Here is a 243,793-nt window from a genome sequence, read left to right as displayed (position 1 = left end):
TTTCTGAATGTTGAGCTTTAAGCCAATTTTTTCACTCTTCTTTTCCATTTTCATCAAGAGGCTCTTTAGTTCTTCTTCACTTTCTGCCATAAGGGTGGTGTCATCTGGATATCTGAGGTTATTGATATTTCTCCCAGAAAACTTGATTACAGCCTGTGCTTCATCCAGCCCAGCGTTTCTCATGATGTACTCATGATGTTTCTCATATAAATTAAATAAGCAGGATGACAATATACAGCCTTGAGGTACTCCTTTTCCTATTTGGAACCAGTCTGTTGTTCCATGTCCAGTTCTAACTGTTGCTTCCTGACCTGCAGACAGGTTTCTCCAGAGGCAGGTCAGGTGGTCTGGTATTCCCATCTCTTTCAGAATTTTCCAGTTTATTGTGATCCACACAGTCAAAGGCTTTGGCATAGTCAGTAAAGCAGAAGTAGATGTTTTTCTGGAACTCTCTTGCTTTTTCGATGATCCAGTGGATGTTGGCAATTTGATCTCTGGTTCCTCTGCCTTTTCTAAAACCAGCTTGAACATCTGGAAGTTTACAGTTCATGTATTGCTGAAGCCTGGCTTGGAGAATTTTGAGCATTACTTTACTAGCATGTGAGATGAGTGCAATTGTGCGGTAGTTTGAGCATTTTTTGGCATTGCCTTTCTTTGGGATTGGAACGAAAACTGACCTTTTCCAGTCCTGTGGCCACTGCTGAGATTTCCAAATTTTCTGACATATAGGCTGCACTTAATAGTCTCATAAGCCAAGTAAGACCTCAAATAAGAATATTGAGAACACAATTGAAACAAACAAACAGGTAGAAACTAAAGACAGTAAATTTTTTGAAAATTGATTCTTTATTTGTATCTTCTGAGATGCAAGATAAACTTCTTTGCGGGCAAATACATAGTTAAGAAAATCCCGGGCAGTTTCTAGCCCAAGATGGAGTCTGCCAGTGGATGTGCTCAAGGAATTATCTGCCGAAAATACCGTAAGACCAAGCGATTCCCAAATGTAACAGATGGTTTAGTTTTCTGGTTAAGCTAATTTTTTTTTTTTTTTGGACACCAAGCCCCTTTGTCGGGACTCACTAACGTGGGTCACTGTGTGCGAAAATAAGCAGGAGGGTGGCGGTGTGTTTTTACCCTGATCTAATCATCACAATTACCCAGCTTCGGTTTTAAGATTCCGGGTCAAGATTAACTAAATTCCAAACTGTGCGCCTCGACAGGCTAGAAACCTGTTACAGACGTGGGTGGCCACGCCCCCGCAGGAACCTCCCAGCTCCCGCCCCTGCGCGTGTCCGCAGAGTCGGGAACAATAAAGTTGAGCGTGTTCAAATGGGTCCTTGTATTCCAGGGCCTCTTGGACAAGCCTGTAAAATAAGACTCTGAAAAACTCCCTTCTTCTCTCAAATCTTCATCTTGTTCTTGGTGATTTTTTCCCAGTTTACTCGCGGTACAAAAGTCTTGAAGGGAACGGCGTGGGCTAGGGCGGGTGGGGCGCATTTTCTTGGGCAGCTGGCTCGGCAATCGCCGTGGACAGCCTCGGGGAGGCCCCCGGTTCACGTGAAGTCCCTGCAGCAACAGTAGAGGCAGCTGCGATGAAGCCCAGGCCCGCGAGGTTCGTGGATAATAAACTGAAGCAGCGCGTTATCCAGGTGTGTATCCTGCACGGCCAGCTCTCAGAGTGGTCCGCGTTCGCTGCTCAGGAGCCCCAGAGGCCCTTTCTCGCCGCAGCTGGGAGAAGGGGGGAGGTTTCTAGATCGGACTGACTTGCCGCCAGCGTCAGTCTGGATTCCAGCGTGGGGCTGTTGACGACTCCACTTCTTCGCGGGTGGTTCAAGCCCCTTCCTCCTCATTTTGCGGCCGAGTTTCAAGGCGCAGCCCGAGACTCTGAGAGGCAGCAGCTTGATGAGGGCCTGCCCGGATCTGCCTGACCTCTGTGCAGATCCGTAAAGAGAGTGGAGATGGCGTTTGAGTTTAAAATTCCTGTCTTGTGTAGTTGGGAAGGAAATGTTCCTCGAAACCTTGTAGGGAAGAATTGCTTTCGGGGTCATAAAGAATACGTTAACTTCCTTTCTTAGGAAACTTGGAGTCAGGTTCGGACACCAGTAAAGACAAGTACTCTGAATCTTACTTCATAACGGGCACTTTACCTGCCTTTTTTTTTTTTTTGTATTCATAATCGTCAGTGGAATGCATTGTGTGGTAAATGCCTTGGACATTTAGATTACTAAGCACTCAGTTAGAAGGAGGGAGGGACACTTTAAGAGCTATATTCTCACCTTGTTTTTCTTTTACCCTTCCAGCTCCTATATCGTCAGTTTTTTGAATCTGTTTCTTCCTTTCACCTTTAAATGTTGGAAGTGCCTTGAGCACCTGTGCTCTTACCTTCTCTTTATATTCTATCTATCTGTGCATACTTCTAGGTGATCTCATCCAGTCTAGTACCTTTAAATATTATACATCCATTCATGACTTCAAAATTTATATTATAATCCAGTGTTGATTTTATCTTGAGTTCCAGATTGATATATCCAGCTGCATACTCAACATCTTCTCATGAGTATCTTGTAGGATTTCAGCTTAGAGTATTGATCTCCAAACTGTTCTTTTCTTTGTGTTGTTTTATTTCAGTAAATGACATCGCACCATCTATCCATTTGTTAAGGCCCAGAACCTTAAGAATCATTCTGACTCTTGACTTGCTGTAACCAATTAATCAGTGACCTATTTGGCTTTACCTTCGAAATATACTTCAAACCTAATCACTTGGGCTTCCCTGATAACTCAGTTGGTAAAGAATCCAACTGCAATGCAGGAGACCCCGGTTCAATTCCTGGGTCGGGGAGATCCCCTGGAGAAGGGAGAGGCTACCCACTTCAGTATTCTGGCCTGGAGAATTCCGTGGACTACAGTCCATGGGATCTCAAAGAGTTGGACAGGACTTAGAGACTGTCACTTTCTTTCTAACATCCTAGTTCAAACCACACTCCCTTTAGACTGTTGAAATACCTCCTAACTGATCTCACTGTTACTGGTTTTACTTAGTCTGTTCTACACTAAGAGCACCCAGGGAGATCATTTTAAAGGGAAGATTGGAGTGTGCCAGGGTCCTACTCAAAACCCTTCTGTGGACTTTCAGACATCTAGAGTAAAATCCATCCTAAATAGCCCTTTGTATTTTGGCCCCATCTACCTTTTTGTCCATTGCTTTTTTCCCCTTTTGTAATCTCCCTTGATTGCACGGTCCTATCCACATGGACCTTCTTAAACTTCCTGGGCACAGGACTTCTGTTTTTGCAGTTTACTCACTTTATTGCTCTTTCTCTGAATGTTCGCACAATTTGCTGCTTCAGTTTATTCAGATCTCCGAGCAGTAACTCCTAATGGCTAAATCCAGTGGCCTCTTCTCAGTTTTTGCCACACTTGACTGCTCTGCAGCGTTTGACATTAGCAGTTTTCCTCTCTTTTTACTTTGGTTCATTATAAAAGTAATAGGGGGACTTCCCTGGTGGTCTGGTGGTTGAGACTCCATGCTCCCAATGCAGGAAACCTGGGTTTGAACACTGGTCAGGGAACTGGAACCCACATGCCGCATCGAAAACCAGGAATACTGTATGTCACAACTAAGACCTGGCACAGTCAAATAAATAGTAATTTAAAAAATAAGAGTAATAGGTTCTTATGGTTTAAAATAAAGGGAAAGAAAGTGAAGTTGCTCAGTCATGTCCGACTCTTTGCGACCCCGTGGACTGTAGCCCTCCAGGCTCCTCTGTCCATGGGATTCTCCAGGCAAGAATACTGGTGTGGGTTGCCATTTCTTTCTCCAAAAAAAGGGAACTGGAGGGTATAAAATGAGAAGAAAGAATTCTTTTCATCTCCACTCCACTTCTGCATGAGTAATCATGGAGAGTTTCTGTTGTACTTGTCTTAAAATTTTGTATGCATATATGCACTTATAGATTTTTTCTTTAAATCACACAGGCTCATCTGCATTTCTTCTGCTGCTTGTTTGTTTCATGTAGCAATACATTTTAGACATCTTTCAAGCAGTACACTTGCCTCCTTTTAACTAGCACATTAATCTATTGCTATATAACAGATTACTCTAAAACTTAGCAGGTTAAAGTGGTTTTAGTCCTGTTGTTTTTTGATTTGAAGTGGGTTTGAGATATATATGTGCAATTCAAGATTGACTGTGGTAAATGACAGCAATCTATAGGAGTCCAGAAAAGGGGACAATTAACTGAAACTGCAGCTTTGGACACCTAGTCTCTTGCCATTGGGGGCATTTATGCAGAGGCAGTTCTCATGCATTAGGGATCCTTGAGAAGAAATTGCTGTATAAAGTGGGGAACCTAAACTAGATAATTAGCAAATATTGAAACTTGTGAGTTGATCACTAAACATTCTAGGTTTGAAATCTGGCCCTGTAACCTACGGGCTGGTAAGCAAGTAAGTGATGCTTTCTAAGGCCCACTTGACTTCACATTCCAGAACGTCTGGCTCTAGGTCAGTGATCACACCATCGTGATTATCTGGGTCGTGAAGATCTTTTTTGTACAGTTCTTCTGTGTATTCTTGCCATCTCTTCTTAATATCTTCTGCTTCTGTTAAGTCCATACCATTTCTGTCCTTTATCGAGCCCATCTTTGCATGAAATGTTCCTTTGGTATCTCTGATTTTTTTGAAGAGATCTCTAGTCTTTCCCATTCTGTTGTTTTCCTCTATCTCTTTGCATTGATGGCTAAAGAAGGCTTTCTTATCTCTTCTTGCTATTCTTTGGAACTCTGCATTCAGATGTTTATATCTTTCCTTTTCTCCTTTGCTTTTCGCTTCTCTTCTTTTCACAGCTATTTGTAAGGCCTCCCCAGACAGCCATTTTGCTTTTTTGCATTTCTTTTCCATGGGGATGGTCTTGATCCCTGTCTCCTGTACAATGTCACGAACCTCATTCCATAGTTCATCAGGCACTCTATCTATCAGATCTAGGCCCTTAAATCTATTTCTCACTTCCACTGTATAATCGTAAAGCATCACTGTGAACAAAGCTAGTGGAGGTGATAGAATTCCAGTTGAGCTATTCCAAATCCTGAAAGATAATGCTGTGAAAGTGCTGCACTCAATATGCCAGAAAATTTGGAAAACTCAGCAGTGGCCACAGGACTGGAAAAGGTCAGTTTTCATTCCAATCCCAAAGAAAGGCAATGCCAAAGAATGTTCAAACTACCGCACAATTGCACTCATCTCACACGCTAGTAAAGTAATGCTCAAAATTCTCCAAGCCAGGCTTCAGCAATATGTGAACCGTGAACTGCCTGATGTTCAAGCTGGTTTTAGAAAAGGCAGAGGAACCAGAGATCAAATTGCCGACATCCGCTGGATCATGGAAAAAGCAAGAGAGTTCCAGAAAAACATCTATTTCTGCTTTATTGACTATAAAAAAATATTTGCTCTATTGACCAAAGCCTTGGACTTTGGTCAGTGTCACAATCACAATCACAATCACAATCAACTGTGGAAAATTCTGAAAGAGATGGGAATACCAGACCACCTGACCTGCCTCTGGAGAAACCTGTCTGCAGGTCAGGAAGCAACGGTTAGAACTGGACATGGAACAACAGACTGGTTCCAAATAGGAAAAGGAGTATGTCAAGGCTGTATATTGTCACCCTGTTTATTTAACTTATATGCAGAGTACATCATGAGAAACGCTGGACTGGAAGAAGCACAAGCTGGAATCAAGATTGCCAGGAGAAATATCAATAACCTCAGATATGCAGATGACACCACCCTTATGGCAGAAAGTGAAGAGGAACTAAAAAGCCTCTTGATGAAAGTGAAAGTGGAGAGTGAAAAAGTTGGCTTAAAGCTCAGCATTCAGAAAACGAAGATCATGGCATCCAGTCCCATCACTTCATGGGAAATAGATGGGGAAACAGTGTCAGACTTTATTTTTTGGGGCTCCAAAATCACTGCAGATGGTGACTGCAGCCATGAAATTAAAAGACGCTTACTCCTTGGAAGGAAGGTTATGACCAACCTAGAAAAGGTTGAAAAATTGAAATATTGAAATATCAATATTGAAAAGCAGAGACATTACTTTGCCAACAAAGGTTTGTCTAGTCAAGGCTATGGTTTTTCCTGTGGTCATGTATGGATATGACAGTTGGACTGTGGAGAAGGCTGAGCACCGAAGAATTGATGCTTTTGAACTGTGGTGTTGGAGAAGACTCTTGAGAGTCCCTTGGACTGCAAGGGGATCTAACCAGTCCATTCTAAAGGAGATCAGCCCTGGGATTTCTTTGGAAGGATGATGCTAAAGCTGAAACTCCAGTACTTTGGCCACCTCATGCGAAGAGGTGACTCATTGGAAAAGTCTCTGATGCTGGGAGGGATTGGGGACAGGAGGAGAAGGGGACGACAGAGGATGAGATGGCTGGATGGCATCACTGACTCAATGGACGTGAGTCTGGGTGAACTCCGGGAGTTGGTGATGGACAGGGAGGCCTGGCATGCTGTGATTCATGGGGTTGCAAAGAGTCGGACACGACTGAGCGAATGATCTGATCTGATCTGTTCTGAAGCAAGTAAGTAAGCTTTTAAAGCTTCAAATCAGAGCAGAGTGCTTCCCTTGTTACTCACTGGTAAAGAATCTGCCTGCCAATACAGGAGACATGGTTCCATCCCTGATCCTGGAAGAGCCTACATGCCCCAGAATAACTAAGCCCATGTACCACAACTACTGAGGCTGTGCTCTAGAGCCTGGAGCTGCACATACTGAAGCTTTTGCGTCCTATAGCCCCTGTTCTGCAGCCAGAGAAGCCACTGCAGTGAGAAGCCTGCGCAGCAACGAAGACCTAGCACAGCCAATAAATAAATAATTTTTAAAAAATAAAATAGGGGGAGAGTAACATCTACCTCAAAGCATTGTGAGCACTAAAAGAGAATGTGTAAAAGGCCCCTAGAACAGCTTTACCAGGCAGCTTTACCAGGCTCTTGTTTCTAGGTCCCAAAGTCAGTCAGTGAAAGTCACTCAGTCGTGTCCGACTCTTCATGACCCTGTGGACTATACAGTCCATGAAATTCTCCAGGCCAGAATACTGGAGTGGGTAGCCTTTTCCTTCTCCAGGGGGTCTTCTCAACCCAGGGATCAAACCCAGGTCCCCCACATTGCAGGTGAATTCTTTTACCAGCTGAACCACCGGGGAAGCCCAGGCCCCAGTATGTTTGTATTGGGTTGGCCAAAAAGTCCATTCAGGTTTTTTACTTTGGCTGACCCAATATTTCATTCTTAAATAACCACAGTTATTTACTGGTGAAATTTGTATGCCTTTTGGGCACTGCACAACTTCTCATACTTTGAGATCAGATTGACACTGCTATTCATTTCCTGTTCCACCTTGATTTTTATTACAAGAAACGCTGGAAACCCAGTTTTGCAAAGATGTGACATCGTTAGAAGGTGATTTAATATTGAAACCATGAATTGTCTCAGGCTAGTACAATTGACCCTTGAACAATATGAGGGTTGGGATGCCAACATTCCCTTCTCCCCCCAGCCCCATTCATTTGAAAATCTGTGTATAGCTACAGTTGGCTTTTTATATTTGTGGTTCTATATTGGCATATTCAACCAGCCCTGGATCATGTAGTACTGTAAAATGTATTTATCGAAAAAATCTGCTGTAAGTGGACTAGTGCAGTTCAAACCCATGTTGTTTGAGGGTCATATGTAGTTCCTGCAGATGGACAGATCAAATACTGTGTTCCTTCAAATTTAAAATATCCCTTAGTGCTCTTACGAGTTCAGTGCTTTGTTGTGGTATGTCTGGGAATCTGGGATATAATAAGCTCTCACCTACTGCCTTATAGCCATTCTGGTTATTGTTATTGCATTTCATAGTGATTAATAATGTTAATTAAATTCTTTTATTCTGACTTGGCAATTGTCTGGTGATTTTTGTTTATGTTTCTAGCATGCTTTATTAATGAGTTTGCATTAAAGTATAACATGTTCGAATAGCTCAGTTGCTTAGTCATTGATTACAGTCACTGAGTGTGAACTACTGTGCTGTATTTGTCATGTTTTCTGTTTCAGTACCTCACCAGTAACAGATGCGGCAAATATGTGGACACTGGAATCTTAGCATGTGATTTACAAAGAATGTACAGGTAAAGAAATGTAGTCTCCAAATTTTTGCTTTTCTTTCCTACCTTTCTTTAAAAACAGATTTATTTATTTATTTGTGTGGCTGTGCTGGGTCTTCGTGCTGCGAGGGCTTTCCTCTAGTGGCCATCAGGAACTACTCTCCAGTTATGGTACTTGGGCTTCTCGTTGTGGAGGCTCCTCTTGTTGCAGAGCATATGCTCTAGAGCATTTGGGCTCAGTATTTGTGGCTCCTGGGCTCTAGAGCACAGGCTCAGCAGTTGAGGCGCATGGGCTTAGTTGTCCTGCAGCGTGTGGGATCTTCCTGGGCCAGGGTTCAAACCCGTGTCACCTGCATTGGCAGGGGATTCTTTATCACTGCGCCACCATGGAAGTCCCTTTCCAGCCATTTTTTAAATTTCCATCCTACCTAAATTTCCAGTTGGTATTTATAGCTGCATTTCCAGTTGATATTTATAGCTGCTAGCTTTAGTTCACCAATCCACAGGTTTAGAACTCAGTTCATTTATATAAGCATTTATCAAGCACCAGTTATATGGAAGGAGCTGCCCTTGTTGTTAATGAAAATGGCTACTTCTTAGATTTCAGCATCTTACTCACTCGTCAGTAGTAGTATTCTCTTCACTAAAAAATGAAAACCATCAGGCATGATCTCCTTCAGCTTCCTGACTATCTAAAAATGTGTCATTCCTGCAGTCTTTGCACTACAAATTAAATCCTTCTTTTGTGCCTCGGTTCCAGGTCTTCTGATATCTTTCCTCATTAATTATCCCTGCTTTGTGTATTGGTGTCTCTGTTTTTTTCTCTCCCTTTGTCTGTATATTAATTTGCTAAGGCTGCCATCAAAAAGCATCATAGACTAGGTGGCTTAAACAACAGAAATTGTATTCCTTAATGTTGTGGAGGCTACAGCTTCACGATCTAGGAGTTGTCAGGATTGCTTTCTTTTTGAGGTTTCTTCCTGACTTGCAGATGGCTATCTTCTCCCTGTGTCTCTACTTGCTCTTCCTTCTGTGTGCATCTGTATCCTGATCTCTTATTCTTAAGAAGACACTGGTCATATTGGATTAGGGCCCACCCATATGACTTCATTTTACCTTAGTTACCTCTTTTTATCTTTTGGCCAATACTGTGTGCCATGTGGCATCTTATTCCCTGACCAGGGATCGAACCTATGCCCCCGGCATTGGCAGTGCAGGGTCTTAACCACTGGACCTCCAGGGAAGTCCCTTTAGTTACATCTTTTTTTTTTTAATGTGTCTATTTATTTAAATTAATTTTAATTGGAGGATAATTTGTTTACAATATTGTGATGGTTTTTTGCCATACATCAGCATGAATCCACCACAGGTATGCATGTATCCCTCCCATCCTGAACGCCTCTCCTCCCTCCCTCCCTTTAGTTGCCTCTTTAAAGCCATATCTCCAAAAACAGGTATATCCTGAGATACTGAGGATTAGGACTTAAACATTATGAATTTTAGAGGGACACAGTTAAGCTCCTAACACTGCCCTTTTGCCCCCCAAATTCATGCCTTCATTGTTTGCAAATATACTCTGTCCATCCCAGCCACCCCAGAAGTTCTTAACCAATTTCAGCATCAACTCTGAATCCAAAATCTCATCTGAATATCATTTAACTCAAGTACAAGTGTGACTTGGAGAAGGAGATGGCAACTCACTCCAGTATTCTTGCCTGGAGAATTCCATGGACAGAGGAACCTGGTGGGTTACAGTCCATGGGGTCACAAAGAGTTGGACACGACTGAGTGACTAACATGCATGCATGAGTGTGACCCGAGGTATAGTTCCTCCTGAGGTAGAATTCCTGTCCGGCTGTGAACTTGTGAAGTCAGACAACAACTTAACCTGTTTCCTAAATATGATGGGATAGGCATAGGATAAACATTCTCATTCCAAAAGGAGAAATTGGGAAGAGGAAAGGTGTCCTGGTCTTAAGCAAGTCCAAAACCTGGCAAGGCAGATTCACTAGACTTTAAGAGTAATTGTTTTTGGCTCAGTGCTCTGTCCTCTGGACTCAATAGAATGACTGCCCTGCTCTTTGGGACCAAGCGAGAGACAGTGCCTCTGTCTGGGCCTGTGCGCCCTGGGTGCATGGTGTGAGTGGCAGCCCTGCCAACTTGGAGCTTCCCTTGGAGCCGCCTTTCCGTTTTTTTGAAAGGTAACACATGTTCACAGCTGCATTGTTCTTTTGGCTTGTCTTGTGGGATCCAAGAAATCCAGTAGCCTGCCTTCATTTCATCCCTCCTCTGTCTTCTTCAGTACAAGGTGGCAACTTTGCTGCGGCTATAACCCTATTTCTAGTCAAGGAAAATTAGAGTAGTAAAAATGTAAACATAGAATTTGTTTGAAAATAGGCTTATGGTTAATGTAAGTATAGTGACATAATTATATATACATGTAAGGTTAAGTTCTCAATTTAGATTGAGCTTAATGGGAAAATATTGGTGGAGACCCTGGTACTAAACTTCTTGTTATGTTTTTCAGTATAGACTATGGTCGAAGGAAAAGAAATGCCTTTAGGATTCAGGTGGAAAAAGGTAAGTCTTTTAGTGTTAGAGCCGAATTATTAATGAAGTCATAGAATTGTTTCAGCTCATGGCATTTTTCTTTTTGTTTCAGTTTTTAGCATAATTAGTAGTGAGAAAGAACATAAGGATCTAGCAGAATTAGAAGATGAACATCTGGCCAAAAGAGCAAGACACGGTGAAGAGGATAATGAGTAAGGATTATGGAGTGGAGGGTTTTTCTAAAACTTGAACCTGATCATGTTACATTCCTACTTGTAAAACTTCCAAACAGGATAACTTGGCTCTTCATTGCTGATAAGTTCCTGCAGAATACTTACCTAACCTCTCCAGACTTATTTCAGACATGCGGAATACTCGCTGTTTCTCAGAGAGGTTAGATTCTTTCTTTGTGCCTTTGTGTGGGTGGTTTTCTGTAGCTGGAGTGTTCATTTCCCCTTCATGAACTTTCACTCAGCCTTCAAGAGTCAGCCTTCAAAAGGTTATTTTCTTGCCTTTCAAGCCTTTTTGGACTCCTTTCTCAGCTTTTCCTTAACTCAAAGGTAATTTAGTATAGTGTTTCTGTCATCTGGTATATGAGATTATTTGTGTTACTTACAGAACTTTCTCGTTAGCTTTGTTTTTCTCTGTCCTAATACAATGCCAGGTATGTAAAAAGGTGTCAATTAATTTTTTGTTTAAGAAGTAATATTGTTGACACTTTTATGACTGTATTGCAGTATAATTGACGTACAATTAGTGGTACATTTTTAAAAATGTACAGTGTATTGATTTTTGACATATCTATATACTCATTAAACCATTACCCTAAGCAAGATACTAAGCATATCCATCAGCTTCACAAATTTTCCTGCACCCATTTGCAGTTTATTTTTCCTTCCATTCCTATTCTGAGGTAGCCTTTGATTTACTTTCTGTCACTATATATTTATATTTTCTAGAATTTTGTATATATGGAATTGCAGAGTATGCATTAATACTTTAAAAATTTAGATTCTTTCATTCAGGATAATAAGTTTGAGATTTATCAGTGTTGTGTGTATCAAAATTCCATTGCTTTTTATTGCCCTGTATGTATGTATGTATGTATGTATATACCACTATTTTTTTTAATCTGCTTACATATTAGTTTTGGATTGTTTTCGTTTTTTGGTTTTTACAAATAAAGCTACTATGATCACTTATGTACTGGCATTTTTGTGGAGAGTGTTTTCATTTCTTAATACTGGAACCGGAATAGCTGAGTCATATGGTAACTGAGACTGCCAGACTCTTTTTCAGAATGTTTGTATCATTTTACCTTTGCATCAGCAGTATGTGAGAGTTCCTCTGTTACCATGTGAGAGTTCTACATATTACCAACATTTGGTATGATCAGGCTTTAACTTTAGATAGCCTGTAAAGGAAATGGCAACCCACTCCAGTATTGTTGCCTGGGGAATCCCAAGGACAGAGGAGCCTGGTGGGCTACTGTCCACCGAGTTGCAAAGAGTTGAACACGACTTTGTGACTAAGTAACAAAATGTATGTTAGCTGTAGGTTTTTTTAAAAGGTGTTCTTTATCAGATTGAGAAAGCTTCCTAATATTCCTAGTTTGCTGAAAGTTTTCATCGTGAATAGGTATAACATTCGTCAAATGCTTTTTATGTGGATATTTAAGGGTTTTATTATTGGCTTTTTCCCTTTATTCTATGAATCTGGTGAATTTTATTGATTTTTGAGTGGTAAACCAATCTTGCATTCCTGCCACAAACCCTACTTGGTCCTAAAACATTATCTTTGTAATATATTTTAAAACTCTATTTGCTAATCTTTTTCTGTAGATGTTTACATCTGTTTTCACATTGATCTGAATTTTTTCTTTCTTTTTTTTCCTCTTTGTTAGGTTTTGGTATGAGTTCTAGCAGAATACTTATCTAACCTCTTCAGACTTTTGTTATAGTGGTCTTATAATATTAGTTGGAAAGCGTGTGGGTTTTTTGGTCTCTAGTTTATGTTTGTATAATGTTACTGTTATTTTGTTCTGGAAAATTTCGTAGAATTCATCCAGGATTCATCTGGGCCTGGAGTCTTTTTTGTGGATAGGAGTTTGATAACATTTAATTTTGGTAGACATAGGTCTCGTCCCCCTTTTTTTCCCTTACATCAGCATTGGTAAATTGTACTTTTAAAAAAATTTGTTCATTTCACCTATTTTGGCATTTTGGCATTGAAAATTTGTGGCATTTATTGACATAAAACTTTTCCAGATACTCTTTTGTTTTCCTTTTAATAACTGTAGGATCTATGGATGATAACTCCTTTTTGTTCTTTATAGCTGCTCTTTTTTTATTTGGCTTTACCATAGTTCTTATAATTAGTTTCACATTTGTGGGCTTATAATTGTTACCATTTTTGCACTATTGTATATGTAATAAATAATCCTTTAATATATATATCTTTGTACAGATTTCTTTTTTATGTTGAAGTCCTGAAGCGGTATTTCTAGGATCAAAAAGATTTATATTTTTGAAATTTCTGGTACATATGCAGTTGCCATCCAAAAAAGTTGCCTTTGGTTTATATTCCCAACAGTTTTGTATAAAGAGTGCATTTCTCAACATGCTTGCAGTTCTAGTTATATTTGTTATTTAATCTTTGCCAGTTTTATAGGCAAAAAGTTGATTGTGTTATTTTCACTCGTAATATTTTGATAACTAATTTTGTGTTTCCTTTGTGAATTGCTTATTTATGGATTTTGTTTTTCATTTGAGATCTATTTGGACTTTCCTTATTGTCAGAGCTCTTTGTGTAAAATAATATCTCTTTTTATATGTGTTACAAATGCTTGTCACAGTTTGCCATTTGCATTTTATTTTTGTTTATAGTGACTTTTAATTGAAAAATTATACATCTTTACCTAGTCATATCTTTCAATCTGTTCTTTTATGATTTATGCTAATACACTTAGACCTCTGTCACAAGAGTATGTAGAATAATTACTTATACTTTTTTCCTGTATCTGTGGTATTTCATTTAACTCTTGATAATTTTGTAGAGCATGAATTGTAGGGCAAAACAATTTTTTTAAAGCTTTTATTTAATCCTCTGATAAGCCAGTGTGTGCGTGCTCAGTCATGTCTGACTCTTTGCAACCCCATGGACTGTAGCCCGCCAGGCTCCTCTGTCCATGGGATTTCCCAGGCAAGAATACTGGAATGGGTTGCCATGCCCTCCTCCAGGGGATCTTCCCAAGCCAGGAGTCAAACCTGTGTCTCTTGTACGTCCTGCATTGGCAGGCAGATTCTTTACCACTGTGCCATCTGGAAATCCGATAAGCCAGTGAGATAGACATCATTTATAATCTCCATTTTATAGATAAGGAAGCTGAGGCTCAGATTACAAAGCTAGTATCTGGTGAAGATGAATTTTTTTTTTAAGCTGTATTTTGAATCCACACTTCTCTGATTCCAAAGCCTGGATTCTTTACCACCATAGTATTTTGCCTCAGTTTATTTTCTTGTTTTGAGTAGTATTTTTTTTTAGGATGTGGGAGAAAATCATTTACATTTCTTTTCTTCTTTTTACTGAGGTATACTGAAAGCTATTCTGATGATTCAAGTATGGAAGATTACCCAGACCCACAGGTAAGCCAGATATTTAATGAACCAACTTTGATTTTTAGAAAATCATTTTGAATCCTCCTCAGAAAAGACCAGTAAGGAATAGAGTTAGAGACTTTGAACATCTTCATTAGTAAATAATTGAATATTTCTGTGTGGAGCATTGAACTCATGGATTGGCCATCCTTCCAGTATTTGTGTGTATAGCCTGTTACACAGGGAAAAAGAAGGGAAGAGAATGGCCAGAAAAGTCATGATGATATCGTTATATTTGATCTAGTTGAATTGATAGGATAATAATTGCCTACCAGCTCATTTTCATACTTCGATGTTTTAGAAACAACCTTTCTTATTTGGTTTTATTTGCCAAGTATAAATTTGTACATTAACCTGGAATGGAGGGGGTTCATCTTTTTGAATAGTAAATGTTTGTGAAGTATTGTATTGTGAGCACATGTATTTTCTGACTGTAATTGTTTTGGGAAAAGGTATTGAGAAGAAAATATAGAAAACTTAATACATGTAATCAAATTTTCATGAGTGCCTATTGAGTAATTTATGCTAAAATCATGTTTCCACCAGTCAGCAAATCATATGAACAGTTCACTGCTCTCCTTGTATCGGAAAGGAAATCTGGATTCTGTTTCAAGTACTCCTGAGATGGAACAAAAAGAATCCATTACTTCACCACCACGGATAACTTCCAGAACAGGCTCCATTCCTTCAAAGGCCCCTGCTGAAGGTTCTGAAGGAGGATGGTTTATTGACAAAACCCCGGGTAGAAAGAAGGACAGTTTTTTCTCGGATCTATCAGATGAGAAGTGTAATGATAAGAAGCCGATCTCTGAGACAGAGGTATTTTTTATGCTGGCATTTTAGCCTCTTGTAGTTGGAATACATTACACCCTTTTCATTGAATGTAACACCATGTAGATTCTTGTGTTTTATAAAAGGCTTACAAACTTGAGATAGAATTTGCTCACTTCCCACTATGGTCATCATTTTCATGTTGGTCCAAGCTTCTACTCTTTCTTCCCTTAACTTTTGAAATAACCTTCAATTGCTTCTGTGTTTGATCCCCTAGTTTATTCTACACACAGAGATCATTTTTTTACGAGTTAAGTCTGATGATTGTCCTTTTATTAAAAATCCTCCAGTGGCTTCATTCAGTCTTCAGTCAGAGATCTTGCAGTTGGCAGCCCTGCCTGACTTGGCTCTGTGCTGTCTGTTTAATCTTATCTCCTGCTCCCCTCCTCTCCCACCTCCTAAGTTTGGCCTCAGCCACAACTGGGCTTCTTGCTGTTTCTGAATATGCTGACCCTTCTCTCATTTGGGACAGTCACACTTGTACTTTCTGTTTGGAACATCTTTCCCGAGATTCCTGTGGCTTACTCTCTCATTTCTTCTTTTAATTTTTATATTGATTCTTATTCTTGGCTGCACCGTGCAGCATGTGGGATCTTAGTTCCCCCACCAGGGATCAATCAAACTGTGCCCCTTTGTTGGGAGTTCGGAGTCTTCACTACTGGACCACCAGGGAAGTCCCACCATCATTTCTTCACATCTTGTTTCACTTGCGATCTTCCCGGAGGCCTTCCCAGACATGTAAAATAGCGCATCGTTGGATATTCTGTTTCCTAACCCTACTTTTTTCAAGTAATTAAAAAAATCACTATATTTTAAGTATTTAAAATGACTGTTTGTATAATTGTTTTTGGGTTGTTGTATAAGAATGGCAACTCCAAGAGAGGAGGGGCTTTGTTTAATAATGTGTCCCTGGCTAAAATATGTCTAGCGTGAAGTTGTTAGTTTGTGAATTAGTGCCTGATAAACTTCCCGAGTTGTTTTTATTAGTGAAAGTTAAGGAGTAACTACCTCTGGTGTGCATCACAGAAAATTGATGATTGTAGACAGAAGGGAGGGTAGCTGCTAAAATATCTGTGTGGTTTATTTTCAGTTTAGGATGATACTTTGAGGGATCCAACATAAATAGATATACTATGAAAATGGATAAAATAAATAGATACTTAAAATAATTTTCTTTTAATTAATTAAAAAAATATTTATTTAGCTGCTCTGGGTCTTAGTTGCAGCATGCAAATTCTTAGCTGTGGCATGTGGGATCTAGTTTTCTGATCAGGGATCAAACCCAAGCCTCCTTTGTTGGGAGCAAGGAGTCTCAGCCACTGAATGACCACGGAAGTCCCTTTTTTTAATCTTTTTAAATTGGAATATACCATATATAAAAAAAGTAAAGCTTGATGGACTGTTACAGAGTGAGCACATCGGACATCATTCTTACTTGATTCTTTTAATGCCTGGCAGAGAGGGGGTTTCAGGTAATCTGTCTCCCAGTAGAGTGGCTGCTTGGGCTCTGGGTCTCGCTGTCTGGTATGGGAAATGTTAGCTGCCTGTGTCTTTTGAGCTGTTGAAATGGAGCTAGTGCTAATGAGGAATTGAATTTTTAATTTAAATGTAAAAACTATCAGTCAGTTTAGTTATTAGGAAACTTCTGCGTATATTTTAAATAACTTGGGTATGTGAATATACTTTTTCAGCTATAGATTTTATAAAATATAAACACATCAAGTATTTCTCCTGAAAATTTTTTGTCTGAATTAAGATGTGCAGTAGATATAAAGTATCCACTGGACTTTGACAGCTTATTGTAAAAACAATGTAAAACATTTTATTAATAATTCTTAAACTGACTATATGTTGATACTGTTTTGAATATATTTGGTTAAATAAAATAGATTATTATTTTCTTAAAAAATACTTCCACTTATTTTTTCCCTTTTTAAATGTGGCTGCTAGAATATTTGGGCTTCCCTGGTGGTGCAGTGGTTAAGAATATGTCTTCCAGTTCAGGGGACATGTGTTCAGTCCCTTGGTCGGAAAGATCCCCTGGAGTAGGAAATGACAACACACTCCAGTATTCTTGCCTAGGAAATCCCATGGACAGAGGAGCCTGGTGGGCTATAGCCCACAGGGTCATAAAAGAGTCAGACATGACTTAGCAACTAAACAATGACAACTAGAATATTTAAAATCTCATGTGTGGGTGGTATTATGTTTCTGTCGGGTGATGCCATTCTAAGTGGTTTTCAAGCACCAAGCTCTTTGATTTGGCGAAGCCTCTCCCCTCTGCTTTTGAATTATTAATAGGCCTTTTCCAAATCTATTTACTTTGTCTTTAAAGAACATTATTATTGTTGGCAAGGTCAAGGACAAAGCTCGACTTTTATGTTAAATTATATGGCTGTCAGAGCAGCTTTCTAGTCATATTTAATTTAGTGATTGATTAGACATCAGGTGAGTACCAACTACGTAAAAGGCTCAGTGAGGAATAAAAGATGAATGCTGTTATCTGAACTCCAGAAGCACACAACTCAGTGAGGAAGAAATAACATAGACAGGTGAGCCACTCATTTACAAGCAGATTGTATAGGCTCTGCCACAGTTGCAAATTCAGTGTTCTGAGAGTGTGAAGAAGAGATTAATTCTATCTAGAAGATTCTGGAAAGGTTTTTCAGGTTTTAGGAAGTAAACTGAGCATTAAGGTTGTGGAAAAGGACATCCCCAGCAGAGGTCACCCTTAAGCTAAAATGCTGGGAATAGCTAATGGGTGAAAGTACCAGGGTTGAAATGTATTTTTATTTATTTATTTTTTAGTAATTGCCCCCCCCCCCCTTTAAATGGCGTAGTTCCAAGCATGACACGTTTAATTTTTTTTCCGCAGAATTCAAAAGATTCTTCTCTTCTGGAGAGTAACAAAAAAAGAAAAGGCAAGCTAAACAGCAAAGGAGGCAAAAAGAAGAAAGAAGATCTTCAGGAAGTCGATGGGGAAATAGAAGCTGTCCTGCAGAAGAGAGGTGAGATGGAAGTCTTGTGGGTGGCGGCGGCTGTGTTTGCTTTGAGCGAGACATTGTGATTCCAAGCTCTTTGGCCTGGGGAACCTCCTACGTGTGGAGACATTTACTAGAAAATATTTCAGTGTCTAATGGACCTTTGTTTATGTAAAGATTATTCAGTATAGTTCTGAGTCGCTACTGAATCACTAATCTTTTCACCTCCTCCTTTTTTGTTTACCAGCTAAAGCCAAGGGGCTAGAATTACAGATCTCCAGTGTGAAGTTCGAAGACGTCGGTGGCAATGATACAACATTAAAAGTTAGTTCAGATTTAGAATTTCTACCTCAAATGGGTATATTGCCAATCAAATAAGGCCTTCAAATAAGGTATTCAATAAGGTATTCAAATAACGCCTTCCTCTTTGTATCTAATAGGAGCTGAGTCTAGAAAAGGAGGCCAGGAAAGTGAGAAGGGCAAGCCTGACTTGTCCCCTTCAGGGTCATGCGGGATACAAGAAACATATCTTCGGTTTTTTCACCATTTTAGCTACAGTGTGCATAAGATACTTGCTTTATCAGGAGTAGCACTTTAACAGTTGTAATGGTTAGTGTTTTTTTGTGTTTACTCTGTTTCAGTTACTATGCTAGTTACTATTCATTCTTTCTGCAAGGTAGGTATTATTACCCTTTGGAAATGGAAGCTCACAGAGGGGTTATTGCTAATGCCTCATGACAGTTACCAGAACAGGATTCAAACTCAGGTGTAAGTCTAAAACCTGTCTACTGCATGTTGCTGCTCCAAAGAACAGGTCCTTTCATTCCACATTGGTTCATTCCCTTTGGGGCTGTGAAGGACATGGTTCTGTTTATTCCTACAGGAGGTCTGCAAGATGCTCGTACACATGCGTCACCCAGAGGTGTACCACCACCTGGGCGTCATACCCCCACGTGGAGTTCTTCTTCATGGACCACCAGGCTGTGGGAAGACATTACTTGCACACGCGATTGCTGGGGTGAGGTTTACTGACGTTTGTTTGCTTTTGTTCTTTTGTTGTTATTTGTTTTTATTTTTTCTCATTGGTCAACTTGAGCCAGACTTGGCGTATTTTCAGGAGGACTGATCCCTTCATTCTTTTCATGCTGCTCTTTGTGAGATTTTTTTTTTTTTTTTTAATGTATCCAATTATATGGCAAGGGTCGGGTGGGAAGCCAAATAATATACTTATAAACAACCCATTTTTTTAACCCATAGTTCTTGTTTTAGTTTTAGTTCTTACCCATTGTTTTAGTTCTTGTTTTTAGTCACTGTTCTTTCCATTTAAGCTAGTGGTTTTCAAGAGCAATAAAATTAAACTGGAGGATCATATTTTACATAGAACCAAATTTATTCAGAATTTGCATCCAGAGTCATGTTTTTATCCTTTTTAGTGTAAAAATGTCCTTTCTTAAATGGTGATAATAGATACTCAGTTGGCAAAATAAAAAGTTAGCAATTTTCATTTTAGCCCCATCAGGTTTCTTGGAAACTGTAAAATGCAAAATGTCCAAGTAAGTTTAGTTTGAAGAGGAGCACACTGTCAGTCGTTAATAGATAGTGTGCTTTGAAAGAAAATTGTTTTTCTAGAAGAAATTGATAGATTTGCCTCATTTATTCATTTGTTAAATAAATCTTTTGTGTGACTATTGCGTGCCAGACATTGAGATATAGTGATAAGTACAAGAAACTCAGTTTTTATCCAAAAGGGGTTTTTTGATCTAATACACGAGACGCGTTAAACTGTCTTTTACACGAATAAATGTTGCTTCATGGTTACGATTACACTGAGTGGGAGACAGAAGCAGTGCAGAATGCCATGTGGTGTGTTGTTGGTATGCTGCCTTTACCCACGTTAAGAATTAGGGTTAAAGAGAATATCATTGAGGAAGTGAAATTTAAAGATAGTCAGAAGAATAATAGGGTTTAGGATGGGTTGTTGCCAGTTATATTGGTGGGACAGTGGTAGTTTCTCTTCCTTTAAGAATCTGCCTCCTCTGACTTGTTACTGGCTATTTCTCTGGGTTTCTTTGGTGGAGAAATGCCAGTAGGGTGTGTGGGAAATGACTGTGTCACAACTCCCTGCTGTTTCATATCCAGCAGATAAATAACAGATTTGTTTTGGCTCAGCTCTAAGTAAGGCAAATATATTTCTTAAGATTCAAGACCCTTTATTCAGAAGAGATAATAACAGTTTTATGATATCTGTAAAGTAAAAATAAGTCGAAAGTATCCAGTCAATGTGTTTGGATAAAATTTCAGATTTTTAAGTAATGTTTTTCATTGGAACAGTACAAAAAGATACGACGTTCCTCAGAAAATTGGTCATTTAAAAAATGTAATTTTGAGAGAGGGACTGAGTAAAGAAAAAGTAGGTAAGTGAAACTTTGAAAATTTAGTCATTTTTTAATATATTTATGCATAGGAACTTGATCTTCCAATTCTCAAAGTAGCTGCTACAGAGATTGTATCTGGAGTGTCTGGAGAATCCGAACAGAAGCTAAGAGAACTATTTGAACAAGCTGTGGTGAGTCAGCTAATGACTATAATGTCAGGTTGTCAGATTGTATAAGGCTATATGGAAGTTCTTGTTTTCTTTAAGGTTGGTATCTGTTAACATGTTCACTGGCTATTCTTTTCTAAACGTAGTAATTTGTTCCTCATGATGGCTAAATGTTTAAAGTAGATTAATTGATAGATTGTTGGGTAAAATAATCTGTTTAATCTGAAAATAACATAATTGGTGAGAAGTTCTGACTGTCATACCTGATAGCGATATGCTAAAAATAGATTATCCTTGTGATATTTTTTTTTTATTCTGATTATAACTCATTAAAATTTGGCTGCTTAAGAACTTCTGAGGAAGATGACATTTGTATTCCATTGAAGTTTTATTTTCAGTATAGTGTTATGGTTAAATGTACTTTCAAGTTAGAAACAGAGGTTCAAGTCCTTAGGCCACTGCATACTAATTGTGTAATCTTGGGCAAGAGATTTAACCACTCTTAACCCTGAGTTTCCTTACTAGCAAATAATACTGATCAAATCTCATGGGGTTGTTGATTGTATTAAAGGGTTTATGTAAATTTTTAATGTAGTGTCTAACACATAGCAAAAGCCATGTAAATACTGGCTATGACATCATGCTCCTTTGACCAGTCACTAGTCATCACTGTGGTTAAGAAGTTAAAAATACTGATAAGTTTAATTTTACATTGTCATCATATGCGTCCCAAATACACTGGGACTGGTGAATATGGCCAGTGCGTCTGAAATGCAAAGCTGAGAAGATAAAGTATATTTTACCAGTACTTGAAAATGTTTTTTTAAATAGTAAGAAAGTAGCAAAATTTGTTACCTAGTCCAAGCTCTGTATTGCTTGCTGTGGCAGGTCAATAAATTAACAAGTAGTTGGGGCTGCTGCTGCTAAGTCGCTTCAGTCGGTCCGACTCTGTGCGACCCCATAGACAGCAGCCTACCAGGCTCCCCGTTCCTGGGATTCTCCAGACAAGAACACTGGAGTGGGTTGCCATTTCCTTCTCCAATGCATGAAAGTGAAAAGTGAAAGTGAAGTCACTCAGTCGTGTCTGACTCTTTAGCGACCCCATGGACTCAGCCCACCAGGCTCCTCTGTCCATGGGATTTTCCAGGCAAGAGTACTGGAGTGGGGTGCCATTGCCTTCTCCAGAAGATAGACTGCTGCTGCTGCTGCTAAGTCGCTTCAGTCATGTCCGACTCTGTGCGACCCCATAGACGGCAACCCAGCAGGCCCCCCCGTCCCTGAGATTCTCCAGGCAAGAACACTGGAGTGGGTTACCATTTCCTTCTCCAGTGCATGAAAGTGAAAAGTTAAAGTGAAGTCGCTCAGTTGTGTCCGACTCCTAGCGACCCCATGGACTACACCCCACCAGGCTCCTCCGTCCATGGGATTTTCCAGGCAAGAGTACTGGAGTGAGGTGCCGTTGCCTTCTCCGGAAAATAGACTAGTGTCCCCCAAACCATCCTCCCTGCGTTAGAATATAGGTTTTTTTAATTCCAAAAAGGAGAAGGGCTAAAGTCCTTGTTCCAGTCAGACTCCAGAGGGAATGTGTTCATTTCTTCCTTCCTGTAGTCATTCACAGGTGGGCCTGGTCAGGATGTTTCCTGTGAGCCAAACATAGACTGGCATTAGAAAAGCTGTGGGCATGTACAGAAGGTGCAGTGGAGGGTGGGAAGGATACTCTGCAGAGCACAGCTACATTCTTTAAGGCGTTACCTGTTTTCCAAAATGAGCTTGATTTGTTTGTTAACTGGCGTACAACAGAAAGACAGGTAACCACATTTGTGTTTATGGTGAAGACAATGATGAATGAGGATAAAAGTGACAAAGGGAAAAATTAGTTATTAGTTCTGTGCTTATCTAGCTCTGAACCAGTGCTATGCTGGTACGATGCATAACAGCCGGTACTTAATAAACATATGGTCTAGTACCCCTCTTTTCCAGTCTCCCCATTTCCTGGTGAAAGTCGGTACAATAAGACATGTGTAAACTGCTTTCTTTAGGGTAGTTCTTTTGGTGAATGGTCTCTGAACTTTAAGATTGAAAAATACATATATACTTAACCACACCAGTATAGGGAATACATTTACATTTATGATTTTTTTTCTTATTTCTAGTCAAGTGCACCATGTATCCTCTTTATTGATGAAATTGATGCTATTACCCCCAAAAGAGAAATTGCTTCAAAAGATATGGAGCGAAGAATTGTAGCCCAGCTCCTAACCTGCATGGACGGTGAGTTTGAAACAGTGAATTCACTTTAAGATAATGTTTTTTTTTTAAAATATTGTAAGATGTGAAGATATGAAATATTTAAGTAGCATAAAACTTAGAGTACAAAGCAGAAATCTTTTTCTTTTCATAAAAAATTATATCATTAATTTTTGAAGTATGTCTTATTATTTATTTTTAACACATTTACACACATATGTAAATACACTAAAATCTTGTGTTGCTTTTTCCAATACTGTGCACCACACACACTATTCTATACTCTTTGTATCTTAATAATATCTTGGAAATGTTGCCATTTAAAAAAAAAATTTCATTTTTAATTGATGATTGGTTTACAACATTGGTTTGATTTCTGTCATACATCATCATGAATTAACCATAGGTGTACATATGTCCCCTCCCTCCTACCTTCTGCCCAAATGTTGCCATTTTAATCCATTTATATCTACCTCTTTTTAATTGCTGCTTGGTATCCTTTAGAATAAATTCATTATATTGTACTTAAATATTTCCATTTGATGGATATTCAAGTTGTTTTGATTTTGCTTTACAGTGAACTGTAAGGGATATCCTTAAATGGGCCTTTTTGGTACACATAAATTTTTCTAAGATGAAGTAATGGTTAAAGATTACACATTTAAAATTGTTATAAGAAATGGCAAATTGCTTTCCAAAAAGACTTTTCCATTTACGTCTTTACCAGTACTATTCGAGAGTCACCCTTCCTCCAGATTTTTCCCAACACTAAATTGTTTTAGTTTATGACACTCTGAGGGATGAAAAGTGGCATGTTTGTTGTTATTTGCATTTCCGTGATTACTGTTGATGTAGATCATCTTGCCATAGTTTTTGGCTTTTCATATTCTTTCCAAAATCCCTTTTTTTATCTTTTTCCCTTTGATTGAATTTTTAAAAATTTGAGTGAATACTATATTTTAATATATTATAGAAACAAATCCTTTGTTAAATGTAGTACAATTCCTTCCTATCTGTAGCTTGTTTTTCAGTTTTGTTTAATGGTTTTTGGATACAAATTTGGAAGAAAGAAATCAGCACAAGTAGAACTTCTGGAACTAGATCTTACCTGCTGGAAAATAGCATATGTTTTGTGTACATAAGAAAATTTGAAATAATATGTAATTTGCATTTCTTGTGATGGTAGGTTGTAGGTTGTTTATTCTGCTGTTTTATTCTTATGTAAAATTTTCTTGGAATGTCTTAAGGCCTATGTTCTGAATTACCATCTTTTTAAATTTATTTTTTAATTGAAGGATAATTGCTTTACGGAATTTTGTTGTTTTCTGTCAGACCTCAATGAATTACCATAGTTTATTGAAGCTAATATGTTATCATAAGATGCACCATCATTTTATGTACATCTGAGAAGGAAAAAGACATAACAACAATCAGAATATGACATAATGCTTATTACATTGATAGTATAAGCATTCTGATTTCAGAGATATTAAAATGTGGAAAAATGACTAAGTATAGGGATTAAGCAGACTGCTTATTACTAGAACATTACTGAAAGCTCTGTTAGTTGAGGTTTTTGGTGTGTCTCTGTGTATGTTTTAAGGTTTCCTTTTTTAAAACAGAATAGGGAAAACAGTAAACAATTCAATTTACATAGTCAGCCTGTTACTGAACTGAACTTGGATCCAGTTGCATGACGCCCAGCAAAGCCAATTTACTGACGCTGGGTTGTGGTGAAAGAAAGTACGGTGTTTATTGCACGGTACCAGGCAAGAGGAGTAGGTAGCGAATGCTTGAAAGACCCAAATCCCTGATGCTATCAGGCAAGGGTTTTTAAAGGCAGCGTTAGAGGTGAGGGTTTCAGGGTGCGTGAAATCAGCTCTTGGGACATTTTTCTGATTGGTTGGTGGCATGGTGATGTTTCGGGAATCTTAATCATCAGCCAGTCTGGGGTCTCTCTGCTTGTGGTCGGCATGTAGTCACTGTGCTCCACTGGGTAGAGGGTCTTACTTGCTATAGAACAACTCAAAGATCCCTACAGATTGTTATCTGTATATCCCTTCCTGTGACTCCCTTGTTCTAATTATTAGCTGCTTGAGTTCACTTTTTAGAACTCTGGGAGGACCAGACAAGAAGCAGAGGACATGGAGGGGCTTGTACCCAGGAAAGCCCAGCAGGATCTTGCTTGGTTTCAGCCCTCCCTTTTCTTTGATACTTCTCAGTGCTGAGGCGGAACAAGAGTGAGACAAAACAGGAAATAAAGTGTTGGATAGAGGTGTCAATCATAAATTCTGCAGAGGAACTTGATTTTGGGGGGCTTGTTTCTTTCTCCCCAAATAACCTGTGACTTGTAGTCATTTTTCTTCCTACAGTTTGAGAATTTTGTAAAAACATTATTAATTCAGAGTTTATAAATCTGAAATTGTAGTAAGTTAAAACTCTTAAGTAAGTTAATATGTAACAAGATAATTAAGACCACTTTAAAAAAAATTCTAATTTTAATAACGAAACTCAGATGTAATTCTAATTACTAAGACATGTGAAGGATGTTAAAAATACCATTTGTTTATGAGAAAACTGATACACAGCTGAAGGCCAGATGCAAACTGAGTCATTGGCAAAGTATCAGCTAGAATCCGGATATTTATTTATACATACAATTAATGACCTACTCACGAATGCTTTATTTATGAGAGCTGTTACCCAAGAAACGTGTTAACTAGTTTTTTTATTAACTCTGTAAAAAGAACTGAAGCTTCATTTTTTTAAATACTCAGAAATTCATTCTTTTGGCTAATGTAACTTCAGTTTAAAAGATCAAGTCCTCTAGAAGAGGGAGAAAAGGAATGAAGTTTGTCTTATAGTGGATGGCCAATCCTAGCTGAGGTCTGATTTTTATCTTTCTAGAAGCTTTTGAAGCAACCTTTATGTTGCTAAGTATTGATTTCCTGGGGAAGGATTTTTTTCATTACTGAAGATTTAACAGATTTCCATGATTGTTCTTTTTGAATTCTGTTACTAACCCTTGCTGTGTTCAGAACTCATCACCAAGACTATATTGTCTGAGCAACATGAACTAGGAAAAGGAAGCTGACTGCTACCCTTGGTCATTGTTTCTAGCTCTGACAATGAAAGCACCCCTGAATTAGCAGGGGAACAGCTTTGGCTCTGTGCCAGCATTAGTGCAGGAAGGGTTCAGTTATGAGAACATCTTGCTGTGACTGCAAGTTTGTAACTCATGGTGCTACCTCAATTACGGGGTGTCACCTTGTTACCTTTGAAATATAGGTCTCTTTGTTCACGGATCTCCTTTTGTAGCATATGAGTCTCTTTTTTTTAGCTGATTCCCTTTCTTCAGTTTTCAAAAAGTGTTAAAGAGCTTTCCTGTCTCACTTAAAGACACACCTTATGCATATTTTCTTTATTCAAAGAGTAATTACTGCCAACTAAATGCTTCTAATTTGGTTCTGTTTTGTAACCCCACCCATGTAATTGTCTCTCTGCCTCTGCCATTCACTGAAACTAATCCCAGAAAGGTCATTGACAGTTACCACTGGCCACATCTTTGGGCGTGCTTTTAGCCCTCACCCCTCTGAACCCACCTCTTAAAGTTAACTGGTGGAAGGGACTCTACTGAGTAGTGCTGGCCCAGGGCAAGCACCCAGTGAGTGTTAGCAGTGGGTCTGGGAGCATCTGATACTGTTGTTACCTTGTCCTTACAGGTGTCAGCACACTTGACTTGAGTAACACACTGTCCTTCTCCTGTTCTCTGATAGCTCTCTAACACTTTCTCTTACTTGCCTCCTTTTCCCCATCCTTTAAAGAAAGATATTCCATACGGTTTCACACTTGATCTTCTTTTCTTCTTGCCCTCTCCCTACTTCCAGCTATCTCCTGTTCAGCTCATCTTTGGAAAACTTTGAAATTACATCTCTAACCTTCATTTCTGATAAACTTCCAACCCATGTTCACCGCTGCCTGCTAGATACTTGCAGGTAAGTGTCCCACGTCCCCTCATACTCAGTGGGTCCACTGGCTTCGCCTGTGGCCCTTCCTGCTGTCTGACCCGCCTTCTGTATTCCATATTTAAGGTAACAGCTTCCAGACTGAGTTGTCTTTGTCTCTTCCTTCTCTTCCTCCTTCACATTGAATCATTTGTGTAGTGCTTTTGATGTCATCTACAACTTGGACCTTGAATTGGGGTTTTCTTTTTTATTTCCTTTGTGCCTGCCTTCACTCATCTGTTACCTGATTATTGTATTCAAATCACAGCAAACTCTTGTATTTATTCCTTTTTATTCCATTCAAAATTATTATTAGAGTTATCTTTCCAAAACACACATCTTAACAGAAAAACATTTCGTGGCTTCTGTTGGCAAAAGAATGTTCTATAAACTTCTCATGACTTGACTGTTAGAGGACTTCGTTAGCCATTACCTGTGTGTGGGGCAGGGGGCGGCGTGGTTGGTGTGTAAACCTCAGTCTCTCCGCTAGTCCACTCTGGTTCAGTTGTGAGAAATAATGCTTGTGGAAGGCACACTTTAGGCCCTGTATTCTGTCCATGAATAAAAATCTGTGACTAAATTAGTTGCCAGAGCAACTGGAGGCTATGTTGTATTCCCCCGTCTCAGTGCCACGAGTGTGTTTGAGATACTTACTACTGTGTCTTGCCCAGACTTCCTGATGGTGGACCACTCTCCCTGTCTAAACATGGCACAGCTGTTTGTACCTCTGTGCTTTCACTCATTCTCTTTCTTCCATGTACGATTTCATTAGCCTATGTCTCCTTGTTAATAGCCTATCCACCCTTTAAGCCTTTTTGGAATGTTACCTGCTCCCTAAGTTCTTCCTGATTCCTCAGTCTGAATTCATAATATCTTCCATTGTATCACTGCAGTGCTTTGTTTATACTTCAGTTCAGTTCAGTCGCTCAGTTGTGTCCAACTCTTTGCAACCCCGTGAATCACAGCACCCCAGGCCTGCCTGTCCATCACCAACTCCCGGAGTTCACTCAGACTCAGGTCCATCGAGTCAGTGATGCCATGCAGCCATGTCATCCTCTGTCATCCCCTTCTTCTGCCCCCAGTCCCTCCCAGCATCAGGGTCTTTTCCAATGAGTCAACTCTGCACATGAGGTGGCCAAAGTATTAGAGTTTCAGCTTCAGCATCAGTCCTTCCAACGAACACCCAGGACTGATCTCCTTTAGGATGGACTGGTTTGATCTCCTTGCAGTCCAAGGGACTCTCAAGAGTCTTCTCCAATACCACAGTTCAAAAGCATCAATTCTTCAGCGCTCAGCTTTCTTCACAGTCCAACTCTCACATCCATACATGACCACTGGAAAAACCATTAAGTGAAGTGAAGTCACTTAGTCGTGTCCGACTCTTTGCGACCTCATGGACTGTAGCCTATCAGGCTCTTCCGTCCGTGGGATTTTCCAGGCAAGAGTACTGGAGTGGATTGCCATTTCCTTCTTCAAGAAAAACCATAGCCTTGACTAAGTGGACCTTGGTTGGCAAAGTAATATCTCTGCTTTTCAATATACTGTCTAGGTTGGTCATAACTTTCCTTCCAAGGTATAAGCGTCTTTTAATTTCATTGCTGCAATCACCATCTGCAGTGATTTTGGAGCCTCAAAAAATAGGCTGACACTGTTTCCACCGTTTCCCCATCTATTTCCCAGGAAGTGATGGGACCGGATGCCATGATCTTCGTTTTCTGAACATTGAGCTTTAAGCCCACTTTTTCACTCTCCTCTTTCACTTTCATCAAGAGGCTTTTTAGTTCCTCTTCACTTTCCGCCATAAGGGTGGTGTCATCTGCATATCTGAGGTTATTGATGTTTCTCCCAGCAGTCTTGATTCCAGCTTGTGCTTCTTCCAGCCCAGCGTTTCTCATGATGTACTCTGCATAGAAGTTAAACAAGCAGGGTGACAATATACAGCCTTGACGTACTCCTTTTCCTATTTGGAACCAGTCTGTTGTTCCATGTCCAGTTCTAACTGTTGCTTCCTGACCTGCATGTATACTTCCTGTGCTTCAAATAGATTGAGTTGCTTGAGGACAAAGTTTGTATTTTCCTCACATCTTTCACGTATTGCTGCTGCTGCTGCTAAGTTGCTTCAGTCGTGTCCGACTCTGTGGGACCCCATAGACGGCAGCCCACCAGGCTCCCCCGTCCCTGGGATTCTCCAGGCAAGAACACTGGAGTGGGTTGCCATTTCCTTCTCCAATGCATGAAAGTGAAAAGTGAAAGTGAAGTTGCTCAGTCGTGTCCAACTCTTAGTGACCCCATGGACTGCAGCCCACCAGGCTCCTCCATGCATGGGATTTTCCAGGCAAGAGTACTGGAGTGGGGTGCCATTGCCTTCTCCGTTTCACATATTAGGCATTTAATAAATGGTAAATGTTAAATGTTATGTTTTATATTCATATATATAATATATAATTGTCATTGTGTAATACTTTCTCTCTAACCACTTAATAACTTGGATAACATTAGTACCCTTAGTGTCAAGTGTCTTGTTCACCACTCATCCTCTGTCTGGTTCTTACTAGATCTGAATAATGTGGCTGCTACAGCTCGGGTCCTAGTCATTGGAGCTACCAACCGACCAGACTCCTTAGACCCTGCTTTGAGACGTGCAGGAAGGTTCGACCGAGAAATATGCCTAGGTATCCCAGATGAAGCGTCCAGAGAAAGGTATACTCTTAGAGAATGAAATTTGTATGCCACTATGTCATCTGAACTGCGTGTTTTGAAAATGAGGGGTGAGAAATGCCATGAAGCCTTCTTTCTCTCTTATCTCTTTCTTTATGTGCCAATGAAATTGATTTGGAAAGGAAAAAGCCCACATTAAATTAATGCTTAAGAAAACAATTTACTCACTAATACTGCAGTGGTTTCAGGCTGCTTTTCCAGTAGTGATAATGGACTTCTGTCCACACTCATTTGTCTGATCTTATTAACAATGTCTTTTGTTTTTTAGGTGGCTGTCAGCCTAGGGAGAGTGTTTAGAGCTATGGAATAGTGCTCATTGGTTCACATGTGGGTTAAATCTGAGTACCGTATTTTAACCTGTTGCACTAATCTGCCTAAAACTATAAGCTCCCTGACAGATAATTAAGGGGCAGCCAGAGAGTTGGGAACTGTCTGTCTGCTGTAAGACCACCCTTTCCTAGTGATTGGGTTTGAATGTCCACAGAGCAGAGAGGTGTCCACCAGCATCTCAATAACAAAAATATCTGGGGAGGCACTGTTCAGGCAGTGGAGTAAAGGAAATCTAGTAAAGAAGTGTTCTGAAATACTGTATTTATAATGACTTTCAGCTTAAGTTCATGACACTAAATTGCTGCACACGCTTACTAGCAGCTTTTAGGGAAAGTGGTATATAGTGAAAGGATAGGCATGGGGACAGGGAAGACGGGTAGAGATGAACAGGAGACTTCATGAGTGCTGAACACAAAACTGACCAGAAGACACTGGGCAGGAGAAAGCATTAGGAAGAAGAGGTCATCCTTCCCTTCTTGCTAATACTTAATGTGGCTTCAGCTTTTGACTGATTGGCAGTTGCTTCCTCAGCTGTTGTATTCAGCGTCATCTATAGGTATGCTCATTGTGTTCTCACGTGTATTAATATAATCTTTAAACGGTTACTCAACTATTCAAGTTAAGTTGTTTGTATTTACTTAGGAAACGTGTATTAAGCATATAGTATATGTATACTAATGGGATAGGTAATGTAAGGAATATAAAGAATTCTAAACCCTTGCTTTTAGGATGTTTACGATACTGAAAGAAAAATAAGGCCTGTATCCTTTATCAAATCTTTTTTTTGGTTAAGTGTCAAACTTCATCATAATAGAGACATAGACACAGTAAAGCCCACCATCCCTACTAGATAAAATTGTTCCTTGATCCACTCACTATTCCATCATCAGTCGAGTCCTTAAAGGGCTTTCCTAGGTAGTCATATTTTGAAAATATTTAAGCCTACAGAAAAGTTGAAAGAATAATACAATAAATATATGTATGTTTAGCTGAATTTACCACTTGTTAACATTTTGCTATGTTTGATTTCACTCTTTATGTAAAAACATCATGTGTGTATGGGTGTGCGCATGTGTATATATCTTTATTTTTTGCCAGCCCACATGAAGGATAGTTGAAGAAATTATGATACTTTAGCTGTAAATACTTCTGTGTAACTATACCATTTTCCACAGTAAATAAACTTAACACTGATAATAATATTACTCAGTACAATCTATTCTGATTTTCCCAGTTGCCCCCAAATGTCCATTGTTCTTTTAATCTTTCATTTTTTTAAAACCTAGAATAAAGGAACAAACCTGCCATGTAGTTGGCATGTCCCTTTAATCTCCTTTAAAAAGCCTTTAGTCATTAGATACGGACATATTTATAGTTGACATGACATAATGCCTGGGATTTGCATTAAAACACTCCAGAGGGAAAAAAAAGTAGGGGATAAATAAGACTGTGAAAATGTTGATAATTATTGAAACTGAGTGATTAAAAACATGAGGGTTCATTATTGTGACAGTTTTAAAGCATATATTTGTAAATTCTCGGTCCTCCTCTTAGTGGGAGGTGGGTCTGTGTCTCCTCTTCTTGAATCTGGGCTGAGTGACCCATCAGTCAATACAGAATAGGGGAACTGATGCTACGGGACTTTTCTTCCAGGGCTAGCTGATATGCTGTAGACAGTGTAGAGCTCAGTTTCTGAGTCCAGGCCACCTGCTCCAGCCTCTTTACTCAACTGTCTTAAAACTGGAAATCTCTTAATGGTAATTTTCTCCTCCTTTGGAGTTTCCATGTCAGTGTTAGTCTCTCAGTTGTGTCTGACTCTTTGCGACGCCATGGACTATAGCCCACGAAGCTCCTCTGTCAGTGGGGATTCTCCAGGCAAGAATACTGGTGTGGATTGCCATTCCCATCTCCAGGGGATCTTCCCAACCCAGGGATTGAACCCTGGTCTCCTGCAGGCAGATTCTTTACCATCTGAGGAGTTTCCATAGTATGATAACCAAAGTTAACATTTTTTTAGGAGTAGACTGTTAATGAAAAAAGGATGATATTTATTTTATGTTAGCTATTTTTTTTTAACATTCTAAATTTCTTAGTATTCTTATGCATAGTAGCAAATCAGATCTGTGTTTTGAGGAAGTAGTTCTTTTTTTTTAAATTTATTTATTTTTGGCTGTGCTGGGCTTCGTTGCTGCTCAGGCTTTTCTCTACTTGTGGTGTGCAGGCTTCTCGTTGCTGTGGACTTTTTTGTTGTGGAGCAGGGGCTCTAGGTTGTGGGCTTCAGTAGTTGCAGCCCGTGTGCTGAGTAATTGCAGCTCCTGGGCTCTAGAGTACAGGCTCAGTATTTTTGGCACATGGGCTTAGTTGCTCCACAGCATGTGGAATCTTCCCAGATCGGGGATCCAACCTGTGTCTCCTGCATTGGCAAGCAGATTCTTTACCACCAAGCCACCAGGGAACCCCAGGAAGTAGTTCTTTTTTTTTTTTTTTTTTTTTAGGAAGTAGTTCTATAATGAACTTTTCCTTCACTCCTACTATTTACAGTATCTAAGTGAAAATTTTCATTTATAAGTAATGTTCATCTGCTTCTCTTCTGTTCACTTACATGATCCCAAAGGGTGTTTCTATAACTTATTGTCCAGTAGCTTGACATATTAAACTATTTGTTTCTCTTACACATTTGGAAATTTCACAACATGTTATTTTGTCCAGGTTAATGTATAATATCACAATATCTAAATAATAATAATCAACATTTATTGGGAACTTACTGTGCATCAGCCAGTGTTCTGGCACCTTTGCATATATTCACCTAACATCCCTATGATTAAGTGCTATTATAATTATACTTAACAGATGAGAAAACTAAAGCACAGAAATGAAGTAACACAGAGTGGCAGAGCTGACTTCAAACTGAGGTGGTCTGGTATCAGACCTTTTGTCCAGAATATCTTTACTATTTTTAAATTTTTATTTTAAGTATTCCTTTAGTGATAATAGACTTCCCTGGTGGCTTAGACGGTAAAGCATCTGTGTGCAATGTGGGAGACCCAGGTTTGATCCCTGGGTCTGGAAGATCCCCTGGAGAAGGAAATGGCACCCCACTCCAGTACTCGTGCCTGGAAAATTCCATGGACTGAGGAGCCTGGTAGACTACAGTCCATGGGGTCACAAAGAGTCGGACACGACTGAGTGACTTCACTTTTTCACTTTTAGTGATAATAATTATCCAGAAGTCCACATTTCATTGACACATACCATGTTGCCAGTTGAGTTCAGCAAAGTTTCTCACACATGAAATACAGGGGATCAGCAGTAAATAAAGATGAAATTGGAGAAATAACTGTCCTAATATAGGATTGGGTATTAAAGTTTGTATCAGCATAACTTTTTGTGATGAATAAAGCTAATGGTTTGAGTTTAGAGGCTTTTTTTATTTTTGGCAGATGTCTGTTTAATTTACTCTAAAAGAATTTACCTTACATTCTTATAAATCATTTATCTTATTTCTTCTGTAATACTGTCAAACTCTTATAGGCAGAATATTTTTTAAAAACCTATTTTTTTATTCTGTTGTCTAATACAGCAGAAATTTATAACTTAATCCCTAATAGAATAAGGTGGGATATATATTAGAGAGTTAGCATTTGTTAAATAAGTGAACTATTTGATCTTACATTATGTCTGTTAAGTGAACTGTTTGATCTTAAGTTGTGTCCGTTATAATACCATTGACAGAGAAGAAAGACTTCCATAAACATATATAGTTTTTAATATTTGGCTGTGTCGAGTCTTAGTTGCAGCACTCAGTATCTTCGTTGTGTCACATGAGATCTTTATTGTTTTGGTGCGTGGACTCTCTCTAGTTGTGGCCGGGGGCTCAGTAGTCACGGCGTGGGGACTTAGTTGCTCCGTGGCATGTGGGATGTTAGTTCCCCGACCAGGGATCAAATCCATGTCCCTTGCATTGCAAGGCAGATTTTACCGTCTGAACCACCAGGGGAGTCCCCATAAATATATTTGGTGACTTATTTTTACTAGTAGATTAGGAATCTCAATTTCTTTTCCTTGTCTTTTCCACAGAATACTTCAAACTTTGTGCAGAAAACTAAGACTTCCTGAAACTTTTCATTTTCGTCACTTAGCACACCTCACGCCGGGCTTTGTTGGTGCTGACCTGATGGCACTCTGCCGAGAGGCAGCCATGTGTGCAGTCAATAGGGTCTTAATGGAGCTGCAGGGGCAGCACAAGAAAAATCCTGAGATTGAAGCTTCGCCCTCTGAAGGAGACCAGGAAGAAAGGACTGGGGCTGAACCCACTTCTAAAACACAGGTGCTTCCTATCCAGGTACCTTAAATGACCTTAAACTTTCCATTTGAATGTTTCTAATTTGTGTTAACCTTAAAAGCAGGCAGGTGTCAGTGTAGTTGAAGTTTGCGATTTTCTGTTTCACTGGAACTGTGTCTTTAAAATAATTGTTATACCCAGTATATGTAAAATTTCCGAAGTACAAGTTTTACTTTTTTCAGTTGATTCCAAATAAATTCCCTTTGTAATAATGATTATGAGGTCTAGAGCAGGAGTTGACACACTGTGGCACGCTGTGGCCCACCTGCTTACCTCCTGTTTTTGTAAATTAAAATTCTGTTGAAGCATAGGCATGCTCATTTATTGATGTAGACTCTTTTTCTGTTTTCATACGTGACAGCAGGATTCTCATAGGTGTCTGTATAGCAGAGAGTGCACGACTCACAAAGTCTCTGGTGTTTACTCTCTAATTCTTTCCAGAAAATTTGTCAACTCCTGTGATAACATTGACATTTGGTTATAATTCCAGGTTATCTTTTGTTAGGCAGACTAAAATAGTCTGCTGACATAACCATATCCTTGGCCCTACTTCAACTAGGGGACAGTGCTGGGAATGTGAGGGGGATGTTTATCATCTAAGATCTGTTAAAATTTTGAGTCTTGTGAGTCATGAAAACTCAATATAACACTTATATAGCATTTTATAGCTTGAACAGGGGGATTTTATATAATTTGATCCATATAACTTTATCAAATAAATACCATTCCTGTCCCCATTTTATAGTCAAAGAAATGAAGCTTAAGAGATGGTGACTTGCCTGAGGCCACGTGGCCTCTACTTTCCAGAGCAGGGGCTTAGATCCAGGTCTTTGGTTTTCAAATCATTTGTTTCTTTCTTACTCGTTTGGAACCAAAAGGATATCTGTTAGTAATAATGATAGACTTATTCCTTTTATAATAGTGCATGTAAGCTAGGATTTTTATCAAAATTCACCTGTTTCTTGAATATGTAAAAAGTGAAAATTGGAAATATGTGGTTGTTGAAATGAATATTTACCAATTGCTCATGCCCTAGTATAGTATATAAAGATTATTCTTCTTATCTTTGTTAATAGTTGATATATCTTTTCTTGACTAAATCAGAGCAAAAGAAATGACCTATATCAATGAAGAAAATTATTAAAATGTATAGAGGTTTATATACCTTACAGAAATGTTACACTAAGTGTAAATAGTAACTTTTTCAACAAGCTTTGTGGTTTTTCAGTTTTTCCCTCATTTGTTTCCTTTAAGGAAGAATTACAAAGGCTGCTGGGGTTGCTAAGGAACCAAGATCCCCTCTCAGAGGAGCAGCTTAAAGGACTGTGCATTGAGTTGAATGATTTCATTGTTGCTCTGTCGTCTGTCCAACCCTCTGCCAAAAGGGAGGGCTTTGCCACTGTCCCTAATGTGACATGGGCAGATATTGGTGCCCTGGAAGACATTAGAGAAGAGCTCACCATGGCGATATTGGTAGGTGTTTCTGCCACTAAATGTTGTTGGTGTGTGTGATGCCTAAACAGCCATGCATGTGTACTGGGTTATATATCTAAATTGGCATGATGATAGACTTTCTGTGATAGGTTCTCTTGTAATATTATTATTACATAATAATATATCAATTATAATAATATAATTATTCTTGTATGATAATACGATAATAATCATTATTGTATAACAACACAATGGTATTATTGTGACACCCCAGTGATGGCTTTTCATTCTTCTGAGATTTGTTTTATATTTACTCTTTTGGTTGTGTTTGAATTCTATGGCACTGAGGTTTAAAGAGAAAAAGATTTAGGATTCAATGAAGAATAAATTGTTTGAGAAATACTTTCTGAGCTCAATCACACTCATTGGGATCAAAACAGTTTTAGTGCCCATGAAACTTTCGGTTAATTTTCATTTACTCTTTTCCACTTTCATGCTCCTTCATGGTTCCTTAATGATTTCCAATCCATTTCCGTTCAGTTCAGTCGCTCAGTCGTGTCCGACACTTTGCAACCCCATGGACTGCAGCATGCCAGGGCTCCCTGTCTATCACCAACTCCCAGTTTGCTCAAACTCATGTGCATTGAGCCAGTGATGCTATCCAACCATCTCATCCTCTGTCATCTCCTTCTCCTTTTGCCTTCAGTCTTTCCCAGCATCAGGGTCTTTTCAAATAAGACAGTTCTTTGCATCAGGTGGCCAAAGTATTGGAGTTGCAGCTTCAGCGTCAGTCCTTCCAATGAATATTCAGAACTGATTTCCTTTAGGATGAACTGGTTGGATCTCCTTGCAGTCCACGGGACGCTCAAGAGTTTTCTCCAACACCACAGGGCAAAAGCATAAATTTTTCAGTGCTCAGCTTTCTTTATAGTCCAAGCTCACATACATGCATGACTACTGGAAAAACCATAGCTTTGACTAGATGGACCTTTGTTGGCAAAGTAATGTCTCTGCTTTTTAATATGCTGTCTAACTTTTCTTCCAGAGAGCAAGCATCTTTTAATTTCATGGCTGCACTCACCATCTGCAGTGATTTTGGAGCCCCAAAAATAAAATCTGTCACTGTTTCCATTGTTTCCCCATCTATTTGCCATGAAGTGATGGGACTAGATGCCATGATCTTCGTTTTCTGAATTTTGAGTTTCATGCCAGCTTTTTCACTCTCCTCTTTCACTTTCATCAAGAGGCTCTTTAGTTCTTCTTCACTTTCTGCCGTAACGGTGGTGTCATCTGTATATCTGAGGTTATTGATATTTTTCCTGACAATCTTGGTTCCAGCTTGTGTTTCATCCAGTCCAGCGTTTCTCATGATGTACTCTGCATTTAAGTTAAATAAGCAGGGTGACAATATATAGCCTTGACATACTCCTTTCCCAATTTGGACCAGTCTGTTTTTCCATGTCCAGTTCTAACTGTTGCTTCTTTACCTGCATATAGATTTCTCAGGAGGCAGGTCAGGTGGTCTGGTATGCCCATCTCTTTCAGAATTCTCCACAGTTTGTTGTGATCCACACAGTCAAAGGCTTTGGCATAGTCAATAAAGCAGACATTTTTCTGGAACCTCTTGCTTTTTTGATGATCCACCAGATGTTGGCAATATGATCTCTGGTTCCTCTGCCTTTTCTGAATACAGTTTGAACATTTGGAAGTTCATGGTTCACGTACTTTTGAAGCCTGGCTTGGAGAATTTTGAGTATTACTTTGCTAGTGTGTGAGATGAGTGCAATTGGGTGGTAGTTTGAGCATTCTTTGGCATTTCCTTTCTTTGGGATTGGAATGAAAACTGACCTTTCCCAGTCCTGTGGCCACTGCTGAGTTTTCCAAACTGGTGGCATATTGAGTGCAGCATTTCCACAGCATCATCTTTTAGGATTTGAAATAGCGCCACTGGAATTCTATGACCTCTGCTTTGGAGAAGACAATGGCACCCCACTCCAGTACTCTTGCGGGGAAAATCCCATGGACGGAGGAGCCTGGTAGGCTGCAGTCCATGGGGTCGCTAAGAGTCGGACACAACTGAGCAACTACCCTTTCACTTTTCACTTTCACTCATTGGAGAAGGAAATGGCACCCACTCCAGCGTTCTTGTCTGGAGAATCCCAGGGACAGGGGAGCCTGGTGGCCTTCCATCTGTGGGGTCGCACAGAGTCGGACACGACTGAAGTGACTTAGCAGCAGCAGCAGCTTTGTTTGTAGTGATGATTCTTAAGGCCCACTTGACTTTGCATTCAGGATGTCTTGCTCTAGGTGAGTAATCATACCATTGTGATTATCTGGGTTGTGAAGATCTTTTTTGTATATTTCTTCTGTGTATTCTTGCCGCCTCCTCTTAATCGCTTCTGCTTCTGTTAGGTCCGTACCATTTCTGTCCTTTATTGTGCCCGTCTTTGCATGAACTTTTCCCTTAGAGGTGTGTAAATATTAAAAGAAAATACATGGAGATGATAGTGAACAGGTATCTCCTGCTGTTGACTACATGGAGTACTTCTGCTTCTGATTTCTTAAAGGGGAGCAGTGCCTAAAATTTTTATAGCCTAGAAATCTAGAGACATTTTCTAAAAATTTCCGAGTTTAAAATGTTGAAATATTGTATCTAAAATGTTCCCAGAACTTACATTTAAGTATAAATTTTTTAAGAGCAAGGATTTTAAATTTATCACCCTTTACCTCATGCTGGGAACAGAGGGAAGCACTCTATGCTAAGCCCTGTTCTTATCTTCAGGCCTCACAATCAGTGTTGAAAATAGGCATCTAGAGATAATTTGAATATGCAGTATAGAGTGGACATTTGTAACAGGTCGATGTTGGGATTGTGTTTTCCAGGCACCAGTACGTAACCCAGATCAGTTCAGAGCTCTTGGCTTGGTGACTCCAGCTGGAGTCCTCCTGGCTGGTCCTCCTGGCTGTGGGAAAACTCTGCTCGCAAAGGTATGGCATAAATCAGTGGCATGTGTTTTGTTTCTTACTATCAGGGTAATATGAATTCAACTTTAAATGTTACAGTGGGATAATTTTGCATAGTTTCTATTAGAAGTTCATTTTGGAAAGACTAGCAAATTTTCTTCATGAAAGTTTCCCACTTTGATTTGAATTACAAAAGATAATATCATTGAAAATTTAGAAAAGAAAAATTTTAATACATCAAAACCCTATCGATTTTAACAGAAATTGTATATTCTATGTATTATATTGATTTTAATGAGCATTATCACATAGTTGTAGTTTGTAGCTAAGATTGTTTCCTGCCTTGGTATAGTTATTTATAAGTGAAGTATTTTTTTCTGCATTCCTTATTGCAGTTGTTATTTTGAAAACTTCGTTTTTTACAGTATTAACAGAAAAAATAGATAAGCAAAAGGGGAAAGCATTACTTATAATCCCCTCTTTCTTCCCTGCTAATAATTTCATTTTGTTGTTAGTCCTTCCAGGTGTTATTCTCCACTTACATATCAAGATAACATACATAACTTTTACACATATATGTACAACTCTAAGATTTTTAAACATGGATTTCTCACTCAGCGATACTTCTTGAACATCTTCCCATGTCAATATACATAGATAAACATTAGTGTTCTTAATACCTGCAGAGTATTCTGCTATAAAGATGCTCTATAGTTCATGAAATGATCCCGTTTAAACAACACTGCATGAAACAGTCCTGTGCTGACGTTTTTGTACTTTGATGGGTAATTTTAGTAGAGTGCACTCCTGAATATTTCTTTAGTGAAAAGAATGCATGCGTTCAAAGGTTTTGATCCATTACCACTCCATCAAAATACTTCGTTACCCAGGTGCATTGGATCCGTTACCAAAGTGTCTCCTAAGAAGTTTGTGCCAGTTTCTCCCCTTCCAGTAGAGTATGAGTATCTGTTTCCCCAGCACCCTGAATTAGCAGTAGCCGTTGACACTGTTTTTAATATTTGACAGTCTTATAGGTAAACATGGTTATCTTCCAGGTTTTAAGTTATGTTTTAAAAATATGGCACCCCACTCCAGTACTCTTGCCTGGAAAATCCCATGGACTGAGGAACCTGGTGGGCTGCAGTCCATGGGATCGCTAAGAGTCGGACACGACCAAGCGACTTCACTTTCACTTTTCACTTTCATGCATTGGAGAAGGAAATGGCAACCCACTCCAGTGTTCTTGCCTGGAGAATCCCAGGGATGGCGGAGCCTGGTGGGCTGCGGTCTCTGGGGTCGCACAGAGTCGGACACGACTGAAGCGACTTAGCAGCAGCAGCAGCAGTGTGTTTTTAAAAATAATGTGTTTTATTGGCTTTTTTCTTGATGAATTGTTTGTTCATATCCTTTGTTTTCCTACTGACATGCATGTGATTTTCTTTTAATCACTCTTCATATAGTAAGATCTGTTATATTTGTAGTTTATCAGTATTTTGGGCCTTCTTATTTTGTTAATCATATTTTTGACACTTTTTAAGTTTTGTGGCTTTCCCTCCTGCCCCCAGTAATCATCTGGGCAGTTTTCTCAGTCTTTTGTGATTCCTACCTTCCCTTTGGAATCAAGCTTACTAGAGTCATTTTTGTTATTTGTAAACTTACATTAGTCATGGTTTTTAGTGTCTGTATAATATTCCATCTATAATTTACTTAACCCTTATCACCTTTTAAAGACATTTGGATTACTTGTAAACAAATTAAAATTGATGCCAAAAATAAATTAATTGATTAAAAATAAAATTATAGAATCAAAAAATAAAACCAATGGCATTTTTACTAAGTTTCACAGCAGCCAAATAATTTGTGGCTCTTCAGTAAATACCAAATATCCACAGTGCCATTTGCTCATGTGTGTGTGTATACATGTAAAATTTTTTAAACTTATTTTTACTTATGTCATTAAATTTTCTTGCTTAATGCTTCTAGTACTCTTATACAGCATTGCTGTAAAGGAGTTTGGGAGCGGATGAGAATAAAGGAGGGGGTTGTTGGTCTGCATTTTTTCACAACAGTTTTAGAAAACTTTAGCCAGAAGGAAGGTCCTGCAAGCTAATATGTGGATTCACTGGGTTGATGCAGTTCCCTGGCCTGGGTGCCTTGTCAGGTTTGTTTGTTTTTGAATTGGTTATATTTGCACCTCAGGTTCTTATTAGTTACCCATTTTATGTATGATACTGTGTGCATGTCAGTTGCAATCTCCCAGTTTATCCCTCCCCTCTTATTTACATTTTTAAGAATTCCTTGACAGTTAAGTGGAAAATGGACTGGAGGAAGACAAGAGGGAAAGTAGTCAGGGTTTTGGGGGTTTGATTTGATCTGGGTTTTTTGCCTGTTCAGACAATAGGACATGATGTGGATGAAGGTGATGGTATAGTGGACAAATAGGAAGTGACAGACTCACCTACGTTTTAGCATTAGAGCCAGTAGAACTTCCATATGGGCTCACTGATCTAACAAGAGATCAAGCGGAGACACCGTGGCTTTGGCTTAGAAAATATATTTACTGGGATGAGGAGGAAAAGAGTTTGGGGTGTGGGGTTTGGAGTGTTAGGGGAGATTCAGGAGTCCTGCTTTGGAAATGACAGACTTGAAATTCCTATAAGATCCAAATGGAAAAGTTCCAAGTGGAGATGCTGAGGAGTGTGTTGAACACAGATCTTGAACTCAGATATCAAGTTTTAAACATAGAAAGGAGCTTTATTCCTTGATCGTTTAGAAATTTTGAGTGATTTTATTTAGATTTCATCTCTGCATTCACAGTATAGTTTTTGGATTCTTCTAAATGTATCACCATATATTTCTCCTTATTTGCTATCAGTGGCTTTAAACCATACAGCTTAATCTTTATTAAAAAAATAATCTGTAAGTACCATAAAGGACAGAAAAGTTATGGACCTAACAGAAGCAGAAGAGATTAAGAAGAGGTGGCAAGAATACACAGAAGAACTATACAAAAAAGATCATGATCCAGATAATCACGATGGTGTGATCACTCACCTAGAGCAAGACATCCTGGAATGTAAAGTCAAGTGGACCTTAGGAAGCATCACCATGAACAAAGCTAGTGGAGGTGATGGAATTCCAGTGGAGCTATTTCAAATCCTAAAAGATGATGTTGTGAAAGTGCTGCACTCAATATGCCAGCAAATTTGGAAGACTCAGCAGTGGCCACAGGACTGGAAAAGGTCAGTTTGCATTCCAGTCCCAAAGAAAGGCAATGCCAAAGAATGCTCAAAGTACCACACAATTGCACTCATCTCACACACTAGCAAAGTAATGCTTTAAATTCTCCAAACCAGACTTCAACAGTACGTGAACCATGAACTTCCAGATGTTCAAGCTGGATTTAGAAAAGGCAGAGGAACCAGAGATCATATTGCCAACATCCGTTGGATCATTGAAAAAGCAAGAGAGTTCCAGAAAAACATCTGCTTTATTGACTATGTCAAAGCTTTTGCAGAGAAGGCAATGGCACCCCACTCCAGTACTCTTGGCTGGAAAATCCCATGGACGGAGGAGCCTGGAAGGCTGCGGTCCATGGGGTCACTGAGGGTTGGACACGACTGAAGTGACTTGGCAGCAGCAGTAGCAAAGCCTTTGACTGTGTGGATCACAACAAACTATGGAAAATTCTTCAAGAGATGGGAATACAGGCCACCTGACCTGCCTCCTGAGAAATCTGTATGCAGGTCAAGAAGCAACAGATAGAACTGGACATGGAACAACAGACTGGTTCCAAATTGGGAAAGGAGTATATCAAGGCTGTATATTGTCACCCTGCTTATTTAACTTATATGCAGAGTACATCATGAGAAATGCTGGGCTGGATGAAGCACAAGCTGGAATCAAGATTGCCAGGAGAAATATCAGTAACCTCAGATATGCAGATGACACCACCCTTAATGGCAGAAGGCAAAGAAGAACTAAAGATCCTCTTGATGAGAGTGAAAGAGGAGAGTGAAAAAGTTGGCTTAAAAGTCAGAATTCAGAAAACAAAGATCATGGCATCTGGTCCCATCACTTCATGGCAAATAGATGGGGAAACAGTGAGAGACTTTGTTTTCTTGGGCTCCAAAATCACTGCAGGTGGTGAGTGCAGCCATGAAATTAAAAGACGCTTGCTCCTTGGAAGAAAAGTTATGACTAACCTAGACAGCATATTAAAAAGCAGAGACATTAATTTGCCAACAAAGGTCCATCTGGTTAAAGCTATGGTTTTTCCAGTAGTCATGTATGGATGTGAGAGTTGGACTATAAAGAAAGCTGAGCGCCGAAGAATTGATGCTTTTGAATTGTGTTGGAGAAGGCTCTTGAGCATCCCATGGACTGCAAGGAAATGCAACCAGTCCATCCTAAACGAAATCAGTCCTGGGTATTCATTGGAGGGACTAATTTGAACTCCAATACTTGGGCCACCTGTTGCAAAGAACTGAGTCATTGGAAAAGAGCCTGATGCTGGGAAAGATTGATGGTAGGAGGAGAAGTGGGCGACAAAGGATGAGATGGTTGGATGGCATCACCGACTCAATGGACATGAGTTTGAGTAAACTCCGGGAGTTGGTGATGGACAGGGATGCCTGACGTGCTGCAGTCCATGGGGTCGCAAAGAGTAGGACACAACTGAGCAACTGAACTGACTGAAGTACCATAAAGACTAATATTGATGCTTTTGAATTTTGGATTATAGATGAATGAATGACTGATTGCTTTCATTGGGCAGGGCATTTGTGCCCAGTGAGATTATGATTTTACTAGGATTCTAAACTCAGGCTTCAAATATGCTTACGTGTACCACATTTATGCAAACAAAAGATTTACATAAATGTTTCTGGTCATTTTCATCTAAATTTTGTCTGAGTAGTTTGTGAAAAGTATTGAGTTTCTTTTTATTCCCATTTGTCTATTGTCCTTCTAATGAGAAAGAGGCAGCTATGAAAAGGGGGAAATAGAGATAAACAGCAAAAATTCCTTGTATTAAAAAAAAATTCCTTGTATTATCACACATTTTTAGTATTTTATTGTATCCTTGTCTTATTTATGTCTTTTTTCTCTTACTAGGCTGTTGCAAATGAGTCGGGGTTAAATTTTATATCTGTCAAGGGCCCTGAATTACTAAACATGGTAAGTTGCTGTGGCATTAGCTATTATTTTTTATTAGGAAAAGTAATGGTCAGAGTACAGGGTCCTCAGATTGTTGAAATAGTCATGGTATTTTGGTAAAATCACTGCATTAGGAGTGAAGAGATTGAGCTTTGCTTTGCTATACTGTTCACTGTGTATAAATGCTTTCTTAATTAAGTCTGTTAACATCTGAGCCTAAATTTTTTCACCAGCAAAATGGAAATAATCAAAATAGTCAACATTTTAAAGTGTTAACTCTGAATTTGTCAAGCACTTTACATGTATTATTCTTCAACAACCCTGTGAGGTACATATTATTGTTGCCCTGATTCACAGATAAGGAAACTTAAGTTTTGAGGAGTTGCATAACTTGGCCAGTGCCCAATAGCTTGGAGTTAGTGGAGCTGACATTTGAATCTTTGTCGTCAGACTCCTAACCTGCTTTCCTTCAGATGAGCTAAGGATTAATAAATAAAAATACTTAGAGGGAAAGAAATCACTGAAGTATTTACTATATAATAACTTCTTTCTGCATTTAAGCAATTTGTATCTCAAGTTTGAGACTTTGAATTTCTTATTTCCTGTTTATGCCTGTGAAAAGTAAAAATGCCATTCTATAATATTCAAAGAAAGAAGAAATGAAAATGGTATCATTTGTTTAAAAAGCCTTTTTCAATGCATTCAGTGCACTTTTTACATTTACTATATATTTTATATTTATCCCTATATTAAGAAAATAACTTTTAAGTGTGGTAGTCATGTAGTTAATGTTAAAACTACTATCTTTTAGGGGTAGTAAAATATTTATAAATAAAGTTATGATGTCTGGGCTTTCCATCAAAATAACAAGAAGAAAGAAAGTGGACAGGGTTTAGATGAAATAAAACTGGTCATGAATTGTGTTGATAATTATGAAGCTGGGTGATGGAGGTATTTGGGATTCATTACATTATTATGTCTACTTTCATTATATGTTTGGAACTATAAAAACAAAGCCACTTTTTATAAATGTTATGTGTTCTTTTATAACTTGATTTTGTTATTTTTGTTAAACATTATAATATTTTCCTTGTTGATATATTGCCTCTAGTTATTAGTTTTATGTGTAGTAGTCTATTGAATGACTTATAACCACAGTTTTAAAAACTTTGTTACAACCTAGAGGGATGCATGGATTGGGAGATAGGAGGAAGGTTCAAGAGGGAGGGGAAATATGTATACCTATGGCTGATTCATGTTGATGTATGGCAGAAACCAACATAGTATTGTAAAGCAATTATTATCCTTCAATTAGAAATTTGAAAAAAATAAAAACTCAGTTTTTTTTCTGGATAGATGTTTAAGTTGAGCATTATATACAAGTCAAAGTGCAGCAACAAAGACCCAGTGCAGCCAAAATCAATTAGTTTAAAATGATAATAATTTTAAAATATCTACTGAATGTTTCAGTTCAGCATTCCAAATTTAATTTTTGTTAATTTAGATTTTTTCAGGAAACTAAATTGGTCTGCTGTATTTGTACACTGTGCAGGATGTTATGGTCACAGAAAAATTAGAAATGGTCATGGCTTCTGCTTTCCAAGGACTTATGTTGTAATATGGTGAAGGTATTGTAGAATAGCTCAGAAATTACAACAGTAGGAGGTGCTATAAGAGATGAGAGAGCGATGGGAAGAAAGATCAATGATCGTTTAGACTGCAAGAACTGTGTTGAGGTAGGTTGGAAAAGCAGGTCCTGTGAGAGAAGCAGAGTAAGGCAAAGTACAATGAAAGCTATAGGACAGATCTGAAGAAAAGGAGATCTCCTCAGATAGAAAACAGAAGTGCTTTAATCGCTGTCATCTCTGATGTCTTCTGTGCCTTACTTTCATATGGCCATGTAGTCATACAGTAATATAAAAGATACTTTAGATATAATTGGTGTTGTAAAGATGTTTTCAGATTCTGTCTTATTTAGCAATATTAGAAAAAAAGCTTTTCTTAGTTAACTAGGTTGAAATTTTACACAAATAATTTTTTGTGCCTAGCTAAAAGTGAAACTATTTTACATATAACTTTTTATTTTAGTTAGTTCTAATGTTATAGCTGCCTATGAATTGCTTTGTATTTTGATTTTACCATACAGTATGCATTTATGAAACCTGGTAGATATCTAGCTGGCTTGATTTGCCTCCTCTGATGCTATATTATGATCATGAGTTCTTCCTTTAGCAAGATGACCTATATAGAAACAACAGTAGGACAGTAAGTTGTCCTCTTTGCATTTAAAATACTGTTGAATTAATGAAAATATATGCTGGGTGTTTTATATGCATAAAGCTTTGATCAGTTCTAAAATGCCATAGAATTGTGGAATTTTTCTTGACCTAGAAGAGACCTTATATTCTATTTAGTCTTCATTTTATAAATGAGGAAATTTGTAATAAGTTTAAATAAGACTTAATTTTACGAAGTCGAACCAAATAAAACTATTTTTATAGGTCAAAATGGTTAAATGTCAGCTGTTGTCTGTGGTTTGACCTAATGCTTTTTGAACTCTGATATATACATGTCATTTAAAACTAGTATTACTATAATTTGGCCCAAACTCCAAAGTTGAATCGTTTCTACATTTTATTTCCATTCTGTGTATGGTCAGTATGTTGGTGAGAGTGAGCGTGCTGTGCGACAGGTTTTTCAACGAGCCAAGAACTCAGCACCCTGTGTGATATTCTTTGATGAAGTGGATGCCTTATGCCCTCGAAGATCAGCCCGGGAGGTAGGTATCATAGTTTAGTGATTACAGATTTTTTTGAAGCACCAAACCTTTTTTAACTTCTTGTAAAGTTATGTAGAGTTCAAATAGTTGTTTTATAAAGTCATTCCTTGAGAACGCTGAGACTGTTTAAGTGAAGAAAGCTAGTAATTTGAAAACGGCTTAAGGATAACAGTTTTATTTTTATTAGTCTCTGTATTCATTTTGTTTTCCTGTGTATTATTTTGGTTTGTCATACCTGTTTGACACAAGTGTGTTGTTGGGAATGGAATGTTAGTTCTGGATAGCTTACCTTGTAATCTGATTATTCTTTTCAAGGTTCCTGAAACAGTAGAAAATATAATTTCAGACATCATGTACTCTAAGTAGGGTCAGATAATATGCTTTAAGATTCAGCACCATTTCTATCTGGGGAAGATATGAATTGATCTGCATTAAATACCACTTGCATTACTACTGTGAGTCACTGTTCTTAGAAATTTCAGTACAATGAGTGCTCAGAAATAGGTCTCAGGAATACTGTTATAAAGAGCTGGAAGAGTAGTGAAGCATAGTATAAAAAAATACATAACCTTTCTCTTGGATGTTGCCCTGAGCTTTGTATTACATGCTTCACGGAAAAGAGAAAAGGCCTCAGCGTCCCAGCTGATAGCTCTGGATATCCAGTGTCCTGGGGAGTCTGATCTGGCATCCAAACACTGAGTCTTGGGACTTCCCTGGCAGTCCAGTGGTTAAAACTTCACATACCAATACAAGGGGTGCACGCTTCATCCTTGGTCAGGGATCTAAGCTCCCACATGCCTTGTAGCCAAGAAACCAAAACCTAAAACAAAAAATATTGTAATAAATTCAATAAAAACTTTAAAGATGGTCCACATCAAAAAAATCTTTAAATACCTTAAAAACGAGAGCTGAGTCTAGATTTGCCTAAAGGGAAATTCACTGTAGCTGTTAGATCTTTTTTAAAAATTTATTTTATTGATGTATAATTGATTTACAGTGTTGTATTAATTTGTATTAAAGCTAACTGATGGTATTAATTATACTAATATTGATATTTAGTGCATTAATATTTATGTTATTATATTAATATTTAATATTAATGCAATTAATATATATAATATTAATTGTATTAAAGCAAATTGATTCAGTTATACACATGTACATTTCTTTTCATATTCTTTTCCATTATGGTTTATCACAGGATTTTGAATTCTCAGCTGTTGCTTCTTCAACTGACTCAGAAGCGTAAAACTTTGGGACTAGCTGAGCCTGAGACTGAATTTCATTTCTATCTTTATCTAGCTTTGAGACCTTGGACGAAGAGCCTCTCTCAGCCTTGGTTTCCTCATCTGAATTGTGGATAGTAGCAGGATTGCGGGGGAAGCACTCTGACAAGAACATGTTTTGCACAGTGATCAGATACAGTGACTTCTGGAAATGATATTATATCTTTTGACAGAAACTTTCATTCAAGTTAGCAATTACAATGTTTTGTATGAAAAAAAAATAGCAGTGTGTTGTTCTTTTTATTAGGAACTGATGGAGCTATATTTATTTGTTTTAGACAGGGGCAAGTGTCCGAGTGGTGAATCAGCTGCTTACAGAGATGGATGGTCTGGAAACACGTCAGCAAGTTTTTATTATGGCAGCCACTAACAGACCAGGTAAGAAAGAAGATTATAAAACAGCTAAGTCTAAAAACTTCCAGCATTTACAAACAGTATAATTTACATACATCCTAGTAAAGAAAGATTAAGTTTGGGGAATCCCTTTTTGGTTCATAAGTTGGAATAAAACTTTAGGAAGCATTTAAGTCACCTATAATTTTTTTTAAATGGATATGTGTGTGTGTGTGTTTGGTGGTATGGCCTGGATTCTGTAAGACTTTTTCTGTGTTGGTGGACAGCAAGTTGTCTTGTTGGCCAAGAACACTTGTAACATACACTTTGACCGTGAAGTATTATCAGGATTTATATCCTGTGGTTCCTCTCAAGCTTATAGGACACAGGAACCAGGCTCTTTTTCACTGTATCTGAAGGTTGAAGGTGGGTGTTTAAGGTTTTATCCTAGAAGCTTATCCATATACCTGCACTTAACTCATTTTTTAAATTGTTAAAAAGCTTAAGTCCTCTGGGAAAGGCTCAAAACTTCAGAAATAATGAATAGAGGTGGCTTATACTTTGGGTCCTAAATTGTTTTCGTATTGTTCGATACTTCGCCATCCATATGAGTGACTCTCATAGCTGCCCTGCACTGAGGTTTCTAACTGTGTCTGCCAGCAGTGACATGGGACTTTAATTGCTGAAATGGGTTTTTCAGTTTTCCAAGCTGATACAATTTTTCGTTTCTCATAAGTTAGTACAGATACTAAAATCTTCATGAATTGTATACCATTTCATTTTAAAAAGAAAAATGGAAAGGTGTTATGGTTTAACACCTTTGAATTAGACTCTTATCTTTGAATTAGAGATATTTCCTTTGAGTTCGGCAGAACTGGGTATGAGTCCTGGCTGTAGCACTTCACATCTTACCAACTCTTCTCTTTCAACCCTAACTAGTCTGTACCAACTGAGTAGGTTATATATAGTTCAGTTCTGACACTAACCACTTAGAGTTAGTGCCAGAACCTGCAAGTTAAGGGGTGAGTCGTCTGGACGACTGCCCTGCTTCAGATGCTGGCTGCACGTGGTGTCTCCAGGACACCTGCACTTCTGACCAACTTGCTACACAGACTTGGGGATACCCATAACTGCCCTCACGTTCAATAATTTGCCAGAAGGACTAACAAAATGAAGAAAAGCACTATACCTACATTTCCAGTTTATTATAAAGGGTACACTTGGGGCTAGATCTCAGAGGTGGTATGGTTTCCAGGCCCTGTCTCCACGGAGTCAGGACACGTCACCCTCCTGTCCCATCAGTGTGTTCATCGACCAGGAATCTCCCTCAAGTTTGATGTCCAGAGTTTTTATTGATTACTCATCAGCCATGTGTTTGAACTCAGTCCCCCTGCCTCCCCAGATGTCTGGCTACAAGTTCCAACCCTCTAATCAGATGGTTAGTTATTCTGATAACCAGCCCCATCCTGAAGTTATATTGGGGCCAACCTTGAGTCATCTCTTGAGCATAACAAAAACACTCCTGTTGCACAGAAAACTCTAGCCAAGAGCCAGAGGTAACGACCACTGTACTTACTCTTTACTGTACCACATTAATCCTGAGCATGTATTACTTCATCTTGCTGCTGCTGCTGCTGCTGAGTCACTTCAGTCGTGTCCGACTCTGTGAGACCCCATAGACGGCAGCCCACCGGGCTCCCCCGTCCCTGGGATTCTCCAGGCAATGGAATGGGTTGCCATTTCCTTCTCCAACTTCATCTTGCTAACCAGTACTTATTCATCTATAAAATGAGGATGATAATACCTAATAGGCAGTATTGTCAACAAAGCTTAAGTGATGTTGGTTATGTATGTATTGTAGTGTGTGGCAAGTAGCTGTTAAGTAATTATTATCATTGTCATACACACTTTAGGTATTGGCAGTAGGAACAGTCGTTGGGTCATAAAATCAGAGTCATGCTAGAAGAAACCTTGAAGGTCTCAAATTTGGATAGCATTACATCCTGCCTTTCCAAGCAGCTGCAGATCTTTTCTAGCAGATTTCAAGAAGACAGTATTGGGTCTGCCATAACCTATTCTGTCTTTAACTGCACTCAACATCTTTCATTCATGTTTATTGTAGACATCTTATCTTTTAGTTTAATCTCTGTAGATTAGAAAATAGTGGATCCTTCAGCATTACTTAAATTTTACTTAAAATCCTTTCCTTCAAAAGGACTCGGGTACATTGTCTTTCCTCATGTTTTTTTCACCTCCTCTGATCTCTTTATTCACCTTTTAACTCCTTCTCCAGATTCTCCTTAGTTGTAAAAACGGACAACTGAGTGTAGTCGTCTACTGAGCTTAGCCAGTGAATGGAGGCTGAATCATCACGTGGCCCCTGTGTTTTGTTCTTTCCAGCATCCTTGAGTATTGTCTTCCTCTCTTCTGTACCTCACCCATCACTTCCTCCCAATTACATTGAGGAGCCACATAAACTTAAAAACAGATGTTCTGGGTCTCTCTGCTTGTATTGATGCTTGTTTGGCAGTTCTGTCCCATTGTATTCTATCCTGTGACATTCTGTGTGGTTGTTTATAACTTCTTTCCTGGTTAGCTTTAAGAAATCCGCTCTTGCCTGATGTACTGGTCAGCTATTGCTGCGTGACAAACTGCTACCATACTTAGTGTCTTAAAATCACCATTTTTGCATTGTTCCTCATTTTGTAGGTCAGGAATTCAGGGAGGGCTTGTCCAGGGGGTTCATCTGTGATCCACATGCCACCAGCAGGCATGGCTGGGCCAGAGAATCCCTTCCGAGGTGACGCCTTGGTGCTCCTTGGCATTATGCCTCCCCTCTCCCTTAGCAGTTGTCCTCTTCCAAGGCCTCGCCATGTGGCTTGACTTCTATTAGCATGGCTCTCTGAGTACTCACCCTTCTTAGACAACAGCTGGATTCCAAGAGATAAAGGCAGAAGTTGCCATTCCTCTTTAAGGTAAGGCCCAGATTAGACAAGTTCTCTGTCAGGACAGTGACAGGAAGAGCCAGATTCAAAGGGAGAGAATTCGGAATGTAAAAACATGTAGTTATCTTTAATCCTTGTTATGTAAATTTTTCTCTCATCATATTCTTTGTGTTATGGTGCAAGTTATACATTCAGCCTTACGGTTTGGTGTTGTATATGGATCAGTTATATCAGTATAGTTTTCTTTAATCTCAGAAGATTTACTTTTTCACTCATTTTTACAGAATTTTTATTATATGCCTGGTCCTACTGAGCTTTGGGAATTCAAAGGTTAACAATTCAGAAAACTTATTTGCCTGCATATGTTCTGATTTGGGGCTGAACAGGGAATAAGTAATAGGCAGTCCAATAAAACAGGGTAAGAGGATGGAGAATGTCTATTTTGGGGAAAGGAATGCTAACTTAGATATGATGGTCCAGGAAGCCTTCTTCAGAAGAAGTGACATATGAGCAGGAAACCAAATAATGTGAAGAATTGAGCTATACAATAATCTGAGAGAAGGCGTTCCAGGTAGGAAACAATAAGTGTAAAGGCCCTGAGGTGAGAACAAGTTTGGAGAACCAGCACGGCTAGTGTGTCTCAAGTGAAAAGACCTGCGGGGGGCGGGGGGGAGTCAGTAATGGAGAGGAGCAAGGGGCCTTTTAGGCCACAGTATGGGGTGTGGGTTTTATTCTGCCGTGAAGATTTTTTGAATGGGAATGATGTGATCTAGTTTTCTTTTTATAAAATACATGACTTTTTTTATTAATAACTTTGTATTTTGAAACATTTATAAACTCACAGGAAATCATAAAAAATAATGCACAGACGTTCCATTTACCCAGTTGTTACATTTTACATAACTATGGTACAAAATCAAAACCAGGAAATAGACATTTGTGTAATTTTGTCTATTTCTGTGCTGTTTTAGCACATGTGTGGATTCATGTAATCCCATTGCAGTCAACACAAGAACTGTTCCATCACCACACAGACCTCCTTCCTGCTGTCCCTTTATGGAAATAACCACCTCTCTCCCCCCATCTCTAACTCAGGGCAACTGCTAGTCTGGTCTCCATCTCTATAACTGTATCACTTTAAGAATTTTGTATGAAAGTAATCATACAAAATGTGACCTGTAGGTTGACTTTATTCACCTATTCTAATGCCCATGTTGTTCAGTTGCTAAGTCGTGTCTGACTCTTTGCAACCCAGTGGACTGCAGCACACCAGGCTTCCCTGTCCTTCACCATCTCCCAGAATTTGCTCAAACTCATGTCCTTTGAGTCGGTGATGCCATCCAACCATCTCATCTTCTGTGTTCCTCTTTTCTTCCTGCCTTCGATCTTTCCCAGCATTAGAATTCTTTTCCAATGAGTCAACTCTTCATATCAGGTGGCAAAATATGAGACTGATTGAAATTCTTGTATGTATCAATAGGCTGTTCCTTTTCAGTACTGAGTAATATTCTATGGTGTGGAGGTAGGTCCTGGTTTGCTTAACCATTCTCTTCTTGGGGGCATTATGTTCATTTCCAGTTTTTGAGTGCTTCATATAAAGCTGCCCTGAACACCTACATACAGGTTCTTGTGTGGACATAATTTGTTTCTTTGAAATAGATGCCTGGGAGCATGGTTGCTGGGTCATATGATAAATATATGTTCATTTTTAAAGAGGTTGTCAGACTTTGCTTGAGTTACTGTGATTTCTATCAATAAGGCTAAGAGAGATTCAGTTTTTCTTGCATCTTTGTCCCAGTCTATAGCTTGTCTTTTCATCATCTTATTTCCTTTTATACATTACTTTCTGAGGACCATGTCTAAAATCTGTTTTTCAAAACTATGTTGCAAAGATTGTCTCCAGTGTTTTCTTTCAAAGTGTTATGGTTATGTTTCACACTTAAACTGTGATCTGTTGTTAGGTCACTTATGTGAGGCACAAAGTTTAGGTCAAAGGTTTTTTTTTCCCCCTGTGGTATCTAGTTGTTCTACCATCATTCATTGAAAAGACTCCTTCCTCCACTGAGTCACTTTTACACCTTTTTCAAAAATAAGTTGGTCAGTGCTGGCAATGAATAATTGGAGTTTGAAATTGAAAATACAATACCATTTACATCAGCACCAAAAAGAAAGAAAAACAGGGACTTAGGTATAAGTTAATAAAATATGTACAAGATCTGTATGAAGCAAACTATGAAACTCTGATGGAAAAAAGTCAAAGATCTGAATAAATAGATACCTCTTGTGTCTGATAGGAAGACTCAGTGCTGTCAAGATGTTGGTCTTCCCAGTTTGGTCTATAGATTCAAAACAATCCTAGCAAGTTTTTTTTAAAGAACATTTGTTTCTAAAGTTGATATTGAAGGGCAAAGTTTATATTCTAAAGTTTATATGGAAGTGCAAGTTTATTCTAAAGTTTATATGGAAAGGCTAAAGTTTATTTGGAAACGCAAAAGACTCAGAAGAGCAAGCACAGTATTAAAGGAGAGAACAGGGACTTCCCTGATGGTCCACTGGTTAAGAATTCACTTGCCAGGGCAGGGGATTCGGGTTCAATCCCTGGTCCAGGAAGATTCCACAGGCCTCTGGCATTGAGGCCCGTGAACCACAACTGCTGAAACCTGCATGCTATAGAGCCTGTGCTCTGAAACAGGAGAGGTCATGGCAGTTGAGAAGCCTGTGCACCACCATTGGAGGGTAGCCCCTGCTTACCACAACTAAAAGCCTGTGTTCAGCAACAAAGACCCAGCGCAGCCAAAATATAAAAAGTAAATAAAAATTTAAATAAACAAAAAAGAATAAAATTGGAGGACTGGCACTACCCAGCTTCAATATTTATTATAAAGCTGTGATAATCAAGACAGTGTAGTACTGACGAAAGGATAAGATAAATCAATGGAACCGAACAGAAGCCAGAAATAGACCCACACAGATATAGGCGACTGATCTTTGACAAAGGAACAAAGACAGTATCCTAACAGAAAGGATAGTCTTTTCAACAAATGGTGCTGTAACAGGTGTACACTCACATGCAAAAAAAAAAAAAAACTAGACGTAGATCTTACGCCTTTCACAAAAATTAACTTAAAATGATATTCTTAACCTTGGGGATCTGTAGCTAGAATTTAAGGGATCTAGACTTCACTTTCACTTCTCACTTTCATGCATTGGAGAAGGAAGTGGCAACCCACTCCATTGTTTTTGCCTGGAGAATCCCAGGGACCGGGGAGCCTGGTGGGCTGCCGTCTGTGGGGTCGCACAGAGTCGGACACGACTGAAGCTACTTAGCAGCAGCAGGACCCTACATGGGGCTTCCCAGGTGGTGCTAGTGGTAAAGAACCCATCTGCCAGGAGACGCAGGTTCAGTCCCTGGGTGGAAAGATCCCTGGAGGAGGGCATGGCAGCCCACTCCAGTATTCTTACTTGGAGAATCCCATGGACAGAGGAGCCTGGCTAGCCACAGTCCATAGAGTCACAAAGAGTCAGACACGACTGCGTGACTTAGCACGCATGCACACGCATGCAGACATGAGCCTAAATGTGACAAACTTTTAATTTCACCAACGTCTAACTGAATTTTAGCATTTCCCTAAATTATGAACGTTGGTGACAAGACAGAGTATACCTGGAACTGTGAACTTGTAGCTATTTCTCTGTCACCTTACAGTCTTTGCAGATATCACACAATACTGTTAATATCTATACTACTCCACAATTAGTTTAATCAGACTTGCTGTTTAAGATATTATTAAGGAAGTACATGTATTATTAGAAACTTCCCTGGTGGCTCAGACGGTAAAGCGTCTGCCTACAATGTGGGAGACCCAGGTTCGATCCCTGGATTGGGAAGATCCCTTGGAGAAGGAAATGGCAACCCACTCCAATACTCTTGCCTAGAAAATCCTATGGACGGAGGAGCTTGTTAGGCTACCGTCCACAGGGTCGCAAAGAGTCAGACACGACTGAGCGACTTCACTTCATATGTGTTATTCAAAATTTTGTTTTCCTAACAGTTTGGTAACTTTTAATACCATTGATTTCTTTGTAATCCTGTGCATTTTGCGTTATGCATTAAAGCAAGTTTTTGACAAGGAGTCCATACATTTCACTGTAGTCCCAAAGGAGTTCTTAACATAGAGGAGCATCTGAGTTAGAAGATCCATGGTCCAGAGCAGAATTGGTGTGAGTGTGGTGGGAGAATTAAGAAGTGATCAGTGGGAGCTGATCCCACTTTGGGATATATTTTGAAGGTTAAACCAATAGAAAGTACTGTAATTAGATGTGGATGTGAGACAGAGAATAAACAAAGGTTACTATTAGATTTTTTTTACCTAAAAGCTAGGTAAAAAGTTTGCTACTTGTTGAAATGGAGAGCACTTGGAGAGAAGTAAGTAGGTTTCTATTTTATATCAGTTTCTTTTGCTATTATCATACCTAAGCAATCATTGCCTATCCTGAGGTCACAGAGATTAACTCCTACGTTTTCTCTTAAGAGTTTTATACTTTTAGTGCTCATATTTAGGTCTTTGATCCATTTTGAGTTAATTTTTATCTGTTGTGAGAAAGGTGTTCATCCTTTTTCAGGCTATTCATGTGTCTCAGGATCCTTTGTTGCAAAGACTAATCTTTTCCCCATAGAATTGTCTTGGCAGCATTGTTGAAAATTGAAGGTCCATCGGTAACAAATTATTTTCTGTAAGTTGAAAGTTGCTACTGTTAGCTCTTAAATTTTAGCTTTTTTTGAGTACTTAATAGGATAGCTAAAAAGCCTCTTGATGAAAGTGAAAGTGGAGAGTAAAAAAGTTGGCTTAAAGCTCAACATTCAGAAAACGAAGATCATGGCATCTGGTCCCATCACTTCATGGGAAGTAGATGGGGAATCAGTGGAAACAATGTCAGACTTTATTTTGGGGGACTCCAAAATCACTGCAGATGGTGACTGCAGCCATGAAATTAAAAGACACTTACTCCTTGGAAGGAAAGTTATGACCAACCTAGATAGCATATTGAGAAGCAGAGACATTACTTTGCCAACAAAGGTCCGTCTAGTCAAGGCTATGTTTTTCCTGTGGTCGTGTATGGATGTGAGAGTTGGACTGTGAAGAAAGCTGAGCGCCAAAGAATTGATGCTTTTGAACTGTGGTGTTGGAGAAAACTCTTGAGAGGCCCTTGGACTGCAAGGAGATCCAACCAGTCCATTCTGAAGGAGATCAGCCCTGGGATTTCTTTGGAAGGAATGATGCTAAAGCTGAAACTCCAGTACTTTGGCCACCTCATGTGAAGAGTTGACTCATTGGAAAAGACTCTGATGCTGGGAGGGATTGGGGGCAGGAGGAGAAGGGGACGACAGAGGATGAAATGGCTGGATGGCATCACTGACTCAATGGACGTGAGTCTGAGTGAACTCCGGGAGTTGGTGATGGACAGGGAGGCCTGGCGTGCTGCGATTCATGGGGTCACAAAGAGTCAGACACGCCTGAGTGACTGAACTGAACTGAACTGTATAGGATAGCAGTTGCTTTTTGATCAATAGCTGAGGAAGAGTTTCTCCTGTTCTGCATCTGTCTGATTTGTAAGCGAATGGATTTTGTCCTTAAATCTTTAGAATTGTTGATGACTTCTTCATTGCAAAGTTAAGAATTGTTCTGTTAGAAACCGAAGAGGGTAAGAATTGTTATCTTGAGTCTTCAACTTAAAGTTCTGACACAATTAGGTAAGGAACCATTTAGGAAGCTGTAAAAATAATCCAAGTAGAAGATGATAGTTTGAATCAGGTAATATCTGGGGGTAGAAAGAATCTGAATATGTTGTATCATAGAGTTGACAGGATTTGCTAATGGCTTGAATATAGATGTGGAAGAATGGAATCCAGTATGACTCCCAAATTTCAGGCCTGAAAAACTGGAAGGATCTGTTGGCCTTAACCAGGGTGGGAACTGATGGAGAAAGATCGGAATCTCAGTCATCATTAAGATGCCTGTAGTGAAACCGAATTGTTGAGTATGAACCAGCTTTTCTTTGAGAAATGATGTAATACATGAAAATTTATAAGAGCTTTTGTTGGAGCATTGTTTAAGTCATCTAACCCCCCCACCCACCCACCCTAGCATGCACACTTTATGGCATGTAAAGTTCTCAGGATGCTTTTTACTGTAAATAAAGTAAGTAAATAATTTCTTAAAATAATAAACTCTAAAATACTAAATGTAATGTTTGTTGGTAAGAGAGTTTAAATTATTATTAAAGTCCTAAACTAAGAATCCTTTCTAAATACAATAGGGATTGTTTATATCAAGCTTTATTTTGAGACATGCCGATCTGGCTTTAAGACCTACATTTGTGGACTTCCCTGGTGGTCCAGAGGTTAAGACTGTGCTCCCAGTGCATGAGGCGCAGGTTCAGGCCCTGGTCAGGGAACTAGAACCCACGTGCCTCAACTGAGAGTTTACATGCCATAACTAAGACCTGGTACAGCCAGATAAATAAAACTAAATAAATAAAAATTTTAAAAAAAAATCTGCATTTTTATGTTTAAAATAAAAGATGTTTTCACAGCATGGTATTGGCATAGACATAGACATATAGATCATTGGATTATAGAATCAAAACAATGTTTCTACAAATATGTGGACAATTGACTTTTTTTTTTTAATAAAGCACAAAGGCACTGGTGGGAAAAGGATGACCTTTTCAGCAGTGATGGGACAATTGAATATCCATATGCAAGAAGAGTAAACTTTGATCCATACCTTTTATGATGTGTAAAAATGAACTCAAATGATCAAAGACCAATGAAAATCCAAAGCTACAAGACTGCTAGAAGAAAACATAGGGTAAAATTTTTTCTACCTTGGATCAAGCAAAAGATTTCATAGATGTGATACCAAAAGTGCAGTCTTTCGAGCAAGTGGTTTAATTGAAATGGTCTTCAAAGGATGCCACTAAGAGAATAAAAAGACCACAGACTGAGAGAAATTTTGCAAAGCATGTTATTTGATAAAGGATATTTCATGAACTCAACAACATAACTAAAAACTCAACAGCAAGAAAAGGTATTAAAAATAGGCAAAAGATTTGTACAGACACCTCATCACAGAAAGTATACAGGTGACAGATGAAAAGGTGCTCAGTGTCATTAGTCATCAAGGAAATGCAGATTAAAGCTGCAGTGAGATATCACTGCCAATCTTAGGATGACTAAAATGAAAGAGACTAATTATAGGGCCTTTCATGGATGCCGAGTCTGTGAGAGCGTACGTGAGTGCCAGGCGGGAGGGCACCAGGAAGACCCAGCTGAAGGTGTACGGATTTGAGCCTCGATATTTCTAAGCCAGGATTTAGAAATGCATTGTGATTCCTGTCCATTAGACTGTGAAGTTATGTAGGTAATCTTGGAAACTATGATGACGGCTGAATTGGAATGACCTTTAGACTATTTTGGACCACTCCAAAAAATGTGGGTTGCCAGAAGCCCTCCCAGCTTTGCTTTTGTTGAATTGGAAGATCCCTGAGATGCAGGGCTAGATGGGAGAAGACTATGTGGGCATCTAGATGAGAGGTTTGAGAGTTCCACCGTTGGTGTTCGCACTGGACAAGAGGTTTTCCACTTGGTGTGGAATCCTAGAAATTTCAAAAAAGTTAGTTTGCCTTTGCTTTGGGTCAGAAGTTCTGTATGTGATTTCCTGGTGGTGGGCTTCCCTATTGGCTCAGAGGGTTAAAGCATTTGCCTGCAATGCAGGAGACCTGGGCTTAATCCCTGAGTCAGGAAGATCCCCTGGGTGGCACCCCACTGCAGTATTCTTGCCTGGAAAATGCCATGGACGGAGGAGCCTGGTAAGTTACAGTCCATGGGGTTGCAAAGAGTTGGACGTGACTGAGCAACTTCACTTCATCAGTATCTCATGACTTCCTATTCTTGCATTCCAGTCCCCTATAATGCAAAGGACATCTTTTAGGGTGTTAGTTCTAGAAGATCTTGTAGGTCTTCATGGAACCGTTCAGTTTCAGCTTCTTAAGCATTACTGGTTGGGGCATAGACTTGGATTACTGTGATATTGAATGGTTTGCCTTGGAAATGAGCAGAGATGATTCTGTTGTTTTTGAAATTTCACCCAAGTACTGCATTTTGGACTCTTGTTGACTCTGATGGCTACTCCATTTCTTCTAAGGGATTCTTGCCCACAGTAGTAGATATAATGGTCATCTGAGTTAAATTCCCCTATTCCCATCCATTTTAGTTCCCTGATTCCTAAAATGTTGATATTCACTCTTTGCATCTCCTGTTTGAATCAGTTTGTCTTGATTCATGGACCTAACCTAACAGTCCAGGTTCCTGTGCAATGTTAATGTTGTTCTTTACAGCACTGGACTTTACTCCCATCACCAGTCACATCCACAGTTGGGTGTTCTTTTCACTTTGGCTCCGTCTCTTCATTCTTTCTGGTGGTATTTCTCCACTCTTTCCAAGTAGCATATTGAGCACCTACCGATCTGGGGAGTTCATCTTTCAGTGTCATGTCTTTTGCCTTTTCATACTGTTCATGGGGTTCTAAAGGCAAGAATACTGGAGTGGTTTGCCATGCCTCCTCCAGTGGACCATGTTTTGTCAGAATTTTTCACCATGACGCATCTGTCTCGGGTGGCCTTACACGGCATGGTTCATAGTTTCACTGAGTTAAGGTAAGTTGGTTTGTAGTTTCACTGAGTTATGTATATGAATACATAGCTCTTTGTAACATTCTTTATTTGGAAATTTGAGACTATTCAAGATAACTGTGGCCTCCAATTTAAGGGTACATTATAGAGCTGAACTTTGAGATACTGTGTAAGAATTTTTTTCCATACTGTCATTTGTAATATATTTTGTGAGAATTCTTGGGATTAAAGTTTTCGTTACAAATTGTTGTTTTAACCTGAAAGCCTGTTTTTTCCTTAAAGAACTAAAATATTGTGTAATAGTTTAATCCACTATTACCATAGTACTTGTCCCATAGAAGGCAGTTGATTACACAAATCTTATTTTGTAAAGAAACACAATTGAGGGTTTTGAATTGAAGGAAGACTTTGGTTGTCTTACCTTAGTGATGGTACACTTTTAGGAGTAGAAACCAGTTCAAAGTTCATGATACTCAGTGACCAACATTTTAAAATACAGTTACATGATACATTATAATTCAGTTTCCCTAAAAAAAGAAAAACTTTTATCATTAGTACGAAAACTTCCCACAAAGCTTTAAAAATTGCTTCCATTTTATGTAATTTGAGATATTACGTGGTAATTCTACATTGATCCATCATGATGTAAAACGCACTTTATGACTCAGAGGTAACTGCAGAATTGAATATGGAGGCACACATATCCTTCCACTTAGAAATGGAGAGGAGTTGTAATTTCAAGGTTTTGTACAATTAGATTAAATCATAATGCAACAACAACAAAAGATTAACTGTACTAAGAACTGACAAGGATACCGAGTATATGAATGTATTACTGTTGGCAATGTAAGATGGTACAGCTTGTATGGAAAGCAGCTTGTTGATTTTTAAAAGTTAAATGTACACCTGCAGTGTGTTACTGCCATACTGCTTTGCATCCCATACACAGGTATTTACTGAAGAGAAACAAAAGCATATACAAAGACTAGTACTTGAGTGGCCACAGCATCTCTGTTTATAGTAGTCCCAAACTGGAAATGAACCAAAGGTTTGTCAACAGAAGAATTAAAAAACAAATGTGATATAGCCACACAATGGAATGCCGCTCAGCAATAAAAAACAGTTAAGTACTGATACATATGACAACTTAGGTGAATCTCGAAATAATTATGTTGAGTAAAAGAAAGCAGACAGTATATGCTGTATGATTCCACTTACATAAAATTCAAGAAAATGCAAACTAATCCATCGTGATAAAACGGATCAGTGGCTGCCTAGGATAAGGGGATTTAGGGAAGGACAAGAGAGAGAGGAAATCATCAGTAAAGTGGAATCATCAGTAGAAAGGAATCATCAGTAAAAAGGAATCATCAGTAAAGTGTACTCCATTTTTAAAGTGCAGTGGTTTCCTAAGACCACAATGTTTACGAACCTTTGCCCTGTAGAGTCAGGTAACCCTTAGGCTTGTCAGACACGTGGTGGTGAAAGTGTCAGGCTTCATTCTGCAGGGTGGAGCTGGATTTGAGAGAACTGAATATGTATTTTAGGAAGATAACTCTGGCAGCATTGTGAGGGGTCCCAGGGAGGGGAAATTTAGAAAAGAACCAGTTAAGGGGACATTACATTTGGCCTTGACTGAGGTTCGAGGTAATTGGAAGCAGACTTGATAAAATTGATAGAATGTGTCACCAATTAGAAGGAAGGGAGAAACCTGCCTGGTATTTGGGGGACAGGCAGGGGTCATCATATAAGTTTGAGAATCCTGAAGGAAAACAGGTTTGGGGCAGGAGGTGGATAGATAGACTTCACTTTTTTAAGGACAAGGAGAATCTTTTATTTCTAAAACTACTGTAATTTATCAGTTTTTTTCTCTTAAAAATGTACTCTTCCTGTCTCTCATGTTAATTATATTTTGTAAAAGATTTTATTTTATTTATTTAAGGCTTTTCCTCCCTTTGTCTCTAGATATCATTGACCCTGCAATCCTGCGCCCAGGCCGCCTGGACAAAACACTCTTTGTGGGTTTACCACCCCCAGCAGATCGTCTCGCCATCTTAAAAACTATCACAAAAGTGAGTAAAGGAAATGGTATATTTTTGTGTATATTTCTGACATTTTAAATATAGATAGGTTTAAATATTGCCCAACCTATATCTCCCAAGGGAGAAGGTGAACTATTATTTATAATTTTTTAATTAATTTTTATTGGATTGTAGTTGCTTTACAGTGTTGTGTTTCTACTGTACAGAAAAGTGAATCAGCTATATGTATACATATATCCCCTCTTTTGGGGATTTCCTTCCCATTTAGGTCAACACAGCACTGGAGTTCCCTGTGCTATATAATAGGTTCTCCTTAGTTACCTATTTTATACATATATGTTACCTAGTGTATACATATATGTCAGTCCCAGTCTCCCATTTCCTCCCACCACCCCTCTTTCCTCCTTGGCACCCATACATGTGTTCTCTACTACTTTTGCTTTGCAAATAAGATCATCTTTACCATTTTTCTAGATTCCACATATATGCATTAATATACAATATTTGTTTTTCTCTGACTTACTTCACTCTGTATGGCAGTTTTTAGGTTCATCCATTTCTCTACAAATGACCCAATTTCATTCCTTTTTATGGCTGAGGAATATCCCATTGTATGTATGTCCACATCTTCTTTATCCGTTTCTCTGTTGATGGACATTTAGGTCATTTCCGTGTCCTGGCTTGTGTAAATAGTGCTGCAGTGAATACGGGGGTGCTTGTGTGTTCTTGAATTATGGTTTTCTCCAGATATATGCCCAGTAATAAGGTTGCTGGGTCATTTGGTAGCTTTGAGAAACCTCATACTGTTCTGCATAGTGGCTATTATCAGTGTACATTCCCACCAGTGGTACACGAGGGTCACATGTCTTCATACCCTCTCCAGCATTGATTGTAGACTTTAATGATGGCCATTCTGACTGGTGTGAGGTGATACCTCATAGTTTTGATTTGCATTTCTCTTGTAAAAGTGGCAAGAATACACAGAACTATATTTAAAAAGTCTTAATGACCCAGATAACCACAATGGTGTGGTCACTCACCTAGAGCCAGACATCCAGGAGTGTAAAGTCAGGTGGGCCTGAGGAAGCATTACTATGAACAAAGCTAGTGGAGGTAATGGAATTCCAGCTGAGCTATTTCAGATCATGAAAGACGTGCTGTTAAAATGCTACACTCAATATGTCTGCAGTTTTTGAAAACTCAGCAGTGGCCACAGGACTGGAAAAGGTCAGTTTTCATTCCAGTCCCAAAGAAGGGCGATGCCAAAGAATGTTCAAACTACACACAGTTGCACTTGTTTCACAAGCTAATAAGGTTATGCTCAAAATCCTTCAAACTAAGCTTCAGCAGTATGTGAACTGAGAAATTCCAGATGTACGAGCTGGTTTTAGAAAAGGCTAAGGAACCAGAGATCAAATTGCCAACATCCGTTGGATCATAAAGAAGGCAAGAGAATTCCAGAAGAATATCTACTCTGCTTCATTGACTATGCTAAAGCCTTTGACTGTGTGGATCACAACAAACTGTGGAAAATTCTTAAAGAGATGGGAATACCAGACCACCTTACCTGTCATCTTCTGAGAAACCTATGTGTGCGTCAAGAAGCAGCACTTAGAACTGGACATGGAACAACAGACTGGTTCAGAATTGGAAAAGGAGTACGACAAGGCTATATATTGTCACCTGGCTTATTTAACTTATATGCAGAATGCGAAATGCTGGACTGGATGAAGCATAAAGTGGAATCAAGATTACCAGATGAAATATCAGCAACCTTAGAAATGAAGATGATATCACTAATGGCAGAAAATGAAGAGGAACTAAAGAGTTTCTTGATGAAGGTAAAAGAAGAGAGTAAAAAAGCTGACTTGAAACTCAACATTCAAAAAACTAAGATCATGGCTTCTGGTCCCATTACTTCATGGCAAATAGAAGGGGAAGAAGTAGAACCTGTGACAGATTTCATTTTCTTGGGCTCTAAAATCACTGCAGATGGTGGCTGCAGCTATGAAATTAAAAGACACTTGCTCCTTGGAAGAAAAGCTATGACCAACCTAGACAGCATATTAAAAAGCAGAGACCTCACTTTGCTGACAAAGGTCTGTGTAGTCAAAGCTATGATTTTCCAGGAATCATGTATGATGTGAGAGTTTGACCACAAAGAAGACTGAGCACCGAAGAGTTGATGCTTTTGAACTGTGGTGCTGAAGAAGACTCTTGAGAGTCCCTTGGACTCCAAAGAGATAAAACTAGTCAATCCTAAAAGAAATCAACCCTGAATATTCATTGGAAGGACTGATGCTGAATCTGAAGCTCCAGTACTTTGGCCACTTGATACAGAGAACTGACTCACTAGAATAGACCATGATGCTGGGAAAGATTGAAGGCAAAAGGAAAAGATGGAAGCAGAGGATGAGATGGTTGGATAGCATCACTAGACTCAGTGGACGTGAATGAGCAAACTCCAGGGGATAATGAAAGACAAGAGAGCCTGCTGTGCTGTAGTCCACGGGGTCGCGAAGAGTTGGACACGACTTAGTGACTGAACAGCACCACAGTGAGGCCCCAGAAAGCTCCCTCCCTGCTTTCATCGTTTGATATTATAGCAAAAAGAAAGTCTGTGAACCAGAAAGTGGCCTTCACCAGACACCGAACCTACTGGCATGGCTTAGAGTCGGACAAAGAGTCGGACATGACTTAGTGACTGAAAAACAACAGACGTGATTATCCAGGAGTCTTGTTTTTCTGTCGATCCATCCTGGTCAGGAATGGGCTTGTTTGATGTTGATGTTCTATAAAAAAAAAAAGTGTTTATGTTCAACAGAAGAGCACCACTGCCTAGCTGTGAGCCCAGTCAACTCATAGCAATGCCATGGGCCACTTGCTGGATGTCAGGGCCTGCTTTTCTCTGTCTTGGTGGCTTTGTATTTCCAGATTTTTCTATCATGAACATATAGCTGTATATTAGGGGGAGGGGTATGGAGAATTTTTTCCCAAACAAAAACATAAATGTTGAGGTTAAAAGGGAAGGGCCTAGAATTAGCTAGAAAGGCTTTTTGGGCAGCTTCCCTGCACAAAGTTGTGACTGTTGAAAGAAAAGAAAAAGCAAAAGACTGATAAAAATCTGTACAGCTTCGAAAGGAACTTTTGTGGGCTTGTGGTTTAGACCGTTAAATTGTCAGTTCTCAACATCTGTCTATGCTAAAGGCTAAGGAGGGCTCTGGGCCACTTTTTCTTCGACTTTGTTTTTGTAGCAGTTTCAAGTGTGTCGTGTTCTCAGACCCATTCCACAGGAAGGGACCCGCTCGGGCCTGGGCAGCCAGGCACATTTTGTTGCCCTCTGAGGAGAGCTCCTTGCACTGCATTTCACATCCTTACCTCACTTTTCCCCTCCAGAGGCCTGAAATGTTTAAACATCTTTGTCGATGGCTAAAGCTGAAGCAGGGTAGAGGGAGGGGAAGCAGAATCTCTAACTTCAGGGCAGAGTCCACAAGGCAGACCTCCTGCCCACAGGTTGTCTTTATAAAGACTCAGCCAAAAGTGAGGAAAATTGGCATTTTTAATGTTTAGTAAGCCATTGTATTTCAAAGTTTGCTAGCTTTTTACTTAATGTCCCCAGATGGTTTTTATACTCTTTCCTCTTTTTCCAATTAATACTTGGAATAGTATGGGGAGATTAGAATAAAATTCTTTAGTCTTGGTCTGAAAAGTGTAGGTCAGAGCAACTTTTCAGTATCTCTCGGAGCCTAAGTTTCTTAAGAGAACAGTGAGCAATGACATACTGTTTCTTTATACTTTGTATTTGGTGATTCTGGTAATCATGTGATAATGAGAGGCTTATCACTAAAAACCCCCTTGGACAAGTGGAATTTTTTTCTTTCGTAATTTCCATTTCTTTCCTATAAGTGTTATTAAAACTTACCCTCTTCTCAGAAAGCCAGAAAGGTTATTTGATGTCTGCCAGTGCTTTGAGATAATAATATGCAATCTTTAAAATGGTGATAAAAATCCTACTGAAAGACCCAAGATTCTCAGTGTTTATAAAATGTGCTCCCAAAGACTAAAACGTATAAAACATCTCACCTAGAAGTATAACTGTTAAGTTTTCATGAGCTAAGATAAAAATATCTGATAGAATGATAAGTGATATTTATTAAACACTGTTCTAGGTACTTTGCATATATGAATATGCTTAATCCTTGCAACTGCTTTTTGAACTCTAATATTTAAATATTCACATGAATATTATTTCCATTTTACTGATAAACTAACTCTCTCTCAACAACAAGATACAGAGATGTGTGTTTCTTTTTATTTTTTATTTTATTGAAGCATAGTTGAAGAGTCCATCTCCAAAACTCTTCATTTTGCAGCCTAAAAATCTATCCCCATTAAACTCCCCATTCCACCCTCCTCCCACCCCTTGGCAACCACCTACTTTCTGTCTCTATGAATTTGAATATTCTTTCAGCTTCTCTGGTGGCTCAGGTCACCTGCAATGCAGGAGACCAAAGTTCATTCCCTGGGTTGGGAAGATCCCCTGGAGAAGGAGATGGCAACCCACTCCAGTATGCTTGGAGAACCCCATGGACAGAGGAGCCTAGGGGTACAGTCCATGGGGTCGCAAAAGTCAGATTCTTAAGAGACTATTTTTCTCTAACAGTTGCTTTGACTCAGCTTTCTCTAGTCATGAAATTATTGAGACTTCCATTAGAGTTTTATTAAGAGGGGCTTCCCTGGTAGCTCAGATGGTAAAGGAATTTGCCTGCAATGCAGGAGACCTGGATTTGACCCTTGGGTTGGGAGGAGAAGGGAATGGCAACCCACTCAAGAGTACTTGGGAAATCCCATGGACAGAGGAGCCTGGTAGACTTTAGAGTCCATGAGGTTGCAGGGTCGGACACGACTGAGCATCTAGCACTTTGGCACTTTCAAGAGGTGATAAATCAGTAGTGAAGAAGACCAGTATAAAAAGTTCTAAATATTTTCATACACATGTAAGTATCATTTTAATAAATGAGTCTCTATAGTATTTACATATTTGGTTTTATAAGCTTACTAATATTCCACTTAAACTTGTTCTAATTGCTCCCACTTGACAGTAAATAGAATTGACCTTTCATTTTACTTCTTACTGAAGGTCAGAAACATTTCCACATTTCAGTTAGGAATAATTAGATTTTAATGATCCCAAGATTCCTTAGCCCACATTTCTACACACTGGAAAGTAATGTTGTTATTGAAACTTTTGTAAGTATCTTATGTTGACCACACCACTGCTGCTACTGCTGCTAAGTCGCTTCAGTCGTGTCTGACTCTGTGCAACCCCATAGATGGCAGCCCACCATGCTCCCCCGTCCCTGGGATTCTCCAGGCAAGAACACTGAAGTGGGTTGCCATTTCCTTCTCCAGTGCATGAAAGTGAAAAGTCAAAGTGAAGTCACTCAGTCGTATCCGACTCTTAGCGACCCCATGGACTGCAGCCTACCGGGCTCCTCCATCCATGGGATTTTTCCAGTGCCTTCTCCATGACCACACCACACACACCCCCAAAAAAGGACAATTTGTTATTTTTTTCCAATTGATAATATATTGGGAGTTAATTTTTCTAAAATATTGCTCTTAGATAAGCATTTGTTTATTGTGTTCCTTTATATATTGAGCTTTCTCAAAATATTTAAAAGAGTGCCCTGAATATAGGAAGTTGGCGATTGCTCCCAGTATGTAGTTGTGAGAAAAGTTTCTCCTCTAGGGTGTCATAAAGAAAGCACTCAGATGTGATAGATGTTTTTGATAATATCCCTGTCAAATAATAGCACAATAATAACACAATAAACACAATATAAGCTTTTCAGTACTGAAGCTGGTGGTTGTCCTGGTGTAAGCTGAGGACATAACTAAAAACCGGCGCATTAAAAACAACTTGATGAAAGGTCAAAGACATGCATTCGGAGATGTGTGGGCCTCTGTGAAAGTCCAGCTTGACCCAAGAATAGAATTTAGATATTGAGAAATATAAAAGAAGTATCCTCAGGTATTCCTCCATGAATTGATTTCTTATGATTGAGTTTTTGATCAAAACAGACAATAGATAGTTTGAAGTAAAATTCTCTAGCAGCGCAGGGAACGTCCATATACTGGGTGACAGTCAGGGTAAGGTTGATAGTTTCTCAGGAACATTAAAGAGACTCATAAGGGCTCAGGCCTAATGAGGAAGCCTCTCATCCCACCCCGTGCCTCCTCCTACAGTGGACTGGGACTCAACAAGGCAGTATTCTCAGGCTTTCCCACTGCAGACGTAGCTTGGAAAGTCCAAACATTTTTCTCCATCATAATAAATCCTTATTACATGTTCATCATCACTATTTAAACAAGACTTCCCCTCTCTCTCTTAAATATAGCACCAAATTATCTCTATTTATCTGGTAATAAGATCTTGGGTTTTTTGGGGGGATTCCCTGGTGACCCAGTGGTAAGAACTTGGTAAGAACTTGGTGCTACCATGGACTTGGGGCCAGTCCCTCATCTGGGAACCTAGATCCTGCCTCCTTGAATCCCTGCCCACCTCTGCCCCCTGACAAAATTGAAAACATTGATATTAAAAGGAACCATAGGGGTCACTTAGTCTGTCTAGTTTTATATACAACCGGAGAGAGAAAGGAAAAAAGCACCAAAATTGTCTGCTGAGGTCACCCAGAGAGTTTACTTTCCCATGTTTATTTCACAGGTCAGAGTGGATTGAATGGGAAACATAACTTTCTTGAATCTGTGATAGATGAACATTTGCATTTTATCGTATAATAGCAGCTAGCGTATGTACAGTTTGTGAAATTCTTAAACATGCCCAGCTGCAGGGACACCTGCTGAGCATGTGCTAGAGGAAGGTGATGGCTCAAGTGCCGGGTCGTCTGACCCTCTGCTGAGAGCACCTGCTGAGCTAATATTTACACTTGAGGCTTAATGACATATGTTTATTTGCTGTTTTCCTATATATATATTTCTTCTTAAACTGTGTCCATGTAATATCTGCTACAAAGGAAAGACAGTATGCAGTGTAGATATAAGTTATGAATCAGAATAATAAAGCACATATAAGCCTACCATCTAACATCGTAAACTTTGTCACTAAAATCTGTTTTATTTGCCTCTGCAGTGTAAGTCACTAAAAATGTTATTAAATATGTACTGTATGCATGCAAAGTACCATGTTAAGTGTTGTTGAAATTTTGAGACTGTTCTGATACTTGTCCTTTCTAGCATCTCTTGGTATGAGCTGGAGGGGAGATGGCATCAGAGTGAGGGTTAAGTTTTAGATAAAGGGTTGGAAAAGAAGACATTGAGCACAGAGGGCTTTAGGCTTTTGTTGTAGAGCCGTTTGCTGATTGTTCTTTCCTGGCCACGGTCAGTGTTATTTCTCCCTTCCGAGCCAACCTCACGCTAAAACTAAGCCAACATATACACATCAAAACTAATTACTGCTTGTGTATTTGCCATATTGAATCAGGCAAAGGAAATGTGAGTCTTCACCTTGGAAAGATTGAGGGTGTGGGTTTCGTTCTCGGTGTTTTGTTTTTGGCTGTGGTGCTTGCACGTTTGTCATACTTCACCAGCATGAACTGTTTGCCTTTGGCTTTCCCAAGTTTGGGATCTGCTTCTTAACCTTGTTTCTCAAAACTGAAATTTGTAAAAATCTGTAACACTAGTCTGGGAGTCAGTTACATTCATTCAGTCAAGCAGCCGTTACTGTCTGTTTAGAACCTATTATGTGGGGAAATACTGGTCTTTAAAGTCTCGACTAAAGTGGATGTTTCTCTCTCACTTAGAATGGTACAAAACCCCCACTGGACGCAGATGTAAACTTGGAAGCAATTGCTGGTGACCTTCGCTGTGATTGTTACACGTAAGTATGTCGGTCTCAGATCACTTAACTCTCTGAGGTCCCATTTCCTCATGTGTAAAATGAAGGAGAGTGATAGCAAAAGGATTAAGTTAGGAGTCCTGTAAAGCACTAGGGTCTGGCTCTTCCTCCTTCTTAGAGACAGGACCACCCATTTTGAGGCCCTGAGGAGTTCTCAGGAATAGGCGAGTCCTCTCGTGTGTCAGCTGCTGGTGTTCAGCCATCCTGACCACCATCACTGCCCTTCACAGCTTGTCTCTCTGTCCTTCCAGAATATTGCAGGAGACATCTCATTACCAGCTGCCAAATTATCTAGGTGCTTCAGCATTTAAAAGAAAATAATCTACAAGCTTTTCAAGCCTCAGAATGCATTTTTCATAGCACACCTATTAATATCCACACAATCTATGAAAACAGGAGGTCAGATATTTCTACTTTCATAGTTTATGGTTGTTACGAGTTTTTGTTGTTTTCTTCATTATCATAAAACTTCATTATAGTAACTTTCCCAATTTTGGGTCACAGGGAAGAAAATGAAATTCACATTTAACAGGGCACATCTCTCCCTCCGTTTGGGGGTTTGTTTTTTTTTTTAATGAGGTGGTGAACCTCAAAGCATGTGGGATCTTACTTCCCCAAGCAGGGATTGAACCCATGCTCCCTGCCATCGAAACATGGAGTTTTAACCACTAGACCACCAGGGAGTTCTCCTCTGGCTTATCCCTGTTGATTGTCCACAATATACTTGGTGTTCATGATATTCCTATAGCTGAAAGCCAAATAAATGTGCTTTCTGAAGCTAAGTCAGTCAAGGAAGGTAGTGTTGTAATCTTCGAGGTCTTCTAGAGTCTGTTGTTCACAGTGTAAATTTATATCCGAAGAACATAACTACCGGTACTGATACAGGCATCCAGTTCTTTCCAGTTCTGGTTGAAGATTTTCACAAAACTGTCTCATGAGATGATTACACTTGAAACCATGCTACTCACTTTTAGGGAGTGTGGCCAGGATCCAAGGTCTAATTTCCAGTTTTTTCATACATAAACATCTTAGGGATGTGAGTCTTGATCTTTGTTCTGCTACCGCTCCCCTAGTGCTCCTGAGAGATTTGCTGCACTCCAGCTGGGACTCTTGTCTCACTTAAAAAAGCGGTGACTGTCTCAGTGGAGGGGAAATGGTCAGTCCCAGGCCATGGTGTTGAAGGGCGTGTGTAAAAGCCCTGCATTACCTTTAAGGAGAATATACCTTTTTCCCTCGTTGGGAATCAAATTCGTGCCAGTCTGTAGTTAACGAACTTACTGCTAAAGAAAATAGGACTTAAGTGAGTAGTTTATGTATTTGAGTGCTAAAATCTGAAAAGATTTTCAGTTGATAATAGAGGCAGTTTTGATGCAGAACTGACCCTGGGCCAATCTTTTGGATTATACCACATAGGAGGTCATTTATTAAATGGGTCAGGGTTAAACTTGAATGGTATATGTTTTGGGTTTTAATACCACTGTCATCACAGGGACTGTAGAAGACTGCAGCCTTCAGCTACTTGTTACATTAGGTAATGGTGTCTCTGCACCAGTGTTGATTTAACATATGGGGTTTCCCCCATGTCTCAGACAGTAAACAATCTCTGTGAATGCAAGAGACCTGGGTTTGAGCCCTGGATCGGAAAGATGCCCTGGAGAAGGGAATGGCAACCCACTCTGGTATTCTTGTCTGAAGAATTTTATGGACAGAGGAGCCTGGTGGGCTACAATCCATGGTGTCACATAGAGTTGGACATGACTGAGTGACTAACACTTTCACGCTTTTCACAAAGAAATGAATACCCTGGCATGTATGTACCCACTCCAGGTTCTTGCCTGGAGGATCCCAGGGACGGGGGAGCCTGGTGGGCTGCCGTCTATGGGGTCGCACAGAGTCAGACACGACTGAAGCGGCTTAGCAGCAGCAGCAGCAACAGCATATGTATGATTGTTAAATAATATTACAAACCTAACACCTAACCAGCAGAAACATTGAGTTCAGTTAATAATTTAAACTAAATTTAATAATCTTAGGTATGTGGATTATCAGCATTATATATTAAATTAGTTTGTCTAGAGATGAGGATTTTAATTTTAAAGATGAGGTTTTTATCTCCCAGTTGAAACTCTTTCTCAAAGAATCTCTAAGAATCCTGTTAAAGATGTAATGTATTGAAACACCAGTCAACCCCAACATCTTTCATTGAACGCAAGAACCATGCTGATTCAGCATGTTATTACACAGACCAATTAAATGAAGGCTTGTTAGTTCTTGTCATATTTTAAGTAATTTATGATGTGTCAATTCAGCTTGAGCTTGAATCAAATGCATCAAACTCTTTAGCCTTTGTATTTTCCTTTTTTGAACTAGGGGTCCTAAATGACTTTTTATATAAGCTTAGTTTAGACTTTAGGTAATATATTAATGGTATATACTTGTAATGGGCCAGTTTGTACTTTAGCATGAGCCTTGTGAATAAAATTTTACAGTAAAAAATGTGTAGGTTGCTTTCTTCTGACTGACTGAGACTTTTTATATTAACATTACTATCTATAGTGATTAGCGTGAGAATATTTGACTCACTGCATGTTTCCTTCATAATTTCCTTTCTTCTAAAACTTAGAAGTATTTTGAGTAAAAACTAAAAGCTCTTTCCTAGTGACCATGATTGGTTTATCCCACCTTTATTGGTCAGTTTCTTTCCTAAACGTTTAATATGTGACTTAAAAGAAAATTACAGGACTTCCCTGGTGATCCAGTCCAGACTTTGCCTTCCAATGCAGGGCACACAGATTCGATCCCTGATCGAGCAGCCAAGATCCCACATGCTTCTTGGCCAAAAAACCAAAACATAAAACAAGCAATATTATCAAAAATTCACTGCTTTCAAAAAATACATTTAAAGAAAAAAGGAAATTGCTTTCAGACTTTTTTCTGGGCTTTTGCACAGTGTCTAAGAATAAATGAGTTAAGAGCTCTTCTCTTATTTCAGGGGTGCAGATCTCTCTGCTTTGGTACGGGAGGCTTCTATCTGTGCCTTGAAGCAGGAAATGGCAAGACAGAAGAGTGGAAGTGAAAAAGGTACAGTTCTCGCCAGAATCTCTCAGTCCTAGTTAATTATCACTCTGGGTACCTAATGCCACTGTTAACCTGGAAAATGACCATTTCCTAGCATTTATCATCTGTGATATTAAAACTGACATTTTTCTGATGAGACCTTTAGCAGCTGTTCTGGAATATTATATAACCTCTGTAGCTGACAACTATAATAATAGCAGTTACTTGGTGCCTTATACAATGTATTCTGTCTTTGCTTATCATCATACATATACTGTTTGCATCATGAGTTTGGTCTGTTTATCAGTCCTGGAAAACCTCCTCATTCTTTTTGTTAGGGCAGTGCTGCTGCTGCTAAGTCACTTCAGTCGTGTCCGACTCTGTGTGACCCCAAAGACGGCAGCCCACCAGGCTCCCCCGTCCCTGGGATTCTCCAGGCAAGAACACTGGAGTGGGTTGCCATTTCCTCCTCCAATGCATGAAAGTGAAAAGTGAAAGTGAAGTCGCTCAGTCGTGTCTAACTCTCAGCGACCCCATGGACTGCAGCCTACCAGGCTCCTCCGTCCATGGGATTTTCCAGGCAAGAGTACTGGAGTGGGGTGCCATTGCCTTCTCCGTGTTAGGGCAATACCTATGGTTAAAATGTAACCTAACCTGAAGAACTTAGAAAACACATAAGAAATGAAAATTGAAATGACTTTCCATATACCTACACTTTATTTTGGGACATCTCAACAGCTTTACCCTGTTCTTCATATTTGACAGTGTGTTTGAGAATACCATTTGGGTGTGTAGTACTCTTGCCTGGAAAATCCCATGGACGGAGGAGCCTAGTGGGCTGCAGTCTATGGGGTCGCAAAGAGTCAGACACTACTGAAACGACCTAGCAGCAGTGTGTAGATGAAAATGCTTTATTTGTGACCTGCAGTCTGTCAAATAGAGAAATAGCCTCTGCTTTGCTTGGTTTCTGGGTGGATTGTTTGATCGGTTGCAGTATGTGGCCGTCTTTGAACATATACATTTAGTACTGTCGAATACTTTCTTCAGAAAGACCTACCTTTTCCTCAAAACCTGTACTTTGATCTCAAGTTCAAACCTGTATTGATCTCCTTTTATTCATTAGATTTCCCAGAAGATGTTTCTTTATTTGTGTTTATTTCATTTATTCTTTTCCCTTTTTTCTTTGGCTACCAGGAATCTTGGAGCTAACTTTTGTTTACAGTTACAGCCGCATATGCTTAGCTTAGATTTATCAACACACATATCTCCTTTTTTTTTTTTAATTATTTAGGCTTTACTTTTTAAAAATTGATTTATTTTTAATTGAAGGATAATTGCTTTATAATATTGTGTTGATTTCTAGCATACATCATCATGAATCAGCCATCAGTATACATATATCCCTTCTCTCTTGAACCTTCTTCTTACCTCCTAACTCATCCCACCCCTCCAGGTTGTCACAGAGCCTTGGTTTGAGTTCCCTTAGTCATACAGCAAATTCCCACTGGCTACCTATTTTACATATGGTAGTATATATGTTTCTATGTTACTCTTTCCATTTGTCCCATCCTCTCCTTCCCCCACCCCCTTTTTTTATGTTTAACAAACATTTATAAGGGGGGAAAATGCTCCAGACTAAGAAGTGAACCACTGTTATGTATACAAACATTTATTAAGGCAAAATGTACCCTATAGGACCAGGAAAATCTAACCTGCCATAGAAATCAGACAGATGAAATACAGTATAATAGAAACAAAGATGTTCTCTTTTCTATAAAACCAAGTTGAGGGATGCTGCTGCTGCTGCTGCTAAGTCACTTCAGTCGTGTACGACTCTGCGCGACCCCATAGACAGCAGCCCACCAGGCTCCACCGTCCTTGGGATTCTCCAGGCAAGAACACTGGAGTGGGTTGCCATTTCCTTCTCCAATGCATGAAAGTGAAAAGTGAAAGTGAAGTCTCTCAGTCATGTCCGACTCTTCGTGACCCCATGGACTGCAGCCTACCAGGCTCCTCTGTCCATGGGATTTTCCAGGCAAAGAGTACTGGAGTGGGTTGCCAGTAAACTTATATGCATATATAGAGGCTTCCAAACCAATCTGCTGTCTAAATGCCTTCCAAAGTACCATTTCAGAGACAAGAAGGAGGGATTTAGAGGGGACAGTCTTTGAATCACCATTTTGCCTTCAATTCTTTGCTCCACTGACATCTGAGAGTTTGGCATATTGGGGGTCTTCAAATTTAAAAGAAATGCCAAAGCTTGACTAATGCAATCTAAGAAAAATGGTATAAACTCCAAATGCCTGTGCAGTTTTCTATAATTTCCAGCATTATGCCTTGAAAATTTATCAGATTTAAAACTTAAGCCACTTCCCGTAGATGGTATACTTTTAGGAAAAAGCATTATCCAAAAATTAAGGTAACACTAAAATTGTATACCCCAAATTCAAGTCTAATGCCATTTTGTTGTTCTGGGTTACTTAGTGTGTAGGAGGATGTATGCAGATATTAACTTTGTTTTTGAAAAAACTTGAAAATTTTGCAGTGATTCTGTCTTACAGTTTCCTCAGTATATGTTCAGGAATCTCCCTCTTTGAGGTTGAATTCTACTGACCACCAACATGGTCCTCTTAAAAATAGGTCTCCGTCCATCATCCCCCTCCCCCATGGTCTAAAACATGTTCCATCTTCCATAGTTTGGGGCCTGATACAGCCAGAGCTGAAAATAAGTATACTTCACCTTTGCTGATTTCCATATTTCAGCTTAATACAAATAGGAGTCATGGCATTGACTGACCTCTTCTCTGTACAGCACTACTTTTGCAGTTATTCTGCTGTATTACTTTTGCAGTTATTCCACTACTATTCTTTTTTCCTCAGAAATATTAAGATTTATGTGCTTAAATATCTGAACGCTATGCATAAGAGCAAGACTTTCAGTAAGAAGTATTAAGTTGGAAAAAAAAATAAACCTGAAAAACAAGATGTTATCTTGTTTTTAAAGAAAGAGGGCTGAATTCCCTGGTTTCAGAATTAAATTTGACTCTAGTTTAAAAGGTAAAAAGAAGGACCATTGATGTACTTCTTTGTGTCAAATTTCACTTAAACTTTAAAGTATCAGTGCAGAATAGAAAGAACTGGAAAGAAAGGATAGAAACATAAGCCGCCAGTTATTATTTAAGAGTAGATATGACTTCAACCAAAATCAAAAGTATATCAGGAATTGGCCTCTTTTAGGGAGTCTTTTAAAAAAAAAAATCTATCATTTGGTATAGCCACTGCACATCAACTTTGAGATTTCTTTAAATAAGTTAGTATTCTTGTCTAGCTATGTGAAATTTTTCAGAGTAATTTTACTAGGAGGTAATTGGATATCATTTGGTACCTTCACATATGACACTGACATGGAATAAAAAGTTGACAGGTGGGAAAGGGGAGGAAGGAAGATCGACAAAGTATAAAGTGAATTATAATGTGTAAAAACTTTTTAAAAAGTAGGGCTGAAGAATTTGAAACCATAAGAACAAGCTATGTGTATACATACATATCTAAAAAAGTTTTATATCTTTAAAATTAGAATGTTATTTTACTTTAAATGTACGGCATGCAAAATGCTTTGTAAGAGTAGAATGTGTACAACAATATAAATTTAAGTTTCTAGACACTGACCTAGGTCCTTAATCACTCACTTATCCAGCAAAGAGATTATTCACCCAGCCATCACTCTTGCTTGGACAATGCTTACTTGTACCTGGACAATTTAAAGTGTATATGAATTGTTTTCATCAGTGAAGACACAGCTGTTCAGTTCAGTTCAGTCACTCAGTCGTGTCCAGCTCTTTGCGACCCCATGAATCGCAGCACGCCAGGCCTCCCTGTCCGTCACCAACTCCCGGAGTTCACTCAGACTCACGTCCATCGAGTCAGTGATGCCATCCAGCCATCTCATCCTCTGTTGTCCCCTTCTCCTCCTGCCCCCAATCCCTCCCAGCATCAGAGTCTTCTCCAGTGAGTCAACTCTTCTCGTGAGGTGGCCAAAGTATTGGAATTTCAGCTTTAGCATCGCACTTTCAATTGCTGAATTACATGTTTTTTCACTTTGATACCTTATGATCATTAGAAAGCTGCTTATATAATGTTATAATCACACAGTATGCTAACTGCCTATTTGTAACTACAAGAAACTTGTTAAAGACACACTGTTGACTATGATACTTTACAGAATCATGGCCACAAGTTTCTGCAAATGAGGTTTACTTCTCTCAAATCAAAAAATATCCCACAGTTCAGATTTTCATAAGTAGTGCTTCTTTTAAAATAAAAGCAAACATGTTGTCCTGTCTGTAAAATTATATTTCTAGTCCACTTTACAGAATATTAAAATGCTTATAAATGCATTGTATGCTGTGTGCTCAGTCACTCAGTTGTGCCTGATTCTTTGTAACCCCGTGGATCTGTCCATGGAATTTTCCAGTCAAGAATACAGGAGTGGGTTGCCATTTCCTCTTCCAAGGGCTCTTTCCAACCCAGAGATTGAACCTGCATCCCTTGCATCCCCTGCATTGGCAGGCGGATTCTTTTTATCTCCTAGTGAAAAACAAAACCAGTCATCACACTGGCCCATGGAGCCATCTAGGGCTATTTTATATTTCCTACCATTAGAAAAATTGAACTAAATAAGGAAAAAAAGCAAAGGAGAGAAAAGAAATTTTACAAAATGGCAACTAGCATGACCTAAAAAAAGAGTGTACTGAAATATCTTCCTTCAGTTCAGTAACCAGGCCCTTTCTGGAATGAACATTTATTGGTAACTAGGTTAGCAGAGTGTTCCTCTTAGTGCTCAGGACAAAAATACAAGGTATGTTGAAATAACTTCTATCTTTGTGTAAGGAAAGACAGACTTTGAAACAGAGTGACTTTTAAAAACCACAAACCTATATTTAGCCAGAATGTTCAAGATTGACAGGTTTGATGGAAGGAAATCTTTATTGGCAACAAAATTAAAAATCATAATCTTATGGATGCCAATTGTTTTTACCAATGTGAAGATTGTTTGAACTTGTAACATGTGTCTTAGAAGTAAAAAGGTTGCTTTAGTTCTGTGGACTGTTGAATTGCCCTTTAAATAAATATTGCCTCCATCTTAAAAAAAAAAAAAAAAAAAGCTTCTGAATAGCCTGGACTTCTTCACTGTGGGAAAATAGCCTTGGCAAACTTGTTTCAGAGACTCTCTCCAAGGAGATTGATTCATCCATCAAGTCTATAGTTATCTTAAGATCTTCACAAGACTGATTTCATCCCATCAAGTCTATAGTATCTCCAGATCTGCACCTCAGACTTCAGAAGTCTGTCTACTTCAGCTCCTAACATTTTCTCCATGCTTAAGCATAAAAGTCTAGTTCTGTCGGAGTCTTCATGTTTTGAATTTCTCATAGCATTTATTCAAAATCTGGTTTTTCCAAATATCTTGTTAACAGCTCATCCATTGAGATCTACTCCTTCCTTAAAGCTTACTTTCCCTAATCCCATCCTTTACTGATGAGTTGTTCTCCAGGAGGTCAGTAAGCTGCTGCACTTGCCCTGGCTGGCTGCATTGCCCTGAGAGTGCTTCTGTGTTAGTGTAGATGAGGAATGCTGCTGCTGCTTAGTCGCTGTTGTATCCGACTCTTTGCGAGCCTGTGGACTGTAGCCCGCCAGGATCCTCTCTCCATGGGGATTCTCCAGGCAAGAATACTGGAGTGGGTTGCCTTGCCCTCCTCCAGGGGATCTTCCCAGCTCAGGTATCGAACCTAGGTCTCCCACATTTCAGGAGGATTCTTCACTGTCTGAGCCACCTGGGAAGCCCAGGGAATGCTGAGACCATGTCTGATAAGATGCCGTCACACAAGAACATAGGTTGTCATACAGTGGATAGCCTGCTGTAGAAGTAAGGCCATACAAGTGGCTGCTCTTGTCACTCCTGACACTGCTGCAGTATCCTCCAGTAGTTTTTGTTACATAGATTGTATACTGTCCAATATTGAGGCCTGCGCCGCTGCAGACAGCCTCAGCAAACCCAGAAAATCAACACTCGTATCTTAATCATGAAGTCCCTGAGCTTTTGGTTGTTTAATTTGAAGATTCAGTTATCTGAACTTCTTTTATGTAAGCTGTTTTAAGTTTGTTTTGAAAGTGGGTGGGATATAATTCACAAAATCAGAATGTCATGTAAAAAATCCTTATGTGGTACTATGCTGCCTGAGAACTGATTATGATAACTATATTTGGATTTGTTTGTCACTAAAAATTAGCAGGCCTCTGTATATGTATTGACTGCTCCTAATAACTCTAATGGGATGTCTTCTTATAAATATGTGTAACAGATTCTGACATCCCTGCTTTGCTGCAGTTTTCATTTCCAGCTGCCTGTCCTTGAGGGACTTTGCATTGATATCTTACTGAACCTGAAATCAGTAATGCCATTCAACTTCCATTTGACATGTTCAGCTACACATTGTATTTTACTTTTAGGTAAATACACTTTCTTAATTTATATATTAGTACTATTTTAAGTATGAATTGTCATCTCGTAAGTTGTCATATGATTGTAAGCGAAGCCTTTCTTAAGTAACATTTAGGTACTGGATTTCTCTTACGTGTGTTGGCATAACCTTACAAGGAATCAAAGCGCCCTTCCAGTCCGGTGTTGCCATATGACCTGTATGTATTATGTGTTATGATGTAACTCCATTCATCTCATTATGTGTATGTACCCTTAAGTAATATGGAATTCCGTTTTCCATTCTTAGTTAAATTAATTTGAATTATCTTGAAAGAGAAGAATTCTGATGCTTTGTCCTGAACATTGCCATTAAGTTAAACAATACAAAGATAACGGGGTTATCTGTTAATGAGTGATAGTTCTCTTACTACATTAAACTATGATGAGCCAGAGAGTGGGAAAAATGGGGAGGTATTGATCAGAGGGTACAAATTTCCTGCTATATGATGAATAAATTCTGAGGATCCCGTGTACTAATTATCAGTAGTGTGTTATATACAGTTAACCTGGGTTTGAACTGTGCAGATCCACTTATACATGTGGATTTTCTTCAGTAAATATGTAGTACAGGACTACACGATCCATGCTTGGTTGAATCTACAGAAAAAGAACTACAGATTCAGAGAGTCAGCTATAAAGTTATACATAGATTTTTGACTGAGGGCCACCACTCCTAACCTTCACATTGTTCAAGGGTCAGCTGAACTTGAAAGCTGTTCAGAGGGTAGATCATAATAAGTATCACCACAAAAATAAATAAAAAGGTGATCATGAGGGGCCGGAGGTGTTAACTAACCTTACTGTGGTAACCATTTTGCAGTAGATCATCGTGTCACACTGTACTTCTTAAAGTTAACTTATATTTATTATGTACCAACAGTATCTTAGTAGAGCTGAGGGGAACACAAAGTAACAGAATATATGAACCATTTATCTTTTTTAAGGATAAGAATCTCCTTTCTAATTAAATATGGACAAAATACTTTTTAATATAATTTGTCCCATAATAAACTGTTTTGATTCCTGGGGGGAAAAAAAGACTGTGCTTTTAAAATATATGACATAACTTATGGAAAATTAAATATGGTTCAGTTCAGTTCAGTTCAGTTGCTCAGTCGTGTCTGACTCTTTGCGACCCCATGAATCGCAGCACGCCAGGCTTCCCTGTCCATCACCAACTCCCGGAGTTCACTCAGACTCACGTCCATCGAGTCAGTGATGCCATCCAGCCATCTCATCCTCTGTCGTCCCCTTCTCCTGCTGCCCTCAATCCCTCCCAGCATAGGGAGTTTCCAATGAGTCAACTCTTCACATGAGGTGGCCAAAGTACTGGAGTTTCAGCTTTAGCATCATTCCTTCCAAAGAAATCCCAGGGCTGATCTGCTTCAGAATGGACTGGTTGGATCTCCTTGCAGTCCAAGGGACTCTCAAGAGTCTTCTCCAACACCACAGTTCAAAAGCATCAATTCTTCGGCGCTCAGCCTTCTTCACAGTCCACCTCTCACATCCCTACATGACCACAGGAAAAACCATAGCCTTGACTAGACAAATCTTTGTTGGCAAAGTAATGTCTCTGCTTTTGAATATGCTATCTAGGTTGGTCATAACTTTCCTTCCAAGGAGTAAGCGTCTTTTAATTTCATGGCTGCAGTCATCATCTGCAGTGATTTTGGAGCCCCAAAAAATAGTCTGACACTGTTTCCACTGTTTCCCCATCTATTTCCCATGAAGTGATGGGACCGGATGCCATGATCTTCGTTTTCTGAATGTTAAGCTTTAAGCCAACTTTTTCACTCTCCGCTTTCACTTTCATCAAGAGGCTTTTGAGTTCCTCTTCACTTTCTGCCATAAGGGTGGTGTCATCTGCATATCTGAGGTTATTGATATTTCTCTTGGCAATCTTGATTCCAGCTTGTGTTTCTTCCAGTCCAGCATTTCTCATGATGTACTCCACATAAAAGTTAAATAAGCAGGGTGACAATATACAGCCTTGACGTACTCCTTTTCCTATTTGGAACCAGTCTGTTGTTCCATGTCCAGTTCTAACTGTTGCTTCCTGACCTGCATACACATTTCTCAAGAGGCAGGTCAGGTGGTCTGGTATATGTAAATTAAATGAAAATGAAAAACTGTCTATAACTTTGATGAGCAGAATATATCTGGCTTGAATATTGCTCTGAAAAAGAATAGAGCCAGTGTCGTTAATTGCCTCAGTGTTTGCCTTGAATGCTTGTAAGTCTCTCAAGAAAAATTTAGTTATAAATCACAGTTAGCTTACCATACCCAAAAATTATGTATGTTCATGCATTTGCTCCACAGGTGAACTGAAGATTAGTCAGAAGCACTTTGAAGAAGCTTTCAAGAAAGTAAAATCATCTATATCAAAAGAGGTAAGCAATGCTCTTAAAGGTAGAAGAGCAATTAGAATTGAGAGTAGTAAGTATGAATTTATGAGAAAAAGCAAAATGGTTGCCTCTGAGAGAGTGTTCTTGAGAGACTGTAATTTTTAATGTTTCTGGAGACTAAACACAGAGAAAATGACCTCGTGTATGTTTTCATAATCTCAGAATTTTTAATCATTCAAGTGTTACTTGAGCTGTATCACCCTTTACACTTACCCATAGTTTCAGGAAAGTAAAAATACCTTCACTGTAAGGTCAGAGAAGAGTTAAAAATCACTCAGACTTATCCTTACAAAAAATGCTGAATTTTACTGTATTTCTTACTGTGTTGAGGTATTCTGTCTGTAATAAGTTAAAATGTTTGCTGTTAAGTGAAGTGAGGTTACTGTGACACAAAAGAGTTGAACCCAACCCAAAGTAATGTCTGAATTGAACACTGGATATCTTAGGGCTTCCTCATAGCTCAGTTGGTAAATCATCTACCTGCAATGCAGGAGACCCAAGTTCTATTCCTGAGTCAGAAAGATCCCCTGGAGAAGGAGATGGCAACCCATTCCAGTATTTTTGCCTGGAGAATCCCATGGACAGAGGAGCGTGGCAGGCTATAGTCCATTGGATTATAATAGTTAGACACGACTTAGCGACTAAACCACCTATATTGGATGGATATCTTTGTTTCTGGACTTCCAGAAGTCTAATTTGCCTTAGCCAAGTGATTCTGTTTATTGACTATACTTAAAATTCCTCTAAGTCATTATCCATGTATTACCCCTGGCTCAGTATTTCTTAAGATTATTGATGGAAAACACTCAGGTCCAAGTTCAAACAGTTACATGAGATGGGTTGCTGTGTTCCAGTACCTCCAGTCCTGGTGTAAATACTCTTATTTGACCATCTTACCACTTTTAACTAAAGTAATCAGTTAAGGAGTTTGGGCTGGTGATGGTGTCTTTTAAGTATATAGTTTACTTCTTTTTCAACTAAGGTCTAGTCTGCTGAACCTGGCCTGGGTCTTTTACTATATGTGGAGAAATGAAAGTCTGTTTTGACCTCCCAGGCATTTTGTACACTAGAGGAAATGTTTTTATTTCATTGTCTGTCTTTGAATAAGATAGTCTTATTAATTAAAATCAAACAGTTTTACAGTTAATCTTACTGGCACTTTTCATTGGAAAGTAGTGATACAAGTGTCCCCCCTCCCCAAAGATTTAGTCATTAAAAAACAAATCTTCCTTATGTTTATTACCTGTAATCAGAGTTCTGATTTGAGGCTTTTCAAGAATCAGGACATACTGGCATAGCTCCACATTTGTCACTCTCATCCTGTAACCTTACTTTTTAAAATTGAAATTTTATTTACCTTTGTAGTGCACAAATACAGTTCTGTGCATGTGCGTGTTAACTTGCTTCAGTCGTATCCGACTCTGTACAACCCCATGGACTGTAGCCCACCAGGCTCCTCTGTCCATGGGGATTCTGCAGGCAAGAATAGTGGAGTGGGTTGCCATGCCCTCCTCCAGGGAATCTTCCCGACCCAGGGATTGAACCCATGTCTCTTATGTCTCCTGCATTGGCAGATAGGTTCTTTACCACTAGCGCCGTTTGGGAAGTCCTACAGTTCTGTAAGTTTTGGCACGCTTAACTGGTACTTCAGTCAATATAGAGAACATTTTCATCACTTCAGAAAGTTCCTGTGTTCTTTGTAGTTGTCAGTCCCTTTACAAATGCTGTACCAGGTAACCCCTAATCTGACTTCTGTCATCATGCTCTAATTTCACCTGTTTAGGAACTTTATGTAAATAGAATCATATCGATATACTCATTTGTCTGGCTTCTTTTGCTCAATGTAATGTTGCAGAGACTCATCCACATTGCTATTTTTCACTAGTTTGATCCATTCTCTTGCTGAGTAGTTTTCCATTAAATGAATATACTGCAGTTTGTGTATCCTTTCCCCTGCTGGTGAGCACTTGGGTTTTCTCCAGTTTTTGGCTTCCTCAGATAATAGTGTGTCAGAGAGAGAGAACGAGAACATGTGTTTTTATTTCTCTTGAGTAAATAACTAGGAGAGGAATTGCTGGAACTGCGGCAAGTGTATGTTTAACTTTATAGGAAACCGCCAACCTTCTTTCCAAGTGACTGTAATACCGTTTTGCATTTTGTGAGCTTTCCAGTTGGCCCACACTCTTACCAACACTTGAGTATTTTCAGTCTTTTAATTTTAGCCATTCTACTGGATGTGAAATAGTATCCTGTTGTGGTCTAAATTTGTTTTCCTAATGACTAAAATGTTGAGCATTTTTTCATATGCTTATTGATCATTGGGATATCTTATTTTGTATCCTCACCTTTTGCTCTTAAAACATTGAGTTGTTTTCTTATTATTAAGTTATGCAAATTCTTAGTTTATCTTGGCTTGAAGGCTTTTATGAGATACACATTTTTTTCTGAAATATCTGTAGGATTTATTTTGGAGTATAGTTAAAATGTGTTTCAAGATTTATACAACAAAGTGAATCAGTTATATATATATATCTCCACTCTTTTTTTTTTTTAGATTTTTTTTCCCTCATATAAGTCATTACAGAACATTGAGTAGAGTTCTCTGTGCTGTGCAGTAGGTCCTTATTAGTGATCTATTTTGTATATAGTAGCATGTGTTATGTCAGTCCCAATCTCCAAATTTATCCATCCCTCCCTCTTCCCCCCTTGGTAACCATAAGTTTGTTTTCTATATCTGTGACTCTGTTTCTGTTTTATAAATAGAAGTTCATTCGTACCTTTTTTTTTCTTTTAGATTCCACATATAAGCAGTATCATATTTGTCCTTCTTTTTCTAACCTACTTTACCTTCTATAATAATCTCTAGGTTCATCCATGTTGCTGCAAATGACATTATTTTGTTCTTTTTTATGGCTGAGTAATACAGATGTGCATATTGAGGATATTTTGTCCTAATTTGGTTTTTTGTTTTGTTTTTTCAATTTTCTAAAGGCATCTTTTGAAGAACAGGAGTTTTTAATTTGTATGAAATCCATTTTTTTAAAATGATTTGTGTTTTTCTGTCATAAGAAATCTTGATTATCCTAAGTTTATGAAAATTTTCTCCTTTGCTTTTCTCTAGTAGTTTTATAGTTTTATCTTTTACATTTAAAACTATGATCCATTACAAACTAATTTTTTTTAATTTAAAGTTAGATAGAAAAGTCATGATTATTTTTTTCCATGCATCTATCTAGTTACTGTGGTCTTGTTGGTTGAAAATACTTTCCTTTCATTGAATTATCGTGCACTCTTTTTGAAAACCAATTGATCATATATGCATGAATTTATTTATTCACTCTTTTTTCTGTTCCACTGATCTTTATATCCATTTTATGCCATGTATATGTTTCGCCACTCTGTTGATTGTTTTACATCAATTTTTAATTTTTATTTATTTTCTGGCCACAGAATGTGGGATCTTAGCTCCCCAACCAGGGATCAAACCTGTGCTCCCTACAGTGGAAATTTAGGTTCTTAATCACTTTTGGGGAAGTCCCCTTAAATATTACAGATTAGATATGTTAATCTTGAAGACAGCTAGTGTAAGTCATTCAGATTTGTTCTTTTTTCCCCCCAAAATTGTTTTATCTATCTTAGTCTCTTTGCTTTCCCATATAAAATTTGCAGTCAGTGTATCAATTTCTGCAAAACAAACTTTCTGGGATTTTGAATGGATTTGCATTGAATCTGTAGATCAGTTGGGAGAGTATTAAAAATACTGAGTTTTTCAATCAGTGAACCTAGTATATCTGTTCATTAATTTAGGTCATTTTATTTCTTTTATATAAATTTATTCATTTTTTAAAAATTCACTTATTAGAGCCATTTGATCTCTCCCAGTAACGTTGTGCATTTTCAGGATGCAGATCTTTCAGGATGTACATTTTTCATCAAGTTGATTAATTTATGGTTTTTTATTTTTATAATGTTTTTTAAAATATTGTTCTCCAATTGCTACTAGTATATGGAGCTTCATTTGGTCTTTATGTATTGGCCTGGGATTGCTCCTAGTATATGGAGGTTCATTTGCTCTTTATGTATTGGCCTGGGATTGCTCCTGGTATATGGAGGTTCACTTGGTCTTTATGTATTGGCCTGGGATTGCTACTGGTATATGGAGGTTCATTTGCTCTTTGTGTATTGGCCTGGGATTGCTCCTAGTATATGGAGGTTCATTTGCTCTTTGTGTATTGGCCTGGGATTGCTCCTAGTATATGGAGGTTCATTTGGTCTTTATGTATTGAATGGGATTGCTCCTAGTATATGGAGGTTCATTGCTCTTTATGTATTGGCCTGGGATTGCTCCTAGTATATGGAGGTTCATTTGGTCTTTATGTATTGGCCTGGGATTGCTCCTAGTATATGGAGGTTCATTTGGTCTTTATGTATTGAATGGGATTGCTCCTAGTATATGGAGGTTCATTGCTCTTTATGTATTGGCCTGGGATTGCTCCTAGTATATGGAGGTTCATTTGGTCTTTATGTATTGGCCTGGGATTGCTCCTAGTATATGGAGGTTCACTTGGTCTTTATGTATTGAATGGGATTGCTCCTAGTATATGGAGGTTCACTTGGTCTTTATGTATTGGCCTGGGATTGCTCCTAGTATATGGAGGTTCACTTGGTCTTTATGTATTGAATGGGATTGCTCCTAGTATATGGAGGTTCATTTGGTCTTTATGTATTGAATGGGATTGCTCCTAGTATATGGAGGTTCACTTGGTCTTTATGTATTGGCCTGGGATTGCTCCTGGTATATGGAGGTTCACTTGGTCTTTATGTATTGAATGGGATTGCTCCTAGTATATGGAGGTTCACTTGGTCTTTATGTATTGGCCTGGGATTGCTCCTAGTATATGGAGGTTCATTTGGTCTTTATGTATTGGCCTGGGATTGCTCCTAGTATATGGAGGTTCATTTGGTCTTTATGTATTGGCCTGGGATTGCTCCTAGTATATGGAGGTTCATTTGGTCTTTATGTATTGGCCTGGGATTGCTCCTAGTATATGGAGGTTCACTTGGTCTTTATGTATTGAATGGGGTTGCTCCTAGTATATGGAGGTTCATTTGCTCTTTATGTATTGGCCTGGGATTGCTCCTAGTATATGGAGGTTCATTTGGTCTTATGTATTGGCCTGGGATTGCTCCTAGTATATGGAGGTTCACTTGGTCTTTATGTATTGGCCTGGGATTGCTCCTGGTATATGGAGGTTCACTTGGTCTTTATGTATTGGCCTGGGATAGCTCTTCGTTTGTCACTCTTTTACCTTCTTTACCTCTAAAAAATTACTTCAGTTTTCTAGACTAAAAAAATGAAACCATCTTGTTTGTATATGCCTGATCTAATTTTGAAAAGCTTCCATGTTTAATGTTTTTACATTTAAGAGTTACATTTATATTTTGCAGTTACAATTAAGTAATTGTGTTAGAGTTGGCTATAAAAATGTCATGCAGGGTTTGAAAATTGCTTGCTTGACCTATCCTTAAATTGGGCCACATTTTCATCCTTGCATTTGTGATAATTAAGGAGTAAATCTTTATTTTGTTACCTGTTGTGAAACTCTGCTGGTAGATTTGAAACCAGTGGAAATTACGTTTCGTGGGGGGCGGGCACTCAGTCTCTGCTTTCTGATTCTCATCCTTCACAGTCCACAGCTGTGCCAGAGAACATCTTCCTTCCTTAAATTGTTCTTAGTTGAAGCATAGTTGATTTACAATGTTGTGTTAGTTTCTGGTGTACAGCAAAGTTGAATCAGATATATATTTATGTATATTATATATGTGTGTGTATATATATACTTTTCATATTTTCATTATTATTTTAAGATATTAAATATAGTTCCCTGTTGCTATTCAGTAGGGTCTTCTTTATCTAGTTTGCTCATTTATTCTGGCCGAGCTATGACGCTTACAGGATCTTAGTTCCCCAACCAGGAATTGAACCCCAGGCCCCTGGCAGTGAAAGCATGGAGCCCTATCTATTGGACCTCTGTGGAATTTGCTATCTCTTTTATATATAGTAGTTTGTATCTGCTAATCATGAACTCCTAATTTGTCTCTTCCCCAGCCCCTTTCCCCTTTGGTAGCCATAAGTTTGTTTTCTTTGTCTGTGAGTCTGTTTTGTAAATAAATTAATTTGTGTCCTGTTTAGATTCTACGTATAAGTAATTTCATGTGGTATTTTTCTCTTTGTCCGACTTAATTCACTTAGTATGATAATCTCAGTCTGTGCATGTTGCTGCAAATGGACGTTATCTCATTCTTCCAGAAGGGTGCCCAGGAGTGGGATTGCTGGATCGTATGACCACTCTATTTTTGGGAAGCCTTCTTCTGATTTAGGAGAATTCAGTTGAAATTAGAGGAGTTGGATAGTCAAACAGAATCCATTTGAAAAATCAAACCAAAAGACAGGTGTGGCGTTTGTTGATACAATTCTGAACGTAGGATTGAGTGGCTCATTTGTAACCCACCTCTTTCTACTTTTAATATTAGGGTTCCTTTAGTTGTAAATGACAGAAACCCAACTCTCTAAGTGGGAGTAAAGAGGAATCCATTCCACATATAAGGAAGTTGAGAGTACTGCTGGCTTCAGGCATGCTGGATCCAAAAACTTCATTGCTTTGTTTCTTGGAGGAAAAGGCTGCCTGCAGGCCCAGACATACAGGCTACTTGTTTATTAACCCCCATAGCAAGAGAATTTCCTGATAGCTCCAACAGGAGAGTTTCAGGGAACCTGTGATTGGTCCAGCTCAGGTTAGAGCCCATGGCAAAACTAATCACTATGATTAGCTCAAAAGTTAGATACTCTGGCCAGGTGGAATGTAAGCGGTAACATAGTTTTCTAAAGATCATGACTTCAGGCCCTAGGATAAAAAGCTATAGATAAGGCGAACTTAAGTCTTTTCACACTAAAAGAAAATCTACTAGGCTTGTTAAACACAAAAGGAACATTTAATTACATTTTACATTTTAACCTTTCAGACATACTTACAGAGATAGCAGTTGCTTTGAAGTGAGTTAACATTAAATAAATGATTGGGAGATGTCGAAAAAGGAAAAAGAAAAATGAAAGAACGGTGTGCACATTCTGTGCCAAGGTCCACAGAGCTGGTCCGTATAGTTCAGAAATGTCCAGCCTGTTCTCAGGCTAGGTAAATCTGCCCTGCTAGCTGGTGCCTTCTCTTTCCTTGAGGCAGTCAGCTCCCTGGTGCCACATGGTTTTTAGTTTGAGGTTGGAAAACAACAGCGTGTGAAGTGGATTCGAAGTGTCCAGCAATTGGCAACATGATAGTAGGGTCTGGTTTAGAGGCCAGATGCAGAAACTTGTCATCTGACCCAATGAATCCTCATAACCAGCTGAGGGTGAGAGGGGAACACAGTTTGCAAACATTCCTTCTGAGACTCTGCCTGTATTCCTCATTCATTCCTACTTCATTGCTACCAAACTTTCAGGCTCCATCTGAAGATCCCTGCCCAGTCCTAGTTTCTCATGAGAGGCCACGTCCTATTGTGATCCTAAGAAGACTGAATAGATGGGCAATTCATTACGCCAGATACCCCAACTTAGACGATTGTACTCTTTTTGCCAGTTTCTTCTTAGTCATCTGTTACTTTCTTCCCTGAATGAAACCATTGTCCAATATGTGTCACTTCACAGACTTATAAAGCATAACTTACTTTGTTGGTTTGGTTTTTTTCAGTAATAACTGCTCACCAGAAACCTGAGCCTGGGTTAACATCAGTAAATGTTGAGACCTTGAAATTGTTTTCCCGTCTATGTATTATCTCAAATGTAGGCTTTTCCCTCTGCCTACAATGACATTGTTCAACTGTCAGGAAGGAAACCTCACTCAAACATAAATTAGGTATTTTTTTCCTTCCTCCTCTATTAAAACCATACCATAGAAACCCTCCTGTTTTATTAATTCATTGGTCTAGTGTTTTTCACACCCACTGGCTGGCGCACTTGATTCTCTTCTTCACACTCAGGATTATATGGTTCATCCATTTGCTTGATCAAGTCTGTCACATTGAGAGAGAAAAACTTCCCAAGTAGAGTTGCTCTTGCCTCTAGCTGTGTATTGAGTTGCCTAGGAGCCCATCCTTTAACCCATCCAGAAACATATATGTATCATGTACCTGCCATACACATGCCAGGCTTTGTGCTAGACTCACAAGGTATAAAATTGCATAAGACCTGAGTTAGGAACCATTTTGAGCAATTAAAGAGTTGTAAACACTACCATAGATGTGTACATAGAATACACCTGACCACTCAAATTCCTTCAGTGTTAGAAAATAGTTTGCAAGTAGCTTTTGCTTAGAAGGTATCAGCACAGTGTGACAATGGCAATGTGACTGATTTTATTACTCACATATCTGAACCAGTGGTTCCACACACTATAATTTTTTTTATCCTCTGAAGAACATCCACAGGAAGGCTACGTGTGTGTCCCGGTGATACTACTTGATTCCAGTATATTCTCTTTAATACTTTTGATGGTCATAAACCTTAAAACTTTGAAATATTTAATTTCTGAAAACTACCCTAGTGAATCATAAGCTGTCACTTCTCTTTTGGAGATAGGCATAGTATGAATTTTGAATAAATAATAAATAGATGACCAAGCTGATTATTACTTTGTGAGATCTTTTAAAAAATTAAGGCACAACAGTTAAGGTAGAGAGACAGCTTTCCTTGTTTGGCATCGTAACTGGCCCTTATGAAACTAATGATGGTTGTGGGGAGAGAAACTGGGTGACTGGAGGACAGAAGTTTGAAAATGAACCTTTCATCTTATTTGAATTTTTAACCATGTAAATGTATTACCTAATTTAAAAACTTAAATACTAAAAAAATAATAATTTAAAAGACCTTGAGGACCAAAGTAGTAGTGATAGTTATTTCTGAAAATTAAGGATTACTTTTTAATTTTTTCTGCTGATCTGTATTTTCTAATATTTCTACAATAAATGTTTTATAATTTAAAACATTATTAATAAAAAGGGAATCACTTTAATCTGGCTATAAACACAGCATGCTTAAAATGTTTGTTGTTGTTGTTCAGTCCTGTTTGACTCTTTGTGACCCCATAGACTGTAGCACGCCAGGCCTCCCTGACCCTCACCATCTTCCAAAGTTTGCCCAAGTTCATGTTCATTGCATTGGTGATGCTGTCTAGCCATCTCATCCTCTGACGCCCTCTACTCCTTCTGCCCTCAATCTTACCCAACATCAGGGACTTTTCCAGCGAGTTGTTTGGAATTCCAGCATCAGTCCTTCCAGTGAATATTCAGGGTTGATCTCCCTTAAGATTGAATGTCTTTACTACACCTTTATTATTTAGCAGTGAGTTGAAATACCAAGGCCCTCTTATCCTACTTCAGAGTTAATTCAGCATTTCACTAATACCTGTTTTACATTCACTGTTGACACTGTTTGAGAGCTACTTGCCAGGAGTTGGTCCAAGGGTTACAAAATGATGTTTTCATTGCCATGGGCCCAGGTTCAGTCCCCGGACAGGAAACTTAAGATCCGGCAAGTTGCATAATGCGACCAAAAAAAAAGAAGAGAGAGGTACTTGAAAAAAATCACAGAAATAAATATATAGAATTTTTTAAATTAATCTTTACATGGTCTTCTGTGCCTTAGTCTTTACATAGTCTTCCCTCTGTGCATGTCTGTGTCTTACTCCTCCTCTTATGAGGACACCAGATCATATTGGATAACTAAAGCCCACCCTAATGACTTCATTTTAACTTAAATCGCTTTAAGACCCTCATTTCCAAATCCAGTCACACTCTGAGGTACTGGAGGTGAGGACTTCAACATCTGAATTTTGGGGAACACAGTTCAGCTCATTTCAGTGTCTAGCTCCATATTCTGTCCTCTCCTCTCCTCTCAGGATCGAGCAATGTATGAGGCTCTCCAGTGGTCCCTCAGCCGGTGACTTCTCCAGCAGCGAGCCTTCCGAGAGTCCAGTGCCTCGAGATGCCAGAGATGCCCACGTGCTCTGAGCTGCCCACTTTCAACTTGACACATGTGGTCTCACATAAGCGTTTTATCCTCAAATTAATGAGGCCAAGTCAAAGCTGAAGATTCTTCCCATCTGGACAACCTCATATGGAAACACCCTACCTCCTATTTAAGGGGAAAAAAAAAAATTAATTGTCAAAGTAAAGTAACAGATAACCTTTTTAAAATAAAAATGTTTATTTTGAAACAACCTCGACTGTACTACAGAAAAGTTGTAATTACAGTAAAAAGAACTTCCCCCCCAAAACCATCTGGGGGTGCTTCCCAACCTGATGCCTGATTACCCGTAAATACTTTACATTTCCTGCACAGCAGGATAGTCCCCTACATAACCAGCCATCCACATCAGATCAGCCATGTCAGCTGTGATACTTCCCTGCCAAATCCTCAGGCTGCATTCAGGTTTCTCCAGTTGTCCCAATAAAGTCCTTTATAACAAAGGAATCTAGTTTGGAATTAGCTGTTGCAACTCCTTGCTTTTCTTTTGGGGGCGGGGGGTGTGCTGGGTCTTCATTGCTGCACGCAGGCTTTCTCCAGCTGTGGCAAGTAGGGGCTACTCTTCCCTGTTGTGTGGGCTTCTCATGGCAGCCGCTTCTCTTGTTGCAGAGCACAGGCTCTAGTTGCCCTGCCGCGTGTGGAATCTTCCCCGAACCAGGGATCAAACCTGTGTCTCCCACATTGGCAGGCAGATTCTTAACCACTGAACCACCAGAGAAATCCTGCTATTTTCCTTAAAAGTCCAGAACAGCTTCTGTCTTAACTTTTGATACTTTTGAAGGTTATTGGCCAGTTACTTTGTAAAATGCCTTCAATGTGAGTTTGTCTGATGTTTCCCCATAATTAAATGCAGCTTGTACATCTTTGGCAGGAATAAATATCATGAAGTGATGGTCTTCCCACTGCATCCTGTCAGGTAGGTGCAGTCTTGGTTTGTTCCATTACTAGTGATGTTCACTTTGATCACTTAAGAGGGTTCTGCCAAGCTTCTTACACTATAAAGTTCCTCTCATCACACTGAGGTATTGCTATTGTTTTAGTGTGTTCTCTTTTATGTTGTTGGAATCGTCCCAGATTCAGTCAGTCAGGAGTCCCTTCACATTTGCCTCTGTGCACTCTTGACAAGTCTCTAGCTGATAATTTCAGAAGGGTTTGTGTCCTCTTGTATCTCATTGCTGATTTACAGCGCTGCTCACAGTGTCTTCTGAGACTGTGTAGATGGCTTTGGTTACCCACTTTCTCCCCTTCCAAATTTTCTATTCCACCTGACTCTACAAAAGTGTTTATACTACTTTTAAAAATGTGATTGATAAAATGAAGAAAATAGTAATAGATCAAAGCAAGTCAGGTAAGTAAGGCACAGTCCTTTTTTTTCGAGTTCACGACCGAATATAGGCTCCTAACCAGAGTATCACAATACCCAAGGGAGGGGCATGAAAAGGAGGGTGCTGTAGGACCCCAGAGGAAGAACACCAAAAGAAAAAGCAAATCAGGGTCGTGTCTTCAGCATAGATGATTAAGAATGAAAGCTAAAAAGTGTAGGCCACAAGGTCTTAAAGAGTTATGTAGTTTGAGTATTAGATTTGATTGGGCTTGGTACCAGCCAAATCAAGAGAGAAACGCAGTCTGGTATGTCGTATATATAATATAAGAGATAGTGAAGATTGTCTTGACAATTGAATTTTCTTGACAATTTCTAGATAAGTACCAAACTTTCTGGTTGTTTAGCTTATCCTAAATGCCAAGTGTTGACTGCATCACAGGTTAGGCTGCGTTTGTCTGTCAGCTTTGCAAATCAGCTGTGATGTACGTTGGACAGCAGGGAGTTATTGGGCAGGAGGTTAACCAACTAATGTCACAGAGAATATTGCCCACACTCTCCATAAGGAAGGAAAGATAACATGTTCTAAGCACCATCTGTGTGCTGGACAGTGTTGTATTGTTTTAATTCTCCCAACTCTTACTCCCCATACAATAGGGATCGAATAGCATCTTCATTTTACTAAAAAGAAGAGCTTCTTCACAGTCACCTGCTGTATATACATGCTTGTATATGGAACAGCTGAATTCTGGTCCACAGCTGTCCATCCGGCTTTTCTTTCTCTTGAGAAAAAGTTCCAGCCCTGTGTTAGGAAACATCTGGAGTTGTATCCTCTGTTCTAGCATTGTGAAAGATTCAGCAACCTCATTAAATGCTTTGTGCTGCGCACTGATAACATACTGGTAAACTCGGAACTTACTGCCTAATTTGATATGTATAGCGGAAATAGCCAATTGTCCCATAATATACATTCTTCCCTTCTTCCTTTTAGTAGGAAGAGTTCTTGCTGCCAGGAGAGTGACTGTGTTCTGTCTAGTGTAATATTAACACTGGTGATGACCTCAGTTCTGGTCACACCCTTAAAAAGAAGACACTTGAACTGCAAACCTATCATTAAATGGGGGCAATCTGCCTTGAACTCAATGCATCTTAGCCCATAAGCAGACTCTGGAAAATGTCCTCAGAAACCACACCTGGTTTAAAAAAGAAAACACTGTTTGCCCATTTAATTCTAGTTCTCCCTTCCCTAGGCTGGAATGATGAAGTGAAGACTGGCTTTGACCATATAAATAGTGACATTCTAGAAGGTGACAGAACCATAAGACATAAGAAACTTAAGGTCCCTAAGCACTTGTTGGGCAGTTTTCTCACCACTCAAGGCTCATTTAGCCTGAACTTTTATGTATGACCTTTATCTTGCTTAAGCCAGTTAAATTTTTGTCTCTTAGAGCAGCCAGTCTAATATCCTAGTTAATGGCGTGTTGAGACAAGGAGGAAGTTGCAAAACCGCGCGCAAATGGCTGTGAAGGGATGAGAGTAGATGCTGTTAGGAGGAGCCCAGAGGAAAGGCAGCTGGTTCATCACGGGGTCAGGGAGAGTTCTCCAAAGAAAATGATGCCTCACCTCAGCTGAGTCCTGAAGGCTGGAGAGGGAAATGCAGGAAGAGAATAAATGATCTGACAGATGGTAGAGACCTCAAGATGTGAGAGGGACTGATGTCTGGGAAACTAATTCTCCTGTTCATCCATCAAAGTTGTGTTTACAAGACGGTCTTACTTCCAAAAGCTGAAATAGTGAGAAAGCAAATTAGTTATGTGTTAGGCACAATCTTCAGTCATTGTTTATCTCTCACTGTTGAACTCAGAACTGAATGGATTTGGATATATTTTTGCACCACTCAGTTCCAAAGCCTAGGGGCCAGGTACATTTGGGATAAAACGGAATCCCACATCATTCAGATGCTATCCTTAACTCCATTGCTTTAGTTCCATGAGACCTATGCTTGTGCTGGCATCAGCATTTTTAATTTTCAACTTATTTTTTATAAAACAAGGACAACAAATTCAATTAAATATGCAGGTGTTATAGTTGACTGACTGACTTTGGGTCTCCTGCTAAGTTTCATGAGGGGAGGGATCCTGTCAGGCTTGTCTCCTTAGCATCCAGCCCAGTGCCTGGATCACAGGAAGCATTTAATAATAAATATTAAATGTTCTTAGGCAACAGGACTGCCAAAATTAGACACTGTGCCCAGCGTCTCCCTCTGTGGGAGAACTGTAAGTGTTGATTCATTGGGTAATAGAAACCTCACTGTGTCATATGAAAAAAGATAAAGGAACAAGTGAATAACCTATAACCAACAGTTTCACTCTAACACATATATCCAAAATAGAAATGCATACACAAAGGCAGCAAAATTCATAATTGACCAGAAATGGAAACCAAAGTATCCATCAGTAGTAGAGCGGGTAAACATGGTATCTTCATGCACTAGAATACTACACAGTGATGATGAACTATACGCAACACACGGATGATTCTCACAGATACTGAGTGGAAGAAGCCTGTCCTGAAATCATCTTGGGCAATTCTACGTATTAATATATAAAATTCAAAAAGGCAGCTGGTCAATGCCATTAGAAGTCAGATCAGATCAGATCAGTTGCTCAGGCGTGTCCGACTCTTTGCGACCCCATGAATCGCAGCACACCAGGCCTCCTTGTCCATCACCAACTCCCAGAGTTCACTGAGACTCACGTCCATCGAGTCAGTGATGCCATCCAGCCATCTCATCCTCTGTCGTCCCCTTCTCCTCCTGCCCCCAGTCCCTCCCAGCATCAGTATTTTCCAGTGAGTCAACTCTTCACATGAGGTGGCCAAAGTACTGGAGTTTCAGCTTTAGCATCATTCCTTCCAAAGAAATCCCAGGGCTGATCTGCTTCAGAATGGACTGGTTGGATCTCCTTGCAGTCCAAGGGACTCTCAAGAGTCTTCTCCAACACCACAGTTCAAAAGCATCAATTCTTCGGCGCTCAGCCTTCTTCACAATCCACCTCTCGCATCCATACATGACCACAGGAAAAACCATAGCCTTGACTAGACAAATCTTTGTTGGCAAAGTAATGTCTCTGCTTTTCAATATGCTGTCTAGTTTGGTCATAACTTTCCTTCCAAGGAGTAAGTGTCTTTTAATTTCATGGCTGCAGTCACCATCTGCAGTGATTTTGGAGCCCAGAAAAATAAAGCCTGACACTGTTTCCACTGTTTCCCCATCTATTTGCCATGAAGTGATGGGACCGGATGCCATGATCTTCGTTTTCTGAATGTTGAGCTTTAAGCCAACTTTTTCACTCTCCACTTTCACTTTCATCAAGAGGCTTTTGAGTTCCTCTTCACTTTCTGCCATAAGGGTGGTGTCATCTGCATATCTGAGGTTATTGATATTTCTCCCGGCAATCTTGATTCCAGCTTGTGTTTCTTCCAGTCCAGCGTTTCTCATGATGTACTCTGAATATAAGTTAGAAGTCAGGCTTACGGTTAATATTAGAGGGCAGTGCCTGGAAGAAGCACCAAGTGGCGTGGCCTCTAGGTTGCTGGCCATACCCTCCTGGATCTGATAACAGTTTCCTGCGTGTGTTAGTGATGACTCATTGCTCCATATGCTTATCATAGCTCTTTTCTGTAAGTATGTTCACATCAGTTAAAAAGGTTTTTTTTTTTAAACTTATGAAGATTTATCTATAATTTATGATTTCATATGATTTTATTTATAATAAACATTTCAAAAATTTAAAAGGATAGGAGTAGCAGTATTAAAAATGTAGGTCATTTAAAGGTAAAGAACCACACAGAGCCCAGTATACTTGAAGAAAAGCCAGCCACATGTTTCTTTTCCCCCTAAAACACCAGGCATGTTGCTCATACTGTCCTTTCAGCTGGTTAGAGTTAAGAAAGGTTAAAGAGGTGAGTGGGGTGGAATTTGGTTGTTTAAATTACCCCAGTTCTAATGTCTCTCTCTCCACTTGGGAGAATGTGAGCTTCAAGGATGTCTGTAGCCATCAAGGTTGTCTGGAATGTTTCTTTAGAGGGCATGTTGGCCATGCAGTCTGGTCCCACTTCCAGGCAAGCTTTGCCCCTAAGAGGAGAGCAGGAGGAACTTGGCAAAGTTTGTTCCAAAGACCTCTTTCCTAGGTGTGCAGGTGAACAGTCCACATTACATCATAGACAAGGATGTTCTATTTTCCAAGACTGCAGTAAGCCTCAAGATGGAGAAACTCAACAGTTCCTTCCTCTGCTTTTGTGCCCTACCTCTGCACTGAAACACTTTCTCTGCCTCCCACAGTCCTCATCACCCAAGCCAGAAGGGTGAAAGTCATCTTGAGTACTACTTATCAGTGATCAGTCATTCATTATTTATTCTCACAGACACTGACCTAGTTCAAGCTGTAATCAGCCTTCATATGTTTACTTTGACCTAATTAATGTCCTATTCCAAACTCGTACTAAAACCAGGATTGCCGTCAGAAGATACTTATTCATTATGTCACTTTTCAGGCCTCCTGTGGCCTAAACTCATTGGTCTCGTTATGCATGGGCCTTTGCAGGCAGTACACCTCTGACACCCATCCAACCTCCTCTCCCCTGACTGGATTCATTGCCATTCCAGTAGAACACCGTATTGTTTCACATCTCGGCCTTGGCTCACGAGGTTCCCATTACCTGGCAAATCCACCTAAACACAGGACCCTCTTCCAGGCTTGAAACACTCCTATTGAGAAGTCTTGCCCAATCCCTCACTCTGCTTTTTGCTCACTGTTCTGACCTAGACTATATGCTTTAAGTACTAGATTCTCAGTGGCAGAGTCCTTAGTTTATTTTTGCATTACAGCACTTGACACATAATAAGAACAAAGTAGCTTTTTAACAACACAATTCAATCACTTGCTCAATGGCACAAAGCACTGTCAACAGTGGGGGGATTTGGTGCAGATTTTATGTTGTTTTCACCTGAGGAATCTACCAGACTGGAACTTCATGGCTCATGGCTCTCTGAAGAGAAATCAGCAAAGTTCTGGAGGTGTGGCCTCTGCTGCTGCTGCTGCTGCTAAGTCGCTTCAGTCGTGTCCGACTCTGTGCGACCCCATAGACGGCAGCCCATCAGGCTCCCCTGTCCCTGGGATTCTCCAGGCAAGAACACTGGAGTGGGTTGCCATTTCCTTCTCCAACGCATGAAAGTGAAAAGTGAAAGTGAAGTTGCTCAGTTCTGTCCGACTCTGCGACCCCATGGACTGCAGCCTACCAGGCTCCTCCGTCCATGGGAGTTTCCAGGCAAGAACACTGGAGTGGGTTGCATTTCCTTCTCCAGTGGCCTCCTCTAGCACTTACTTATTGCTTGTCAGAAGTCCTTTTAGCAATACTCCTCCATGGCTAAGGAACCCCTCTAGGTGTGCTCAAGGCATTCAAAAGAAACTATTTCTAAGAGCTTGCTCTACATAAGTATTCTCTCTCTAAAGCAGAAAGCTTTAAAAAGAGATTATATATATTTATTACAACTGCTGTTTATTACAAATGCTAATTACCTTTACACAGACAGGAAAATCTGCTCTCCTACTCTGTGACTGAGTGAGCCTGATAAATGAACAATGGGTCTTTACAGACTCCAGGAAGTTTTTGTAGCTTGAACTTTCTCAAAACTAATATTACAGAAAGCTAAATGAGTTTCACAGAAACTGAGGCTGTTAAAAGTGGAAATACCAGGTGGCAGAAGTAGCTTAATTCAGGGACCTGAGAATCGCTGTTTTGCAGTATATGTATAAGAAAGTCTGGGTTCTCTGGGTGGGTCAGTGGTAAAAAATCCACCTGCCAAGCAGGAGATGTGAGTTTGATCCCTAGCTTGGGAAGATCCCCTGGAGAAGGAGATGCAACCCACTCTGGTCATTTTGCCTGGGAAATGCTATGGATGGGTGAGCCTGGTGGGTTACAGTCCATGGGGTCACAAAAGAGTCAGACTTGGCAACTAAACAACAAGCAAATTAATTAATTCAACACTTTTGGAACATCTATTTCATATCTGCTTTTGCTTTTTTATTCATTTGCCTCCATTATTCTCAGCTCACTTAGAACTTGGATGTTGGAGCAACAGATTCTCTGACACTTTATTGTCAAACTCAGTTTGTAGTCCAACGTAGAGTCACTTATTAAAAATGAAATTATTTGTGCCACTTTAATTTTGTACCTTGCATGGCAGAGGTTTGGAGCATTTGTGCTTTGATAAACAAAATATCACGGGCTTTGTTGTTATTGCCAGCGGCATGGGATGAGGAAAGAAGAGGAAGATGGACTTACAGACTGTTTCTTTACTGACACATTAAAACTGAGACAAATAGTATCTTCATTTTATATTTGAGAAAACTGAGGCTCACAGAGGCTTCCCAGGCGACACTAGTGATAACCCTCCTGCCAATGCAGGAGACATAAGAGACATGGATTTGATCCCTGGGTTGGGAAGATCCCTGGAGAAGGGCACAGCAACTCACTCCAGTATTCTTGCCTGGAGAATCCCATGGACAGAGGAGCCTGGCGGGCTACGGTCCATAGGGTCACAAAAAATCAAACACAACTGCAGCAAATTAGCACGAGGCTCAGAGAGGTTGAACAACTTATCTTGGTTCTCAGCTAATAAATTATTATCTGGAAAAATCAAACTCGAGAGTGTCTTACCTTTAAAGTCTTTGCCCTTCTCCTACATCTTACTGGCTTTGGGGGGCAGAAAATGGACTTCTGTGTCATTAACTAGTGTGAGTTGTAGTAATAATATTCTTTATTAAATAGTGAATAACTTTTTTTTTCCTTTGAACTCAAGCAACTAATATCAGAAACTGTACACTCTTGCCACCCAGAAAACTCATAAGATTGTAGCAGACAAGCTTTGAAGTGACCATTTGTTGTTCAGTTGCTATGTCATGTCTGACTCTTTGTGACTCCATGAACTGCAGCATGCCATTCTTCCTTGTCCTCTGCAATCTCCCTGAGTGTGCTCATATTCATGTCCACTGCATCAGTGATGCCATCCAACCATCTCATCCTCTGTCACCCCCTTCTCCTCCTCTTGCCCTCAGTCTTTCCCAGCATCAGGGTCTTTTCTAGTGAGTCGGCTCTTCACATGAAGTGGCCAAAGCATTGGAGCTGCAGCTTCAGCCTCAGTCCTTCCAATGAATACTCAGGGTAGAATTCCTTTAGGATTGACTGGGTTGATCTCTGCAGTCCAAGTGACTTTCAAGCGTCTTCTCCACCATCACAGTTCAAAGGCATCAGTTCTTTGGTGCTCAACCATCCTTATGATCCAATTCTCACATCCATACATGACTACTGGAAAAACCATAGCTGTGACTATATGGACCTTTGTTGGCAAAGTAATGGCTCTGCTTTTTAATACGCTGTCTAGGTTGGTCATAGCTTTTCTTCCAAGGAGCAAACGTCTTTCAATTTCATGGCTCTAGTCACAATCTGCAGTGACTTTGAAACCCCAAAAAATGAAACCTGTCACTGTTCCACTTTTTCCCCATCTATTTGCCATGAAGTGATGGGACTGGATGCCATGATCTTAGTTTTCTGAATGTTGAGTTTTATGCCAGCTTTTTCACTTTTCTCTTTCACCTTCATCAAGAGGCTCTTTAGTTCCTTTTCACCTTCTGCCATTAAAGTGGCATCATCTGCATATTTGAGGTTGTTGATATTTCTCGCAGTAATCTTGATTCTAGCTTGTGATTCATGCAGCCCAGCATTGGCATTTTGCATGATGGACTCTGCATAGAAGTTAAATAAGCAGAGTGACAATATACAGCCTTGATGTACTGCTTTCCCAATTTGGAACCAGTCGGTTGTTCTATGTCTTGTTTTAACTGTTGCTTTTTGTCCTGCATACAGGTTTCTCAGGAGACAGGTAAGGTGATCTGGTATTCCCATCTTTTAAAGAATTTTCCATAGTTTGTTGTGATCCACAGAGTTAAAGGCTTTAGCATAGTCAGTGAAACAGAAGTAGATGTTTTTTGGAATTCCCTTGCTTTTTCTATGATCCAACAGATGTTGGCAATTTGATCTCTGGTTCCTCTGCCTTTTCTAAAACCAGCTTGGACATCTGGAACTTCTCAGTTCACATACTGCTGAAACCTAGCTTGAAGGATTTTGAGCATAATCTCGCTAGCATGTGAAATGAGTGCAGTCATACGGTAATTTGGACATTCTTTGGCATTGCCTTTCTTTGGGACTGGAATGAAAACACCTTTTCCAGTCCTTTGGCCACTGTTGAGTTTTCCAAATTTGCTGGCATATTGAGTGCAGCACTTTCACAGCATCATCTTGTGGAATTCCATCACCTCCACTAGCTTTGTTTGTAGTGATGCTTCCTAAGGCTCACTTGACTTCTCACTCCAGAATATTTGGTTCTAGGTGAGTGACCACACCATCATGGTTATCTGGGTCATTAAAGGACTTTTTTGTACAGTTCTGTGTATTCTTGCCACCTTTCTTAATCTCTTCTGCTTCTGTTAGGTCCTTGCTGTTTCTGTCCTTTATTGTGCCGATCTTTGCGTGAAATATACCCTTGGTATCTCTGATTTTCTTGAAGAGATCTCTAGTCTTTCCCAGTTTGTTGTTTTCCTCTGTTTCTTTGCATTGTTCAGTTAAGAGGATCTCTTCTTGCTATTCTCTGGAACTCTGCATTCAGATGGGTATATCTTTCCCTTCCTCCTTTGCCTCTCTTCTCTTCTTTTCTCAGCTATTTTTAGGGCCTCCTCAGGCAACCACTTTGCCTTCTTGCATTTCTTTTTCTTGGGGATGGTTTTAGTCACCACCTCCTGTACAATGGTACGAACCTCCATCCATAGTTCTTCAGATACTCTGTCTGTATAGTGACTGTATAGGGTCCTTTTTGGAGAAGGCAATGGCACCCCACTCCAGTACTCTGGCCTGGAAAACCCCATGGATGGAGGAGCCTGGTAGGCTGCAGTCCATGGGGTCGCTAGGAGTCAGACACGACTGAGCGACTTCACTTTCACTTTTCACTTTCATGCATTGGAGAGGGAAATGGCAACCCACTCCAGTGTTCTTGCTTGGAGAATCCTAGAGACAGGGGAGCCTGGTGGGCTGCTGTGTATGGGGTCGCACAGAGTCAAACACGACTGAAGTGACTTAGCAGCAGCAGCAGGGTCCTTTTCAGGAGTTAACTATTGGTCAAGCTCTAAACTGCAAAATGTAAGCACAAAGGTAAAAACGAGAGGAATGAGGATATAGCTGAGTGTGTGATTTCACTGTTCACCATGGAAATATTCAAATACATGTATAAAAAAATCATTAAGTTATACCAAATGAAATGGTCATTTTTATAAGTTAAAAGGATCAAATTTACCAATGCCACATGGTTCAACTAAATAGAATGATTCCCATGTGCCTCATCACCCAGCTTCACCAGTGATCACCTCATGCTTAATCTTTTCATCTGTTCTTTCCCTTGCTACTCCCCAGCCTGAATAATTGTGAAGGAAGTCTGAGACAACCTATCATTTAATTCATATATATACATAAATGCCACGTGTTAGTTTTATATAATGCATACATACATTTATTTTTGGCTGTGCCACGTGCCACGCAGGATCTTAATTCCCCAATCAGAGCTGGAACCTGTGGACCAGGAGTTGATCCCACACTGCCTGCAGTAGAAGCTTTGTAGACTTAACCACTGGACCACCAGGGAGATACTGCCTGTGTGTATTTTAAATAGTGATTTTTAAATGGGTAGGCTGGAGGCAGAAAAGTCATTGGAAAAGTCCCTGATGCTGGGAACGATTGAGGGCAGAAGGAGAAGAGGGCATCAGAGGATGAGATGGCTGGGTGGCATCATTGACGCAATGTACATGAACGTGGGCAAACTTTGGGAGATGGTGAGGGACAGGGAGGCCTGGCGCGCTGCAGTCCATGGGGTCGCAAAGAGTCGGACAGGACTGGGTGACAACAACAGGCTGTAGGCAGAGAAACAGCTATCTTACTCTCCAGCCTTGGGAGTAAAAGGTGTAAGAAAATGGACAAATGTTGAAGTCTGGGGACATTAGACGATGCTCAAGTCCCTCCTTAGGCATCATCGGAAACCATTGTTTGCATTGTGCTTTTCAAATCCCATTGAACTCTGGAGAACAATGGTCATTTCTCCACATCCAGGGATCTCAGGTCATCTAGCAGCATTACCATTTGAGTTTCATCTTGCAGATCAGTACCTCCAGTTTACTTACAGCCTCCTTCTCAAGACTATTGAATTGTCATGCTACAAGAGGCCTTTGAATCCTCTGTCGGTGTTTCTCAGTTCTGGATGACAGAAAAATCAACTGAGGCTTTTAAAAAATACCTTATCTGCCTGTCTCCCAAGTCAATACAAATAAAAGCAAAAATAAACAAATGGGACCTATCAAACTTATAAGCTGTTGCACAGCAAAGGAAACCACTAAAATAAAAGCCTACAGATTGGGAGAAAATATTTACAAATGATGCCACGGATAAGGAACTTAATTTCCAAAATATACAAGCAACTCATACAATTCAAAACAACAACAAAAAAACCCCCAAACGATCTAACCAAAAAATGGGCGGAAGACCTAAACAGACACTTCTCCAAAGAAGACATACAGCTGGCCAATAGGCACATGAAAAGATGCTCATCGGTAATTATTAGGTGCAAATCAAACTACAATGATGTAACACCTCACACCAGACACGGTGGCCATCATTAAAAAATCTACAGGGCCCTGGCCGTCAGTGGTTAAGACTTCAGCTTCCATTGGAGGATTTGATCCCTGGTCAGGGAGTTAGGATCACAGGTGCATCTTGGCCAGAAAGAATACAAAGCGGGAACAATATGGTAACAAATAAAATACAATTCTCTTTAAAAATAGTCTACATCAGAAAAAAATCTACAAATAATAAATGCTGCAGAGAATGTGAAGAAAGGGGACCCCTCTTATGTTGCTGGAAATATAAAGGGTACAACCACTATGGCAAACAGAATGGAGGTTCCTCAAGAAACTAACAATGGAGTTGCCGTATGATCTTGCAGTCCCACTCCTAGGCGTATATCCAGACAAAACTGTGATTTGAAAAGATACATGCACCCTAATGTTCATAGCAACCCTATTTACAATGGCCCAGCCGTGGAAGCAACCTAAATGTGCATTGACAGATGAATGGACAAAGAAGATGTGGTACATGTACACAGTGGAATAGTACTCAGCGATCAGAAAGGATGAAATGCCACTCGCAGCCACACAGATGGGCCTAGAAATTATCATACTAAGTGAAGTAAGTCAGAAAGAAAGAGACAAACATGCTGTCACTTACATGTGGTATCCAACATACAACATAGATGGACATATCTATGAAACAGAAATCAGCTCACACACGTAGAGCACAGAGTTGTGGTTGCCAAGGTGGAGGGGAGGGAAGGACTGAAAGTTTGGGACCAGCAGATACAAACTATTATATGTAGGATGGATACCCAACAAGGTCCGACTGTATTGCACAGGCAACCACATTCAGTATCCTGTGACAGACCACAATGGAGAAGAATACAAAAAAGAATATATATAACTGAATCACTTTGTAATACAACAGACATTAACACAACTTTGTGAGTCAACTTTACTTCAATAAATGTTTTTTAAAAAATGCAACCTGGGCCTCACTGCAGTCCTACTGAGTCAGAGTCCCTGGGTGGGGCTTGGGGAGCTGCAACTTGGATCTCCCTAGGTGATTTTTTTTTTCACTTGGAATATAGTTGACATACAATAATATATTAGTTTCAGGTATAGAATATAGTACATTAACATTTATATTCATTATGAATTAGTCACCACAATGTCTAGCCAGCATCTATCACCATACAAAATTTTTGTAATATTATTGACTGCTTCTATATTGTATGCTTCCCTGGTGGCTCAGAGGTAAAGAACTCGCCTACCAATGCAGGAGACACAGGTTCAATCCCTGGGTCAGGAAGATCCCCTCGAGAAGGAGATGGCAACCCACTCCAGTATTATTGCTTGGAAAGTCCTATGGACAGAGGAGCCTGGCGGGCCACAGTCCATAAGGTTACAAAAGTTAGACATGACTGAGCAACTAAACAACATCAACACATGACCAGGAAAAGCCTCAGTCATGTTGAAAACAAAAGAGAAAGCGAAAGTGGGTTCTGCCAACCTTGGCTTTCTGCTGACCTTGACCAAGCAAACAAGCCGGCCTTGGTGAGCAAATATGTGCCATCCAGACGTGCTCGCCACCCTCCTTCTCAAGGTGAAGTCTGGAGAGTTACCAACCCAGGGATGGCTTTGGTGCCACAGTTTCCACCTCCTGTTTCTTTCTTTCACCTTTAGCCTAATCCTTGCAGCTAGCTGTGGGGTGAGCTGACACATGACAAAATTTGCCCCAGTGGAAGTTCACGTGTTCCTCTCTTACAGTGCAAGAGAGCAGGAGAGGCGTTTCAGATCAAGAGGGTGTGCTGGGCAGGGAGCAGCGTGATTGGCAGCAAAGGGGCTGAGGGACAGATTAGGAGCCCTCTTTCCTGCTGCTCAGCATGTGGCAAAGCTGGAAAAGGGGGAAGACTTTCAGATTTACATGAGGTCTCAAATCTTGAAGAATCCTAAATTTGTTTGCATTCGGGAACCCGTAAGGTTTCTGTTGCTAGATGAAACTCAAGTTCATTTAAGGTGAATCTAATGATTGAATTTTCATTGGCATCAGGGCACAGTAGCTATAGTAGTTTGCAGTCCATAGTCCACTCGTAACTTGAAATCAGAAACTGAAAGGCAGTCACGTAAGTGGGAGGAGAGATTTCATTAATTTGTTCAACAAATATTTCTTGACTGACGACCGAGAGCAGGTTTGCTGCTAGTTGTGGACAGTACAGCTCAACCTGGAGCAAAACCCAAGTCATTCCTCTGAGAGGTGTGGGGAGGTAAAAAGGCAGTTGATAAGTCCAGGTGTTGTTCAGTCACTCAGTCGTGTCTGACTCTGCGATCCCTTGGACTGCAGTACCCCAGGCTTCCCTGTCCTTCACCATCTCCCGGAGCTTGCTCAGACTCATGTCCGTTGAGTCAGTGATGTCATCCAACCATCCCATCCTCCGTCGACCCCTTCTCCTCCTGCCTTCAATCTTTCCCAGCAGCAGGGTCTTTTGCAATGAGTCAGCTCTTTACATCAGGTGGCCAAAGTATTGGAGTTTCAGCTTCAACATTAGTCCTTCCAATGAATATTCAGGACTGATTTCCTTTAGGATGGACTGGTTTGATCTCCTTGCAGTCCAAGGGACTCTCAAGAGTCTTCTCCAACACCACAGTTCAAAAGCATCAATTCTTCAGTGCTCAGCCTTCTGTATAGTCCCACATCCATAGATGACTACTGGAAAAAACTCTCACATCCCTAGATGACTACTGGAAAAACAGTAGCTTTGACTATATGGACCTTTGTTGGTAAAGTAATGTCTCTGCTTTTTAATATGCTATCTGTCATAGCTTATCTTCCAAGAAGCAAGCGTCTTTTCATTTCATAGCTGCAGTCACTGTCCACAGTGATTTTGGACCCCAAGAAAATGAAATCTGTCACTGTTGTTTCCCATCTGTTCACCATGAAGTGACGGGACGGGATGCCATGCTCTTAGTTTTTTGAATGTTGAGTTTAAGCCAACTTTTTCACTCTTCTCTTTCACCTTCATCAAGAGGCTCTTTAACTCCTCTTCACTTAGTGCCATAAGGGTGGTGCCATCTGCATATCTGAGGTTATTGGTATTTCTCCCAGCAATCTTGATTCTGGCTTGTGGTTCATCCACCCTGGCATTTCGCATGATGTACTCTGCATAGAAGTTAAACAAGCAGGGTGACAATATACAGCCTTGACATACTCCTTTCCCAATTTGGAACCAGTCCTTTGTTCTATGTCCAATTCTAACTGTTGCTTCTTGACCTGGATAGATGTTTCTCAGGAGGCAGGTTAAGTGATCTGGTATTTCCATCTCTTTAAGAATTTTCCACAGTTTGTTGTGATCCACCCACACAGTCAAAGGCTTTATAGCATAGTCAATGAAGAGAAGTAGATGTTTTATGGAATTCTCTTGCTTTTTCTATGATCCAACCAACAGATGTTGGCAATTTGATCTCTGGTTCCTCTGCCTTTTCTAAATCCAGCTTGAACATCAGGAAGTTCTTGGTCACATACTGTTGAAGACTAGCTTGAAGGATTTTGAGCATTACTTTGCTAGTGTGTGAAATGAGTGCAGTTGTGCAGTAGTTTGAGCATTCTTTGGCATTGCCTTTCTTTGGGATTGGAATGAAAACTGACCTTTTCCAGTCCTGTGGCCACTGCTGAGTTTTCCAAATTTGCTGGCATGTTGAGTGCAGCACTTTCACAGCATCATCTTTTAGGATTTGAAATAGCTCAACTGGAATTCCATCACCTCCACTAGCTTTGCTCATAGTGATGCTTCCTAAGCGCACTTGACTTCGCACTCCAGGATGTCCAGCTCTAGGTGAGTGACCACACCATCGTGGTTATCTGGGTCATAAAGATCAATTTTGTATAGTTCTTTTGTGTATTCTTGCCACCTCTTCTTAATATCTTCTGCTTCTGTTAGGTCCATACTGTTTCTGTCCTTTATTATGCCCATCTTTGCATGAAATGTTCCCTTGGTATCTCTAATTTTCTTGAAGAGATCTCTAGTCTCTCCCATTCTATTGTTTTCATCTTTCTTTGCATTGATCACAGAGGAAGGCTTTCTTATCTCTCCTTGCTATTCTTTGGAACTCTGCATTGAAATGGTTTATCTTTCCTTTGCTCCTTTGCCTTACCCTTCTTTTCTTTTCTCAGCTATGGCCTCCTCAAGCAACCATTTTGCCTTTTTGCATTTCTTTTCCTTGGGGATGGTTTTGATCACCACCTCCTGTATAGTATTATGAACTTCTGTTCATAATTCTTCAGGTACGCTATCTATCAGATCTAATCCCTTGACTCTATTTGTTACTTTCACTATATAATCATAAGGGATTTTATTTAGGTCATACCTGAATGGCCTAGTGATTTTCTGTACTTTTTCAATTTAAGTCTGAATTTTACAATAGGAGTTCGTGATCTGAGCCACAGTCAGCTCCTGGTCTTGATTTTGCTGACTGTATAGAGCTTCTCCATCTTTGGCTGCAAAGAATATACTCAGTCTGATTTTGGTGTTGATCATCTGGTGATGTCCATGTGTAGAGTACCAAGTACATGTATGCTTAGGCACAGGCACAGCAAATAGAACGAGAGGTAAGTGCTGCTAAGAAAAAGGAGGGAAGGGGCAGAGCCAAGTTTGTGGGTCTGTGGGTCAATGGTTGTTTTACGTAGATGAGTGGGAACAGGAAGCAAGAGAGAGGCAGGCAGCCTTTGGGGTTAAGGGTGCTGGACCACACTGCCATTCGTCAGGAGCTCCTTATTCTTCCCCATGAGGCCTCGGAACCTAAACTTCCATCAGTCGAAGGCATTTACTCCCCACTGGGCCACTGTGCCTTCACTTTCTACCTACATCTTCATTAGACCTACACACAACATAGTACCCCTGGGCAGCCTCTTCCTGCTGGATGTGCGGCTCCTCAGATACTTTCTAGCCTCCTAACAGGCCAGGCTGGTGGTCTGGTCTTGTCTCTGTCCTCCTCACTCTCCAGGGTAGGGCATGACTGCATTGCGGCTGTCTCAAGCTCCATCTGTGGCATCAATGACCCCTAACCTCTGCAGGGAAGGAGAAGTGCAGAGCTGTCACACCTGGATTCCTGTGGCCTCAAGGGTCATTACCTTGAGGCTGAGGGGCAGTGAGCTGGCTGCCTTCCCAGATTTTAGCTCTTTCACTTCTCCCTGTAGCCCTGGGAGGATGGTGTGTCTATTATCCTCAGTTTGCAGATGAAGGAAATCACCCACGGCTAGAGGCAGAGTCGGCCAAGTCTTATCCATAAAGAAAATCCCTTTCTTTAGGGAAACAAAGCACAATTATAGAAAGTTCAAAGGTCTAGGGTTTAAATAACGCCGAGTGTAGTCACAAGGCAAAAAATGGTGACTTAGGAAAGGAGAGAGGACTTAAGTAGTCTTAAATACTGCCTGCGGGTTGGCACAAAAAAAGGTTGTTTGTGAGGAGCCTAGATAGAATGACCAACTTAGGTATGGGAGAGCCATTTAATACACCTGTGGATAGCTTTGTTCATATATCTTTTTGTTGCTAAAGGAATTTGTAAAAAAAATTACAGAGAGTTATAAAAAGTCATCCAGAATCAGAAGAATATCCACAAACTGACCACACACCCCACAACTCCCCTCCCTCACCCTCTTTATAAACCTTTCCCTTAAAAAAAAAAAAAACCTTTCCCTGCAAGCCTTCGAGGAGTTCATTCCCTTTGAGCACTCGCCACCTGGACTTCTTGCTTGCCGCCTGCAATAAATGCTGCACTTTTCCTTCCCCACAGCCTGGTGTCCGTAAATCGGCTTTTTTGGGTGAGTGGTCCTGAATTTGGTTCGGTAGCAGTACCATGCTCCATGTATCCCAAATGTCCTTGAAAGCCAGTTAAAAATAAGAGAGAATAGGTCCAACCAGTCAATTTACATACTTATTGTTCAAGGAAAGTTTAGTGAGCCCTGCCAGGCTCTGTTAGAGAGTTGGGGATGTGGTGGCAAATACGGCCCTTTCTCTCCCAGAGCCCACGTGATGGTTCATAACTGAAGCAAGCACATATCTGGATGGGACACCTGTGGTAGCAATGCGTACCTGGAAGGAAATAAGTTGGGAATGGGCGGGGGCAGATCCCAATTGTGGATTGTTTTGGATTTTTTTTTAAAGATATATTTATTTACGGGCTGTGGTGGGTCTCCATTGCTGAACGAGGGCTTTGTCTAGTTATGGTGAGGGGGCTACTCTTTGCTGTGGTCCACGGGCTTCTCAATGCAGCGGCTTCTCTTGTTGCAGAGCATGGCTTCTAGGATGTCTGGAGTTGAGGAGTTGAGGCACATGGGTTCAGTCGTTGTGGCTCCCGGCCTTGGTTGGTCCTCGGCATGTGGGATCTTCCGGGACCAGGGATCGACCCGGTGTCCCTTGTATTGCAAGGCAGATTCTTAACTACTGGGCCACCAGGGAAGCCCCAGATCCCAGTTTTGTGGAGGCGGAAGCTTATCTGAGGGCCATCTTTTAGAAAAAGAATACATGAGCTATTAATTTTCCAGGGCTGTCATGATGAAGTATCACAAACTGGAGGCTTCAACAATAATTATCTCAGTTCTGGAGGCTAGAAATCCAAAGTAGGGTTGGTTCCTTCTGAGGACTCTGAGGGCAGGTCTGTTCTAGCCCTCCGTGGCCCATCCTTGGCTTGTAGATGACACACCACTCCATCCTCCACCTTCCCATGGCGTTGTTCCTGCACTGACATCTTCCTCTAAGTCTTGGATTAGGAGCATGACTTTGCCTTTTGTTTTTAATATTATATTGGAGTATAGTTAATTAATGTTGTGTTAGTTTCAACTGTACAGCAAAGTGATTCTGTTATACATATGCATGTATCTATTCTTTTTCAAATTCTTTTCCCATTTAGGGTATTATAGAATATTGAGCACATTTCCCTGAACTATACAGTAGGTCCTTGTTGGCTATCTATTTTATACATAGTAGGGTGTACAGGAAAGCCCAAACTCCCTTTTTAATTGTGCATACCCACCCCACCTCCACCAGCATCAACTCATTTTAACTAATCACGTCCAGTGACCCTACATCCCATAAGATCCCGTTCTGAAATAGGCAGCCTTCAGCATGTCTTCTGTGGGGGACAAAATTCAACCCCAGCACAAGGCTAGGGCTCTTCCCAGGGCTTATAGGGCCTTGTGCCAGCGAGGGGCTCTGAGGCATAGCTTCTTCAGCGTGGCAGCAGCTGTCCCCGTGGGATGCAGGTGAGCAATGGTGTGACGGGAGGGGACGCACCATCCCTGGGGTGGAGGGGACACGGCAGACCCATCACTGCCCCTCCTGTCTTCTCCACCCTCCTTGGAGGTCCCAGTCCCTCTTTTGCAGAAGCCCTCCCTGGGTTTCTCAAGGGCTTCCTCTGTCTCCACCCTCAGCAGCCTAGAAGTGGCCCCAGGAGAAACCATCAAGCAAAGAGGGTCAGGAGTTGGTGAACATACCCCTCAGCCTCCTCCTCCCTCAGAGGGACTTTTTAAAGAATCTTTTATTGTGAGTGCAGATGCAGAAGTCGAGGGCTTCATGGCTTACTCTAAGGCAGACACCCCATGACACTGGGGGACTGTTCTCAGGTGCAACCCGTCCAGTCTCAGGAGGCACCGCGGCGAGACTTTTCTGACTCACTTCTCCATTGCCTCATTGTGCTCCTGGCACCACGTTCCAAAGAAGTGGCTTGCACCAGATTCTTGTCTCTGGATCAGTTTTTGGTGAAACGCAAAGCAGGCTGTTGGTAAGGAAAGGCTTCTTTAGAGAAATGGCATCTGCGGTGGGACCTGGGTGTTGAAAGGACATTGGCCATGCAGAAATGTGACCAGGTGTTTCAGATAGTAGGGGGGGGGGTGCCCATGGAGGCCCCAGGAGAATGGGCCCAGGTGCCCAGGCAACAGAAAGAAGCCTGCTCTGTGGCTGCGACACAGGCACAGGAGAGGCAGCAGAAGCCTGGAGATCCTGTGTGTGTGTCTGTGTGCGTATGTACGTATTTGAGTTGTGTGGGTGGTGGGGCAAGGGCCCTGTGGGGAGAGGCCCTGCCTCCTTCCCTACCCACCACCCCCCCAATCCAACCTGAACATCCACAAGTGCACACACTCACCAGAAGCAGAGCTTTGAAAACCCAATTCCATGTGCCCATTTGCAAGTATTTATGCAAATCAGGTCATTTGAAACCAAATCATCTCCCCATGAGCCACACTAAGTGTGGAGATACCTGAATCACCAGGATGCCACCTCAACTGTGCTGTTCTGGCTAATGATGGAGATACGACTGTGCTTGCCCAACTGCAGCCCTGGAGCTGAGATGCCCCTTCCTGGGGGCAAGTCTCTCCAGCAAAGGGGAGTGAGTCAGTGTATGGAGAGCTGCCTCGACCTGAGGCTGGGGTGGGTGTGGCTCCCCCTCTAATGAATACCTGTCTTTGTTACTCTACTGTGAAACAGGCCTGCCACGGAGTGCTTGTCATGTGGATTGACATGCACAGTGAAAGGTTTTGCTGGAAAAAAAAACAAACCACTCAAGTCAAACTCAGAGACAGAAAGTAGAATGACAGATGCTAGTGGCTGAGGGAGGGAGACTTGTTCTGTGGGTATAGACTTTCAGTTTTGTAAGGTGAAACAGTTCTGGAGACTGGTTATACAGCGTTGTGAATGTTGTTGTTTTTCTTCAGTCTTCAAGTCACGTCTGACTCTTTCTGACCTCATAGACCGCACCTTGCCAGGTCTCCCTATTCCTTACCATCTCTCAGAGTTTGCCCAAGTTCATGTCCACTGAATCCGTGATGCCATCCAACCATCTAATCTGTCACCCTCTTCTCCTTGTGCCTTCAATCTTTCCCAGCATCAGAGTCTTTCCCAATGAGTGGGCTGTTCGCATCAGGTGGCCAAAATATTGGAGATTCAGCTTCAGCATCAGTCCTTCCAATGAATATTCAGGGTTGATTTCCTTTAGGATTAGCTGATTTGATCGCCTTGCTGTCCAAGGGACTCTCAAGAGTCTCCAACACCACAGTTCAAAAGCATCAGTTTTTCAGCACTCTGCCTTCTTTATGGTCCAGCTTTCACATCGATACATGACTACTGAAAAGACTGTAGCCTTGACTACACAGGCCTTCGTCTGCAAAGTCCTGTTTAGGTTTGTCATACCTTTTGTTCCAAGAAGCGATCATCTTCTAATTTCATGGCTGCAGTCACCATCGTGGTGATTTTAGAGACCAAGAAGAGGAAGTCTGTACAGCTTCCACCTTTTCTCTTTCTATTTGCCATGAAGTAATGGGGCTGGATGTCATGATCTTAGGTTTTATAATACTGAATTTTAAGCCACTCTTTCCACTCTCTTCTTTCACCCTCATTAAGAGGCTCACAGTGATGTGAATGTACTTAATAATATTTAAGGATGGTTAATTTGGGGGCCTCTCGCCTTCTGAGATGGCTCACACTCTGTGGAGTGTATGTCTCTCTAAGTAAATCCACCTCTTACCTATCAAAAAAAAAAAAAAAGACTGATTAATATGGGTAAATTTTGTTATGTGTATTTTACCACAATTAAAAAAAAAAATCCTAGGACTTCCCTGGTGGTACAGTGGATAGGAATCCACCTGCCAATGCAGGGCACAAGTTCAATCCCTGGTCTGGGAAGATCCCACGGAGATGCCACGGAGCAACTTAGCCTGTGTGCCACGACTACTGAGGCTGTGCTCTGGAGCTTGGAAGCCATGACTACTGAGCCCACGTGCCCCAAGTACTGAAGCCAGCACACCCTAGAGCCCGTGCTCCGCAACAAGAGAAGCCGCCGCAGTGAGAAACCCACACACTACAACTGTGAGTGGCCCCTGCTCGCCACAACTAGAGAAAGCCTGCCCATAGCAACAAGGACCCGGTGCAACCAAAAGATAAACAAATAAAAATATTTTTCTAAAAATTCTCGGGACCTCCCTGGTGATTGAGTGGCTAAGACTCCACGCTCCCCATTCAGGGGGCCCAGGTTCCATCCCTGGTCAGAGAACTAGATCCTACGTACCCCAACTAAAAGATTCCATGTGCTGCAACTAAGACCCAGCACGGCCAAATAAATAAAAATAAATATATTTTTTTTAATTCCTGAAAAAGCCCAGATATCAGACCATAGTTTAGGCAGCGGTTCTTAATTGCTCTGGGTTGGAACTTTTTTGGTTTCTGGCACTGTTCCAGGTGGCCCATTCCAGCACCTTGATGTTCCAGTAGTCATCATTCCTAGTGACAGTGCCTTACATATTTAATCTCCACAATCCAGCCCAACAGCCCAAGAGGTAGATAGAAAGATAAAGAAACCAGCTCTGAGAGGTTAGTGAACTGACTCCAGGCACATGAAGGTCCTGTTTTCTTCCTCACTGCTGTGACTTTCCTCCAAAAGCCACAGAACATTGGTGACCCAGTCAAGATCCCTTTCCAGATTTCCCCCTCACAGGCCCGTGCTCTGTCCTGGGCCCTGGCAACTAGGGTTTACAGCTGAGGCTTATTAAGTAGCTGACAATTGTCCTCCTGTCAGGAAAAGGAGTCACCATTTTAAGGAGCTCACAGCGCCCAGCTGTCCACCTTCCTTTCTTGTTGGCAAATCAGGCCCAGGTTTTGCCTGCTTTTGCTGGAACATCTAATCTGAGCTTTGTAGGACTGATTATTTAGAAAATCATAACTGCTGAGAAAGCTCTTAAAAATGTGTGGTTATGTGTGAGCTCCAGGCCACAGGCTCCTGTTCTGACTTTTGCTTAAGTACCCTGTGACCTAGGACATGTTGAAATAGCTTGAGCAGTTTACAGGCCAAGCCTTCCCCACCTTCCTCATGGCACCCTGTCACTGAGCCTGCTGCCCAAATTCCTGGGAGGGTCGAAATTGATAATATCTTTAAAAAAAAAAAAAACTTCACACGTTACACTAATTAGGACAGGGCTCTGAATTCACCAGTAATGTTCACTGTAAAGTCCAAATGCAAAAGTCATGAACTTTGATTTTTAATTTTCATTTTTTGGCCATGCTGATTGGCATGTGGGAACTTCCTTGATCAGGGATCAAATTCCCAGTTTCTGGGCCTTAACCACTGAACCATCAGGGAAATCCCAGAAGTCATGGACTTTCAATTTAGACACTGGATTCAGGCTGACTGTGGCTTTAGACAAGTTACTTATTCTTTCCTATTCATTCATTTCTTGACTGAGAAATGAGACTGATGCCAGCGTAAAGCAGAAAATATTAAGAAGCGGTGGCAAGAATACACAGAAGAACTATACAAAAGAGATCTTAATGACCCAGATAACCACGATGGTGTGATCACTCACCTAGAGGCAGACATCCTGGACTGCGATGTCAAGTGGGCCTTAGGAAATATCACTAAAGCTAGTGGAGGTGATGTAATTCCAGCTGAGCTATTTCAAATCTTAAAAGATGATGCTGTTAAAGTACTGCACTCAATATGCCAGCAAATTTGGAAAATTCAGCAGTGGCCACAAGACTGGAAAAGGTCAATATTCATTCCAGTCCCAAAGAAAGGCAATGCCAAAGAATGCTCAAACTACCGCACAATTGCACTCATCTCACACACTAGCAAAGTAATGCTCAAAATCCTTCAAGCTAGTCTTCAACAGTATGTGAACCAAGAACTTCCGGATGTACAAACTGGATTTAGAAAAGGCAGAGGAACCAGAGATCAAATTGCCAACATCTGTTGGAGCATAGAAAAAGCAAGAGAATTCCAGAAAAACATCTACTTCTGCTTTATTGACCATGCCAAAGCCTTTGACTGTGTGGATCACAACAAACTGTGGAAAATTCTTCAAGAGATGGGAATACCAGACCACCTTACCTGCCTCCTGAGAAACCAGTATGCAAGTCAAGAAGCAACAGTTAGAACCAGACAAGGAAAAACAGACTGGTTCCAAATTGGTAAAGGAGTATGTCAAGGCTGTATATTGTCACCCTGCTTATTTAACTTCTATGCAGAGTACATCATGTAAAATGCTGGGCTGAATGAAGCACAAGCTTGAATCAAGAATGCCAGGAGAAATATCAGTAACCTCAGATATGCAGATATGCAGCACCACCCTTATGGCACAAAATGAAGTAGAATTAAAGAGCCTCTTGATGAAGGTGAAAGGGGAGAGTGAAAAAGTTGGCTTAAAACTCAGCATTCAAAAACTAAGATGATGGCATCCAATCCCATAAGTTCATGGCAAATAAATGGGGAAACAATGTAAACAGTGAGAGACTTTATTTTCTTGGGCTCCAAAATCACTGCAGATAGTGACTGCAGCCATGAAATTAAAAGCCGCTTACTCCTTGGAAGAAAAGCTATGACCAATCTAGACAGGATATTAAAAAGCAGAGACATTACTTTGCCAACAAAGGTTCACCTAGTCAAAGCTATGGATTTTCTAGTAGTCATATGTGGATGTGAGAGCTGGACCATAAAGAAGGCTGAGCACCAAAGAACTGATGCTTTTGAACTGTGGTGTTGGACAAGACTCTTGAGAGTCCTTTGAACAGCAAATAAATCAAACCAGTCCATCCTAAAGGAAATCAGTCCCGAGTATTCATTGGAAGGACTGAGGCTGAGGCTGAAGCTCCAAGCTTTGACCACCTGATGTGAAGAGCTGACTCATTGGAAAAGACCCTGATGCTGGGAAAAATTGAGGGCAGGAGGAGAAGGGGACGACAGAAGATGAGATGGTTGGATGGCATCACCTACTCAATGGACATGAGTTTGAGCAAGCTCTGGAAGATGGTGAAGGACAGGGAAGCCTGACATGCTACAGTACATGGGGTCACAAAGAGTTGGATACAACTGAGCGACTGATCAACACAGCAACAACCAACATAAAGATTAATAGTGCATGAACAGACTGGTCCAGTGCCTGGCACGTGGCAGGAGCCCCATCAGTACTGTCAGCCCCCGAGTTAGGATTCTCTGGGAGCATGTATGCTTATGGCCCTTATATCCTTAGAAACAGTTTGGCTTCTTACCATGTAATTCTGTGAAGAGGATTAAGGTTCTTCCTACACGCTTGCTTACATAGTTAGTTTTCTCAGCAAACTTTTACGGGCCGGCCAGATCCAAATGCGTCTGGAGCAATGTCACTTTTCCCCTAGAAGGGCAACCATGGGCCTGAGTTGGTAGCAGAGACAGCTGGTGATATTGTTAGCTGTTTCTCCCTGGAATTTGGGGAGGGGATTGGGGCATGGGTGGGTTTCAGCCCTCTGTGGTGGAACATTCAGAAACTCTAGGATTCCAAACTGGATGGCACTATACCCCAACACCTTTGCTTCAAGTGGGAACAAACAGAGATTCTTCAGAGAGAAGTTAGTAACTGAAGGGAGGTGTCCACCTGTGCTGGCAAGGGCTTGGACTGGGAGTAAGCTCAATAACATCCGGGTTGTGGGAGATCAAGCTGGCCAACCCAACCTGAAGCAAGTTACTTAACTTCTTTGATTCTCAGTTTCCTTCTCCTGTAAATGCAAATAAGATTAGGGACTGTAATCAAGTGATTTAAAAAGAGATAATGATGCTAAATGGAAATAAGACAGTGACTATCCTAATCCGACAAAGGTCTGTCTAGTCAACGCTATGATTTTTCCAGTATCTTGTATGGATGTGAGAGTTGAACCATAAAGAAAGCTGAGCACTGAAGAATGGATGCTTTTGAACTGTGGTGTTGAAGAAGACTCTTGAGAGTCCCTTGGACTGCAAGGAGATCCAACCAGTCCATCCTAAAGGAAATCAGTCCTGAATATTCATTGAAAGGATTGATGCTGAAGCTGGAGCTCCAATACTTTGGCCACCTGATGTGAAGAACAGACTCACTGGAAAAGACCCTGATGCTGGGAAAGATTAAAGGCAGGAGGTGAAGGGGACCACAGAGGATGAGATGGTTGGAGGGCATCACCAACTCAATGGACATGAGTTTGAGCAGGCTCCAGGAGTTGGTGATGGACAGGGAAGCCTGGTGTGCTGCAGTCCATGGGGTCACAAAGAGTTGGACACAACTGAGCGACTGAACTGAACTATCCTAATACATGATTACTCTCGTCTCTGATCCTTTAAGAAAGGAAATAACAAAGCTATCAAACAGATGAGTGAGACCATCAGAGCGCACTTGGGGTGGTGCCCCCACTACTTCCCAGGGAGCCTGGCCTGTGAGCTCAGGGGTGGCAGAATCCCACACGTACTTGGAGAAATCTCCTGACTCTACAGAGGAAGAGACTCTAGATCAGTCAGCTAAATGCCAACTCAGTTCCCAAAGGACTATGGAGATTTTCAAAATCTGTCTTTTCCTCTGGTCAAGCCCCTCCTTCTGATGGAAACAAACAGCTCTGGTCAAACTACTTTAAGATCCAGCTAGTTTGATGGCCCCAGGGACTCAGGCCCCAGAGGGAGTCAGGTACTCAGAAAGGAAAGAAAGAAATTTTCAGAAATTTGACGACGCTGTCATTCAGACTTGATTTTTGGTGAATTCTCATGCTTTCACTTACCTGTTTTTGAGAAGGTAGCAGGAGATGAAAAGATTGCTTTCATGAAATTTAGGGATGGCAGAATTTCAACTGGAAACTGCAATTGTTTTCAATTCTAAAAGTCCTCAGAGTGGGGGCATAGTGGGTGAGCTACCAGGCTTATTTATGCATCTGTGGAGAGAAAGCAGCCACACCAGCCAGGGAGCACTTAGAGGATGGGGTGTGTGCCAAACAATGGGACACACAGGGTTTAGAAGCCCGGCTTGCTAGGCTAGCACTTTTTTGGTCAACGCTAAACCAAAAAGCAAGGAAAAGTGACATGAAAGTACTTTCACTCAAGGCTACAACAGAAAAGAATTACTTTCTCACACGTTTAAGGCCCAGCCTGGAGGGGAAACCAACTGTCATGATGTGTGTTTACTAAGTCAACTATACTCCAATAAAAATTTTAAAAATAAAATTTGCTTGCAAAATTGTGATGAAAAAAAGCTGTGTGATTATTATGGCTTATGGCTTAGATCAGACTGCCATTCGGGGGGGTTGGAACCCCAACCTAACCCCCACAAACTTCCAAAAAAAAAAATCTCAACTACTAATTGGAAGGGAAATTTGAGGCTTAAACCACAACCAAACCAATGAATGCACCCCCCAACCCCGGCCTTTTTTTTGAATAATAAAGGGTTACTCTTGTTCTGAGGGTCTGTTCCTGCAGTCCTGGATCATAACCTCACAGGGAAGGGATATTAGTGGCCCTCCTTGGATTAGCAACTTGCTGACCTATGAGGATTTAGAACCCAACATCGAGGGCAGCTCCATTCCTCAATGCAACTATTCTGTGCCTTTGCTGAGGATTGCAAATACAGGAATGTGTGCCTAGTAACACGGAATCCACTCTTAATTCTACAAATGCTGCTCGGGTTTCTTCGGGTTCTGCTTTTCAAAGAAAGTTCTAGGTGTGTGCCCTGGATCACAGAAGGGGTCCATTACAAAGAACCCCCTCAAACCCACTCTTTTTGATCTGTGTGTGCCAATTCACACACACTTGTTACAGCAGTCACCTTCTGAGCGGCAGGGATACATTCTTTGTCCACATCTGAAAGCTTCCCTCTTGCTGGGTCCAGTTATTGGCCTCAGGAGCCATATGCCAATCTGGATTAAATTTAACAAAAACAAAACTCCAGTTTCAGATGACGCTCCGCATTCTTCTTCTTCATCTAACATGTCATTCATTTTCCAACCAAAAAGTAGCTGCATGTCCCTCTGTTGTCAAATCTTACTCCTTTCCCCACTCTTTGGGTTGTCACCACACCCCTTTCTGCTAATCCCCACTGCAGACCTCGCCCACAGCCCAGTGGGGATCTCTTACTTTGATGTCTTTAGGCCTCAGTTGCCCCTTCTCCTCCACTCTGAGACCCCCCTTGCAGGTGCTACCCCTGTCCTTATCCTGTTTCAGAATCAGATACACGAAGAGGGTCTCAGGGTTTTTGTGCTTTTGGGTTTTCGCGGGTACAATTTTTTTAGGACCTTCCCAGCCCAAGGATCAAACTATCCTTGCTTCATTCCAAATGACTAAGGCTTCTGGAAGTTTTCCCTAAGAAAACACTTTTTTTTTTTTTTCCTTATCCAAACAGATCTTCCAAGTCAGCTGGCGAGTGGAACAGCAGCAACAGCCCTGGCTTGGACAGCTCACAGTGCTCACCTCAGGCTAATCTCTTGGAACCTCCCTGTCTTCATGGGAATTTACAAGGGATGATATTTGCCTCCCCAGGCCAATATGGATGAAAACAATAGCCTGCAGGGATGGTCTGGCAGAGTTTGGACACCTGATACTGTTGTGCACACCAGCCACATCGTGACTGTCCTATTTTTTTTTTAATATTTATTTTTATTTATTTATGGATTTGGCTGTGCCCGGACTTCACTGTGGCACGGGGCCCTCTCATCTTCATTGCAGCATTTGGGATCTTTGATCTTCCATGCGGCATTCGAGATCATTAGTTATGGTGTGCAGGATCAGGTTCCCCAACCAGGGACTGAACTCGTGCCCCCTGCATTGGGAGCACAGAGTCTTAGCCACAGCACCACCACAGAAGTCCCATGACTCTCCTAGTTAAGGCATTGAGTTCTTTATTACTGAATTCTTTTCTTTTTTCAACTTTGATTGGAGTATAGTTGATTCACAATTTTGTTAGTTTCAGGTGTGTATAGCAAGGTGAATCAGTCATGTATATATGGATATGGATATATATATACTCATTCTCTTTCAGATTCTTTTCCTGTATAGATTATTACAGAATACTGAATAAAGTTCCCTGTGCTATACAGTAGGTCCTTGTTAGCAACCTATTGTACATATGTTTATGTGTGTGCTCAGTCATGTCCGAGTCTTTGTGGCCCCATGGACTGTAGCCCACCAGGCTCCTCTCTGTCCATAGAATTTTCCAAGTGAGAATACTGGAGTGGGTTGCCATTTCCATGATAGTTTCTAGATCTATCCCTGTTGCTGCAGATGCCTCTATTACTGAATTCTGATTCATTTGCATATCCCAGCACTAGGGCATCAGCTCCTTAACTTCGGATATTTTGTCTTTGCGTCCTCTCTGCCTAATGTAGTGCCTAGCCAAGTACCCATAGAATGAATGTGCTTAGTCAATCGGTTGTGTCCGACTCTTGGCGACCCACCAGGCTCCTCTGTCTATGGGATTCTCAAATACTGGAGTGGGTTGCCATGCCCTCCTCCAGGGGATCTTTCCAACCCAGGGATCAAACCCAGGTCTCTGGCACTTCAGGTAGGTTCTTTACCATCTGAGCCACTAGGGAAGCCCCTAGAATGAATAAGTAAGTTCATTTTTACTTAGGATTTAAACCAGTGTTTCATATAAGAATTTAGTTGGGTTCTTTGCTCAGCTTCTGTGAAAATGCTCAGTCCTACCAAGGAAGCTAAGGCAGTGTTGGAGTGAGGCCCTCGTTTCTGGTGCTCAATGCACCTGGCAGTCGTCCACTTGGCACTCGCCCCTCCACGGTCTCCATCTCTGAGCTCACCTGCATCTACCCAACCCTCATCCTGTGCAAGGATGAGGTGCCAGTCACGTAGAGTATGGTCAACACCCTCATTAGCAGCAGCCAATGTGAATGTCAAGCCTTTCTGGCCAGGTTTGTTTGCAAAGGCCCTGGCCAATGTCAACATCGAGACTCTTATCTACAACACAGGGCTGGTGGCCCTGCCCCAACAGGAGGTTCTGCCCCTACAGAGGACAAAGTGGGAGCAGAGAAAGAAGACTGAGGAGTCTGAAGATGACATAGGGTTTGGTCTTTTGATTAAATCTCTGGTGTAATATTTCTATTTTGTAATGTTCAATCCAAAGCTGACCTCTTAGAAAAAAATAAAAAAGAATTTTTGATTGTCAAAAGTCAAACCCCCTCCCAGAAATATAGCCCAAACTGCTGGCACACAGGAAGGGGTCCACCAGGCAGTGGAATGAACACACATTTGATAACACATGGGAACATGTGTTCCTTCATGCTCCCGCTGCAGGACTAGGCTCATTAGATAAGCCCCGTGAAGCTCGGTAGAGTCTGGGTTCTCCAGTCACTGTCTCAATCTCACATCCTGTCTCCAAGTGTGACCTTGTGCCAGTTACTTAATCTCTCTGAGGCTCAGTCTTCTCATCTATAAAATGAAGATACTAATAATGCTAACTGCTTCCCTGGTGGCTCAGATGGTAAAGAGTCTGCCTGCAATGCAGGAGACCAGGTTCGATCCCTTGGTCGGGAAGATCTCCTGGAGAAGGGAATGCCAACCTACTCCAGTATTCTTGCCTGGAGAATTTCATGGACAGAGGAGCCTGGTGGGCTACAGTCCATGAGGTTGCAAAGAGTCAGACCCAGCTAACATTTTCAACTTTTTTTCTTTCCTACATCACAGCCATGTTGAGAATAGAATAAGATAATTAATTAAAAACCTTAGTTCAGGGCTAGTGAATAATAGAATTCTCAATAAATGTCCACTGTGTTCAGTATACCACATTCAAAGGTTATCCATATGCCCTCTATCTTGAACTTTGCCTCTGTTTTCAATGAAAAGCTTCTGAAGTTTTAATAACCTCTATTGGTCTCCATTCATCAAGCACTTCAAGCCAAGCACTGACCCTGCTAGGCTTGGGCAACAGAGAAATAAAAGATCATCCCAGCCCTTAAGTTACAGCATCAGGGGGAAAACAAACTGTGTATTTAAATAGTACATGGTAAGCACAAATGTTGGAAGAGGGTGTTTGCTATGAGCAGTGCATTCTCTTGGCAGAACTCTATTAAGCCTTTGCCCTGCTTCATTCTATACTCCAAGGAGAAATTTGCCTGTTACTGTTATTCCAGGTGTTTCTTGGAGAAGGCAATGGCACCCCACTCTAGTACTCTTGCCTGGAAAATTCCCATGGGTGGAGGAGCCTAGTAGGCTGCAGTCCATGGGGTTGCGAAGAGTCGGACACAACTGAGCAACTTCACTTTCACTTTTCACTTTCCTGCATTGGAGAAGGAAATGGCAACCCATTCCAGTGTTCTTGCGTGGAGAATCCCAGTGATGGGGGAGCCTGGTGGGCTGCCGCCTATGGGGTTGCACAGAGTCGGACACCACTGAAGTGACTTAGCAGCAGCCAGGTGTTTCTTGACTTCCTACTTTTGCATTCCAGTCCCCTATAATGAAAAGGACATCTTTTTTGGGTGTTAATTCTAGAAGGCCTTATAGGTCTTCATAGAACTGTTCAATGTCAGCTTCTTCAGCGTTACTGGTCGGGGCATAGACTTGGATTATTGTGATACTGAATGGTGTGCCTTCGAAACGAACAGAGATCATTCTGTCATTTTTGAGACTGCATCCAAGTACTGCATTTTGTACTCTTGTTGACTGTGATGGCTACTCCATTTCTTCTAAGGGATTCTTGCCCACAGTAGTAGATATAATGGTCATCTGAGTTAAATTCACCCATTCCAGTCCATTTTAGTTCGCTGATTCCTAGAATGTCGACGTTCACTCTTGCCATCTCCTGTTTGACCACTTCCAATTTGCCTTGATTCATGGACCTAACATTCCAGGTTCCTATGCAATATTGCTCTTTACAGCATTGAACCTTGCTTCCATCACCAGTTACATCCACAACTGGGTGTTGTTTTTGCTTTGGCTCCATCTCTTCATTCTCTCTGGAGTTATTTCTCCACTGATCTCTAGTAGCATATTTGGCACCTACCGACCTGGGGACTTCTTTCAGTGTCCTATCTTTTTGCCTGTTCATGTGGTTCTCAAGGCAGGAATACTGAAGTGGTCTGCCATTCCCTTCTCCAGTGGACCACGTTTTGTCAGAACTCTCCACCATGACCCGTCCGTCTTGGGTGGCCCTACATGGCATAGCTCATAGTTTCATTGAGTTAGACAAGGCTGTGGTCCATGTGATCAGATTGGTTAGTTTTTGTGATTGTGGTTTTCAGTCTGTCTGCCCTCTGATGGAGAAGGACAAGAGGCTTAAGGAAGCTTCCTGATGGGAGATACTGACTGAGGGGGATCCTGGGTCTTGTTCTGATGGGCAGGGCCATGCTCAGTAAATCTTTAATCCAATTTTCTGTTGATGGGTGGAGCTATTCCCTCTCTGCTATTTACCTGGGGCCAAACTATGGTGGAGGTAATGAATGGTGACCTCCCTCAAAAGATCCCATGCATATACTGCTACAATCCATGCCCCCAACCCTGCAGCGGGCCACCTCTGACCCACGCCTTCACTGGAGGCTCCTGGACACCCACAGGCAAGTCCGGGACAGTCTCCTGTGGGGTCACTGTTCCTTTCTCCTGGGTCCTGGTGAACAAGGTTCTGTTGTGCCCTCCAAGAGTCTATTTCCCAGTCCTGTGTAAGTTCTGGCAGCTCTATGGTGGGGTTAATGGTGACTTCCTCCAAGAGGACTTATGCCATACCCACACCCAGAGCCCCTGTCCCTGCAGCAGACCACTGCCGACCCGTAGCTCCACAGGAGATGCTCAAACACAGTTCAGTCTCAGCCTTTGTGGCGTCTCTGGGTCCTGGTGTGTGCAAGGTTTGTTTGAGCCCTCTGAGCATCTATGGCGGGAAAGGGGTTTGATTCTAAACACGAATTCACCCCTCCTACCATCTTGCTGGGGCTTCTCCTTTGGCCTTGGATGTAGGGTATCTCCTCACAGCCACGCCAGTGCCTACCATCTGTCATAGCAAACACCCTCTTAAAAAAACACAAGGGAAGACTCTACACATGGACATCACCAGATGGTAAACACTGAAATTGGATTGATTATATTCTTTGCAGCCAAAGATGGAGAAGCTCTATACAGTCAGCAAAAACAAGACCAGGAGCTGACTGTGGCTCAGATCATGAACTCTTTATTGCCAAATTCAGACTTGAATTGAAAAAAGTATGGAAAACCACTAGACCATTCAGGTATGACCTAAATCAAATCCCTAAATGTTATACAGTGGAAGTGAGAAATAGATTCAAGGGATTAGATCTGATAGACAAAGTGCCTGATGTACTATGGACAGAGGTTCATGACATTGTACAGGAGACAGGAATCAAGACCATCCCCAAGAAAAAGAAATGCAAAAAAGCAAAATGGCTGTCTGAGGAGGCCTTACACATAGCTGTGAAAAGAAGAGAAGCAAAATGCAAAGGAGAAAAGGAAAGATATACCCATTTGAATGCAGAGTTCCAAAGAATAGCAAGGAGAGATAAGAAAGCCTTCCTAAGTGAACAAAGCAAAGAAATCAAGGAAACCAATAGAATGGGAAAGACTAGAGATCTCTTCAAGAGAATTAGAGATATCAAGGGAACATTTCATGCAAAGATGGGCTCAATAAAGGACAGAAATGGTATGGACCAAACAGAAGCAGAAGATATTAAGAAGAGGTGGCAAGAATACACAGAAAAACTGTACAAAAAAAAATCTTCACGACCCAGATAGTCATGATGGTGTGATCATTCACCTAGAGCCAGACATCCTGGAATGTGAAGTTAAGGGGGTCTTAGGAAGCATCACTACGAACAAAGCTAGTGGAGGTGATGGAATTCCAGTGGAGCTATGTCAAATCCTCTAAGATGATGCTGTGAAAGTGATGCACTCAATATGCCAGCAAATGTGGAAAACTCAGCAGTGGCCACAGGACTGGGAAAAAGTCAGTTTTCATTCCAATCCCTAAGAAAGGCAATGCCAAAGAATGCTCAAACTACCACACAATTGCACTCATCTCACATGCTAGCAAAGTAATGCTCAAAATTCTCCAAGCCAGGCTTCAATAATACGTGAATCGTGAACTTCCAGATATTCAAGCTGCTTTTAGAAAAGGCAGAGGAACCAGAGATCAAATTGCCAACATCCGCTGGATCATCGAAAAGCATGAGAGTTCCAGAAAAACATCTATTTCTGCTTTACTGTGCCAAAGCCTTTGACTGTGTGGATCACAATAAACTGTGGAAAATTCTTCAAGAGATGGGAATACCAGACCACCTGACCTGACTCTTGAGAAACCTGTATGCAGGTCAGGAAGCAAGAATTAGAACTGGTCATGGAACAACAGACTGGTTCCAAATAGGAAAAGGAGTACGTCAAGGCTGTATATTGTCACCGTGCTTATTTAACTTCTATGCAGAATACATCATGAGAAATGCTGGGCTGGATGAAGCACAAGCTGGAATCAAGATTGCTGGGAGAAATATCAATAACCTCAGATATGCAGATGACACCACCCTTATGGCAGAAAATGAAGAAGAACTACAGAGCCTCTTGATGAAAGTGAAATTGGAGAGTGAAAAAGTTGGCTTAAAGCTCAACATTCAGAAAACTAAGATCATGGCATCTGGTCCTATCACTTCATGGCAAATGGAGAAACAGTGGAAACCGTGGCAGACTTTATTTTGGGGGGCTCCAAAATCACTGCAGATGGTGACTGCAGCCATGAAATAAAAAGACGCTTACTCCCTGGAAGAAAAGTTATGACCAACCTGCTAAGTCACTTTAGTCATGTTAGACTCTGCATGACCCCGTAGACGGCAGCCCACTAGGCTCCCCCATCCCTGGGATTCTCCAGGCAAGAACACTGGAGTGGGTTGCCACTTCCTTCTCCAATATGACCAACCTAGATAGCATATTCAAAAGCAAAGATATTACTTTGCCAACAAAGGTCCATCTAGTCAAGGCTATGGTTTTTCCAGTAGTCATATATGAATGTGAGAGCTGGACTATAAAGAAAGCTGAGTGCTGAAGAACTGATGCTTTTGAACTGTGGTGTTGGATAAGACTCTTGACAGTCCCCTGGACTGCAAGGAGATCCAAGCAGTCCATCCTAAAGGAAATCAGTCTTGAATGTTCATTGGAAGGACTAATGTTGAAGCTGAAACTCCAATACTTTGGGCACCTGATGTGAAGAGCTGACTCATTTGAAAAGTCCCTGATGCTGGGAAAGACTGAAGGTGAGAGAAGGGGACGACAGAGGATGAGATGGTTGGATGGCATCATCGATTCAATGGACATGAGTTTGGGTGAACTCCAGGAGTTGGTGATGGACAGGGAGGCCTGGCGTGCTGCGGTTCACGGGGTCGCAAAGAGTCAGACAAGCCTGAGTGACTGAAGCACAAATGATTAGGTAAGCATTGGTTGGAGAGTCCAAAAGTGACACCTGACCTGATGGGATCCTTGTCTCAGGACCTGTCCTTGTGCCTTCAAGGCTCTGCAGCCCAGCCTTCCTATGCCCTCTCCCTACCCCCGACTCCTCCTTCTCCCTTTGGAAAAGTCACTGCCAGTGACACAAAGAATGGCCATAGTTTGCAGATGGGAGCCAGACTGGCCCAGAGATGCTAGGAGGCCAAAACCTCCACCAAGCAAGAGGTACAAGCAGAACTAACAGGTTTGGGGAAGGACAACGAGGCACCCCCTCTCCAGACCCAGCAGAAAATGGAACTGAGAGAGGGCTGACCCGGCAGGAGATCTAGGGGCTTTCAGCATTGGTCTGGCAGCTGCAGCCAGAGTTGTACAGGCGAGGGGAGTGGAGGGTTCAGTGAGAACGTAGGGCCCACTTAGCATCAAACCTGTCGGTAGGTTTTACCAGATACTTTTACTTGACTCAGCGTGTACATCTGAATCGTAAAGTTGCTTGTTATGACTCTAAACGTGTACTTTGTCCCCCAAAATTAGATCTGTGAGAAACCAATACTTTTGAGCGTGAGTATTGTGCTATTCACCACCAGTAGGCAAAAGTGTAATACAGCTGAGAATTACACAAGTAGGAATTTTATAGTATCTCATCTTCAGTACACCGGAGGGTTGGTGTTGTGTACAAATCGTAGACTATTTGACTTCTTTGATACTGAAGATTACTTTTAAAATAGTTCACTGTATTACAATAAATATACCTGAGTGACATGTTTCAGGTCACCAGGAATACCAGCCTAACAACCCCCAATACTGGCTACTTGACACCAGCCATCTACCATCAGACCCAACCAGTTTCTGCTGAAATGAAATGACATAAAATTATCAGTAAAGCTACTTCTAATCTGAGAGTCCACGCAGAAAAGGAAGTTGAGTTGTTGGACATGACTGAATTCAATAATGTCCTTATTTATGAGTAAGCTTGTGCTGGACTCGGTAAGCTCACCCCAGTCTGTGATTATAAAGATAGTCAATTAAAAAAAAAAGTGATAAACACTATGTATTGTGATTAATAGCTCAGTTTATTAGCGATTTTAATAAAGTAAATCCTTATAGTGAAAACAACATACTAGAAATAGCTTTTTAAAAGCTTTTTTTATGATATGCTTACAAAGGGTCAGACCTAAGTGAAAACATCCACCACAGTGGTAATATAATGAGTAAAGCTGAACACTGCGCAGATGGACTCTTTAAAGCCAGATTAGCTTCTTGACACTATGAAGATCACACTCTGAATTTGTATGAGGGCAGCTTCTAAACATAGTTGGTCTTAATAATTCAAAAATTCCACTTTCTCAGTTATGATCAAGTTTCAGAGAGGAGTTCCTTTGGTCTTAATGACATTTACTCCTGAACCTCGTTGCCTTTCAGATGCCTCTTCATTCTCGAATAGGGACTTATTGTATCATCCGTCACAAAATCATATAGCACTTTTATCCAGGAATTGTAGTGGGGGAGGTTGTCATAGTACTCAGCAGCTATTTTCCTCACCTAGAAGGGAAAAAATACAGCAAGATGAATAATGAGTGTTAACAGAGTCCTATTAAAGATGACAGATGGATGTCTGACATGCACACTCAGAAAAGAAACCATGAAACTTTCTCCTACCTCCCTCTTAAATAAATAAGTAACAGCAGCAGCTTTGGGAATTCTAAACAGAAAGCAGTTTACATTTTTGGAATAAACCATCTTTGACCCTCTAGGATTACTGACTCTTTTCAACAAGCTCTGAGGGATTAGTTTACTTGTAAATTTACTTGTAGTTTATTAGCTTACTTGTAAATGTGGCACTTGCCATCTTTTAATAACAAGTACTTGCAATCCAATCAACTTGATGTTTTTTAAATGTCATACTGAATGACTGGCATTGCAGGGTTTAAAGGCACCACTTGACGCTGCCATTAAGGAACCTGCCTGCAAATACCGATGAATTATTGTGGCATGCCAGTTAGAAATTGATCACTTATCAAACGTACAATTCAGCCACCTCACGTTAAGGATGTCTTTTTAAAAAAAAATGACTATGGCCAGTGTGATTAGCAAGCAAGACTAGTTAGTGCGGAGTAAAACACTGATTTCAACAAAATGTGATTGCAGTGATGTTTTTAAGGCTCTGAACAATCTAAAAACCACTGAATTGCACATTGTAAGTGTATGAATTGTATCTATGAGTTACCTTTCAATAGAGATGTTGAAAGAAACCTTGTTATGCATATCTATTAACTAACCATGTGATCATTACATGCAACATAATTACTGCAACACAACTATTGCAGAACAAGGTACTTCTTGGCATACACAATAGAACAGGCAGGAAAGGAAGACCAGAGAACTTTGAGAATGTCTATTAGTTCAGCTATGTGTGGAATGGAGTGGGAAATAGATTCTCACTGATGAACCATGAGCAGGTAATGTTTAAGCTGACCTAAGTTTTCAGTTTACAGACTGCTCAAGAAAATTACAAGTCAAAATATGTGGCTTATGTTGGAAAAGGTGAATTATTTTGTTCAAAGGTGACCAGCTTTCTCCTTAAACCATGTCATGTCCAACTCTTTTTGCGAGCCCATGGACTGTAGCCCACCAGGCTTCTCCATCCATGGGGTTTTCCAGGCAAGAATACTGGAGTGGGTTGACATTTCCTTCTCCAGGGGATCTTCCTGACCCAGGGATCGAAACTGTGTCTCCTGCATTGCAAGCAGATTCTTTACCAGTGAGCCGCCTAAGAAGCCCTAATCTCTTAAAAATATAAAAATGTACTTTCCTAGGCAGGGAAGAGGTGAGCAAAGGTGGGCACACTCTCCAACCAAAATGACACAAAGTAGCCACACGGGCACATCACACCACGTTCAAAACTGTTTTCAGCCAGCTGTGTGGTGATTTCCCCCATTTTATTTTGAAAACACAAAACCGACAGAAAAGCTGAAAGAACAACAAAACCATCAGCCATATGCTCTTCATTTAGGTCCACCAATTAACACTATGCCACAGCTACTTTCTCTCTCTCTTTCCATATATGATATAAATCACATACTTTGCTCTTTGCTGGAAGAGAAGTTGCAGATGTTATGTGCAAACTTACTCTGAATATTTCACCCTAAATATTCAATACATATCTCCTAAGAAAAAGTTATGTCATCAGTCGTGTCTGAGTCTTTGCAACCCCATGGACTGGTGCCTGCCAGGCTCCTCTGTCCATAGGATTTTCCCAGCAAGAATACTGGGATGGGTTGCCATTTTCTCCTCCAGGGGATCTTCCCAACCCAGGGATCGAACCTGCATCTCCTGCACTTGCAAGCGGATTCTTTGCCACTTAGCCACCTGGGAAGCCCAAGAACAAGGACATTTCCCGACAAAACCATAATAGCATTCCACACCCAAGAAACTTAACACTGACACAATATTACTATTATGTGGTTCATATTCAAAACTTCCCACTAACTCAATGTCCTTTCTAGATTTTTCTTTCCTCAACTAGTAATCCAATCAATAATCAAATGTTATATTTAGTTGTCATGCTGTATGCAAGTTTGTAAACAGTCAACAGTTAAAAACTTAAGATGAAATCTATAAAATTTGGGTGAGTAGATATGCTAGCATAAAATATCTGGTTATGGTTTCCTTAATATCACAGCTAAAAAAATAAAAAATCATGAAAAATTGATACTACATCTCCTACAACTTCCCCTTTTTAGAATTACAGAAACATTTTTTGGTAATGGAACTGTAAAAGCTATCCATTCTGAGGATGGAAAGTCTAATAAGTGAATTCATCAGAAATATAACTGAAGTTTGGAGAGGATTATCCTTTGAGAAAGGATGAAAGTCAATATGCTGCCTTTCATTTACTCCACAAGCAGTAAGATAAAAGTCTACTGTGACGGGAAACGGATGGTCCCTGCCTGTGGGATGTCTGCACCACTGGAAACTGACATTCACTTATTCTGCAGAGCAATTATGCAGAGTATCTGTATTTCACAATAAACCAACACAAACTTTAGCTAAGTGTATTTAACAGTGATAAAGGTTATGTAAATTTTTGCTGCCTCCACAGAGGGAATTTCATTTTCCATTTCTGAATTACTTTACATGTCAGTTGATTATACAGACCCCCCGAACACTCTAAACTTTATGTGTCACCACAAGGCTTAGGGATCCAGGACAGTGAGGTCTGTAAAATTAGGCTGCCCAACTCATGACTTTTAAGACTCTTGCTGTTTTCTTTGATGAACTGCCTAGATGGACAAAATATACTACATTTCATTTTAAATGAGCAAGTCAAGACTAATTGTGATCACAGAACCATCAGAAATTAGAACATGTATAAAATCCTTTACTTACCAGGGGAAGGCTTTTTCCGGGAATGTTGGGAAAGTCGTGGTGTTCATTATGGTAACCCACATTGAAGGTGAGTAAATTCAGAGGCCCATAATATGAATAAGTTTCATGTCCCTTTAAGAACATATAATGTTCAGCTATAAAATGTCCAGAAATCGGGTGCAAACCTAGGCCAAATAAGGAGGCTGCCAACATGTAGACTAAAGATTTAACTCCCAAAACATAGTAAACCACGATGTCAAAAGTGATCTGGATCACAGTATTGATTATTTCCAGATAGGAGATTGGTTTGGGGTTGATGAACAGAGGTCGAAAAGCATAAAAGAGAGGCTGAAGGATGACCCATATAAACTTTCTAAAAGTAGTACAGAAGAACCAGCCTTCAAAGTCGGTTGGAATATCCACATCGATGCCGTCAGCTCCGAGGTATCGATGATGATCCATGTGATATCTCTTAAAGGAAACTGAATATGGGACACCGATAGGGAGATTGGCAAATATTCCAAACCAACGATTCCACATAGCTTTGTAATGGCCAAAGGCGCTGTTGTGGGAAACTTCATGAATAGCCAGAGTCATTGAATGATTAACGCAGCTGCCAAAGGCATATGCCCAAAACAGGACCCATTTCCAGTCTAAGTCCTTTACTAAGTAAAATGCAACAAACTGAGTGAGAACCATCATAATTACAATCCATATCAAGTTGGAATCAGGCTTCATTAAGGATTTTATCTCTGGATACTTTGCTGTAAGGAAAAAAACAAACAAAAAATCAAAGCCTGAGAAAAGTGCATAACAGTTCTGCAATTAAACTAATATCAATTTACACATCAATTAATTTTTTCCAAATCATATGCTCTCTTTGAGACTATCAAATGTTCATCTACTACAGGGAAGGGGTATATGCTTTTTTAAAAATAGGTATATTTTGATGTGGACTATTTTTAATGTCTATTGAATTTGTTATAATACCACTTCTGTTTCATCTTAGCTCTCTAACTAGGGATGGAACCAACACCCCCTGCATTGGAAGTCTTTTTTTTTCTTTAAATAGAGTATGCATGGGTTCTAAGTCCCTTCTGACTCTTTGCAACTCTGGACTGTAGCCTGCCAGGTTCCTCTGTCCAGGGCCCAGGCAAGGATACTGGAGTGGGTTGCCATGCCCTCCTTCAGGGTGGAAGGCGAAATCTTAACCACTAGACTGCCAGGGAAGTCCCGGGAAGAAGTATATTCTAACAGTAAAGTTACTAAATATCATGTCACAACAAATTTGAGAATTTTTGTAGGAAAAAATGAGCCTCAAAATCTAGACCCTCATACATTAACAGAAAGATAGTCACAACATGAATAAATGTTATCTAGTTCCCTTTTCTGGAGAAGGCGATGGCACCCCACTCCAGTACTCTTACCTGGAAAATCCCATGGATGGAGGAGCCTAGTAGGCTGCAGTCCATGGGGTTGCAAAGAGTCGGACACGACTGAGCAACTTCACTTTCACTTTTCACTTTCATGCATTGGAGAAGGAAATGGCAACCCACTCCAGTGTTCTTGCCTGGAGAATCCCAGGGACGGGGGAGCCTGGTGGGCTGCCGTCTATGGGGTCGCACAGAGTCGGACACGACTGAAATGACTTAGCAGCAGCAGCAGTTCCCTTTTCACTCTTAAAAATTTTTGTATGTTACCCCTTTCCCAGGGGGGGACGCGCGGGGCCGGGGGGCCGGCGGCGCGCGCCTGTCGCCGCTGTCACACGCGTCCGCGCTCGTGTCCCTTCCCTCTGCCCCGGGCGGTGGGGGGAGGGAGGAGGGCACGCAGGCGTCGGTGTGGCCCTTGCACTCAAAAAAAAAAAAAAAAGAAAGAAAAAAAAAAATTTTTGTATGTTAAATTTGTAAGTTTTACAAAAGTGGCAATCATAGTCTGATAAACTGATGTATCTGATTTAGGTTTTATAATTTCCTTATACTGACCAAGTCACTTCTACTTGCCAGTTTGTTGTAACTTCTAGCCATTTTCTGTATTTTCAAATGTTTAGATGTATAAATTTCTGCCAATGTAGACTTCTAGTTATCTCAAATTAGTGTAGATTCTAAAGAACTCTTATCGATTCACAATGCCTCTTTCTTTCCTTTCCTTCTGCATCAGGACTGAACAATGCTAATTTGTGTTAGATTATTATTTGTTGACTTCACACACAAATATCTAACCAAGTATTATGGAATATGCTAGTAATTCAGGGAAGTATTGCCTAGAGGCAAATGCAGATTCTTCTCCGTATCCTGCCACTCCAGGTAATGGAAGCCCAGATACACACTTTGGTTTTGTGGGTTGGCAAGTATGTTTAACCCAGCACAACAAAAAGAAGAGGAGCAGCTTCACCTTCTTTTCTCTAAAAGTGAAATGAAGAATTCTAGCTTAAAATGCAGGACAGGAAGGTAAGTCCAGTTTCACATATATAAGGGTCGGGTTAATTCAAGGTAATTCTTCTTGTTCCTTTCCTTTCCCCTCTCCTATCCCTAACTTCTCATCTTTCTTGCTGTTAGTCCATTTCATCAGTGTTAACAATTTTGTAGGCAATGGGTCAAAAAAAGTAATCTTATGGGTTTTGAGTCTAAAACTAATTATCCTGGGATAAATTAAAAGCTCAAGTAAGTATTTCATTTAAATATGGGTACGTCCAACAGTTGTTCAAACATAAAATAACAAAGTATTCAGTTCATTGGTGAATAGTAATTCTTTTGTATTAAAATGTTATTTCTATTTAGAGCTCCAGCATTTTTAGTTTAAATAAAATTTGATTAAATGGACATATCTGACAAAAGATAGAAGATAACACACGTTTTGCAGGTGTGCTGCTGCTGCTGCTGCTGCTGCTGCTGCTAAGTCACGTCAGTTGTGTCCGACTCTAGTATATAAAAAATCAACACTAGGATGCCAATATAATTAAACAGGACAAAGAATAGTCTTTTCAACAAATGGTGCTGGAACAACTGGTCATCCACATGTAAAAGAATAAAACTGGACCTCTCTCTTACACCATACACAAAAATTGAGTGAGTGAGTGAAGTTGCTCAGTCGTGTCTGTGGACACATGGACTCGTGGACTGTAGCCCATCAGGCTCCTCCGTCCATGGGATTCTCCAGGCAGGAATACTGGAGTGGGGTGCCATTTCCTTCTCCAGGGGATCTTCCCAACCCAGGGATCGAACCCAGGTCTCCCACATTGCAGGCAGACCTCTGAGCCACCAGGGAAGTCACAAAAATTACTTGGCTACAAAAAGGAATGGAGTACTGATACATGCTGCAACATGCGTGAACCTTGAAAACATCGTGCTAAGTGAGAGAAGTCAGTCACGAAAGACCAAGTATTATGACCTCATTCATAAGAAATGTCCAGAACAGTAAAATCCACAGAAACAAAGATTAGTGTTTGCCCAGGACTGGGCAGTGTGAGTGAAGGATATATTCAATGCTAATGAATATAGGGTTTCTTCTTGGGGTGACAAGAACTTTCTAAAAATTAGATTGCAGTACCGACTTGATGGATGTGAGTTCGGGTGATCTCCAGGAGTTGGTGATGGACAAGGAGGCCTGGCGTACTGCAATTCATGGGGTTGCAAAGAGTTGGACACGACTGAGCGACTGAACTGAACTGAACTGAATGGTTTAATACTGTGAATATATACATTAAAAAAAAAACAAAAAAAAAAGCACCCTACTGAATTGTACACTTTAAATAGGTGAGCTTTTGGGATTTCCCTGGTGATCTAGTGGTTAAGACTCTGTACTTCCAATGAAGGGGGCTCAGCTTCCATTTCTGGTCAGAAAACTAAGATCCCACATGCTGTGCAGCAAGGGCAAAAACAAAAAAGGGGAGGGGGAGGGGGAACTTTACAGTTTGTGAATTATATCTTAATAAGACAGTTAAAAAAAAAAAGTTTCCCAGCAGAAGTACAGCAGTAAAGGGAACATTTCCTGCAATTATATGACCTACTAATAATCATCCTTTCCCTGATAGCTCAGATGGTAAAGAATCTGCCTGCAATGCAGGAGATCCCAGTTCGATTCCTGGGTTTGGGAAGATCTGCTGGAGAAGGGATAGGCTACCCACTCCAGTATTCTTGGGCTTCCCTTGTGGCTCAGCTGGTTAAAAATCCGCCTGCAATGTGGGACATCTGGGTTCGATCCCTGGGTTGGGAAGATCCCCTGGAGAAGGGGAAGGCTACCCACTCCAGTATTCTGGCCTGGAGAATTCCATAGACTGTACAGCCCATGAGGTCGCAAAGAGTCAGACACTACTGAGACTTTTACTTTCACTTCACTTTCACTTTCTGATGGCTCAGTGGTAAAGAATCTGCCTGTCAATGCAGGAAATGCAGGTTCAATCCCTGGGTGGGGAAGATGCCCTGAAGAAGGAAATGGCAAACCACTCCAGTAAGCTTGCCTGGGAAATCCTATGCACAGAGGAGCCTGGTGGGCTACACAGTCCACAGGGTTGCAGAGAGTGGGACATGACTGAGCGACTAAACAACAATAGTAATGGTCCAACTAAACAACCATAAATGGCCCAATCAATAGCTTTCATTAGTTTTGTACATAAATTTTGTAAATTTAGTGTATGGATGTTGGCTGTTATCATATCCATGTTCTCTTGTGCCTCTCACCCTGTCAAAACCTGACACATTTCAAAAATATCTCATCATTTAAGTATAATTTAAACAAATCTCCAGATTCTTATCTTTTCTGAGGTTATTCCATCTCCACCGCTGATATGGAACACTGAGCAGTATTTACACCTGCAGAGAAAATGATTAGCATCTTCATCGGGAAATACTGTAGTCCTTTTACTTTCCAAGTGAAACGGTCCAGTGATAATAAGTTTGTGGAAAAAAGGTTCATGTTGAGATAAGCATGGACAAACACCTTTTCACTTCCTTGATTGTCTGAATATTAAACAGATAGCTACATTTTGGTATTCAGGTGTTTGTTTTTACAGAGTTGAGACCAGATTATTCTTATGCATGTATTGATTAGGCATAGATTAAAATGTACTATATGCCATCTCTTATGTGTGATTTGCAAAATACACATTTTTGATTAAAAATAGTAAAGAAAGCATCCAAGAACCAAAGTCTCTTAAAGGGGTAGCGTTAATAGCAACTATAAATGTTCACGCTCCCAGCTTATTGATTCGATTTTTAAAAATCCATTTCAATAGGATCTACTAATGCTTTTTTTTTTTACAATTTATAAATTTATTTAACAGAGTCCCTAGTGTCAGAAGGATATGGGTTTAAATCTAGATTCACCCATGTATTAGTTATATGATCACGTATTACCCAACTCAGGTTCCATTGTTTGCTAATACTTGAGAGACAAGTATTGGTTGGAAAGGAACAGTTGCTTTATCCAGGACGCCGGCAATTTGGAGAAGGCGAACTGCTGTTCAATAGCCAACTTTGAAGAGTCTGCTAGACTATGGAAGTTTTTAAAGGTCTAATTCCTTTCCTTTTGTGAAAATATGACATTTCTACCTTACTCCAGCAAAGAGCAGGGACTTGCCTTTTCTTTTCACTTGGCGAATGGATGCTGACAAGAACAACTAGGCGGATACTCTGTATGAGAAATAATTCCTCCTATTCAACTTGTCACCCATTAGTTTCCAGATTTTCAAAACAAGAGCAAACGTTGTGGTAGAATCTAACCCAAATCAGAATGCCCCTCTAACAGTTATTCACTCCTACCACATCTTTAAAATAGGGGTAACATCGACCTAGTCACTGGGAAAATTAAATTGGTTAATGTTTGTAAAGTACTCAACACAGTACCTAACACAACCCTGGGAGAGATGAGAGAATTCTCTATATAATATAGAAGCTGCAAACAGCTGAGCGCCTGACACCTCCAGAGAGTTGTTAGGGCCTAGTTTAACCTGATGTAAAAGCCCTAAATTAGCAGTCAGGGAACCAGAAGGCTAATCTTGGCAAGTCTTCCACACACAGCCTTTTCGTCCAAAAAAAACTGTGATGGATGAAAAATAAACATGAATCTGCCCCTCTCGCAGCCTTATTTGTGAGAATTCACGAGATCAGCGTGAGCACCCCAGGACCCAGGCCCTGGAAAGGTTACCCTTCCGGTCTGAAAGGCCCCTGGGGGCAAACGGGTGGGATACCACCAGCCCCCTCCCTGGGCCCAGGCTGCAGCCGCCGGCGCCGGGATCGCTAGCGGGCGTCGGCCAGCGTCCGCGCGCCCCGCGTGTGGGCCTCTAGATGCTCCGGGACCACGCCCTGCCTCGCACACGCTCGCAGCCTGGCTTCGCCCGGGGCCGCCGGGCAGAGGAAGAAGGGAGAGGAAGAGAAAGAGGCGGGGGAGGGGGGAGACGGGGAAGGGGGGAAGGCGGAAGGGAGAAGGGAGAGGAGATCACTGCGCCCACCGGCAGCACGAGTATCTCTGGGCGAGAGGATCTACTCGAGCGCGGTCTGGCCGAGGGAACCCGGCTGAAGAAAACCCTGTCCCCGAACGGACGCCCGCGCTCGAGGGCGCGCCTGTGCCTCCCCCGCCGAAGGTTCGGGTCTGCGCGGCCAGGCGGGGGCGCGCGGGGGAATCCCTCCCTCACGAGCCGGGCCGGGGCCCGGGCGGCGGCGGGACGCGGCCGGGAGCGGGCTCTTAACGGGCCTCGGGCGCGCAGGGGCCGCCGCGAGGAAGGCGCGTCCAGGTGGCGGGAGGCCGCGCACGCACATAACGGGGCGCGGGCCCGAGCCTCACCCAGGATCTCCTGGCGCCGAGTGGCGTGCGGCTGATCGGTGTAGACCCACTCGAAGTCTTCCCGTGAAACGCGATTCCCCATGGCGGCGGCTCACGGGCCAGCGGCGGGCTCTCGCTCCTATCCACTCTCCTCCTGGGCGGCGGCGAAAGCGAAGACTGCCGCTCCGCAACTCGTGTCAGCCGGCGGCGGAGGGGCGGGAGAGGAGACGCAGGTCGGGGCGGAGTCCCGAGGCCCCGCCCCCCGGCGGAGTCCCGAGGCCCCGCCCCCCGGCCTGGAGCTGGGGTGGGCGGGCGCCCCCTCCGCGGGGCGGGATTCCGTTGCTCCGCGGCGCTCGTTTCTGCTTTTTATGTGACTCGGCGACAAGCCGGGATGCCGAGTTCCTGCAAGTCCCAGCTCCCTGAGGCCTGTTCTGCGCGGTGCTGGTGCTGGTCCCCGGGAAAAGGTGAAAAAGGCAGGAAAGGTCTCAAGTGAAATGAGACTGCGCTTTAGCGCCTCGCGGGGAGGCTGGAGCTTGAGCCCAAGAATCCTTGGTCAGTAATCCGTGGCAACTTGCCCAAGTTTTGTTTAATTTTGAAAAGCAAATTATTTACTGAGCTGTTTTTGGCTGCCTCCTCGAAATAATACCTCAGGAAAAAAATGCGGAGCGTGTGGTGATTAAGAGCTAATTAAGAAAAAGGAAATCACTCTCGTTGAGAGTGAAAAATCATGAGGAATTTGTTGTTCTGCCTGAATTATTCTAGTGTGACCATTTCTCTTGTAAGTTCATTGCTCAACCTTACATCTATCACAGGTCGTTTGAACCACCGCCTCTTCCTGAGAGGATATTTTGTCTCAAAATTAAGTTACCCCTTCTCCAATAAAAAAGAAACTGACTAAGATTACAAAAAGGAAGATAACCAACAGGATATTCTCAGTAAAACACCACATCCACACATGCACACTACAGCCAAGTGTGATCAAATACCTAGAACCAAATGCTAATGTATAGAAAATAGAACAGAGGAGCATGTTAAACTACACCACAGACATAGAATCAGCAAGATCTTGACTGTGGGAAATTCTGTAGGGCAACATCCTGAGTACTTTAATAAATAAAATGCAAGAGAAACAAAAGAGGGAAAACCGACAGATTAAAAGGGCTGCAAAAAACGTCAATCAACTGCAATTTATTGATTTTGTATTTTAAGTCGTTTACAAACTGTATTTACAGCATTTTAGTTTGTGTGTGTGTGTGCGCGCGCAGCTGTTCTGGGTCTTCCTTACTTTGCAGGCTCTTCTCTAGTTGCTGTGAGCAGGCTTCTCATTATGGTGGCTTCTCTTGTTTCAGAGAACAGGCCCTAGGGCCCCCGCGACTTCAGTAATTGCCACTCCTCAGCTGTAGAACACAGGCTCAATACTTCTGACAAGGGCTTAGTTGCCCGAGGCATGTGGGATCTTCCTGGGTCAGAGATGGAACCTATGTCTCCTGCCTTGGCAGGTGGATTCTTTACCACTGAGCTGCCAGGGAAGCCCACAGCTTATTCATCTTATTTAGATTGTGATTCAAATTGTGAAAACTTTTAAAAATTGACATGTGATCATTTCATTCAGATATTGATTAGATATGTGGTGATATTGAGGAGTTGTTAATTTAACTGTGATAATAGTGCTATATTATGGTTACAGTTTTATTTTGTTTTTGTTTTTTTTAAGACCATATCTGTTAGTGTTTCATACCAGAGGTAAAAACCTCAAACAAACTAAAACAAATAATGGTGCATGCAGTTAACCATACAATGTTATACTATGCCTCACTAAAAATAAATGAGGAAGGTCTTTGTGTGTTAATATGAATTAATCTTCAAAATACACCATTAAATGCAAAACATTGAGCAGGAGCGGGGAGTGTATGCATAATGCATATATAATATGTTTTTCCTTGGATATGCACAAAATAGGTTTAGAAAGACACTCAAGAAATGATTATATTTTAGGAGAGTAAGTAGAAATCTGAGGGAAAGGGTTGGGAGGGAATATTTTCACTTAGTTCTTTTCACCTTTTATATTTGAATTGAATGTGGATTTTGACATTCTAGAGAAAAGGAGAAGAACTCAGTTACAGGCTTTTTGTGGGGATTAACAATATTTTAATTACACATAGGCATGCACACGCACTCAGCAGTGGCCACAGGACTGGAAAAGGTCAGTTTTCATTCCAGTCCCAAAGAAAGGCAATGCCAAAGAATGTCCAAACTACCGCACAATTGCACTCATCTCACACGCTAGCAAAGTAGTGCTCAAAATCCTTCAAGCTAGGCTGCAACAGTATGTGACCAAGAACTTCCAGTTGTACAAGCTGGATTTAGAAAAAGCAGAGGAACCAGAGATCAAATTGCCGACATCCATTGGATCATTGAAAAGGCAAGGGAGTTCCGGAAAAACATCTACTTCTGCTTTATTGACTACGCCATAGTCTGTGACTGTGGATCACAACAAACTGTGGAAAATTCTGAAAGAGATGGGAATACCAGACCACCTGACCTGACTCTTGAGAAATCTGTATTCAGGTCAGGAAGCAACAGTTAGAACTGGACATGGAACAACAGACTGGTTCCAAATAGGGAAAGGAGTACGTCAAGGCTGTATATTGTCACCCTGCTTATTTAACTTATATGCAGAGTACATTATGCAAAATGCTGGACTGGATGAGGGACAAGCTGGAATCAAGACTGCTGGGAGAAATATTAATAACCTCAGATGTGCAGATGATACCACCCTTATGGAAGAAAGCAAAGAAGAACTAAAGAGCCTCTTGATGAAAGTGAAAGAGGAGAGTGAAAAAGTTGGCTTAAAACTCAACATTCAGAAAACTAAGATTATGGCATCCAGTCCCATCAGTTCATGGCAAATAGATGGAGAAACAATGGAAACAGTGAGAGACTATATTTTCTTGGGCTCCAAAATCACTGCAGATGGTGACTTCAGCCATGAAATTAAAAGACGCTTGCTTCTTGGAAGAAAAGCTATGATCAACCTGCTGCTGCTGCTAAGTCGCTTCAGTTGTGCCCAACTCTGTGCGACCTCTGAGACAGCAGTCCACCAGGCTCCCCCGTCCCTGGGATTCTCCAGGCAAGAATACAGGAGTGGGTTGCCATTTCCTTCTCCAATGCAGGAAAGTGAAAGTGAAGTCGCTCAGTCATGTCCGACTCTGAGAAACCCCATAGAGTGTAGCCTATCAGGCTCTTCCATCCATGGGATTTTCCAGGCAAGAGTACTGGAGTGGGGTGCCATTGCCTTCTCCGATGACCAACCTAGACGCATATTAAAAAGCAGAGACATTACTTAGCTAACAAAGGTCCATCTAGTCAAAGCTATGGTTTTTCCAGTAGTCATGTATGGATGTGAGAGCTGGACTATAAAGAAAGCTGAGTGCTGGGGAATGGATGCTTTTGAACTGCAATGTTGGAGAAGACTCTTGAGAGTCTCTTGGACAGCAAGGAGATCCAACCAGTCCATCCTGAAGGAAATCAGTCCTGAGTATTCGTTGGAAGGACTGATGCTGAAGCTGAAACTCCAATACTTTGGCCACCTGATGTGGAGAACTGACTCATTGGAAAAGACCCTGATGCTGGGAAAGATTGAAGGCAGGAGGAGAAGAGGATGACAGAGGATGAGATGGTTGGATGGCATCATCGACTCGATGGACATGAGTTTGAGTAAGCTCTGGGAGTTGGTGATGGACAGGGAAGTCCGGTGTGCTGCAGTCTGTGGGGTCACAAAGAGTCGAAAAGGACTGAGGGACTGAACTGAACTGATGCACATACATACATGTTTCTTTAGTTTGGGCTTTTAAAAGATCTTATTGTGTTGTCTTACTTTCATATGTTTTTCTTAAAAAAAATTCTGAATGTCTTTTTCTGTGGGTCGTATATTGTACACTCTTTAAAAGATTTATTTATTTTTGACCGAGAGCAACACTGGATCTCAGTTGCTGCACACAGGCTTTCTCTAGTTGCAGCAAGTGGGAGCTGCTCTCTGGTTGCAGTGCTCAGGCTTCTCATTGCGGTGGTTTCTCTTGTGGTGCATGAGCTCTAGACCACAAGCGCTTCAGTAGTTGCCACTCCCAGCCTCACAACTGGCTCAACAATTGTGTCTCTCAGGCTTCGTTGCTTTGTGGCAAGTGGAATCTTCCTAGACCAGGGATTGAACTGTTGTCCCCTGCATTGCAAGGTGGATTCTTAACCACTGGACCACCAGGGAAGCCCTCATTTTCTTACTCTTGACAGGGAGTTTGTCTTAAAACAATCATACCAGACATTCTAGAAAGGCAGTACTATCCAGTCTGCTCTCAGAAGTTGTGGGTAAATCCCAATAGCTCCTGATGATAACTGGGAAATGTCAGACAATGTAGTTTCAGAAGACAATAATCATATTTTTGAAATCAACCTGTTCTTCCATTTGAATTTTTCATTTTCCATTTAAAAAAAAATTTTAATGAGAATTCATTTTTAAACATTGAAGCATAATTGATTTACAATATTGTTAGTATATTTCAGTTTACAATATTGTTTTGTTATACAACAAAATGATTCAGCTATATATATTTATCAGACTATTTTCCCTTATAAGTTATGACAAGATATTGAATGTAGTTCCCTATGTACATTCTTTTTCTAAAAATATTTATTTATTTATTTGGCTATCCTGGGTCTTAGTTGCGGCACGAAGAATCTTTGATCTTCATTGCAACGTGCAAATTCTTCATTTCGGCAAGTGGGATCTAATTCCCTGACAAGGAAACCTGCATTGGGAGAATGGAGTCTTAGCCACTGGACCACTAGGGAAATCCCCCTTGTGTAAATTGTTGTTGAGTATCTGTTTTATATATAGTAGTATGTGTTAGGAGAAGGCAATGGCACCCCTCTCCAGTGCTCTTGCCTGGAAAATCCCATGGACAGAGAAGCCTGGTAGGCTGCAGTCCATGGGGTCGCTAAGAGTCGGACACGACTGAGCGACTTCACTTTCACTTTTCACTTTCATGCATTGAAGAAGGAAATGGCAACCCACTCCAGTGTTCTTGCCTGGAGAATCCCAGGGACGAGGGAGCCTGCTGGGCTGCCGTCCATGGGGTCGCACAGAGTCGGACACGACTGAAGTGATTTAGCAGCAGCAGCAGTATGTGTTAATCCCATACTCCTAATTTATCCTCCCTCCACTTTACCCTTTGGTAACCACAAATTTGTTTTCTATGCTACAAGTCTGTTTCTGTTTTGTTAATAGATTCATTTGTACTATTTTTTAGAATCCACATGTAAGTGATATAATATTAGTCTTTCTCTTTCTGACTTACTTAGCATGATAATCTCTAGGTCCATCATGTTGCAAATGCAATATTTCATTCTTTTTTTTTTTTTTGGCTGAGTTATATCCCATTGCATATCAATACCACACCTTGTTTATCCATTTATCTGTTGATGGATAATTTGCTTCCATGTCTTGGCTATTGTACATAGTGCTGCTGTGAACTTTGGAGTACATGTATCCTTTTGAATTAGAGCTTTCATCTTTTATGGATATATGTTCAGGAGTGGGCTTGTTGGATCAAATGGTAGCTTTATTTTTAATTTTTTTTAAGGAACCTCCACATTGTTATCCATTGTGACTGTAAAAATTTGCATTCTCACCAACAGTATAGAAAGATTCCCTTTTCTCTACACCCTCTCCAACATTTATTATTTGTAGACTTATTGATGATAGCCATTCTGACTGGTGTGAGGTTATACTTCATTGTAGTTTTGATTTGCAATTCTCTAATAATTAGCAACGTTGAGCATTTTTTCACGTGCCTGTAAAGTCATCTGTATGTCTTCTTTGGAGAAATACCTATTTAGGTCTTCTGCCCATTTTTTTTATTGTGTGTGGTTTGTTTTTTTTAATATTGAGTTGTATGAGCTATTTGTATATTTTGGAAATTAACCACTTGTTGGTCGTATTATTTGCAAATATTTTCTCTCATTCCGTAAGTTGTCTTTTTGTTTTTTTGATGGTTTCCTTTGCTTTTAAGTTTGATTAGGTTTCATTTCTTAATTTTTGTTTTTGTTTATTTGCCTTGGGAGACTGATTTAAGAAAATATTGCTATGATCTGTGTCAGAGGATATTTTGCCTGTGTTCTCTCTAGGAGTTTTATGGTCTTATATTTAGGTCTTTAAACTATTTTTTGGCCACCTCATGCGAAGAGTTGACTCATTGGAAAAGACTCTGATGCTGGGAGGGATTGGGGGCAGGAGGAGAAGGGGACGACAGAGGATGAGATGGCTGGATGGCATCACTGACTCGATGGACGTGAGTCTGAGTGAACTCCGGGAGTTGGTGATGGACAGGGAGGCCTGGTGTGCTGTGATTAATGGGGTTGCCAAGAGTCGGACACGACTGAGCGACTGAACTGAACTGAACTATAGTCACCATGCTGTACATTATATTCCCGTGACATTTCTTTTATAACTGGAAGCCTGTACCTTTTGACTCCCTTCAAATCTTTTGTGTTTTTATAAACAGTAACAACCAGTTAAATAATGCAGTCAAATAGAAAGATACATTTATAACATAAAAAAGGACCTAAAAAGCAAAAAAAGGACCTAAAAGCAAATCTAACAAGAGATGTATAAGATCTTTAAAAGAAAATATTAACATTTTATTGAAAGACATTAAAGACAAATGGTGAAATAGGCTCATAGATTGAAAGACTAAATACAACAAAGATGTCAGTTATTCCCACTCCTACAATTGATCTACAAATTCAATGTAGTTTTATTCAAAATTAGGTTTTGGTGGAACTTGATAAATTTGTATTAAATTTATGTAGAAGAGTAAAAGCGGAGAAGGCAATGGCACCCCACTCCAGTACTCTTGCCTGGAAAATCCTATGGACGGAGGAGCCTGGTAGGCTGCAGTCCATGGGATCGCTAAGAGTCGGTTATGACTGATCGACTTCACTTTCACTTTTCACTTTCATGCATTGGAGAAGGAAATGGCAACCCACTCCAGTGTTCTTGCCTGGAGAATCCCAGGGACGGGGGAGCCTGGTGGGCTGCCATCTGTGGGGTCGCACAGAGTCAGACACGACTGAAGTGACTTAGCAGCAGCAGCAGAAGAGTAAAAGGGTCAAGAATAGCCAAAACATATATCTATAAAAGAACAGGTAAGAGAACTTAGTTCACCAGCTGAAAAATTCTTATAAAGCTTTAATATATAGTTTGAAGATAGCATATTAATAATATAGTGTAGTATAATAGATAGCATAGTAATAATTCAGGGATAAATAATATAATAATGAGACAAAATAGAGGGTACAGAAATAAGTTCTATCAGTATATATAATTATAAGATCAGTGAGGAAAAGGAAAGATTTTCAGTAAAAATAGTGCTGGGATAATTGGTTATCAATATGAGAAAACATGAGATTGAACTTATATTTTATACTAAAATTAGTTCAGTGTATCTTATAGACTTAAAAGTGGAAGATTAAGAAGATTTTGAATAGAAGATATTTAGGGAAGTTTAGGAAGTGATTTCTTAAAAGAAGATGCAAAAAGCACAAATCATCAAGAAAACAAATTTTAAAAGTAGACTACTTCATTAACTCTAGAAACTTCATCAGAAGTCATCATGAAGGGCTTCCATGGTGGCTCAGTGGTGAAGAGTCTGCCTGCCAATGCAGGCGATGGGGCTTTGGTTCCTGATCTTTGAAGATCCCACATACCGAGGAGTAGCTAAGCCCACGCCCCACAATTCCTGAGCCTTGTATTCTAAAGCCTGGGAGCTGAAACTACAAAGCCCATGTGCTGCAACCACTGAAGTCCGCATGCCTTAGAGCCCACAACAAGAGAGGCTACTGCAGTGAGAAGCCCGTGCACCACAATTATATAGGAGTCCCTGCAAATCCCATGGACGAAGGAGCCTGGTGGGCTGCAGTCCATGGGGTCGCTAAGAGTCGGACACGACTGAGCGACTTCACTTTCACTTTTCACTTTCATGTATTGGAGAAGGAAATGGCATCCCACTCCAGTGTTCTTGCTTGGAGAATCCCAGGGACAGGGGAAGCCTGGTGGGCTGCCGTCTATGGGGTCGCACAGAGTCGGACACAATTGAAGCGACTTAGCAGCAGCAGCAGCAGCAGCAGCTCACCGAAACTACAGAAAAGCCTGAACAGCAACGAAGACCCAGTACAGCCAAAAATAAATAATAAACAAAACTATTTTAGAAAAGTCATCGTGAAGAGTGAAAAGACAAACCATAAACTGAGAGATTTCCAACACATACAAATAATAAAGGACTAGTATAAAATATATACTTTAATATATATAAAGAACTCTTAAGAATTAAAAAGAAAAAAAGGAGGGGAGACTATAAGATAAAAAAGTAAAAACTAAGACTTTAACAGAAAAGGAAGCCTTAGTGTTGTCTCAGAGTCTAATCTGGCATGCAGATACCATGTCAAGTATTTACAGCAGAGGGAATTTAACATAGGGCATGAGTTATACCAGTGATGGAGGAGTTGGGAGGCAGAGGGAATAGCGAGGACAATGTGGGAAACTATTCCCATTCCCTCAGCTGGAAGGAGACAGAGGTAGGAGAAAGTGTTCTAGGGCCCCAGAAGGTAATACTGCCCAGTGGAAGCTGAAATTGCAGTGAGCATGTCTGGGAGGAGCTCAAGCCACAGTCGCAGCAGGCAAAGCCCAGGGTAGAGAAGGGAGGGGAGAACTCCTTGGCTTCACCCTTCTGCCTTCAAGTGTCCTCCCCTCGGTGTTTCCTATTAACCAAACTCAGCCAGAATCCCGTTGACATGGGAGCCCATGGAGTGAGCCCCTCTACAGTGCACTGCAGGAGAACATGAGGAATGGATCTGAGGGTAGACGGGCATAAACTAACACAAATGACCCAGGATGAAGTGAAAAATGTTCAACCTTATTATATCAATGACATGCAATTAAACTCTACAGGAAGACACCATTTTAGAAGTTCTCACTCCCAGCCAAACAACTACAACTGGTGGATGTTTTAGAGAACAGCAGCTATTTAAAGTCTGTGGAAATTGTCCTAAGGACATACAGCAAATAAAATATTTATTCAAAGGATCTACTAAATTTCAGCAAAAACAGCAAATGTCTACAGCACTTGAATGATGACCTGCTTTTACTCCCGTCAACCCAATCTCAATATAACAGATGCACCTCTCCAGGCAGCTGTGGCCAAGAAGATAAGGTTCCCTATTCCCCAGCTCCCAGTAAAGGGCTATGGTGTCTTCCTAGGAGGGACAGGTTGCCAGCATTTCTCATGCTTCCACCTCAACTGCCTCACCACAGTTCCATGTTGCAAAGGGTAAATTCCAAGAGAAATGAAGCAGGAAGTCACGAGTATTCATCCACTTGCCATCTCATGGAGTGGGAGCTCTACAAAAGCTGAGGCAGACTGAGAATACTGGGCTCTCAATCATCCTCACATCAACTCGTTTGTATCCCTGGAAAGGGCCTCACATTTAACTGAATCAGATTGTGGAGCAACTTATGCTCGAGGACATTGTCAATAATAACAGAGTTATCAGCCAGCAATTAGAGAAACCTACCAGCTGGGTGTTATACCAAAAGAAGCAGCCAACACATCAGGGAAAGGTATAATCAAAAAGTGCCCTGATGACATCCCTGGTGGAAGAGTGGATAAGAATTCACTCGCCAATGCAGGAAACATGGGTTCGGTCCCTGGTTCGGGAAGATCCCACGTGCCGTGGAGCAACGAAGCCCATGCGCCACAATTACTGAGCCCATGCTCTAGAGCCCATGCTCTGAAACAAGAGAAACCACAGCAATGCGAAGCCTGTATACCACTACAAAGAGTAGCCCCTGCTCGCTGCAACTGGAGAAAGCCAACACACAGCAATGAAGACTCAGTGCAGCCAAAAGTGAAAAAAAAATTTTTTTTTTAAATACCTTGCTAATCACATTCTGAAGGAGATCAGCCCTAGGATTTCTTTGGAAGGAATGATGCTAAAGCTGAAACTCCAGTACTTTGGCCACCTCGTGCGAAGAGTTGACTCATTGGAAAAGACTCTGATGCTGGGAGGGATTGGGGGCAGGAGGAGAAGGGGATGACAGAAGATGAGATGGCTGGATGGCATCACTGACTCGATGGATGTGAGTCTGAGTGAACTCTGGGAATTGGTGATGGACAGGGAGGCCTGGCGTGCTGCGATTCATGGGGTTGCAAAGAGTCGGACACGACTGAGCGATTGAACTGAACTGAATCACTGAGTGACTGCAGAACTTCAGGGCAATGCCCCATGGTGAGCAACATTAAGGCCTTCACAATGATAGAGAAATAGGATTTACTAAAATAGTCCAGCCAAGGGACTTCCCTGCGTTCCCAATGTAGGGGACCTGAGTTCCATCCCATCAGGGAATTAGGTCCCACATGCTGTAACTAAGAGTTCGAATGCCACAACTGCAACTAAAATATCCCAAGTGCTGCAGCCAAGACCTGGTGCAGCCAAATAAATTAAAAAAAGAAAAAGTCCAACGAATTCACTTAACAAACAGCTACCACAACAAACTCTGAGGGATAGGGGGAGGAGAAATCAGTATTGAGAGCTCCTACAATTATATTACCCAAGCTGTCCGTTTTTCAGGGTTAAAAAAAAGAGAGAAGAAGACATGCAAAGAAACAGGAAAGTGAGTATCATCCACACAAGGGGAAAAAGCAAATGACAGAAATTGTCTGTGAGAGGGCCCAGACTGAACAACACTTCACAGCTGTGACAATAAATATGCTTAAACAACTAAAGAAAACTGTGCTTAGAGAGGTAAAGGAAGGTGTGATGAAAATATCTCATCACACAGAGAATATAAATGAAGAGATAGAAATTATAAAAAAGAACTAAAGGGAAAGTCTGAAGTTGAAAAGTTTAAGACCTAAAATGAAAACTGCACTAAAGAGGCTCAACAGTAGATTTCAACTGACAGGAGAAAAATCTGTTGAATTTATAGATAGAGATGATACGACCTGAAGAATAGAGGGTTTTTTTTTGTTTTTAAATGAAGAAAAATGAGCAGAAACAGGGCAAATGCCATGTGAATGTGAAGATAGACATCTACAAGCTGAAGATAGAGTTCTAGAGCAAATCCTTCCATCAGAGCAAAAGGAATCAGCCTTGCCAACAGCTTGATCTCATGGTGTTAGCCTATAGAACTGTGAGATAGTAAATTTCTGTTAAGTTTCCCAGTCAATAAGTTTGCAGTAGAAACTAATACAGGCACCAATCTGTCATCTGCTGCTAATCTCTCCAAAGTGAGTCTGAAAAATGTTTTAGCATAAACTTTGATTCCGCAATACAAGTGAGCTTTCAGTTAAGAAAAGTGTAAAACCTGTACAGGTTGGTCTTTTTCTTTTAATTTGTCTGTGCTGAGTCTTTGTCTTTAGTTGAGCCGGTGGGACCAGGCTCTGACCAGGGATTGAACCTGGGTCCCCTGCATTGCAAGCATGGAGTCCAAACCACCAGATCACCAGGGAGGTCCCTCAGGTTGGTCTTTGAAGTCATGTCTCCATAAGCAAAAATGCTGACCTACGAGGGGTTCATGCACAGAACCTACAAAACAGAGTTGCTTGCATCTTCTTTCACCTATGACACTATTTGGAAAATAGGTAAAGTCATACTTTTCTGTAGCAAAACACTTCAGAAGAAGCTACTCTTGTGGCAAAATTGCTGAAGGAGTAGACTGGGGAAAAAATTATTGTATTTCCCAAATGTATTTCTTTCTGTCAACCCTAGAGGTATTGAAGAGACACAGACTGTAAATTATAGTAAAACATCAGCGTGTCAGGAGGCAATCTATGGGAAAGCCCTGCAAGCATGACTCTTCCTCGCACGCAAGTAGACTTTCACTTGCTTCTGCTGAGGTTGCCAGATGCCTTCACTCCTTGATAGTCTGGTGCCAAGAAAAATACACATGTGTTTTCAGTGTAAGCAGAAATCTGTGTGAAGTCTCTGCTCATCTGCAGACATGGGATCAGAGAGAGGAATTCAAACTTGTGGAACGTGTGATCAATTTTGTGAGAGCCTTCTCAGGCAACAAGTTTAAAAGCATAATCCTAAGTATATTAATGTTGGATACAAATTTGACTTTTCCTTTTGTTTAGGTGTTTTATCAGAAGCTTCAAAACTGTGAATGGGAGGGGGTCAGGTGCTCCATGTCAGTCATGCTCAAAGATGATGCAAACTGCAAAGACTAGAAAGAAATGTCCTGGACTTCAGACTTCTGATAAGAGATATGTCACATGCTCCCCACGTTGTTATATATGAGGAAACTAATGCCTGCTGAGGGTAAATTTTGTTATTATTAGCTTATCACCCCCCACCCAAGTGTCTGTAAGAAGAAGCAAAGAGAATAATCAAGAAAGGTAATAGAGAGGATTCCTTGGGTGGTTCTGTGGTCCAATGCAGGGGTCCAGGTTCAATCCCTGGTCGGGGTAGATTCCACATGCTGCAACTAAAAGACCCTGAGTGATACAACTATGACCCAGCTTAATCCAGTAAATAAATTTTTTAAAAAGTAACAGAAGTTCTTAAATTTCTTTTGAGTGAGTTAGTGGTGGTGGGCTGGGCTTCTCTTCTCTGGTACACGAACCAACCACATGCTCTGCTGAAAAAAAGCATTGTCACTTTGTAAATCCTGGCCAAGTGAGGCGGGTTTCATGAAACCATCCCTAGAGCTTGACGTTTGTGTCTGGGGACACACAAGGGCTAGTCCCTGCCTCGGGACTGACAGTACCTAAAGGTTAGAGGTGCTTAGGAGCTGTCTGTGGACAGAAGGTCTCTGCAGGTAGTGGCTTTGCCAGCAGGGAAATCAGGTGAAATGGGTCAGAGTATAACATTTGACAAGGGCTGGATCTGCACCTTCATGGTTGCTGGCATGGCAGAAGAAAACTACCAGTAGTGTGGGACTCTGTCCTTTTAAAAAAACCTGCCTATCACCCCCTCGCCTTCTCCCACCTTCCTCACCCTCCTCTCCTCCAGGTTGCTGCTACTGCTGCTAAGTCGCTTCAGTCATGTCCAACTCTGTGCGACCCCAGAGACGGCAGCCCACCAGGTTCCTCCATCCCTGGGATTCTCTAGGCAAGAATAGTGGAGTGGGTTGCCATTTCTTTCTCCAGTGCATGAAAGTGAAAAGTCAAAGTGAAGTCACTCAGTCGTGTCCAACTCTTAGCGACCCCATGGACTGCAGCCTACCAGGCTCCTCTGTCCATGGGATTTTCCAGGCAAGAGTACTGGAGTGGGGTGCCATTGCCTTCCCCCAGGTTAGATGCCAAGAATCCTGCAAGAGGGGGTAGAGGAAAAGCCAGGAAGAAATATCCTCCTCCCTGCCTTTCTCCTCTGTAAACATCTAAGCCCAAATCAGGCCTGACCAGTAGAAAGAGGAAAGAAGCTTTTAGTCTAGTGAAACAATATCATGTTTACCTGGATCAGACTGGAGTTTTAAATACCCAAATAAAGGGAATTAATTTATTAGTGACCAAGAGAAACTGAAAGACTCTGGGCTCTGCCTGAGTCTTCATCTGAGTCAGAATTCAGCAGAACAGTATAAAGGGCAGCTAAGAAGGAAAACATACTATCTACTCCTGTCAGCACTCTTCCACGTCCAGCTCCTCTGAAAGCAGTTGCGCTCTGATGACTCTTGTATCCTCCAGCGTCTCTGGTTGATGAGAAATGAACATCATGACTCAGAATAGGGGCAAAGGGCAAAGACTAGAAAGAAACGTCCCAGACTTCAGATCCCCTGATGCGAGATATGTCACACGTTCCCCATGTTGTTTTATATGAGGAAGCCAATGCCCGGGAAGAGTAAGTGGTGTGTCTTAGCTCACACAGCTTACAAAATGTCAGTAGCTCAGCTGGTAAAGAATCTGCCTGCAACACAGGAGACCCTGGTTCGACTCCTGGAAGATCTACTCCCTTTGATTCCCGGAAGATCTGTTAGGAAGATCTGCTGGAGAAGGGATAGGCTACCCACTCCAGTATTCTTGGTCTTCCCTGGTGGCTCAGCTGGTAAAGAATCCACCTGCACTGTGGAAGACCTGGGTTCGACCCCTGGGTTGGGAAGATCCCCTGGAGAAGGGAACGGCTACCCACTCCAGTATTCTGGCCTAGAGAATTCCATGGACTGTATAGTCCATGGGGTCGCAAAGAGTCGGATACGACTGAGTGACTTCCACTTTCACTTTGAAGAAGGAACCAAGGCTCTCTGGCTCCAAATCCCTAATGGAAAAGGGAATGATCTGGAAGGGACTTGCACTGTGAGGAAGGTGGGGCTCAGGACCCTGTCAACACCATGAACCTGTGACAGAACAGTTCACAGGGTGAAGTAGTTGCCAACCATACCCGTGAGTGGAGGAAATGGTGTGTAGCTTTTATTCTTTCCGAGTCTGGATTTTGCAGACTGAGTGACTGTTTTGTATATTTGTAATAAATATACAGGGGACTTAGAGCTTTTCAACGCTTTGAATTTTCTAGAAAACAGAGGCTGTTTCCTAGGCTTTTATTGATATAAGGCATGTCCAAAATAAAACCATAAAAGGCTCATGCCTTCCTAAAAATACTATGTTTCTGGTCCGCTGATGCCTGGAGAAGCATTAGAATTGGTACAGACCATTTCAGGGGGGAAAAAAATAGGAAGAAAGAAAAAGAGGAAAGAGTTTTTACATTATTGCCCATAAAATGTAGAGAGCCTGAACATGAACATACAGAAATTATTTCTTCTGGCAGATGTGTAAAGGAGTGTCTTTACTGTTTTTAGCCACAGCACTTCTGACACCAAATGAGAGGCTTTTTTTTTTTTTTCTCCTGACATGAAAGAGGTGGTGTCTTTTCCATCATTTCTTCTTCAACTTGCTGACATGACCTACCGAGAATTAGCATCAGGTTCCACAGATTTAAAGGTTCAGTCCCCTCAGTGGTCCTCCACTTCAGATGTCAATCACAAGTCCTGGGCCTCATGAATGTTTGACCAAGCCCAGCTATAAGTTGGGGGTTCCATAGCCCCTCCTCAGGTTTGATAATTTGCTAGAATAACTCACAGAACTCAGGAAAGTGCTTTACTTTTCTCTTTTTTTTGGCTGGGTCTTCGTTGTGGCTTGTGGGGGTTTCTTCTGTTGCCGAGCATATGCTCTAGAGTACTCAGGCTCTTTCACTGAGATGCTTTCAGCTTAGTTGCTCTGTGGCATGTGGGATCTTAGTTCTCTGACCACGGATTAAGGCTGAAAATTCTAACTCTCTAATCATGCCCTGGCCTTTCTGGTGACAAGGCCCATCCTGAAGCCATCTAGAGCCCTGCCAAGAAACACTTCATTAGAAAAAAAAAATACACAGGATGACTCAAGGAATTCCAAGCCATTTAGGAGCTCTAAGTCAGGAACCAAGAATAAAGATCGAGTTTCAGTTCAGTTCAGTTCAGTTCAGTCTCTCAGTCGTGTCCGACTCTTTGCGACCCCATGAACTGCAGCACACTGGGCCTCCCTGTCTATCACCAACTCCCGGAGTTCACCCAAACCCATGTCTATTGAGTCGGTGATGCCATCCAACCATCTTATGCTCTGTCGTCCCCTTCTCCTCCTGCCCTCAATCTTTCCCAGCGTCAGGATCTCTTCAAATGAATCAGCTCTTCACATCAGGTGGCCAAATATTGGAGTTTCAGCTTCAACATTAGTCCTTCCAGTGAACACCCAGGGCTGATCTCCTTTAGAATGGACTGATTGGATCTCCTTGCAGTCCAAGGGACTCTCAAGAGTCTTCTCCAATACCACAGTTCAAAAGCATCAGTTCTTCAGCACTCAGCTTTCTTCACAGTCCAACTCTCACATCCATACATGACCACTGGAAAAACCATAGCCTTGACTAGATGGACTTTTGTTGGCAAAGTAATGTCTCTGCTTTTTAATATACTGTCTAGGTTGGTCATAACTTTCCTTCCAAGGAGTAAGCGTCTTTTAATTTCATGGCTGCAGTCACCATCTGCAGTGATTCTGAAGCCCAGAAAAATAAATAGGTTAGGGTTAGCTGCTCTTGCTAAAAAAAGATTCTCCACATCAAACACTTAGAGGGACATATACCCTCCCTCAGTCCTCAAAAGGATGCTATTTACCCATACCTATCAGGCTCAGGAGGTAAAAGTGCTCTAATAATTTTTTAAAAACTTTTTAATATAGCCCTCCTGCCCCAGATTATTTTACGTATGTATGTATGTATTTGGCTGCATTGGGTCTTAATTGTGGCATGCAGGATCTTTATTGGATCATGCAAGATCTTTTCTGCATTTACAATGGAGAAAAGACAATCTCTTTAACAAGTGGTGCTGGGAAAACTGGTAAACTACCTGGAAAAGAATGAAGCTAGAACACTTTCTAATACCATACACAAAAATAAACTCAAATGGATTAAAGATCTAAATGTAAGACCAGAAACTATAAAACTTCTAGAGGAAAACATAGGCAGAACACTCTCTGACATAAATCACAGCAAGATCCTTTATGACCCACCTTCCAGAGTAATGGAAATAAAAGCAAAAATAAACAAATGGGACCTAATTAAACTTAAAAGCTTTTGCACAATGAAAGAAACTATAAGCAAGGTGAAAAGACAGCCTTCAGAATGGAAGAAAATAATAGCAAATGAAGAAACTGACAAAGAATTAATTTCCAAAATATACAAGCAGCTCATACAGCTCAATACCAGAAAAATAAATGACCCAATCAAAAAATGGGCCAAAGGGCTAAACAGACATTTCTCTAAAGAAGACATACAGATGCCTAACAAACACATGAAAAGATGCTCAACATCACTCATTGTCAGAGAAATGCAAATCAAAACCACAATGAGGTACCATCTCACACTAGTCAGAAAGGCTGCTATCAAAAAGTCTACAAACAATAAATGCTGGAGAGGATGTGGAGAAAAGGGAACCCTCTTACACTTTTGGTGGAAATGCAAACTAGTACAGCCACTATGGAGAACAGTGAGGAGATTCCTTAAAACACTGGAAATAGAACTGCCATGTGACCCAGCAATCCCACTGCTGGGCATACACACCAAGGAAACCAGAATTAAAAGAGACAGGTGTACCCCAATGTTCATCGCAGCAGTGTTTACAATAGCCAGGACATGGAAGCAACCTAGATGTCTATCAGCAGACAAATGGATAGGAAAGTTGTGGTACATACACACAATGGACTATTACTTAGCTATTAAAAAGAACGCATTTGAGTTCTAATGAGGTGGATGAAACTGGAGTCTATTATACAGAGTGAAGTAAGTCAGAAAGAAAAACACCAACACAGTATATTAACGCATATATATGGAATTTAGAAAGATGGTAACGATGACCCTATGTGCAAGACAGCAAAAGAGACATGGGAATAAAGAACAGACTTTTGGACTCTGGGGGAGAAGGCAAGGGCAGGATGATTTGAGAGAATAGCATTGAAACATGTATATTATCATATGTGAAATAGATGACCAGTCTAAGTTTGATGCATGAAACGGTGCACTGGGACAGCACAGAGGGATGGGGTGGGGGTTTGGGATGGGGGGACACATCTACACCTGTGGCTGATTCATGTCAACGTATGGCAAAAACCACCACAATATTGTAAACTAATTAGCCTCCAATTAAATAAATTAATTTACAAAACCTTTTTAAATAGCCCTCCTGCCCCAGATTATTTATGTGTCTATGTATATAAGTGTGTATCCTGCCCCAGATTATTTTATGTGTGTATGTATATAAGTGCGTATCCTGCCCCAGATTATTTATGTGTGTATGTATATAAGTACGTATGTGTTTGGCTGCGTTGGGTCTTTGCTGTGGCATGCAGGATCTTTATTCCATCATGCAGGATCTTTCACTGTGGCGTGGGTGCTCTGTAAGTTGTGGCTCTTTGACTTAGTTGCTCTTCGGCATCAAACCCAAAGGCCCCTGTATTAGAGAGTGGATTCTTAGCCACCAGACCACCAGCGAAGTCCCTGCTCTAATAATTTTTGAATGCATTTACTGGTGACATGTTTTGAAATGACTTTGATTATAACAGGAGCTACTCTTCATAGTCAACCAACCTGTTATTTGAAAAACATGTTAAGTCTTGTGCAAAAAACTCTTTCATCATATCATCTTACAGAAAACAATTGATATAAGCAGTAATTCCTTAAAACCACAAACTTTGAGGTTCATAATCTTTGGGAACAGGAGCAGACAATGTACTCAGGCACCATTCCTTTCCCTGGGCTTGCCCTTGAAACTGGTCATCTATGCTGTGTGATCAGATAAGGCGATCAACTAACTTTATATAACCTTTGCTAATTTAAGCTGAGATTTGTCCTACTGATAAACAAAGATATTCTGGAGTGCCTGGTGAGATGAGTCACCACCATTCCCAGTGGCCACTGGCTTATATTTGTCTGTTTTTTTTTTTTTTTCCTAGGCAGTTATTTTGTTAAATTATATATTTAAGCCAAAGAATTTCCCCTCCTTCCCTATGTGAACGTCTGACTAAAAGGGGAGCTGCTGTGATTAAAGTTTAAAAGTTGACCAGATGTAGAGACATAAAAAATAATAGAAGTTAACAGAGGCAAAGGAAGAGAAGAATGGGGAGTTATTTTTTAATGAGTACAGGGTTTCTGTCTGGACTGATAAGTGGATAGCAGTGATGGTTGTATAACATTGTGTATATACACAATGCCACTAAATTGTACAGTTAAAGATGGCTAGAATGGTAAATTTTATGTATATTTTATGACAACAAAAGAAATGAATAGGGCCTCAGAGAAATATGGGACACCATAAGCTCATCAACATACATGTACTGGAAATACCAGAAAGGGAGGAGAAGTAGGAAAAAAAATTTTTTTAAAGCGGAAAACTACCCAAATTTGATGAAAGACAAAGAAATCTAAGCTCAATGGACTCCAAGCAGAGTGAACACAAAGCAAAGAGATCCTGATCCAGGCACATCACAGTAAAAATGCTAAAAGACAGAGAAAACTTTGAAAGAGCAAGAGAAAAATCACACAAAAGGAGACCCCAAAGGATTAACAATTGACTCCTCATCAGAAACAATGGGGACCGGAAGGCAGTGGGATAGCATATTCCAAGTGCTGGCTGGGCAAAACACTGTTAAGCAAGAACTAGATCCCAGGGACTTACTTCCCTGGTGGTCCAGTGGTTGAGAATTTGCCCTGCAATGTGAGGGACGTGGTTTTGGTCCCCGGTCAAGGAGTTAAGATCCCACATTGCTGTTGGTCAACTATGCCTGGTGCTGCAACCACTGAGCCCATGCATCACAACTAGAGAGTTCACGCACTGAAATGGAAGGTCCTGAGTGGCGCAACTAACACCCCACGCAGCCAAATACATACCTAAATAAATGAATCAATATTAAATAAAAAAGAAGGTCCCATGCACCACACTAAGGGAACCTGTGGGTCACAGCAAAGATCAAAGACCTTTGCAACTAACACCTGGCCCAGCCAAATAAATAAATATTTAAAAAAAAAAAAAACACCAACAAACCGGATCCCACATGCAGCAGCTGAAAGTTTGCATGCCACAACTAAAAAGATTATGAATGCCACAACTAAGACCTGGCACAGCCAAATAACAAAAAGTAAATAATATTTTTAAAAAAACTATCTTTCAAAAGTGAAGACATAATGTAGAGGTTTTCAGGTAAACAAAAACTGAGAGAATTGCTGCTCAAAAAGCCACTTGCTAAGAAGTATGGAAAGAAGTGCTTTAGGCTAAGAGCAAACGATCTCAGAATGTAACTGAAGTCCACATGGAAAGATAAATAGCCCCAGTATATGTCAAATAATGATGAAAGACAGCATAAATGCTTATTTGTTTTCCTTGCTCCTCTTAACTAATTTTAAAAGCAATTGTGTGTGTTTGTGTGTGTGTGTGTGTGTATATATACATATTATATATATATGTAAATTGTATTATTGGGCCTATAACATATAAAAATGTAAAATATTTGACAACAGCACAGAAGATATAATGGGAGCAAAGCTGCCTTGGATTAAGGACATGACACCAGATGATAACTCAATTCCACAGAAGCAAAGGAAGAGAACTAGAAATGGTAAATAAGGAGGCTAGTATAGCAAACTTTATATGTACTTTCCTCAGTTTCTTTATAAGGCATAGAATTATATAAAGTAACAATTATAACAGTGTATTTTTGTAATGTATATAGATGTAACATGTTTAACAATAATATTAGGTTGGTGCAAACATAATTGCAGTTTTGGACCATGAATTTTAAATCACTATAACTAGGCTCATTATAACACATCTTTATTACTCAAAATAGGAATCATTACAATCAACACATTTTTGCCAATGAGAAATAAGTTTGTTTATTCCTGTGGCATAAAAATCCATGCATTTTCTTCATCCCAGGGGTTGTGGAAGCGTTTTCCTTGCAAAAAGTTGTCAATATGCTTGAAGAAGTAGTAGTTGGTTGGCGAGAGGGCAGGTGAATATGGCAGATGAGGCAAAACTTCGTAGCGCTATTTGTTCAACTTCTGAAGCGTTGATTGTTGTGAGGTCAGATTTGTTGTGGAGAAGAATTTGGCCCTTTCTGTTGACCAATGCCAGCTGCAGGTGTTGCAGTTTTCAGTATATTTCATTGATTTGTTGAGCATACTTCTCAGATGTAATGGTTTCATTGGGATTCAGAAAGCTGTAGTGGATCAGACCAGAAGCAGACCACCAAACAGTGACCATGACCTTTTTTTAGTGCAAGTTTGGCTTTGGGAAATGCTTTGGAGTTTCTTCTTAGTCCAGCCACTTAGCTGGTCATTGCTGGTTGTCGTATAAAATTCACTTTTTGTTGCATGTCACAATCTGATTGAGAAGTGGTTTGTTGTGGTTGCGTAGAATAAGAGAAGATGACACTTCAAAATGACAATGTTTTTAATTTGTGCTCAGCCACGAGGTACCTATTTATCAAGCTTTCTCGCCTTTCTAATTTGCTTCAACTGCCAAACAACCCATTGAATGGTCAACTTTGAGTTCTTTGGCAACTTCTGGTGTAGTTTTAAGAGAATCAGCTTCAGTGATGGCTCTCAATTGGTCATTGTCAGCTTCTGATGGCCAGCCACTCTGCTCCTCCTCTTCAAGGCTCTGCACTGTACGTTTGTTAGCAGTTCTTGGGCCAAATGCGTTATTGAAGTTGCAAGTTGTCTCTACTGCTTTATGACCCGTTTTGAATTCAAATAAGAAAATGCCTTGAATTTGCTTTTTGTCTAATATAATTTCCATGGTTTAAAATAAATATAAAATAAACAGCAAGTAATAAATCATTGGTAAAAAAGAGAGATGCACATTAAAATGATGTATAACATAACCACATTTATTTAAGAATGTATTCCAATGTCAAAGGGCAAAGTTCAACAGTGCAAGAACTGCAATTACTTTTGCACCAACTTATCAGCATGAAATGGAGGAAAAAGAAATAGCTATATATTTCTACATCTTACTGGAATTAAATTAGAATAAATTTAAAATATTCTAATTAGTTAAGATGTATATGTTAAGTTCTAGTGCATCTACAAGGAACATAACAAAAACACACAGTGGAAAACTTAATGGAATTAAAATTTTACATAAGAAAATATTCATTTAATACAAAAAGAAGCAATAAAAGAGGAATAGTGTGAAAAAAGAGATGGAACATACAGAAAACAAAAATTAAAAAGCAAACATAAATCCAAGCATACCAATAATAATATTAAATGTGAATGGATTAAACAATCCAATCAAAAGGTAGAGATTGACAGATTAGATTTTTTTTTAAAAAAAGATCCAATTACATGGTGACCACAGGAGACACACTTCAGATTTAGAGATACAAATAATGAAAATAAAAGAGTGAAAAAAGATATGTGTGCAAACAGCAATCATAAGAAAGCTGGACACAATAGACTTAAAAAAATTGTTACTAGAGTTAAAAAGGGACTTTTTTTTATGGGACATTTTATAAGGATTGAAAGGTTAATCCATTAGGATATCCATCTAAGAACAGAGCCCCAAAATACATGACGCGAAACTGATAAAATTGAAGGGACAAATAGAAACTCAATAATAATAGCTGATTGAGATGACAATACCCCACTTCCAATAATGGACAGAACAACTACACATATGTTCCACAAGGTAATAGAAGAACTAAAACTTCAAACCCACTTTAAACCTCAAAATCCATAGAACACTCCATGAAAAAACAATAGAATACACATTCTTCTCAAGTGCACAAGAAACATCCTTTAAGATATACCACATTTTAGGCCATAAAGCAAGCCTCAAAATGTTTGTAAGGATTGCAACATGCTAAGTAAGTTTTCTGACCACAATCAAATGAATTAAAGTCAAAAGTAGAAATTTGGGGAATTCACATGTGTTCTGGATATTAATTCCTTATCAGATATATGCTTTGCAAGTATTTATTCCCATTCTGTGGGCTGACTTTTTAGAAAATATTTATTTCTTTGGCTGCGTCTGGTCTCAGTTGTGGCACGCGCAGTCTTCATTGTGTCTTGTGGGATCTTTTGTTGTGGTGCAAAGACTCTCTAGTTGTGGCACGTGGGCTCTGGAGTGTGAGGGCTCAGTAGCTGCGGAGCTCGGGCTTAATTACCCAAGGTATGTGGGATCTTAGTTCCCTGCCCAGGGGTCGAACCGGAGTCCCTGGCATTGCAAGGCAGATTGTTAATTACTGGACCACCAGGGAAGTCCCCAATACTAGCATTTAGACTGATAATTTTTTTTTAATTTTTATTTTATATTGGGGTTTAGTTTTACAATGTTATGTTAGTTTCGGGTGTCCAGCAAAGTGATTCAGTTATCTATCTATTTATATGTATATCCATACATATATCCATTCTTTTTCATATTCTTTTCCCATATAGATTATTACAGAATACTGAGTAGAGTTTCTGTGCTATAGAGTAGGTCCTTGTTGATTGTTATATATGGTAGTGTGTACACATTAATCCCAAATCTTTTTTTAAATTTTTATTTTTATTTTTTTAACACCAGAAACATTTTGTCTTGGGTATGAATGGATACATGTATGTATGGCTGAGTCCCTTTGCTATTCACCTGAGACTATTGTTAATTGGCCATACCCCAATCCCAAACTCTCAATTTATTCCTCCACCTTTCCCTTTTGGTAACCATAAGTTTGTTTGTGAAGTCTGTGATAGACTAGTTCTTTTTTTTTTTTTAATTTTAAAAAGTTTATTTATATTAAAAATAATTATGGATTTTTGGCTGCACTGGGTCTTTGCTGCTTTGTGTGGACTTCTCATTGTGAAGGCTTCTCTTACTGTGCAGCACAAGCCCTGGGCACGAGGGCTTCGGAAGTCGCAGCTCATGAGCTCAGTAGCTGTGGAGTTTTGTTGCTCTGCAGCATGTAGAACCTTCCCGGACCAGGGATTGAACCCATGTCCCCCGCATTAGGCAGGCAGATTCTTATCCACTGCACCACCAGGGAAATCCCTTTGAGCCTCTCTAAAAAAGTTATTTTAAAATGTCTGTCTAGTATATCTGCCTTTACGCCTTTTTAAGTTCTGTTGATTTATATTTTCCTCTTTAATGGGCTGTAAGTATAAGCTTACACTTATAAGTATACTTATATCCTGTTTCTTTGTATGCCTTGTGGGCTTTTGTTGTTGCTGAAAACTAGACATTTGAATCTAATAATGCAGTGACCCTGGGAATCAATTTTTTTATATGTTTATTTTGATTGTGGTAGGCTCTCTCTGTGCTGAGGCTCTGGCTGAGGTGTAAACTTAACGTCCTTTCAGTTCTTTATTTGAGCCTTTCCCTCAGCATACCTCGTCACTTTCTAATTTTCTCTGTACATATCGAGGTTGTTAAATCTTAGTCTTTAAAGTGTGGCTTTTAGACAGTAACAGAGAGAAAGACGAAGGAGTGTTGGGGAAAGGAGTGCTGGCTTTTTAAATCTCAGGGCTTCCCTTGTGACTCAGATAGTAAGAATCTGCCTGCAATGCGGGAGACTGGGTTTGATTCCTGGGTTAGGAAGATGCCCTGGAGAAGGAAAATAGCTACCCACTCATACCACTATTCTTGCCTGGAGAATTCCATGGACAGAGGAGCCTGGCGGGCTACAGTCTGCTGCTGCTGCTGCTAAGTCATTTCAGTCGTGTCCGACTCTGTGCGACCCCAGAGATGGCAGCCCACCAGGCTCCCCAGTCCCTGGGATTCTCCAGGCAAGAACACTGGAGTGGAGTGGGTTGCCATTTCCTTCTCCAGTGCATGAAAGTGAAAAGTAAAAGTGAAGTCGCTCAGTCATGTCTGACCCTCAGTGACCCTATGGACTGCAGCCTTCCAGACTCCTCTGTCCATGGGATTTTCCAGGCAAGAGAACTGGAGCGGGGTGCCATTGCCTTCTCCGGGGTTACAGTCTATGGGGCCACAAAGAGTCGGACAAGACTGAGTGACTAACACTTTCGCTTATACTTCAGAAGGCACTTCAGCTGGTTGGGGAGAGGCTTGCAACAATGGAGGGAGGTACCACAGTGGCTTCCCACCATCTTTATCTGCACTCCTGTGATTAGAAGCAGCAATCAGTGATCAGAGCACAGATCGCGACTACGGCAGGGGGGACAGGGCTCCTTTTTGCTCAGCATAGGACCCAGTCTATTGCCCAAATCAATAGATCTCCAGGGTTCTAAAATAATTACATCAGACAGGTTCTGCCAGTGTAATTTTCCTCTAGGTGGGGAGGCAGATTCTTGGTTTCTCCTACTCCTACTCCACTCTTCCCAGAGTCCTTTGGAGTTTTGTACTGACTCTCTCAGGTAGAAAGTATTTTACAGATGATGAAACTGAGCTTCAGAGGTACTAACTACCCAAGCTGGTATTACATAACTCATAACAGGTCTGGCTGGGAATAGGGGCCCACTAATTCTGGTTCCACAGCGTGTATGCTTGACTCTAAGTTGTGTCTTAAGGTGAAGGAAGTTCTGAAGAGGCTCCTCTCTTTATTCTACCAGGTACAGCTCAAGGTCCTCCTTCCTTTTCAGGTCCATCAGCCCAAGGTGGAGAAGGATGAGGGCTGCCAGACTGGTTTCTGTCCCATGGCTCTCAAGGAAGTACTGTTGTTGTTCAGTCACTCAGCTGTGTTTGACTCATTTTGACTTCATGGACTGCAGGACGCCAGGCTTCCCTGTCCTTCACTATCTCCTGGAGTTTGCTCAGATTCATGTCCGTCGAGTCAATGATGCCATCCAACCATCTCATCCTCTGTCATCCCCTTCTCCTGCCCTCAGTCTTTCCCAACATCAGGGTTTTTTTCCCCAATGAGTCAGCTCTTCGCATCAGGTGGCCAAAGTATTGAAGCTTCAGCCTAAGTCCTTCCAATGAATATTCAGGATTGGTTTCTTTTGGATTGACTGGTTTGATCGCCTTTCTGTCTGTCCAAGAGACTCTTGAGAGTCTTCTCCAGCACCACAATTCAAAAGCATCAATTCTTTGGCACTCAGTCTTCTTTATGGTACAACTCTCACATCAGTACATGACTACTGGAAAATCCACAGCTTTGACTATGTGGATCTTTGTTGGCAAAGTGATGGCACTGTGGGGCAGTGCAAAAAGTCCTGTGAAATATTAAAAATATCAAAAGCAAAAGTTTTAAAATATTAAAAATAAACTTCTCCAGGAGGCTAGAAAGGCTGTAATAGCAAATTGTCTTCTGTGGTTAAAAAATATATAATATACATGCTTAAAGTAGGACTTAGAGGAAATACATGTAGCCAATGCAATGTATATTCTATACTTCTATTTCCTTAGTCATATCTGTTGCTCTATATAAACCACTATTTATTTTTAATTACCTGCTTATTATGCGCTGAGCACTGTTAACTCCTTGACATTCATTGCTTTATTATCCTCTTATAAATAAGACAGGGCTTCACTGGTAGCTCAGCTGGTAAAAGAATCCACTTGCAATGCAGGACACCCTGGTTTAATTCCTGGGTGGGGAAGATGCCCTGGAGAAGGGATAAGCTACCTATTCCAGTGTTCTGACTCAGACAGTAAAGAATCCGCCTGCAATGCGGGAAACCTGGATTGGGAAGATCCCCTGGAGGAGGGCGTGGCAACCCACTCCAGTACTCTTGCCTGGAGAATCCCCATGGACAGAGAAGCCTGGCGGGCTACAGAGTCAGACACGACTGAGCAACTAAGCACAGCAGAAGGGAGGCACAAACTGCATTTGCTTTGGGAATGAAAGGCCACTGTTGTGGCAGCACCTAGGGTATAGAACTGGATATCTAAAGAGTTAAGGCGCTTTCTTGAAAGCTTGCTGCAATCCTTCAAAGGAAGAACAAGCATTTGAGGTCCCCTTCCCTTCTTCCCTCACTCCGTCTTCTGTTTAGCCTTGAAGTTTTAGCAGAAGTTTTCCCTGTGTCTTAAGACCGAGAGACACACCTTAGGTCATCCCAGGAGCCAGTATTACTCTTTACACTGCTGCTTCAGATTCCAAGTAGAAACTGACTTTTGTTCAATGCAAAGAACCCAGGGAAAAAGAATCGAAGGAAATGTAAGAGTTGAGGAAATTGAAAGCTCTTTGGTTGAATATTTTTCTATGAACAAAACTGACTGAATTTGGGGGAAGTTCATCCTTGATTTGTACTCCTTTTCCAGTCGTAATTTGGACTTTGTGCTCAAACATCCACATTGTTTTTTCTCCTTACAATTTCCTATAATTTTGCTTTCAGGAAATGACTCACCAATACCAGAGCAACACAAGCAAGTTAAAATATTTTCTGGATGAAAGAATCACCTTTAATGGATCCTGTAAGTGTTGTTTCAGGAATTAACATGAGAAAGGTCATAAATAGAGACATCCTTTTATTTTTAAAGCAACAATACTGGTGAAGTTCTTGGTTTCCCAAAATGTGCTTTCTACACAACTGAACCACCTGAGTACAAAGAATTCCATCCTGATCCGCCCTCCAAAGACGGGGAGATACACAAGTTGTCTTTATTTTTCTAGGTTTCTATGATAGCTTGATGACTAGAATGCAGTGATGGTGCTGGAGTAACTGGTAACACTGCTGTCATCCTCATCTTTCAACTTAAATTCATCTGTGATCTCTTTTCTGAACATCTAAGTTATGAACAAAGTAGGTAAAGTGTGTCTCAAAGAGTGTTTCCAGTCATTTCGTTTTGTTTCTAGTAATTCCTTATCAGTTACATCTTTGTGAAACAGAGGTGAAATTGATTTGCATGGTTTTATTTCATTGAAATTTTGAATATTTAGTTTTGGAGCTGGAAGGAATTTTGAAAAGAGAACTAGTCTTCTTCCCCAGCAGGGCAAGAGAATTGGTATCACTTCTTTCGTATTGATCGGTAGCCAACTTTGTAATAAAGTGACTGTGTTAGTGGCCTCTGACTACATCTATTGCCAGGACTGCCTTATTTAAGATTACGGGTTCTCATAAGTTGGACACGACTAAGCGACTAAGCACACACACACACACACACACACACACACACACACACAGAAGCCTTAAAAATATTTTTTACCCATATGCCTAATGTAAATGCATTACCAAAAAACTTCAGGACAAAAGTTGCCTCCTTAGAGCCTAGTCTTTCCATGATTTTAAGCTTTGTATATTACTCTTAACATTAGTGATTCTGGCACAGACTGCTTCTGGTTGATGTATGAAATCTATATATTTATTGAATTTGAAGAATTAATGTAATCTAGAGTCCCAGAGCTCCCAGATATTTTAGAATGTAGCAGAGTGTAGCAGCGGAGAAGGCAATGGCACCCCACTCCAGTACTCTTGCCTGGAAAATCCCATGGACGGAGGAGCCTAGTGGGCTGCAGTCCATGGGGTCGGTAAGAGTCGGACACAACTGAGCAACTTCACTTTCACTTTTCACTTTCATGCATTGGAGAAGGAAATGCCAACCCACTCCAGTGTTCTTGCCTGGAGAATCCCAGGGACGGGGGAGCCTGGTGGGCTGCAGTCTCTAGGGTCGCACAGAGTCGGACACGACTGAAGTGACTTAGCAGCAGCAGAGTGTAGCAGGAATACATAAGCTTAGGAGGCACGGTTCAAATCACACTTAGGTGACATTGTGGCTTTGTTGCTTAACCTGAGTTTAACTTCCTTATAGACAGTAAAACCTGCTTTATAAGGCAGCTGCTGTTTTGTGCTTACCGGCTCAGTCATGTTCAACTCTTTGTGACCCTGTGGACTATAGCCCGCCAGGCTCCTCTGTCCCTGGGAATTCTCCAGGCAAGAATACTAAAGTGGGTTGCCATGCTCTTCTCCAGGATATCTTCCCAACCCAGGGATTGAATCCAGATCTCCCACATCGCAGGCAGATTCTTTACCATCTGAGCCACCAGGGAAGACCAAGAATATTGGAGTGGGTAGCCTATTCCTTCTCCAGGGGATGGATCTTCCCTACCCGGGAATCGAACTGGGGTCTCCTGCATTGCAGGTAGATTCTTTTACCAGCTGAGCTACCAGGGAAGCAGTTACAAAGCAGCTGTGAGGATTAAATTAACAAAATAAACTGCTTTTAAGAGGTGGTAGCTATTAAGGTGGCATTTAGGATGGCTCCGTCATCTTCTGTGTATGAAATACAAAGAAAACAGGTAGCACTGGTAACAACACATTTATTTATGCACCCTGCTGTGTGACCGGGAGGTGTTTTTCACTTTCCAGTAATTAAATTAGGTTTTAACAATTAAAATTCCAGATAAACTACTGTAATTTATTGTTGCTCATGACCATAAGTAAACAGACATGGCACAACATAAAGGAATTTTAAACGCATCTAACTTTAGGTATAGCTTTGAATACGGAACAGTATCTACTTTGGCAATGGACCTAATGGATTACCAATATGCTTCTAAATCTCATGGTTCTCTTCAGACACAACAGGAAAAATTTCAGTTTTTGACGTTTGAATTTCAGAAATTTAACAAAGATTCTTAGGAAGCTGGAAAAGGCCATTACTTAAGCCTATTATATTTATCACAAATATAAATGTATTGCTATTAAAAATAAACTTATGGTAGGCAGCAGTCAACTAATTGCTAATCTCATTTTGTAGATTATATAGTATTTCTTGAAAATAATTCACCTCAAGATGGCAGGCTACAGAGCTTTTTGAAGTAGTTCTTGCTAACCTTTTAAGACTAGTGAAAGAAATTCAGATCCCAAGCCAAATCACTGCATGTATTGGATTTTACATTAGGAACAGCCATTTTTCAAGAGACTGCATCGTACAAGGCAGAATGCCTTTATTCCTGGTTTCAAATTTTACAACGTATGATTATTCTGAAGGAGGTTTGGTAAGTGTTAACAAATGGGTACTCATTGCTAGAGCAGTATATTAAGAATGTGCTGATCACCAAGTATGAGATTTTAAATTAAAATTATATACTGTTGAAAATAAGACAAGATAGGGAGTTCCTAGATCCTAGAAAATATTATGGCTAAGGAAATAGAGAACTCAAAAGAGGAATCTACCTCCAAGAAACTACTTCGGTATAGTAAAATAGAATTAAGTGCCCTGTCTCAGGAAACAGTTATTAATAAGGAACAACTGGGACATCACACATCATTTCTTTGGAGATTAAAGTGCAGGCTATGAAATGGCATATAAAATAATGCATAAAATAGTGCAATCTTAAGGTGCCATTATTTTTATTACACATAGCCTATGTTCATATGTCCATTTTCTCTCAAAAATCCAGCTGTAGTGACACCTTTTAGCTTATTTATTTAGGCATTACTTATACTCTGTCTTACCCACCTTAGGGGCTACATAGAATATTTTAACAAGTAGAATAATAGCGCATATATCTTGAAACTACTAAATAGAGATTAAGGCAAGCCCCTGTAAAGTTCAGTACTCCAAAAACATGTTACACCAAAAAAAAAAAAAAAAAATTGCTTCCAAAACCAGTGGCTTTAGACCTGATGGCACCCCAAGTTTTTAAAACAGTATAATTACTGATTACTCTGATTACATCTGTGTTTGCCCTTATTTCCAGGCTCTGTACATCAAAAGAGGAGCTTAAAAAACAACAGGTTCTATATCCTCATGTTCTGAAATAATACACAGTTCAGAATACGTGAAAACCAACTCAAGTCCACGTGGGAAACAAGCAGAGACTCCTGTGGGGCGCGAGGGGGCGGCAGTCCTTTCCATTTTTCATCCGCCCTTCCACATTTCATCTGTCTGTAGTGTTGTGATCAGTTTGCAAATGGGACAACTTTAAGTATCCTCTGAAAGACTAATCAAGGAAGATGATGGGAATACTCTATGAAATGTCCTAACATTTAACATATTAACATACAGTATTTAAATTACTGACCTACAATCCAGAGCAGGATAGTTCTCTCTCGGGTTGCTAACTTACAATTTTCCTGTAACATATGTCAGTTTTAGGTGATGGAAATATTTTGTGATTTGTTGACACTTAAAAATCATCATACTACCCAAATGCAAGTATAACAGCTATCAAACTGGCCAAGGCAATATCCTAACATATTTTAGCTAGTGAAGACTTAAAACAACTGTAGTGCTTTATTTCCTACTGTTATGCCACATTCACCCATTAACAAGTGCAACTCATTAAATTTATGGGCAGATGATTACAAGTATATATGGTAGAAATTTGGATTTTGAAACAGAAAATCTATCTTTTAAAAGTGTGAATGTTTATTATGGAAGCCAAATATTCATGTTAACTAAGACTGTAGATACGTTTAGGGTTATCTAGCTGGAGTTTAAAAAGAAACCCAGGAAACTTTAAATAATTCATTAACATTATTAAAAAAGATCATCTGAGGTCATATCCCTTTGATGCATAAAGATCATACTTTATAAACCTGTAAACATGTACTTTGTTACTTAAAAACATCTTCGTATTACCAGGAAAGCAGACTATTAAAGGCCATGAGTAAGTATTCCAGTAGGCCTCCTCCAAAGTTGTGATAATATGGCTAAATCCTATGACTAAACAAATGAGACCTGCTGAGAAAATGAGTTCCAGACAGGGACTTTTATGGATGATCTTGGCTGACAAATGTTTTTTGGAAATTGTTTATTTTAAAATTACCTTCCCAACAAACCATGAAAACACTTGGACGTTATTTTATGTTTCATTGAAAACATAACTACATTGTGAATGGAGTTTTAATGTTAGACAAAGAACTGATCAAAATCTAAGGACACTATTATGTAAGGACAATATTAAAAATGGATAAGAAGTTTCATTTGGTGAAGTTAATCTCAAGGATGCATAACCATATCATGTTGGACGGATTAAAAAAAGGTAGTGACCTTGTGCTTTTCTTCAACTAAGGTACTTACCAAAACCTTAGGTTTTATACAGGTGTCAAACTCCCACCTGGAAAGGGATAGTATTCTATATTACACCTAAGTTTACCTTAAATAACTGAAGCCCAAGGCAACAGTTGTTTAACTTAACAGTCAAATAATGACTACATAATTTAGTACATTAAAATAAAACTAGACAGTAATAGTTGACTGTTCCAAAAAATACACAACTGGGGAGAATAATCACTGTACAGGTGTTAAAGTGACCACTCAGAAGGTTGACAGTGCAAGACATGCTTTTCCAGTTACAAGCTCAAAACAGGAGTGCAAACAAAATTAAAGCTTTTGTTCAAAGTTGAAGGATAAGGAAAGCCTGAAATTAATGTTAAAAAGCTTCCCTCAGGTCACCCCCCAGAAATGAAACAATCAAAATGCTTTTTCATAGTACAATTTTCTTCAATGAACTGTTTTTCAATGGCAAAACAACTGCATCCCATAAGTTGGGTTCCCTACTCATACCACTGGTCATGGCCACAATGGATCAATGAGCATACACAGTGGCGAGTCAGGAATAGTAATAGTTACCAGAGGTCTGATATCAACATAAAGAATTTGGGGTTCTGTCTTAGCCAGTGTACCTGAACCCTACAGAGAACAGCTAAAGCAGCGGGCTTTAATACTCTCTTATCCTGTAAAACCGGAGGACAAATGGACATACAAATACCACTCCCCCTCACCCACCAAAGCAAGCTGTTACGGTGGAAGATGTTAAGTGCTTAAATGAACTAAGACACTGCTCTAAAAAGTGGAGAAGTATAGAGGTTCAAGATCAATACCAGTGCAAGAGCTTTTGTAAGTGAATTGACTAGGCAATGCATGCATGCATCCATGCAAATGTAGGTCATGGCCCCAAAAGAGAACTGAAAACATGTATATAACAACTGGGTAAGTCCCTTGCCAGTAGTTTATAAAAATATATAGTCAATACTGTAGAGGCCCCTTCTACAGTCAATACTATGGAAGTCCATTTTAGTTACCCATTACTTCAATACCAAAAAGCATTTACTACTTTTCAGACATTCCAGACAAAGGTCACTTATAACAAAAAGTCAACTTTTTTTTTTTTAAAAACAAGATACTGTCCATTTAAAAAGTAGGTCTTCTCTTTCAAGTGAACAGGACATTTTCTGTATTAAACTTAGTTTCTAGTCTGTCAAGACTGGTTTAAGATCCTTATGTAATGTGCATATATGCAGAAACTAATTTGCTTTAAACATTATCTGCACACAAAAAAAGGTTAACTTCTCAAAACATGATAGAATAGGTCTGGTTAGTACAAATCTATTGCAAAGTAAAAAGATTCTGTGCATCAGTTCAACGAGGAGAAGCAGGAAAAAAAAAAGTCCCAACCATGAGAGTTCAAGTTGTGTTCTGAAAGCCTAGAGCTGAGGGACACCGTGTCGCGCCGTGTCCAGATACGCAGAACTGGTCAAGCTACAAAGCCAGGTCTTCCTCTGGCGCTAGAAGCACGTTCCGATTTACTTTCTATTCCGGAGACGTTTAGATTTCCTAAGAGAGTCTATGGCTTCTGCGGCCTTTTTTCGTTTCCGAGGAGACTCTTCGCTCTGCCCAGACCCTGAGGAGTTTCCCACTGCACTCTCCATTACTTCTCGCAATTTGCGCTCCAGCTCTGCCAACCGTGCGTTCTGTTCACCTATGATCTGGGTCTGCTCTAGCAGTTTCTGGTCCTGGTCTTGAAGTTGTTTCTGCTGTTCTTGCACTTTGGTGCGAAGCTCAGAAATTTCACGCCTGAGAACAGTCACTCCAGCACCATTTGTCTTAACCTGCTGCTGGAGTTTGGTAACCTCTTGTCTTGAAGGGTTTTGCTTGGAGAAGAGTTGCATTGTAGTCAAGGCTGCAGACGGTCCTGGAACTATGGAGAAATGGTTTAAAATGGTCAATCATTTCAATGGCTCACCACCAGTAATAATTAATGAGACTTCTTAATGTCCTCAGTAATATCACCTCTGCAGATTTCTTCTTTGCAATCTACTTGGTCTAATGAATTAATCAAATACTTTGTCTTAACTATAAATGAGTCTGAATTCTGATTTTCATGTTCATGTGGCAATATGTGGATTGCCAGCAAAAGCAAAGAGTGTCCAGGGGTGTTAACTTGGATTTAAAAATATTATAACACTTTTTTAGAACCTAGTTAAGAAAATATAAATGTAAAACTAGAGTAGAATTACTTTCTATCTTATCACACACAAGGAAACATAAATATCTGAGTCAGACGTACAGACCTATTAGGTTCATAAGTCAAATAACTGGGATACCACCAAAAAGGGTTACATCACACTCGATGACCAGGAAGAACTTCTGACATGATGTAGGAAGGCTTTGGAACTATTCTGTTTTAGGAATAACAATGTACCATGGGCATAAAAATCACTATTTTAAACTAATAACCTGCTTTTTTTTTAAACCCTATCTCTGAAGCTTTTCTAAAAGAACCATATGGATCCATCTGCACCCTAATGCTAATTTTCTCCTCATACATTTAAATAACCAGAATATTTTCCTTGACTGATACATTGTTCTTTCTCAGCTTACCTTTAGCCAACTAACAAGGCTCAGATCAGTTCTCACCTCTTGTGAAGTCTCAATCAAACCAGCCAACAATGATCTTATCTTCCTTAAGATTTTCTCTCTACTCATTTGGCATGTAAATGGACACTCCTTTAAACTATTCTCTTGCCTGCAATAATTTGAGTCATGATTATATCTTACCCTATGAAATAATCAGATTCTTGAGAGCAGATATCATGTATTACAATTCTTTTTAGTCTTCATAGGACACAGTATAGTGCTGTCCACATAATAGTACTCAATAAGTAATAGATATATTAATGCTGAGATGTCATAAGCTTTATTATTAAATTACAGACACCCACTCACTCTACTGAGTACTCCAGGGAGCTAACTAATCTGAATGAAACAAATGTTTTACTAAAAATTGCTCTAACAAATTTATGCCCAGTTAAAAATTGTGGGTATGTATAAAGATTCAGCCTTAAGATTGTTCTTCAGTGTGGTTCAAATACTGAAAAACCTGGAGACAAATGTGCATAACAACAGGGGATGAACTACGTAAGATATGGTCTGTAATCTAATCTGTCATTAGACTACAAAAATGATGCTGCAGATACACAGTTACAGACTCAGAAAAGTTCAAGATACACAGTTAAGTGGGAGAAAAAAAGGCAAGTTACAAACCTGTGTATGAACATGATTATAAACTGAAAGTATTATAAACAAAAGATACCTGGAGGAGAGCCCATGAGTCTTCCAGATACATCTGATCCTGGCAATTTCCTCTTTAGAATTGGAACAATCTTTTCATCAAAGTATTCCATTGCCATGGAGGAAATATCCCTTAACTCTTGAAGTACTTCATGAGCTCGCTGAGGGGCTCTGGTAGAATTGACATATCTCAACACACGATAAATCTCATCAATCACCTAAAATAATGAGCTCTCATTAGCACTTTATCTTTTTTAAAGAATATAGGTAAACAGGGAGTAAGGTAACTGCTTGTTTTGCAAATTCTACAGAGATCTACAGGTTGACTTAACTGATACACTGACCAATGGTAACATTACCACCTGTAACACCTGGCTTTGGGCTTGTTATAATACTATATGTTTCATATTTATATTTATTAAGCATCTTTACTGTTCTGGGGCTAAAAAAAATTACCTAATATTTATATATAACTACAAAATGGTCAATTACAAAATATACACTTATATACGTTAGCAGTAGTCCTTCATGTTACTAGTCTGTCACATTCTACTACAAAGAATCTGCTAGTGATAGGATATCAACCGATCCATAGTAGTGCTACATGTGTGTTGTAAGTAAGCAAAGTGCTGCAACACTCCAGTATTATTTGATGTCGTCCTAGGTGCTAGTACATTCCACCTACAGGTGCAAAGTAACCCTCAGCTCTCTGACCTAAAGCAGACCCTCTCTCTCTCTGTTGCTCAAGGTTTTGCACATTATGATCTCTTTTCTGTCATGTTCTCCCTGCATATCTCCCCTACCTTCTCCAGCCCCAAATTTCTAATTCACACTTGAGGTCTCAATAACACTTTCTCAGAGTAAGTAGTCTTTTCTGAACCCTTTTTAAGTATGTTAACACCTTCATCAAATCTTTTATTTTTTCTTCAGAATACACATTACAAGGTTTAAGTACTACCTTTTTCTGTTAATTTCTTCTTCCCATAACACAGTAAGCTCAATGAGAGAAGAGACCATACCTAGTTTCCACTGTCAGATCCCCAGAGCCTAGCAGTATCTGGCATATAGCAGACACCCTAATCAACGTACATTAAATGAGTGATAAAGATGGTCAAATAACATAAACTGCCTAATACTGACACATCTAAATAAAACTGGTTAGGGACAAGCCACAAGGTTAAAGTCAATACAAGAATATGATTTTTAGAGGCTAGATTTTGTTTTGAATGGTCATTGTTAACAGAATTTTTACTGAGAGAATAAATGGACCTAATAAGTTTATGTACATAAATACTGGTAGACAGAAGAATATTTACAGTATGTTTGACCTAGACTAGAAATGACTGCTACAATGACTCAAGCATGAATAAGACCTACATCTTAACCTGTGCAAGATGACTTAGTGAAAGACCCATACACAGCAAAGACTAGTTCAAACTGAGTAAGTTCAATGTACAAGCAAAGCGTTGTGTGAAAAAGGAAGCAGACAGGGATAAGATTTGTTTGATGATTGAGTAGGCCTAATGAAGGACTTGGCAATGAGAAATAAGCAGAATTTCAACGAGAAGAGAAGTCTGAGCAGAAGGAGGGTGTACATGACTGAAGGAGGAGTGCTGCAGTGAGGAGGTGGCTAGGGAATCAAAATGTATGTAGTGTTATTAGTACCATGGGCTTCCCTGGTAGCTCAGTCGGTAAAGAATTTGCCCAAAATGCGAGAGACTGGGGTTCGATCCCTGGGCTGGGAAGATTCCCTGGAGAAGGAAATAACAAACCACTCTATTATTCTTGCCAGGAGAATCCCATGCACAGAGGAGCCTGGCAGGCTACAGTCCATGGGGTCGCAAAGAGTGAGACACGACTGAGCAACTAACACTTTATTACATACCATGCATTTATTCTAGGTTTTTAAAATAAATTTATTATGTAGTGAATCCTCTTCCATAACCCTGATTCTTCAGAATTAATTTCATATCAAAATATTGCATAGGGATTACTAATACTAAATGACATCTGTAAGGCAAAATGTGAAAAATTCTTATCTACCGTATTCAGCCTTCTAAATACAGTGTGAAAACAAGGTGTATCTCTTTCCCTTTGCCCAAGTGTTCTATTAGGAAATTTAATGTTTTTAAATCTTACTACATAGAGGTTATTTTAATTAAGGGGACTCATCCAATCCATGTTTTCAATAAAATTAAAAACATTTTCTTTCCTGTGTCCAAAAGTTATAAGCAAAGGACAAGGTGAAGAAAAAGACAGCATGTTAGAACCAAACCACTTCTGGCATTCAGAGTCATCAGTGGCTGAAATGGTTGTAGAGATACATGTTAAGAAAAGCACAGTATTTACCTGATTTTTTAAATATTCCATTTTCTCAATAGGTTTAATCACTTTCTGAAAATTACTTTAGCAACCAGAATGTAATGGTTTGCGTCTTGTATCCAGTGTAAAGACCACAGGTCTTAGGCAGGTCACTGAAACTCTTTAATGGCTCTTTATACACTTTTCAAGTAATATGCCACTGCTGAATACTAGAGATAATTAATACTTATGAAAAATGTTTTTAAGTTTTAAGAAAGAATGGTAAGAAACCAAATGTGAACAACTATCACATTCCCAGCACATATAGTTTACTCTATCATGCTTATGTTTAAATTGGCAGAGTAATAAATGACATACTATGAACATCATTTAAGGCTTTCAACTATTATAGATGAGAGAATTTCTATCTTATTTTAATCTCCTGTTTAGCAAACAAAGTAGTGCAAGTGAGTGAAAGTCGCTCAGTTGTGTCCAACTCTTTGGGACTCCATGGACTATATAAAGTCCATGGAATTCTCTAGGTCAGAATACTGGAGTGAGTAGCTTCATGGGATCTTCCCATCCCAGGGACTGAACCCAGGTCTCCCGCGTTGCAGGAAGATTCTTTAGCAGCTGAGCCACCAGGGAAGCCCAAGAATACTGGAGTGGGTAGCCTATCCTTTCTCTAGCAGGTCTTCCCGACACAGGAATCAAACCGGGGTCTCCTGCATTGCAGGCAGATTCTTTACCAGCTGAGCTACCACAGATGCCCTTAGCAAACAAAGCTCCCATTAGAATATTGAACCTTGTATGTTCTCATTTTCTGTTTCTTTTTGTTCCACTTGCTGATGTGCTCAGCCATGGCTGATTCTTTGTGACCCCATGAACTATAGCCCATCAGGTTCCTCTGTCCATGGAATTTTCCAGGCAAGAATACTGGAGTGGTTGCCATTTCCTTCTCTTTGCTCCACTTGAGATTTCCTTAATTTTCCTCTCATTTATTTTTTCTTCCATATTTGTGAGTAATTCTTTATATGGCATGTGTTTGTCTTTATTTTTCTGATTAATATTTCTCTTAGACCATTAGTCACAGTTTGTTCAAGTTTTATATCCTTGTATTGCTTTCTCAAAGGTCTTTTGTTCTCCATTTGTTTTACTTTGCGTTTCTTATTAGCCTGGTGATTCTCTACTCCTTGCTTATATTTAAAAATGCAGCACATAAAAAGCTGATCAGATCTAGTTAGCCAAACTGGTGGTAAAGGTGGAGTTTAGGGGTGTAAGAACAGGGACCTAAAAAATTCAATGAAAATAGATTAATTTTTTTTTCATTTTAAAGGTTCAATGACTGCATGTATTTCCTTGAGGACCAGCAAAATGAAAGGAGGAAATGCTTCTAAGCCAGAATTATTTTTAAGAATGTCTTCACACTAAAACCAATTTTAAAAGAAACAAAAATACAACATTCTGGAAACATTAGATAAACTGAAGGATATTTATTCCTCAAAATAACTTCAAAAACTTGAAGCCCAAGAAACACAAAGTGTAGGGAATTATTCCACATTAAAGAGAACTAACAAATTCATGTGTGATCCTAGATTGGATTCTGGACTCAGAAATAAGAAGAGCTAGGAAAACTATTATTGGGATAAGAAATGAAATTTGAATAGGACTGCTGATCAGTGTATTGGATCAATGTTAAATTCCCTGAGCTTGTTATCTGTACTGTGGTTAAGCAAGAAAATGTCCTAGTTCTTAGGGAATACACTGAAATATTTCAGAATAACGGTCACAGTATCTCCAACTTTTCTTCAAACGGTTCAGAAAAATAAAACACATATGCAGAGAGAGAACAAAAGCAAATGAGACAAAAGGTAAATAACTGCTGATCTGGATAAAAGAAATATGGGAATTCCTTGTCATATTTTTTGCAATTTTTGTGTAAATATGAAATTGCATCAAAAGAAAGCTACCCCTCAAAAAAAGAATAAAGAATGACCATCACCAGTTCCCTCCCCCCACCGAAAACAGTATTAAAAACAAACCAGCAATACAAAATCTACAGATTTTTAAGTTCCTTCAGGGAAATCTAGCTTCATGACAATCATTTATACCATGAAAGCACTGACTTTTGGAGACCACTGTATTTCAATAAGCACAAAAGATTTACTGGGGTTGTTAGTAACAATGAAGTAAACAAATTATCCATGTCTTTTTTCATTATTGTATCTCCTAGAATGGTTAGTTGGCCTCTGCTCCATGTGGTTTTCAGTTTGTGTGAACTGCTAATAATGATCAAGAACTTACTGTAAAAATTTGACTTCTGTATGTCAGTCAGAAGATTTGAGAAATATATATAGGAATAAGCCAAGAATCTATACTTGATTCTGAGAAAAGATGAATGGAACATCAATATAGTGGCCAGAGTCTGCAACTATGGCCCTAACTGACCTGTGCCTATTTCTGTAAATAAGGTTTTTATTAGAACATGAGCACACCCATTCATTTACCACATGTAGAATCATGGCTGTTTCTCAGTTGAGAAACAGACCATGACATGACACAGACCACACGGTCCACAAAGTCAAAAATATTTATTATCTGGCCCTTTACAGAAAAGTTTGCTGATCCTTCCCAGAGCTCATAGTGGCAAACTCCCAACCAGTCTGAATTCTTTAGACAGACCTTTAAATGCCTTTGTTGTTAGTACTGTATCCTTGTCAAGAGACTCCATTTTAAACGCCTCCCATGAATAAGCCTTAGATTTTCACTGGGTAGAAGGGCAATGATTTAGCTTGTTTGGAGTTGGAGAGGGGACCTACAGATTTAAATCATTCCTAAATACAGATTCTCAACCAACCTTTTTGTTTTAGCCCCATTTTCAGAAGTGTTTTCAACTCTAGAATTTTTTAGAGGTTCAGCTGTGCATACTACATTGACTCCCAGCTTCCCCCACTGACAGGTTAGGAATTAACTTCCTCAGTTCTTCTAAGTCAGTTATCATTTGTTCATCTACTGTCCAACTTCTAAAATTCTGCTGCTACTGTCTACTCTCTTGACCTCCTTTTCATGGGGCTTTATCTTTTCTTCCTTTTAAAAATTACATCATTTACTTTACTGAGTCAAGTATGGGGAGGAGTTAAGAGGTAAACATACATTTAATCTTCTATCTTCATCCTACCATTTAATTTTACAAACGAATTTGATTGTTCTTTCAGAGAATAATTTAAAAAAAATTTTTCCCCCATCTGTTAGTTTAAAAGTCCAAAATTCTGGTATATATCAGGCAATCTAATTTAAATGAATGTTGCTATTACCCAGATTCACGTAAGTAACTTGTAAAAACTAATTTGTGAAATGAACCCAGGAGCAAGATGCTGGGGAAACCAAGAATAAACTACTATAGAAATCATATACCAAATCAAGATTATACACTAAACTGAAAGAAAAGTATTTCATAGAATATCTTCATTTACAGATGTGAAATTTAATGCCATATCCTTATGTTCTGAAGACAGAATATGAAAGTTTAAGGATGAGAAAGTTCAAAAAAGAACAATGATAAAACAACTCAAATGTTGCAAACTATGTTAAGTTAGCAGTTTAGACTTAGCCTAAGTAAGCTAAAAAGTACCAGCTACATAAAAATAAAAAGTATTAATCTAAGTATACAGTGTTTAGGCAAAATATAAGCTATGAAGATGGCAGAATAAACCAAAGTGATAATCAAAACAAAAATTATTTGTTTTTCCAGTTCAGACTTGCAGGAGAAAAATAAATTAGAATAAGATCTTGTGAAGAAATGGGTAATATTAAGGAAAAATGGAAGACTTTTCCACTGCAGGTAAGGTAAAGGTCTCAGGTAAGGAGCAAATGCCCAAGGGATACACATACGCTTCAAAACTGAAAACGTCCTCCGCTGCTACCACCTCCGTTAGTACTGGAGTTAAAAGAGAAAACAAGTGGTTTCCAAAAAATAGCAAGACTCAGCTGAATTTAACCTCATTTGTTTAAACAGTAAATAGCATCATTTCAATCACATGATCTTGATCAACTAGAACAACAGACAGACAACTTCTGTAAAGGCTGGTACTAAAATATCTTTGGCTTTGCAGGCCATATGGACTTTGCTGCCAACTATTCAGCTCTCATTAACAATAACTGGTTGAACTGTCTCTTGAGGTTATGAAACATAGAGAGGTGTCTTAAATATTCATAATCTTAACATTTTGAGATACGCAATAAAAACTATGAGGCTAACTACAGGAGACAACCTATTTTAGTTCAGTGAACATCACTGAATTAAGACCTATGAATTAGACCTGGATAAAATCTGGCCTAAGAATTAGAATCTAAAGTTTCTAACTGGTCACCTTTTTATAGAAAAGCATCAGTAGCTAATATGAGGAAAGTGAGCCATACCAAAGAATACTTTAAATAAGAATACTTTAAATAAGAAACAGGACTCCTCTGCCTCCCAACAAACATTATAGAATATTGAAAATGAAGAAAATAATAAAATATTGCCAATGTTAATTATCAATGGAAATAACAAAAAGAGAGCATTCAAATTTTACTAAGTATTAATTAGTTCCAACCATGTTAAGGGAACCTTTTGCCAGTAGCAGCTAAGTAGCAAAATGATCTTTAATTCTATCTCCATCTCTTCCACATAAAAAGATACTGAAGTTATTTCATTCTGAATTTACACTCAATTCAAGAAGCAAGGTATCAGTGAAGGTATGAGCAGCATGTTGAATTCTGGGTCCTTTATTAACTTAGTCACAGTAAATACACCACAATAAACATTTCTGTGTAAAACAGCACTATTACTTAGCCCAGAGTATACTGCTATACAGTAATTATCTATTCTTGTCGAATCTGGAAGTTTTTAAGTTGTTTTCATGAAACATTTCTCAAACAGAACAAAACCAGCTTGTCTCTCCCAACTCCCCTCCCTAAAATGGTAACAATCTTGAAGGCAGAGACAATACCTATTCTTGCTCATTGCTGTATCTCTGGCATCTTTACAAAAAGTAAAAGCTTAAAAATTTTTCTTTGCGTATGAACCCTTAAAAAACTTTCCTGAAGAACTGTAGGGCTTTTATAGCAGATTTCATAATCATAAGTTTAAGTATATAGATCACATAAATGATATATATTTATATAAGTTATTGCACAGAAGCTAAACAAATCCATTCCAAGAAACCCACTCAAAGTAGCAGCAATGGGACTTCCCTAGCAATTAAGGAAGACTGCACTCCCATAGCAGGGGGCATGGGCTCGGTCCCTGCTCAGTGAACTAAGATCCCACGTGCCTCATGTGCTGGCCAAAATTTAAAAAAAAAAAAAAAAAAGTCAAAAGCCCACAATTATCTATACAACTTACCCTTTAATATTGTGACTACTGAATTCACAGATGACCAAAGAAGTAGGAGTGATTCTGTCATTTAAAAAAATCACTCTGTAACTTCATAGTAATTTAAAGTTTAAACAGTCCAATCCAGCTGTTACTAAGTAAGCAATTCTATTTTACCTTTCCTGGTATGAAGCAACAGAGATTGGAGTCCACATACTTCATGAAAGTCATATTTAATAATGACAGCCTTGTTTCAACAGCAGCGAGGATGTCTGCATGCCGAGCTAATGAATGGTTTCTCCTTTCTGACTCTCTCCTATCAAAAAAAAAAAAAAAAGCAACCATTAAAAGAAGTACTGTGGACTAAAATGCTAACCAAACAAAATACCTTAATGTAAGCCTAACATTTACAGGTTAATTTAGAAATCTACAACTGGGTCATAATTTAACACAATGATAAATGAATCACTATGTTTAGAAATCCTTGCTAAGGATCAATCAAATATTTATTGATAAAACATTTGAAAAAAATTATTTTTTTGTGTTTTGCCCTTTGACTATATGGATTCCTTAGTGGCTCAGTTGGTAAAGAATCTGCCTGCAATGCAGGACACTTGGGTTCGATACCTGGGTTGGGAAAATTCCCTGGAGAAGGAAATGGCAACCCACTCCAGTACTCTTGCCTGGAGAACTCCATGGAGAAGCTGGGCAGGCTGCAGTCCACGGGATTGCAAAGAGTTGGACACTACTGTGCAACTAACTTTTACTTTCACTTGGGTATATCAAGCTCAAGCCTAATGGCTATTAGAATCAGAGAAATGAGATAAATGAAAGAAGTATACATGGACATAAGGACAAGAGACCATGTATTTTTGCTCCAAGATCACCTCATTTTAACTTTTCAAAAGTTTTGAGACATAATTCACATATAATTCACTTTTCAAGGGTACCATTTAGTCATTTTTAGTATATTCACACTTGTGTACCCATCACTACCATCTCATTGCAGAACATTTTCATCATCATAAAAAGAAAGCCTGTAACCATTATTAACTACTCTCATTATCCAGCCCTTGGCAACAACTAATGTACCGTTTCTATTGATTTGCCTATTCGGGACACTTCAGATAACTGGAATCATAACAGTACGTGTTTTGGGTCTATCTTCTTTCACTTGGCATGTTTTCAAGGTTTATCCATGTAGAAGGATGCCTCAGAGTTCTTCATTCCTTTTCATTGCTGAATATTATTCTATGGACATTCCATAATTTTGATTATCCATTCATCTGTTGCTGGACTCCTGGGTTGTTTCCCCTTTCTGGCTATGATGAATAATGCTGCTGTGAGTATCCGTGTACTTTGTGTAGACATAGCTTCATTTCTCCTGAGTATATACAGCAGTGAAGTGCGGTATACAGCAGTATATGCATATAAGCAGCATATGCCTGCTGCATCATTTGGTAACTCTGTATTTCATTTTTTGATAAAGTGTTTTGTAAAGTGGCTGCAACATTTCATTATCCCACCAGTAATATGTCAAAGTTCCAATTTGTCCATCTCCCTCCCAACTTTTGTCCTTTTAAATTTTAGCCATCCATCCTGGTGGGTATTCACTGGTATCCCATAGTATTTTGATTTGCAATGCCCTGATGACTAATGATGTTTGGCCTTTAGTACATCTTCTTTGGAGAAATTTCTGTCAAATTCTTTGCCCATTTTCAAATTGGGGTTATTACCTTTTTATTGTTTATGCCTTAAAAAAATATTTTGGTTACACCAGGAAAATGTGGGATCTTAATTCCTGGACCAGGGGTGGAACCTGTGCCCCTTGCATTCGAAGTGTGGAATCTTAACCACTGGCCACCAGGGAAGTCCCCCTTTTTATTGTTGAGTAGTAAGAGTTCCTACTATAATCTGGATACAAGTCCTGTAACAGATACACGGGCTGCAGATGTCTTGTCCCATTCTGTGGCTGTCTTTTTATTTTCTGGATGGTGTCCTTGGAGGCACAGACATTTTAAATTTTGATGAATTCTAGTTTGTCTACCTTTTTCTTTTGTTACTTGTCCTTTTAGTGTTGTATCTAAAGAACCTAATCCAAGTTAATAAAGGTTTATGACTGTTTTCTTCTCAAGGTTTTATAATATAGCACTGACATTCACACTTAAGTCTGTGGTTAATTTTCAGCTAATTTTTGTATATGGTTTGAGGAACGTCTTCAACTTCATTCTTTTGTCCCAGCATCATTTGTTGAAAACACTATTCCTTCCTCATTGAATTTTCCTGGCATTTTTGTTGAAAATCAATTGACAAAAAATGTAAAGGTCGACTTTCCGGACTCTTTTCCATTGATCTGTATGTCTATTTTTATGTTAGCACCAGACTGATTATTGTGGCTAAAACTTTGAAACTGGGAAATGGTAGTTTTCCAACTGTTCTTTTTCAAGATTGTTTTGATTATTCTGAGTTTTTTGCATTTCCATAGGAATTACAGGATCAGTCTGTCAATTTCTATAAAAAGACAGCTAGGATTCTGATAGGGGTTGCTCTGTGTGCTAAGCTGCTTCAGTCACATCTGGCTCTTTGCAACCCCACTGTAGCCTGCCAAGCTCCTCTGTCCATGGGACTCTCCAGGCAAGAATACTGGAGTGGGTTGCCATGCCCTTCTCCAGGTGACCTTCCCGAACCAGGGATCACACCTGTATCTCTTATGTCTCCTGTATTGGTATCCAGGTTCTTTACCACTAGTGCCACCTGGGAAGCCCAGGGGTTGCACTGAATATATATATATCAATTTGGGGAATAGTGCCATTTTAATGGGCTTCCCAGATGACTCGGTGGGTAAAAAATTTGCAGTGAAGGAGACACAGGAGATGCAGATTCAATCCCTGGCCATCTTAAAATGAAATCTTCCAATCCATGATCACAGAATGCCTTTCCGTTTATTTAAGCCTTTAATGTCTTTTAACAGTGCTTTCTGGTTTTTAATAAACAAGTTTTGTACTTCTTTTGTTATATATATATATTACTATCAATGCTACTGTAAATGGAATTGTCTCCATTTTTGGATTGTTTATCGCTAGTGCATAGCATTATACAATTGATTTTTGTATACTAGTCTTTTATCTAGTATCCTTGCTGAACTTGTTTTTAGCTCTGATAACTAATCAGTGTATTTTATATATAATATCATGTGTATACAAGATGATGTTATCTGTGAATAGAATTTTATTTCTTCCTTTCAATCTGGATGCCTTTAATTTCATTTTCTTGCCTAAATGCCCTGGCTCAAACTAAAATGTTGAACAGATATGGCCAGTGTGAACAAACCATAATAAAATCATTTATTGTGATCTGTGTATACTTTGCTACAAAAACTTGGAAACCATTTAACATGTAAACCCTTACTTAGATTAAAACATAATAATAATAATCAAGAAACAAATAAAATCCCCAGTTGTAGAATTACTGCCACTGCTAACCATAACATACCTTGGGAGTTGTGCTTTAACTTGTTTCTGACATAGATTATGGTACCTTTCCACCTTTAGAAATCCCTGATTCAACATTCTCTGGCAGACCAAGTCCATTCTTTTACAAACCTATGGGAAGACAGAATGAGAAAGAATTTTAAAAGTAAAAACTTCAGAAAATGTCTGTGGTAACCTAAATATAGAGGAAATCTAAAAAGGGGATATATACGTATATATACAACTAATTCACTTTGCTGTGCAGCAGAAACTAATACAACATTGTTAAGCAACTATACTCCAATAAAAATTAATAAAGGGACTTCCCTGGTAATCCAGTTGTTAAGACTCCATCCATGCTTCCAATGTAAGGTGTGTGGGTACAACCCTTGGTCAAGGAACTAAGATCTCAGATGCTGTATGGTGCAGCCAAAAAAGTATATAAAAATTAATTAAAAACAAATTGATAACAATTAACTTAGACTCATTAACTGATGGTTCAAAGTTCTCTGTGCTAGAATCGTGCTCCAGTTTGCTATCTGAATCTTTAAATCGGTATATGTGAATTCCTCACTGTAACCTGCAATACTACATTTAAAAATTAATATTGTATGTAAGCAAGGAATAATTTACTCTTTTTTAAAAAAGGGAATATATATGTTTCCTTGTTTATTTATATATTTGACTTTTTCTTGGTTGTGCGACATGGCTTGCAGGATCTTAGTTCCCTGACCAGGGATCAAACGCGTGACTCATGCAGTGGAAGCTCAGAGCCCCACTTGATTCTTCACTTTAGGTATCTGTTGAAATGTTCTGAATGTATCCCCACTATTATGGTCAAAGTCTATAATTCTGAAGATCATTAAAACAAAATATTTGAAGGCTTTTAATGGTTTGAAACAAGAAAATTCTTCTCTGGCCAAAAATACATATTCAAACTTGAGTCTAACCCCTCACAAAGTTTTTATCATTACCAGAATGAAAGTTTTAAATCATTTCTTCTAGTGGCTTGGATGAAGTATGACAGTTTATAATGGCCAAAGCCTCTACTAGATGCTGTCATATCCTTCAAAATATTTTAACATGTATAGCAGACACTTAACTTTAAAAATGGTATCTTTATACAATAAAAGCATAGGATCTGAAGTCAGAACACCTAAATTTGAGTCCAGCCATTTTATGTCCTTGGGCAAGTCAGTTTCTTTTTGAAAGCCTGAATCAGACATCTGTAAAATATGGATAGTACCTCATACACAGGGATATCATTAGGATTAAAAGAAATAGACATTAAATTATGGTAAACTATAAATTGCTATATAAAAATTGTTTAAACAATTTTGTTAACAATTTTAACTTTACCACTAATTTGAAAACTTTGCTTTATATACTTAGCTCTTATATTTCTGAAATATCCCAGTATCTTTCTTATCTTAATGAAACCTACTACACAAAATATGTTTGTTGTTTGTTTCCTGAGTATTTTGCATTGACTCAGAGGTATCAACCTGGACCTCAATTCTCACTATATAGGTGTGGATGTTGAAAGCACAATGCTGAGATAAAACTGAGATAAATCTACATCAAGGCTAAGTCAATTAGGCAAGGGCTGTCTTAACGCTTCTTTCTATCTCTCACAGAACCCAAATACAAATGTTTGAAAAATACTTGCTAAAACCAAATACTGATGAAACTCAAAAGTAGCTTTCTCCTGAGATTATACAGACAAAAATTCCGGTAAACTGGGCTGAGCTGATAAAGGTTTTGATACCCTAATACTAAATACTAGCCATTCCCTACATAATAGTACGCCAGATGAAAGGTATGAAGGTAAACAGTTCTTTTCAATTTCAAAGTAGATGAAAACATAATAAAGTACTGATACTTTACTGATAAATCATATTTTAAAATACAGTGGAATCTATTTCTAGCTGAATAAGTTATAAACATTTGTTCAGTGTCTATATTGAAAAAATAATAAACCCAATATGTACTGATATAAATGTTTCTAAAACAAAATATTTAATGAGTACATCTACAAATCTCTTTAATTTAGTTTAGGTCTAGTAGTTTAATAGAAATAAGTGAATTTTCATATCTGCTTCTTTTGCATTAATCTACTGAGGTATTCTTACCTAAGAAAATTCTAGAAAACACAATATACAAGTGCACATTTCATTAGCTGTATGATGGTACCATCACATATCACAGAACTACTGGAAAACTCCACTGGACCTTTGTGAAAGAATGAGAGTAAAAAATGCAAACAATACCTTAGTACAGTAATGAAAATATTTTAGATTATATAGACTCCCTGAGTCTTGGGAATCCTTCTGGTAAACCTGGTCTGCATTTGAGAACCACATTGCCATAAACAATGGTACTGAACTTTGTGTGAGGAAAAAAGAAACTTTTATCATGTTATTGGAGGAAGAAAAAGAAAGTATGTCTTTGTGTGTGTGATGGGGGGATATAAAGCTGGCTAAATTCTAATCTGTCATAGGAGAAAGTCAGTTCAGTCACTCAGTTGTGTCTGAAAGTCAACAGACATTATCAAGTAGGAAAAAAAAAAAAAAACCCACCCAAAGACTTCAAAATGAACTCTGAGGAATAAAAATTGGGGATTTCATTGTTGTTAAAACTATTTAATGTGAGGCATCCCCTAACACGACTTTGTAGAAAAATACTCTTTTGTTCTGTGGACTCTATAACCTCTCTGATAATTTCTGAGTTCAATAATGGAACTAAATCCACTGTGGTAATGATTTCCTAATTTTTTTTAAGTCAAATCATTATTCTGTACATCTTAAACTTATACAGTGCCATCTCTATAAAACTGAAAAAAAATGTTTATTTACAAAGTAAAAAATTAAGTCAGGAGGCTCAATCATAAAGAATCCGCTTGCAATGCATCAGGCACATGAGCAGCAGGTTCAATCCCTGGGTTGGGAAGATTTCCTGGAGGAGGGCATGACAACCCACTCTCGTATTCTTGTTTGGAGGATCCCATGGACAGCGGAGCCTGGAAGGCTACAGTCCATAGTGCTGCACAGAGTAGGACATGACTGAAGTGACTTAGCACACAACACACTGCTGTAATAACTTCCAAGGTACGTTCTAAATTATTTCATTATTCTAAAACTTTGCTGCACTAAATCTAGCTAAATACTCAATTTAGAAATCTTTTAATGATCTAGAAATGCAATGGAATGAGTACTGACTCATATGAGCATACAATTGGCTGAGTAATTTGTGATAAATAAATAACCAGGTAAGGTCAACCAAGGAAGACTTAACGTGATCCTAGGCTTTAAAAGAAGAAAGGACAGGACTGCTAAGTTAATGCTGATGGGACAAAGGCACAAAGCCTGGAATGAATAAACCATTAGCAAACTACTTCCGAAGACAGATCAGATACGCAAGCAAGGCTGAGAAGAATAAAAGCTCCCATGTTTTGATCAGGAAAATCAGACAGTAATGAGAAATAAATTGAAAAGGAAAAAGAGCATCTATTTTGGGAGAGACCTGGTATTGGGACAGTTGACTGGTCATTTTCCATAAGCAACTATACTGTTACAACTAAAGATAAGGTTCTGGAGATCTCACACGAAGATAGCTGAAACCACCGCAGATGAATCCCAAATAAAGAGGTAAAAGACAAGAAAAAAGATTTATCTTTTTAGAGTCTTAACTGATCATTCTAATTAAAAGCTGGCAAAAAGATCAGAAAACATACATCTGAAACAAATACTGTAAATCAACCATACTTCAACTAAAAAAAATTAGAAAATAGGAGGTAACAAAAGCAAACTAGAATAGCACCACAAAAACCAAAAAGATCTGAAGCATTAGTTGATATTATAAGAACAGTATTTAATGTAATAGTCTTCCTTTCATAAATGTTTTATAAGCACTGACTGACCAATAAAATAAAAACAAAGACACCATAGAGCATATGAATTCAGAAGAAAGCAAAGTGACCTCTGAAAAAACAGAAATATATTAATTGTCCCCAAGGTGAGCAGTATAATTATAACTGCTATCAATGCATATTAACTTGCAAAACAAAATTACCTTATTTAAGTGTAGCTTGAAATTTGGGGTTACTTTATTTCCCAAGATTACAGAAAAGAAATATCATTTCCCCAATTAAAACAAAACAAAAATCCTAGCAGTTCGGCAATTTACTCAGGACAGAAAAATTCTAGAATCTAACATACAAAGATGATGACTATGTCAAAAACGATCAATGTATTTAGAGATTAGGAAAATACATACTATATAAACAAAAGGTAACTAATGGAATAAGTATACAATAGAGACATTTAACTTGCCCCTCTATTATTTGCTGTTCTAGTATGAAGAACAGATTTGTTTTGTTAATTATTTCAAGATTTAAAATGCCATGTTTATTTTTTTCTCAAATGAACTGAACAGTCAATGCATGCGTGCTAAGTCGCTTCAGTCGTGTCCGACTCTTTGTGACCCCACGGACTGCAGCCCACCAGGCTCCTCTGTCCATGGGATTCTCCAGGCAAGAGTATTGGAGTGGGTTTGCCACGCCCTCCTCCAGCGGATCTTCCTGCCCAGGAATCAAAGCTGCGTCTCTTATGTCTCCTGCATTGGCATGAGGGTTCTTCACCACCAGTGCCACCAGGAAAGCCAATAGTTTCCCCCAATTAATGAGGAAGCTATTATCAAAGATGAGGCTGCTTAGACCCTTGACCTGAAAGGGACAGACGACACCAGAATCTACCCTTTCTTTTTACAATGAGAAAACTGAGGCCTTAGGAACTTATATAACTTATTCAAGGTCATCCAATCATTAAGGGCAAAAAGTGAAATTAAGAATTTGGGTCTTCCAGCAAATAGTGATTCACACACACACACACACACGTATCATTCTAATATGGACTTTAATATGGTTTACTCTCAGTTTCCTCATTTTTTCATACTGGCTACACATTTCAAGGGTTAGCAAAGTGCCTAGGATGGCACCTCAATAAAAACCAAGCTATGTTGGGGGCGGGGAGGGGAGGGAACAATCCAGGTCTTTTGATCTGTGTATTCCCTCCCCTAATTTTGTTTATTTATTTTTGGCTGTGCTAGGTTGCACCAGCTTTTCTCCAGTTGCAGCAAGCAGGGGCTACTCTCTTGCTGGGGAGCATGGGCTTCAGGGTGCTTGGACTTCAGTAGGTGCAGTTCCTGGGCTCTAGAGCACAGGCTCAGTAGTTGTGGTGCAAGGGCTTAGCTGCTCCGAGGCATGTGGGATCTTTCTGGACTAGGGGTTGAACCTGTGTCTCCTGCACTAGCGGGCGGATTCTCTACCACTGAGCCACCAAGGAAGCCCTGATTTGTGTCTTGTTAAATTTAGTGATCAGTAGCTATGTAGACTGAAATGTTTATCCTAATTATTCTCAATTGATTAGGGTCTCTAACACTCTACTGCTATAGAAACTGTTGGCACGAGTCTAGAAAGCAGGACTTCAGTGGGTGGGGTGTTTTCGCCACACCACTAAAGTTTTGCGATGGAGCTAAACCAAGATCTTCCTATAATCCTCTCAATCAGACAAATCTTCTGTGCAGAATATTTGACAGCCATCTGGGCTGGATTCTTTAGAAAGTCATGAAAGAATGAAAACAGTGAAAAGGTGGGAGAAATGTTCCAGATTAAAGAGACTAATGCTTTATTAGATTTAAGAACCTTAACTACCTCCCCAACCCCTCTCCAAGCTATCAAAACACATTTTGGTGACAACTGAGAAACCTGAATATAAAATGTAATATTAAATACCTTGGAAGTGATGATATTGTGATTATATAGAAGTATTTTAGGGGTAAAATGTCATTGTACTTGCACCTTACTTTCCTATGGTGAATGAGCGTACAAGATAAAGTAAATGTGGCAAAAAGTTAATGACAGGTACATGCATGCTCAGCCATGTCCAACTCTATGTGATCCCATGGACAGAGGTGATAAAATCATTTAAAAAATGAACAATGAATGAGCCAGTCCTATACAACTTCCCATCTCTTTCACAAGAACACTTTAATCTTTTATGAGAAAAAATTCTATCTTCTTGGTATTGACCATTTAAGATATAATACTATATACAGAGACAGAGAGTTAATTCTCAATTGTCTGTTGGTAAAATTACAACAAATTAAAAATTCCCTGTGTGTCCCTCCTAAATATGCACTTGGAAAGAAAATATAAATTTAATGTTAGCCTGAATAAAACAATTAGGATAATTACATATCTTTTTTTTTTTTCCTACTGGGAATGTTCTTCCATTTTTACTGACTGGATAAAAATTCATGACACTGAGGAAACCTCTGCTGATTAACCTCAACACTCTTGTATTTCCTACTCTGCATTTGTTATCCTGATTCTTTGTAAATGTGCTCAAGGAAGGCGTGTACATTCTGTCTCAGTGATGATTTTGTAGACAGGGTTACTGATCAGACACCTTTGAGAATCTGCCGGAGTGAAGTATTCCCAAAATATAATTTCTTACCTATACTTAAGAACTTGTTAATAAAATAAATAACCTGATGATGACATAGTAGGGGAGAAAACCCCCAGCAGTATAGACAGTGTATTTTCTATAATACAGCGATACAAGCAATGGTTCTCAAACTGTGGTTGAAGGACCCTTGGGGTTCCCAAGATCCTTTCAAGAGTTTCTGAAGCTAAATCATTTTCATAAAACCAAGATATTATTTGCCATTTTCATGCTATTCTCTCACAAGACACAGCAGAACGTGTGTGGCAACATGACATGTGATGACAGCTAATGGAATTATGCACTGTGCATTCTTGTGTATTTTAGAATTTTCAAAGGTAAGCAAATTGGGTCCTCAACAACTTTTAAGAATGTAAAGGTGTCCTGAGACAAAATTGAGAACTACTGATATAGAGAAAGAGATATAAGGAAGACATCTTGCCTACTTAAAAAAAAAAAAAAAGGTAATACTTTCCCATTTTCCTTCATATTTTCTACCAGTCAACTCTCTCTACAACTGAACTTTTCAAACACATTTGAAGAAAAGATGTGAAAGGAACTATAAATGAGTAATAGACTTAACCAGCTAGAGTGCACCAGAGAAATATCCTGGGACAAAAACATAGATTTACATATTTTGCTGTCAAATGGAAAATTTCATTCCAGATAATTAGCATGACACTTGAATTGAACTTTTAATCAAATCTGTCCTGAACCACTAATAGGATGCCATTAAATTTACAGGAGCTCCACTAGAACCACAGAGGAAAAATCTATAGGATCTCTTTATAAAAGTGGCAGTCCACTGGGCTGCCAGGGAATTCCCTAAGACAACTTTTAAAAAGCCTTGCATACTTTTTTTTTTCAGTGAGAATTCTGTACTCACAAGTCAACGTTATATGTTCCAACTTGGCTGTGATGTGCTCTGCAACTAGGTGCAGGACCTTCCTTAACCTTTGCCACTTGTTTCAAAAACTCTCCTACCTGTGAAGGGGGCCTTATGTGACAGACTAATGCTGCATCAGCACAAATTTATGTGATTTACTGCAAAACAACTCAAAGTACACATTTTGTCATTTCAAAAAGTATCTTCATCCAAATAATTTTAAATATATTAGAGAAGTTAAATATTTAAAGAACTATTTTTATGTAACCAGGATTTCCAAGTTCCAGGTACATTTTGGGAGCAGTAGTCAACGGCAGAAAAAAAACAAAACAAACTCCAGTTCAGTAAGGGATCTGGACATTCCTTTGGAAATAACCAGACTGGAGAGTCAAATTTCAATTATTCATGGCGAGAGGAAGCAAAGATAATTGGATAATGTTATTTTAGCAACTTGGGGCGAACTGTATAAAGAAAATATAGAGCAGTAAGTACATGGACCCTGCACCTGTCCTCTAATTTAGGTGTGAACAATAGTAATGACTGAGGCCCTAATGTGTGTGCTAAGTCGTGTCCGACTCTTTGCTACCCTTTAGACTGTAGCCCGCCAGGCTCTTCTGTCCATGGGATTTTTTGGGCAAGAACACTGGAGTGGTTGCTATTTCCTCCTCCAGGAGATGGTCCATGACCCAGGGATTGAACCTGAGTCTCTTGTGTCTCCTGCATTGCAGGTGGATTCTGTACCACTGAGCCATCTGGGAAGCCCAAGGTTCCAACAGGGCAAGTAAGCTGAAGGAAGAAAAAAAGAAGCACCTGACAAATACATAAACCAGCTCATTAACTACTGAATGGTTGACATTTCGCTTTATGGAAACTAATTCTGTTCTTAATTAATATCACTCTTTTCTAAGTACACCCAACCTTAACTCTACTCAAAAATACACTTGACAATAAAAAAAAACTATGTAATTTATATGCCAGTTAGCAGCATACACTCGGGTATTGATTTTCTCGCAAACAGTCTGTTAGGTATAAACGGTCACTTACATTAGGAAAGGCTTTACATACTACGCACTACCGCTAGACTGCCAATTTCACTAATGACCATAATTAAATTAATGCTGACACCTAGTGGCAAGAATCTTTCATGTTACTTGAATTGCACCTTATGACATATGAACCAAAGAATTTAAAACCAAAGACACTTCCAAATCGCCACAAAAGGTTACCCACTTAAATCTAAGAATTATCCATTAATCTCAAGTAAAGAAAGGACTAAGAAATAGTTCCTCATTACTAAAACAGAGAAAAAAACCATCTTTAAGAAGTAAAACTGGGAGCTGAATCTTTTTAGGGGGGTGGTAAGGGACTCCTTATGATAAAAATCTCTGAAACTACAAATTTGTATCTTTAAAATACTAGAATAGATAACTGCTTAAAAATAAGAATGCAGCTGAGTATTTCACTTGAAAGAGATGTCATTTACTAATAAACTGTGGGATGTGTTTTTAACTCTGTCCCCTAGGATAGGCTGGTTTTCTCCCCTTTAAGAATGTTTTTAATTTTTAAAGAAGTAAATTGACCAACAAATGAACACCACCCCACCCCACCCCCACACACAGTTTTTCTCAATACTTATAAAGAAGAAGGTGAACATTCCAAGCTTTACAAAGGCATTGTCTGGCTGAAAGGCTCAATTCAAATGTCATGTCCAATTTCCAGGCAACAGGAATGTATATCATGAATTCTGATCAAGTATCATTCTTTATCAAAAATCGAAGCAATAGTTAGGATTCTACAAGAAATTCTAGGATAACATGTTTTGGAAATTCAATCATTTAAGGGACAATCATTTTTAAATATTACTTTTCAAATGAATTTTTCTATCCTGCAGACTGGCATGGTTGATTGTGCTGTGTTGACAAGAAAATAAACGGTTCACCAGCTTGAATATTTAAGAGCCTCCTTTAAAAAATATGCTTGCATCTCAAAAATACAGTTATAATCAATTTTAAATTGAAGGTGTAAATCTAAAATAGGGTTTATTGATTATTAAGAAAACGCTATACACAGCACATTCAGATATGTCTTTGTCCTCTTAAAAAACAACCCCGACCACATATTTAGCTTCTACACAGAAACGGTTTGTAATCATTTCAAAATGTCCACCTCCTTCAATTTCCTTCCCACTTAAAGATAAATTCACTGAGGAAGCAAAATAACTGACTGACTGAACTAAGACAGTCATTGAACCTTCAGTGAAGCCTCTGGGATGAAGAAAATCCCAAAGGCAAATTCATTTATTTTCATTAATCATGGACAGAATAACTGTGATTTTAAGGTATAAAACGTCTCCTAAAGCTGGCGAGTGGGCGTAAATCACTAGTTAGAAAATGAAATGCAGGAGAGGAAAAAACCTTCTCAAGGGGCAAGGTGCTTCACGATGGGGTGGCAAGTGTCAGGGGTGAGGGAAAGCCCGATAGTCACTTCTCAGGATTGCCTTCATTGGTCAACCAAGGCGCTGGGGTTGAGGTTACCAAAACGACTTTGAATTCCTCCAAACCTCTACTGGCTTTTGGGAGGACTGACCGATCCTACTTTATCTTTTGCAACAAGGAAACTTGGGTGCTAGGGGGAACAATACGTTATTCTCACAGACAAACCAAACCTAGCCGGGATAATCTTGCCTACTTCGGAGTGCTCGCCTCCAACTCCAGCCTGGGGTTGGAAGGTGATACACAAAAGGCAGGTGGTGAGACCCCTCCGGCGTCCACGCTCAGGCCGGACAGAGGTTGGAAGCCCAGCTCTTGCTGCCCCCGCCCGTGGCCCCGCTTCCGGATCGGGGGCACAGAGCCCCCGAGCCCCACAGACCCTCAAAGCCAAGTTCCTGAAAGCAGTCGCCCCCACTCTCCAAGCAAAGGCGGAATCTGGACAAGCCCCCGCAGGCCAGCCCCAAGAGAGACTTTGGGGCGGGAGGGGTGCGCTTGGTGCTTCAGCTGCAGCTGCAGCTCGCCAGGGGCTCCCTCCCCGGGGAACGCTCTTCCCTTTCGGGCCCTCCCCAGACCTCGGCTCTCGGAGAGGGCGGCAAGGGTCCCCAGGGGGCCTCACCAGACGGAGCTGGCTAATTTCGTCGTAGGACATAAAGCTGAGGATGTTCTCGATGGCTACGATGGGCAGCGCCACCAGCGTGTTGTTTTGAGGCAGCTGGTCCGGAGCCAGCGCCGGGGCTGGGGGCGCCTGGGACCCCGGCTGCGGGGGCTGGGGCGGGGGCGGTGGGGGCAGTCGCTGGGTAGAGGCGATGGCCGAAGGGGAGCCGCCGTCGCCGTGACCACCGCCTCCTTCCTCAGCCATCCGCTCCTCCGACGCTGCCGCCATCTTGGGGGTTTGATTCCTTCCCCCCTCTGCAAGTGGAACAGGGACACTTCCGGTGCGTCACTTCCTTCTCTTGAGCTGCCGGGAGGGGCACCTGGAGGAGGGGGAGGAGCCTTTGGGGTGACAGGCAGAGAGAGACACTTTGATGCTAGTTCAAGTGAGAAGGAGAGAGGATCACGTAAACTCCAGGAAAGGTGGTCACTGTAAGACCTTTCATCTAAGATTGGAAACGACTTGCGGGCAGAGGAACCGTGTCTGAAATTGACTTCACAGTGCAATTTTTCCTAAAGTGCTTCCCTGATGAAGGGAGATAAAAATAATGTTAACTAGTAAGTAAAGTAAGATCATGGCACCTGGTCCCATCACTTCATGGCAAATACATGGGGAGACAATGGAAACAGTGACAGACTTTATTTTCTTGGGCTCCAAAATCACTGAGGGCAGTGACTGCAACCATGAAATTAAAAGACACTTGCTCCTTGGAAGAATCAGTTCAGTTCAGTTGCTCAGTCGTGTCTGACTCTTTGTGACCCCATGAATCGCAGCACGCCAGGCCTCCATGTCCATCACCAACTCCCGGAGTTCACTCAGACTCACGTCCATCGAGTCAGTGATGCCATCCAGCCATCTCATCCTCTGTCGTCCCCTTCTCCTCCTGCCCCCAATCCCTCCCAGCATCAGTCTTTTCCAGTGAGTCAACTCTTCACATGAGGTGGCCAAAGTACTGGAGTTTCAGCTTTAGCATCATTCCTTCCAAAGAAATCCCAGGGCTGATCTCCTTCAGAATGGACTGGTTGGATCTCCTTGCAGTCCAAGGGACTCTCAAGAGTCTTCTCCAACACCACAGTTCAAAAGCCTCAATTCTTCGGCGCTCAGCCTTCTTCACAGTCCAACTCTCACATCCATACATGACCACAGGAAAAACCATAGCCTTGACGGACCTTTGTTGGCAAAGTAATGTCTCTGCTTTTGAATATGCTATCTAGGTTGGTCATAACTTTCTTTCCAAGGAGTAAGCATCTTTTAATTTCATGGCTGCAGTCACCATCTGCAGTGATTTTGGAGCCCCCCAAAATAAAGTCTGACACTGTTTCCACTGTTTCCCCATCTATTTCCCATGAAGTGATGGGACCGGATGTCATGATCTTAGTTTTCTGAATGTTGAGTTTTAAGCCAACTTTTTCACTCTCCACTTTCACTTTCATCAAGAGGCTTTTTAGTTCCTCTAAAGTGAAGACTTTCTGCCATAAGGGTGGTGTCATCTGCATATCTGAGGTTATTGATATTTCTCCTGGCAATCTTGATTCCAGCTTGTATTTCTTCCAGCCCAGCGTTTCTCATGATGTACTCTGCATAGAAGTTAAATAAGCAGGGTGACAATATACAGCCTTGACGTACTCCTTTTCCTATTTGGAACCAGTCTGTTGTTCCATGTCCAGTTCTAACTGTTGCTTCCTGACCTGCATACAGATTTCTCAAGAGGCAGGTCAGGTGGTCTGGTATTCCTATCTCTTTCAGAATTTTCCACAGTTTATTGTGATCCACACAGTCAAAGGCTTTGGCATAGTCAATAAAGTAGAAATAGATGTTTTTCTGGAACTCTCTTGCTTTTTCCATGATCCAGCGGATGTTGGCAATTTGATCTCTGGTTCCTCTGCCTTTTCTAAAACCAGCCTGAACATCAGGAAGTTCACAGTTTATGTATTGCTGAAGCCTGGCTTGGAGAATTTTGAGCATTACTAGCATGTGAGATGAGTGCAATTGTGCGGTAGTTTGAACATTCTTTGGCATTGCCTTTCTTTGGGATTGGAATGCAAACTGACCTTTTCCAGTCCTGTGGCCACTGCTGAGTTTTCCAAATTTGCTGGCATATTGAGTGCAGCATTTTCACAGCATCATCTTCACCTTGGAAGAATAGGTGTGACAAAACTAGACAGTGTGTTAAAAAGCAGAGTCAGACTTTGCTGACAAAGGTCCGTATAGTCAAAGCTGTAGTTTTTGTGGTAGTCTTGTAGGGATGTGAGAGTTGGACCATAAAGAAGGCTGAGTGCTGAAGAATTGATGCTTTTGAACTGTGATGTTGGAGAAGACTCTTGAGAGTCCCTTGCACTGCAAGGAGATCAAACCAGTCAATTATAAAGGAAATCAACCCCAGATATTCAGTGGAAGGACTGATGCTGAAGCTGAAGTTCCACTACTTTGGCCACCTGATGTGAAGACCTGACTCATTAGAAAAGACCCTGATGCTGGGAAAGATTGAAGGCAGGAGGAGAAGGAGGAGACAGAGGACAAGATGGTTGGATGGCATCATGGACTTAGTGAATTTGAGCAAACTCAGGGAGTTAGTGAAGGACAGGGAAGCCTAGTGTGCTTCAGTCCATTGGGTCGCAAAGAGTTGGACATGACTGAGCGACTGAACAACAACAGTAGTAAGTGTAGATGAAACAATGTAAAATATCATCATTTTTCAAGAACCATACTAATGATTGATTTAGGCAAAAAGGAATGTAGGATTGATTAAAACTGCCATATGAATGAGCCTTAAAAATGTTTTCAATTAAAGAAGCAAGACCCAAAGGACCACATATTGTATGAATCCATTGATATGAGATGCCTGAAATAGCCAAAACAATAAAGACAGAAAGTAGATTACTGGTTCTGAGAGGCTGGAAACAGCAGAGGAAAGGGGAACGACTGCTAAGGGGTATAGGGTTTTTTTCTGGGGCGATGAAAATGTTATGGAATTAGACAATGGTGATGGGTACACCTCTGAATCCTACACTTTAAAATAGTGAATTTTTGGACTTCCTTGGTGGACCAGTGGTTAAGAATCCACCTTCCAATGCAGACGATTCGGGTTCCATCCCTGGTCAGAGAACTGAGATCCTACACGCTGGGGCAACTCAGCCTGTGTGTGGCAATTATGGAGTTTGTGCACTCTGAAGCTGTGTGCCACAGCTAAAGCCCAGGGCCACAGTGAAAGAGCTTGTGTTCTAACAACCCAGCCAAATAAAGGAAAAAATAAATATTTTTTAAAATAGTGAACTTGATAGTATGTGAATTATATCTCCATAAAAAATTGATTTAGGCAAGAATCATCAAAAGATGCTAAAATGAGAAAGTAAGAGTGTGATCTGGAAAATAATATTTACATAGATTCAAAATAACCCCCACAAATTAATTATCAATTACAAGATAAAGTTTGCAATAGAGAGATTTGGTGGACACCACCATAACCAAATGATCAAAATTAACTTCACGAGTTATGAGTGGAATTGACATCAAGTAGCTCCTGATATGATAGCTTGAAAAGGACATAGCATAATGTGGTATTCCTACCAAAAATGCATAACCTGTATTTGAGGTAGACAAATCTAGGTAACTACCCCATAATTTTTTTAAAATTTTATTTATTTATTTTTATTTTTGGCTGTGCTGGGTCTTTGTTGCTGCTCACGGGATTTCTCTAGTTGTGACGGACGGGGACTACTCTTTAGTTGAGGTGTGAGGGCTTCTCATTGAGTTGGCTTTTATTGCAGAACACAGACTCTAAAGCTCGAGGGCTTCAGTAGTTGCCCCATCATGGAATGTGGAATCTTCCCGGACCAAAGATCACGACCATGTCCTCTGCATTGGCAGGCGGATTCTTAACCACCAGACTACCAGGTAAGTTCCCCCATAATCTAAAAAATTATTACTGTCATGAAAGACAAAGACTATGAATTTGTACCAGATTAGAAGAGACTAAAGCAACAAGACAACTAAATGCAAGGGTAATCCTGGACTGGATCATGGATTAGGAAGAATAGTAGTGAGAACACTACTGTGAGAATTAGCAAAATTTGTAATTTTTAATTGTATTTAAATTTAAGTTATCATATTGTGTTTAAATTGTAATTATATTAAGTTTCATATTACTTTGAAACTTAATGTAATCATATTAAGTTTCTTGATTTGGATCATTTTATTGTGGTCTTGTGGAGAAGGCGATGGCACCCCACTCCAGTACTCTTGCCTGGAGGATCCCATGGACGGAGGAGCCTGGAAGGCTGCAGTCCATGGGGTCACTGAGGGTTGGACACGACTGAGCGACTTCACTTTCACTTTTCACTTTCATGCATTGGAGAAGAAAATGGCAACCCACTCCAGTGTTCTTGCCTGGAGAATCCCAGGGACAGGGGAGCCTGGTAGGCTGCAGTCCATTGGGTCGCACAGAGTCGGACACGACTGAAGCGACTTGGCAGCAGCAGCAGCACTATGGTCTTGTAAGAGAATGTCCTTCTTCTTAGGAAATACACATTGAAATATTTAGGGTCATAAATGGGTCATGATGTCTCTGTTTGCTCTTCAGTGGTTCAATATGTAGATAGAGAATGAGATAAGTAAAGCAAATATGATAAACGTTAACACTTGGTGAATCCGGATGAAGAGCATACGAGAGTTTGTACTATCTTTTTTTTACCTTCCAATTTTCTGGAGATATAGTTGTCATACATCACTGTATAAGTTTAATGTGTACAGCGTAATGACTTGACTTACATACATCATGAAATGATAATCACAATAAATTTAGTGAACATCCATCATCTCATGTAGGTACAAAATGAAAGAAACAGAAAAATTTTTTCCTGTGATGAGAACTCTTAGGATTTACTCTCCTAACAACTTTCATATATAACCTACGTGCCTGCTCAGTTGCTTCAGTCGTGTCTGGCTCTTTGTGACCCAATGGACTGTAGCCCGGCAGGCTCCTCTGTCCAAGGGATTGTCTGTGGGTGAAAGTCACTCAGTCGTGTCCGACTCTTTGTGACCCCGTGGACTATACAGTCCATGGAATTCTCCAGGCCAGAATACTGGAGTGGGTAGTCTTTCCCTTCTCCAGGGGATCTTCCCAACCCAGGGATTGAACCCAGGTCTCCCACATTGCAGGTAGATTCTTTACCAGCTGAGCCGTGAGGGAAGCCCAAGAGTACTGGAGTGGGTAGCCTATCCCTCCTCCAGGGGATCTTCCTGACCCAGGGATCGAACCCCCGTCTCCTACGTTAGCAGGCAGATTCTTTACTACTAAGCCACCTTGGAAGCCCATCCTTGTAATAGCCTATGACAAAGATAAAGGTGCAAATATCACTGAATTTTGAAGCTTTCTCTTTTTTTTTGGGGGGGGAGGGTCTTAATCTTAAAATCTCCAATATATCTTTTGTTTTTCAGCTTTGGTTTGGAATCTAATTGTTGCGTGGTAGAAACTGCAGAGAAAGCCAGGCATGACTAAGGGCTGAGGAAAAGCAGGTAGCAACTAAAGCAAGGAAGTGAACTGGAAGTGCTGTGGGTAGCTTATTAGAGTTGGCATCTTTTCCTCACTCATGGGTCTGTAAACTGTTGGTAATTTTACCTATCATTGTTTCACATCATAAAATTCTTTGAAGTTATTGAACCCAGGTTTCCCGCCTTGCAGGTAGATTCTTTACCAGCTGAACCACCAGGGAAGCTATATCTTCATAGAACCTGTTTCAATTTGATCTGAAATGAATTCACTTTTTACCTTGTTTTATTGGAGTTAGATACTTTCTTGGTAGATTGGATTGAAATTGAACTTCTGTAAATGGAATCATGCTTTTTCATTATAAAGGAAACCCATAGAAAATCTTTTAAAGAGTGAATCATCACTGCCTTCGTCTATTCGGTGAATCCACTAGTTATGTGCAGTTTTGTTTGGCTTGAAATGGACATGGGGAAAGCCTTCCTGCTCCCTTATCTCTCCACATGTGGTCAACTAGTTAACATCTAGGGCAGGCTGACCCCTGAGCTAAACAGCAAAATAAAACTTTGGAAACAATTTAAACCACTTCCTGCCAGTAAGCCCACTTAAATTATCCTCTGTTTATGTATATTGGATCTGTGCCCCTATATTTCTTACACATCTTTTTTTTTTAAGTGAAAATTTCAAAATAAATGATTGCTTTGTTTCAATTATTGAAACAAATGCTTGTCTTGGAGACATTTCCTGATCAAAACAAATACTTGTAACTAAAACAAATATTTGAAATTTTAGTAGTTCTGAGTTGTAAATGTGGTTTTACACCATCAGCAGGATTTTTACACCGTTGCAGGATGATGATCTCAAGTACAGGATGGACCTATGCATTTTTAGATCTCTGTGTTTCTAGTTTCGTTATTTATACCTTCCTTCTTTATCTCACAAAGTTAATCTGAGGCTGACTGGAGACAGCAAATGGGTGAGCTTTTGATTCCCTAGATTAACGACATTCAAGTCAATTTAACATGAGACAGTTACTGGATAGACAGCATATTAAAAAGCAGAGACATTACTTTGTCAACCAAGGTCCACCTAGTTGAGGCTATGGTTTCCCCAGTAGTCATGTATAGGCGTGAGAGTTGGACTATAAAGAAAGCTGAGCGCCGAAGAATTGATGCTTCTGAACTGTGGTGTTAGAGAAGACTTTTGAAAGTCCCTTGGACTGCAAGGAGATCCAACCACCTAAAGGAAATCAGTGCTGAATATTCATTGGAAGGACTGATGTTGAAGCTGAAACTCCAATACTTTGGCCACCTGATGCGAAGAGATGACTCATTTGAAAAGACCCTGATGCTGGGAAAGATAAGGGCAGGAGGAGAAGGGGACAAGAGAGAATGAGATGGTTGGATGGCATCACCGAGTTTGGGTGATGACTCTGAGTCATGAGTTTGGGTAGACTCTGGGAGTTGGTGATGGACAGGAAGGCCTGGCGTGCTGCGGTTCATGAGGTCGCAAAGAGTTGGACACGACTGAACGACTGAACTGAACTGAACTGATCCTGGCCCCCATTATCCATCTTCCCTCCTGGTTAGGGTGTGTGTTGGGGGGATAGGATTGGGTTGGGTGCAGTGAAGTAAGGTAGGGGCTAAGCTATTTAATGGTACCTTCACAAGATGGACTTTACAATGAAAAGAGTAAATTAAACCCAGACATTGTATTTACTATCTGTTAGCAGATTTGCAACTTATAAAATAGACTAAATAAAAAGAGGTTTGAGAGTTTCAATGGATTCTGATTAGCCATATATACTTTTTCCTTTTTATGCAGAAAAAAACATATAACACACAACTTAGCACCTTCAGTTCAGTTCAGTTGCTCAGTAGTATCTGACTCTTTGCGACCCCATGAATCGAAGCACGCCAGGCCTCCATGTCCATCACCAACTCCCGGAGTTCACACGGACTCACGTCCATCGAGTCAGTGATGCCATCCAGCCATCTCATTCTCTGTCGTCCCCTTCTCCTCCTGCCCCCAATCCCTCCCAGCATCAGAGTCTTTTCCAATGAGTCAATTCTTCATATGAGGTGGCCAAAGTACTGGAGTTTCAGCTTTAGCATCATTCCTTCCAAAGAAATCCCAGGGCTGATCTCCTTCAGAATGGACTGGTTGGATCTCCTTGCAGTCCAAGGGACTCTCAAGAGTCTTCTCCAACACCACAGTTCAAAAGCATCAATTCTTCGGTGCTCAGCCTTCTTCACAGTCCAACTCTCACATCCATACATGACCACAGGAAAAACCATAGCCTTGACGGACCTTTGTTGGCAAAGTAATGTCTCTGCTTTTGAATATGCTATCTAGGTTGGTCATAACTTTCTTTCCAAGGAGTAAGCATCTTTTAATTTCATGGCTGCAGTCACCATCTGCAGTGACTTTGGAGCCCAGAAAAATAAAGTCTGAACACTGTTTCCACTGTTTCTCCATCTATTTCCCATGAAGTGATGGGACCAGATGCCATGATCTTCGTTTTCTGAACGTTGAGCTTTAAGCCAACTCTTTCACTCTCCTCTTTCACTTTCATCAAGAGGCTTTTTAGTTCCTCTTCACTTTCTGCCATAAGGGTGGTGTCATCTGCATATCTGAGGTTATTGATATTTCTCCTGGCAATCTTGATTCCAGCTTGTGCTTCTTCCAGCCCAGCATTTCTCATGATGTACTCTGCATAGAAGTTAAATAAGCAGGGTGACAATATACAGCCTTGACGTACTCCTTTTCCTATTTGGAACCAGTCTGTTGTTCCACGTCCAGTTCTAACTGTTGCTTCCTGACCTGCATACAGATTTCTCAAGAGGCAGGTCAGGTGGTCTGGTATTCCCATCTCTTTCAGAATTTTCCACAGCTTATTGTGATCCACTCAGTCAAAGGCTTTGGCATAGTCAATAAAGCAGAAATAGATGTTTTTCTGGAACTCTCTTGCTTTTTCCATGATCCAGTGGATGTTGGCAATTTGATCTCTGGTTCCTCTGCCTTTTCTAAAACCAGCTTGAACATCAGGAAGTTCACGGTTCACGTATTGCTGAAGCCTGGCTTGGAGAATTTTGAGCATTACTTTACTAGCATGTGAGATGAGTGCAATTGTGCGGTAGTTTGAACATTCTTTGGCATTGCCTTTCTTTGGGATTGGAATGAAAACTGACGTTTTCCAGTCCTGTGGCCACTGCTGAGTTTTCCAAATTTGCTGGCATATTGAGTGCAGCACTTTCACAGCATCATCTTTCAGGATTTGGAATAGCTCAACTGGAATTCCATCACCTCCACTAGCTTTGTTCGTAGTGATGCTTCCTAAGGCTCACTTGACTTCACATTCTCTAAAAGTATAGTTCAGTAATGTTAAGTATAGTAACATTGCTGTGCAATCGATTTCTGGAAAGTTTTCATCCTGCAAAACTGAAACCCTGTCCTCATTAAACACCAACTACTCATTCCTCCCTGCCCTCAGCCCTTCACAGCCTCCATGCTGCTTTCTATTTCAATGAATTTGACTACTTATATAAATGGAATTATTCCATTTATCTTTTTGTGACTAGTTTATCTCACTTAAGATAATGTCCTCAAGTTTCATCCATGTTGTAGCATGTGTCAGAATTTCTTTCCTTTTAAGACTGTATAATATTCTATCATATGTATGTACTCAATTTTGTTTATCCATCAGTGGACACTTCAGTTGCTTCTACTTCTTGGCTATTGTGAATAATGTGGCTATAAACAGGGGTGTGCAAATATTTCTTCATGATCCTGCTCCCAGTTCTTCTTGATATATGCTCAGAGATGGGAGTGCTGGATTATATGGTATTTTCATTTTTAATTTTTTGAGAAACTACCATACTGTTTTCCATAACAGCAACACTATTTTGCATCACCAACAACAGTGCACAGGGGTTTCAATTTCTCCACACTTTTGCCAACACTTGTAATTTTCTGTTCTTTTGATAGTAGCCACCCTAATGAGTGTGAGGTGATACCTCCTCAGGATTTTATTTTTCATTTCCCTAATTATTACTCATATCAAGCATATGCTTGTTGACTATTTGTAGATCATTCCTGGAGAAATGTCTATTCAAGTCGTTGCTCAGTTTTTTTAATTGTTTTTGTTGTTGAGTTGTTGGAGTTCTTTTTATTCTGGATATTAGCAACATGCAAATAGTTTCTCCCATTCTATTGGTTGTCTTTTCACTATGTAGATTGTGTCCTTAGATGCCCAAAGGTTTTTAAGTTTGATGCAGTCCCCTTTATTTTTTTCTTTTGTTGCCTGTGTTTTTAGTGTCATATACAAGAAATGATTGCCAGCCAAATCCAGTGTCATGAAGCTATTGTCTATGTTGTTTTTTTTTAAAGGAGAGATGCAATTTTAGAACTTACATTTAGGTCTATGATCTATTCAGAGTTAATTTGAACTTCTCTCGTGGCTCAATCCATAAAGAGTTGGCCTGCAATTCAGTAGACCCCGGTTCGATGCCTGGGTCAGGAAGATTTCCTGGAGAAGGAAATTGCTACCCTCTCCGTGGGAAATTCCATGGACAGAGGAAATTGACTGGCTGTAGTCCATGGGGTCATAAGAGTCGGACATAACTTTAGCAACTAACCCACCAGAAAGTAAGGGTCAACCTTCTCTGCATAGATCCTTTGCCTAGATACCTAGTTTCCCTAGTATCATTTTTGAAGAGCCTGTCCTTTCTCCATTAAATGATCTTGGCATTCTTGTCATAGATTTTTTGATCACATATAATAAGTGGGCTTATTTCTGGACTGTCTAGTCTATTCCTTTGGTCTATATACCTGCCTTTATGCTAGTAACACCCAGTTTTGATTACTATAATTTTATAATAAATTTTGAAATCAAAAAGTGTAATACCTCCAACATTACTCTTCTTTACCTGTGTCTTTTAAGACACATTTTAAGACTAGATGAGCAGTTTCCTGTCACAACTCGTGTCTGAAATTCTATCATTAGAGGTATGCTTTAAATATAAAACTTTGAGTGTAGGGAAAGATAGCTCACTAAACTTTCAGTTCAGCAAGTGTTTATTGGTTGCTAGATGGACAAGGCACTAGGGAGACACTAAGATAAATGTTTCACATCCTTGAGAGAATGTGAATCTGACTGCAATATTGGTTACCACATAGATCTGCTGAACTGATTCCATTGGCCTGGCTGACTGGACCAGTGTCTCTTTATTTCATCATATATAGTCTTTCTAAAGTTATCTAGGTCTTCCCAGGTGGCACTAGTGGTAAAGAACCAACCTTCCAATGCAGAAGATGTAAGAGATGCAGATTCAGTCCCTGGGTGGGGAAGATCCCTGGAAGGAGGGCATGGCAACCCACTCCAGTATTCTTGCCTGGAGAATCTGGTTGACAGAGGAGCCTGGCAGGCTACGGTTCATAGGAAAGCAAAGAGTCAGACACAGCTGAAGTGATTTAGCACAAAGTTGTATATTTGGAAAGAAAAGGTAGATTTCGTGGAATATTTTTCATACAAAGTGATTCAGCTAACTGTGTTCTCTCCTGCCATTAGAAAAGTATATAAACAAAAATTATGGGAACATGTAAGTAGTAGTTGCTGCTGCTACTGCTGCTAAGTCACTTCAGTCGTGTCCGACTCTGTGCGACCCCATAGACGGCAGCCCACCAGGCTCCCCCGTCCCTGGGATTCTCCAGGGAAGAACACTGGAGTGGGTTGCCACTTCCTTCTCCAGTGCATGAAAGTGAAAAGTGAAAGTGAAGTCACTTAGTCGTGTCCGACTCTTAGCGACCCCATGGACTGCAGCCTACCAGGCTCCTCCATCCATGGGATTTTCCAGGCAAGAGTACTGGAGTGGGGTGCCATTGCCTTCTCCAAAGTAGTAGTTAATCCAACTTAAAGAATCAAGGGAAGCTTCACAAAGGTTACATTTCACCTTTGCCTAGAAAGATGGGGGTATTGGGATACTTGTGGAAGCTTTCTAAATTAAAAAGTGAAGAAAGTTATGTTGTTGTTGTTGTTTAGTTGCTAAGTCGTGTCGAACTCTTTGCAACCCCATGGACTACAGTACCCCAGGCTCCCTTCTCCATCACTATCTCCCAGAGGTTGCTCAGATTCATGTCCATGGAGTTGGTGATGTTATCTATCTCATCCTCTGCTGCCCCCTTCTCCTTTTGCCTTCAGTCTTTCCCATCAGGGTCTTTTCCAGGTTCTTCACATCAGGTGGCCAAAGTAGTGGAGCTTCAGCTTCAGCATCAGTCCCTCCAATGAATATTCAGGGTTGATCTCCTTTAGGATTGACTGGTTTGATCTCCTTGCAGTCAGTCCAAGGGACTCTCAAGAGTCTTCTCCAGCACCACAGTTTTAAAGCATCAGTTCTTCAGCACTCAGTCTATTTTATGGTCCAACTCTCATATCCGTACATGACTACTGGAAAAACCAAAGCTTTGACTATACAGACCTTTGTCAGCAAAGTGATATGTGCTTTTTAATATACTGTCTAGGTTTGTTGTTGGTTTCCTTCCAAGGAAAGGAGCAAACGTCTTTTAATTTCATGGCTGCAGTCACCATCCACACTGATTTTGGAGCCCGAGAAAATAAAATCTGAACATGCATGTTCAGCGAGTTTGACTCTTTGTGAACCCACGGACTGTAGCCCATCAGGCTCCTCTGCTCACGGGATTTCCCAGACAAGAATACTGGAGTGGATTGCCATTTCCTTCTCTGGGGGATCTTCCTGACCCAGGGATTGAACCCACATCTCCTGAGTCTCCTGCATTGGCAGGTGAATTCTTTACCACTTGAGTCACCTGGGAAGGTGAAGAACAGCACGAGGACATTTCAAACAAGAGGAACAGTAAGAGCAAATAAATGAACTATGTAAACACCCAGAAGATCGGAAAAATGCAGGTGGGTACAGGATTTTGAACTTTAATTCTGTAGACAGTGGGGATTCTTTTTGTTCTTCTTTTAAAATTCTTGTGTCAGTTATCAATTTATTGCCTCTGAGCTCTAAATTCACTCTTTTTGCCTGCCCTGTGAATATGTTTTCCTTCCTGGAGAGATGTTGCAGCAGAAAAGGGTTTTCTTGCTTGTTCCTGTGAGCTTGCTTGACAGGCTCCTACAGTGAGCATGTGGGTGGCTTCTCCTTCACCAGCTCCTAAACGGTGTTAGGAGCAGCACCCTGTGATCAGCAGCTCTCCCTGGCACCTCCTCCTCCCTTGGTGGTTTTGTATTAAAGTGCCTCTGGTCTCCCTCCTGGAGAACAGTTTTCTCTTTCAGTAAGTTCTAGAGGGTGGGTTATTTCCAGCAACTTTTGTCAGCACAGCACGACACAACAGCAACTTTCCTGCTATCCTATGAACCACAGCTCTGCCCTCCCACAAAGTCAGGGTCTCAGCCTTGAGGAGCCTCTTCCTTCAATGTTGTATCTTAGTTCAAAGAATATGGCTGCTCCTTATATTTGCCATCTCTGTATTCTTTAGAGTTCTCTTCATTGCTTACTAGCCAACCTCTCAATGTTCCAATCTGCTACTATATTCAATCCTGATATTAAAGTCTTCTTGTTCAAATTACTATTTGGTTTCTCTCTCTTAATTGGACCCAGACTGATAAAGTAGTGAAATTGATTTTTTACGATGGATGTCTTTCAAGACTCCTAATACAGAGAACAGATAAAAGCAGATCTTTTTTAATTGAAGCCAAGTGGGAAGATCCAAGACTCATCTCGTTCAATCTTTCTTTTGTTCCCTGAGGAAATTTATCGAAATCTACTACTCTACAAATACTTGAAAACTATTGCTGTGGGCAATTGGGAGCCATCTTGAGTTGGAGAAATAACTTGATCAGTGGTGTGTTTCAGGAAAATGATTCTAGTAATAATAGAGAGACTACATTGGAAGGCAGAGAGTTGGTAGGTATGATGCCTATTAGGAGGATAGAGTGGTAGTTACAGAAAAATAAGATTTGGGGACTGAAATAGAGCAGAGACTTTTAGGATGGAAAAGAGAAATGCACAGAAACTGTAAAATTGCCAAAAATGAAAAAAAAAAACAGAAAACTGACACTACTTAATGACTGGATGTTGGAAATCAGGTACTGGAAAAAGACTTAAAAGGTGACACTGTTACACAAACTCACCAATGGGGTGACTGGATGGGCCGTCAATGAACATTAGGACCATCAGAAAGGCTCAGGTTGGGGGTGGGAGGAGAGAAAAAGAGTTTGATTTGGGGCCTAGTGAGATTAAATGCCTATGAGGCACCCAGAAAATGATAACAGCTCTAATTATTTGAATACTTCCCTTGTGCCAATGACTTTTGCAGGTGTTCTCATTTTCTTTATGCTCTATTTTTAAATATATCCAGGATTTTGTTTTCATCAGGTATAATGTAAGATGACAAGACTCAAAGACAACTACTTTGAAAGGAGAGTTTATCACTTACAATTCCCAAGAGGAAGAGGCACGCCACACACACACAGTCCTCTCTCCCCCACTCCACGTGAAGTCACGTGGGGAAGAACCACGGTCAGCTACGAGATGCAAGGAACAGAGAGGAAGGTATGGCCGCAGCCTTTATTGTGTTTTTTATAGGACAGAATGGGTGAAGCAAGGGAGGCAAGTTGACCAAGTTTAGGATTGGATAGCTTGAATAATTTCAGCAGACTCTGGGCTCCTGGGTTATCTCTGGTTCCACTGTACTTTTCTCTGGCATGGTTTACGGCAAGGGTTTAGTGTTCCAAACTACCAGAGGCTGATAAAAGGAGTTGGTTGGACTCTGAATTGGTCAGTGTACATATCAAAGGCATGTTGTTTTCTGGGGGAGAATGGATACGTGTATACGTCTGGCTGAGTCCCTTCGCGGTTCACCTGAAACTATCACAACGTTGTTAATTGACTATACCCCAATACAAAATAAAAAGCTTCAAGTTTGGAGAAAAAAAAAAAGACAAGTTGTTTGCTATCTCAGGGAATATGCTAACCCTGGGAGGCCCAGTCCTTCCCCAGGTTGAAATGCCCCAAGATGTCAAAGCATTGTAAGATACAGAAAATAAAAAACATGATCAATACATTCTCTCTAATCTCTCTTCTTCTCCCAGTGATCTTATCTTCCATTCTATCACAGCTACTTACTCTCATAGTCATGTAGTAGACCATGTCATTATCAGTGACTGCAATTTTTTCTGCCCGTTTCAAACATCCCAATCTCTGGCCATCTCTTCCTGTCTTTGCAGCTCACTGCCTCTAATACCTTATTGTTAAGAATCCTCTGAACCCACTGGGACCTACCTCCATTGATCACACTAGTTTTTTCCTGTTCCTCATCCTTCTCATAACATCTCTTCCTGCCTAACTCTGCTAAAATTCCACTGATAGTCATGATCTTTACTCCCTTGTAGAAATCCTCTACTTGCTCGCCCTTTCTTGCTTTATTATGGGTGCTTGTGCATGCTCAGTCACTTCAGTCATGTCTGACTCTTTGAGACCTTATGGACTGTAGACCCGCCAGACTTCTCTGTCCATGGTATTCTCTAGGCAAGAATACTGAAGTAGATTGCCATGCCCTCTTCCAGTGCTTTATCATACTTCTGGATAAACTATGGTTTCAGTTCAGTTCAGTCGCTCAGTCATGTCTGACTCTTTATGACCCCATGGATGCAGCATGTGAGTCCTCCCTGTCTATTTCCAACCCCCAGAGTTACCCAAACTCATGTCCATTGAGTTTCTCACCCTCTGTCGTCCCCTTCTCCTCTTGCCTTCAATCTTTCCCAGCATCAGGCTCTTTTCAAATGAGTCAGTTCTTCGCATCAAGTGGCCAAAGTATTGGAGCTTTAGCTTCAGCATCAGTCCTTCCAATGCATATTCAGGACTGATATCCTTTAGGATGGACTGGTTGGATCTCCTTGCAGTCCAAGGGACTCTCAAGAGTCTCCTCCAACACCACAGTTCAAAAGCATCAATTCTTTGGTGCTCAGCTTTCTTTATAGTCCAACTCTCACATCCATACATGACCACTGGAAAAACCATAGCCTTGACTAGACGGACCTTTGTTGGCAAAGTAATGTCTCTGCTTTTTTAATATGTTGTCTAGGTTGGTCATAACTTTCCTTCCAAGGAGTAAGCATCTTTTAATTTCTTGGCTGCAGTCACCATCTGCAGTGATTTTGGAGCCCCCCAAAATAAAGTCTGCCACTGTTTCTACTGTTTCCCCATCTATTAGCCATGAAGTGAAGGGACCAGATGCCATGATCTTAGTTTTCTGAATGTTGAGCTTTAAGACATCTTTTTCACTCTCCTCTTTCACTTTCATTAAGAAGCTCTTTAGTTCTTCATCACTTTCTGCCATAAGGGTGGTGTCATCTGCATATCTGAGGTTATTGATATTTCTCCCGGCAATCTTGAATCCAGCTTGTGCTTCATCCAGCCCAGCATTTCTCATGATATATGGTATCTGCATATAAGGTAAATAAGTAGGGTGACAGTTCATAATATGGTTAAAGTATGATTAGGTGCAGTTCTCTACTTACTCCTGCCTGTATTAGAGAACTGAATGTGACTGCCAAAAACAAAAACAAAACCCCCAAAAAACTAAACCATGCTGATTGTTCTTACTTTAAATTCATGATCACAACTCTCAAATGTACCTTACTGCTGCTCTGCAATCACTGTACACTTTCCAAGTTCATTTCCTCTACTGTTTTTCTAATGATTATTTCACACCATCTCCTCTCTTCTCTAACTTTAAATATTTTTCCACCTCCCCATCTACATTCAGTTATTGATCTGACTTCTAATTGCTTCAGTGACAAAGAGGACGCAATCAGAAGAGGACTTCTACAAGCTCCTCATTTCACATGTACTCACTGACCTGTACCTACCCATGAACTCTGACTTTCTTTTGTTACTTTGGATGAATTTTCTGTCTTTTTATTTTTTATTATTTAGCCACGCTGCATGGCATGTGAAATCTTAGTTCCCTGGCCAGGAACCAAACCCGTGCCCCCTACATTGGAAGCAGGGAGTCTTAACCACTGGACAACCAGGGCAGTTCCTGGATGAATTTTCTAGTTCCCAGCGAGGGCTAACCTTTCTGCATGTGCAGTAGATCCCTCCATCCCCCCTCTATTCAAGGAATCACTCCAGCAATTTCTCTTTTCATTAAAAGTTCTCTCTTTTCTTGGTATTTCTCCTCACCATACATAAATGCCATTAGTTTTCCCATCTTAAGGAAAAAACAAACAAAAACTCTTGACCTCACATTAACTTGAGGTAACTTGACCTTCCAGTTACTACTCCATCTCTCCCCTTCCTTTCACAGTAAAACTTCCCTAAAGATTTGGCCCCATTTGCTACCTCTAATTTCTCTTCTCTTATTCTGTCTTGATTCCCCTGTAATCAGGCTTTTACCCTGGCCACATCTTCAATATTGCTCTTAATAAGGTCTCTGGGAGCTGCTCATTGCTAAATCTAATGGCCAGTTGTTAGTTCCCATCTTATTTGACTTGTCAGGGACATTTGTGACAGTTAGTCATTCTACCCTTTTTAAAATACTTTCTGCATTTGGCTCTCAGCTTGTATATCATCCTGATTTTTCTTCTACCCAACCAGTCTCTTCTTTTGTTTTCTCTTCATTTCCCTGATCTCCTAACATTGTGATGCCCTAGGGCTCAGCCTTTGACCATCTCTTTATTCTTATATTCACTCCCTAGGTAGTCTCAGCTAATGCCTATTTTTAAAAAAGTATATATTTGGCTGCGCTGGTCTTATTTTTATTTGTTTGGCTTGCAGCATGTGAACTCTTAATTGTGGCTTGTGGGGTCTAATTCCCTGATCAGGGATCAAACTTGGGCCCCCTGCCTTGGGAACATGGAGTCTTAGCCACTGGACCACCGGGGAAGCCCCTGGATGTCACCTTGTTGTATCCTCAGATGGTGGAGAGCAGAGAGAGTTAGCTATCTTGTTCCCCTCATAAGAAAGCAAGTCTCATCATGGGACTCCACATTCTTGACTTCATAGTTCACCTCTTCACATAAGTGGATTTGCCATAAAGCAAAGGAAGTTTAAATGTCAGGCTCTTTCACTTCCTATAGTCCCTTTATCTCACATTCAGATGATGTTTTAATGAAGGATGGTGAGAGATGGTGAGTTGATAGCAGGGCAGCTGTATATTTGAATCTCAGTGTTCCAATTAAGTGTTGGGACAGCTAGGCATGATCTGCCCCAATCTCTTGTTGCTATGGATCAGCACGTCTCAGAAGTGGGGCCAGAAACCTGCATCTGAAGATTCTGGAGCATTTGTTAAAAATGACATTTCTTAGGCCTTATCCAAAATCTACCAAATCAGAACCTCTGAAAATCTTCACTGTAAATAAACTCCACAGCTATTCCTTAGACATGGTATGCTGCTGCTGCTGCTGCTGCTAAGTCGCTTCAGTCGTGTCCGACTCTTAGCGACCCCATGGACTGCAGCCTACCAGGCTCCTCCATCCATGGGATTTTCCAGGCAAGAGTGCCATTGGCTTTTCTCTGTGTGTTTCCCCATTCCTTCTCCCATGGCACAGTCTATGAGGAAGCTGGTATTTTTAGATTGCTTAATTGTGTACTCAAGTTCATAGTACTGTTAGAACTCAGATTTTCTCATCAGTTAACTATTCTAGAATTTTTCTTTTCTCTTGCCTTCAGGCACTGGCCCAAAAATGTGATTTTCATTTGTGCAGAATAGGTCATCCTACTTTTTTGATAAATAAATACTTTTGATTTTTTTCCCCCATAAATTTGGATTTGTGATTCTATCCAAACATATTGACTCATGTATGCCTTGAATAGCTAGAATCGTGCATTAGCAGAGTAGATGTGAGCAAATATCCAGTGAACAAGATTAGATGACCATGAGGCACAGTAGAGGGATGTTTACATTTATTAGTCATTGAAATGAAATGGGGGGGGTCAGCTCTTGAAGGTCTGTGGGGGTTGGGCAGTGGTAAAGGCATTGTCACCCACACTGTGAGCCACAGGAGTCTGACATTTGAAGGAAATTATTCCCCCAGGCAGATCCTCATCTACAAAACTTCAGGATCAAAAGTGGTTCTGATTCAAGACTAAACAGAGACTCCTGCCTACAGAAGCTTCAAAAGAAATGATGGTCCATGACTCACTAATAACTGCTTCATATTTTCCTAGGCTTCATTGAAATGTCACCATGGTTTGGAGTCCCAAACCCTAAGCAACAAGCTAAAATGATTCTGAAGCTTAAAAAAAATAAGCTGGCAACCTTTGGATAGAAACACCACATACAGCAGTTCAAATGTCTTGATTATCCTCTGGTCATTGTCCCATACCCACGTGTGAGGGGGCACGTGTGAGGGCGTAGGTATGGTGGACATCTGTGCAGCAGAGCCAGATTAGCAAGTGAGGGCAGAGTTAAGGAGCAAAGCCAATGTACTGCCTGTCAGAAAAGAAGATGCCAAAAGCTATGGCAGAATTGGAGGCACAGAATGGTAGTCAACAGTCAAGAACTTACCAAACAAAATGAGATGGCAAGAGCTGCAGACTAGGGGTGCCTGACATGTTTCTGAGTCTGGTGGGGTCTGAAGTAACAGTTGCGGTTCAGATCCCATCTGCTTGATTCAAGTACATCTCAGACAGCAGAAGGCCGGTGAGAAGGGCTTTTTTTTTAAAGAAGTGGATTTATTTAGAGAGAAACACACTCCACAGACAGAGTATGGGCCATATTACAAGGTGAGAGTGCCCAGAGGGACTTTTTAAACAAAAATGATTAAAGTAGAGTTGATTTATGATGTTGTGTTAGTTTCTGTTCTACAGCAAAATGATTCAGTTATACATATGCACATATACATATGTTCCTTTTCATATTCTTTTCCATTATGGTTTATCATGGGATATTGAATATCCTGGGCTATATAGTAGGACCTTGTTGTTTATCCATCCTATATATAATCATTTGCATCTGCTAAGTCCAGACTCGCAATCCATGCCTCCCCTCACCTCCTCCTCGGCCCTCTAGTCTATTCTGTGTGTCTGTGAGTCTGTTTCTGTCTTGTAGATAGGTTCATTTGTGTTGTATTTTAGATTCCACAAGTAAGTGATATCATAAGATATTTGCCTTTCTCTCTCTGACTTACTTAGTATGATAATCTCTAGGTCCAACCATGTAGCTGCAAAAGGCATTATTTCATTCTTTTAAAATTTCTGTAGAGTATTTCACTGTATATATGTGTCCTATCTTCTTTTTAAAATTTATTTATTTTTTAATTGAAGGATAATTGCTTTACAGAATTTTGTTGATTTCTGTCAAACCTCAACATGAATCAGCCATAGGTATACATACATCACCTACCTGTCCTGGGTCCTATCTTCTTTATCCGTTCATCTGTCAATGGACACTTAGGTTGTTCCCACGTCTTGGCTATTGTAAATAGTGCTGCTATGAACACTGGAGTGCGTGTGTCTCTTCTAAGTATGGTTTTCTCCCGATATATGTCTGGGAGCGAGACTGCACGATCATATGGCAACTCATTTTTTAATTTTTTGAGGAACCGTCATATTGTTTTCCAGTTGGCTGCACCAACCTACATTCCCACTAACAATATAGGAGGGTTCCCCTTTCTCTACACCCTGAGAAGGGGTTTTAAAGAACTGGATTCTTGCCCTCCTGCTCAAATTCTGAGCTTTGTTGTCTTTTAAGGAATTAAGAAATTGTTACCTCTTTGAAAGTTTCTTTATCGTTGCCCTGTTACAAAGTATCAAATGCATGCTAGTAACTAAAGTCCTTGAGCATCATTCGGATGTCCTTTGTGTATTGGTCATCTCTTAGGTTGACCCAAGTATAGTGTCAGGGGCTGGGATGAAGGATAAAGGGCTTAGGAGAAACTGCCCCCAAGGATGAGTGATCAGGAATCCACTATCTCAAGAGGCTTGGCAAACTGGGCCACAACACTCTTATCAGAGGATATTTTGTCTGGTGAGTTGGGGCAATATTTGGCAGAACTAAGAAGTAGTTTTAAGTTCTGGGATGTCATCTCAGAGAGCAGGAGGTGAGGGCGGAGGCTGGTGAGAGGAAAGCTCATGTTGGAATCTTTAACTGAGCTAATAATGTTCTAAGCTGGACTCTGACACTAAGTTCGAACTTGCAGAGTTAAATGTGAAACCATGGCAGACAGGGACCTAATCTTACAGGTGGGACCAGCCCTGTGAACAGTAGGAGGAGGCTCTTGTTCAGTCCAGCAAAGAGCACTTAGGAACTCTGCTGCTGTCACCATCAGAATTGGGCTATTACCTAAGAAAGAGAGTCTGCTCCATTCAAGGGCCCCGCCCCTGAGCCATTTGACCTGTTTTGGCCTTTGTTTTCTTCTTTTCTTCTTTGGCTGTGCTGTGTTTTGGTTGCTACACTTCGGTTTTTTGTAGTTACAGCAAGTGGGACTATTCTCTAGTTGCAATTGGTGGACTTTTCGTTGTGGTGGTTTCTCTTGTCGCAGAGCATGGGCTCTAGGGCCTGAGGGCTTCAGTAGTTGCCCCGAGGCGTGTGGGATCTTCCAGGACTAGGGATCAAACCCATGTCCCCTGCATTGGCAGGTGGTTTCTTATCCACTGTGCCACCAGGAAAGTCCCTATCCTTGGTTCTTTCTCCTGACTCCCCTGTTATACATCCATAGTTCACTTGGCAAGCTCTTGAGACACCCTTCCACACTGTCACATGTTGAGAATGAGTATATGAACACACCTTCCCCCTTGGGAACATCTTCCCAGCATTTAGCCTAGTAAAACTTGAGCTGGGCCCTTGGATAGGATCTGCACCACCTGGGCCTCTCACCCTTACCCTGGGCCAGGGGTGGGGAGGAAATGAGAAACAGGGGCAAAAGGAAGGTCTATTTTGTGTTCCTCTCTCTTTCCTCCTTGTGTTATTACCCTCTCCTTAATCTACCATCACAATCACTTAATACCTTAAAAAAAAATAGCTTCCTTTTCTCTGTTGTCAGATCTCACAAACAATATGGTGGTCTGCTTTCTACCTGTAATTCACTAAGGACTCCAAGTCAGCCTCCACGTTTCTTTTCTGTTACCATGTATTGCTTGAGAACATTGCTGCTTTGCGAGCTCTCAGAAAGTAGGTTGGGAGGCTAATTAAGATGGTTCACTGAGGTTCTTTAATAAGAGGGAATTCAGAGGAACGAGAAACATATACTTAAGGATAGGAGCAAAACCAATTGGAGGGCTGAAATGACATTTAATCTTTCAGGTCACAATGATGTCATTTGCTGCCCTAAATTAGTGGTTATCAGATCATCGGTGCTTGTTAAAAATAAGGGTTCCTGGGCACCTCCTCTAGCAATTTGGAGTCAGTGGACCTGGAATGGGTCCTGGGTGTCTTCCTTAACAAGAATGCTGAGAAATTCTTGGATGCCAGCAAGTTTGGAAGCCCTGTCTTCAAGTATCTATTACTGAACAGTCCCAGAGGATCTGAGGGTACACATGATTTTATTTTGTATAAAAATTTTCTCATAAAACTTATTGATTCAACCTTAAAGAAAAGTTTGGAAACATAAACTATCTCTATTTCTGTTATTCAAATACAGTAGTTTCACCGCCTCAATTCCTTGTGTACTACACTCACATTTCACATACTTGTGAACAAAAAACAAAGTACAGAAAGTTTTATTCGGCTGTTTTTTAGCAAAACATATCAGAAACATTTTTTTTCTTGATGTTATAGAAGGTTGGTAGTTATAATGTGAAATGTCTATAATTTATCTACTCATTTACCAAGTATTGCCCATTTCAGTTGCTTCTTTTTATTTACATTATAGGTGATATAGAAACGTTTAGTGGATATAGCTTTTATTAAAAAAGAAAACTTTAGGATAGTTTCTTAAAGATATTATTGAATTTAAGTGTGGATATTTTAAGGTCTACTGCTGCTAAGTCATTTCAGTCGTGTCCGACTCTGTGTGACCCCAGAGATGGCAGTCCACCAGGCTCCCCCGTCCCTGGGATTCTCCAGGTGAGAACACTGGAGTGGGTTGCCATTTCCTTCTCCAATGCATGAAAGTGAAAAGTGAAAGGGAAGTCGCTTAGTCGTGTCTGACTCTTCGTGACCCCATGGACTGCAGCCCACCAGGCTCCTCTGTCCATGGGATTTTCCAGGCAAGAGTACTGGAGTGGGTTGCCATTTCCTTCTCCAATGCATGAAAGTGAAAAGTGAAAGTGAAGTCGCTCAGTCGTGTCCGACTCTTAGCAACCCCATGGACTGCAGCCTACCAGGCTCCTCCTTCCATGGGATTTTCCAGGCAAGAGTACTGGAGTGGGGTGCCATTGCCTTCTCCTATTTTAAGGTCAAAGGGTTGCATATTGGAATATAAAATAGTTCCTCATTGGTAGAAACTGGTTGACTAGTTTCATGTTTAAAATGCTTGTAAACTTATGTCTCCACCTCTTTCTAATTAAAAGTACATTTTCCACTATTTGTATAATAACTGTTTAGTGTGCACTTCCTATATAGCAGTTACTGTTCTAATCATAAGGCCATGGGGAGCAAGGCAAAAAGGTGGGGTAAGATAGACAGTAAATGTACAAATAAGGAGACAAGGTAACCTTAGACGGCAATGACATAGAGTGTGACAAGATGCGTGTGAAGTGTAATTGGGATTGATGAGTTCAGCTGGGTCTGGGTGGCAATGGGGAAGTGAGGTTGAGTCATGACCTGAGAGGCAAGACTGTGCTAACCAAGCGAAGGATGCAAGCAAGAGAATGTCAGGCGAGAGAACTGCAAATGCAAATGGCCCGGGGTGGAAGGAACTCTGTGGTTCTGACAGAAATCCAGGTGGGCGGGTGATAGTGAGAAGGACAGTGACAAGTTGAGGAAAGATCACGTAGACTCTTCTGGACCATGGGAACGAGACTGGATTTTATTCTAAGGGCTCCAGGAAGCTACTGTAGTCTTTTCAGCGGGAAGTAACATGTTCTGATTTGAAAAGGTCACTGCCTGCTGTGTGGAGATTGAATGAGAGGGGATTTAGTGATGTGGGTGGAAAAGTCAGGAGCTATTTTAATGTCATCCTTGTTAAACAGATTTTTTTTTTTTTGTAAGGAAACTACTGGGGAGTTTTGAGCTAGGAGGTCATATGAACGGCTATATTGTAAATGGATCATTCTGGCTTCAGGGAAGCTCCAGGAAGCTACTGTAGTCTTTTCAGGGAAGAGAATAGTCATAGTTATAAGATCTGGCAGAAGTGGAGTGGGGGCAGGGGATGGAAGCATGGAGACCAGTTAGGAGGTTCTCACATCAGGCAAGAGATGGTGGGGCTTGGACCAGAGTGGAAGAAGGTAAGGTAGCAAGAAGGGATCAGATTTTGGATATCCTTACAGTGTAGATGAGACCAAAGAAAATACAGATAAAATACAGAGTAAAGTTAAAGATGTCAGCAAAATCCAAACAAATGAAAGAAGGAAGACATTTCCTGAGATGGGGAACACTGGGAGGAAGCTTAGGGTGAAAAGAATTAAGAGTTCTGTTTTGAACCTACTAAGTTTTCTTTTAAAATCAGCTTTATAGAGGTATGATTTGCATATGGTAAAGTGCACACATTTTTAAAAATTTAAATATGATAGCGTAGTTTTATTTCCAAATGTTAAACAAATCTTGAAACAAGCCAAAATTTTTGTGATATAACATCCTTTTACCTAGATTCAAGCAATTTATATTTTATTTAGGCTTTAAATTTTTATTTATTTATTTTAATCGGAGGCTAATTACTTTACAATATTGTGGTGGTTTTTGCCATACATCAACATGAATCAGTCATGGGTGTACATGTGTCCCCCCATCATGAACCCCCCTGCCACCTCCCTCCTCCCTTCATCCGTCCGGGTTGTCCCAGAGCACCAAATTTGAGTGCCCTGTTTCATGCATTGAACTTGCACTGGTCATCTATTTTACATATGGTAATATACATGTTTCAATGCTGTTTTCTCATATTGTGCCGCCCTTGCCTTCTCCCACATAGTCCAAAAGTCTGTTCCTTACATCTGTGTCTCTTTGGCTGTCTTGTATATAGGTTCGTTGTTACTGTCTTTCTAAATTCCATATATATGCATTAATATACTGTTTTGGTGTTTCTCTTTCTGATTTACTTCACTCTGTATAGTAGGCTCCAATTTCATCCACCTCATTAGAACTGCTGCTGCTGCTGCTAAGTCGCTTCAGTCGTGTCCAACTCTATGCGACCCCACAGATGGCAGCCCACCAGGCTCCGCTGTCCCTGGGATTCTCCAGGCAAGAACACTGGAGTGGGTTGCCATTTCCTTCTCCAATGCATGAAAGTGAAAAGTGAAAGTTGCTCAGTAAGTGTCCGACTCTTTGTGACCCCATGGACTACAGCCTACCAGGCTCCTCCATCCATGGGATTTTCCATGCAAGAGTACTGGAGTGGGTTGCCATTGCCTTCTCCATCATTAGAACCGACTCAAATGCATTTTTTTTTTAATAGCTGAGAAATATTCCATTGTGTATATGTACCACAACTTTGTTAGCCATTTGTCTGCTGATGGACATCTAGATTGCTTCCATATCCTAGGTATTGTAAACAGTGCTGCAATGTCTCTTTCAGTTCTGGTTTCCTCAGTATGTATGCCCAGCAGTGGGACTGCTGGGTCATATGGCAGTTCTATTTCCAGTTTTTTAAGGAATCTCCACACTGTTCTCCATGGGGCTGTACTAGTTTGCATTCCCACCAACAGTGTAAGAGGGTTCCCTTTTCTCCTCTCCTTCACCAGAATTTATTGTTTGTAGACTTTTTGATGGCAGCCATTCTGAAATGGTACCTCATTGTGGTTTTGATTTGCATTTCTCTGACAATGAGTGATGTTGAACATCTTTTCACGTGTTTGCTAGCCATCTGTATGTCTTCTTTGGAGAAATGTCTGTTTAGTTCTTTGGCCCATTTTTTGATTGGGTTGTTTATTTTTCTGGTATTGAGCTGCATGATCTGCTTGTATGTTTTGGAGATTAATTGTCAGTTGTTTCATTTGCTATTATTTTCTTCCTTTCTGAAGGCTGCCTTTTCACCTTGCTTATAGTTTCCTTCGTGGTACAAAAGCTTTTGAGTTTAATTAGGTCCCATTTGTTTATTTTTGCTTTTATTTCCATTACTCTGGGAGGTGGGTCATAAAGGATCTTGCTGTGATTTATGTCAGAGAGTGTTCTGCCTTTGTTTTCCTCTAAGAGTTTTATAGTTTCTGGTCTTACGTTTAGATCTTTAATCCATTTTGAGTTTACTTTTTTGTGTGGTGTTAGAAAGTGTTCTAGTTTCATTCTTTTCCAGGTAGTTGACCAGTTTTCCCAGCACCACTTGCTGAAGAGATTGTCTTTTCTCCATTGTATATTTTTGCCTCTTTTGTCAAAGATAAGGTGTCCATAGGTGCGTGGATTTATCTCTGGGCTTTCTATTTTGTTCCATTGATCTATATTTCTGTCTGTGCCAGTACCATACTGTCTTGATGACTGTAGCTTTGTAGTATAGTATGAAGTCAGGCAGGTTGATAAGGGCATACATTTTTAAAAACATTTATTTTTATGTATTTGGCTCCTCCAGGTCCTTCGTTGCAGCATGCACGAAGGGATTGAATCTGGGCCCCTGCATTGGGAGTGAGGAGTCTTAGCCACTGGACTACCAGAGGAGTCCCAGAGTGCACACATTTTGATGAGTTATGTCAAACGTACAGGCTCATGCAAGCACTACCACAATCAAGGTATAGAATATTTTCTGAAATTTCATATAAAAATACTGTACTTTAAACTGATTTTCTCTCCAAAATGGTATAACTTCTTAGAAATGATTTTAAAACTTAAAAATTAAAAGTTATTTCAGAACACCAAAAAGTCAGGACAAAGATATAACAGAATTGGCAAGTTTATAATTACATAAGATATATTTGGTTTATAATGTTTTTGTAGTGTTTAGCTTTCAAGCATTTATTTCACACTCATTTGTATTAAGTGCATATGCCTGGGACTGCTGATCAAGATCCACAGGTTTCCTGCCTTCGTTAGTCTTATGGTCAAGCAGGAAAGAGAGAACTACCAAAAAAGTTTTCTAAATATAACTTTAGGGGAAGTAGATGATGTAAGTAAAAGGGGGAAAAACACCTTGAAACAAAAAAGCAAGTGTGTGTTTATACTAATTAAGAAATAAATTTGACCTGACACCATAAAGTATCTAGAAGAAAACAGAGAATTAAGCTCTTGTGACATCAGTCTTGGCAATGATTTTTTGGATTTGACACCAAAAGCAAGCACAACAAAAGCAGGGGGAAAAAAGTGGGACTACATCAAACTGCAAAGTTTCTGCACAGCTAAGGAAAGTGAAAGTGAAAGTTGCTCAGTCGTCCAGAATTCTCCAGGCCAGAATACTGTGGTGGGTAGCCTTTCCCTTCTCCCGGGGATCTTCCCAACCCAGGTCTCCTGCATTGCAGGCAGATTCTTCACCAGCTGAGCCACAAGGGAAGCCCAAGAATACTGGAGCCTATCCCTTCTTCAGTGAATCTTCCCGACTCAGGAATCGAACTGGGGTCTTGTGCGTTGCAGGCGGATTCTTTACCAACTGAGCTATCAGGGAGGCCCCACAGCAAAGGAAAGCATCTACAAAATGAAAAGGCAACCCATCGAGTGGGAGAAAATCTTTGCAAATCATACATCTGTTCTTGCTGTTCAGCAGCTAAGTCGTGTCTGACTCTTTGCAACCCCATGGACTGCAGCACCAGAAGCAGAAGATATTAAGAAGAGGTGGCAAGGATACACAGAACTATATCAAAAAGATCTTCATGACCCAGATAATCATAATACTGTGATCACTCACCTAAAGCCAGATATCCTGGAATGTGAAGTCGTGGACCTTAGGAAGCATCACTATGAACAAAGCTAGTGGAGGTGATGGAATTCCAGTTGAGCTATTTCAAACCTAAAAGATGATGCTGTGAAAGTGCTACACTCAATATGCCAGCAAATTTGGAAAACTCAGCAGTGGCCACATGACTGGAAAAGGTCAGTTTTCATTCCTAATCCCAGAGAAAGGCATTGCCCAAGAATGCTCAAACTACCGCACAATTACACTCATCTCACATGCTGGTAAAGTAATGCTCAAAATTCTCCAAGCCAGGCTTCAACAATATGTGAATTGTGAACTTGCAGATGTTCAAGCTGGATTTAGAAAAGGCAGAGGAACCAGAGATCAAATTGCCAATACCCGATGGATCATTGAAAAAGGAAGAGTTACAGAAAAACATCTATTTTTGCTTTATTAACTATGCCAAAGCCTTTGACTGTGTGGATCACAATAAACTGTGGAAAATTCTGAAAGAGATGGGAACACCATACCACCTGACCTGCCTCCTGAGAGATCTGTATGCAGGTCAAGAAGCAACAGTTAGAACTGGACATGGAACAACAGACTGGTTCCAAATAGGAAAAGGAGTACGTCAAGGCTGTATATTGTCACTGTGCTTATTTAACATGTATGCAGAGTACATCATGAGAAATGCTGGCTGGATGAAGCACAAGATGGGATCAAGATTGCCAGGAGAAACATCAATAACCTAAGATATGCAGATGACACCACCGCTATGGCAGAAAGCAAAGAAGAACTAAAGAGCCTCTTGATGAAAGTGAAAATGGAGAGTGAAAAAGTTGTCTTAAAACTCAACATTCAGAAAACGAAGATCATGGCATCTGGTCCCATCATTTCATGGCAAGTACATGAGGAAACAGTGGAAACAGAGGCAGACTTTTTTTGGGGGGCTCTAAAACCACTGCAGATGGTGACTGCAGCTATGACATTAAAAGATGCTTGCTCCTTGGAAGAAAAGTTGTGACCAACCTTGACAGCATCTTAAAAAGCAGAGACATTACTTTGCCAACAAGGTCCATCTAGTCAAGGCTTTGGTTTTTCCAGCAGTCATGTATGGATGTGAGAGTTGAACTATAAAGAAAGCTGAGTGCCAAAGAATTGATGCTTTTGCACTGTGGTGTTGGAGAAGACTCGTGAGAGTCCTTTGGACTGCAAGGAGACCCAACCACTTCATCCTAAAGGAAATCAGTACTGAATGTTCATTGGAAGGACTGATGCTGAAGCTGAAGCTCCAGTACTTTGGCTACCTGATGTGAAGAACTGACTCACTGGAAAAGACCCTGATGCTGGGCAAGATTGAAGATGGGAGGAGAAGGGGACAACAGAGGATGAGATGATTTGATGGCATCATCAACTCAATGGACATGAGTTTGAGCAAGCTCCGGGAGATGGTGAAGAACAGGGAAGCCTGGTGTGATGCAGTCCATGGGGTCACAGAGAGTTGGACATGACTGAGTGACTGAACAACAACAAGAACAACAGCCTTCTTTATGGTCAAACTCTCACATCCATGCATGACTACTGGAAAAACCATAGCTTTGATTAGATGGACCTTTGTAAAGTAATGTCATTGCTTTTTAATACACTGTCTAGGTTTGTTATAGCTTTTCTTCCAAGAAGCAAGCATCTTTTAATTTCATGGCGGCAGTCACTGTCTTCAGTGATTTTGGAGCCCAAGAAAATAATGTCTGTCACTGTCTCCATTGTCTCCCCGTTTAAATGCAAGAATTGATGGGACTGGATGCCATGAGCTTTGTTTTTGAATGTTGAGTTTTAAGCCAGCTTTTTCATTCTCCTCTTTCACTTTCATCAAGAGGCTCTTTAGTTCCTCTTTGCTTTCTGCTATAAGGGTGGTGTCATCTGCATATCAGAGAAGGCAATGGCAACGCACTCCAGTACTCTCACCTGGCAAATCCCATGGACAGAGGAGCCTGGTAGGCTGCAGTCCATGGGGCAGCTAGGAGTTGGACACTACTGAGCGACTTCCCTTTCACTTTTCACTTTCATGCATTGGAGAAGGAAATGGCAACCCACTCCAGTGTTCTTGCCTGGAGAATCCCAGGGACAGGGGAGCCTGGTGGGCTGCCGTCTATGGGGTAGCACAGAGTCGGACACGACTGAAGCGACTTAGCAGCAGCAGCAGCAGCAGCATCTGCACATCTGAGGTTATTGATATTTCTGGCAATCTTAATTTCAGGTTTTGTTTCATCCAGCCTGGTATGTCACATGATGTACTCTGCATATAAGTTACATAAACAGGGTGACAATATAGAACCTTGATGTCCCCCTTTCCCTATTTTGAACAGGAAGTTTGTTCAAAATCTGATAAGCAGTTAATATTCCAAGTATATAAAGAGTTCATACAACTCAGTAGCAAAAATAGTATATAAAGAATTCATACAAATCAATAGCAAAAAAAAAAAATCCAATTAAAAAATGGGCAGAGTAAATGATTAGGCTTTTATTTTTTGCCCAAAGAAGACATCAGTTCAGTTTAGCTCGGTCCAAGCTCATGAGTTCATCAGTTCAGTTCAGCTCATGTCCGACTCTTTGCGACCCCGTGGACTGCAGCATGCTAGGTTTCCCTGTCCATAGATGACCTATAGGTACAGGAAAAGATGCTCAACATCACTAACTGTCAGAGAAATATGAATCAAAACCACCATGCAATGTCACCTCACACCTATCAGAATAGCCATCATCAAAAAGACAAGAAGTAACAAGTGTTGGTGAGGATATGGAGAAAAGTGAACTCTACTGCACCGTTGGTGGGAATGTAATTTGATGCAGCCACTATAAAAAACAGTATAGAGGTTCCTCAAAGCATTAAATATAGAACTATCCTATATATTGTCACCCTGTTTATTTAACTTATATGCAGAGTACATCATGAGAAATGCTGGGCTGGAAGAAGCACAAGCTGGAATCAAGATTGCCGGGAGAAATACCAATAACCTCAGATGTGCAGATGACACCACCCTTATGGCAGAAAGTGAAGAGGAACCCAAAAGCCTCTTGATGAAAGTGAAAGTGGAGAGTGAAAAAGTTGGCTTAAAACTCAACATTCAGAAAACTAAGATCATGGCATCCGGTCCCATCACTTCATGGCCAATAGATGGGGAAACAGTGGAAACAGTGTCAGGCTTTATTTTTCTGGGCTCCAAAATCACTGCAGATGGTGACTGCAGCCATGAAATTAAAAGACGCTTACTCCTTGGAAGGAAAGTTATGACCAACCTAGATAGCATATTCAAAAGCAGAGACATTACTTTGCCAACAAAGGTTCGTCTAGTCAAGGCTATGGTTTTTTCTGTGGTCATGTATGGATGTGAGAGTTGGACTGTGAAGAAAGCTGAGCACCGAAGAATTGAGGCTTTTGAACTGTGGTGTTGGAGAAGACTCCTGAGAGTCCCTTGGACTGCAAGGAGATCCAACCAGTCCATTCTGAAGGAGATCAGCCCTGGGATTTCTTTGGAAGGAATGATGCTAAAGCTGAAACTCCAGTACTTTGGCCACCTCATGCGAAGAGTTGACTCATTGGAAAAGACTCTGATGCTGGGAGGGATTGGGGGCAAGAGGAGAACGGGACGACAGAGGATGAGATGGCTGGATGGCATCACTGACTCGATGGACGTGAGTCTGAGTGAACTCCGGGAGTTGGTGATGGACATGGAGGCCTAGCGTGCTGCGATTCATGGGGTCGCAAAGAGTCGGACATGACTGAGCGACTGATCTGATCCGATCCGATCCTATAATTCAGCAATTTCACTTCTGACTGTTCAGCCAAAGAAAATGAAAATACTAGTTCAAAATGATATATCCTCTCCCATGTTTTTTGCAGCTATTTTTATTTTAAACAATAGCCAAGATAAGAATACTACTGTCTACTGATGAAGTGTTGTTAGTTGCTCAGTATGTCCAACTCTTTGTGACCCCCATGGATTGTAGCTCACCACACCCCTCATTCCATGGGATTCTCCAGGACCTAATACTGGATTGGGTTGCCGTGCCCTTCTTCAGGCAATCTTCCTGACCCAGGGATCAAACCCGAGTCTCCTGTTTGCTGCCAGATTCTTTACCATGTACGTCATCAGGGAAGCCTTACTGATTGAATGGATTAAAAAAAATGTGGTACAGGAATACCTTGTTTTATTGGACTTTGCTTTATTGCGCTTCACAGATATTGCATTTTTTCTGTAAATTGAAAGTTTGTGGCAACTCTGCATTGTCAGATGATGGTTAACATTTTTGATCAGTGAGCTATTTTTGTTTGTTTGTTCGTTTATTTATTTGGCCAGGTGTTAGTTGGGATATGCAGGATATTTTTTTTTTTTTCCCTATTTGCAGCATGTGGCATCTTTAGTTGAAGGCCAGGGATTGAACCTGGGCCCCCTGCATTGGCAGCATGAAGTCATAGCCACTGGACCACCAGGGAAGTCCCAGTGAAGTATTTTTAAAGTAAAAAGGTACTGAACATTTTCATCACCCCCAAAGATTCCCTTGTGCCCCTTCCAAGTCAATCCCCACTCCTCATGCCCCTTGCTCTAGGCAATCACTGAGATTGCATTCTATCATGACACACTGGATTTTTCTTTTTGTCCTGTCAGTTCAGTTCAGTTGCTCAGTCGTGTCTGACTGTCTGCGATCCCATGATTCGCAGCACTCCAGGCCTACCTGTCCATCACCATCTCCCGGAGTTCACTCAGACTCACGTCCATCGAGTCAGTGATGCCATCCAGCCATCTCATCCTCTGTCGTCCCGTTCTCCTCCTGCCCCCAGTCCCTCCCAGCATCAGGGTCTTTTCCAATGAGTCAACTCTTCGCATGAGGTGGCCAAAGTACTGGAGTTTCAGCTTTAGCATCATTCCTTCCAAAGAAATCCCAGGGCTGATCTTCAGAATGGACTGGTTGGATCTCCTTGCAGTCCAAGGCACTCTCAAGAGTCTTCTCCAACACCACAGTTCAAAAGCCTCAATTCTTCAGTGCTCAGCTTTCTTCACAGTCCAACTCTCACATCCATACATGACCACAGAAAAAACCATAGCCTTGACTAGACGAACCTTTGTTGGCAAAGTAATGTCTCTGCTTTTGAATATTGCTATCTAGGTTGGTCTTAACTTTCCTTCCAAGGAGTAAGCATCTTTTAATTTCATGGCTGCAGTCACCATCTGCAGTGACTTTGGAGCCCAGAAAAATAAAGTCTGACACTGTTTCCACTGTTTCCCCATCTATTGGCCATGAAGTGATGGGACCGGATGCCATGATCTTGGTTTTCTGAATGTTGAGCTTTAAGCCAACTTTTTCACTCTCCACTTTCACTTTCATCAAGAGGCTTTTGAGTTCCTCTTCACTTTCTGCCATAAGGGTGGTGTCATCTGCATATCTGAGGTTATTGGTATTTCTCCCGGCAATCTTGATTCCAGCTTGTGCTTCTTCCAGCCCAGCGTTTCTCATGATGTACCCTGCATAGAAGTTAAATAAACAGGGTGACAATATACAGCCTTGATGTACTCCTTTTCCTCTTTGTCCTGTAGGTTTGTGTAAATGGAATCATAAGTGCCGGGCACAGGAAGATGAATCAGACATGGTCCACTGTCTGGCACAGGGTTTCTCAACTTTTAAGCCTGTGTCCTCTTTGATAACGATGGAAATCTCAGGTCCTGTCCTGATTTACAGGGTAAGTCTATAGGGAGGCATGACCCCCTGTCTCACAAACGCTGCTTCTTTGTATTCTCTGCAGCCAAGAAGACCTTGTTGAACATTATTTTCAGATGTATCGAAAATGTATCAAAAAGGAAAAACTTTCCTTTTTTCCAATATAAAATTATATTGCAACATTATAATGTGATTTCAATGTGACATAGTTCACATCTCCAAATTTTGAGAAATTCCCGTCTTGGGGGTGGGGGTAGGAGAAGGGAATGGTCCTTACCTTTGAGAATTACTTGTCTATTATTTTTTTTTTCCTGGCTATGGGGTCAGCTTGTAGGATCTTAGTTCCTCAACCAGAGATTGAACCCAGTCCACGGCAGTGGGTTTCTCAGATGGTGCTACTTACCAAGATCCCACCTGCCAACGTAGGAGATGTAAGAGATACAGGTTCAATCCCTGGTTGAGGAATGGCAACTACTCTTGAATACTCTCCAGTATTCTTGCTTGGAGAATCCCATGGACAAAGGAGCCTGGCAGGCTACAGTCCATAGTGTTGCAAAGAGTCGGACACAACTGAGGTGACCTTGCATGCATGCATGCACAGCAGTGAAAGCGCAGAGTCCTACCTGCTTGACTGACAGAGAAGTCCCATCACTTATCTGTTCTAACAATCACGTGGAAATCAGATGACTGACCATTGGCATTGATCTGCCAGAGGACATTCTGGGAAGAGTTGTACAGCCTTCTGCCTCATCCTGCCTCATTTAAAGAGCTTGGCCTTTTACGGGTGCCAAACATTTAATGATCACAGACCAAAGCAATTACTCATGTCTTTGTTTTATATCCTTTGGCTTCCTGATATTATTTTTAATAGTTCTCCCATAATCACGTAATAGCTCATTTATAAGGTCATCGGGATCCAGGAAATAATGAGCATTCAAATAGGTTTACCAGAGACTTCAGGTAGTTATACAGGCAGGGCATTCCCAGCTGGGCTGTTGTGGGATTTAGTTTTTACAGCAAAGAAATTACAAAGTATCATATTGCAGTTGCAGAAGAATGTATACCTCTTGGAATCTAATGTGTTCTAATAGAACATTGCAATTCTGACTAGTGGGAGGGCAGCGTACAGGGCAGTAGCTGTGGAGGAGGGTTAGTTTGTCAGAAGGAAAGAAGCGTTGATTTATTTAGGGAATAAGTAAATGTTGTTTAGGAACATCCTCCTTTTCTTCCTCCTCCTCCTCTTTATGACAGTAATTGTCAGAATGACTTTGTACTAGGTTTTCATTTTCAGCCCAAGATTTTATAGCTTTTTCACTAATGTTCAAATTCCAAAGAGCAGGTATTAGAGTAGGAGGAATAAAAAATATATATTGAGAAAGGAAAAAAAAGAAAAAAGAGAGAAAAGCTAGACATTGATTCGTTTTTCTAGTTACTATAAAATCTGTGCCTGTGTTGAGCCATCAGCAGGGAGCTGGATAACATTATTTTAGTTCCTATAGATGTTTCTGTGGCTGTTGATGACTATATCACACACTATTTCCTTTGTGAGAGCTTGCAGGAAAAAGTTTTTCTCTGGTTTTAACCGGGAACGGTTGTTCTTTTCCTGTGCAACAGATTGCCTTAAATTTCTGAGAGTCCTGTGCATCATGTAATTGATCATATTTTTTTTCCATTCTAGAATCTTGAGTTCAGAATTTGTGACTCTCAGTGGCTCTACCCAGTGAATAAGCCCTCCTAACCTCCTTCTACTTTTTCTACCCTGATTGTCTCTTCATTCTGATTTCCTCACTTGATTTCATTTTATTACAGGGTATTGTAGGAGTATTGAGACATGCTGTATCCTTTTTGAAAACAAGGGCATATAAGTAAACAGTAATTAAAAACCCGAGGAGGAGAAATGCTTTGCTAGTAAGGGACCTTGGGCAGTTGTCTTGTGGTTCTGCAGTTTGAGTTTTTATTGGAAGTGTTAGTGCTTTAAGGCACCGATTCTAGACCCTGGCCACTGGGGTACTTCCTGTTTGATCTAAGGGAAGTCATTTAACTTCTTCATGCCAGTAGTTTTCTGCTTAAGCTGATTCATCTAATTTTTTTTCATTTACCATTATTATTCAGGAATCCATTTGTTTGCTTTAATCTTCTAGGTTCTCTGTGTCTAGGGCATTACTGTCTTTTAGTCACAACATAGTCAGTGTATCAGTTATTTCCATTCTGTGTAACAAATTACCCCCAAATTTAGCAAATTAAAGCAATACATATTTATTATGTCATAGTTACTAAGAATCTGGAATCTCTGATGGACTTAACTGGTCCTCTGCTTCAGAGTTTCTTACAACGCAGAAATCAGGGTGTTATCTGAAGGCTCAACTGGGGAGGCATCAGGTTCCAACCTCACACACATGGTTGTTGTTCTTTTGGGCTTTTCTAAAAAACTGAAGTATAACTTATCTACAATTTTGCATTAGTTTCAGGTGTGCAGCAAAGTGACTATGATCATATATCTATTTCTATGTCTATCTGTCGATTATTTCTTTTTATTCTTTTCCATTATAGGTTGTTACTGAATATAGTACCCTGTGCTATATGGTAAATCCTTGTGGTTTATTTCATATATGGTAGTATGTATCTGCCAATCCCATACTCCTAATTTATCCCTTCCCTCTTTCCCCTTTGGTAACCATAAGTTTGTTTTCTATGTCTGTGAGTCTGTCTGTTTCTGTTTGTAAATAAGTTCAGTTATATTATTTTTTAGAGTTCACATGTAAGTGATATCCTATAGTATTTGTCCAACTCTGTCTGATTTGCTTTAGTTAGTATGATACTCTCTAGACCCATCCATGTTGCTGCAAATGGCATTATTTCATTCTCTAGTATGGCCAAGTAATATTCCATTATATATATGTGTACACATTTTCTTAAACCAGTCGTATGTTGATGGGCACTTGAATTGTTTCTACGTCTTGAATATTGTGAATGATGCTGCTGTGAACATTGAGGTGCACGTATCCTTCCGAATTAGAGTTGTAGTGTTTTCTAGATATACCTTAAGGAGTGGGATTGCCTAATCATATGGGAGCTCTATTTTTAGTTTCTTAAGGAACCTCCATACTATTTTCCATAGTGGCTGCACCAATTTACATTCCTCCCAACACTGTAGGGAGGGTTCCCTTTTCTCCACACACTCTCCAAGTCTACATTTATTATCTGTAGACTTTTTGATGATGGCCGTGGGTCACTGTAGTTTTGATTTGCACTTCTCTAATAATTTGGATTCTGTGATTATGGTTTGTGTGTCTGCCCTCTGATGTCTCTCGCAACACCTACCATCTTATTTGGGTTTCTCTTACCTTGGACGTGGGGTATCTCTTCAGGGCTGCTCCAGCAAAGCGCAGCTGCTGCTCCTTACCTTGGATGAGGGGTATCTCCTCACAGCCGCCCCTCCTGACCTTGAACGTGGAGTAGATCCTCTCGGCCCTCCTGCGCCCACGCAGCCACTGCTTCTTGGACATGGGGTTGCTCCTCTCGGCCGCTGCCCTGACCCCTGAACTAAGATCATGGCATCTGGTCCCATCATTTCATGGGAAATAGATGGGGAAACAGTGTCAGACTTTATTTTTCTGGGCTCCAAAATCACTGCAGATGGTGATTGCAGCCATGAAATTAAAAGATGCTTACTCCTTGGAAGGAAAGTTATGACCAACCTAGATAGCATATTCAAAAGCAGAGACATTACTTTGCCAACAAAGGTCTGTCTAGTCAAGGCTAAACAAAGGTCTGTCTAGTCAAGGCTATGGTTTTTCCAGTGGTCATGTATGGATGTGAGAGTTGGACTGTGAAGAAAGCTGAGTGCCAAAGAATTGATGCTTTTGAACTGTGGTGTTGGAGAAGACTCATGAGAGTCCCTTGGACTGCAAGCAGATCTAACTAGTCCATTATAAAGGAGATCAGTCCTGGGTGTTCTTTGGAAGGACTGATACTAAAGCTGGAACTCCAATACTTTGCCACCTCATGCGAAGAGTTGACTCATGGGAAAAGACTCTGATGCTGGGAGGGATTGGGGGCAGGAGGAGAAGGGGATGACAGAGGATGATGCCATCCTCTGGATGGATCATCACCGACTCGATGGATATGAGTTTGGGTGAACTCCGGGAGTTGCTGATGGACCGGGAGGCCTGGAGTGCTGCAATTCACGGGGTCGCAGAGTCGGACACAACTGAGTGACTGAACTGAACTGAACTGAACAATTTGGATTCAGTTCTTTAAGGGTTGTTGGACCGACACCTCCCTCAGTACTTTGCCATTTGCTTTGTTGAAATCAATAATAGGGAATTCCGTGGTGGTCCAGTGGCTAAGATTTTGCACTCCCAATGCAGGGAGCCTAGGTTCAATCCCTGGTCAGGGAACTAGATCCCACATGGTGCAACAAAGAGTTTGCATGCCCCAACTAAAGATCCTGCCTGCCATAACTAAAAATAAAAAAGGATCCTTCATGCCACAGTGAAGGTCGTAGATCCCATGTGCTGCAACTAAGACCCAGTACAGCTAAATAAATACTTTTTTAAAAACCCAGTAATAGAGTTGTTCTGCTAGCAAGATGAAAGCCACAATCTTTTGTAACCTAATGTATAATACTCTGTCTGATCTTTGTTCCTGTTTCCTGAAAGATAACCTCTAAAGCCTTGGAATTTCCTGAGTTATAGGAATGTCTTTGTTATTCATGGTGGGACCCTCAACCATACCTGAGTTCATGAGGTGACTCAGGATGGAAAGTCAGATTAGAGGGTTCGAATTTTCAGCTCAACCTCTAGGGAGAGAAAGGGGTTGGAAACTGAGTTCAGCCAATGATTAGATCAACCCAGCATACCGATAAAAACTTTGGCAACTGAAGCTCAGTGAGCTTCCTTGTTAGTGAACACCTTGATGAACCAAGAGGTTGCTGTGTCCTGATTCTATAGAGAGAGAACATGAGAACTCTGCATCTGGGACCCTTCCCTAACTTTGCTCTGCATGTCTCTCCATTTGCCTGGTCCTCATTTGTATGCTTTGCAGTAAAACTGTAAAAGTAGAGCATGTCCCTGAGTGTTGTGAGTTGTTCTAATGAACTGTTGAACCTGAGAGGGTCTTGTGAATCCTAGGATCTGGAGCCAGTTGCTCAGAAGCACCAGTGGCTTGGGGATGCCCAAACTTGTGACTGGCATCTAAAGTATAGGCAATCTCGTTGGGGTCTGTGCCCTTAAATCTGTGGACTCTGTAGTCACTCCAGGTGGTTAGTGTCAGATTGCATTGCAGTATTGCACCTAATCATGAAATGACATCCCATCACTTTTGCTGTATTCTGTTGTTTAGAAGCAGTCAGAAGGTTCAGCCACACTGGAAGGGAGAGGGCTGGATAAGCATGTGATCTCCAGGAGGCAGAGAACATTGGCAGCCTTACCAGAAGTTTTTGATCACAGTCAGTGTAGCCTACAAAGTAAGGTTACTTGTCTTAGAACATCTTGATTGATTAGATGCACATGAGGTCATGGATTGTGAAATGTTAATGCTGGAAAGGATCTTAGGTATTGTCTAGTCTAGTTCAACCCTTTTGTTTTACAGATGAGAAAAATCAGGCTTAGTGTGCATAGGTGTCTTGCTTGAGAGCATGCAATGAGCCAGTGTCAAGGTCAGGACAAGAACTCAATGCTCTTTTCCCAATACCATGCTAAGTTATTTAATCTAGCCAATACGTAAATCAAAACTGCTATAGATAAATGTGTGTGCTTAGTCACCCTGACATGTCCAACTCTTTGTGACTGCATAAACTGTAGCTCTCCAGGCTCATCTGTCCATGGAATTTTCTAGGCAAGAATACAGGAGTGGGTTGCCATTTCCTCCTTCAGGGCTATTGATAAATAGTTATATTGATTAAAACACATTCACAGAGTTTATGGACTCCTTAGCTGAGAGAGAAAACTCCAAGGATGAGAAGATTCAGGTAGGGTCAAAGATTTTGCAAAAGGCAAAGATTTTAACTGACATAAAATTGAAAAAACTCTTTGTTTCCAGGACATGATGCTGTGATTTTTTTTTTTTAAATTTAGACAATTGAATTAAGAAGGAGGCAAACAAAATGTAGAAGCAAAAGAAAATTAAGCTTCAGACTCACAGTTCACAGTATTAGTCATGCTCTCTAGACTGGTCCATACATGAATTCAGCTTCTTGATTAGTGTCATGATCAGTGGCAGGGGAGTTCTAGAACCTGTACTGAAACGAATGTTGCGCACCTCACAACATGCCAGCAGAAATTGTATGATATGCTGAAGTGGTTTGACTTTAAATAAGATGGGCAGAAAAAATGCTATTAGGACATAATAAAGAAGCTAATTGTGGCTTCTCTAATTGGGTTTACAAAATAGCTTCAATTCTGACCTCTGATCAGGTTGCCAGGAAACAGCAGATTTTGGTACTGCAGGATTTGGAGAGAGTGGGCAGGAAGCAATGGTCTGCTTCATTTTCAGCAAAGGCACAGGGCAGCTCCCACAGTCAAGGTAAAATTCAAACAATAATTCAGGACTAACAGGGGCTTTGGCTTCCAAAGGCATTTTTGGAAGAAAGGACTTCTTATAGCAGAGTGTAGTCCTGTCACTGATCATAAACAATGTTACTAACCATAAACAATGTCACTAACCCTATCATCTTTACCAATAAGACTGTGCCCTTTGGTGTGTAATTCACAACTGATACTCCCAGCAGTGTTATCTCTCTTACCACAAAGTGAATCCTTTGTTCCATTCCAACAAAGTTACTCAGAGTTCCTCAGTCAGGGAACCCAGCCTCCTATGGGGTTCACTTATGGCGGTTGTTCCCAACCTCAGGGCCTTAGACCAGTACCTCCTGTCAGATTGGTGGCAGCATTAGATTAGAAATAAAGTGCAAAATAAGTGTAATGAGCTTGGATCATCCTGAAACCAGCCCTCTCATCCCCAGTCTGTGGAAAAATTGTCTTCCATGAAATTGGTTCCTGGTGCCAAAAAGGTTGGGGACCACTGACCTATGACTGCTATGTCACCTATGACATTTTTGCCCTTATGTCGAATCCTCTTACAATGCAGGAGACCCCTGGTTCAATTCCTGGGTCTGGAAGATTCACTGGAGAAAGGATAGGCTACCCACTCCAGTACTCTTGGGCTTCCCTTGTGGCTCAGCTGGTGAAGAATCCGCCTGCAATACAGGAGACCTGGGTTGGGAAGATCCCCTGGAGAAGGGAAAGGCTATCCACTCCAGTGTTCTGGCCTGGAGAATTCCATGGACTGTATAGTCCATGGGGTCACAAAGAGTCAGACACGACTGATCGACTTTTACTTTCACATTCTCTATTCCATCTAAATCTTCCTCATTTTTCTGGACCAGGTAGTCTCTTCCTCTCTGGGAAAACTTCACATATGACTCCACTTTATCACTGAACAAAAGGCTAGCATTGTGCTGCTGCTGCTGCTGCTAAGTCGCTTCAGTCGTGTCCAACTCTGTGCGACCCCATAGACGGCAGCCCACCAGGCTCCCCTGTCCCTGGGATTCTCCAGGCAAGAACACTGGAGTGGGTTGCCATTTCCTTCTCCAATGCATGAAAGGGAAAAGGGAAAGTGACATGACTCTTAGTGACCCCATGGACTGCAGCCTACTAGACTCCTCCGTCCGTGGGATTTTCCAGGCAAGAGTACTGGAGTGGGGCGCAAGGGTGCTAAGTGCTTTATAAATATTAATTCAATCCTTACAGTAGCTTTCAGAGGTAAATCCTATTGTTACTGTCAAATGAAGGCTCAGGGAGAGGAGCATTTTGAAAAGGAAAGAAAAAATTCACTTACAAAGAACACAGGAGAGGCAAACTTAAGCAGGTCTGGCTCAGCAAACCCAAACACAGGATTTAAAGGGATAAAACCTAAAAGTTACCAAGGTTACCAAGATTACATATCTGTTGACTATATAAAAACAACTTTCTCACATGATTATCGTATTCTCAAAAGTGATGATCTCTCTTCAGACAACAGCATTGCATGAAATGAGAGATAATATCACTTTTTTAAAGGGAGTTTACGGAAAATATTCAAGATTTTGTTATTTGGGGGGAAGAATCAGACTTATTTTTGGTTTATCTCGGATTCAAAGTGGTCTTTGTTCATCTGAGTATGGAATGTAAAGTACAGAATCATGTTGAAAACAAGGCGAATTATAAATTTTTTGCTTCTGCATTATCCCCCATCCCAACCTTGGCTCATTGCAGATCAGGAAACTGAGGCAAACAGAGGTAAAGTCACATGTTTCCAGTTGTAGGGGTGGCAGCTGAGGGGGTGGATTTGAATACAGGTGGCTGGTTCCACTGGGTAACAATACCTGCCCATTTTCAAGGGTACCTCCTTCCTTGGAAATTTACTAGCTACTTCCTGCCTGTCATTTAATGATGCATGTGTGTGTTAGTCCCTCAGTCGTGTCTGACTTTGCAACTGCATGGGGTGTAGCACGCCAGGTTCCTCCATCCATGGGATTTTTCCAGGTAAGGATATTGGAGTGGGTAGCCATTTTTTTCTCTGGGGGATCATCCTGACCCAGGGATTGAACCTTGGTCTCCTGAATTGCAGGCAGATTCTTTACCGTCTGAACCACCAGGCAAGCCCTTAATGATGCATGACCCTAGACTCTTATTTCATTTTGCATATGTGATTGTCCTCTTTCTCCACCGGCCTGAGGGACCCTTACTAGCTGGGATTTTGTGATGCTGGCATTTGATAGCTCTAAGCCCACACAGCTGTTGCTCTATAAATATTCAAGAATGGGTGAATGACCTCTGGGCCCATTTCCACTTATAAAAACTGGTGGGTGACTGCTCATTATTTATCAAACCTACTCATGCTCAGGGTTTTTGAAAATACATGTAGCATTATTTTTAACAAATAATTTGAGCAAAATTTTGAAAATTTGAGCAAAATTTTGAAAATTGAGATTTCTGTGAGGATCCAGAAAGATCTGCCCTAGGCTTGGGAATGCTAAAATTCAAGTTATTTTTCTTCCCATTTACATTGAAATACTCACCAGGACTTCTGAAATGTCACTGAAGGTCAAAATTTGAGGTGCCACAGACAGCTGCTGCCATCCAGGGACATGGTTTCAGCCAGTACCCATAGCAGTGACCGAGGAAAAATGGCTTAATCTTCCTAGTCTCTCATTTCCTATAACACAAGCTTAAGAACCCATCAGTATAATGATCTCCCCAAAGAGCTGAGGCGAGAAATGTCAGAAATAAGCTTTCCAAGAGAAAGAGATTCACAATAATAAACTTTTGCTAAAAAGCCTTCAATATACTTAGCAGGCTAGAAAAAGAACCATCTTTTCTTTTCCGGTGAAAAATAACATTTTCTTAGCATTATCAAGAGCTGATTGCTGGTTAGTTGTTCCCTATTCATGGGTTATTTTATGACGGGATTTTAAACTCTTGTAATAAATGGTTTCTATCAAAAAGCTTGGCACATCCTCATATCACAGTTATCGCCAATGGTGCAACCTTCATCTCTGTAGCTGAAAAAAAAATCTAACTTCCTCTAAGTATTTACATAGTGCATAGTATTCTTTACTTTGCAAAATGTTGGCTTCCAAATGCATACTTTGGATGTCATTCTTTTGACGCAGAGAATTTCATAAAGTTATTTTAACATACTAGGGTATGGTACTCCTTTTCCCCTTGGATAATTTTTTCCCCTAGTCAGTAGAAAGCGCTTTCAGTGAGAAGTAAAGAAAACCACACACACTGTTTAGTTTCTCTCTGAACATATTATAGGAGCATGCCACCTAATTTTTTTAATAAGCCAGATTCTAAGTAATATACAACCAAACGAAAAGGAAACTAGTTATGGTACAAGAATGACCTCTCTAAGAAAGCCACAAAAACACGCCATTATTCTTCTTTGGGGTAAGTCAAGAGCTGTGTCATTGTCAGCCAGTGAAAGAGTCGTTCTAGCCTTGGGCAGTTATTGAATTTGTTCCGCTTTGCTACTGACTGTTGGTTTTGGCTTTTATTTTTCTTTATTTTTCCTCTTTCTCTTCGACTAGTTCAACTTCAAAGGAACTATTTCATGTTCCTCTATCCCATGATCAAAAATTCCTCCAAATGTTCTTGGAACTAGGGTCTTTCGAGGCTGGGTTTTTGGCTGCCTTCAGTCCTAGCTTGTTGAGTGTCTAGGCTCTGTTCAGTTTTACCACCGGCCATTCGATTATGGCTCGAGCCGCTCCATGGACAAGGTCTGATGAGCCAGGACACTGCACACAGTGGGACACAGCATGAGTACCTGCAGTGAAGTTCAGTGGCAGGTGTGGCTCTGAAAGCATTGCTGTCCTTTCTGTCTCCTAGTAGCACATCCAGGCCTGGCCTAATCTCTGGCCACAATAACTCAGCCTTGGCCAGAGTACTTTCATCCTTTGTTCAGGGATCAGTATACATCTCAAGCAAGGATAACTGGAGTCTTTCCCAGGATTCTTCTCTTGAGCCAGGAACGAAGACTTATCCCTTATTTTGGATCCCAATGTGGAGAAACCTCCTTCTATAGTAGGAGAGAATAAGACCAACTCACAGAGAGAATCTGCAGATAGAGGAAGAGGATGAGAGTTGAGAACTCTGTCTATAGTTGAGACCTATTCCACTCTTGGGCACCTGTCAGCCAATAAATCCCCATTTCTGCTAGCTGATTGGAACTGGAAACCTATCATTTGCAACAAATTGAGTCATGATCAAATCAGATCAGATCAGATCAGATCAGTCGCTCAGTCGTGTCCGACTCTTTGTGACCCCATGAATCGCAGCACGCCAGGCCTCCATGTCCATCACCAACTCCCAGAGTTCACCCAGACTCACGTCCATCGAGTCAGTGATGCCACCCAGCCATCTCATCCTCTGTCGTCCCTTTCTCCTCCTGCCCCCAATCCCTCCAGCATCAGAGTCTTTTCCAATGAGTCAACTCTTCGCATGAGGTGGCCAAAGAACTGGAGTTTCAACTTTAGCATCATTCCTTCCAAAGAACACCCAGGGCTGATCTCCTTCAGAATGGACTGGTTGGATCTCCTTGCAGTCCAAGGGACTCTCACGAGTCTTCTCCAACACCACAGTTCAAAATCCTCAATTCTTCGGCGCTCAGCCTTCTTCACAGTCCAACTCTCACATCCATACATGACCACTGGAAAAACCATAGTCTTGACTAGACGAACCTTTGTTGGCAAAGTAATGTCTCTGCTTTTGAATATGCTATCTAGGTTGGTCATAACTTTCCTTCCAAGGAGTAAACGTCTTAATTTAATGGCTGCAGTCACCATCTGAAGTGATTTTGGAGCCCAGAAAAATAAAGTCTGACACTGTTTCCACTGTTTCCCCATCTATTTGCCATGAAGTGATGGGACCAGATGCCATGATCTTTGTTTTCTGAATGTTGAGCTTTAAGCCAACTTTTTCACTCTCCACTTTCACTTTCATCAAGAGGCTTTTTAGTTCCTCTTCACTTTCTGCCATAAGGGTGGTGTCATCTGCATATCTGAGGTTATTGATATTTCTCCCGGCAATCTTGATTCCAGCTTGTGTTTCTTCCAGCCCAGCGTTTCTCATGATGTACTCTGCATAGAAGTTAAATAAACAGGGTGACAATATACAGCCTTGACGAACTCCTTTTCCTATTTGGAACCAGTCTGTTGTTCCATGTCCAGTTCTAACTGTTGCTTCCTGACCTGCATACAAATTTCTCAAGAGGCAGATCAGGTGGTCTGGTATTCCCATCTCTTGAAGAATTTTCCACAGTTTATTGTGATCCACACAGTCAAAGGCCTTGGCATAGTCAATAAAGCAGAAATAGATGTTTTTCTGGAGCTCTCTTGCTTTTTCTATGATCCAACGGATGTTGGCAATTTGATCTCTGGTTCCTCTGGCTTTTCTAAAACCAGCTTGAACATCAGGAAGTCAATAAAGCAGAAATAGATGTTTTTCTGGAACTCTCTTGCTTTTTCGATGATCCAGAGGATGTTGGCAATTTGATCTCTGGTTCCTCTGCCTTTTCTAAAACCAGCTTGAACATCAGGAAGTTCACGGTTCATGTATTGCTGAAGCCTGGCTTGGAGAATTTTGAGCATTACTTTACTAGCGTGTGAGATGAGTGCAATTGTGCGGTAGTTTGAGCATTCTTTGGCATTGCCTTTCTTTGGGATTGGAATGCAAACTGACCTTTTCCGGTCCTGTGGCCACTGCTGAGTTTTCCAAATTTGCTGGCATATTGAGTGCAGCACTTTCACAGCATCATCTTTCAGGATTTGGAATAGCTCAACTGGAATTCCATCACCTCCACTAGCTTTGTTCGTAGTGATGCTTTCTAAGGCCCACTTAACTTCACAGTCCAGGATGTCTGGCTCTAGGTCAGTGATCACACCATCGTGATTATCTGGGTCATGAAGATCTTTTTGGTACAGTTCTTCTGTGTATTCTTGCCATCTCTTCTTAATATCTTCTGCTTCTGTTAGGTCCATACCATTTCTGTCCTTTATCGAGCTCATCTTTGCATGAAATGTTCCTTTGGTATCTCTGATTTTATTGAAGAGATCCCTAGTCTTTGCCATTCTGTTGTTTTCCTCTATTTCTTTGCATTGATCCCTGAGGAAGGCTTTCTTATCTCTTCTTGCTATTCTTTGGAACTCTGCATTCAGATGTTTATATCTTTCCTTTTCTCCTTTGCTTTTTGCTTCTCTTCTTTTCACAGCTATTTGTAAGGCCTCCCCAAACAGCCATTTTGCTTTTTTGCATTTCTTTTCTATGGGAATGGTCTTGATCCCTGTATCCTGTACAATGTCACAAACCTCATTCCATAGTTCATCAGCCACTCTATCAGATCTAGGCCCTTAAATCTATTTCTCACTTCCACTGTATAATCATAAGGGATTTGATGAATGGGGGAATTAAGACAGATATTGTCTCAGCTTTGGTAGAGCTTACTGTCTAGTGGGAGAGTTCTAGAAATTGGAGTACATGTGTTGAATGCTTCAATGGTGTGTGAGAGGAACTCCCAGTAGGGGAAATCACACTGGTGTAGGAGGTCAGGGGGTGTTTTACACAACCACATGTGCAGGAATTAGGCAGGGGAAAAGGGGCAAGAGTGTGAAAGCTCAGTGGAGAGACAGCAGGGTGAAATGGAGACAATGTACCATTTTCATGTGGAGGGAAATGAAGCTGAAGAGGCTGTTGAAAAATATATAGTTCCTATCAGATTACTTGGTATTTTGCTGAAACAATGAAAGGCCATTAAAACATGTCATCAGGGCAATGATCTGATCAGACTTCTAGCTTAGAAAGGGCCATGCAGCCGCTCTATAGAAGGTAAATTAGAAGAGACTAAAGCTGGAGGCAGGAAGGCTGTTGCAGGAGCCTGGGAGCGTGAAGCAGGTCGCCTTGTTTGGACAGCAGGAATGGGGTTGGATAAAAGTGAATAAAATCAAGAAGGTGAAATTGACCATCCGTGGTGACTGACCTCTGTCCTCTTTCTGCCAAATCCAATTATATGTTCAAGTGGTGGTCCTTAGTCCTTTGCTTCACTTCTGGTTCCTTTCCACTTGGCTTTGAAGTATTGGATGAGTTCTGTTCCCTTTTCACTCATCATCGAAGGATTTTCTTAGCAAGGCTAAATGGCTTTTTCAATTCCTTTTTTCCCCCTTCATTAATTCATTCTGATTTCAAGTAGTTTTTATTTTTATTACAATTTTTGTGCACATAAAGAATCAATTCTTCAGGGCTTGTGACAAAAAATACTGCTTTCTTCTGCATCCTGTTTCTTTCCTTAGAGGCAATAACTTTCAAATCTTTAAGCTGATTCTTTTAATATATATCTTCCTATCTCTACATGTTGTCATTTGAGATACTGTTGATATTGTTATTTCTTGGTATTTCCATTTTAGACATTATCTGTTGACTCCTTCCATGAAAGGTAAAGATTCAATTCACTTTCACCACTGCCCTCCGCTACCATATATATATAGGTGTGTACATATATATATATATACACATACACACACACATACTTACATATATACATGTATATCCCATCACCCCATCCCATCTTGGATAGAGGATAATTCCATGTGTTCACCATTATAACTACATAAATACTATTCAGAAATGGACCAGGTAGCATACTGTGATTATTTACCCTTTCTTGCAGAACTTTTTTATTTCCCCTGAGGTTAATAATTGTCTTTTAAAAAATTGTTGTTGTTCCTTGATTTTCTTTATACTTATAATAAATCAACCACAAACTTTCCACAATTGTCTAAATCTTCTCTTAACGCTTGCCACCTCATCACTTTTATCTTCTTGTCACTTTTATCTTCTTGAAGAATTCTTTCCCTGAGCTTTCCAACTTGCTCCTGTCTGACTTGACTGCTCTCTGTGCTGGCTGCATGGTGGTCTTCCTGGATTATCTCTGCACCATCATTCTAGGGAGATCCTTTGCTTTCCTCTTGAGTTGGAACTTCTGTTTCTTGTGACTTTCTCTCCCATGCTTGGCTCCTTGTTTTGGTGGTGTGCATTCCTTCAGGAGCTTCCTGAGAAACTGTAAATAGGAAGGAAAATGTGGGGGCCATTCATGTCTAAAAATATCTTTATTTTATCTTTACATGTAATTGATACATGAGATAGAATTTGGGGTTGAAAATCATTTTCCTTCTGAATTTTGAAAGCAATGCTCCATTTTCTTCTGTTTTCTAGACATTCTGATTCCTGATTATATATGGCCTGTTTTATGAGATCTTTTATGAGTTCTCTTTGTCACTAGTGAATGGAAATGTCCTGTTGATTTGTTTTTCTGTGGTTCTATTTTCAGATATTATTCTGGATATTGGATGAATGCTTTCCATCTAAAAACTTAAGCCTTTCAGTTCAGGAAATTTTCTTGAATTATTTCTTTGACGATTCCCTCTCTTCCATTTCCCCTGCCCCCATTCTTTCTTTATAAAAACTCTTACTATTCAAATATTAGACATTCTTGAATAGTCTTTTTTATTTTCTTATCTCTACACTCATGTTTCCCATCTTTTGATCATTTTTTTCTACTTTCTGAGAAATTTCTTCAACTCGATCTTCTAAACCTTTTATTGAGATTTTCATTTCTGCTAATGGTCTCTAAATATTCTTATTTCATGAATGCAATATCTTCTTAACTTTCTGAGGTTACTAATTATTGTTTTGCAATGTTTTATCTCAGCAACTTTTGTTTCCTTTAAGTTTTATGTATGTGTGTTTGTTGTGATCTGTTTTTCATGCTGGGGATTTTCCTCAGATTCGTGGTGAGCCTTAAAAGTCTTCTTATATTTTAGAGAGGCACCCTTGCAGTCAGTTGGGAAGTTCTGAGTATGTGGGTGGGGCTTGCTTGTGGACTTTACCTATGATGACCTAGCTGAGGCATGTCTTTGAAGAACACAAGTCTGAATTCTTGGGTCTTTCCTCTTGGACTGGTTGGATTCTTTTGAGAAGAAGCTGCTAACATTTTGTCTATAAGAATGATAAAATGAAAATGATGCTGAGCTGAAAATATTCCCTTTAATCCTCTGAAAACAGTATACCAACCTTAGATGTTGCCTTATGTCCAGATAATACATCTCCTACTAATAGGGTGGGAAAGGGGCAATCTATGAAAGGTAGATAGCAACTTTCATTCAATCAGCTGTTTGGGCCCACCTTCCTCCCCACTTCCAGTAGAACCTCAAGCCATCAATTCTGGAACCTTTTAGGACTCTGGGAGTACACATCAAACTGCATCTTTCCCACTGCTGGCTCAGGATCTAGCTTTCTCTGATGCCCTGAACTACCACTTGTCCATCAGCTTTCAGATGCCAAAATTTTATTACTGTCATGGCCTCTCCATTCTCTTTATCTTTATGAGTTTGTGGCTTAAACCCCAAATCCCTATTTTGTTGATTTATTGGGGTTTTAAGAGGCAGTAAAAGT

General features: G+C 40.5%; 3 protein-coding genes and 1 pseudogene across 9 annotated transcripts; 2 read left to right on the top strand and 2 right to left on the bottom strand.

Moving 5' to 3' along the window:
* Window positions 1-1,541: 1,541 nt before the first annotated feature.
* NVL (nuclear VCP-like) lies at window positions 1,542-180,728 on the top strand. 7 transcript variants are annotated; one of them, XR_003514886.1, is made up of 25 exons: window positions 1,542-1,649; window positions 8,096-8,169; window positions 10,673-10,725; window positions 10,808-10,907; window positions 14,285-14,339; window positions 14,898-15,170; window positions 18,058-18,190; window positions 18,411-18,487; window positions 19,047-19,181; window positions 20,628-20,729; window positions 22,859-22,976; window positions 29,512-29,656; window positions 34,085-34,349; window positions 35,604-35,822; window positions 38,667-38,771; window positions 43,863-43,925; window positions 46,564-46,683; window positions 48,248-48,347; window positions 61,907-62,013; window positions 69,807-69,883; window positions 72,894-72,982; window positions 81,819-81,889; window positions 133,874-134,017; window positions 165,168-165,246; window positions 179,126-180,728. XR_003514886.1 is itself a non-coding variant. In XM_027564535.1 (24 exons), the coding sequence occupies exons 1-24, from the start codon at window positions 1,593-1,595 to the stop codon at window positions 179,152-179,154; spliced, it is 2,646 nt and encodes an 881-aa protein (XP_027420336.1). In that variant the 5' UTR covers window positions 1,542-1,592; the 3' UTR covers window positions 179,155-179,487. The 7 variants fall into 7 exon arrangements, 6 of the variants coding, with proteins under 6 accessions (XP_027420336.1, XP_027420335.1, XP_027420337.1 ...); XM_027564535.1 differs by lacking the exon at window positions 133,874-134,017 and having other exon boundaries at window positions 179,126-179,487; XM_027564534.1 differs by lacking the exons at window positions 133,874-134,017; window positions 179,126-180,728 and adding an exon at window positions 165,446-165,844.
* Window positions 103,206-121,872, top strand: LOC113907017 (annotated as a pseudogene).
* DEGS1 (delta 4-desaturase, sphingolipid 1) lies at window positions 128,255-138,594 on the bottom strand. The gene is made up of 3 exons (XM_027564541.1): window positions 138,348-138,594; window positions 131,592-132,334; window positions 128,255-128,744 (listed from the first exon to the last, which is right to left on the bottom strand). Exons 1-3 carry the CDS (start codon window positions 138,427-138,429, stop codon window positions 128,598-128,600), a joined length of 972 nt encoding a protein of 323 aa, XP_027420342.1. The 5' UTR covers window positions 138,430-138,594; the 3' UTR covers window positions 128,255-128,597.
* FBXO28 (F-box protein 28) lies at window positions 167,073-194,995 on the bottom strand. Its single transcript, XM_027564540.1, has 5 exons — window positions 194,695-194,995; window positions 184,223-184,332; window positions 180,908-181,046; window positions 173,096-173,291; window positions 167,073-171,700 (listed from the first exon to the last, which is right to left on the bottom strand). The coding sequence occupies exons 1-5, from the start codon at window positions 194,959-194,961 to the stop codon at window positions 171,306-171,308; spliced, it is 1,107 nt and encodes a 368-aa protein (XP_027420341.1). The 5' UTR covers window positions 194,962-194,995; the 3' UTR covers window positions 167,073-171,305.
* Window positions 194,996-243,793: the final 48,798 nt, after the last annotated feature.

Source organism: Bos indicus x Bos taurus, chromosome 16, assembly GCF_003369695.1.
Source record: "Bos indicus x Bos taurus breed Angus x Brahman F1 hybrid chromosome 16, Bos_hybrid_MaternalHap_v2.0, whole genome shotgun sequence".
Taxonomy (NCBI): domain Eukaryota; kingdom Metazoa; phylum Chordata; class Mammalia; order Artiodactyla; family Bovidae; genus Bos; species Bos indicus x Bos taurus.
Note: the sequence above shows the minus strand (reverse complement) of the source record. Positions and strands in the feature narration are given on the sequence as shown.

Excerpts from the sequence above, each read along its gene's own strand:
- NVL (XM_027564534.1), top strand. The coding sequence starts at position 1,593 with ATGAAGCCCAGGCCCGCGAGGTTCGTGGATAATAAACTGAAGCAGCGC. Across the intron at positions 18,191-18,410 it reads AGCTGTCCTGCAGAAGAGAG|CTAAAGCCAAGGGGCTAGAA; the intron begins GTGAGATGGAAG and ends TTTGTTTACCAG. Across the intron at positions 165,247-165,445 it reads AATCACCTTTAATGGATCCT|GTTTCTATGATAGCTTGATG; the intron begins GTAAGTGTTGTT and ends TTATTTTTCTAG.
- FBXO28 (XM_027564540.1), bottom strand. The coding sequence starts at position 194,961 with ATGGCGGCAGCGTCGGAGGAGCGGATGGCTGAGGAAGGAGGCGGTGGT. Across the intron at positions 184,333-194,694 it reads AAATTAGCCAGCTCCGTCTG|GTTTGTAAAAGAATGGACTT; the intron begins GTGAGGCCCCCT and ends GTCTTCCCATAG. Across the intron at positions 173,292-180,907 it reads GTTGCTTCATACCAGGAAAG|GTGATTGATGAGATTTATCG; the intron begins GTAAAATAGAAT and ends TCATTATTTTAG.
- DEGS1 (XM_027564541.1), bottom strand. The coding sequence starts at position 138,429 with ATGGGGAATCGCGTTTCACGGGAAGACTTCGAGTGGGTCTACACCGAT. Across the intron at positions 132,335-138,347 it reads TCGGCGCCAGGAGATCCTGG|CAAAGTATCCAGAGATAAAA; the intron begins GTGAGGCTCGGG and ends TTTTCCTTACAG. Across the intron at positions 128,745-131,591 it reads CCGGAAAAAGCCTTCCCCTG|GTGAGGAAAATAGCTGCTGA; the intron begins GTAAGTAAAGGA and ends TTTCCCTTCTAG.